The sequence below is a fragment of the Hyla sarda genome, chromosome 3 (genome assembly GCF_029499605.1).
Source record: "Hyla sarda isolate aHylSar1 chromosome 3, aHylSar1.hap1, whole genome shotgun sequence".
In the NCBI taxonomy this organism is placed as follows: Eukaryota; Metazoa; Chordata; class Amphibia; order Anura; family Hylidae; genus Hyla; species Hyla sarda.
The window spans coordinates 162,180,712-162,444,875 of record NC_079191.1 but is presented as its reverse complement, the minus strand read 5'-3'; the positions used below and the strand labels follow the sequence as shown (position 1 = coordinate 162,444,875).

Here is a 264,164-nt window from a genome sequence, read left to right as displayed (position 1 = left end):
GCCTCTCTCATTGTGTTAAAAAATATTGAGCTTTTTAAAAAGTAGTCCAGTAGTCCAAAGTAGTCTAAAATAAGCATGTTAACATGGGTAATATTTTAATCGTATGGACACACAGAATAAAGAGAACATTGAATTTTTTTTGCAAAGGGCACTGCGTAACAACAAAACCTTCCAAAAGTTGCCAAATGACGTTTTTCTTTTTAATTTACCCACAAAATAATATTTTTTTTGGTTGGGTCATATCTTTTGGGGTAAAATGAAAGGTGTCATACAAAGTACAATTGGTGGCATAAAAAAAGCCCTCATATGGGTCTGTAGATGGAAATAATTATTTCTCTTAAGGAGAAAGGTGAAGAGAAAAAAACAAAAATGCAAAAATGAAACTGTCCTTAACCCCTTAAGAACCGAGCCCATTTTGACCTTAAGGACCAGGTCAATTTTATTTTTTGCATTTTCGTTTTTTCCTCCTCGTCTTCTAAAAATTGTAACTCTTTTATATTTTTATCCACAGACTAGTATGAGGGCTTGTTTTTTGTGTGACCAGTTGTCCTGCATAATAACTCATTTTACCATAAAATATATGGCACAACCAAAAAAATACTATTTGTGTGGGGAAATGAAAAAGAAAACAGCAAATTAGAAAATTTGGCAATACCAAATATGTGTATTAATTTTTTTTTTTTTACACTTTATTGGGGTAATAATGGGAAAAAAAGGATATTTTACATTTTAATGGGGGGAGGGGATTTTTCACTTTTTTTAAAACTTTTTTTTAAATTACTTTCTTTACTTTCATTTTGACACTTTAATAGTCCCCATAGGGGACTATCTATAGCAATCCTTTGATTGGTAATACTGTCCAGTGCTATGCATAGGGCATAGCACTGATCAGTGTTATCGGTGATCTTTTGCTCTGGTCTGCTCGATATCAGACCAGAGCCGAAGACCTCGAGAGAAGGCTGGAGCCATTACTGGCGGGTCCCTGGCTGCTGATAGCAACCAGGACCGGTGCTCGCGGTCATGATGGGTGCCATGGTGCGTTAAATGTAAGCCATGGCGTATTAAGTACCACCGTGAAGTACATTTACATCCATTGCCGTTAAGGGGTTAAAGCGTACCTGTCAGATATATTACTCAGTACCTTATCCTGACCATGTAAATCTATTTTTTATACCTCTATCACCTATATTTATTATAAAGATACCTCTTTTCATTAGCTCACAGTGTTAGAAATCCTCTCAGGGGAAGGAGGCGTGTCCCTCCCTTGTGGTGGAGGGAGGTGATTGGTGCATATGCTCATGCTGCCTTATACATGAGTCGTCTCTTGTCCGTTTTTTTTTTTTTTTAAAGGAGGGTTCTAGTAAGGGTTTTCCCCGCAAGGGGGTCTCCCTGTCACGATTCGGCTGGCTGGAGGTGGATCCTCTGTGCCAGAGAGGGATTGGCGTGGACCGTGTCGGTGGACCGGTTCTAAGTTGCTACTGGTATTCACCAGAGCCCGCCGCAAAGCGGGATGGTCTTGCAGCGGCGGTAGCAACCAGGTCGTATCCACCGGCAACGGCTCAACCTCTCTGACTGCTGAGATAAGCACGGTACAAGGGAGTAGACAAGAGCAAGGTCGGACGTAGCAGAAGGTCAGGGCAGGCAGCAAGGATCGTAGTCAGGGGCAACGGCAGGAGGTCTGGAACACAGGCTAGGAACACACAAGGAAACGCTTTCACTGGCACAATGGCAACAAGATCCGGCGAGGGAGTGCAGGGGAAGTGAGGTATAAGTAGGGAGTGCACAGGTGAACACACTGATTAAGCCTGCTGCGCCAATCAGTGGCGCAGTGGCCCTTTAAATCGCAGAGACCCGGCGCGCGCGCGCCCTAAGGAGCGGGGCCGCGCGCGCCGGGACAACACAGACGGGGAACGGGTCAGGTACGGGAGCCGAGATGCGCATCGTGAGCGGGCGCGTCCCGCATTGCGAATCGCATCCCGGCTGGGAGTAATATCGCAGCGCACCCGGTCAGCAGGTCTGACCGGGGCGCTGCGAATGAGAGAACGCTGCGAGCGCTCCGGGGAGGAGCGGGGACCCGGAGCGCTCGGTGTAACAGTACCCCCCCTTGGGTCTCCCCCTCTTCTTGGAGCCTGAGAACCTGAGGATAAGACTTTTGTCCAGGATGTTGTCCTCAGGTTCCCAAGATCTCTCCTCTGTGCCACAATTCTCCCAGTCAACCAAGAAAAATCTTTTACCTCTGACTGTCTTGGATGCTAGAATCTCCTTCACCGAAAAGACGTCAGATGAACCGGAAACAGGAGTGGGAGAAACAACTTTGGGAGAGAAGCGGTTAAGGATGAGTGGTTTAAGGAGAGAGACATGGAAGGCATTGGGAATACGGAGAGAAGGAGGAAGAAGGAGTTTGTAAGAGACAGGGTTGATCTGGCACATGATTTTGAAAGGACCAAGATAGCGTGGTCCCAGTTTATAACTGGGGACACGAAAGCGGACATACTCAGCGGAGAGCCATACCATGTCTCCGGGAGCAAAAATGGGGGGAGTTCTTCTTATCTTATCAGCAAATTTTTTCATCCGGGATGAAGCCTGTAAAAGAGAATTTTGGGTTTCTTTCCATATGGTGGAAAGGTCTCGAGTCACTTCATCAACAGCGGGCAAACCAGAGGGCATGGGAGTGGGGAGGGGAGGAAGAGGGTGACAGCCGTACACCACGAAGAATGGGGATTTAGCAGAAGATTCGGAGACTCTGAAGTTGTATGAGAATTCGGCCCATGGTAGAAGATCTGCCCAGTCATCCTGGCGGGAGGAAACAAAATGTCGCAAATAGTCACCCAGGACCTGATTAATTCTTTCTACTTGGGGATGATAAGAAGAAGAGAAGTTTAGTTTATCTTGAGCTGCTTACAGAGGGCCCTCCAGAATTTAGACACAAATTGAACGCCTCTATCCGAGACGATATGCGTGGGCAACCCGTGAAGGCGAAAAATGTGTATAAAAAATTGCTTTGCCAACTGAGGCGCTGAAGGAAAGCCTGGAAGAGGGATAAAATGTGCCATCTTGGAGAATCGATCAACGACCACCCAAACAACTGTGTTGCACGGGATAAAGGCAAGTCAGTAATAAAGTCCATACCAATCTGTGACCAAGGTTGTTCAGGAACAGGCAGAGGATAAAGGAAACCAGCAGGCTTCTGGCGAGGAGTCTTATCCCGGGCACAGACAGTACAAGCCCGCACGAAATCAACAACATCAGTCTCCAGAGTAGGCCACCAATAAAATCGAGAGATGAGTTGAAAGGATTTTTTGATGCCAGCATGGCCTGCGAGGTGGGAGGAGTGTCCCCACTTGAGAATCCCGAGGCGCTGGCGTGGAGAAACGAAGGTCTTCCCTGGAGGAGTTTGTCTGATGGAAGCTGGAGAAGTGGAGATCAGACAGTCCGGAGGAATGATGTGTTGCGGAGAGGCTTCCACTTCAGAGGCATCTGAAGAACGAGAGAGGGCATCGGCCCTAATGTTCTTGTCAGCAGGGCGAAAATGGATTTCAAAGTTAAAACGGGCAAAGAACAACGACCACCTAGCCTGGCGACGGTTCAGTCGTTGGGCAGACTGGAGATAAGAGAGATTCTTGTCGTCAGTGAATATAATAACTGGATATTTGGATCCCTCCAGCAGGTGCCTCCATTCCTCAAGCGACAATTTTATGGCCAGTAATTCTCGATCACCAATGGAGTAGTTTTTCTCCGCCGGAGAGAAGGTCCTAGAAAAAAAACCACAAGTAACAGCATGCCCGGAAGAATCTTTTTTTGTAGAAGAACTGCTCCAGCTCCCACTGAGGACCTCCAATAAGAAGGGTTTAGATGGGTCAGGTCTGGTGAGTACGGGAGCAGAAGAAAAGGCAGACTTGAGATTTTTAAATGCGTCTTCCGCTTGAGGAGACCAGGACTTAGGATTGGCGTTTTTCTTGGTTAGAGCCACGATAGGAGCCACAATAGTGGAAAAGTGTGGAATAAATTGTCTGTAATAATTGGCGAACCCCAAAAAACGTTGGATAGCACAGAGTCCGGAGGGGCGTGGCCAATCTAATACGGCAGATAGTTTATCTGGGTCCATTTGTAGTCCCTGGCCAGAGACTAAGTATCCTAGGAAAGGAAGAGACTGACATTCAAAGAGACATTTTTCCATTTTGGCATAAAGTTGATTGTCCCGAAGTCTCTGAAGAACCATGCGGACATGCTGGTGGTGTTCTTCTAAGTTGGCAGAAAAAATCTGAATATCGTCCAGGTAAACCACAACACAGGTATATAGAAGATCACGAAAAATTTAATTTACAAAGTCTTGGAAGACGGCAGGGGCATTGCAAAGGCCAAAGGGCATAACCAGATACTCAAAGTGTCCATCTCTGGTGTTAAATGCAGTCTTCCATTCGTCCCCCTCCCTGATGCAGATGAGATTATAAGCACCTCTTAAGTCCAGCTTGGTGAAGATGTGGGCGCCTCGTAGGCGGTCAAAGAGTTACGAGATAAGAGGTAGGGGGTAGCGGTTTTTTACCGTGATTTTATTAAGTCCGCGGTAATCAATGCAAGGGCGTAGGGAGCCGTCTTTTTGGGAGACAAAAAAAAATCCAGCTCCGGCAGGAGAGGAGGACTTGCGGATAAACCCCTTTTTTAAGTTCTCCTGGATGTATTCCGACATGGCTTGGGTTTCCGGAGCAGACAGAGGATAGATTCTGCCCCGGGGTGGAGTAGTACCGGGGAGGAGGTCAATAGGACAGTCATAAGGACTGTGAGGAGGCAAAGTCTCTGCTTGTTTTTTGCAAAAAACATCAGCATAGTCCAGATAGGCCTTAGGAAGACCAGATACCGGGGGAACTACAGGGTCTTGACTGTGAGTACTGGAAGCCGGTTTAAGACAGTCCTTGTGGCAAGAATTACCCCAGTTCTTGATTTCCCCTGTGGTCCAATCAAGGGTTGGGGAATGGCGTTGAAGCCACGGTAATCCAAGAAGAATTTCTGAAGTGCAGTTAGAGAGGACCAAAAATTCAATTTTTTTCGTGATGGGGTCCGATGCACATTAAGAGAGGTTCCGTGCGGTAACGCACGGTACAGTCCAATCTTTCATTATTAACAGAGTTGATGTAGAGGGGTCTGGCGAGACTGGTCACTGGGATGTTGAATCTGTTGATGAGAGAGGCCAAAATAAAATTTCCTGCAGATCCGGAATCCAAGAAGGCCATAGCAGAGAAGGAGAAGGTAGAAGAAGACATCTGCACAGGCACAGTAAGACGTGGAGAAGCAGAGTTCACATCAAGAGCTGTCTCACCTTTGTGCGGAGTCAGCGTGCGTCTTTCCTGGCGAGGAGGACGGATAGGACAATCCTTCAAGAAATGTTTGGTACCGGCACAGTACAGGCAAAGGTTCTCCATGCGGCGTCGTGTCCTCTCTTGAGGTGTCAAGCGAGACCGGTCAACTTGCATAGCCTCCACGGCGGGAGGCACAGGAACGGATTGCAGAGGACCAGAGGAGAGAGGAGCCGGGGAGAGAAACCGCCTCGTGCGAACAAAGTCCATATCCTGGCAGAGCTCCTGACGCCTTTCAGAAAAACGCATGTCAATGCGGGTGGCAAGATGAATAAGTTCATGCAGGTTAGCAGGAATTTCTCGTGCGGCCAGCAAATGTTTAATGTTACTGGATAGGCCCTTTTTTAAAGGTCGCGCAGAGGGCCTCGTTATTCCAGGATAATTCGGAGGCAAGAGTACGGAATTGGATGCGTACTCGCCAACAGAAGAATTACCCTGGACCAGGTTCAGCAGGGCAGTCTCGGCAGAAGAGGCTCGGGCAGGTTCCTCAAAGACACTTCGAATCTCCGTGAAGAAGGAGTGTACAGAGGCAGTGACAGGATCATTGCGGTCCCAGAGCGGTGTGGCCCATGACAGGGCTTTCCCAGACAGAAGGCTGACTACGAAAGCCACCTTAGACCTTTCAGTTGAAAACTGGTCCGACTTCATCTTCAAATGCAGGGAACATTGTGAAAGAAAACCACGGCAAAACTTAGAGTCCCCATCAAATTTATCCGGCAAGGATAATCAGAGGCTGGAAGCGGCCTCTCGCTGCGGAGGAGGTGCAGGAGCTGGCGGAGGAGATGATTGCTGAAGCTGTGGTAGTAGCTGCTGTAGCATCACGGTCAGATGAGACAGCTGGTGGCCTTGTTGCGCTATCTGTTGCGACTGCTGGGCGACCACCGTGGTGAGGTCGGCGACAACTGGCAGCGGGACCTCAGCAGGATCCATGGCCGGATCTACTGTCACGATTCGGCTGGCTGGAGGTGGATCCTCTGTGCCAGAGAGGGATTGGCGTGGACCGTGTCGGTGGACCGGTTCTAAGTTGCTACTGGTATTCACCAGAGCCCGCCGCAATGCGGGATGGTCTTGCAGCGGCGGTAGCAACCAGGTCGTATCCACCGGCAACGGCTCAACCTCTCTGACTGCTGAGATAAGCGCGGTACAAGGGAGTAGACAAGAGCAAGGTCGGATGTAGCAGAAGGTCAGGGCAGGCAGCAAGGATCGTAGTGAGGGGCAACGGCAGGAGGTCTGGAACACAGGCTAGGAACACACAAGGAAACGCTTTCACTGGCACAATGGCAACAAGATCCGGCGAGGGAGTGCAGGGGAAGTGAGGTATAAGTAGGGAGTGCACAGGTGAGAATACTGATTAGGCCTGCTGCTCCAATCAGTGGCACAGTGGCCCTTTAAATCGCAGAGACCCGGCGCGCGCGCCCTAAGGAGCGGGGCCGCACGCGCCGGGACAACACAGACGGGGAACGGGTCAGGTACGGGAGCCGAGATGCGCATCGTGAGCGGGCGCGTCCCGCATCGCGAATCGCATCCCGGCTGGGAGTAATATCGCAGCGCACCCGGTCAGCAGGTCTGACCGGGGCGCTAAGAATGAGAGTACGCTGCAAACGCTCCGGGGAGGAGCGGGGACCCGGAGCGCTCGTCATAACACTCCCCTTAAAGGTTGTTATTGATTAATTTGCCCTGATAACTCCCAGTGACCAATTTCTGTTATTGTCTCTTGTCCATGACTCATGGACAAGCCTGGTGCTGCTGCAGCACTGATTAGTATTGCAGTAGGCATGGGGACCTCTAGTGGTGGGATATTTAGGTGCCGTTTTCTTTATTAAATATTCAAAAAAATGTTAACAACCATATTAAAAAAGGTCTTTAATTTTCATCAGTAACAACATTTAAAAAGTTTTTGGATCTGACAGTGCCCATGTAAGGCCAAAATTAGCTGAATAGTAATTGAGAAGTGATGTTGAACTGAAAAACGATTTAGGCCAACAACTCATCTTCAGGAGTGCAGTACAAGAAGAGGATAAAAAAGAGGCTGGGTATATCTGTTCATGATACAATGTCCATGTTGAAAGCAATACATTGGGCAAACATCCAGAAAGTCTAAATGGGCATTAAACCTCTTTCACACTGCTGTTGTGCCCGTCAAGAAAGGCAGTTAAAGTCTCGTTTTTTTGTTCCTTTAAGGGCCATTCTCTTGACGGGCACGATGGGCAACAACGGGTGCAAATTGCTCACATTTACTATTATCGGTTCCGTCGGGCGCTATTATTTTTGGATGGAAATAGTGGGAGAAAAAGACGGCTCAAGCAGTATTTTTTCTCCCGCTATTCTTCCTTCTCTGACGGGCATCACACAGCCATGTCAAAATGACAGTTTGAAAGGAGCCTTATGTAGCATCTAGATAGGGAATACCCTGTGCAGTGACAAAGAATTCAGCCTAGACATGGTTGCCTGTTTTACTTGCTCACAATACAGTGTACTTCCTTATCTTCCCGAGAGACCATTCATTAGCTTGTTTACTATTGCATGAAGGTATGTATCAACACTTACTTTTTACTGAGTACTATTTTATGCATTTTTGTAGTTTTGTAATATTTTTTATTTTATTATTTTATTCAGAATTTTCAATATCTTTTGTAAGTCTACACACTATACCTTGCATATTTTACTAATTTACTATTTTTGCATTTATATATCATATTATGACTAATAAAGAAAGTGCCCCAAATAATTATTTAGAATAATATCCAATCCAGTATGTATACGTGACCTCAGAGGCCTGCAAACTGAATATGGATCATGCTAATACAGTTTGAACCATTATACAAAAAGGCTTACATCAAACTAGATTTTATTTCAACATTGAGGAAGGAAAGAGATTGTTGCAAAATGAATCATCTGACAAACATTATCAAATACATAACATCCCAATTAAATATGAGCAAGGTAACCCAGGAAAAACTGGTCTTGCTCTGAACTACAGTATGTGGGGACAGCGGCTTGCCAAAATTGCAAACATTGCCAGGCTTGACTCACGCAAGTCTGGCAATGGAGGAAACAATAACACAAGGGATAAGCAACACATGGGCCCAGATTTATCAAACTGTGTGAGAGAAAAAGGGGAGTGATTTTCCCACAGCAACCAATCACAGTTCAGCTAACAAGATCTGGTAAAGGGAAAGCTGAGCAGTGATTGGTTGTTGTGGGAAAATCACTCCACTTTTTCTCTCACACAGTTTGATTAATCTGGTCCATGGAGTTCTGGTGCTTAAATTAAAGAAGGAAGTATTGGGGACAGAGAGATGACATTAGGATAGCCCAGCATACCTTGCAGATATCAGCAAGATCAGATGACCCCCTGGGTTATCCAATCATTGCTTTGCATTATGTGCAATAAAGCTCCCAGGCCAAAGAAGATGCAGCATAAGGGTCAGCTTAAGAGGCTAATGAAGCCCCATGCACTGCTTTGTGGCCTCCATTTTGAAGAGAGTAGAGCATGAGTTACTTATCCCAGAAAACCTTCACAAATCCTATAAAATTCCAAAGCAAGTCAAGGTCAGTGGACTGACCTATGACAGTGCCCTCCTGTGCAGTGCAGTGCTGTGTCCAGTTGGTGCACTACAAATCCCAGCCAGCAGTGAATGAGCCCATCAACACTACCACACTACAAACAGAGCAAAGCATTGATCAGTGGGCTGATCTCAAACAGTTAACGCCCGTCACCTGCAGTAATGTGTACAGTTGATGCACTACAAACCCGACAGACCCTAAGGACTTCCGAGTCACCAGATTAGACCATTGGTCAGAATTTGCTAATTTTGCCATGAGTGTTCTGTCTTGTCCCCCCTCCAGTGTATCATCAGAGAGAGTGTTCAGCGCATTAGGTGGTGATGTGAAAATATTCCCTTTTTTAAGTGAATAAGGCATGGATCAGTGAGAAATTTAAAACTTCTGTGCCAGATGCCAATGATTAGATTACCCCTGCTGTCTGATGTCTGATCACTACTGTAACTCCCACCAGGCCACCACTGCCTGCTGTCTTGTCCGCTGGCTACTTTAACTCCCACCAGTCCACCAGTGCCTACTGTCCACTGGCTACTACAACTTTCACCAGTCCTTCACTATCTATTGTATGCTGGCTACCACAACTTCCACCAGTCCACCACTGCCTGCTGTCCACTGAATACTACAACTCCCACTATTCCACCACTGCATGCTGAATGCTGGGTTCAAATACAACCAGTCCATCATCACCCTTGCTGCCAATACTACCAGTAAAGCCTACACATACACCACCCATGATCCCCCAAAAAGGGATCCTTTTTTTAAGCTTTTCATACAATAGTTATTTTTTTCTTCACTATTTTGGGCTACCTATCCTGTTGCAATTCCCAAAAGGGAGATTTTTTGGAATGCTTGGAAAAATCTATTGTGCCTTCACTTCCCATACTCAAAACCTGCTGATACTTCCAAATAGGGATAATTTGTAAATGCTTGGAAATAGCTATTGCATCTTCTGAAACCTCCATGTCCATTTAAACACTGGAAGGCATCTGGCAAAAAAACAGGAATGTTACCATGGGTTATTGCATGTCGCCTTAAGTTTGACATTAACTTAGCCTTAAAACCTTATATTCCTAGTTGACCCTTATGTTGTTATACAGGTCTTTAGAGCTCTTAGGAAGTGTTATATATGTGTGTTTTGAAGCTTATTTTATTACCGGTTTGAAGAGAATCTGTTCCCTGCAAACCAAACTTTTTGGGTTCAGGGAACAGGTTTTTAGACGGAGCCTGAGAGATGTGAACACAGTTACCACTTCTTGGCATACAAGGAGATTTACACCAGGCACTGCCTACTCGCTAATTCTTGCTGCTCCGGACTGTCGGAATGATGAACTGCTCTAGTGTGTACACCTCGCGGGGAGCGTCTACATCTAACAGGCAAACAGTTCCATATGATATTCATCAAAGAGAAAGAGAATAGACTCACCCAGGTGCAGTAAAAAATTCTTCTTTATTTTCATGAAGTGTTCATGTATCCACGGCAGAGCAGTACAGGGGGGTTATCGGAGGGATGCAGGATATGCGGGTGTGCAACAATTGTATCGCTCGTTCACTGAGCTTCTTCTGGCTTCCCACATGTGTGTGCTGACCTGCCGTGATTTAAAACCAGGTACGTGAAGGGAAGGGGAGGGGGGAGGGGAGGAACCTTCACCCTAGGGTCAAATCACCTTCAAGTGCTTAAAACCAATAGAATATCATAGGAATGGTCCGAATTCAGCTCGGTCGTTTAACCCTGCCGGTCCCAGTGCTCCTGTTCTTAGGATCCAGCGAGTCTCCGAGGAGTACACACAAGAGCAGTTCATCATTCCGACAGTCCGGAGCAGCAAGAATTAGCGAGTAGGCAGTGCCTGGTGTAAATCTCCTTGTATGCCATAAATTGCACTTTATCTTTATTACACATTGTGAGCACGCTTAAGATCTCGCAACTGGATCCTATTGCAAAGCTGTATCATGGATCAAGGTGCTAATCCGGATGAAGACTCGGATGTGGAATTGGGGCGGAGGGATGCAGGAGCATACTTTATGTCCTGCAATGTGCAAAGTGACTTACAACTCGCAAGCACAAAGACCCTCGAATTCAAAATTATGACCCTGTCGGAGAAAGAAACAAGATTATTCTGGACCCTGAATTCCTTACAAGCGTATATAGAAAGCGGACGTTCGCCAAGGGGTCTAAGGATTTATAAAAATCCTTCACAATTCCAGGAGAATAAAGATTTTGTTGTGGCCTGGGAGCAGGCACACATCCAACACTCCCTGCATTTAACCCAGCTGATCCTGGAGCAGAATCACAATGAATATCAGCAAGTCAAGCTAACACTAGAAGACGCTAAGTCTGAATATGCCAAGAGAGTAAATGAGGAGCAAATGAATCTTTTCTTCAAAAATGTGAATAGAAAAGTAAAAGTGCTACAAGCTGAAATTAAAACAAGGAAAAGAGATAAGTTCCTAAGGGACAAAGAAGATTTTCAGCAGAACAAAGTATTTTCGTGGAAAAACGCTAAACCATTTAAAAATCGAAACAAGAAATCTAATGCCGCAACAGCCAAGAAAAACTACAAAAAGAGATCCGATTTTTGGACGTCTGAGTCAGACACAGCGTCAGATGACCAAACAGAAACATCTAATTTAGCCACTAGTCACACTCAAGATCCAGCAGTCCCTTTAGGGAAAGCCCGAGAAGGGCAAAAAGGAGGAGGCGAAAGAGGAATCGCAACCGCAACAAAAAGGAAGAATGTGACTTGGCGTAAAACATAGAAGAAGAAAATAATGTGGTGAATTTAACCTCTGAAATACTGGACGAACATACAGTGAGGGTACTATCTAAAGGACTTAATTATGGACTCCTGGAAGACTTCAAGGAAGAAGATTTCGAGATTGACATGCAAAAAGGAATAAGAAAAATGAACTTGCATAAATATTATAACAATAGAGTAAATAAAAACGCAGTAGAAAAACTAGAGGGTGAAATTCAAAGTTATATTGGACCTTTGGGATTCATTCCCAACCCCCAATTCACTACTCAGGATATATCTAATATCCAAGTACTAGCTAGTTTAACCACAGATTATACATCTGATCCAACTACGTGTGTCCCTCAATTTACAGGAGGTAACCCATCTACATTCTCTCCTCCAATAAGTCCAGGAAGCCCCCTGGAGTTGTTCAGGAAAGCAATTGTACAAGATGTGAAAAGTCTAATCTATCCCCAAGCTATTCGCAATTTGCCTAAGGAAGAATGTGAAGCCCTTGAAAAAATATCGGCTAGATCTGATATCACCATTACTCAAGCCGATAAAGGCGGCTCAGTAGTGGTGATGTACACAGACGATTACAAAAAAGAGGCCATGAAACAGTTGAGTAATGAGATTACCTACGAAAAACTGAGGGGGGACCCAACTAATAAAATCACTAACACGTTGAAAACCTTCCTTAAAACGCATATTGAGAAGGGCACACTTAGTAAAAAAAACAGCTGAGAAATTACTGCCAACCCACCCTAAACCTGCAAAATGGTATATTATACCAAAAGTTCATAAAACGCTAGAGAATCCTCCAGGACGCCCCATAGTTGCAGGGATAGGTTCTATTACTGAATACCTATCCCAATACCTAGACTGGTTACTTCGTCCTTTACTTCAAAACACCAGGTCCTATTTAAAAGATACTACTAATTTAATAACAGCGATCCAAGATTTTCCTATAGAGCCCAACGACAGTTTGACTAGTATTGATGTCGAGAGCCTATACACTCGAATCCCTTTGGAATCGGGTGTACAGGCAGTCCAATACTTCTTACACAAAGCAGGTAAATCCAAACCATACATAGATTTTGTAAGTGAGGCTTTAAAATTGGTATTATCCAACAATACTTTCAAATTTGAATCCGAGTGGTACCGGCAAAAGACCGGTACCGCTATGGGGACTCCTGTGTCGTGTACATTTGCAGTTTTATTTTTGGCGGCTTTTGAAGATAAATATATCTTTACTAATGATAACCCCTATTTTCCACATATCTGTTTCTACAAACGATATGTGGACGATATTATCATAGTTTGGTATAGCTCAGAACATAAATTCCACGAATTTGTAGATTTTTTGAACAGTAACAATACATGCAACATGTCATTTACAGCAGCATTTGGAAACAACAAACTGAAATTTCTAGATACATTGTTAACTGTAGAAGAAGATAAAATCAACATTACAGGTTATCGAAAGCCAGTAGCAAAAAATACATTATTACATTTTCACAGCTCCCATCCACATCACACCAAGCGAGGACTGCCATACAGTCAATTTATTAGGCTAAAACGTATCAACACCCAGGAACAAAATTATCAAAAACAAGCTGAGGAGTTAAAAATAATTTTAAAAAAAAGGAGGTACCCGGAAGAAATTATCAATGAAGCCTATGAAAGAGCAGCTTCTAAAAAAAGGGAAGATCTGTTAAAGGAAAAGAATAAATCCAACCAATCTGCAGTAGATAATAAAAGGTTTAATTTTACTTTCAACAATACCCCACTAAACGAAGTAATAAAAAGAGCAATAAATAAAAACTGGAAGATTTTAGAACAAGACGAAGACCTCAGAGAAGTGATCAAAAATAGACCATGGATCACATTTAGAAAAAACACAACGATAGGCGACAATATAAAGAGGTTTAAAAAACGCACCAAAAACGTCAAACCCACTAGCTGGCTCACCACTTCCCTCCCCCCAGGTAACTACACTTGTGGGCAGTGTTCATACTGCCCCCAAAATTTGAAAGTTAGTTTTATCAACCTGGGAGGGAGAGAAGTGGTGGTAAAGGAAGTTATTACATGTAAAAGTACGCATGTGGTATATGGCACAACCTGCCAATGCGGCCGATTTTATATCGGAAAAACCAAAAGACAGCTATGTACTAGATTCAGGGAACATTTGTATTCTCTAAAAACTGGAAAAGGTGTTCCCAGACTCTTAAAACATATGAGAGAGGAACATCACAATTATCCCAAGGCTCTGAAATTCTTCGGGATCCAGCGGGTCCCCCTTCTACAAGAGTGAAGGTTCCTCCCCTTCCCTTCACGTACCTGGTTTTAAATCACGGCAGGTCAGCACACACATGTGGGAAGCCAGAAGAAGCTCAGTGAACGAGCGATACAATTGTTGCACACCCGCATACCCTGCATCCCTCCGATAACCCCCCTGTACTGCTCTGCCGTGGATACATGAACACTTCATGAAAATAAAGAAGAATTTTTTACTGCACCTGGGTGAGTCGTCCGTCTATTCTCTTTCTCTTTGATGAATAACAGTTACCACTTCACTTCCTACATTGCCTGCATCATTATTCAAGCACCTGGCTTTAGCAGAGATTTCTCTAACTACTTATCATGAGAAAATACTTACTCCATTCCCAGACTTCAGTGATTGAGCAGATATGGACAACTTTAGCTTAACTGTGCCAGTAAAAACTAAGCCAAAACAAACATCAATGTCATTTTTATACTAAATTCTAAACATCGGATTAACATTGTAAAAGCAACCTTTGAAAAATCCCTTGTGAATATTATGACAATCATGCTGAAAACATTTGATTATGAAAACAATGGAGATAAAAACTGGTGACTTTTAAGTGTTTCCAGTGTGTGGGCACAAGTGAGTACTGTGCCCCACGTTTTCAAATGTGGTACACATAACTTAAAAAATCAGGTGCAATTACTGAGCAGCACCCAAATCATGTGTAAAAAAAATGTTGCTTCACTTATTTGGTGCCAAACAGGTGAGACTGGTTCCTCATAGAGCCCTGATGTGCAACAACATGGAGCAATTTGACCCAAATTACCCTGCCTGAGGGAACAAGGTAGCAGTGGTAGTATGCTTGATATTAGACAGCCTTTCACAAGTTCAAATACTCCCAATGTAAAGAGAGGGGTGGGGGGGAAGCCAAAATATACATTATTTATTACATTATGAATATCTAATATTATTATTTATTATTAATTCATTATTTTATGTATATTACAGATAACACCTGCCTGCAACTATCAGCATTGGACTTGAATACAACACCTGTCAAATAAAAAAGGAAGGCATAGCCAGGGTCCCGATTTTAGAATTAAGGCTCTACGTAAGCACATGGAGTTGCCTCACCAGACATGGCTAGAAGTATTACTAGTCCACCAATGCCTTTTTTCCGCTGGCAATTGCTAACACTAGCTCACCCCTGCCTTCTGTTTCACAATTATTTTGAGTTTCTTATTATATCTTTTGGCAGAAAAAGGAGACCACAATGGGATCAACTTACATGCTCCAGTTTTGCAACTGCATATGTCAGCTTGTTTGAGGGGGGGGGGGGGGTCTACCCCACTCCTTTATTTTTTATTTTTTACAAACTGTATTGTTTAAGAGGTACATAGATGTTTTATTTATTATTTGGAAGGGTACTATACAAGACTTGGAATTATTTGTGCAAGATCTGAATGTGGTGGCCAAGTACAGAAGTGGCCCTTCTCTACAATCTGTGGTCTTTTTCCGGTGGATTCTGTCGTAGTCCCCTGGCCCCACACTCCTCAGGACTCTGTTATGTGATTCTTCATACAAATGGTTAATGTATTACTTTAGATGTATGTACCTTTCAAGTCCTGTTGTTAAGACATGTAACCAAGAAAGGTGCAGGTAACCAGGTGACTAGTGGGTGACCTATAGGACCCCTCCAAAGTCCTTCTATATAAAGTAAGGGAAAAGTTAGCTAGCGCTCTTGAATTTCAGTCTTTGCTGATTACAGAACAGTCAAGACCTAAGAGTTTTTGGTGTCCTGAAGAGACCCAAGGCCTAACCACGCAGCCACGCTTTCACCACCAAGTGCCCCACAGGTGACAGTCAAGGCCTGGTAGATTACCACAAGGGTGAAGTCTAATCAGCCATAGTCAAGTCATTAAATTCTACTAAAGTCAGCATGGGTCTGCAACATTCTGTCCAAATCCACTACAAGTCCCAGCGAGCCCTCAAGCCTCTAATGTCACTGGTCATCTCCTTGGGCCTAACTGAGCTGTAAAGACTATTCCATCTGTCTACCTCGGTAAACCTGCAGTTGTTCCATAACCTGGCATCGGAGTCATTATTTGCCCCGCGCTTGGCCCAGGATCCAGTGGCCCTACCTCGGGTGGTGCAGAGATTAACCACGCCATGACGTCACAAATAAAAGGGGTTAATGCCATCTGCCGCTAGGGTAATAATATCTGCCCTTCATCACACCCTCAACACATGAATAAAAGCTCATGGGGACTACATTTTACACATTCAGGGGGAGATTTATCATTAGGTGTCTATTGTAGACACAGATCAACCCATATACACTGCCTCTCTAATTTACACTCTTGCTCAAGATTTACAAAAGTTGAGCACTCCTAAATTTTGTGCAAATATACAAACGCCCCCCCTCGCTCTACTGTGCGCTCCTTCTCTACCTCACACTTCACAGAGCTGTGGCATTTTCCCGCGATACACTGCTCACATAGCTAGAAGTGCTGGAGCAGCAGTGCAAAACTGCACAACAGTAAAATCATAAAGTACACAGAGGGGGAGATTCTTAAAGAATTTAACACCCCCAAAAAAATTATAATTTTGCGGCAAAAGATTTTTGTGCCATGGTTTACACTGTTCGCGTCAGTTTTGTAAAAGTGGGCGTGTCCACGTACATTGTCTGCTTTACATGATATTTTAAAAGGGGTGAGAGTCCAGTTTACACAAAAAATTTCCTCTATATCAGTGTTTACCAACCAGAATGCCTCCAAGTGTTGCAAAACTTGGTATTCTGGGAGTTGCAGTTTTGCAAAAGCTGGAGGCACCCTGGTACCAGAAATTAGAGTGCAAAATAGGTATGGAGCAGAGCTCAATGTGTGATTATGTGTAAGCATGACCATGCAGACACTCAACTCTGCTACATACACCTGATCATACACTCAGCTCTGCTGCATACACACAATCACACACTCAGCTCTGCTATATACACCTGATCACACAATCAGCTCTGCTCCATACACATGATTACACACTCAACTCTGCTGCATACACACACTCAGCTCTGCTACATACACACACTCACACACTCAACACTGCTACATACAGACACTCACACATTCAGGTCTGCGACATACACACACTCACACACTCAGCTCTGCTACAAACACACAATCACACACTCAACTCTGCTACATACACACACTCACACACTCAATTCTGCTACATACACACACTCACACACTCAACTCTGCTACATACACACACTCACACACTCAGCTCTGCTACATATACACAATCACACACTCAACTCTGCTGCATACACACACTCAGCTCTGCTACATAAACACTCACACACCCAAGACTGCTACATACAGACACTCCCACCCTCAGCTCTGCTATATACACACACTCAGCTCTGCTACAAAAACACACTCACATACTCAGCTTGACTACATACACACACACTCAGCTCTGCTACATATGCATAATCACACGCTCAACTCTGCTGGATACACACAATCACACACTCAACTATGCTACAAGTACAAACACACTCAGCTCTGCTACATACACACACTCACACACTCAGCTCTGCTACATCACACATAAAAATAGACCTAACAGCCATACCTCCTTTGCCCTCCCTGAACATACAGTGGTATATTCTTAGCTGTACGGTCACCATGGTTACACTACACAGGTGCAATCTCCTGCTCTCATCAAGAACAGCAGGGAGTTTTAATTTTACACAGTTGAAGTATGAACTGTGCCCGGAAGTATTTCACTCGCACTATAACCCGGTGTATTATCCCGATGTGTTATCTGGTGTATGGGGTTATACTGCGGGTTTAGGGGTTATCACAAGTGCTCCATAAACATTCCAATGTTTTTAACCCCTTAAGGACTCAGGGTTTTTCCGTTTTTGCACTTTTGTTTTTTCCTCCTTACCTTTTAAAAATCATAACCCTTTCAATTTTCCACCTAAAAATCCATATTATGGCTTATTTTTTGCGTCGCCAATTCTACTTTGCAGTGACATTAGTCATTTTACCCAAAAATGCACGGCGAAACGGAAAAAAAAATCATTGTGCGACAAAATCGAAAAAAAAAAACGCCATTTTGTAACTTTTGGGGGCTTCCGTTTCTACGCAGTGCATATTTCGGTAAAAAAAAATAACACCTTATCATTATTCTGTAGGTTTATACGGTTAAAATGATACCCTACTTATATAGGTTTGATTTTGTCGCACTTCTGGAAAAAATCATAACTACATGCAGGAAAATTAATACGTTTAAAAATGTCATCTTCTGACCCCTATAACTTTTTTATTTTTCCACGTACAGGGCGGTATGAGGACTCATTTTTTGCGCCATGATCTGAAGTTTTTATCGGTATGATTTTTGTTTTGATCGGAGTTTTTGATCACTTTTTATTCATTTTTTTTATGGTATAAAAATTGACCAAAATACGCTTTTTTGGACTTTGGAATTTTTTTGCGCGTACGCCATTGACCGTGCGGTTTAATTAATGATATATTTTTATAGTTCGGACATTTACGCACGCGGCGATACCACATATGTTTATTTATTTATTTTTTTTTCACTGTTTTATTTTTTTTATGGGAAAAGGGGGGTGATTCAAACTTTTATTAGGGAAGGGGTTAAATGACCTTTATTAACACTTTTTTTTTACATTTTTTTTTGCAGTGTTATAGGGGGACCTATAACACAGCCCACACTGATCTCCTATGCTGATCACTGGCGTGTATTAACACGCCTGTGATCAGCATTATCGGCGCTTGACTGCTCCTGCCTGGATCTCAGGCACGGAGCAGTCATTCGTCGATCGGACACCGAGGAGGCAGGTAAGGGCCCTCCCGGTGTCCGATCAGCTGTTCGGGACGCCGCGATTTCACCGGGATACTTTCAGTTTCACTTTAGAAGCGGCGGTCAGCTTTGACCGCCGCTTCTAAAGGGTTAATACTGCACATCGCCGCGATCGGCGATGTGTGGTATTAGCCGCGGGTCCCGGCCGTTGATGAGCACCGGGACCGAAGCGATATGATGCAGGATCGCGGCGCGATCCCGCTTCATATCGCGGGAGCCGGCGCAGAACGTAAATATACGTCCTGCGTCGTTAAGGGGTTAAAAGGTACATGGAAAGGTTTTAATTATCCCAGAGATAATCTGACTGATGGCAGAAGCATCTGACCCTGGTATCTGTGCTCCTTGATGTTCTATATTTGCATAAAAAATGGCGGCAATGCGCAAAGTTTGACAGCGTTAACAAACCATGCGCTGATAATAAACTAGTGTCCACTGCATTTTTCGCTCTACAGTGCACAAACAATAGACAACATCTGAAAATGTTCCACCAAAAAAGACGCGCAAAAAAGACAAAATGAGTGACATTACGTATAAAAAAATAAACATCAAAAAGGGGTAAACTCAATGATAAATCTCCCCCTCAGTGTCTTCCAACCATACAGAGTTCCTTAATGTGGTTGCATTTACACAGATGATAAGATTAGCAGTAAGACTTTCTTTATGAAGGTTGACATCATATATATATTTTTCTAGTGGACATAAAAAAAATAAAAAATAAAAAATGACTGGCCAATATACTATGTGGACTATTTGTATGCATTGTATGAACTGTACATTTGTTTTATATGTTTGTTATCCACTAGACATATGAGATTTCATTCCTCCTAAAGGGTATATGTATATCCATAATATTACCACAGTAATTGTTGCTGACTTAATTTTTCCCCCTTTGTTTGTGATATGCTACAGCCCATGTATGAGCCTCCGGCAGCCTCATAAAGTTCGAGCGATCTCCGCTAGCAAGTGGAATCTTGGTGATCAGAGCTGCAAACAGTTCCCCAGAGCCACTGGATACTCACGCTGGACAATCGCTATTTGCGAATCCATCTCTGTGTACTTAATAAATCGGGTGATATGCATATTTTTATACACTCAAATGTGAACTGTTGAACTTGATCCATTGCTGTTTGTTATTGTTACTGAGGGTTATACACAAGGCGTTGTGCTTTGTCATCTTTTGTTTCTATATATATACATCGACACCAAAATGGGACAGATAAAAAAAAACACAGAGCAAAAAAAACAGCCCAATAGGTGAAAAAGTAAGTTCTGCAACAATTTTCTTTTGGACAGATGGGATCAAAGTGGAGATGGTTGGCCATAATGCACAGCATAAACACAAGTCCATTAAACTGAAGCAACTTCATGAAGAGTAGTGGGGCAACATTTCTTTGAGAACTGTTCGAGAGACTGAATTCATAGAGAAAATCATTACTTTACAATATTGATGTTAAAGATGGTTCTACTATTCATTCATGGGGTATACTATAACAATATGATGTTGTTCATCTGAAGATATATTTACCCAATTTCAACCCCTTAAGGACAGGGCCATTTCTAATTTTTGCACTTTTGTCATTTCAGCCCCACCTTCTAAAAATCATAACACTTTCAATTTTGCACCTACAGACCCATGTGAGGGCTTTTTTTTGTGCCACGAATATTACTTTGTAATGACTTCAATTATTTCACCACAAAATCTGCGGAAAAAAACATAAAAAAAATATTTGTGGGGCAAAATTGAAAAAAATTGCCATTTGTAACTTTTGGGGGCTTTTGATTCTACACAGGGCACTTTTATGTAAAATTGACTGTAGCACTCACAGTAGGAAGACAGGAACACTGGAGGTAGTGGATCCGCTGGACCTGTGTAGCAGATAAAGCGGACCGTACCAGGAAGCGGAGTCTAAGGTGCTGCTGGTTTTCACCAGAGCCAGCCGCAAAGCTGGATGGTCTTGCTGTGGCAGCCGGAACCCAGGTCGCTACCCCTGGCACAACTTGACCGCACAGGAGGCTGAGGAGATTCGAGGCACTGAAGGGATACAGCAACACGTAGTCAGGATAGCAGAAGGTCAGGGCTGGAGGCATAGGTGCATAGTCAGGAATGTTGCAGGAGGTCAGTAGGCAGATGGCACAGGAGCAAGGTCAGCTCACAGAACAAGGCGCTCTACGAGAAGGGGACACACGCGCCAGAGCTGAGAGGCAGGGGAGGAGACAGCAGAGGACAGAGGTGAATGACGGGCTAGAATTTGCATGCGGGCGCGTCCCGCGATGCGAATCCTAGCCCCACCGGCAGGAGTAGAGAGCGGGACAATACGCTCATGGCCAACGCTAACCACCGGAGCGCGGATAGTAACAATGACACCTCCTTTTTATTCTGTAGGTACATACATTTACAAGGATACCATATTTATATAGCGTTTATTTTATTTTACTACTTAAAGGGTTCTCCACTGCCCTGCCTTCCGAAGCTCCGCTCGCAGCATCGGGAAGTTCATTACTCCGAATGCTGTGTGCGGGCTTCTGTGTTCAAGGCCGCCCCCTCGTGACGTCACGCCCGCCCCCTCAATGAAAGTCTATGGAAAGCCAGCACACAGCGTTTGGAGTAGTGAACTTCCGGACGCTGCGAGCGGAGCTCTGGAAGGCAGGGAAGTGGAGAACCCCTTTAACAAAAATTATAACTACATGCACCAAAATTTTTATGTTTAAAATTGTCATCTTCTGACTATACCTTTTTTATTTTTCTATATACTGAGATGTATGCTATTTTTTTGCACCATCATCTAGAGTTTTTATCAGTACCATTTTTGTTTTGATAGGACTTTTTGATCACTTTTTATATGTTTACCCTAATACAAAGTGACCAAAAATATGCAATTTTGGACTTCGGTATTTTTTTACATAAACTCCCTTGATTGTGTGGTTTCATTAACATTATATTTTTATAGTTCGGACATTTGCGCAAATGGGGATACCACATATGTTTATTTTTATTATGCTTACATATTTTTTATATGGAATTTGGGAAAAGGGGGGTGATTCAAATTTTTAATATGGAAGGGGTTAATGGGTGTTTTTTTATGAACTTTTTATTCAACTTTTTTTTTTTTTTTTACACTTTTAGTCCCATGTGACTACATTGACCTTTGTGCTCTGCGCTCGATTGCTAAAGCCTGGTTCAGCCAGGCTTTATTAATCTCAGAGCCAGGACCAGTGCAGCAGGAGAGGTAAGCCCTCTTGCTACCTCAGAAGTGGATCCCCCCTCCCCATGATTGCGCTGCGGGGGGGCATCCACCCCGCTGGACCACCAGGGAATCTTTAAATGTCCCTTTAGATGCCACTGTCAGCTTTGACAGCGGCGATCTAAAGGGTTAATAGCCGGCCGCATGTCAGCTATTAACGGCGGCCTCAGCTAGAAGAATCAGCTGGGGGCTGGCTGGTATGGCGCGGGCTTGAGTCAGGAGCCCGCACCATACACTGCCATACAGCCGGCTCATCCTTAGATGGCAATCAGTTAAAGGAATATTCTAATGTCTATAACAACATGACATAATGCTGGAGCTAAAGAAAAAATGCTTACCTCTCCGTGTCATCTCTGTTGTCTTCAAAGATGAGATGCTGGAGCAGAATTTACCTGCTCAGCCAATCACTAGCCACAATGATGTCTTGGCCAATGACTGGCTGAGAACGAAGTCCTGCTCTGACATTTCATTTTGGAAGAAGGGAGAAGAGACAAGTAGTGAGGGATCGGAAGAAGCCGCAACAGAAGCTACAGGGGTAGGTTTCCTTTTTTCAGTTTTTTTTTTCTACAGCCGCAACATGATATCAAGCTTTTGTGGACACAAGAATACCATTTAAAGACCTTTTAAGGACTTTCTAAGTTTATTTTAAATTTTTTCTGATACATTGATACATTTTCTGATACATTAAACCATAACATTTAAATGGGCACTGTCAGATATAAAAACTTTTGATATGTTGTAAAGCATGTTTAACCAATAGGTTTTGCACTTTATTTCATTAGAAAATTTTCAGTATTTCATACTGAAAAAGCCAGTCAAACAACTACCCCCCTGCCTGCTTGGACACATACTAGTCCTGCTGTGTCCATGCCTCATCACCTATGTCATGGACACACTTCCTTGTTTTACAGCTGTGAGCACAGGGCTCACAGCTGGAGGAAAAATCCTCCCACTGTCAGCTTGTGTCCCGCTACTGTCTACTGTGCTACTGTGAGGACTGGGAGGTGTAGTTTTGCTAATGCTAGGGGAGATGTGAGCAGACAGCATACTGAGGGAGGGGGCGAAGACCTGCACAGTGAGGCCACGCCCCCTCCCTTTGAGAGGAATTCAGACTAATGAGCTAAATTAAAAGTGTAATGAAAACATAAGTTGAAAGCCTAATTGGCTGCATTTGTGGGAGTGGTGTGGGGTATAAAACCACACCTCTCCCACAGGTAGAGGCGTGTGTATCGTTGGCGGTAGTTCTGTTTACAGTCTAACGTATTAGGTCGTGCGTTCCCCGGAGTTAGAGTCGTGGTGGTCCGGTTCCCGTCCCTTTGTGTCCCTTCCAGGTAAGTGACGGCCTAGGCCCCTGCTGTGCCCCGCTGCCACCCGGTCCGTCCCCAGAAACGGCTATCCCTCAGGTCGTCCCCACGGTGTCGTCCCCACCTGCCGGCCCCGCTGCTTGCCATGCATTCGGCCTGGGGGGGAGGCTGACACCCCAGATGCTGCCTCGGGCTGCAGTTTCACTTCCCCGCTCAAAACAGTCTGCCCGGGGGGGGGGGTTCCTTGCTGCACTGGGCCCGGGACTCCCCTGTCCCCCCGGCAGCACCGCTCCACGAGCGCACAGCCGAGCAGGGGGGAGGCGGTCCCCCCCGGGGTCCCCCACGACGCGACTCTGTCCCTGGGGGGAGGCTGACATCCTCAGCCAGTCCCTTACCTCACCTGTGCCCTGACTCTGCCCAGGGGGGAGGACGCCGCTCCTGCCGGGCTCGGGGCTCCGTCTCCTCCTTGCACCTCCCACCTCCTCTCGCCTCCGGGCAGGGGGGGCGGGGCCTCGGGCCCAGCCATCTGACATCATTCTCCGGCGCCGCAACACAACACCGATGGCTGCGCCGGGGTCACGGCCCGTCCTCTCCTCCGCCAGCCCGCTGCAGCTCAGCGGGAGGGGGGGGGTGTCCCGGGGCAGCTGCTGCACCACTTGGTTTCGCTGGCACTAAATCTCTGGGGCTCACAGCAGCCTCAGAGATGCCTCATGGTTAAAAACATGCCATCTTGGCCCTGACTGCCCACACTAACCCCCCCCCCCCCACACACGCACACACACCTTTTTGTTGCTTCTAATGCATAAAAATTGTCCAGGGGGCCTGCTTATGGCATCCGTGACGTTTGCCATATATGGTTAATGTTGAGGACACTCTGGGCTAACGTGCCAGTCACCTGTCGCTTCCCGGTCAGGGGAGGGCTAAGACAGCGTCTGACATGGCTCAAAAATCTATTCCACCGGCCGTCTCAGACATATGTCCTGTGAGGTTCTGCAGCAGCTGCAATATATTGGTGGGGCTGGTTCATGTATCAAACACCGTGCCACTTTATTTGGCACACTGTCTCAAGGTCGCCACCTGTGTCTACACTGTCCGCAATGCTCCCAATTAATTAAACTCATCTGTAAGGTCAGCCGATGCGGCAGTTCAATGTTATTCCATGTTTTGTTTCAAATTGTCTAGTTGGTTTTCGGTGCTTTGAGTTTCCCTTCAAGTTATCCCCTTTTAGCTTTCAGCTTGAGGTACATGCATATGGGAAAAAAAAAACAAACAAAAAAAAAACACCTATGTCATACTTTCACATTTTCTGTATCATATGGTCACACACCCACAGGTGTACACCCCGATACTACTCAGTATGTTGTTACTCCATACACCATGCTGTCTCATATAATATTCACAGCTGAAATCTGGTCGAGCCGTCAAGGCTCTCGTGTTGTCACAAACAGCTCAGAATATTCAGCAGGTCAATTCCTGCTCCAGTATCTAGGTGGAGTTGAGTTTAGTTGCAAAATTCATTAGTCATTTTGTTTACCACCGGCACCCTTCAATGGCCCGGACAGGTTCGGCTAGAGGTATGTCCCATCGCTCGGATATTGAGGATGCCCTCTCCGTTCCGGAGACCCCCGCCAGGGCTTCGCACCGAGGCAGCATGCCGTCATCCCGGGTGTGGACCATCCCCAGGTTAATGGAGGAGTTAAGGAGTAGGGGCATCCCCTCCCCAGCCTCAGCCAGGAAGGGCTAATTGTTTAACCGGCTCAATGCTGACCAAGCCCCAAGGGGCAGTCAGGAAGCTGTTCAGGCTCAGGCATCAAGCGCCTCGCTGTCCCAGCTCCATACTATGATGGCAGACGTCCTGGCGTCAGTTGCTGGTTCTAAGAGTGGCAAGTCTGCTCCAACCACGGTAGCTCCCACGGCTTCTACCTCACAGGCTACGCCTACAGGTATGCCACAACCCCCACCCAACATCACCCCGGCGCACCTTATCCCAGCACCCATTAAGAAAGAGATCCTTGAGGGCAAGGATGTAAACCTTGCTTCTCTCCTGATCGCCACGACAGATATCAAGGACACCAAGAATGTCGCCTGTGGTGAGCTGGCTGTAACATTTAAAAGCAAGGACGCCAGGCTCAACAGGTCCTTGAATGTCACCGAATTTGTACTTGCTTTCGGCCTCTTCAGGGACGTTATCTGCTCGGTCAGCCCTATCCGTAGGGTCGAATTAGATCTGCATCTCCACAGAGTAATCCAGATGGCTCATAAATACGGGGGAACTACGTTTTATGAGTACTATAAGTACTTCTCGGCTAAAGCAGCGGCAGCTTACGTCGAGTTCAACTATGTGACCAATTGGGGGGTGGTAGATACGGAGCTCTATTGCGATCATTTCACAGGCATGAAAGCTCCATCCTGCGCTGTGTGCGGGCTCACCTCCCACTCAGCCAACTGGTGTCCTCGGAGCAGTGACCCAGGAGAGCCTAGCTCCAGCAGGGGCCCCAGCCCCCACGCCTCTTCAGCTCAGAGGAACACAGCCGCTCTAGACAGGCTGGGCAGGCCGGTGAGGTTTCTGGGCAAATCCCTGATCTGCAACAATTTTAATCTCTCCCCCTGTCAATACAGTAACTGTAGACTCCTGCAAATATGCTTTACCTGTTACAGAGCTCACCCCAGCTCAATCTGCTCCCAGAAGGGCTCTCAGGCGTGACTAGGCGTGGTCCAGGTCCTGGCCGGGGTCCTTGCCTGTCTCCCTGATCCCAACTGGGTCAGTTGGTTGGTGGCTGGGTTCTTTATGGCTTCCACATGGGTTTGGTCGCCCTCCCCCAGTGTACTTATGAGTGTCACAATTTGGTGTCAGCCCTTGCTGACACAGAGGCAGTGTCCAGTCTGATCAAGTCAGAGCTGGAAAAAGGCTTCATGATCGGTCCTTTTAATATGCCCCCTTTCTGCTCTTGGAGAGTCAGTCCGCTGGGGCTCGCTACCGGGAAGTTCTCTAATAAAAAGAGACTAATTTACGATCTCTCTGCTCCTTATTCGTCCGTCATACCTAGCATTAATGCTCTAATTCCATCAGATGAATTCTCAATGAAGTATTCTTCCATTGACCAGTCTATACAAATCATTCTGCAGTTAGGGAGGAACACCTGGTTGTCAAAAGCAGACATAACTGATGCTTTTAAGTTACTCCATATTAGGCCAGACCTCTGGCAGTGGCATGGCGTTAAATGGCTAAACAAGTACTATTTCGCCACCAAACCTACTTTTGGCGCGAAGAGTAGCCCGTGACTCTTCGATCAGTTGGCCACAGCCCTACACTGGGCACACCAAAACGTCACCAACTGCCAACACACGATACATTACTTGGATGATTTCTTGCTACTTGAACACCCCAAACATACTCCTAGCAACCTTTCCTCACTGCTGGCTTTGTTTAAAGAGATTGGAGTCCCTGTCGCACCACATAAAACAGAGGGTCCTACCACCCAGCTTGTCTTTTTGGGTATCATCCTGGATACCGTGAATATGCAGGCAAGACTACCTCAGGACAAATTGGTCAGAGTCCGGGAGCGACTCCACAGCATCTCCAGGTGTGTCCAGGGTCGAGCTACAAAGCATCCTGGGAATGATGGCTGTCACGATTCGGCTTACAGGTTGTGGATCCACTGTGTCAGCGAGGGATTGGCGTGGACCATGCCGATGGACCGGTTCCAAGTGGCTACTGGTGTTCACCAGAGCCCGCCGCAAAGCGGGATGGTCTTGCTGCGGCGGTAGCAACCAGGTCGTATCCACTAGCAACAGCTCAACCTCGCTGACTGCTGAGAAGGCGTGGGACAGAAGGACTAGGCAGAGGCAAGGTCAAACGCTTTCACTGGCACAAGGCAACAAGATCCAGCAAGGGAGTGGAGAGGAAGTGAGGTATTATAGCCAGGGAACAGGTGGAAGCTAATCAGGCTAATTGGGCCAGGCACCAATCATTGGTGCACTGGCCCTTTAAGTCTCAGAGAACTGGCGCGCGCGCGCCCTAGAGAGCGGAGCCGCGCGCGCCAGCACATGACAGCCGGGGACCGGGACGGGTAAGTGACCTGGGATGCGATTCGCGAGCGGGCGCGTCCCGCTATGCGAATCGCATCCCCGCCGGCAATGTCAGTGCAGCGCTCCCGGTCAGTGGGTCTGACCGGGGCGCTGCAGGGAGAGAGACGCCGTGAGCGCTCCGGGGAGGAGCAGGGACCCAGAGCGCTCGGCGTAACAGTACCCCCCCCCTTAGGTCTCCCCCTTTCTTTGTCCGGCAACTGCTTTCCATGGGATGAGGACACCGGGAGTGATTGTAGGGTTTCCTCAAAGGCAGGCCGTACAGCAGGAGTGGGAATGGGGAGGGAGGGCAGAGTGTGAAGCTTGGCACGGGGCAGGGTGTCACCAGGACGGGGGCCACGAGGAGGCAAGTCACAGTCCTAATAAGCGGGAGGGGGGGAGAGGCATTTCTTGTGGCAAGCAGAGTCCCAGTTCTTGATCTCCCCGGTGGTCCAGTCAAGGGTGGGAGAATGAAGCTGGAGCCATGGCAGACCGAGGAGGACCTCAGAGGTGCAGTTGGGAAGGACGAAAAATTCTATCATTTCGTGATGGGGTCCAATGCACATTAAGAGGGGTTTTGTGCGGTAACGCACGGTGCAATTTAATCTAACTCCGTTGACCGCGGAAATGTAGAGCGGCTTGACGAGACGGGTCACCGGGATGCAGAACTTATTCACCAAAGAATCCAGAATAAAATTCCCAGAGGCACCAGAATCCAAGCAGGCCACGGCTGAGAGGGAGGAGTTGGCAGAAGGAGAAATCCGCACGGGCACCTCAGCGGGATCCATGGCCGGATCTACTGTCACGATTCGGCTTACAGGTTGTGGATCCACTGTGTCAGCGAGGGATTGGCGTGGACCGTGCCGGTGGACCGGTTCTAAGTGGCTACTGGTGTTCACCAGAGCCCGCCGCAAAGCGGGATGGTCTTGCTGCGGCGGTAGCAACCAGGTCGTATCCACTAGCAACGGCTCAACCTTGCTGACTGCTGAGAAGGCGTGGGACAGAAGGACTAGGCAGAGGCAAGGTCAGACGTAGTAGAAGGTCGGGGCAGGCGGCAAGGTTCGTAGTCAATATGGATAGCAGAAGATCAGGTAACACAGGCTTGGACAACACTAAACGCTTTCACTGGCACAAGGCAACAAGATTCGGCAAGGGAGTGCAGGGGAAGTGAGGTATTATAGCCAGGGAACAGGTGGAAGCTAATCAAGCTAATTGGGCCACTCACCAATCATTGGTGCACTGGCCCTTTAAGTCTCAGAGAACTGGCGCGCGTGCGCCCTAGAGAGCGGAGCCGCGCACGCCAGCACATGACAGCCGGGGACTGGGACGGGTAAGTGACCTGGGATGCGATTCGCGAGCGGGCGCGTCCCGCTATGCGAATCGCATCCCCGCCGGCAATGTCAGTGCAGCGGGTCTGACCGGGGCGCTGCAGGGAGAGAGACGCCGTGAGCGCTCCGGGGAGGAGCAGGGACCCGGAGCGCTCGGCGTAACAATGGCTTTCGCCATGAGGATCATACCTCAGGGGAGAGCATTCATTTCCAGGCTCCTGGACCTTCTCCACTCAGTCTCTGGCCAGAGGCAGACTGTTCATATCAACAATGAAGCTATGGCATATTTACTTATGTGGGGCCAGTTTTTAGATAATTGGAACGGGGTTTCTTTCTTCACTCCTGCAGCATCAGAACTGTTCCCCACAGTGCTGTCCGATGCCTCACCACTCGGGTTCGCAGCCATACATGACAATCGGTGGCTGGCAGGCCCTTGGCCTCCAGAGATTGGTAACATCCCGGGTTTTAAAGAAACCTCAGCGCTGTTTGAAATATATCCCATTGTAGCGTCCGCTGCAGTATGGGGGCATTCTTGGTGTAACACGACTGTTCGCTTCATATGCGACAACACGGCCACAGTCAATATTCTGAACAAAGGGCGCTCTAAGTCTCCTCACATCATGCGCTTCATCAGGAAGTTCGTGTTACTATCACTCGAGCACAACTTTCACTTCTCCATTGAACACATTGAGGGTTGACTAAATGTTGCAGCTGATGCATTGTCTCTTGTTAATCTAAGCCTGTTCTTTCAGGTTCTACCAGGAGCAGATCGAACCGGAGCCACGGTCCCCTCGCTCCAGCAACTGACGGCCTAGCCACTTACACATCAGTAGCTAACTCGTTAATTAGAGGCTCTCTAGCACCCAGCACAATTCGGGCTTACGATTCTGCTCTGGCGTCTTTCACTGCCTTCATGCACAACTTAGGTCTGCCTGCCACAATCTCGGTGCATTCTTCCCTAGCGTTTGTTGGTTTTTGCCACTCCTCCTTACACTTGTCCCATAACACCATCAAGCTGCACCTCACGGGTCTTCAGCACCACAGGTCTTTGTTGCACCCTAATGCACCATCACTTCTTTCCACACATCCCATCAAGGCAGCTCTCGGAGGTGTGTCACTCCTGTCACTTCATAGGTCACCTTCTCGCGCACCTGTCACCGGGTACCTCTTCAGGGCCATGTGCACCCTTTTAGACACTCACCTGTTCGGTTATCATCTAAGCACGGTCATCAAAGCGGCCATTCACCTCGCTTTATATGGCTTTCTCAGGCACGGTGAGTTCACGCATAGGCCAATTGTCACCCAATGGCCCAGGTTTCACTCTCACTCTCTTAGCCACCAAAACCTGCAGGTGGGGAGCGTCTGTCCGCTATTTTCCCACGTCACATCATTGGTGCCCGGTAGCTACCCTATCGGTCCTACTGTCCATGTTGTCGGGCGAGCGGCGGACAGTCCTCTTCTACCGGTTGGTGGCCAGGCTTTAACGTCATCACAATTCATCAAACACATTCCGGTCACTCATCACCATGTTGGGTAGAGACTCCGCAGGCATCACAGGTCACTCATTCAGAATTGGCGCGGCCTTGGCTGATTCTAGACACAACGTTCCAGCTCATGTGATCAAGAAGCTGGGTCATTGGAATTCTGCTTGCTTTGACCGTCATGTGCCGGAGCCTTCAATGGAAATGGCAAATGTGTTTAAGATATTGGCTCTGTAACCCCAAATAAAATCAAATTGCACCCTATTTCTGACTCTTTGCCCTCTATAGGTGTACCCATGGTCGCGGTACTTTGGGCACACCTCAACCGCTGTTTTCTTACTTCTTGTTATGTTCCAGGTTCCAGGGGATTCAAGGTTCAGGTCAGTAAGTCATTCTAATTATGTTTCCTCATCAGGTTATTCATTTACGGCTCTTCGAGCCACGACTACAAGTTGAAAGCCTAATTGACTGCATTTGTGGGAGTGGCGTGGGATATAAAACCACACCTCTCCCACAGGTAGGGGCGTGTGTATCATTGGCAACACCCACCCTACCCTCCCTTTTCTCCTTTCTTTCAAGACACACACTATTATAAATCCATGATCTCATATCAGGGTATGCCCTCTATAGGCGTACTCACGGTCGCGGTACTTTGGGCACACCTCAACCGCTGTTTTCTTACTTCTTGTTATGTTCCAGGTTTCAGGGGATTCATGTTTCCTCCTCAGGTTATTCATTTACGGCTCTTCGAGCCACAACCACAAATAAAGGTGCTAGATGTTAATGCTACTGCCGCTAATCTTCTGTTATAACACCATTGTAACAGAGCGAAGTGAGCTACCTTAAACATGCTCTGTTCCTAATATGTTTTCCTGGAGCCAAGACGCCTGTTTTCCGTGCACCTAGACTCTGGATGCCGGTATGACTATTGCCGCATTGTCGGCTGACTTTACAAGCACGTGTTTGCAGTTAAGACAGTAGTCATGGAAGAGGTATTTTGATCGACATGGTTGGCCTATGTTCCTTTGTTATTTGATCCCCTGCGAGGGATTCATGTTCGTCCGGCAAGACATTGTTACTTGTTTGTATTTTTGTATAGTTTGTAAACCTTTCTTTATTGAAAACTAATAAAATGTCTAAAATTAAAAAATAAAGGTGCTAGACACATAGAAATTAGATGTACATGGTCAGGATTAGGTACAGAGTGATATATTTAAAAAATAAAATAAATTGTTGGATCTGATGGGTACGCTTTAACCCCTTAACAACAATGGACGTAAATTCACGTCATGGTGACGTGGTACTTAACGCACCATGGCGTACATTTACGCGCCAACATGACCGCGAGCACAGGACCAGTGCTCGTGTCATGCGCGGCAGGTCCCGGCTGCTATCAGCAGCCATGGGCCAGCCGGTAATGGTGGACATCCGCGACCATTAACCCCTCAGATGCCGTCATGAATACAGATCGCGGCATCTGCGGCAGTGCAGTACTTTGATCCAATCATCCAGCATGGCAGCCAGAGGTCCCCTCATCTGGCTCCGGCTATCTCCCAGGGTCTTCTGCTCTGGTCTGAGATCAAGCTGACCAGAGCAAAAGATCACCGATAACACTGATCAGTGCTATGTCCTATGCATAGCACTGAATAGTATTAGCAATCAAATAATTAAAGTGTAAAAATAAAATGTCAAATAAAAAAGTAAAAAAATTGGAAAATTCCCCTCCCCCAATAAAAAAGTAAAACAAAATAATGAATACACATATTAGGTATCGCCGAGTGCGTAAAAGTCTGAACTATTAAAATATATTGTTAATTATCCTGTATGGTGAATGGCGTAAACGTAAAAAATATGTTTTGTCACATTTTATTCCCAAAAAAATAATAAAAAATTTAAGAATTAATAAAAAGTAAAACCTAAGCAAAAGTGGTACTAATAAAAACTACAGATCATGGTGCAAAAAATGAGGTGGTCAAAGTAGGGCTATTTCAAACATACTAATTTTGTTAAAATGGTTTCAGTTTTTGTTTAAGCGGTACAATTATAGAAAAGCATATGGGTAGCATATGGGTATCATTTTAATCGTATTGACCCACAGAATAAAGAAAACATGTCATTTTTACTGGAAAGTGTACAGCGTGAAAACAAAACCTTCCAAAATTTGCTAATATTTGTTTGGTTGCGCTGTATATTTTATGGTAAAATAAGTGATGTAATTAGAAAGTACAATTGGTGACACAAAAACAAGCCCTCATATGGGTCTGTGGATGGAAATATAAAAGAGTTAATTTTTTGAAGGCGAGGAGGAAAAAACTAAAATGCAAAAATAAAAATTGGTCTGGTCCTTAAGGCCAAAATGGGCTTGGTCCTTAACCCCTTAATTTTTACGTTTTCATTTTTTCCTCCTCGCCTTCTACAAATCATAACTCTTTTATATTTTCATCCACAGACTAGTATGAGGGCTTGTTTTTTGCGCAACCAGTTGTCCTTTGTAATGACATATCTCATTATATCATAAAATGTATGGCGCAACCAAAAAACACTATTTTTGTGGGGAAATTAAAAAGAAAAACACAATTTTGCTAATTTTGGAAGGTTTCGTTTTCACGCCGTACAATTTATGCTAAAAATGACATGTGTTCTTTATTCTGAGGGTCAATACGATTAAAATGATACCCATTATTACATACTTTTATATTATTGTTGTGCTTAAAAAAAATCACAAACTTTTTAACCAAATTAGTACGTTTATAATCCCTTTATTTTGATGACCTATAACTTTTTTATTTTTCCGTATAAGCGGCGGTATGAGGGCTCATTTTTTGCGCCATGATCTCTACTTTTTTTATACCACATTTGCACGTAAAAAACTCTTAATACATTTTTTACAATTTTTTTTAAATAAAATGTATTAAAAAAGTAGCAATTTTGGACTTTTTTTTCGTTTACGCCATTTACCGTACGGGATCATTAACATTTTATTTTAATAGTTCGGACATTTACGCACACGGTGATACGAAATATGTCTATAAAATTTATTTTTTACACTTTTTGTGGGTAAAATAGGAAAAACGGACGTTTTACTTTTTTATTGGGGGAGGGGATTTTTCACTTTTTTTTTACTTTAACATTTTTTTATATTTTTTTTACACTTGAATAGCCCCCATAGGGGACTATTCATAGCAATACCATGATTGCTAATACTGATCTGTTCTATGTATAGGACATAGAACAGATCAGTGTTATCGTCGATCTTCTGCTCTGGTCTGCTCGATCTCAGACGCGCATGACACGGGCATCGCTCCGATGCCCGCGGTTATGCAAAGGATGTAAATGTACGTCCTGGTGCGTTAAGTACCACCGCACCAGGACGTAGATTTACGTCCTGCATCCTTAAGGGGTTAAGGGGTTAAAGAAAGTGTACTTTCTTTTATTCCTGACTGTATACATGTTATTAATACCCAGATGCATAACTTTACATTTAACTGCATTAAACCTAACTTGTCATGTAGATGCCCAAATACTTTATGGGGCACTTCATTGTTTTTTTTGTTTTGTTTTAGTTTTGCTTATGTGTTAAGCATAGCTTATTATTAGGAGTAATTATTTCAGAAGACTTAAAGGTAGGAAGACAATATAATAGAGCTGCAGGAAACACTAGCAGAATGCTTGGATGTATAGGGAGAGGTATAAGCAGTAGAAAGAGAGAAGTGCTCATGCCGCTGTACAGAACACTGGTGAGACCTCACTTGGAGTATTGTGTGCAGTACTGGAGACCGTATCTCCAGAAGGATATAGATAGTCTAGAGATAGTTCAGATAAGAGCTACTAAACTAGTACATGGATTGCAGGATAAAACTTACCAGGAAAGGTTAAAGGACCTTAACATGTATAGCTTGGAAGAAAGAAGAGACAGAGGGGATATGAAAGAGACTTTTAAATACATAAATGGAATCTACACGGTAAAGGAGTAGAGCATATTTAACCCCTTAAGGACTGAGGGTTTTTAGGTTTTTGCACTTTAGTTTTTTCCTCCTCACCTTTTAAAAATCATAACCCTTTCAATTTTGCACCTAAATATCCATATGATGGCTTATTTTCTGCACCACCAATTCTACTTTGCAGTGACATCAGTCATTTTACCCAAAAATCTATGGCAAAATGAAAAAAAAATCATTGTGCGACGAAATTGAAGAAAAAAAGCCATTTTGTAACTTTTGGGGGCTTCCGTTTCTATGCAGTACATTTTTCAGTAAAAAGGACACCTGACCTTTATTCTGTAGGTCCATACAATTAAAACGATACCCTACTTACATCAGTTTGATTTTGTCGTACTTCTGGAAAAAATCCTAACTACATGCACAGAAATTTATATGTTTAAAATTGTCATCTTCTGACCCCTATAACTTTTTTATTTTTCTGTGTACGGGGCGGTATGAGGGCTCATTTTTTGCGAACGACGTGATCTGCCATTTTTAGCAGTACCATATTTGTATTGGTCAGGCTTTTTGATCGCTTTTTATTCATTTTTTCATGATATAAAAAGCGACCAAAAATAAGTTATTTTGGATTGGGAATTTTTTTGCACGTATGCCATTGACCGTGCGGTTTAATTAATGATATATTTTTATAGTTCAGACATTTACGCACGCGGCGATACCACATATATTTATATTTATTTTTATTTACATGGTGTTTTTTTTATGGGAAAAGGGGGGGGGGGCTTTGAACTTTTAATAAGGAAAGCGTTAAATCATATTTATGTACTTTTTTTTACACTTTTTTTTTTGCAGTGTTATAGCTCCCATAGGGGGCTATAACACTGCATACACTGATTGCCAGCACTGTTCACTGCAAAGCCATAGCTTTGCAGTTATCAGCGTTATCGGCGGTCAATTGCTCAAGCCTGCATCTCAGGCTTGGAGCAATCAATCACCGAAGGGACACGCCAGAGGCAGGTAAGAGGACCTCCGCTCGTGTCCCAGCTGATCGGGACACCGCATGTTCACTGCGGTGTTCCCGATCAGCCCCACTAAGCAGCCGGGCAGCTTTCACTTTTGTTTTAGACGCGGCGTTCAACTTTGAACGCCGCAACTGAAGGGTCGATAGCGTGCGGCACCGTGATCGCTGCTGCGCGCTATAAGCCCTGGGTCCCGGCTTCAGATACATGCCGGGACAGACCTGATATGACGCGGGGGTCAATATACGTCCTTGGTCGTTAAGGGGTTAAAAGAAGAAAAACTACCACAAGAGGACATAGTTTTAAATTAGAGGGGCAAAGGTTTCAAACTAATATCAGGAAGTATTATTTTACTGAGAGAGTAGTGGATGAATGGAATAAACTTCCTTCAGAAGTGGTAGGTGCAAATACAGTGAAGGAGTTTAGGCATGCATGGGATAAGCATAAGGATATCCTTCATATAAGATAGGGCCAGGGACTATTCATAGTATTCAGATTATTGGGCAGACTAGATGGGCCAAATGGTTCTTATCTGCGACACATTCTATGTTTCTATACTTTACTCAACTACAGAAAAACCTTAATTTACCCTTTGGTTTCTATGAGGGACAAATACCCACATACAAATTTTAACCTCTTGGGTATGCATAAGCCCTTCATCCCTGATCCTTAAGGACCCAGGGCATACCTGTATGCCCGTGGGAATTCCGGTCCCAGCCGCTCGCCGGGCGGGGACCGGACCGGGATGCCCGCTAAAATCATTCAGCAGGCATCTCGTGACAACTGTACTGGGAGTGTCCTGATCGGCAATTTGCGGAGATTCCGGGTCAATCGGGTGACCCGGAAAAAAAGGGTGAGATGTGCCATCTGAGAGGGCACCTTTCACCCTTTAGCAACAGGAGTGAGGTGTCACTGGTGCCACCTCAAGATCGTCCTGATTCATCGGCCGTCACCAGCGGCGGCAACGGCAGGCAGGAGGATCCGGCGTGCGCAGCAGCAGGAGGAAAAGCTGGCCTCCTGCTGTTGCTTAGTAACAACTCCCTGCATGCACAAAAGGGCATGCTGTGAGTTGCTGTTGTGCAACAGCAGAAGGCACCATTACAACTCCCATTTGTGCCCTTTGGTAGTTTGTGCATTCTGGGGGTTGTAGTTAGGCAACAGCTGGAGGCACATTTTTTCTATGAAAAAGTGTGCTTCTAACTGTTGCATAACTACAACCCCCAGCATGCACTGATAGCCAAAGGGCATCCTGGGAGTTTCAGTAGTGTGCCTCAAGCTGTTGCATGTCCCAGCATGTCCTTTCGGCTGTCATTGTATGCTGAGAATTGTAGCTTTTGCAACAGCTGAAGGCACACTGGTTGCAAAACACTGAGTTTGTTACTTGACTTTGCAACCATTGTGCCTCCAGCTGTTGCAAAACTACAACCCCCAGCATGCACGGACAGCTAAAGGGCATGCTGGTAGTGGTAGTTTTACAACAGCTGGAGGTTTGCTGGAGGTTTTATTCTAAAAAACACTCCCCCACAAGCCCGCATTAATCATTTTATTAACACTAAATGCTGATCATCGACACAGTCCACCGAATCCGTAGAAAGAAAAATAGGTTAATACTTTAATTGTCACCCGCCCGCACATCTCCCGGGAAGGACTTGCTGAGAGTTGTAGTCATGCAGCTGGGGGGGGGGGGGGTAGGTGACAAGCTTGTCACTCGCCCACACATCTCCTGCACCACATGACTACATCTCCTGCACCACATGACTACAACTCCCAGCATGTCCTTACTGTAAGGGCATGCTGGGAGTTGTAGTCATGTGGTGCAGGAGATGTGTGGGTGAGTGACAAGCTTGTCACCTACCCCCCCCCCCCCCCCAGCTGCATGACTACAACTCTCAGCAAGTCCCTACTGAAGGGACATGCTGAAAGTTGTTATAGTGAAGCAGGGGGCAGGTGACCCGCCCCACAACTACAACTTCCAGAATGCCCTTACAGTAAGGGCTTGCTGGGAGTTGCAGTTGTGCAGCAGAGAGCAGGTGACAAGCTTGTCACCCACCCCGCCGCCGCACAACTACAACTCCCGGCATGTCCTTACTGTAAGGGCATGCTGGGAGTTGTAGTTGTGCAAGCCAGGGAAGGAGGCGGTAGTGCGCTCTGTTCCCTGGCTGGCGGTGATCAGAAATCACTGTAATTTCATATTTCCCGCCGGGTCCTGTAACACGGAAATTTGAAATGAGCAAACTCTGCTGCACCGTAGCAAAGGGAGCCCGGGCTGACATAACACTTCAGCTGCCCAGGACTCCATCTGATTCTATCCCCGCTACCCTCAGTTAATGATGGTGTCAGCGATTTACATGCCCCGCTTGTCTCCTACCCGCCCGTGCCGACATCTCCCGCCCGCTAACTGTTGGGAAAGCTGGGAGTTGTACCCTTGCAACAGGTAGCAGACAGATGGGAGATGTGTGGTGCGGGCGGGTGGGAGATAATGTGGGGATGTAAATCAGTGCGATCCGTGATCAGTGATTATCCGTGATAATTATAGCTCTCTTGGATTGCTGCTCTCGTGGATGCCGGACTAACAGGACAGTGTGCTACGCAACTTTCAAAGACACGCTAGTAGAGATGTCGCGAATTGTTCGCCGGCGAACAGTTCCCAGCGAATTTTGCATGTTCGTGTTCGCATCGCCGGGCGAACATATGTGAAGTTCGATCCGCCCCCTATACTTTAACATTGCAGTAAACTTTGACCCTGTGAGTCAGTCAGCAGACACATTACAGCCAATCAGCCGCAGTCCCTCCCTTCCAGACCCTCCTACCTCTTGCACGGACACCATTTTACCCTAATTCAGCATGCTGCAGGTTTAGGAAGTGGAGGGTAAGAGAAGCTGCTCCTGCTGTATAGGGAAAGCGATAGCTAGGTTGCTGCTAGGTGGTGTATTCAGGGTCCAGTTTACTTCTAAAGCACTAGCGTAACATCTGCTTTAAGGACAGCACCCAAGAAAGCCCTTTTTAGGGCTGAAAGATATCAGTCCATGTGTCTTGCAACAGCTGGAGGCACCCTGGTTGGGAGGGAACCGCTGGTTAAAAGGGGTACTCCAGAATCAAACTTAAGTTCCTTCAAGCAACTAACTACTACAGTATTCAAAGGGCTGAAAGATATCAGTCCATGTGTTTTGCAACAGCTGGAGGCAGCCTGGTTGGGGACCACTGCTTAAAAGGGGAACTCTGCTGGCAAGCTTTTTTTCTTTAAAGCAACTAACTACTACAGTATTCAAAGGGCTGAAATATATCAGTTTGTGTGTTTTGCAACAGCTGGAGGCACCCTGGTTGGGGACCACTGCTTAAAAGGGGAACTCCGCTGGCAAGCTTTTTTGCTCATTCTCACACTAGTGCAAATCACATTTGGTGTGACAGTTGTGCAAATAAAAAAAAATATCTTTTTTGGCTGTTAAATAAAACCAGTCGTCACTGTCAGTTCAAGTCACAGTTGCCAGTTTTTTTTTGCCTGCAGGGCAAATTGTGTCACCCTAGTGCAAATCACATTAGGTGTGACAGTTATGCAAATTTAAAAATAATAACTTTTTTGGCTGTTAAATAAAACCAGTCGTCACTGTCAGTTCACGTCACAGTTGCCAGTTTTTTTGCTTGCAGGTCAAATTGTGTCACCCTAGTGCAAATCACATTTGGTGTGACACTTGTGCAAATTTAACCAAAAAAATGACAGGCAGAGGAAGGCTACCCCGCAGGGGCCGTCGTGGTGCTGGGATTCCCTTTGGCCCTAGAATGGCCAGTGTTCAGAGGCCACATACCCTGAACCCCCAAAGTTCTGAGGACTTAGTTGACTGGCTATCACAAGACACACAATCTACTACAGCTTCCGCTCGGAACCCTGACGCACCATCCTTCTCCTCCTCTAGCTTAGCTTTCGGGCACCTCTCATGCTACCACTTGCCCGCCTGCCGCCACCACCAACACTAGCACCACAGCAACTTTACTTGATCCGTCAGAGGAGTTATTTACACATCAGTTTGAAGACATGAGTGATGCGCAACCATTAATGCCAGAGGATGTAGTTAACAGGGATATGTCTCAGTCAGGCAGCATTACACACATGGACGTACGGTGTGATGATGATGTTGTACCCGCTGCTTTCTTTCTTGAGGTGTCAGATAGCGGTGAAGGTGTTGATGATGACGATGTGTCCGTGGATGCCACGTGGGTGCCCGCTAGAAGAGAAGAAGACGGGAAAAGTTCAGAAGGTGAGACAGAGAGGAGGAGGAGACGAGTTGGAAGCAGGGGGAGGTCGTCGCAAGGAGCTAGTGGCACAGTCAGAAAGCATGCATCGGCACCCGGGGTCAGCCAGACGGGATGCCAATCAACGCATGCTGTTGCCACCACCAGAATGTCGTCATCAGTGTGGCATTTTTTTTGTGTGTCTGCCTCTGACAACAGCGAGGCCATTTGCAATCTGTGCGAGAAGAAACTGAGTCGTGGGAAGTCCAACACCCACCTAGGCACAACTGCTTTGCAAAGGCACATGATGTTACATCACAAACGCCTATGGGATCAACACGTCAGTACAAGCAGCACACAAAGTCAAAGCTGCCATCCTCCTCCTGGTCCAGCATCTTCAGCCAGGTCATCCACTGCTGCCCTCCTTGCCCCCTCTCAACCACCCGCCTCTCCGTCTCTCGCCTTGAGCAGTTCCTGCTCATCTGCCCACAGTCAGGTGTCCGTCAAGGAGATGTTTGAGCACAAGAAGCCAATGTCTCAAAGTCACCCCCTAGCCCGGCGTCTGACAGCTGGCTTGTCGGAACTGCTAGCCCGCCAGCTTTTACCATACAAGCTGGTGGAGTCTGAGGCCTTTAAAAAATTTGTAGCCATTGGGACACCGCAGTGGAAGGTACCCGGCCAAAATTTTGTTTGCACAAAAGGCAATCCATAACCTTCACTCCATTGTGCAAAAGGAAATTATGGCATGTCTGGCACACAGTGTAGAGGCAAGGGTCATTCTGACCACTGATAACGGTCTGCAAAGCATGGTCAGGGCAGGTATATCACCTACACTGCGCATTGGGTAAACCTGGTGACGGCTGCCAAGCATGGAATGCGTGGCTCTGCAGAGGAGTTGGTGACACCGCCATGACTTGCAAGCAGGCCTGCTGCCACCTCCTCTACTCCTCCTACTCCATCCTCTTCCATAACATCCTCGGCCGAGTCCTCTTCCACTGCTGCGTCTTGCTCCACATCACCGACACCCCCCAGCTCCCCAGGTGCTATTCCACATCCCGGATACGGCAGTGTCACGCCATCTTGGGGCTGACTTGCCTCAAAGCGCAGAGTCACACCGCACCAGCGCTCCTGTCGGCCCTGAACACACAGGTGGACCAGTGGCTGACTCCGCACCAACTGGAGATCGGCAAGGTGGTTTGTGACAACGGAACAAATTTGTTGGCGGCATTGAGGTTGGGCAAGTTGACACATGTGCCGTGCCGTGCATGTGTGTAATCTGATTATACAACGCTTTGTGCTCAAGTACCCAGGCTTGCAGGATGTCCTGAAGCAGTCCAGGAAGGTGTGTCGCCATTTCAGGCGTTCCTAGATGGTCATGGCGCACTTGTCAGATATCCAGTGGCGAAACAACATGCCAGTGAGGCGCTTGATTTGCGACAGCCCGACACGTTGGAATTAAATACTACTAATGTTCGACCGCCTGCTCCAACAAGAAACAGCTGTCAATTAATATTTGTATGACCGGGGTGCTAGGACATCATCTGCGGAGCTGGGAATTTTTTGCCACGTTACTGGAGGCTCATGCACAATGCCTGTAGGCTCATGCGTCCTTTTGAGGATGTGACAAACCTGGTCAGTTACACCGAAGGCACCATCAGCGACATCATACCGTTTGTTTTCTTCCTGGAGCGTGCCCTGTGAAGAGTGCTGGATCAGGCAGTAGATAAACGTGAAGAGGAAGAGTTGTGGACACCATCACCACCAGAAACAGCCTTATCAGCATCGCTTGCTGGACCTGCGGCAACGCTGGAAGAGGATTGTGAGGAAGAGGAGTCAGAGGAGGAATGTGGCTTTGAAGAGGAGGAGGAAGACCAACCACATCAGGCATACCAGGGCGATCCTTGTCACCTATCTGGTTCCCATGGTGTTGTACGTTGCTGGGGGGAAGAAGATTATACCTTCCCTGACATCAGTGAGAACAAGATAGGGAACATGAGTAGCTCGGCATCAGTCCTTGTGCAAATGGGGTCTTTCATGCTGCCGTGCCTGTTGAGGGACCCTTGTAGAAAAAGGATGAAGGAGAACGACCTGTACTGGGTGTCCACGCTACTAGACCCCCGGTATAAACAAAAAGTGCCTGACATGTTACCGCATTACAGCAAGGCGGAAAGGATTCAGCAGGTCCAAAATAAATTAAGAAGTATGCTGTACACAGCGTATAAGGGTCATGTCACAGCACAACAGGGATCTAACAGGGGAAGAGGTAAAAGTAATCCTCCTCCTCCTCCCACGAACACGCCGGCAAGAACAGGATGCTTTACAGACATGCTGTTGATGGAGGACATGCGGAGCTTTTTAAGTCCTACGCATCACCACAGCCCTTCGGGGTCCACCATCAGAGAACGACTTGACCGACAGGTAGCAGACTACCTGGCCTTAACCACAGATATCGACACTCTGAGGAGCGATGAACCCCTTGACTACTGGGTGTGCCGACTTGACCTGTGGCCTGAGCTATCCCAATTTGCGCTCGAACTTCTGGCCTGTCCCGCTTCAAGTGTCCTGTCAGAAAGGACCTTCAGTGCAGCAGGAGGTATTGTCACTGAGAAGAGGAGACGCCTTGGTCAAAAAAGTCTGCATTACCTCACCTTTATTAAGACGAATGAGGGATGGATCCCAAAGGGACTGACACTGGGCGATACATTTGACTGAACAAGGCCTGATCAGATGACCTGCCTTGGCCTAAAAATGGTCCACACGCTGCTGTATTTGAACTATGAATGCCGGATGACTTGCGTGACTTATCCGCCACCAAGTAGGGTTCAAGTCGCAATGTTTTAGGGCACTTTCTGCATGATGAAACAAACAGAACTTTTTCTGGCCTCTGCTGCTGCGCTTGTTATGGTGCTGCACTTTTTCCGGCCGCTGCTACAGCTGTGGCTGTTACAATACCCAATTTTTCATCCATGTGTACATGCCGAATTTTTCTGGCCTCTGCTGCTGCACTTGTTATGGTGCTGCAATTTTTCTGGCCGCTGCTACTGCACTTGTTATGGTGCTGCAATTTTTCTGGCCACTGCTACAGCTGCGGCTGTGACAATACCCAATTTTTCATCCATGTGTACGTGTCTAATTTTTCTGGTACTCTCTGCTGACATCTCTGTCCATTTTAGCAACCATGGATATTAGATGTATGCTAAGGGTAGCATGGTGGATCAGAGGTTAGCACTGCTGCGTTGCAGCGCTGGGGCCTTGGGTTCAAATCCCACTATATGCTGCTTCATGGGGGGCTCTAACTATGTGCTGCCTAATATGGGGGAATCTTATGTGCTGCCTCAAGGGGGGCTTTAACTATGTGCTGCCTAATATGGGGGAATCTTATGTGTTGCCTAACATGGGGGGCTCTAACTATGTGCTGCCTTATTTGGGGGAATCTTATGTGCTGCCTAAAGGGGAGCTCTAACTATGTGTTGCCTAACATGGTGGAATCTATGTGCTGCCTAAAAGGGGCATCTAACTTTGTGCTGTCTAAAGGGGAGCTCTAACTTTGTGCTGGCTAATATGGGGGAATCTATGTGCTGCCTAAAGGGGGGATCTAACTATGTGATGCCTAAAGGGGGATGTAACTATGTGCTGCCTAAAGGGAGGCTCTAACTATGTGCTGGCTAAAGCATGTTATTCCAAACCATTTAGGAATGTTAGGTGATTTATGCCCTTTATGGATTAAAACCAGACTCTGCATCAACTATGTAATTTTCCATGGGAGTTTTGCCCAAAAATGCACTACCCTGTCCTCAGGTTGTGTGAAGTATTACAACTTGGCTCCTTTCATTTCAATGAAACTGAGCTGCAATACTACACAAAGCCTGAGGACAAAGGTGGTGCTGTTTTTTCTATCACTGGATAACCTCTTTAGCAACCACTGAATGGATTTTATTCCAGACAAGAAGATTCTAATCAGTGTTACCCGCACTATTAATCTGAGTCTGGGATCAGATTCCCCTAAAACATCCTCGCCCTGGTGAAGCAGGTTCCTCCCATCTCTAGAAAGTTCCCTGCGACATATAGGGGGACATGCAAGGGGACATTTATCAAAACCTGTCAACCTAGCAACCTATCAAAACCTATCAACATGTCAGGGGACATTAATCAAATCCTATGTAGAGGAAGAGTGGTTCAGTTCCCCATAGCAACCATTCAGATTGCTTCTTTCCTTTTTTTAATGAAAGATGCTATCTGATTGGTTGCTATGAGCAACTGCACAACTCTTTCTCTACACAGGTTTTGATAAATCGCCCTCCTGGTGTATAAGGTTATCCCCTTACTCTCAACCCAAAATGGTGCAGATGCAAACGTGCAAAATCACAAATAAGGCAAGACACAACTAACCAACCCTCAACCAACCGGCCTCTAATGGATCCCAGAGGGACACTGGATTAACAACTTTCACTTGCAAAGTATACAGAGGGTTAAATGGAGATAGGAAATGGAGAAAGTTGCTTTTTTAATTTGATCCACATAATTAATTTCTATGGTAAATGCATAGATTCTCAATGCTTAAGAACACATGATATTATAAGGGTTTGAATCATAAATATTTATTCTTATCAATTAAAGATTGTTGCCTTTAATCAGTATAGGTTATTTATTTAATAAGTAAGAAGTAGTGCCCTGTACCAGTATGGGTTAACTATACAGCTGCTGTCATTGAGATGTGATGTAGGTGGAAAGTTCACTGCTTTTTGTCTTTTTAAATGTTTGTGCACATTGACTAAGAGGCATTCATCTGCTCAAAGAGCGGAAACGTTCTCTATGTGCTACATAAAGGATGCTGGCTCCTTTCTCCTCAATGGCTGTATTATGCCAGCACCCATTCACAATTTGTTCGTGCACCGAGAGAGAAGTCCTGCTATTTGGATACAAGCCAAACAATTAGGAAGGTGGTGAGCTGACTTTCTGTTTTCATATATGTTCCTCCTCACATGACCGGGGACCACGCTATATCCAGAAGCAGCTCTTTTGCCTGGATGTATAAGCATCCATGGCTTCTGATTGGCTGTTGGGCAGCATCTATTTTGCATGACAATTTCACATGCTGCGCATGACGAGGAGCTGTTGTGTCCATAAGGTGTGAGCAAGCACCTGTCTCTCAGGAGAGCGCAGCTCCTGTACATGGACCACAGGGATGACATGCTCGCCACACTCCGGTGAGTAACAATGCCAGGCATTCTGCCAACAAAATGAGATATTTCACTGTAGAAAGGGCTGAGTGACCTAAATGTAAGCTGCTGAGGAACTACAATGCGGCAGACGCTAGGTAACCTGTATGAGATCTCATTCCACCAGGACCTGAAAAGTAGTGATGTAATGTGCGCCAGAAGGATTAGCATCTCCACGTTACAGGCTAGGCAACAAATACAACCTTGATCACAGTAACTGGCAGGTCTGGGTATTTCGTATGGGCATCAATAAAAGAATATAAAATATTCCAACCAAAAACTCAGTTTTTAAAACTCTATCAAGCTGCTTCTTAGTGTTATGTGTCTCAGGGAAAGCTGGATTAAATCTAAAATATGATTGATTGCTGTCACTCAGCTTGCCTCTAGTCCTAGATGGCAAACCTACCCAGTTATCAAGAAAGAAATGATGCATCATAATATAAGGCAGCTTTGCCATTCAGGATTCTCGGAAATCTGAGTGGGAATTGTAATGTGGGAATTGTGGTGACAGCCACAGGTTTTCAACAACTTTCCCAAAAGCACATGTAGCTGGGATTTATACTACTAGATCTAAATGAATGATGAGCTTATGTTTTAGTGTTTATTTGTATTTCTTTTCAGAGGAAAATGATCAGCTTTACTTCTGTGGTTGATTTATTAAAGCAAATATAACCTTGTATCCTATGGCTCTAATATTGCCATTATGGTGATAAAACAATTAGCCATACTGGTAGTTTAAAGATATGTTCACATGTACATAATCTATTGTGCATTTCTGGCTGCAGATGTTATCATTGATTTACCAGCATAAAATCTGCAGCATCAAATCCAAACCAGATTATGTACATATATGACCGTACCCAAAGGGTGAGTTCACATGTGTGCAGAGTTGTTGCGGACATATCTGATCCTATATATCTATAATTCTCACCCTCGTTCAGATGAATGGAACTGATTTTAAGTTACAGAAATCTCTGTAACAGACAAGTCTGATTCCCATCAGCTGGATCTTGACCAGTTTTTGAGGCTTCATAGGTCCCTGAGCTGGTCTGTGACAATAGATAGGTGGCCATACTAGTTGCGGGCTCATATGTTCAAAATGTGGTAGCCAATATCCATACGATTTTTGCCTACAAACTTGGCTGCCTAATTTCCACTTTTGTGGCCTCACATTAACTCCAACTAACTTCAATTTCTACATATAAGTCAAGGATTAGGTTTGACTTGCATTGAGGCTGCCCCTTGCATTGAGGCTGCCCCTCAATGTAAGTCTATGGGAGGGGGCGTGACAGCCGTCTACTTGCATTGAGGGGACTGGGCGTGACGTCACACGGGGCGGAGTCTGGACGTCACGCTCTTCCGCTCCCATGGTCGGGATCCGAAGCCTCCAGCGTTGCCGGAAGCCGTTGAGGTGGGTGCTGCAGCCGAGATCCCGGGGGTCCTCAGCAGTGGGACCCCCGCAATCTGATTTCTTAACACCTTTCCTTGGATAAGATGTCTAGGGGCGGAGTACCCCATTAAATAAAGTATTTAGTACTGAAAAACCAGCAAGTGTAAAAAGATCTGTGATTGCTCCATCAGATTATACTTAAATATGTTGCAGAATTCCCATTGTATTTGCCATCAGTACTTTCTGTTCGCTATACTATATTAACTCTAACACTGTTTCCATGGGGATGTTCTGCATCAATTGTTTAGGCCTGAGATAATGCATAGAGAATGTTCAAGTTGACAGGTACAGGAATCTGTTATTCTTTGTCTTTATCTCGGTTAGAAAAAGCCACATTAGAGCTGTAAGATTCCAGAACCTTCCATACTGTGTCCTCATTTTACTTTTTCTTTCTGTCCCCCCTCGTGTTTATTCTCTAGCAAATTCTATATACATTTAGAGAGTTAGAGATTAGGCAGAACATGACAGGTAAGTCCTTTTCCCAGGATGTCAATTTGACAATTGTATTTCCACAAACAAGTGACTGCAATAATAAAGACATGTTAGCTGATGTAGCACAAGTTCATTTTTTCTTTCCACCTTTATTCTTTTTTCCTCTTTTATACTCATTGTATACTCTATCCTATTTTATATATGCGATGTCTATGGAAATCATGCTGTGATAATAATTAATTAATTAATTAATTAATTAGTTAATATAATTGATTGAATTAATTATTTATTCTACATAAAGATAATAAAAAGTAATACGCAAAATCCTGTGCCTGCCCATACCACAATAAGACACATCTGGTTACTGTTAAAGGGGAACTCCAGTGGAAACAAGTGTGAAAACAAGTGTTTTCAAATCAACTGGTGTCAGAAAGTTAAAAAGATTTGTGAATGACTTCTATTTCAAAATCTTAATCCTTCCAGTACTTATCAGCGCCGTATACTACAGAAACATTTGTGAAGTTCTTTTCAGTCTGATAACAGTTCTCTCTGCTGACACCTCTGTCCATGTCAGGAACTGTCCAGATTAGAAGCATCCCCTATAGAAAACCTCTCCTGCTCTGGACAGTTCCTGACACGGACAGAGGTATCAGCAGAGAGCACTGTGGTCAGACTGAAAAACACTTCACAAATTTCTCTGTTGTATATCTGTAGCATACAGCAGATGATAAGTCCTGGAAGGGTTAAGATTTTAAAATAGAAGTAATTTACAATTCTGTTTTTCTGGCACCAGTTGATTTGAAAAAAAAAAAATTCCCACCGGAGTTCCCCTTTAATGAACTGCAGGTATACTTCAAAGAGATAAATTTTGTCTAGTTGTTTCATCATGTAGTTTCAGCCTAAAAAAGACTTATAGCACTGCCTTGTCATTATTCTAGCATTCAACAGACATATGCCACGCACTACTGTCTTTGGGTAATACATAAAATAATAGAGCACATAAAAGGAAGTATTTGCCCTGAAAAAGAATACCATACCTGTACACTGCTATTTAACAGATCTGTGATGAAAGGAACTGTAATATGTTGCCCATAGATACCTATTGGGGCCCTACTGTATCTCTATGTGCCTCTAATTTTATATGGAAATGCAATAACTTATAATTTTAAAAAGGGACATTTTCCTTACATGCTTGAAAACTGACGTGAAAAGAGCAAGAAACAACAAAAATTTTAATTAAAAAAATATAAAGATCTTAAAAGGGTACTTGGCCCTTAGACACCTTATCCCCTATCAAAAGGATAGGGATGAGATGTCTTATCGCAGGGGTCCCACCACTGGGAACCCCGGCAATCTCTCCTGCTGCACCCCTGTCATTTGGTGCATGGAATGAGCTTCACTCCGTGCGATGCAGGGCCGGAGGATCATGACGCCACGGCCCCATTCCTCGTGACGTCCCTCCAATAAAATTGCATTGAGGAGGTGGGGCATGATGTCACGAGTGGGCGGGGCTGTGACGTCATGATCCTCCGACCCCTGCATCGCCAGTCATCAGGCACGGAGCAAAGCTCTCTCCATGCACCACATAACAGGGGTGCAGCAGGAGAGATTGTGGGGGTTCCCAGCAGCGGGACCCCCACGATCAGACATCTTATCCCTTATGCTTTGAATAGGGGATAAGATGTCTATGGGCAGAGTACCCCTTTAATAAAATCTGTAAAAGCAAAATAAGAGCGGTAACAAAATCACAATGAAAGACAGGTGGCCAAAGAAAGCAAAAAAAAAAAAAAGAAACAAGGACAGAGAATGTAGGACCCCCACTTTTCTACATGTAAAAAGTTGCGAGCATGAAAATAGCTGTTCTTACATAATTTTGGGGTGCTAAAAATGAAAACAACATAAAATAATGTGTATTGACTCTAGTTTCCATGATATAAGCAACCAACTAATGAAGTAAGGCTTATAAAATGCATGATGCAACTTACACCATAGATTACATAGTCAGTATTGGTGACCAATAGAAAACCACCAAGCGTACCAAGATGATGCAATATTAGATAATATTACATCAAAAAAAGTCTATAAAAGTCACAGTATCTGTTGCTTGGTGAGTTTAGGGTGGGTTCACACTGCGTTTACTAACTATGGGAACCGGAAGCGCTACCATATCCCAGCTGGACCCGGCCCCCTTCTCATTCATTTGAATGACCGGAGTCACATAGCTGCTTCTAAGGCCAGCAGGATATTTTAATGTATCAAATGAGGCAAGGACTTGAGGGACAGGGACATAGCTTGAAGGACAGGAATATGCGGTTCAGTTTGGGCACTTGTTCATAAAATAATTGTTATGGAGCTGGTAAGGGTACAGAGATACGTGACTAAACTAATGAGGGGCATGAAACATCTTAGCTTTGAGAAAAGATTAAAATGATTACTGTACATTTGTTTAGCCTTGAGAAGAGACATTTAAGGGGGTGGGGAGGGTTATCAAATTATTTGAGTATATAAATGGCCCATACAAAAAATATGGTAACAAAACTGTTTCAGGTTAAACAGTTGTGAGTTTCAAAACAGGATTATATACATGAAATAAGAGGAGAGCCCAAACCTCAAGGGCAGTGACAATATATAATGTGAATTGAACGTGCTTCAATTATCAACAAGGATAACATTTTATTAAAATATAAAATGCACATAAATTCCCCTCACAGGGCCCTTGTGGGAGGAAAAATTACATTAATATAATAAAATGCAATGGAGATTTATACAAAATAAAATAATAGTGATTGCAAAATGGTCTGGCAATGTGACTGATAGTCCGGCACAAAAAAAAATTGTCTGATAGTCCGGAATTAGACTGACTTAAAGGGGTACTCGGGCCCCTAGCATCTTATCTCCTATCCAAAGGATACGGGATAAGATGTCAGATCGCCGGGGTCCTGCTGCTGGGGACCCCCGGGATCTCTGCTGCAGTACCCCGCTTTCATTACTGCACAAACAGGGGTCGGAGCATCGTGACGTCACGCCTCCGCCCCCTCATGACGTCACGGCCCGTCCCCTTAATGCAAGTCTATGGAAGGGGGCGTGATGGCCACCACACCCCCTCCCAAAAACTTGTATTGAGGGAGCGGGCTGTAACGATGCTCCGGACCCTATATTGCCCGTCATTACGCACAGGGCAAGTTTGCTCTGTGCAGCAACGATAGAGGGGTGCTGCAGCGGAGATCCCAGGGGTCCCCAGCAGCTGGAACCCCACAATCTGACATCTTATCCCCTATCATTTGGATAGGTGATAAGATGCTAGGGGCGGAGTACTCCTTTAAAGTCCAGCAATAGAATGGATACAATAATGTATTGGATTGTCCAAATTTACTGAATAAGCCACTGATTTAAAGAGAATTATATTACCGCTTTGAATATGCTGACTCCTCTCGCTTGGTGAGCAGATGTATTAGCTGACCTGTGAGCGCTTGCAAGCGCCAAGCTCGGCTTGTCCAGACGGCGCTGAGCCCGATGTTTGCCGTGCGATAGCTCCGAAGCTCCGTGAATGCAGACTGATGATACTCCCTCGTGGCAGAGGCGTATGACGTCAGCGATTGGAGCAGGCACAAGGAGTCACAGGAGCAGCAGCTAGTTTAGTAGATGGATCCCAAAAGTGCTGCGCGGATCTCGCTACGGTAGATGGATCCTAGTGGCAATGGTGAATCTCTGGATATTGTGGCTGGAAATGGTAACGGACTAATAATGGCTCAAAGTCCATGAGGTTGTCACACTGCGACCTATATACGCATTTTATATTTTAATGAAATGTTATCCTTGTTGATATTTGAAGCACGGTCTCAGCCAATTTCATTAAATACACATTATATATTGTCACTGCCTTGAGGTGTGGGCTTTCCTTTTATTTCAAATTAACACACCTGGGGTATAGGTGTATTGCCAAACCCACCTCGGTCAGTGTATAAATGTGAGCTCCACCATTGATTTATTAGGATTATATACTTTCCTAGAACAAAATAACATTAATGCTCATGCAGAATTCTAGAATCATATCCAACCCCCTTGATTCCCCCATACACCTTCCGTTAAGTTCTTTGGTTGAACTTGATAGACGTGTCTTTTTTCAACCGTAATAACTATGTAACTATTTAATATTTTTCATGCCATAGTACAGAGGTATTTTTACCTTAAAATGTTGCTTCAGGGGAGAATTTGATTTCTAAGGGATGTGGAATACGGCCACATTGTGTCAACTGGTCCATAATTTTGATCCAAAGACCTATAAGGAAAACAAATATTCAGCTTCCCTGCACAGTCCATGGACACACATGAATTTCTACTATTTCTGCCAGACCACAGTCCGGAAGCAGCCTCAGTAAGAAACATTAATGTGTGAAGATTTAACCCCTTAACGACGCAGGACGTATATTTACGTCCTGCGCTGGCTCACGCGATATGAAGCCATCATATCGCGTCGGTCCCGGTGCTCATAAACGGCCGGGACCCGCGGCTAATACCACACATCGCCGATCGCAGCGATGTGCGGTATTAACCTTTTAGAAGCGGCGGTCAAAGCTGACCGCCGCTTCGAAAGTGAAAGTGACCCGGCTGCTCAGTCGGGCTGTTCGGGACCGCCGCGGTGAAATCGCGACGTCCCGAACAGCTGACAGGACACCGGGAGGGCCCTTACCTGCCTCCTCGGTGTCCGATCGGCGAATGACTGCTCCGTGCCTGAGATCCAGGCAGGAGCAGTCAAGCGCCGATAACGCTGATCACAGGCGTGTTAATACACGCCAGTGATCAGAATAGGAGATCAGTGTGTGCAGTGTTATAGGTCCCTATGGGACCTATAAAACTGCAAAAAATTTTTAAAAAAAAAGTGTTAATAAAGGTCATTTAACCCCTTCCCTAATAAAAGTTTGAATCACCCCCCTTTTCCCATAAAAAAAATAAAACTGTGTAAAAAAATAAAATAAATAAACATATGTGGTATCGCTGCGTGCGTAAATGTCCGAACTATAAAAATATATCATTAATTAAACCGCACGGTCAATGGCGTACGCGCAAAAAAATTCCAAAGTCCAAAAAAGCGTATTTTGGTCACTTTTTATACCATTAAAAAATGAATAAAAAGTGATCAAAAAGTCCGATCAAAACATTAATCATACCGATAAAAACTTCAGATGACGGCGCAAAAAATGAGTCCTCATACCGCCCTGTACATGGAAAAATAAAAAAGTTATAGGGGTCAGAATATGACATTTTAAACGTATAAATTTTCCTGCATGTAGTTATGATTTTTTCCAGAAGTGCGACAAAATCAAACCTATATAAGTAGGGTATCATTTTAACCGTATGGACCTACAGAATAATTATAAGGTGTAATTTTTACCGAAATATGCACTGCGTAGAAACGGAAGTCCCCAAAAGTTACAAAATGGCGTTTTTTCTTCGATTTTGTCGCACAATGATTTTTTTTTCTGTTTCGCCGTGCATTTTTGGGTAAAATGACTAATGTCACTGCAAAGTAGAATTGGCAACGCAAAAAATAAGCCATAATGTGGATTTTTAGGTGGAAAATTGAAAGGGTTATTATTTTTAAAAGGTAAGGAGGAAAAAACGAAAGTGCAAAAACGGAAAAACCCTGAGTCCTTAAGGGGTTAAACACATTAGTTTTTTTATCAATTTTTTTTTTTTTTTTTATCAGAACATTATCAGAACATCCATTTAAGTAAAAATACAAATGTATCTGTCAGCTCAATATCATTCTCAGAGCTAAAGTGAGACTGGAGAAATGCATACTGCAGCTCAGCACCACCTCCTTGACACTTGAGGTGGTGCTGTATCCAGTCTTTCCATTGAAATCACTATTTCTGCTCCATATTTTTTCTTCTTTCAGTATTTTATACACGAAAAATCTACTTTCCATTTGCCATATTAGCTTCTATGGAGCTGTTATCTTTCTGTGTCTTTCTGCGGACATGAAAATTGGACTTTCAATGCCAGAACATCTGGCGCAGAAATTCTGCCATGTGCACAGTGCAGCAGAATCTCATTGAATACAATGGGACTCTGCTGCTGCAGAATCTCCACGCAGGATTCCAATGCGGAAAATATTATTTTATACTTCTTCTTGAGCAGGAACATGTACATTACTAATAATACTGCACACATTTTAATTTTGTTAATGAAATAAGCAAAGTAAGAGTGGGGTCAATAAAAGATAGCATAAATTACATGTAAGGGAATGCAATTGCCAGTTGTAAAGATTCATTCTGGCACGCAATTATGCAGTATTCTTATACTTGAAGTTTTAGCAAGGAATATAAATGTAGTCAGCTTCTTTTTTTATCACATCAGCCAAGGCCATGTTCTCTATTAGACTGTGAAAGACCTTGCTGTATGGCCTTCACTTATACATTCATTGACAAAAATAATAATAATAATGCATCAAAAAAGGAGTCATTTAAAGAGAATGAGGAGAATTTATTAAAGCTGATAAGGGACTTTTTTTTGCTTATTCTATGTGCATATATTGTTGCATGTGCGCCAAAGCAACTTTCTGTGTGACTTTTTGAAGGCAGTGGCTTTTAAGCAATTTTTTTTCAAAACCCTAGGTAAGCAAGTTTTCAATATTTCACTTTGCAGTATTAGTGAATTTATTATAGCGACATTCGCAAAAAAAGTCACATGGAGGTAAAAAAAATACCGCAGAGCAAAGCAAATCAAATCCTGTCTTTTGAAAACCAAAATATCAATGGGCCTGGTAAGGTGTGTTTGCTGATTTTCAAAGTTGGACTTTTGTGCGCAAAATTTACCAATGCCGTGCGACATTTTGATAAATTTTGCTCACGATCAAGAAAAACCAAAGCAAAAAAGAAACTACTTATATAATGACTTTCTGAAGTAACCTTTGATAAATTCAGCTCAATGGCATTTTATATGTGAGAATGTAATGATTACAAAATTAGAGCATTAGGACTTGTTTTGGGTAAAATAGTACATTATAAAGTAGTACTAGTATAGATACAAGATGGGATACGGGTGGGCTTAAGGCATACTAGCTCCTTATGGAATCCTGCAGCACATTTGTTCACATTTGTTTGCAACTGTTGTGTGTAATGGCTCCCCAGATCAGCAGTTGAGACAGTGGCCCTGATTAATCAATCAACCTGAAACCCTAATTGTCTGCTTTTTTTTCCATAGGAACCAATCACAGCTGAACTTTCACTTTACAAGAGCTCGTTAAGATTGGAAAGTTGAGCTGTGATTGGTTGCTGTGGGAAAAACTAGACAATTAGGGTTTCAGGCTAATTGATAAATCTCCCCCAGTGTATCACTCCCCAGCAAAGGCAGAATTGAAGCTCTTACCACAAGGTCTCCACACTCGTACCCAACCCTCTCATTCAGGAGCTAGATTTATCGTTTAGGGTGATTCAGTTCCATTCAGTAGCAGTTGCCGGCATCGATGGCCCACTGTCAATGGCAGGACACATAATTGGTGATGTGACATTAAATTTCCTTCTGATAAGTGCCTGGAAAAGGTAAAGACAAGAGTGTGTAATTAAGGTGCCACCTGGGTCTGGATAGGGGAAAAGGAATCTGTGGGAGCTGCTTGTTCTTGATCAATTAATCCTACTGGTGGTCTTTCTGGGCCATCTGGAGCCTGTTACCATGTGTGCATGGCCTCATGTAACCACTGCTTACAACACATCCTAACTGCTTGGTCAATTTGTCAAAAGGACCATTCTGCTTATCTTAGTCTAAGAGAAGTCTGTAAACCCAGCAATATGTCATTAATGGCATGTTTAACAGTCAATAATCACTTTGCAAGTGGTACACTACCTAAAAGTAGCCTCTTAGAGTATTTTAATATGGCAGCAGGGTAAGCAGCCATATTAAAGACTCAGTATGTAACCAGACCTCATTTATGTATCTGCCTGAGACATTGCAACAATCCAACACTAGTGATGTCGCGAACATAACATTTTCGGTTCGCGAACCGCGAACGTCCGCACAAGTTTGCGAACCGGCGAACCAGGTGAACCACCATTGACTTCAATAGGCAGGCAAATTTTTAAACCAACAGGGACTCTTTCTGGCCACAATAGTGATTTAAAAGTTGTTTCAAGGGGACTAACACCTGGACTGTGGCGTGCCGGAGTGGGATCCATGGCAAAAATGCCATGGAAAATTACATAGTTGATGCAGAGTCTGGTTTTAATCCATGAAGGGCATAAATCACCTATTATTCCTAAATGGTTTGGAATAACGTGCTTCAGCCCCCTTTAGGCAGCACATAGAGCCCCCCTTTAGGCATCACATAGTTAGATTCCCCCCTTTAGACAGCACATAGATTCCCCCATATTAGGCAGCACATAGTTAGAGCCTCCCTTTAGGCAGCACATAGTTACATCCCCCTTTAGGCAGCACATAGTTAGAGCTCCCCTTTAGGCATCACATAAGATTCCCCCATATTAGGCAGCAAATAATTAGAGCCCCCCCTTGAGGCATCATATAGTGGGATATGAACACAAGGCCCCAGCGCTGCAACGCAGCAGTGCTAACCTCTGAGCCACCATGCTACCCTTAGCATAAATCTAATATCCACGGTTGCAAAAATGGACAGAGATGTCAGCAGAGAGTACCTGAAAAATTAGGCATGTACACATGCCTGAAAAATTTGGAATTGGTGCAGCCGCTTCTGTAGCAGCGGCCATAAAAATTGCAGTAGCATAACAATTGCAGCAGCAGAGGCAAGAAAAATTAGGCATATACACATGGATGAAAAATTGGATATTGTCGCAGCCGCAGCTGTAGCAGCAGCCAGAAAAATTGCAGCACCATAACGAGTGCAGCAGCAGAGGCCAGAAAAATTAGGCATGTACACCTGGCTGGAAAATTTGGTATTGTTGCAGCCACTGCTGTAGCAGCGGCCTGAAATTTTTCTTTTTTTTTTGCCAGGCAGAAAGTGCCCTAAAACATTGCGGCTTGAACCCTAGTTGGTGGCGGATAAGTCACGCAAGTCATCCGGCATTCAGAGTTCAAATACAGCAGCGTGTGGACCATTTTTAGGCCAAGGCAGGTCATCTGATCAGGCCTTGTTCAGTCAAATGTATTGCCCAGTGTCAGTCCCTTCGGGATCCATCCCTCATTCATCTTAAGAAAGGTGAGGTAATCCAGACTTTTTTGACCAAGGCGACTCCTCTTCTCAGTGACAATACCTCTTGCTGCACTGAAGGTCCTTTCTGACAGGACACTTGAAGCAGGACAGGCCAGAAGTTTGAGCGCAAATTGGGATAGCTCAGGCCACAGGTCAAGCCGGCACACCCAGTAGTCAAGGGTTTCATCGCTCCTCAGAGTGTCGATATCTGCGGTTAAGGCCAGGTAGTCTGCTACCTGTCGGTCAAGTCGTTCTCTGATGGTGGACCCAGAAGGGCTGTGGCGATGCGTAGGACTTAAAAAGCTCCGCATGTCCTCCATCAACAGCATGTCTGTACAGCTTCCTGTCCTTGTCGGCGTGTTCGTGGGGGGAGGAGGAGGATTACTTTCACCTCTTACCCTGTTAGATCCCTGTTGTGCTGTGACATGATCCTTATACGCTGTGTACAGCATACTTCTTAATTTATTTTGGACCTGCTGAATCCTTTCCGCCTTGCTGTAATGCGGTAACATGTCAGGCACTTTATGTTTATACCGAGGGTCTAGTAGCGTGGACACCCAGTACAGGTTGTTCTCCTTCATCCTTTTTATACGAGGGTCCTTCAACAGGCACGACAGCATGAAAGACCCCATTTGCACAAGGACGGATGCAGAGCTGCTCATGTCCCATTCCTTGTCCTCAGTGATGTCAGGGAAGGTATAATCTTCTTCCCCCATGCCACGTACAACACCACAGGAACCAGATAGGTGACATGGAGCACCCTGGGATGCCTGCTGTGGTTGGTCTTCCTTCTCCTCTTCAAAGCCACATTCCTCCTCTGACTCCTCTTCCTCACAATCCTCTTCCAGCGTTGCCGCAGATCCAGCAAGCGTTGCTGATAAGGCTGTTTCTGGTGGTGATGGTGTCCACAACTTTTCCTCTTCACGCTCATCTACTGCCTGATCCAGCACTCTTCTCAGGGCACGCTCCAGGAAGAGAACAAACAGTATGATGTCGCTGATGGTGCCTTCGGTGCGACTGACCAGGTTTGTCACCTCCTCAAAAGGATGCATGAGCCTACAGGCATTGCGTATGAGCCTCCAGTAATGTGGCAAAAAAATTCCCAGCTCCGCAGTTGATGTCCTAGCACCCCGGTCATACAAATATTCGTTGACGGCTTTTTCTTGTTGGAGCAGGCGGTCGAACCGTAGGAGTGTTGAATTCCAATGTGTCGGGCTGTCGCAAATCAAGCGCCTCACTGGCATGTTGTTTCGCCGCTGGATATCTGACAAGTGCGCCATGGCCGTGTAGGAACGCCTGAAATGGCCACACACCTTCCTGGACTGCTTCAGGACATCCTGTAAGCCTGGGTACTTGAGCACAAAGCATTGTACAATCAGATTACACACATGTGCCATGCACGGCACATGTGTCAACTTGCCCAACCTCAATGCCGCCAACAAATTTGTTCCGTTGTCACAAACCACCTTGCCAATCTCCAGTTGGTGCGGAGTCAGCCACTGGTCCACCTGTGCGTTCAGGGCCGACAGGAGCGCTGGTGCGGTGTGACTCTCCGCTTTGAGGCAAGTCAACCCCAAGATGGCGTCACACTGCCATATACGGGATGGGGAATAGCACCTGGGGAGCTGGGGGGGGGGGTTGCTGGTGATGTGGAGCACGACGCAGCAGTGGAAGAGGACTCGGCCGAGGATGTTATGGAAGAGGATGGAGTAGGAGGAGTAGAGGAGGTGGCAGCAGGCCTGCCTGCAAGTCGTGGTGGTGTCACCAACTCCTCTGCAGAGCCACGCATACCATGCTTGGCAGCCGTCACCAGGTTTATCCAATGAGCAGTGTAGGTGATATACCTGCCCTGACCATGCTTTGCAGACCAGGTATCAGTGGTCAGAATGACCCTTGCCCCTACACTGTGTGCCAGACATGCCATAATTTCCTTTTGCACAATGGAGTAAAGGTTGGGGATTGCCTTTTGTGCAAAAAAATTTCGTCCAGGTACCTTCCACTGCGGTGTCCCAATGGCTACAAATATTTAAAAGGCCTCAGACGCCACCAGCTTGTATGGTAAAAGCTGGCGGGCTAGCAGTTCCGATAAGCCAGCTGTCAGACGCCGGGCTAGGGGGTGACTTTGACCATTGTCTTCTTGCGCTCAAACATCTTGACAGACACCTGACTGTGGGCAGATGAGCAGGAACTGCTCAAGGCGAGAGACGGAGAGGCGGATGATTGAGAGGGGGCAAGGAGGGAAGCAGTGGTTGACCTGGCTGAAGATGCTGGACCAGGAGGAGGATGGCGGCTTTGAATTTGTGTGCTGCTTGTACTGACGTGTTGATCCCATAGGCGTTTGTGATGTGACATCATGTGCCTTCGCAAAGCAGTTGTGCCTAGGTGGGTGTTGGACTTCCCACGACTCAGTTTCTTCTGGCAAGGGTTGCAAATGGCCTCGCTGTCAGAGGCAGACAAACAAAAAAAATGCCACACTGCTGAGCTCTGCAATGACGGCATTCTGGTGGTGGTAACAGCATGCGTTGATTGGCGTCCCGTCTGGATGACCCCGTGAGCCGATGCATGCTGTCTGACTGTGCCACTAGCTCCTTGCGACGACCTCCCCCTGCTTCCAAATCGTGTCCGCCTCCTCTCTGTCTCCCCATCTGAACTTTCCTACCCTCCTCTTCTCTTCTAGCGGGCACCCACGTGGCATCAACGGACACATCGTCATCATCAACACCTTCACCGCTATCTGACATCTCAAGAAAGGAAGCAGCAGCGGGTACAACATCATCATCACACCATACGTCCATGTGTGTAATGCTGCCTGACTGAGACATATCCCTGTTAACTACATCCTCTGGCAATAAGGGTTGTGCATCACTCATGTCTTCAAACTGATGTGTAAATAACTCCTCTGACGGATCAAGTAAAGCTGCTGTGGTGCTAGTGTTGGTGGTGGCTGCAGGCGGGCAAGTGGTAGCATGAGAGGTGTCCGAAGCTAAGCTAGAGGAGGAGAAGGACGGTGCGTCAAGGTTCCGAGCGGAAGCTTTAGTAGTAGATTGGGTGTCTTGTGATAGCCAGTCAACTAAGTCCTCAGAACTTTGGGGGTTCAGGGTACGTGGCCTCTGAACACTGGCCATTCTTGGGCCAAAGGGAATCCCAGCACCACGACGGCCCCTGCGGGGTGGCCTTCCTCTGCCTGTCATTTTTTTGGTTTAATTTACACAAGTGTCACACCTAATGTGATTTGCACTAGGGTGACACAATTTGCCCTGCAGGCAGGAAAAATGGCAACTGTGACGTGAACTAACAGTGACGGCTGATTTTTTTTAACAGCCAAAAAAAGGTATTTTTTTTTATTTGCACAACTGTCACACCTAATGTGATTTGCACTAGTGTGACAATGAGCAAAAAAACTTGCTAGCGGAGTTCCCCTTTTATGCAGAGGTCCCCAACCTTGGTGCCTCCAGCTGTTGCAAAACACACGGACTGATATATTTCAGCCCTTTGAATACTGTAGTAGTTAGTTGCTTTAAAGAAAAAAAGCTTGCCAGCACAGTTCCCCTTTTAAGCAGTGGTCCCCAACCAGGGTACCTACAGCTGTTGCAAAACACACGGACTGATATCTTTCAGCCCTTTGAATACTGTAGTAGTTAGTTGCTTGAAGGACCTTAAGTTTGATTCTGTAGTACCCCTTTTAATCAGCGGTTCCCTCCCAACCAGTGTGCCTCCAGCTGTTGCAAGACTAACAGACTGATATCTTTCAGCCCTTTGAATACTGTAGTAGATAGTTGCTTGAAGGAACTTAAGTTTGATTCTGGAGTACCCCTTTTAACCAGCGGTTCCTTCCCAACCAGGACTGATATCTTTCAGCCCTAAAAAGGGCTTTTTTGGGTGCTGTCCTTAAAGCAGATGTTACACTAGTGCTTTAGAATTAAACTGGACCCTGAATACACCATCTAGCAGCAACCTAGCTATCACTTTCCCTGTACAGCAGGAGCAGCTTCTATGACCCTCCACTTCCTAAGCCTGCAGCATGCTGAATGAGGCTAAAATGGGGTCCGTGCAAGAGGTAGGAGGGTCTGGAAGGGAGGGACTGATGCTGATTGGCTGTAATGTGTCTGCTGACTCTGACTCACAGGGTCAAAGTTTACTGCAATGTTAAAGTATAGGGGGCGGATCGAACTTCACATATGTTTGCCCGGCCATGCGAACATGCGAAATTCGCCGGGAACTGTTCGCCGGTGAACAATTCACGACATCTCTATCCAACACTTCTATCTGGAAGCATTATTTTTTTTGTCAATGAGTGTATATTATACTATATATTTATACTGAATTCTGTTATGCCTGTATGTTAATTAGATTAAAATAAAACATTAGAATTTTAATTAACCCCTTAAGGACCAAGGACGTACCGGTACGTCATTGGTCCTGCTCTTCTGATATAACGCGGGGTTACACAGTAACCCCGCGTCATATCATGGCGGGCCCGGCGTCATAGTGAAGCCGGGACCCGCCTCTAATAGCGCGCAGCGCCGATCGCGGCGCCGCGCGCTATTAACCCTTTAGCCGCGCGCTCAAAGCTGAGCCGCGCGGCTAAAAGTGAAAGTGAAAGTTCCCGGCTAGCTCAGTCGGGCTGTTCGGGATAGCCGCGGCTAATCGCGGCATCCCGAACAGCTGACAGGACAGCGGGAGGGCCCCTTCCTGCCTCCTCGCTGTCCGATCGCCGAATGACTGCTCAGTGCCTGAGATCCAGGCATGAGCAGTCATCCGGCAGATTCGTCGATCACTGGTTTCCTATGAGAAACCAGTGATCAACATAGAAGATCAGTGTGTGCAGTGTTATAGGTCCTTATGGGACCTATAAGACTGCAAAAAAAAAGTGAAAAAAAAAAGTGAATAAAGATCATTTAACTCCTCCCCTATTAAAAGTTTGAATCACCCCCCTTTTCCAATAATAAAAAAAACACAGTGTAAATAAAGATAAAAATAAACATATGTGGAATCACCGCGTGCGGAAATGTCCGAATTATAAAAATATATCATTAATTAAACCGCTCGGTCAATGGCGTGCGCGCAAAAAAATTCCAAAGTCCAAAATAGTGCATTTTTGGTCACTTTTTAAATCATTTAAAAATGAATAAAAAGTGATCAATAAGTCCTATCAATACAAATATGGTACCGTTAAAAACTTCAGATCACGGCGCAAAAAATGAGCGCTCACACCGCCCCATACACGGAAATATAAAAAAGTTATAGGGGTCAGAAGATGACAATTTTAAACGTATTAATTTTCCTGCATGTAGTTATGATTTTTTCCAGAAGTCCGACAAAATCAAACCTATATAAGTAGGGTATCATTTTAATCGTATGGACCTACAGAATACATATCATGTGTCATTTTTACCGAAAAATGTACTACGTAGAAACGGAAGCCCCCAAAAGTTACAAAACAGCGGGTTTTTTTTCAATTTTGTCGCACAATGATTTTTTTCCCGCTTCACCATAGATTATTGGGCAAAATGACTGACGTCATTACAAAGTAGAATTGGTGGCGCAAAAAATAAGCCATCATATGGATTTTTAGGTGTAAATTTGAAAGAGTTATGATTTTTTAAAGGCAAGGAGCAAAAAACGAAAATGCAAAAACGGAAAAACCTCCGGTCCTTAAGGGGTTAAGCAAACGTTAGTGTGGGAACCCTCTGTGATCTAGAGTGAAGAGGATCACCTCCAGGGACCCTTAGAGACACTGACACTCTGGGTTATCCTGCTCCACTCTAAAGAATGACTAACTTTGATGTTTTAAGTTATCAGAGTGTCTGGCTCCCTTATTGCATATCTAGAAAAAGGGGAGAGGAGAGCGCTCCTTGGTGTAATAAAAGAGATAATACTATCAAATTAAAATGTAGGCATGAAAGCTACTCACCACAGGTGGTTGTGTAACATCATACACAACAATGGTAAGCACATCGGGTAGCAAGTTATCTACAGACCTCCGGCTAGACAATGGTAGATAAACGGTATGGCTTCAGGGTGAATGCCGGCTCCACGAGGTGCAAGATACAATCAAAGATAGCAAGGTAAAATCACAGGTAGTTTATTTACCAAGATGCAATGAAATTCGCTGCGGGATAACAGCTTCATCAGGCATAACAAGTAGCATAGGGGTTGCTACTTTATAGGGATAACAATTAGCCAATAGCCAATGGTGTAAAAACAAGAGCATTTCCACATACTAAACGGTATATAGTATAGCAGGTGTCAGTCTCTATAGAGGTTACAAAGGGTTACTTTGAGCAGAGCACAGCACATACTCTTTATAGTATCATATTACATAGGACCTGCATTGCTATCTCATACAGAACCTGTTCCATGTGCATTCAATTCCACACAGATTGATAAAATAAAAGAAGGTATATCATGTACTACTGTCCATAATGGTCTATATCAGGGGTCTCAAACTCCCGGCCCACGGGCCATTTCCGGCCCACAGAACAAAATTTTGTGGCCCGCACCAGGGATGTCTAATTTGTATTGCCCGACACCAGGGACATGAAGTTCCGGGTGCCGAGCAGGTGACTTCTTCAGGAATTTAACCCTGCTTCGGGCAAGCAGCGCTAAATTCCGAAAGACTTCACACAAGACTTGATGGGGGGTGCATCATCTGCGTTCGCGATCAAAACCCCCTGCCCCGTCCAATAGAGCCCATTACCTTAACTTACCCCGCCCTCATCCTCCCCGTCTCTGGTTGGCCAGCTGGCCCGAGTCTGATGAGGGACGTCGCGCATGTGACGTCCCTCCGCAGATCCGCGCAGGAGGATGTCAGTGACGTCACTCGTCAGGCCGCCGCCGGAGAGGAGAAGCACAGCGCAGGACAGGCAAGTGTGTCTATGTGTGTGTGCATGTGTGTGTCTGTCTGTATGTGCCTGTGTGTGTGTGTGTGTGTGTCGGGGGGAGGGGGTTGCACAATGCAATCTAATGTGGGGAACATACAACCTTCCTAATGTGGGGAAACTGCTACCTTCCTAATGTGGGGAACATGAAACCTTCCTAATGTGGGGAAACTGCTACCTTCCTAATGTGGAGAAACTGCTACCTTACTAATGTGGGGAAACTGCTACCTGACTAATGTGGGGAAACCGCTACCTGCATAATGTGGGGAAACTGCTACCTTCCTAATGTGGGGAAACTGCTGCCTACCTAATGCCCCGCCCACCCAGAAGTAGCACCCCCATCATCCGTCAGCTCATGCTATTACATCAGGGGGGTAGGGGGAATGGGGAGGGGGTTTGCTGATGGATGATGGGGGTGCTACTGCTGGTGGGGGTTGCTGCTGGTGGATGATGAGGGGCGCATGATGTGATGATGAGGGAAATTATATGTGAGGGGCACATGATGGGGGCATTATATGTGAGGGGCATATGATGGGGGCATTATATGTGAGGGGCGTATGATGGGGGCATTATATGTAAGGGGTGCATGTGGCCCAGCCTCACCCAGCCGCTACCTCCAGTGGCCCCCAGATAATTTGAGTTTGAGACCCCTGGTCTATATAGAACTGCACGTTTACAATTTTATAGGATACTAGCTGAGTACCCGGCGTTGCCCGGTTTTTCCTTCCTAATCCTTGTTGGGGAGGAAAATAAACAAAGGAGGAAGCTTTTGACTTCCTATCCCGTCCTCATATATTGTTGTCATATCCCAACCTCATATCCCGTCCTCATATCCCGACCTCCTATCCCGACCTCCTATGCCGACCTCCTTTCCCGTCATCATATCTCAACCTTATATCCCATCCTCACATCTCGTCCTCATATCCCGTCCTCATATCCCGACCTCCTATCCCGACCTCCTATCCAGTCCTCCTATCTCGACCTCCTATCTCGACCTCCTATCCCGACCTCCTATCCCGTCCTCCTATCCCGTCCATCTAACCCAACCTCCTATCCCGTCCTCCTATCACGACCTCCAATCCCGACCTCCTATCCCGTCCTCATATCCCGTCCTCCTATCCCGACCTCCTATCCCGACCTCCTATCCCGACCTCCTATCCCGACCTCCTATCCCGTCCTCCTATTCAATCCTCCTATCACGTCCTCCTATCCTGTCCTCATATCCCGTCCTCCTATCTTGACCTCCTATCCCGGCCTCCTATCCCGGTCCTCCTATCCCGGTCCTCCTATCCCGACCTCCTATCCCGACCTCCTATCCCGACCTCCTATCCCGACCTCCTATCCCGTCCTCCTATTCAATCCTCCTATCACGTCCTCCTATCCTGTCCTCATATCCCGTCCTCCTATCTTGACCTCCTATCCCGGCCTCCTATCCCGGTCCTCCTATCCCGGTCCTCCTATCCCGTCCTCCTATCCCGACCTCCTATCCCGTCCTCATCTCGACCTCCTATCCCGACCTCCTATCCCGACCTCCTATCCCCTCCTCCTATCCCGTCCTCCTATCCCGACCCGTAATATGTGTACCAGGTATTGAAATATCTCCAGCCGTACGGAAGTTATGTGGGAACAAACATTTCCCATTGATTTGCATAGGATTTGAAACAAAAACCCCAACTCTCACAAATGGGGGTAGTTAAGGGTCAAATTAACTATCCTATATTTCAAGTGGACATATAAGTAACATGTGACCAAGTATTATCGAAATATCTCCAGCCGTTTGGAAGTTATGCAGTAACATATATTTCCCATTGACTTGTATGGGACTTTAAACATAAACCCCGCCCCTGGCTAATGGGGGTGAGTAAGGGTTAAATCACTTATCCTATCTTTGTTGTTGATATATAAGTAACATGTGTGCCAACTTTCATGTTAATATCTTTAGCCGTTTGGACGTGATGCTGGAACATACACACATACATACATACATACATACACACACACACAAACACGTTGAGTTTTTTATATATATAGATTGAGCTCAATGTATGTCTATATAGGTTCTCCTTTTAAAAAAACGGTACACCACATGCTGGTTAAATTTTTTTTTCCTCTTTGTTTTTTTTTTTAATGGCCAGTCCTCTATACCCTGCGCAGCCACTATACAATAAATGGGAATGTTTGCCTTAGATGTAACTTTCAAGTTAGTTTGGTTTCTTTTTAAACTGCAGCCACTACTGTATTGTGTACTGTTAGTTTTGGACCATACCTCCCAACTTTTGCTAAGAGCAAAGAGGGACAAGCCTACCCCTAAGCACGATCACAGCCACACCCCTAACCACGCCCTCAGCCATGCCCTAGCCACGCCTGCAGCTGCAGAATGGGTATACCTCTTTAAGGTCTATTCAAACGTACAGTATTCGGCTCAGGATTTAAATCTGTATTCAATCATTTAATTTGCATTACAATCTGTAGCAGAAAATCATGTGCATCAAATCTTCGCAAAATACTTTATGTGAGTACACCATTAACAGTAACAATGTTGTCAGTCTGTCACCTAAGTTTAGGAGGACGTCCAATACTGACAGACTGACAACCACCCCCATCATTACCACTACAGACCATATAAGTGATTACATACAGTTATATCAGGTGACTGACAACAACCCCCATCATTACCACTACAGACCATATAAGAGAATACATACAGTTATATCAGGTGACTGACAACAACCCTCATCATTACCACTACAGACCATATAAGTGATCACATACAGTTATATCAGGTGACTGACAACAACCCCCATCAGTCATCAATGCAGGAGATCTGTGTGAATGTGATTATAATCCACATAGCTGTCACTGGGATTGCATAAAGTGCTTAAATGCATACTGCAGCCAAAATAACTTATCCCCTATCCATAGGATAGGGAATAAGTAGCTGATAGGCAGGGTCTCTGTCTCTCCGTCTCTGTCAGTGAGGAGCGCTTGTCGTTTACCAATAGATGCGTATGCGTAATAGAGCGCCGATGATGCGTATGCGTAATAAGGGAGCGCCGATGATGCCTGAGTGTTGGACTCAGGTCTCTTTGGAGCTCCTATCAATGGAGCATGTGTTGTCTACCACACAAGCTCTTCACTCAGAGCTGGGACCCATTCTGGAGATTGCGGGGGGTCCTATTGGTCGGACCCCCCACAATCAGCTACCTGTAGATAGGGGATAAGTTAATTTTGGCTGCAGTGCACCCTTTAAAAGGCATAACTGGGTAGATGATCCATTCATGCTTTTACTTTCTAAATCTTCTTTGATCACACTATTGTGGTACGCCTTGGGGGGTGTATAGTAGTGGGGATGTTGTTTCGGTATATGAGGGGTTAATATTAACCCGATAGTTTGTGATGCCAGGCTGAGGGCTTGTATGCTTAGGTAATTCTCTGGCCTATCGCCACCCTTTCCAGTAACGATAGGTGCATGAAATGACTGAAGGTCCACAAAGAAGTTGAACTTGAACTTGAATAACTTTATTTAAGTGCTTGCGGTAAATCCAATGCACAGTCACAGTCTTATATAAACAGTCTCTATATTGCTCAGTGACTGACAGTTGTTGCGGACCTTGAGTATTATTACAAGTCTCTGAATTTAGGATAATTATTGCACATCCGTCCGGATTTAGGGGATAGATAAGGTCCGGTGATCTTGCAGAGTGCTTGGGATTGATACACTCACGATTCTGAATAGATTCAGCCGTTGCCGCAAGGCTCAGGCCTAACTCACTGCGATAATAGCTGCGCAGATCCCTCTCGTTTGCCAGCCCAGGAACAAGAGAGATGCTTACTGCTTGGCTGCTCAGAACTATGGCCGCCGCTCCCTTATATGGGCAGGGAGCGGGGTGAATCTGATTGGTCCGAATACCTGTCATTCACTGTTACACTGTATGATGGGATTGCATACGTCATAAGGACCTCTAAAGGTCCTAAAGCAGAAATACCATAGAGTTCACCTAGTCATGTGACCCGCAGGTCCTGGTACGCTACGCGCAGGTAATTAACCATTTATTTACATGTATATCACTATATTTACATAAACTTTGAGTAAACTACTGATTTACTATATGGAATAGAGGTGACAAGGGCAGACTATATAACGTGGACCCCTACATCCTAGGGACTCTGGCTATGGGGACCCACAGACATATAGGTACCGTATAGGATGTGGTACCGGGACACCACAATCCCCCTTACTTAAGATAAGTCGACCTCAACGTCTGTCCCCTAAGACAGAGGGACTAGGACTATAACAGGATGCTACAGAACAGGATGATCTACACATTTGCTGTATATCCTGAGTAAACACTGAGCACATCTACATTCTCTGATACTCTTGCTAGTATCTGGACTAGACAATAAAAATCTAGCTAGACATTAGTGCTATCTAGACATAAATGCTATCTAGACATTCACAAAGCTATCTATCCTTTAGTTTCTAGCTTCTAAGGCATTCTACCAAACCTATTATACACTTTAAAGCTTACTAGACATTTAGGCAGCCATCTGACATATAGTTTCTAGCTCCTAAGACATTTTTATTTGCTCTCTACACATTCTTGGAGGCTAAACTTAACATCAATATAACTCTCTATACATGAGACTATCTATACATTAGTTCACCTCTATATACCTTTAGTGTCAAGCTGACTAGACAATTTTATTATTATCTCACACATTTTATTTCTTTGCCAATAATAAGTTACCTGAAAGTACACATAAGATTATACTGGCTAGCCGGAAGCTAGGTCACAGTAAGGGTGGCTGCAAGGGTCTATCGGCTACACGCTACTTATCTCTAGAGCACTTTCAAAAACAACCTAACTAGGTTATTCTTAGAATTACGTGTTTAATTCTACATTAGCAAGAGCACCTACTGGCCAGTAGTGTTGCTCGCGAATATTCGCAATTCGAATATTATTCGCGAATATCGCATATTCGCGAATTCGCGAATTTCGCGAATATAGCGCTATATATTCGTAATTACGAATATTCGTTTTTTTTTTTTTTTTTTTTTTTTTTTTTTTCTTCACAGTACACATCACAGTGATCATCCCTCTCTGCTTCCAGCTTGTGTGGTGTAAAGAAGGCTGTAATACTACTGTGTGAGACTGACGTGCGAAAATTCGCATATGCTAATTTTCGCATATGCTAATTTTCGCATATGCTAATTTTGTACATGCTAATTTTCACATATGTTAATTTTCGCATACGCGTATTTTCGCATATGCGAAAATAAAACGAGAATATAACGAATATGCGAATATTCGCGAATATATGACGAATATTCGTCCATATATTCGCGAATATTCGCGAATTCGAATATGGCCTATGCCGCTCAACACTACTGGCCAGGCAGAGCATCTCACACACGCAATGAAAGAGAAGAAAAAGTGTACCTAACAGTGGCAGGAATTGGGGATCAATGTGCTACAATTCCTAAGTGTTTTCTTAAGTGAGATATTTATTTTGATGTATGAACTAGAAAAACTTGAAGTAGTACATTTAAGTTAATAATCTAGGGTACTGAAAAGTGATTGGCAGAGCATTGAAGTGGGTTATCAAAGGTACTAAATGTGAGTCCTGGTACCTGATGGGTAGTTTGCCCTGTGTAGTCCTTTGAGACTGCCGCAACACCACCTCCGAGTCATCAGGAGTTCCTTCACTTGAGGATTCTTCAAGAGCTTCAGTCCCTGAGGGACCAGCTGGGGGGCTGGAAATGGAAACAACATCTTCGGTCGAACTGAGGGGTTCTCTTAAGACAGGTGGAGTAATGGCATCAATATCTGGATCAGTCACTGGAGCAGGACTGATGTTAGGTGTAGCAACCAATAGTGGTTGACAGAGAGCAACAGCTACTGGCAACTGATTGGGTGGTACAACCAGTGGCGGCTGGCTGGATGGAGCTGGGAACGGTATGCCCCAATACATGGTAGGCTGCTGAGATGGGAACAAAGGAACATCCATAGTGGGATGAATTCCTTCTCCCGGCACATTTTCTCTCATTGGCCTTGGTGGAGGTGGAGTAGAAGTAGCAGGAGGATCAGAAGGAGTAGGAGGAAATGGGCCAAGCATATCTTCTTTCAGGCACTCTTTTATCCTATTCCGGTGAACTACCTGTGGCTCCAACCAGTCTTTTTGTATCTCGTACACGTCTGTTTCGAGATAAGGAACCGCAGTAATGGTGTATGGCTCCGTTTTCCACAGGGAGTCCAATTTATGGGTTCTAGGAAATTTTCTGAGCCACACTTTATCTCCAAGCTGCAAGGGCTGAGTAGAAGCACGTCGATTATAATCTTTCTGCTGGTGTTCATGAACTTCACCCATTTTCTTCTCATCGATGTCCTTGGCTTCCTCAATTCTTCGTTGATGCTCTGACACCCAACCTTGGGAAACCTGAGGAGAATTGTTGAAAGGTGCCTGTAGCCCGAAGATTCGATCCTTTGGCAATTGGCCGTGTTGGCCCATCATGAGGAAAAAGGGTGTATACCCTGTAGAGCAGTAAACAGTGTTTAAAATTTCCAGGAGTTCAGGCAACAGCTGAGGCCACTCTTTGTGCTTTGAAACAGGTGGCTCTGAGCATCTGGATAAACACCGGATTGATCCTCTCGCAGAGCCCATTCCCTTGGGGATGGTAGGCCGTTGTCCGGAGCTTCTTGTAATCATGCAACCGGCAAAGTTCCTGGAACAACTGGGCTTCAAAGGTGGTTCCCCGATCCGTGAGGACCGATTCGGGACACCCCAGGGGTTGGATCCAATGTCGATAGAAGAGTTGAGCATCAGTCTTGGCGGTAAGATCCTTGACGGGGACCACGACCACCCACTTGGAATAATGATCCACCATAGTTAGAGCATGACAATAGCCAGATCGCGTGGGGGCCAGCTTCACATGGTCCAAGGCAACAATTTGATTCGGCCTTTCTGTGCAGATGGGATGCAAAGGGGCTCTTGCGTCCCTCCGAGGGTTCTTTATCACGTTGCACACGGAGCACTCGGCACACCATTTCTCGATGTCTCCCCGCATCCCAATCCAGTACAATCTCCTTCTGACGGTGATCTCTGTCTTATGGACCCCGAAGTGTCCGGATTGATCATGATAGGCATTCAGAACCATGGCTGCATCCCTCCTGGGAACCCCAATCTGGTGTATGCGGTCTCCTGAGACTGGGTCCAGGGAATTTCGGTAGACCAACCCCTTGTGCAGGAACAGGCGATTCCTCTGCCGCCACAGCCGCTTCAATTCAAAGTCTACGTGGGCCTTGCGCACCCGAGTGGGCACTTTCTTGTGGAGGCAATAGTCGAGGAGGTCCCTGATAACCTTGCTTTCATCCTAAAGTGTCTTCCAGGTTGACAGATCTTCAGAGACTTTGGGAGATTCAGGTCGGTCACCCGCCTGAGCAGTCAGAGCATTCTGGCTCACAAACCTTCGGTAGAAGGGAGGCATTTCTACATCTTCCCACACATCTTCAGTAGGAGGTGCTTCTCCCGGGGCCATGCGAGAAAGTACATCCGCATTAACATTGGTTTTTCCACTGCAGTACTTAATGTTGAAATCATAGTTGGCCAACGGAGAGGCCCAAAGCTGTTCAAGAGCTCCCAACTTAGCAGTGTTCAAATGGGCCAAGGGGTTGTTATCAGTGTAGACCGTGAAGGGAGTAGCAGCCAAATAGTCCTTAAACTTCTAAGTAATAGCCCAAACCAGGGCCAGGAGCTCCAGCTTGAAGTAGCTATAGTTAGCATCATTCTTCTCAGCACCTTGAAGATGCCGACTGGCATAGGCAATAACCCTCTCCTTGCCATCTTGCACTTGAAATAAGACTGCCCCCAGACCTTCAAAGCTAGCGTCTGTGTATAAACGGAACGGCAGGCTGTAGTCAGGATACGCCAATATGGGGGGTTCCGTGAGGAGGTACTTCAGGGCTCGAAAGGCATCTTCTTGTTCTTCGGCCCACTGTATAGGAAGCCTCCCATTATAATTATCCCGGGCAGTCCCTCTCAGTAATTCGGTCAAGGGTCCAGCAATTTGAGCAAAATGGGGTATGAAGCGGCTGTAATATATAGCAAACCCCAGGAAACTTCGAATGTCTCGCACCGTCCTGGGTGTGGGCCATTCTTTCACAGCACTCACTTTGTCTGGATCAGGCTGGACTCCTTGAGCACTGATGACATGTCCTAGGTAGTGCACTTGTGGCTTTAGCAAGTGACATTTGGAAGGTTTAACCTTGAGTCCATGTCAGATAAGGACTTTGAAAACTTCTTTCAGGTGATCAAGGTATTCCTGATATGTTCGAGAATAGGCGATGACGTCATCTAAATACAGCAGAACACTCTGGAAGTTAAGATGCCCCAAGCATCGCTCCATTAGGCGTTCGAAAGTAGCCGGTGCATTGCACAGTCCATAGGGCATACTTTTGAACTCAAAGAGACCCATAGGGGTCACAAATGCGGTCTTCTCTCTATCCTCTTCTGCCATTGGCACCTGCCAGTAGCCGCTCGTCAGATCCAGTGTGGAAAAGTAGGCGGCAGACCCCAACGCAGTCAAGGATTCTTCGATGCGAGGGAGAGGATAGGCATCCTTATGAGTTATGTTGTTCAATTTCCGGTAATCCATTCAAAAGCGGATAGTTCCATCTTTTTTCTTTACCAGGACCAAAGGTGCAGCCCACGGACTCTGGCTTTCCTGGATGACATCGGCCTCTTTCATCTCCACGAGCATTTTCTTTATGGTCTGATACATCCCAGGAGCCACAGGACGATGTCTCTCTTTAATGTGTGGATTGTCTCCGGTGAGAATCCTATGTTTGATCATGGTGGTCCTGCCAAAGTCTGTGGGGAACTTGCTGAAAGCTTCTTGATGTTTCTTAGCCACCTGGATAACTCCTTCCACCTGTTCCTTGTGGGTATCTCCGCCTCCTATCTGTAGTTGGCTCCACCAAGGTTCCGCAGGATTCTGGCCAGGTCCTCGTTGGACCACCTGTGACTTCGAGACTACATCTCGGACGTCTAGATGGTGTAGAGTAGCCACTGGGGTATACTTGGGTAGTTGGACTGCAACTTGAGAGAGATTAATAAGTCTCACTGGAACCTTCCCATTACGTACGGTTATCAGGCTTCTAGCAGCTCCCACCAAGGGATGATCTTCCAGTAGAAGGGGTTCCAAGAGCGCTTGGTAATCTGGATTTTTCACCCTGGGTCGGGCACGGCACCAAATAACTGTCTCTGTCTGTGGCTGTAGACTAATGGCTCGGATATCTTGAATCCTTATTCGACAAATTTCTCCTTGATGATTCACAAACTTCTGTTCTGCTTGGAGGATTTTGAGGTGGTGTTGGGCAGCTCGCCGGCCTGGGGGTGACAGGTGAGGGAGAGATGCATGCAGTGCACAGACAATATCATCAAAACAGTGCCTCATAATATTCATGCCTAAAATGAAATCAGCTGCTCCCTCATCCCTAACATTTGTGACAATCACACCCTGTCTTTCTAACACATGTGTTCCCACCTGCACCGTGGGCTCCCAGTAACCATGCCTGGGTACTGGTTTCCCGTTCCCTGCAATTACTCTGGACTCCGCTTCCTGAGGGTCACACAACCTTTCTGGGCCCCATTACTTATAGAAAACCCCCTGCGGAATAGTGGATACCAGAGACCCCGTATCTATCAGAGCTTGTAACCGGATACCTTCATTCATCACCTGTACATAAGGACAAGAAGCTACATACATAGACAGTCCCTTCTTGTTGCTGGTTGATTCTGGACCTTCAACCTCTACTCCTGGGGTGCGGTCCTTGACCCCAGAGGACGCCCGTTTAAAGCCCAGCATTGGCTCTTCCAGTGTCCATTCTTGTTACAATAGCTACAGACGGGTCTCTGACTTCCAGGTGGTCTCACAGGAGGGATACCATATGGAGCAACAGGGCGAGGGTCAGCCTTCTTAGGTGGTGGTGTTGCAGATCTAGAAGGATTTGGCCGTACAGCCATTTCTTTAAAGGCCTTGGCTAACTGTTCAATGTCCTGTTTAATGTCTTGTAAGTCAGCTGTCCAAGGACTAGAAGAAGGTGTTGGGGGGCAGATTGAGAAGGGACAGGCGGCTGGGGCACAGGCCCCGGAGATTCACTAGCGGGGGCACTAGTCTCTTCTGTCTGAGGTCCCGACTATATTACTTTAACCGCGGGTCTCTTAAAAGCTGGGAAAGCCATGTCGGGATTTTGCACGGCCAGCATCCTAAGTTGGGCCTTGTCCCATTTGTTTAGCGCCCCTTCTATAAAACGGTCCAACAGTACTTGCTTGCCCTGATGGGGCGTGATGCCGTCCAACTTCTATACCACCTCTAATGTGCTCTGCAAAGCTACTGCATATGCTCGGAGGGTTTCACCTGGCTTCTGGCGCCGTTCATAGAGTCGGAGGCGTACCTCCGAGGTAGAATGAGATTCGAACACTTGAGAAAGTCCTTCAAAAATCTGTCCCACTGTAGCTTTATCAGCCGCTGGCCAGGTGCAAAGTTCTTCCAAGGCGGGTCCCTGGAGTTGTCCCAGAAGCAGCTGTACCTGTTGATGAGGGGCAAGTGCATAAAATCCAAAGAGGCTGTAGAATTTTTCTTTAAAGTCTCTTAATGGAAAAGGGTCACCATTGTAGGTGGTAAGCACAGGATTCCCCAAGAAGACAGGTGCAGCAACTGGGGCTCCCAACACATAGGGAGAGACTGAAGGTGGACTTGTTGGGTCCTGTTCCGCCTGTGCTGGAGGTCTTGCTGGAATCACAGGCAGAGCACGTCCTTGTGAGGTCGAAAATGTTGGTGAAGGTGGTAACACTCTTCTGGCTTGGGGTGGAGACCCCATTGGTGGGGCCACTGGAGCATTGCCCCCTTGCATTTCAGGTGGGGACTGTGGGGCTGCAGGTTCTGACATCTCTGTATTTGGTACGCTGGCCCTTTAAACAGGTCTTGAATTCCTAGGTCCCAGAGAAATACGCAGTTGTTCTCTAATATGAAACTTGAGAGCGTAGATTTCAAATTTGAGAGCGGTGACCTGAAACTCAACAACCTTTAATTGAAATTTGAGTGCGTTGATCGGCAGCTGAAGCGACTCTATGCCGGACTTCAATTCGGCAATCTGATGTCTCAGAATCCCGTAGTGTTCCAGTTCCTCACAGCTTTCAGCCCGTTGTCGCACTCTGCGCCATTTCCAGCGCTGAACTGTCTCTCTTTGTTGGTTTCTGGCACTAGACTCCAACAAAATGGCTGCCGTGGCACCGAAGGCTTCGGTGGGCGGGGTCTCTGGATCACGTGCGCCGGGATGTCCCGCGCTAACATGAAGTTCCGCTATACTGTTCGCCTCCCCCTTATTTTAAATGCACACTTCCTCCACACAGCACCGTGTAAGCAACCCCTTACTCCGGAGTATAAGTTACAGTACATAAATAAAGTTCTTTTTCTGCAGGGGAGTACACTTTCACTAATGGCGACTGTAGCAGGCACACACCCGTATCCTGTTTGTGCAATGCCAAAAAGGCTTTGTGGTACGCCTTGGGGGGTGTATAGTAGTGGGGATGTTGTTTCGGTATATGAGGGGTTAATATTAACCCGATAGTTCGTGACGCCAGGCTGAGGGCTAGTATGCTGAGGTAATTCTCCGGCCTATCGCCCCCCTTCCCAGTAATGATAGGTGCATGGAATGACTGAAGGTCCACAAGGAACTTGAACTTGAATAACTTAAGTGCTTGCGGTAAATCCAATGCACAGTGACAGTCTTATATAAACAGTCTCTATATTGCTCAGTGACTGACAGTTGTTGCGGACCTTGAGTATTATTACAAGTCTCTGAATTTAGGATAATTATTAGATCCGTCCGGATTTAGGGGATAGATAAGGTCCGGTGATCTTGCAGAGTGCTTGGGATTGATACACACACGATTCTTAATAGATTCACCCGTTGCCGCAAGGCTCAGGCCTAACTCACTGCGATAATAGCAGCGCAGATCCTTCTTGTTTGCCAGCCCAGGGACAAGAGAGATGCTTACTGCTTGGCTGCACAGGAACAAGAGAGAGAATAATGGCCGCCGCTCCCTTATATGGGCAGGGGGCGGGGTGAATCTGATTGGTCTGAATACCTGTCAGTCACTGTTATACGGTATGATGGGATTGCATACGTCATAAGGACCTCCAAAGGTCCTAAAGCAGTTCGCCTAGTCATGTGACCCGCAGGTCCTGGTACGCCAGGTGCAGGTAATTAACCATTTATTTACATGTATATCACTATATTTACATAAACCTTGAGTAAACTACTGATTTACTATATGGAATAGAGGTGACAAGGGCAGACTATATAATGTGGACCCCTGCGTCCTAGGGACTCTGGCTATGGGGACCCAAAGTATACTTTACAGTACCGGGACACCACACTATACTTTTCTGTCAAACAGATGAACTGCTGGGCTAATTTGACTCTTCTGTCCCCCAAAAGAAGTCTGATCAGCATCTACCTCCAAGATACCAGTGTGTTGTATACACAAACTATACGTTGAGAGGTTGTGGTAGTGACTTTACTGTCCATATTGTCATCATGCTGTGGCCAGTATTTAAAGATATGCGTGATCCAGTGGGTCAACACAGAGGAATTAATAGGATATGTGTATAGTAGATGTTTTCAAGCAGTCTTTAGACTCATCAAGGTACAAAAGTGCAATTCCAGTCACTTTTACAAATGCTAATGTAGCACTTAATGTATTTGTTTTAGACAGACAGCATCTGAAAGGGTTGGCCAGGAATAATACAAATATTGCTAATAGAGAATGTCAATAATGCCACCACACTGTTTCGGATCCAAGCACATTGTTTACAGTCAGTGACCTCCTTAGAGATCAAAGCACACTCTAGCACAAGTGAAGATTTGGAATGAGATCACTGACATGCGTATGTTATGTTTGGATCAGGAAAGGAAAATATTTCAGCATAGGTATTAATCTGTTACATTGACTGAACTCCAGTCTGTGATCACTTGTACTGCTAAATACGGTATTTGATGTAATTTCTCACCTTTTCACTAATATCACTGTACTAGTGTGCTCTTAGAGTGCTGACATCTTTATAATAAAAGGGGCACTTCTATAGATAGCACATCTGTAACTGTTTGCTGGTCTATTTTTCCATTTATTTTTTTATTCAGTAATTCTAAACAGAAAGATAATTTGCTCAGCTGTAATGTTGTGACTGTGAGGGTACTTCAAGAAGCAAAGAACAAAAAAACAAAAAAAAAGTGAATATCTATCAAATAAAGAAGAGGTGTTCCACCCCCTATTTATGATAAAGGGGAGAGGAGGGCATAACTGCAGTACACCCATATATGCAAATTAATGGGAAATGTATGTTCCCACATATCTTCCGTACGGCTGGAGATATTTCAAAACCTGGTACACATATTACGGGTCGGGATAGGAGGTTGAGATAAGAGGACGGGATATGAGGACAGGATAGGAGGTCGGGTAGTAGGTCGGGATAGGAGGTCAAGATATGAGGATGGGAAAGGAGCACAGGAAAGGAGGACGGGATAGGAGGTCGTGATAGGAGGTCGAGATAGGAGGACGGGAAAGGAGGACGGGAAAGGAGGTTGGGATAGGAGGTCGGGATAGGAGGTTGAGATAGGAGGTTGAGATAGTAGGACGGGATAAGAAGTTGAGATAGGAGGTCGGGATAGGAGGTCGGAATAGGAGGTCGAGATAGGAGGAAGGGATAGGAAGTTGGGATAGGAGGTCGGGATAGGAGGTCGAGATAGGAGGTTGAGATAGGAGGACGGGATAGGAGTTTGGGATAGGAGGTCAGGATAGGAGGTTGGGACAGGAGGTTGGGATATAAGTGACCCTTTTAAAAAAAAAACAGATTAAACATGAGTACCAATTGTACCAATAGTTATGTCCAACGCATTTCTGCTGAGTAAATCAGCTTCCTCAGGGGAATCTCACTGGCACAATTTACATGTTGGTTGTATGTTTAGGTTAAACTAACAACTGTGCTAGATGGGTCTATACACTACTGTTTCCAATCTACCTTATCTGCACTTACTAATAAGAAAAGGGAGACAAGTGCTACCTTTCGTTACTCAGGAAACCTGGAAGGCAAAACACAAACAAGGTCCCCATTATGCGTATTTCTTTGCCAAGTTCCTGCAAAAAAAGCGGGGAGCTCTGCCAGATACTGCTTACTTACTGTTAGATGTCCGGTCATATAGTTTAGGCTCGAGCGTAACCTACAATAGTAGGGAGCCACGCTGCTGGCTACTGGCACTCTGCCCGTTGGCAGCGGCATCTGGCCTCATATGCGGAATGCCGCTGTCACGTGATGCATGTCATGTGACGTACATCGCGATGATGCAAATCGCTGTGCCGCGATCTCACGAGAAACATTCATGTGACCCGGTCCGGTCACGTGATACTCCGTGCGCTCTGCTGTGTTGATATCGTGGGTAAAGTCCCACCCCTCGGGATATGTAAACAAAGCAGGGGATGTGTGATTGAATGGAATGGCAAGGGCCTCTAGAGCAAAGTGATTTAGGTCGGTGAGTATAGTTCTTAGTCAATGCGAGACATATTTAATGTCATAGAAGTATAATTATAGTCTGTAAGTAAGTGTTAAAAAATAGGTCATATCAACACCATCTATGGATAAAAATGGTGTAATTGTGACAACAGTGCTGACCTCTAATTGGTTTCTATTATTACTAAGGTACACCTACTTATCATACAGAATTATTGAATTCATTTATAGATAGTAGTTCAATATATGATTGACTGCATCCCATGAATAAATAAAGTGACTCTGTCTTCCATATGGGGGGATGTATCCGAGCTTGGGGGAGATGGAGGGAGGTAGTAGATTGGGCCTAGGGAGCCTAAACTAATCCCTATAGGCCCTAAAATTGAGCCCTAAATCCTAGGCAGGGTGGCCGACCCTAAAAAAGGGTGGTCCCGCTCCGGAACCTCCTAAAAACCCCTATACTCCACTGTCTAGGTAATGACACTAATCTCAACCCCTACTAAGGGTCTACTGGCTACCTAACTGGTCATTACTGTTGTTAGGGCAGGGGGAGGCACATTGAGGACTTTATAGAAAACAAGAAAAGTTCAGTTGTTCATTTAAACCTCTGGGTGTAGTGGAATTCAATTGGTGAATCCACCTACATTCCTTCTGTAGAAGTATGCGGTCTATATCCCCACCTCGCGGGGAGGGTTTGATCCATTCTACCGCTATGAAGAATAGTCCTTCAAGGGGACCCCCATGTGTCTCATGCATATGTACCGACAAAAAGGTATCCCCATTATTCCGGATGTCTCCCATATGCTCCAGGATTCTTCGCTTGAAGGCCCTTGTAGTTTTCCCCACATAATACAAATTGCATGGGCATTGTGCTATATAGATAATCCCACTTGAGTTGCAATTTAGGCAGCTTCCTATTTTGAACTTCATATTTGATTTGATATCTATGAACATCTGTGTTTTCTTTACAAAGGGACAGGCTTTACATTTTCCACAGTTGTAGCAGCCCTTCGGTTTACTCAGGCCTCCCAACCATGTTTCTCTTGGTCGTGTGTCCAGGGCCAGATGGCTCTGGGTGAGAATATCACCCAGGCTCTTGCCTCTTCTGTAGGTTATCTGTGGTCTTTCACCTATCACATTGCCTAGATCCATATGCATTTGAAGGATCCCCCAATGCTTCTCCAAAATCGTTCTTATGGGACCCGATGCCTCATCAAACGTGCCAATCACTCTGACCAGGCCGTCTGACTCCTCTCTTCTCCATGGAATCATTAAGTTGTCTCTGGCGGTCCGTCGGACATATTGAAAGGCTTCCCTCAAGATGTAATCGGGATAACCCCGCTTCCGAAACCTCATTCTAAGGTTCTCAATACGGGAGCAGTTCCTCCTAAGTTGGAGATACTGGCCCCTCGGTATCCTCCTTATCAGAGAGCCGGGTGTAATCTCTCCCACTTTAGGAGGTTATTTGTTGATGTTTTTTTCCTATGCACTGTTGTTCTCAGCATACCCATCTCATCCTTTTTAATGTTAAGGTCAAGAAAAGCTAATTTTGTGTCACTAATTTCATAAGTAAATAATAACCCAATTGAGTTGGTGTTGAGAGATCTTATAAACGTCTTGAATTCTTTCTCAGTACCCTGCCATAGTATAAAAATATCGTCAATGAATCTCGCCCATAATAGGGCGAGATCACTGAATCTCTCTCTTTCATCTGTAAATACTAGGCTGGTCTCCCACCAGCCTAGGAGCAAATTGGCGTAAGTGGGGGCACATGGGCTCCCCATGGCCGTGCCCCTAAGCTGGTGGTAAATATGTCCGTCAAAGAGAAAGTAATTCCGTGTGAGGAGGAATTCAAGCAGTCTCAACACCAAGTTGTTGTGCGCTTGTAGGTGGTTACCCCTAGATGATAAAAAGTATGAAAAAGCCCTCAGCCCCATCTCATGGGGAATAGAGGAGTAGAGGGCCTCTACGTCAATGCTTGTTAATAGGATGTTGCTGTCAAGAGAGAGACCCTCAAGTCTATTCAAAAGGTCCATGGAGTCTCTAGTGTATGATGAAAGAGTGGTCACAAATTCATGCAAAACTTTGTCCAAGTAAATGCCAATATTTTGTCCCAAGCTAAGTATCCCTGAGACTATTGGTCGACCCTTGAGGGGCTAAACCCCCTTATGTAATTTAGGGAGCACATAGAATGTAGCAATGGTGGGTTTAGATGGTAACAAAAATTGGCATTCCTTATCACTAAGTAGTCTATCAGTTTTAGCTAGGGACACAATACTTCTTAAAGGGGTACTCCGGTGGTACATTTTTTGACTATATGGCTTTATAAGTTTAGTTTTTTTGCAATATACATGTGTTATATGTTTTGGCAGCATGTGTGTGTTTTGCTTACCTGTTTGTTGGGCAGGAAGTTCTGTAGTTCAGAGTGTTTTATGTTACTGTTGTGCACAGAGGCCATGTTCTGAGTCTGCTGTGGACAAGAAGTCATAGCTTTTTTTCTCTCTGTCTGCATGAGAGAAATAAGCCATGCCCCCTCATCTCCCCCCTCCAGAGGTCTGCATGAGAAGCCATAGTACACAGATCCTCACCACCCCTCCCCCTGCACTGCTTCTGAGGATGCAGGTCTGCATGAGAAGCCATAGTACACAGCTCCTCACCTCCCCTCCCCCTGCTCTGCTTCTAAGGACATAGGTCTGCATGAGAAGCCGTAGTACACAGCCCCTCACCTCCCCTCCCCCTGCTCTGCTTCTGCACAGGTGCACAGGCTGGGGATGTATAGACTGCAGGGGAATAAATCTCATACTGGGGATGATCTCTATATGTGAAGGGGGAGTGGAGGGGGGACTCCTGAATGACACATGCTGGGAGTTGTAGTCACCTGTTATGTGTGTGTGTGTGTGTGTATGCTAGTGTTTACAAACCAGTGTGCCTCCAGCTGTTGCAAAACTACAACTCCCAGCATGTCCTGACAGACTTTGGGCATGCTGGGAGTTGTAGATTTGCAACAGCTGGAGGCACACTGGTTGGGAAACACTGTTCTAGCCTATTCAGCATACACATCATGTTACACCAGTGTTTTTTTACAACCAGTGTGCCTCCAGCTGTTGCAAAACTACAACTCCTAGCATGCCCAAAGGCTGTCAGGCAGCATGCTGGTGTTATACCACAGACTGAAGACTCCTGAATGACACATGCTGGGAGTTGTAGTCCCTTTTGTGTGTGTATGACAGTATATCTCAACCAGGGCTGATTATTTTAGTGTGCTGTGTATAAGGGGGCCGACCTGGGAAAATAGTAGGATGGGTAAAGGGCGTAACAAAAAAAAAAAAAGGAGCCACCTCAAACCAGCAAGGCATGTGGCATGCTGGGATTTGTAGTTTTCAGCACAGCAAGAAACAGGAAATAGAAGCAAAGATAGGAAAACAAAGTGGGGGATAAAAAGACAACAAAGAACGAAAATAGAGTAGCTTAAACAACATGAATAGAAATGAAACAAAACAAATAGGTTAAGTCAAAAGCGGAAAAACACGTTGACCACCGGAGTACCCCTTTAATTCTGTGAGATATTCCTGGGTGGGATCCCTGGGGAGGATCTAAAATGTGGACCCATCATCCAGTAATTTGTGACACATATCCTTGTACTGTTGTCTATTAAGAATCACAATGTTGCCCCCCTTATCTGAGGATTTGATGATAATATCCTTATTGTCCCAAAGCTGTTTTATTGTTTGGCCCTCATGTCTTGAGAGATTATGTTTAACTGAGAGATCCTTAGTGGCTAATTCCTTCAGATCCCGCTATACTAGTTCTAAAAAGACGTCCACACAGGATGTGTCACTAGTGGGAGGGAAAGACTTGTTTTTGGGGCCACAGGTGGTGAAGGTGGTCTGTTATTATCCTCAAGCAAGTCTGCCAGGGTCCTGGTTGTGAAAAGGTCCCCAACATCTATCGCTAATTCTTGGCATTTGCGCCTTTCTTTTTGTTTATGAAATTTGTGCCACTTCAGTTTTCTTGATACATGTACAGGAGTCGAATGTAACAGTGGGTACAAATGAGAGGCCTCTATTAAGGAGTGGCACATGTTGTTCAGATAGTTCCACATCTGAGAGGTTGACCACTTGTAGTTTGTCACTAGATGTTGCATCATTTAATAATGAGTATTGGGGCGCAGAGGGTAAGGATCCCTGCTGCTGTCCCTGCTGGCTTTTCCTAAAAAACGAGGAGGAGCCTGAGCAACAGAGGAGGAGGCAGATAAACCATTTGTACATGATGTCTGATTAGTCTGCTCCCTTCCCGTCCCTCTGCGTCCACGTGATCCTCTCCCCGTGGATTGACCCCTGGGGTATCCTCTTCCTCTCCCCCTCCTGCCTCTCCCTCTAGATCATTCCGATTCCGACTGGTCTGTCTCTGAGGAGGATATTTCTGAGGTACCCTTTCCCAGAACTGTGCAGGCACGATTCTCTTGAAAAACTCGTAAATTTCTCACAAATTGTGAGTGCTTTCCCTCTTTGAGATTGAAATGGAATGTTTCCACACTGTTCTGGAGTTGGGTCTCCCGATTCACAAAGACAGGATCACTTTTAAATTTTAATGTAACTTCCTTCTGTTTCCTTAATTTTTGTTCAGCAGTCTGCAGGTTAATGTTTTCTTCCTCTAGTAGAATTTGTAGGAATCTTTTAGATGTACTTGTTGCTTCCTGTTCCCACTTTTTGAGAACTGCTGGTGTGCGTAAACGGGTTGCTGGGAGGACAGGGCTTCGAAGTCCACAACGAACTATGCCGTGTTGGATATAATTATCGAAACCCTGTACCTCCCACCCTACCTACCCTATGGAAAAAAATAACTGAAATCAGTTGCTTCCTATAACCATCAATTAAGCTTCTTGCACCTCTCAGCCAGAATGTTGGACCACTCTTTCTTTGCAAACTGCTCCAGGTCTCTCTTATTGGAGGGCGCCTTTTCCCAACAGCAATTTTAAGATCTCTCCACAGTTGTTCAATGGGATTTAGATCTGGACTCATTGCTGGCCACTTCAGAACTCTCCAGTGCTTTGTTGCCATCCATTTCTGGGTGCTTTTTGACATATGTTTGGGGTCATTGTCCTGCTGGAAGACCTAAGATCACGGACGCAAACACATCTTTTTGACACTGGGCTGTACAGTGCGACTCAAAATCCATTGGTAATCCTCAGATTTCATGATGCCTTGCACACATTCAAGGCACCCAATGCTGGAGGCAGCAAAACAACCACAAAACATCATTGAACCTCCACCATATTTCATTGTTTTCTTTTCTTTGCAGGCCTCATTCTGTTTTCGGTAAAGAGTAGAATGATGTGCTTTACCAAAATGCTCTATCTTGGTCTCATCTGTCCACAAGATGTTTTACCAGAAGGATTTTGGCTTACTCAAGTTCATTTTGGCAAAATGTAGTCTTGTTGTTTATGTCTCTGTGTCAGCAGTGGGGTCCTCCCTGGTCTCCTGCTATAGCATTTCATTTAAATGTCAATGAATAGTTTGCGCTTACACTGATGCTCCCTGAGCCCTCAGGGAGGCTTGAATATCTTTGGAACTTGTTTGGGGCTGCTTATCCACCATCCAGACTATCCTGCGTTGACACCTTTGTTCAATTTTTCTCTTCCATCCACACCCAGGGAGATTAGCTACAGTGCCATGGGTTGCAAACTTTTTGATAATGTTGCACACTGTGGACAAAGGCAAATCTAGATCTCTGGAGATGGACTTGTAACCTTAAGATTGTTGATATTTTTCCACAATTTTGGTTCTCAAGTCCTCAGACAGTTCTCTTCTCCTCTTTCTGTGTCCATGCTTAGTGTGGCGCACACAGACACACAATGCAAAGACTAAGTGAACTTCTCTCCTTTTTATCTGCCTTCAGGTGTGATTTTTTTTTTTTATTGCTCACACCTGTTACTTGCCCCAGGTGAGTTTAAAGGAGCATTACATGCTTGAAATAATCTTATTTTTCCACAATTTTGAAAGGGTGCCAATAATTTTGTCCAACCCATTTTTGGAGTTTGGTGTGACATTATGTCCAATTTCCTTTTTTTCCTCCCTTTTTTTGGTTTAGTTCCAATACACACAAAGGGAATAAACATGTGCATAGCAAATCATGTGTTACTTCAATCCTTTTCTGTGAGAAATTCTTAACTTTCTTGAAAAATGTCAGGGTTGGCAAAATTTACGGCCATGACTGTATATCAGGTGACTGACAACAACCCCCATCATCACCACTACAAACCATATAAGAGATTACATACAGTTATATCAGGTGACTGACAACAACCCCATCAGTCATCAGTGCAGGAGTTCTGTTTAACTTTGATTATAATTTCATAACTTTATTATGGAAGGATACAATGCATTTTATTGTCCTTCTTCTTTAAATATATTGAAGAATATAAAATAGCAGATATTCATGATATGCCTATTATTTATACGGTCTGCTCTCCTGATGTAGCAATTTACGCCTTATGGGTTCTGAGAATAAAGATTTAGAAAAGTGTCAAAGCTATAACAGTAATCATTTGTTTTTCAGATGGCTTCAAGTGACATGCACAATGAGGAGGTTCCCAATAACCTCCAGCCTGGGGACCTGATTGAAATATTTCGCCCAGCATACCAGCACTGGGCACTATATCTTGGTGATGGCTATGTCATCAATGTTGCACCAATGGGTATGTATGCAGCTAACCCATAGCCATTACATAGGGGGGAATTAACTCCCTAAGGACACAGAGTTTTTTCATTTTTGCACTTTCATTTTTTTCCACCTCACCTTCTAAAAATCATAACACTTTTAATTTTCCTTCTACAAACCTATATGAGTGGGGGTTTTTTGCACCACCAATTGTACTTTGTAATGACAGCAATAATTTCACCACAAAATCTATGTTGAAAGAAAAAAACATTCTGTTTTGTAATTTTGAGGGCTTCTGATTCTACGCAGTGCACTTTTCAGTAAAAATCACACTTTATCTTTATTCTGTAGGCCCATACGATTTTACTTCTTTAAAAAAATATATAACTATTTGTTTTAAAATGTTTACAAATGTCCTCTTCTGATGCCTATATATTTTTTTTTTTTACTTTTCTGTATACTGGGCTATATGAGAGCAAATTTTTTGCACCATGGTCTGTAGTTTTTATCGGTACCAGTTTTGTTTTGATGGGACTTTTTATTCGCGTTTTATAATTTTTTTAGTGCATGCAAAGTGACCAAAAATATGCAATTCTGGACTTAAGTATTTTTTTTACGCATATGCCATTGATTAATAAACATTTTATTTTATAGTTCAGACATTTACGCACGCGGTGATACCACATATATTTATGATTATTTTTCTTTACATATATATATATATATATATATATATATATATATATTGTTTTTGTTAATGGGAAATGGGGGAGAGTCAAACTTTTGTCAACCCCTTCATGAAAAAGCTAGTTTTGGCCTTTATGACTCAGTCCTTTTTTTCAAATCTGACATGTGTCTCTTTAAGTGGTAATAACTTTGAAATGCTTTTACCAGGCAAAGTGATTCAGAGATAGTTTTTTCGAGACATATTGTACTTTATATTAGTGGTAAATTTTTGTTCATACATGAAGCGATTTTTGTGAAAAACTCTAAAATCTTGTTAAAAATTAGAAATCTTTTTATTTTTCCATGTTTGAAACGCTCTACGTAATAGTCATGCCAAATAAATTGAGTTATTAATTCACATCCACAACATGTCTACTTTATGCTGGCATTATTTGTTAAACATTCTTTTACTTTTTTTACGACATTAGAAGGCTTATATTATTATGAGCATTTTTTCAAATTTTCTACAAAAGTTCAAAATCAAATTTTTCGGGGGAACAATAAAATTTTGAATATATATGTGTGTGTGTGTGTGTGTATATATATATATATATATATATATATATATATATATATATATATATATACCCCACGATCAGGCATCTTATCCCCTATTCTTTGGATATGGGATAAGATGTCTAAGCGCTGGAGTTCCCCCTTATTGCTGGGCATTGGCCTGATGACTGGTGTCTGGCATTAGCCTTGGGTCCTGGCTGCTGATAGCAGTCGGGACTGAAAGGATATGAAGGGAGCTCAGCTCCTGAGCTCTCTTCATAGACCTGCTGCACAGCCGCGATATATGTATATATATATATATATATATATATATATATATATATATATATATATATATATATATATATATATACGGCAAAGGTCGTTAAGGGGTTAAGTAAAACAGGTTGTTCTCAACCTGTTTGCTTGGCATGTTTTTTTGTTGAAATTTTGTCTGCTGTATACCAAAGTTATAATTTTGTTGCACAACATATATAGTTTTGACTATTATAACTTTCTGAAATCAGGAGAAAGTGTGGTTTGAGGTGATGAGGGTTTATGGCAGGGGTCTCAAACTCAGATTATCTGGCCACTGGAGGTAGCAGTTGGGTGAGGTTGGGCCGCATGCGTCCCTTACATATAATGCCCCCATCATGCGCCCCTTACATATAATGCCCCCATCATGTGCCCCTAAACATCCACCAGCAACCCCCCCCATTCCCCCTACCCCGGTGTGGTAATAGCATGAGCTGACGGATGATGGGGGTGTTACTTCTGGGGGTTCCCCACATTAGGTAGGCAGCAGGTTCCCCACATTAGGTAGGCAACAGGTTCCCCACATTAGATAAGCAGCAGGTTCCCCACATTAGTTAGGTAGTGGCAGTTTCCCCACATTAGGTAGGTAGTAGCAGGTTCCCCGCATTAGGTAGTAGCAGGTTCCTCGCATTAGGTAGTAGCAGATTCCCACATTAGGTAGTAGCAGGTTCTCCACATTAGGTAGTAGAAGGTTCCCCACATTAGGTAGTAGCAGGTTCCCCACAATAGGTAGTATCAGGTTACCCACATTAGGTAGTAGCAGGTTCCCCACATTATTTAGTAGCAGGTTCACCACATTATTTAGTAGCAGGTTCACCACATTAGGTAGAAGCAGGTTCCCCAAATTAGGTAGTAGCAGGTTCCCCACATTAGGTAGCAGCAGGTTCCCCACATTAGGTAGAAGCAGGTTCCCCACATTAGGTAGAAGCAGGTTCCCCACATTAGGTAGTAGCAGGTTCCCCACATTAGGTAGAAGCAGGTTCCCCACATTTGGTAGACGCAGGTTCCCCAAATTAGGTAGCAGCAGGTTCCCCACATTAGGTAGAAGCAGGTTCCCCACATTAGGTAGTAGCAGATTCCCAACATTAGGTAGTAACAGGTTCCCCACATTAACCCCTTCAGGACGGAGTCCATTTTGGCCTTAAGGACCGGAGCGTTTTTTGCACATCTGACCACTGTCACTTTAAACATTAATAACTCTGGAATGCTTTTAGTTATCATTCTGATTCCGAGATTGTTTTTTCGTGACATATTCTACTTTAACATAGTGGTAAATTTTTGTCGATACTTGCATCCTTTTTTGGTGAAAAATCCGTAAATTTGATGAAAAATTTGAAAATTTAGCATTTTTCTAACTTTGAAGCTTTCTGCTTGTAAGGAAAATGGATATTACGAATACATTTTTTTTTGGTTCACATATACAATATGTCTACTTTATATTTGCATCATAAAATTGATGAGTTTTTACTTTTGGAAGACACCAGAGGGCTTCAACGGTCAGCAGCAATTTTCCGATTTTTCACAAAATTTTCAAACTCAGTATTTTTCAGGGACCAGTTCAGGTTTGAAGTGGATTTGAAGGGTCTTCATATTAGAAATACCCCATAAATGACCCCATTATAAAAACTACACCCCCCAAAGTATTCAAAATGACATTCAGTCAGCGTTTTAACCCTTTAGGTGTTTCACACGAATAGCAGCAAAGTGAAGGAGAAAATTCACAATCTTCATTTTTTACACTCACATGTTCTTGTAGACCCAATTTCTGAATTTTTACAAGGGGTAAAAGGACAAAATTTTTACTTGTATTTGTAGCCCAATTTCTCTCGAGTAAGCACATACCTCATATGTCTATGTAAAGTGTTCGGCGGGCACAGTAGAGGGCTCAGAAGGGAAGGAGCGACAAGGGGATTTTGGAGAGTACGTTTTTCTGAAATGGTTTTTGGGGGGCTTGTTACCTTTAGGAAGCCCTTATGGTGCCAGAACAGCAAAAAAAAAACCACATGGCATACCATTTTGGAAACTAGACCCCTCGGGGAATGTAACATGGGATAAAGTGAACCTTAATACCCCACAGGTGTTTCACGACTTTTGCAAATGTAAAAAAGAAATTAAAAATTTTACCTAAAATGCTTGTTTTCCCCAAAAAATTTTATTTTTAAAAATGGTAATAGCAGAAAATACCCCTAAAAATTTGAAGCCCAATTTCTCCCAATTCAGAAAACACCCCATATGGGGGTGAAAAGTGCTCTGCTGGCGCACTACAGGTCTCAGAAGAGAAGGAGTCACATTTGGCTTTTTGAACGCAAATTTTGCTCTGGGGGCATGCCGCATTTAGGAAGCCCCTATGGTGCCAGGATAGCAAAAAAAAACCACATGGCATACCATTTTGGAAACTAGACCCCTCGGGGAACGTAACAAGGGGTTAAGTGAACCTTTATACCCCACAGGTGTTTCACGACTTTTGCATATGTAAAAAATTATTATTTTTTTTACCTAAAATGCTTGTTTTCCCAAAAATTTTACATTTTTAAAAAGGGTAAAAGCAGAAAATACCCCCCAAAATTTGTAACACAATTTCTCCCGAGTACGGCGATACCCCATATGTGACCCTAAACTGTTGCCTTGAAATACGACAGGGCTCCAAAGTGAGAGCGCCATGCGCATTTGAGGCCTAAATTAGGGACTTGCATAGGGGTGGACATAGGGGTATTCTACGCCAGTGATTCCCAAACAGGGTGCCTCCAGCTGTTGCAAAACTCCCAGCATGCCTGGACAGTCAACGGCTGTCCGACAATACTGGGAGTTGTTTTGCAACAGCTGGAGGCTCCGTTCTGGAAACAGTGGTGTACCAGACGTTTTTCATTTTTATTGGGGAGGGGAGGGGGGCTGTGTAGGGGTATGTGTTTATGTAGTGTTTTTTACTTTTTATTTTATTTTTTGTGTTAGTGTAGTGTAGTGTTTTTAGGGTACAGTCGCACGGGCGGGGGTTCACAGTAGTTTCTCGCTGGCAATTTGAGCTGCAGCAGAAAGTTTGCGGCAGCTCAAATTTGCAGCCCGATACTTACTGTAAGCCTCCGCCCATGTGAGTGTACCCTGTACGTTCACATTGGGGGGGGGGGGGGACATCCAGCTGTTGCATAACTACAACTCCCAGCATGCCCGTTGGCTGTCGGTGACTGCTGAGAGTTGCAGTTTTGTAACAACTGTAGGCACACTGGTTATGTATCACTGAGTTTGTGACCTAACTCAGTGTTTCACAACCAGTGTGCCTCCAGCTGTTGCAAAACTACAACTCCCAGCATGTACGGTGCATGGTGTACGGTGACTGCTGAGAGTTGTAGTTTGCAACAGCTGGAGGCACACCGGTCGTGAAACACTGAGTTAGGTAAAAAAAAACTCTGAGTTTCACAACCAGTGTGCCTTCAGCTGTTGCAAAATTACAACTCTCAGCAGTCACTGACAGCCAACGGGCATGCTGGGAGTTGTAGTTATGCAACCAGCAGATGCACCACTACAACTCCCAGCATGCACTTTAGCTGTTTGTGCAAGCTGGGAGTTGTAGTTATACAACAGCTGAAGGTACACTTTTCCATAGAAAGAATGTGCCTCCAGCTGTTGCAAAACCATAAGTCCCAGCATGCCCATAAGGGAATGCTGGGAGTTGTGGTGGTCTGCCTCCTGCTGTTGCATAACTACAGCTCCCAGCATGCCCTTTTTGCATGCTGGGAGCTGTTGCTAAGCAACAGCAGGAGGCTGTCACTCACCTCCAACGATCCAGACGCTGCAGGTCAGTCCCGCCGCCGCAGCTGCTCCTGGGGCCCCGATCCCAACAGGGGCGCCGGGGATCGGGGTCCCCAGCACCGGGGGTCGTCTTCCCGCACCCGCTCACGTCCTCCGGAAGAGGGGCGGAGCGGGTGCGGGAGTGACACCCGCAGCAGGCGCCCTGATTGGTCGGCCGGTAATCCGGCCGACGAATCAGGGCGATCGTGAGGTGGCACCAGTGCCACCTCACCCCTGCAGGCTCTGGCTGTTCGGGGCCGTCTCGTAATTCCGGGTCACCGGGTCACCGGAGACCCGATTGACCCGGAATCGCCGCAGATCGCTGGACTGAATTGTCCAGCGATCTGCGGCGATCGCCGACATGGGGGGGCATAATGACCCCCCTGGGCGATATGCCGGGATGCCTGCTGAACGATTTCAGCAGGCATCCGGCTCCGGTCCCCAACCGGCTAGCGGTCGGGGCCGGAATTCCCACGGGCGTATGGATACGCCCTCGGTCCTTAAGGACTCGGGATTCAGGGCGTATCCATACGCCCTATGTCCTGAAGAGGTTAAGTAGAAGAAGGTTCCCAACATTAGGTAGAAGCAGGTTCCCAACATTAGGTAGAAACATGTTACCCACATTAGGTAGCATTGTTGTGTCCCCCCCCCCACTCTCTCACACACACACACACACAGACAGATAGACATCCACACATGCACACACACAAAGACACACTTACCTGTCTTGTGCCGCACTTCTCTACCGGGGGCGGCCTGACAAGTGAAGTCACTGACGTCCTCTTGTGCTTGTCTGCGGAGGGATGTCACATGCGCGACATCACTCATCAGACTCGTGCCGGCCGGCCAACCGGAGATGGGGGGAGGAGGGCGGGGTAAGTGAAGCCTTCTGGCATTTAGCGCTGCTTGTCTCAAACTCAGATTATCTGGGGGCCACTGGAGGTAGCAGCTGGGTGAGGTTGGGCCGCATGCGTCCCTTACATATAATGCCCCCATCATGCGCCCCTTACATATAATGCCCCCATCATGTGCCCCTCATCATCCACCAGCAACCCCCCCATTCCCCCTACCCCCGTGTGGTAATAGCATGAGCTGACGGATGATGGGGGCTAAATGCCTGAAGGGCTAAATGCCTGAAGAAGTTACCTACCCGTCGCCTGCATGTTCCGGGCGTTGGGCAATACAAATTACACATACCTGGTGCGGGCCACAATCTTTCGCTCTGCAGGCCGCAAATGGCCCGTGGGCCAGGAGTTTGAGCCCCCCTGGATTACAGAATAGAATTTATATATTTGTAGCCGACACCAAACTGGGTAGGGTGATTACCACACAGAATGATAACATAATATTACAGAGGGATCTAGGGAAGCTGGAGGCTTGGGCACAGACATGGCAAATGAAGTTTAAAGATAAATATAAGGTTATGCACATGTGCCATAAAAACAAAATGGACAATTATGTGCTAAATAATAAGACATTAGGGAAAAACTTGGGGATACTGATGGACAGTAAACTCTACTTTAGTGATCAGTGCCAGACAGTGGCTGCCAAGCCTAACAAAGTCATGGAATGTATCAAGAGAGGGATAGAGGCTTGTGACAAAGACATCATTTTGCCTCTGTATAAATCACTAGTTAGACCACATATGGAGTATTGTGTCCAATTCTGGGCACCTGTATATTAACCCCTTAAGGTGCGTTTTTTTTTCTGTTTTTACATTTTCGTTTTTTGCTCCTTGCCTTTAAAAAATCATAACTCTTTCAATTTTGCACCTAAAAATCCATATGATTGCTTATTTTTTGCGCCACCAATTCTACTTTGTAATGACGTCAGTCATTTTGCCCATAAATCTACGGAGAAACGGAAAAAAAATCATTGTGCAACAAAATTGAAAAAAAAACGCAGTTTTGTAAGTTTTGGGGGCTTCCGTTTCTACGTAGTACATTTTTCGGTAAAAATGACACCTTATCTTTATTCTGTAGGTTCATACGATTAAAATGATACCCTACCTATATAGGTTTGATTTTGTCGTACTTCTGAAAAAAATCATAACTACATGCAGGAAAAGTCATACGTTTAAAATTGTCATCTTCTGACCCCTATAACTTTTTTATTTTTCCGTGTATGGGGCGGTATGAGGGCTCATTTTTTGAGCCGTGATCTGAAGTTTTTAACGGTACCATTTTTGCATAGATAGGACTTATTGATCGCTTTTTATTTATTTTTAAATTATATAAAAAGTGACCAAAAATGCACTATTTTGGAATTTTTTTGCGCGTACGCCATTGACCGAGTGGTTTAATTAACGATATATTTTTATAATTCGGACATTTCCGCACGCGGTGATACCATATATGTTTATTTTTATTTTTATTTACACTGTGTTTTTTTTTATATGGGAAAAGGGGGGTGATTCAAACTTTTAATAGGGGAGGGGTTAAATGATATTCATTCACTTTTTTTTTTTTCTCACTTTTTTTTTTTGCAGTGTTATAGCTCCCATAGGGACCTATAACACTGCACACACTGATCTTTATCATTGATCACTGGTTTCTCATAGGAAACCAGTGATCGATGATTCTGCCGCTTGACTGCTCATGCCTGGATCTCAGGCACTACTCAGTCATTCGGCGATCGGACAGCGAGGAGGCAGGTAGGCCCTCCCGCTGTCCTGTAAGCTGTTCGGGATGCCACGATTTCGCCGCGGCTATCCCGAACAGCCCACTGAGTTAACCGGCACTTTTTACTTTTGCTTTTAGCCGCGCGGCTCAGCTCTGAGCGCGCGGCTGAAGGGTTAATAGCGCGCGTCGCCGTGATCGGCGCTGCGCGCTATTCGCGGTGGGTCCCGGCTTCACTATGATGCCGGGCCCGCCGTGATATGATGCGGGGTTACCGTGTAACCAAGGACGTACCGGTACGTCCTTGGTCCTTAAGGGGTTAAAAGGACATGGCTGAACTGGAGAGTGTGCAGAGGAGGGTGACAAAAATAATTAATGTAATGGGAGGATTACAGATAAAGACAGGTTATCAAGCTTGGGGTTATTTAGTTTGGAGAAAAGGCATCATAGGGGTGATTTGATCACAATGTACAAATATATAAATGGATGGTACAGAGATCTTTCTAGGGATCTTTTTATACCTAGGCCGGTAACCATGGCCAGGGGGCATCCTCTACCTCTAGAGGAAAGAAGGTTTCACCATCATCACAGACAGAGATTCTTTACTCTGCAGGCAGGTAAAGAAGTCGGCACAACCTAAGTCCCGCTTTCACCCCTTCATGGCTTATCCAGGTATGGCACAGGACGTTTAGATGCACAACTGGCGGTGCTCATCCCCATAGACACAGTCATTCAATGATGTCTGATTTAATAGACAAGTTCAAGGGGGGCCTGGATGTTTTTCTAGAGAGTAATAACATTAAAGGTTATGGATAGTAGATTTATGGGGATAGAACATTGATCCAGGGACTTGTTCTGATTAGGTAAACTAGAAAAAATGGTCAGAACTGACATTTGATGAAGATAAGTGCAAGATAATACACCTTAGTTATAAAAATTCTGTGATACAGTTCTAACCTTGGTATCTGAATAAAGGGATTTAGGGACACTTCACTTCAATGTATCTCTATGGTAGAGCCAACATGCCCCGTTCCCGGGGAGAGCCGGGATCTCATGCAGGTGATTGTGGCGGGTCTCAGCAGTTAAGGCCCCCCATGATCTAAAAATGATCCGCTATTCTTTGGATAGGGGATATGTTTTTCTGCATGATATGTCTCCTTTAATATTATTAGCTTTAATCTATAAGAATTTTTTATTCAAGCAGGTTTCAACAATGCATTTTCTGTAACATGAACCTGAATCTTATAAGACAGTCATGTGTTCAGTTTTCTATCATTGCTATATCAGTTAAGGAATCTTATTGTGATTTTAAATAGAAACATTTTACACATAGGAGTGCATATACCTATTTAATAATCAGAGGAATGTAGCTGTGTCCTGGGGATGTTTTTTTTTAAACCAAGGCAAGGGTCACATCACAGGTTCCCAAGCCTATTATCTGTAAGCCTACAGCCTGCAGAAGCCTTGTTTCTGCTAATTGTTTTGCTGTGTAAGTACTGAGTTTTAACAGTAGTACCGCTTCAGTGATTCAACTGGTTCAAGACAATAATTCCGTCGATTGTTTTTACAGTCCGTTGTTTACAATCCATGACATTGTTTATAAAAATTATAAGGATATTGTGAGAGAGAATTTAATGACCATCAGCTCAAACTTTTTTTCACCTTACATTGACAGAAGAAAACACAGTTGCTTCATTTTCAAGCGCAAAATCTGTCTTCAGCAGAAAGGCTCTGGTAAAGATGCAGCTCCTCAAAGATGTTGTGGGAAACGATACTTACAAAGTAAACAATAAGTATGATGATAAGTACACTCCACTCCCAGCAGAAGAGATCATCCAGCGGGCAGAGTTTCTTATTGGGCAGGAAATCTGCTATGACCTTCTGGGAAATAACTGTGAACATTTTGTCACACTGCTTCGGTATGGAGAAGGTGTATCTGATCAGGTAAGGTGCTCTCATTCAGTTATAACATTATTTTATTTTACTAGAAGCTGGAGTGGTGGGGATCCGGCACTTACAGGACTAGGGCAGTGTATGGAAGCGGAGAAAAGTGTGAATGCAGAAAAGGCAAAATGTGGACATCAGTGGTGCACCTCAGCATAAGCAACGCGATAAAGCAGAAAAGAATCCAAAACGAGATTGCAATCACCATCCACAACATTTATTCAGCAGAGTGTAGGCATAGACAAGCGGAGGCAGGGGCACACCGGGACAAGTTGGCAAGTTGTTTCGCGCTGGTTTGCGCTTCTTCTGGCCGGAGTAAAAGTTTGTAAATGGTGAGTGCAATCTTGTTTTGGATTCTTTTTTGGTTTATTATTTTATTTTAATACTACTAATAATACACATATTAATTCCCTAATAAGTCAATGTTATTTACATATATGGGTCAGGCCTAGCAGCGGCTGACAAAGTTATTACAATGCTAATAATCAAATATACCTATTCCCAAGTCAGGGTAAAACAAGATTAACAATGAATTGAGAGTTGATTATAAGGAAGAACCCAGCCATGATCTTTTTTTAGAACTTGTGAGTGACTAGTTACAGTAAAATATACCCAGTAACACACAGGTGACGTCTTCTCTGATCAGTCATTTACTTTGCTTTTCCTCTTCATTCTGCTCAGACATCCATTCATGTCTCAACTATGCAGTTTGTTGCCCAGATGTCTTTGGATTGTTAACCTCTATACCAGCTTCTACTATTGTCACACATTGCGTCTTGTACCCTCTAAACAAAATAATTAGGCAACTGTACCCCCCTAAGTAGTGAAATGATGTCAGTATGCAATGTAAGTAGATTATTTATGCTACTGTGCCCCCAAAGTAGTTTAATAGTACCACTGTGACCCCCCCCCCACCCTTAGTAGTTTAATAATTTCACCCCCCTCTAAGTAGTTTAATAGTACCACTGTGCCCCCTTAGTAGTTTATTAGTGCCATGTCCCACCTGAGTAGTTGAATGATTCCACTTCTCCCTAGTGGTTTTATAATCCCACTGTGCACCCTTAAGAAGTTTAAAGGGGTTATCCAGAAAAAAAACTTTTTTTTTTATATATCAACTGGCTCCAGAAAGTTAAACAGATTTGTAAATTACTTCTATAAAAAAATCTTAATCCTTTCAGTACTTATAAGTTTCTCAAGTTAAGGTTGTTCTTTTCTGTCTAAGTGCTCTCTGATGACACGTGTCTCGGGAACCGCCCAGTTTAGAAGAAAATCCCCATAGCAAACCTCTTCTAAACAGAAAAGAACAACCTTAATCCTTTCAGTACTTATGAGCTTCTGAAGTTAAGATTTTTTAATCTAAGTAATTTACAAATCTGTTTAACTCTCTGGAGCCAGTTGATATAGATAGATATATAAAAGTTTTTTTCCTGGATAACCCCTTTAATGATTCCACTGCCCCCTAAGTAGTCCCTCAAAGTGCTGCTTTGCTTACGTGCCCCCTAAAAAATTCAATAGTGCTACTGGGCCCCCTCAAAGTAGTTTAATAGTGTCATTCTGCCCCATTAAGTTTTATAGTGCCACTGTGCCTCCAAATAGTGCCCAAATAGTGCCAAATAGTACCTAATTCATTTAATAGTACCACTGTGCACTAAATGTAGTTTAATAGTGCCACTCAGACCCCCCCCCCCCCCCCCCAAGTAAATTAGTGCCAATTTGCCCCTTAAGCCCAGCAAAAGTTCATACTTCTGGCAGTGCTCAAGCAATATCTTAATCTCATTTCTATCCCGGAATAGTGATTAGTAGCAGCTGTGGCATCCGCAAAAGATGCCAAATGATGAAGAAAACAGTATACCAAAAGCTAATCTACTACAAGAAAAAGATTGTGGCGCTCACCCGTTCTGTAGCTGTATTTATTCTTCTATTATAAGCAGTAACATGCCAGCGGATATCACACAAGCTAGTGTAAGTGTAAGATGGAATAGGTACGAGGGAGTTCAAGAGACGACACCCATTTCTCGCTGCTAGGGCACGTCTCTGACAGCTTGATGACGGGACAGGTACTTCTACATATGCATACAGAGGGGAGGGACAAACCTAGATAAAAGTATAATTAATAACATCCTAGTTACTTTAAAAGAATATACTTTAATAACTCCTATCATTCAGGCCCAGTGGACCTAATCCTTTGAGTTTTTCAAAATCCATCTTATTTCGCATTTTTATAGAGTGATGTGACAATCTTGTGTTTTCCGGGCAGACATTCCACACAAATTATTTGTCCATTGAATCCAATAGGCCCATTGTGGTCTATAGGGATCTCACGGCATGTAAAACAGTAAGATAAGCAGGACCGTCTCGGCAGCACAGTGGAATGGGAGACCACCACTGGTTCAAGTCCTGGGTTGGGACAGAGTGTTACAGTGTTGTGGTTTAGCTTTACTTTCCTGGAAAAGCTGCTGAGTTGCCCATAGCAACCAATCAGATTGCTTCTTTCATTTTTCACAAGGCTTCTGCAAAATGAAGGAAGCAATCTGATTGGTTGCTATGGGCAACTCAGAAACTTTTCCTCTGGACAGGTTTTGATAAATCTCCCTCTATGGGGGAGATTCATCAAAGCCAGTGTAGAGAAAGAGTTGTGTAGTTGCCCATAGCAACCAATCAGATTGCTTCTTTCATTTTTGAAAAGGCATCTGCAAAATGAAGGAAACAATCTGGTTGCTATGGGCAACTCAGAAACTTTTCCAGGAAAAGCTGCTGAGTTGCCCATAGCAACCAATCAGATCGCTTCTTTATTTTGCAGAGGCCTTGTGAAAAATGAAAGAAGCAATCTGATTGGTTGATATGGGCAACTCAGCAGCTTTTCCAGGAGAGTAAAGTTTAACCACAACACTGTAAGACTCTGTCCCACCCCAGGACTTGAACCAGTGGTGGTCTCCCATCCACTGTACTGTCAAGACAGTCCTGCTTATCGTACTGTTTTACATGCCATGAGATCCCCATAGACCACAATGTGCCTATCGCTTTCAATACGCAAAAAATCACAGAGTTTAATGCACTAGTCATAGTTCCCTATACCGTTAAAGAAGGGAGGGCACAATAATCGCCAATATGCGCATATGCGCATAAATGTTCGCAAATGCGGAAAAAAAACGAATATTTGCAATATTTGTGAATTCGCGATATTCGCAATTAAAATTCAAATTGCGAATATTCGCGAGCAACACTAATCATCATTCATTTTGCAGATTAGTGGGGGTCTCACCACTCAGACCCTGGCCGATCAAAAGATTTGATATGTCTCCTCAGTAAGCGCGGCGCGCGGCCAAGATGAGGCTGCGCTCCACATGGTTCTCCTGTCACATAGCTCGGGCACAGCAGGACCGAAAACAGGGCTCAGGTAGGAGCATGTCACTTACCTCCTCCTCCCAGACAGCTGAAGCTCCCGTTCCGTCCCAGCAGCCCATAGCTTCCTCCTTCTGTACAGTGAACGAAGCACAGCTACAGCTACAGCTACCACTGCCGCAAGCAGCCCCAGCCACTGCAGCTCCACAATATACTGCAGGGAGCAACATTCCTAACCCTGCTGCTCCTCGCCCACAATGGAGCTCAGAGGACTTTCCACCTCTGAAGACCTCTGAACTGCTGACCACCCCTCACGCAAGCAGTTTCACTGCTCACAAAATGGGAGATGACACAGACCCTGCTCCCCACAGCACTGCAACTCAGCATTTGCAGGCTCCCCCAACCCATACAGAAGTGCTGATAGATAAGCATTCCACAAAAAGCTCTGATGCTACAACATGCAGCAAGGTGCTACCTGTTTCCCATAGTGCTTCTAAACACCAAGCTTTTACTGCAGAACACACCCAGGTCCCAGGTCCCCCACCTAGAAATGTCCTGGACTGGGCATCTGAAATGGAAGTGGCGGATAATAGTTCTGGCAGAAGTTCCTGCGACTCTTCTGATGATACTGATACACCTGAATACTGGGTGGCTAGCCCACCAGCTAAAAAGAAGCTCTTCAAGACCCAACTGAAAAGCGGTACTCTACGTACACAGGCTTCCACTTATTCTTCCTCTGAAGACTCGCAGAGCTATTCAAGATGTACGCCCAAATCTTCCAAAAACCGTGCCTCCCACTCACCGCCTGGGCATCCTGTGCTGTCAGCCCACGGGGAATTGAGTGATGCTCTGCCTTCCCCAGAAATGGCAGCCAACACGCTAAAGGGTCATCCTGAGCTCCAAGCATTGCTTGCTCTCCTTCCTACGAAATCAGACATGCTTTCACTGGCAGACTTGAAGACAGCTTGGAGGAAAGACCTCCAGCCAGTCAAAGCGGAAATTTCCAACCTGCAGACTAGAGTGCAGAAGCTTGAAGACTTTAATGCCTCCATCTCCACGCAATTGCAGACCCTACAAGAATCAACAAAAGCCCTATCCTTACAGCACACCAATACGGTCGAACATATAGATGATATGGACAATAGAAACCATAGAAACAATATAAGGATCAAGGGCCTGCCTGAAAAAGTGCTTCCACAAGACCTGCCAGTGACATTGCAGAGACTTTTTAATGAGATCCTTCAAAAACCTTCTGACCACTTTATTGAATTGGACAGGGCACACCGGGCGTTGAAAGCAAGAAATCCAGACCCAAAACGACCGTGCAATGTTATATGCAGGGTCCACCACTTCTTACAGAAAGACGAGATTATGTGAAAAGCTCGCACTCTCAAGGACCTCAAGTACAATGGAGCCGCAATCCAGTTATACCCAGATCTCTCACTCCGCACTCTTCGTCTTCAGACGGCGCTGAAGCCTCTCTTGCAGATACTCCAGAATGCCAACATCACATATAGATGGGGATTCCCCTTTGCCCTTATTGCACGATATGGCGATACTACAGCGACCCTGAGGAGACCTGAAGACATCACACACTTCTTGCGTACCTTCAAGCTCCCACCAGTGGCTTTGCCCGACTGGGAATCTCTCTTTCTCATGAACACTCAGCGGTTACCTGATCTCCGGGCCCCTACACCTGGTAGCTCCCAGGACTCCCGTTCTCTGAACCCTCTACCACAACGTCAGAAGAGGAAGACATGATTGACATCCAGAGGATGCTGTCACCCTTATCTGACCTGCTCTGATACCCCTGATTGGACGATGTCAGGCGATGACATCGCCGCTGATTCGCGCGGACTTCTACATAACGATTTCATTCCGTTTTTCCTTATACACGTTGCATGTTGAGTACACGGCTAATACTTAATATTGCCTGGCTATATGTTGTTTACACTTTCTACACCTCTGTAGTACCAACACTGCTGCCTATCCACTCCCGACTTAATTTTTACACATCACCTTAACGATGCTATACTATGCCCCTGATTTCTGCCTCCCTTCCACAAGACCTCAAAGTGTTGACAACTCGACCAAATTGCCCCAGCCCTCTACCTTTTGTGCCAGCCCTCTGAACCACAGAGTGTTTGGCGTCATATGTATTATTATAGCCCTGGCCCTACCATTCCACCCTACGAACACACATGTTTGCTATGCGTTTACACGTTTGCATGGCTTTCTACAGCCTCGCCTTCCATGTTACCCCCGTTAGGATGCATGCCATGCTGGTCCTGGCATCACTGAGAGCCCTTATGGCTACTTCTTTTAGAACCTGTGCTGTCGTGACTGTGTGCCAGCTTCTTTGTCTTTTCTCTGCTCTTACCTACTGTTATTACCCTTCTTTTTATTTTAGGTCTAAACGGTCAAGTGTTCCTGTGCCTCTCGGAGTGGACGACGGGATAGCCCCTGGTCATCCGGGTAAGATGATCACCCTCACATACACACAACATGGCAGTTGACATTAAGGTAGTGTCCCTGAATGTTCAGGGCTTCAACACCCCAGAGAAAAAAGCCCAGCTACTTTACTCCCTCCATAAGCAAAATGTACACATACTCGCTTTGCAGGAAACCCACTTCAAGGTTTAGAAACTTCCCTCTATGGTCACACAGTCCCAACCCCGAAGCCAGGACGAAGGGAGTCTCCATAGCATTTCACAGGTCGTTACCAGTGCAGATCACCTCCACTAAATCAGATCCCAATGCTAGATACTTGTTCATCAATTGCACTATAGCGGACCGACACTTTACTGTGGCCTCCGTTTATGCGCCTAATCACGCACAAGTCTCTTTCTTACATTCCACCCTGGACCTTCTACGAACCTTTGCGATGGGCACTATTATCTTATGTGGAGATTTAAATGTGCCGCTTTTTCCCTCCTGTGATACCTCAACGGGGCATTCGACGGTCTCCCACTCTAAATTGAGGGCGTTGCGTAAAACATTACGCAACTGAGCGATGTCTGGAGGGCACTACACCCACATGGTAGGGATTACACATTCTACTCGCACCCTAGGAATTCATACAGCAGAATAGACTATATATTTTTTCCGCATCACCTCCTTCAACACGCCACTGTAGCCTCCATAGGGGTTGTGACACTCTCAGATCATGCACCAGTGTTCTGTTCTTTTGTGCTCCCATCCTTGTCCAAGCCCCATGCTTCGTGGAGACTTAATGAATCGTTACTCTTGGACACGCTTTATCTCCAGGACATCAAAGACGCAATCCTCCTTTTTGCGCAAGATCATGCCTCTGATCAAATGGCTACAACGGGGAAATGGGACACTTTAAAATGTGTTATACGGGGTATCCTGATGAAGCATGGGTCTAGGCTGAAGAGGGTGGCATCTGTCAAATTCCAATCGCTACTTAAAACCTTACAGGCCTTGGAAACACAACATAAACGTACACAACAAGATCAAGTATATAGAGAACTGATAAAGGTGTGCCATGATCTGTTAGACCCCATGAATGCAAAACACCGCTACTATAGGCAACTCACTGTTAGGGTACTCTATGATTGAAGCAATAAATCTGGTCGCCTCTTAGCCTCTGCCCTTTAACACAAGAAGTCTTCCACCTTTATACCAGCCATTAGAACGAACTCATGCGCCACCTCTTACCTTACCCCTGACATCCTAGCCACATTCCATAAATATTACTCGGATCTCTACAACCTGCCCAAACCGACTGCATTATCTGGCCAGACACAAAATCCCCCCTCTCTCCAAAGATACATAGAATCGACTGCGGTTCCCTCACTCACAGCCAGTTCCGCCCAGGCCATGGAAGCTCCCTTCACACTTGAGGAGTTGGAGTCGGCAGTTTCATCGCTGCCTGCGGGTAAAAGCCCGGGTCCCAATGGATATACAGCAAAGTTTTATAAAGTGTTGCGATCGGAACTGTCAACTCCTCTCATCATGGCTTTCAATGGTGTCTCTCAGACTACTCCACTCCCTCCCTCTTTCATGTCTGCTTATGTCACGGTAATACCTAAAGAAGGGAAAGATCAACTGCTCTGCCCCAGCTACAGGCCGATCTCTTTGATAAATGTTGATGCTAAGTTGTTTGCAAAACTCATAGCAAACAGGTTGGCGGTTCATCTGGGTTCTCTCATCCACCCGGATCAAGTGGGCTTCATTCGTGGACGAGAGGCAAGAGACAATACCTTAAGAGCCTTCTCCACCATCCATTGCGCCAAACATCATGGAATTCCTCTTTTACTCTTATCTCTCGACGCAGAGAAGGCCTTTGATAGAGTGGATTGGGACTCCTAACGGCCTCGCTCGTCCAAATTGGCCTGGGTGAATCCATGCGACACCAAATCATGGCCTTATATAAAAAAACCCCGAGCCCAGCTCCGCATTAATGGCCAACTCTCTGAAAGTTTCCCCATTTGCAATGGCACACGACAGGGATGTCCCTTGTCTCCCCTTTTATATGTTCTTTGTATGGAACATTTGCTAATAGACATTAGGCAGCACTCTGATATACGCGGGATCTCTCTGCCGCCATGCCATTACAAATGCTCGGCGTATGTCGATGATTTATTACTGTTCTTGTCTTCCCCTTTAGTTTCATTGCCCTCCCTACTAGCTGTGATAGGCAGATTCTCAGAGGTCAGTAACTACAAACTCAACCCCTCGAAGTGTGAAGCACTGAACATTTCTATACCCCAACACACCATCCGATCCCTACAAGCTTCATACCCGTTCAAATGGCAGTCCCATTCATTACAATATCTAGGCATTCAAGTCCCTTCGGATCTAGCGGACACATACCGCCTCAACTTCCCACCTTTTCTTTAAACACTGCGCTCCGACCTGGCCAGATGGGAGAGCAGGGACTTCTCGTGGTTGGCCAGGATTAATGTGTTCAAGATGAAAGTACTCCCATGGCTACTGTATCTGTTCTCGGGTATCCCGATTGCCTTGCCCCACTCATTCCTACGGGAGGTCACTGCGCTGCAGAATGGCTTTGTTTCGGCGCACCGCCACCCCGCCTAGCCAGATAGATCTTAATTAGGAGGAAGGAGAAAAGTGGTCTAGCGGTGACTGACTTTACCGCTTACTACTTAGATACCATTGTAACTAGAGTACTATATAGCTTCCATAATAGGCTCGGGAAGCAGTGGGTGGCGTTCGAGACTAGGGCCTCAAAGATTGACCTCAAGTCATTGCTCTGGCTGCCAAGAGACATGTTCACTAGAAAGTTGACACTAGCCCTCCCACCGGTGGCCGCTTCCATGATCGCTGCCTATAAGACCTACCTGAGGCGCCTATGCCTTAGGTCCACTCGTCCCACTGTTTGATAAACCGTCCTTCCCGTCGGCTCATAATTCCTCTATGTTACTATCCCTTAAAAGGAGTGATGCACCATTGCCACGTGACGTCTTGACCTGGACGGGTCTTAAACACATCTTAAAAATTTTTTTCCAAGATGTCCACCCCACGCCTACGCACCAATTGCAATACTACCAACTTAATCACTTTTATAATGCCCAGAAGGAACACCTGATGTTACAGAGAGATCTCACTGCGTTTGAGCGTATCTGCATATCCTCGGATGCTACTTACAAGCCCGTTAGCACCTCCTATGCTCTTTTATTAGACTCCTACATAAGCGACCCAATGGTTTTCTGCTCTGCTTGGGAGAAGGATCTGGGGTGCCCCATATCGGAGAAGGAATGGAAAACGGCATTCTCACGGTGCCGCAGGTCCTCCACGTCGTGCAAGTCGCAGAAGACAAATTACAAGATTCTCACTTCGTGGTACCGAGTACCCTCCCTTCTCGCACATATGTATCCAAATGTCCCGGACGTCTGCTTGCACTGTGGAGACCCTGGTGGCACCATGACACATGTCTGGCTTGAATGTCCAGCCCTGATTTCCTTTTGGTCACAGGTCCTTGATATACTATCCAAAATACTTACCCATCCGATCCCTAAAACACCTAAGTTGATCCTCCTTTCCATTCCCCTGACTTACCTTCCAAACTCATCCATAAAATTGCTCTTACATCTCCTAATGGCGGCTAGGGTGGTCATCCCTCGGTTATGGAAATCGTCCTCCCCACCTTTCATTTTGTCCTGGCTTCGAGAGTTTTCTCACATTCACAGGATGGAGGAGATCTTAGCTGACTCCAAAAATCAACTAGACAGATTCTACGTCATCTGGAGACCATGGACGGAGTTTATGTCTTCCGTGGACTTCAAAACCCTTCATTTATCTGACTAGCTGATTCCCCCATATCTTTATCTGCTTAAAAGCCATTGTTGGTTCTGCTGTGGTGTCTTGGGGTTTCCCGGTTCGTCTTCTCCGAGAGGTAAGCAACCATTCTCTACTAGACCTCCCCTGTCTCCCTACCTTCCTGTTTTTATTTTATCTCTCTGCTACCTCCTTCTCTTGTCTTGTTCTCCTTCCATCCATCCCCCTTTCCCATCCCCCCCTTTCTTTTTCCTCTTTCTTTCCTCCTCTCTTTCCTTTTCGTACCTACATTCCTACTCTCTACTTTCATTTACCTAGAGTTCAAGTATACCCATAGTTAGCGCCTCTAGAGGCTCCTTGAGCATTCACTGGGTACCACAAAGTGCACGACCGCCTGATCGTACACAGATGCCAAATTGGTTATGCTCTTTTGTATTCTTGTTGGATGGCCTTAGGAGTTTCTTTATGTTATTATGTTGACATGTTTTATGATGCTCGATATTCTAATTGGAACAGCTGTCCTGCTTGCTTATTGTTCCTCGCCTGATCTTTGAGGCTCTTGGTTCACCCTGAACACCTTCGTGTACGAAGGCTGTGTAAGACACTGTTTTTTCTGTTGTACTTTGTATACACATGACAAAATTCAATAAAGATATACTTTGAAGGAAAAAAAAACTCAGCACAGCCATTAATTTCTAAACCTTGCCAATAAAAGTGAGTACACCCCTAAGTGGAAATTAGCCATTTTGCCTCCCTGGTGTCATGGGACTCATTAGTGTGACAAGGTCTCAGGTGTGAATGGAGAGTAGGTGTCCTAAATTTTGTGTTATCACTCTAACACTCTCTAATAGTAATCACTGAATTTTCAATATGGCACCTCATGGCAAAGAATTCTGGCTTTATATAAAGATGGCATAGGCTATAAGAATATTGTTAGTACCCTAAATTGAGCTACAGTACAGTGGGCAAGACCATACAGCAGTTTTACAGGACAGGTTCCACTCAGGCCTCGCAATGGTCAGCCAAAGTAGAGAGTAGATGCTCAGCGTCACATCCAGAGGTTGTCTTTGGAAAATAGACGTATCAGTGCTGCCAGCATTGCTGCAGAGGTTGAAGAGGTGGGTTACCCTGTCCATGCTCAGATAATACGCCACAAACTGCATCAAATTGGTCTGCATGGCTGTCATCCCAGAAGGAATCCTATTCTAAAGACGATGCACAAGAAAGCCAACAAACAGTTTGCTGAAGACAAGCAGGTTAAAGGGGTACTCTGCCCCTAGACATCTTATCCCCTATCCAAAGGATAGGGGAGAAGATGTCAGATCGCCACGGCCCCGCTGCTGGGGAGCACTGGGATTCCCGCTGCGGCACCGCGCTCTCATTACAGCACAGAGCGAGTTCGCTCTGCACGTAATGACGGGCAGTACAGGGGCCGGAGCATCGTGACGTCACGGCCCGCCCCTTTAAATACAAGTCTATGGGAGGGGGCACAGCGGTCGTCACACCCCCTCCCATAGACTTGAATTAAGGGGACGGGCCGTGATGTCATGATGGGCGGAGCCATGACGTCACGCTGCTCCGTCCCCCGTATCGCCCGTCATTACGCACAGAGCGAACTTGCTCTGTGCTGTAATGCGAGCGGGGTGCCGCAGCGGGGATCCCAGGGCTTCCCAGCAGCGGGACCGCGGCGATCTGACATCTTATCCCCTATCCTTTGGATAGGGGATAAGATGTCTAGGGGCGGAGTACCCCTTTAAGGACATGGATTACTGGAACCATGTCCTGTGGTTCAATGAGACCAAGATGAACTTATTTGATTCAGATGGTGTCAAGTGTGTGTGGCACAACCAGGTAAGGAGTACAAAGACAAGTGTGTCTGTGCCTGCATAAGTGTTTCTGCCACTGGGGAGCTACAGTTCATTGAGGGAACCATTAATGTCAACATGTCCTGTGACATACGGATGCAGAGCATGATCCCCTCCCTTTGGAGTCTGGGCCGCAGGGCAGTATTCCAACATAAAAACAACTCAGAGCACACCTCCAAGACGTCCACTGCCTAGCTAAAAAATGTGAAGGTAAAGGGGAGGAACTGGCCAAACATGTCTCCAGACCTAAATCAGATTGAGAATCTGTAAGATATTGTCAAATGGTTTCTAACATCCACCATCTCTGTGATGTGGTCATTGAGGTGTGAAAGAGGACTCCATGCAACCTATGAAGCTCTGGTGAACTCCATGCCCAAGAGGCTTAAGACAGTGCTGGTAAATAGTTGACAATTTCTAAATATTCACAATTTGGGCCCAATGGTATAATAGAAGTTTTTTACCCCTCTGCCTGTTGTCTAAATTTGGCGCAGCTGCGTTAAATTTATCATTCTTGTGCAGCTACTTTCTTGAATTGCGTTTAAATTTAGAATTCTCCTCAGAGCATAAATTTACACCGCAGCTCTATTTAGTAGGAGCTTTGTCTGCAGCGTTTCTGCACCTAAACAGTAAATGTTCTCGTTATTAGTTTTAGAATTTTTTTTCTTCATTATGTAGAGTTTTAATCTCACAATAATACCACTTTTTGCCCCCAATTATAACACATCAATTATACCAATGTCCTTATTCTTCATTTAACATCTGTGACACCCCTGTGCAAATCACTTCAAATGTACATGGTGCACTCTACCTTATGGGCCTTGTTGTGCGCCCGCAGAGCACTTTGCGCCCACACATGTGGTATCTCCATACTCTGGCTAAATTGTGTCTCAAAAATGGGGGTCTTTTTTCCCATTTACCTCTTGTGAAAATGTAAAGTATGCGGCAACACCTGCATGTCAGTGTAAATAATTTTATTTTTATACACTAACATACTGGTGTAGACTCCAACTGTTCCTTTTCATAATGGGTAAAAGGAGAAAAAGCCCCCCAAAATCTGTAAGGCAATTTCTCCCTAGTACGGCGATACCCCATATGTGACCCTAAACTGTTGCCTTGAAATACGACAGGGCTCCAAAGTGAGAGAGCGCCATGCGCATTTGAGGCCTAAATTAGGGTATTGCATAGGGGTGGACATAGGGGTATTCTATGCCAGTGTTTCCCAAACAGGGTGCCTCCAGCTGTTGCAAAACTCCCAACATGCCTGGACAGTCAATGGCTGTCCGGCAATACTGGGAGTTGTTGTTTTGCAACAGCTGGAGGCTCCATTTTGGAAACAGTGCCGTTCCAGACGTTGTTCATATTTATTGGGGAGGGGAGGGGGGCTGTGTAGCGGTATGTGTATATATAGTGTTTTTTACTTATTTTATTTAAGTGTAGTGTAGTGTTTTTAGGGTACAGTCACACTGGCGGGGGTTCACAGCGAGTTTGCTGCATCTCAATCTTGTAGCACTCCCTGTAAACCTCCGCCCATGTGAGTGTACCCTGTCCATTCACATTGGGGGGAGGGGGGGGGGAAACATCCAGCTGTTGCAAAACTACAACTCCGAGCATGCCCTTTGGCTGTCCGTGCACGCTGGGAGTTGTAGTTTTGCAACAGCTGGAGGCACACTGGTTGTGAAACACGGAAACAGACTCAGTGTTTCGCAACCAGTGTGTCTTCAGCTGTTGCAAAAACTTCAAATCTCAGCATGCAGTGACAGCAGAAGGACATGCTGGAACTTGTAGTTATGCAACAGCTGGAGGCATACTGCTACAACTTCCAGCATGCCCTTTGGCAGTCCGTGCATTCTGTAGTTATGCAACAGCTGAAGGCACACTGGTTGCAAAACACTTGAAAGTTTTTTTTATTTAACTTAGTGTTTCCAAACCAGTGTGCCTCCAGCTGTTGCACAACTTCAATTCCCAGCATGCATGGTCTGTCAGTGCATGCTGGGCGCTATAGTTTGGAGGCACAGCTGGAGGCACACGGGTTGGGAAAAGAGTTAGGAAACTAACAATGTTTCCCAACTAGTGTGCCTCCAGCTGTTGCAAAACTATAATTCCCAGCATGGCCAGACATGCTGGAAGTTGTATTTCGGCAATATCTGAAGGGTCAGATGTTGACAAACTACAACTCCCAGCATGCTTGGGCAGTCTGGGCATGCTGGGAGTTGTAGTTTTGCAACAGCTGGAGGTCCACAGTTTGTAGACCACTGTATAATGGTCTCCAATCTGTGGTCTTCCAGATGTTACAGAACTACAACTCCCAGCATGCCTCGACAGACTGAGCATGCTGAGATTTGTAATTTTGGAACATCTGGAAGAGCACAGATTGGAGACCATTATACAGTGGTCTCCAAACTGTGGCCCTACAGATGTTGCAAAACTACAACTCCCAGCATGCCCAGAAAGCCAAAGGCTGTCTGGGTATGCTGGGAGTTGCAGTTTTGAAACTCCGAGAGGCAGCAGTGAGATCGCTTTACGGCGATCTCACTGCTGCCAATGAAGATGCCGCCCTGCTGCGGGACCACCTCCGCGACCACCTCCGGGGCCGCCTGGAGGACGCCGCTCGCACCGGGACCGCTCGGGACACCGCATGGCCGGGTAAGTGACGGCGGGGGACGGGTAAGGGACACTTAGCAGAGCGGTGTGTGTCCCGATCGCTGTGATCCGGACTCACACACCGCGCTGTTAAGTATTCTCATAGCGAAACGCTGCTATCAGCTAGTCAGATTTGACTAGCTGATAACAGCGATCGCTGGAGGGGGGATTAAACCCCCTGTGGTCACATGGTAAGATGACTGGCTATCAGTGATAGCCACCATCTTACCTGGCGTTGGGGAAAAGTATAACGGAAAGCAGTAAATTTTTAAAATAAAAGGAGAATGATCTACAGTGTTAAGTGGATTACAAAGCTATTTTAATGTGAGGGAGCTTGTTCAATGATAAGTTATCAAACATTTCCTATGTAATTGTATTAAATTGTTGGATCATAAAATAACAATATACAAGTGATCTAATCAATAACTGAACTGTAAACAAATATTCTATATGCAAATTATTTTAAAAGTGCTTTGGAATAACCAAGGAGTAAAAAGCAATATAAAGCAAACCAAATGAGGAATTGAGATAGGACAGTGATAACATTCTGGTGGTTCCTTAGCAGTACTTTCCTTCAGAAATAGAAAGGATTGCTATGTGCAGTTAAAGTTGGCTTATATTTACGGAGAAAAAGACGCACTTGCGTAAAAATTTTTGGTGCAAAGGAAAAGTACACAGGTAATAAATCCATGTGTACTATAGATGTCACTCCAAGGTACCCTGATTAGGCCACATCTGGACGACATGCTCTACCAAAACGTGCGCAAAAAAATGCGCAAAAAAAATGGCTTGCGCAAAATTTTGCGCAAAAAAATACACACAAAACAGGGGTAAAATCTTTGATACATGTCCCCCAATGTGTGCATTTTCACTTGTGGGTGTACTCAGTCTACAAAGGCTCTGCAAACCATTTAAGGGATTTTAGTGCACTTACATCTATTGACTCACCGGAAGCATCTTCTTGGAATTGTTATCTTTACATTTCTTCCCTGTCTTGCTCATACCATCATGAATTCTTCTTTCTACCATGACTCTCTAACACTAAATCTGCTAGACAACAAACATATTTGGCTCCACACTTTTTTTTAATCACATTTCCCATCTGTACCCTACCCTATGTTCCCCTAAATAATACCCCCTTGGTGCCCTGCATAGTATAACGGAATAGGTAAGTGTGTTTGGTGGGAAGGGTAGGGGGATTGGTGGTGGTGGGTAGGTAATTTCCCCTCCCCTATAAGATAATGCCCCCAGTAGGTAGGGAATCCCCCATAAGGTAGAAGCCCCCAGTATATCTGCAATGCCCCCAATGGGTAGGTAAGTATTGTCCTCAGTAATACTCCCAAGTAGGTAATAACCCAAATAGGTAGGTAGTAGGTAGTGCCCCCAGGTAGGTAGTAGGTATTGCCCCAGTAGGAAGGTAGTAGTTGATGCCCCCAGTAAGTAGGTAGTAGGTGGGGTCAGACGCGTGGTCAGGATCTCTGCTGGGCATCCTTCATTAATCCCTGGCAACATTTTCCTCCCTTATCTCCCCCATTTCTTTGGTGTGCCTTCCTGTGACCGCCAGGAGTAGAGATGACCGGGCACACACATAATTCTAAGGCATAGAAGGTGCTGGGAGAGAGCGGAGCTTGGCCATATGGGAAGCCGGCGTCATCTTGCCCTGAAGTTGCCAGAGTGGCAGAGAGGGTGAAGCGCTTTGTGCACTTTACTAATCTGCCGGCACAGGCTCCGCTGGAAGACTGAAGTGGGGGAATGATGCCAGGCCTGACTGACTGACAGGGACTCTGGCATCCTCTGCGGCCTCGGGTCCTCTGGAGCAGTTTGTGTTGGCGGACAGAAAATAAGGTGTTGTCTATGGAACATACAATAAATGATTCGCTAGAGAGAAGTCAGAGAGACGGTAATTGATCAGAGCACATGTAGCAGCTTAAACATGATTTAGGTGAAGGTTGATTCATTTAAATATTTAACCCCTTAACCCCTTAAGGACCGGGGGGGGGTTCCGTTTTTGCATTTTCGTTTTTTGCTCCTTGCCTTTAAAAAATCATAACTCTTTCAATTTTGCACCTAAAAATTCATATTATGGCTTATTATTTGCGCCACCAATTCTACTTTGTAATGACGTCAGTCATTGTGCCCAAAAATCTACGGTGAAACGGAAAAAAAAATCATTGAGAGACAAAATTGAAAAAAAAACCATCATTTTGTAACTTTTGGGGGCTTCCATTTCTACGTAGTACATTTTTCGGTAAAAATGACACCTGATATTTATTCTGTAGGTCCATACAGTTAAAATGATACCCTATTTATATAGATTTGATTTTGTCGTACTTCTGGAAAAAATCATAACTTCATGCAGGAAAATGTATACGTTTAAAATTGTCATTTTCTGACCCCTATAACTTTTTTATTTTTCCGTGTATGGGGCGGTATGAGGGCTCATTTTTTGCGCCGTGATCTAAAGTTTTTAACGGTACCATTTTTGCATTGATAGGACTTATTGATAGGACTATTTTGGAATTTGGATTTTTTTTGCGCGCACGCCATTGATCGGGTGGTTTAATTAACGATATATTTTTATAATTCGGACATTTCCGCCCGCGGTGATACCATATATGTTTATTTTTATTTTTATTTACACTGTGGTTTTTTTTATGGAAAAAGGGGGGTGATTAAAACTTTTAATAGGGAAGGGGTTAAATGATGTTTATTCACTTTTTTTTTTCACTTTTTTTTTTAGTGTCATAGCTCCCAAAGGACCTATAACACTGCACACACTGATCTTTATCATTGATCACTGGTTTCTCATAGGAAACCAGTGATCGATGATTCTGCCGCATGACTGCTCATGCCTGAATCTCAGGCACTGAGCAGTCATTCGGCGATCGGACAGCGAGGAGGCAGATAGGGGCCCTCCCGCTGTCCTGTAAGCTGTTTGGGATGCCGCGATTTCGCCGCGGCTATCCCGAACAGCCCACTGAGCTAGCCGGCATGCTTTTGGTTTCACTTTAGACGCGGCGTTCAACTTTGAACGCCGCGTCTAAAGGGTTAATAGCGCACGGCACAGCGATCAATGCCGCACGCTATTAGCCACGGGTCCCGACCCGCTATGACATGGGGCCACGGCGGGAGTGGACACATGACGTTCCAGTACGTCATGTGTCCTTAAGGGGTTAAGGACCACGGGTTTTTCCGTTTTTGCACTTTCGTTTTTTCCTCCTCACCTTTTAAAAACCATAACCCTTTCAATTTTGCACCTAAAAATCCATATGATGGCTTATTTTTTGTGCCACCAATTCTACTTTGCAGTGACATCTGTCATTTTACCCAAAAATCTACGGTGAGATGGAAAAAAAAATCATTGTGCGTAGAAATTGAGGAAAAAAGCCATTCTGTAGGTCCATACGATTAAATGATACCCTACTTATATAGGTTTGATTTTGTCGTACTTCTGGAAAAAATCATAACTACATGCAGGAAAATCTACGCATTTAAAATTGTCATCTTCTGACCCCTATAACTTTTTTATTTTGCTGCGTATGGGGCGGTTTGAGGGCTAATTTTTTGCGCCGTGATCTGAGGTTTTTAGCAATTTTTGTATTGATCTGACTTTTAGATCGCTTTTTATTCATTTTTTCATGACATAAAGTGACCAAAAATATGTTATTTTGGACTTTGGATTTTTTTTTGCGCATACGCCATGGATCGTGCAGTTTAATTAATTATATATTTTTATAGTTCAGACATTTAGGCACGCGGCGATACCACATATGTTTATATTTACTTTTATTTACATGTTTTTTTTATTGGAAAAGGGGGGGGGGTGATTATTTGGACTTTTATTAGGGAAAGGGTTAAATGACATTTATTTACTTTTTTTTACTTTTTTTCTGCAGTGTTATAGCTCCCATAGGGGGCTATAACACTGCACACAGTGATCTTTTACACTGTTCACTGCAAAGCTATAGCTTTGCATTGATCAGTGTTATCGGCGGTCGATTGCTCAAGCCTGCAATCTATCACCGAAGGGACACGCCGGAGGAAGGTGAGAAGACCTCCGCTCACATCCCAGCTGATCGGAACACCGCATTTTCACTGCGGTGGTCCCAATCAGCCCCACTGAGCAGCCGGGAAGCTTTTACTTTCGTTTTAGACGCGGCGTTTAACCTTGAACGCCTCGTCTAAAGGGTTAATAGCGCGCGGCACCATGATCGCTGCTGCTCGCTTTTAGCCCCGAGTCCCGGCTTCAGATACATGCCGGGACTGACCCGATATGACACAGGGTCACTGTGTGACCCCACGTTATATCGCGTGAGCAGGCCAAGGACATAAATATGCGTCCTTGGTTGTAAAGAAATACAAAAAGAAAATAATTTCCACAGTAGTATACAGCCACTAAGTACTGGAAGGATTTAGATTTTTGTCATTTACAAATCTGTTTAAATTTCTCGCATCAGTTGATTTAAAGAAAAAAAAAGTTTTCCACCGGAGTACCCCTTTAAAGCTGAAATTGAAGCATTTCTCAAGATCAATGCGGGATCTGCATCAGTGGGAACAGTGTGGGACTCTTTGAAACTGTTAGTACGAGGGATATTTATAAAATATATCACTACATGTAATTCGAAGAATAGGGTGACTTCTTACAATGCCGGGTGTCTTTAGACGAACCGGATTTTTAAAGGAACCCTTTGGATGATAATACAAATTGCTGTCTATCCCCAAATTCTCTGTTATACTCACATTTGTTGCAAATGGCGGATAATAAGTTTTTTTTCCAACAACAGTACTATTTTAAAAGTGGTGAGAGCACTGGTCGCTTTTTCGCCAGTACCATTAGGGCCCAGCAGGTGTCCACCCCTATCTTGTGTCTCTGTGATGGTACCGGAAATGTTGTTGAAGATGATAAGGACATTTTGAATGTATTGGTTTCCTTCTATGAGGAGACCTATTCCTCTAAATTAACATATGAGGATATAATTGGCCAGTTTGTTTCGACTATTCCCCTTCCGGTGCTATCACAGACTCAAAGGGATGTTTTTGATTAACCTTTTACTGAAGAGGAGCCGGAGAGGGTGATGGGGGCCTTACATCCTGAGAAATTGCCGAGTGCTTTAATATCTCAAGCAATATAACGATATGTTACTACCCCAACTGCTGAGGGTCATGGGGGCTGCGGAGGAGAGGGAGGGTTTGCCCAGTTTTATGTTAGAGGCAAACATAGTTCTGTTGCTGAAGCCAGGCAGGGATTCGCTTTTGGCGGGTTCTTATAGGCCAATTTCTTTGATATGTTCAGATGTCAATTTGCTAGCGAAGGTTCTGGCTAACTGTTTATTGGGGGTCATGACTACTTTGGTTCATGGGGATCAGACCGAGTTTAGGCCGGGCAATTTGATAACAGATAACATCTGGAAGCTCTTTTTGAATCTGCACTTGGTTCCTGAGGGGGCTGCTTGTGGAGCAGTGCTATCCCTCAATGCTACCAAGGCTTTTGACAGCATCGAGTGGAACTTTCTGTGGAGTGTCATGTGCCATATGGACTTTGGCCGTTGGTTTTTGAAGTGGGTTTGGTTACTTTATGCTGCCCCGCACGCTAGAATTAGAGCCAATGGTATTGTCATGACCGACTGGGTGAACAAGGACAGTAAGCCTTAAAAGGGTATTCCAGGCCAAAACTTTTTTATATATATCAACTGGCTCCGGAAAGTTAAACAGATTTGTAAATTACTTCTATTAAAAAATCTTAATCCTTCCAATAGTTATTAGCTTCTGAAGTTGAGTTGCTGTTTTTTTGTCTAACTGCTTTCTGATGACTCACGTCCCGGGAGCTGTCCAGCTCCTATGGGGATATTCTCCCATCATGCACAGCTCCCAGGATGTGACATCATCATTGAGCAGTTAAACAGAAAACTTCAGAAGCTAATAACTATTGGAAGGATTAAGATTTTTTAATAGAAGTAATTTACAAATCTGTTTAAATTTTCAGAGTCAGTTCATATATATATATAAAAAAAAAAAGTTTGGGCCTGGAATACCCCTTTAAGCTGTCCCTAATAACACCCTCTTCACCTTAAACGGCAGATCGACAACCACGGTGCTGGTCCCTACCTGTGCTAAATTGCAGTGGGCGTACAACAAATAATACTATACATAGTCGGTCACAGGCCAGAAACATAACGGGAAAACAAGCAGATATACAAGACAGTATATATACATACTAACAGGGTAGAATATAGTGTACTGACAAACAGCTCAAAAAACGGAATCCAGATAAACAGCAGATAGGAATATATTAACTAGACAAGGTATAGAATGAGTAAACAGCAGAAACCAGGAAATGTAGGGGATGAACAGAAGAAATGAATGTTAAACACCAAACTGATCAGGAACATGGAACACTGTTCACACTGGGCCCAGATAACTAACATAAACAGATTAAGTTCAGAGGACACAGATCAGTGAGCAAGCACAGAGGACACTATAGACCAATGGTAAAGCAGTGATGAGTGATCATGAACTTTATGAGCAGTGCATGTACTATAAACTTTAAAGATGAGCAATCAACTTTGGACACATACAAAGAACAAACTAGACACCCCATGCCACAAATGGAGTAGACAGCAATGATAACTTCAGATAGACGTCTAGCCAGCAGGCACACTCCACCATGTGATCGGGATACTAGCTTAGAAGGAAACAGGAATATAATACACTGAATACTAGACTGAGAAACGGATTAGTCTGAACAGACTCCACAAAACCAACCTCCAAACAAAATGGAGGAACCAGGATACCAGAACAGGAATTATACAAATGAGACTCACAGTGTGACTACAGACTAAGATACAAGGCTAAAGCAAAACGGACATATGTAATCCTTAAAAAATATGTATTACAAACTAAAATCCATAATAAACAAGATTGTTAACTATGGTCAAAAAATCACAATATAAATGCAAGGTGCATGATCAAGCAGACATAAACAGAGGAGCACCATATCTAAGGTGCATCATAAAACATAGTCAGAGAAGTTCAATCACCAGCAACCAGGGTGCAGCAAAGCTAGGGTTTAAATAGCCACACCTGTGTTGCATTTGGCTCAGAGCATTAACTCTTCCAAGCACACGAAGAATTAGAACAGAAACTCAGCTCAGACCAGAAAACTATTGTCTGAACAGACCTCAAGACATAAAAACACAAAGACACAAAAATGGACATTACAGGAATGCTTTTGCATTCCTTCCCTCTTGGCCGTGGTACGAGTCAGGGGTGTCCCCTATCTCCCTTTCTCTTTGCCATAGCAATAGAGCCCCTGGCGGAGCTTATTAGGTCATCTGTGGAGTTTAGAGGCTTTAGCTATGGGGATTTAGATGAACTCATTGCCCTCTATGCTGATGATATGTTCCTCTTTTTAGGGCATATTGCACACTCTCAACCCCCATGGTGACCCTTACAGAAACATACGGTAGCTATTCTGGCCTTGCCACTATTCTTCCCCTCAATCCGTTGCCTCCAATACCAGTCATTGCTAGAGTTGGTATCCCGGTGGTTACTCAATTTAAGTATTTGGGTATCTATGTCACTGCCTTCCCCTCTAATCACATTGACCTTAATTGGACTGTAGTGCTCGTAAGGTGGCCACCTGGTCTAATTTGATAAAAATGGTTCTCATGCCCCAGTTCTTGCATGTTCTACATAACTCTCCTATTTGGGTCCCCATGAGATATTTCATTAGAATTAAATCTTTATATAGGGAACTTATGTGGAATAGCAAGCCAGCTAGGATCCGTCTTGAAACTCTACAGCGAGACAAGGAGGCAGGTGGTTTATCGTTCTGGAATCTTTGGTTATATTTCCTGGCACCTCAGATCCAGCAGTTGAAAGGTTGGACCTTATATGCAACTGTGGGACACACTGGTATTTTAGTGTTGAAGGGTATTGGAGTGACCCCTATATACCTGTTAGAGATTGCGTCACAAACTAGACCCCCTAATCTTACCCCAACTTTTATTCTGATTTGTAAGGTATGGATGAAATTTAAGGCCATCATACAATATCCCACCTTTGTTACTCACTCTCTCCTGTGACATAATCCTAATTTGTCTGAGCTCAGTACACTCCCTGATTCCTCTCTCTGGGTTACGCATGAAGTTTTATATCTCTCTCAATTGTATGATGGCTCAGATTTGAAGTAACTTACTCAACTCCAAGAGGAAATTTCTCTGACACACTCTTTTTTCTGCAGGTACCTCCAATTGCGCCACGCCCTTCATACTTCATACGCAGTCTAGAACTTGTAATTTGTCTGTTGGCCTTTTATTGGTGGTTGATGGCCTTTTTACTCATATTTCTACTAAGGGTGTAATTTCTGTACTGGAAAGTGAGTTGCTGTCTTCCTACCATAGGGCTTACCCATTGACCATTAAGGAAAAATGGGAATCAGATGTTGGTCCCATGTCGGATGAGCAGTGGACACAGGTTGTGGCTAGACCCTGCGCCTTGCGGTGTCGGAAGCTTATCAAGTTTCTCAACTATTTCTATTGCATAGAATGTATGAGACACCTGCCTTTCTCCATAGGATTAGAGTTAGGCCAGACTGCTGCTGTCCTCAATGCTCTTTGCCTGAGGCCCATCTACTACATGTGATGTGGGACTGTACTCATCTTATGTAATTCTGGAGGCAGGTAGTTCAATTGGTTAGGGTGGTGTATGGCTGTACGCTCATTGTGTCTGTACCTGGAGGGTTTAGATGAGGATAGTGGACTGTACATTGGGATCTGTAGAATTCTATATTAAGCCTGTAAATTGATAGCACAACATTAGTTGCAGTTTTCCCCGCCTACCCTTTCTGAACTTATATTGAAGTTGAATCCTATTATGCTTCTAGAAAAGGGGGTGTATACTAAGAGGAAGGCCATGCAGAAATTCGAGTCCTTATGGGTCCCCTGGATAGATACTCCCGGTGTACCTTCCACATACCTACAGCAGACTTCAATGGAGGTGTACTTAAGAGAGCCGGGAGGAATTTGAGGATAGGTAATGCGTACTCTATGGCTGCCTGTCCTTCTTCACTTTGTGTACTTTTTTGTGTGCTGTATGGGTCCTTTGTCTGGTGTTTATGTCCCATAATTGTATATTACATTTTGAGGTCTATGTTAATTGTGGGCATGTTAGGTGTGTGTATACTTACTTTACTTTTTTCATTGCTCCCAAGTGTTTAAACAAATTTGTGTACCCTGAACTGTTTTGGCTTATATTTTGTGAAAATTTTTTTTGCTCATGGCATTCTTTTTGGGGGGAATGATGAATATGTTGTACTCAGTCATCCCATGTTATACTTATATGTTGTGCTAACCTGCTGTGAAGGACTTGGAAGGGTGGGAGGCATTACTTTATCGGGGTGGAGGAAGGGGGCTGTGGATTTATGTGTGTATTTCTATTTTTTGGTAGTAGGTAATGTCCCCTAGGCTAGGTCATAGGTAATGTCCCCAGTAGGTAGGTAGTAGGTAATTCCCCCAGTAGATAGTGTCCCCAGTAGGTAGGTAGTAGGCAGTGCTCCCTGTATGTAGGTAGTAGGTAGTAGTCCCAGTTGGTAGGTAGTAAGTAATGCTCCCAGTAGGTAGGTAGTAGGTAATGGACCCAGTAGGTAGGTAGTAAGTAATGGCCTCAGGTAAGTAATGCCCCCATATAGGTAGTGCCACCAGTAGATAGTGCCCATATATAGGTCATGCCCCCGTTAGGTAGTGGTCCCAGGTAGGTCATGTCCTCAGGTATGCAGTACACCAAGATAGGTAATATCCCCAGTGGGTTGTGCTCCCAGATAGGTAATGGACCCATGTAGGTTCTCTGGGGGCATAAAAACCACACTGGCCTATCGGCCGATCCTGCGCTTTAGCCATGCTTTTGGCATGGGACTTTTTCAGGCAGGCCGCATCATGAAATTACATCAAGAAGCCTGCAGCATAAGTCTACGCTTCTGTATGTACATTATGTGCTCTATTTGTGTTCTGTATGTACAGAAGCAGGAGACCCTTATTTCAACAGTGGTCTTCTGCTTCTGTGCTGGGGCTGCTGCAGGGGCCCAGGCCCCTTACTGGGGTATTGGTTGTGCCCCTCTGACTTCGGCCCTGGCTCTAAATATACTCTATTGACTACAAACCCCTGTAGTCTGTCCTTCAGCCACTGCCTAATCTATTCAACAATATGAGAGTCCAAGCTCAAAGACTGTAATTAACGGATCTGTCTTCCATGTGGGTCAGTGTTAAAAGCATTACTAAAACTATAACTTTATTTCAATTCTTACCAGTATACTATTTGAATATACTGTATAACGGTAACAGTGACATAGTGTATCATTGCATATTCCTACATGTTAATATGTTCTTTTTCAGGCCAACAGAGCTTTAGGCGCCATTGGATTTGTAACTGCAGCTGCTGGAGCTTTCTCTCTTCTTGGTATATTTCAAAATAAATCAAGATCAGGACAATATTGACAAAAGAAACCAACTGAAACAAGGAAAAAAAATACAATAGAACAACAAACTGACACTAATATTTTCTGTTTTTAAGATTTTGATACATGTTCTGATCATCTACTTTTATACAGCTGGAAAACTTAATTATCTTTTCTGTATTTAATTTGATACATGCACTTGGGTTTGTTTCTACATTACTACATTAGATGTTAATTTATCAAAGAATACTGGCATCATTAATGCTGTATTACCGTATTCTACTCTAAACATGATTCACATGGAAAGAGTACTTGAATAGATACAGTTATATAGATGACTTAAATCACAGAGGTTTCTCTAACACTGTGCTCTGACATCATCACTTCTTTATCCAAAGACAAGACAAGGATATGATATAAAAACTATATCGATAAAGACCGATATATGGCGGGTAAAGTCAATCTATTCACTTATAGATCACCAAAAGCAATCCAAAAATACCCTATTTCTCACATATACAACACCTATTATCTTTAACCCGGACTCAGCATTTTTCCATTTTTGCATTTTCATTTTTTCCTTATCACCTTCTAAAAATCATAATGCTTATTTTTTGCACCACCAATTCTACTTTGCAGTGACATTAGTCATTTTACAAAAAAATCCATGGCGAAACGGGAAAAAAAAAAAAAATCATTGTGTGACAAAATTGAAGAAAAAATTTCATTTTGTAACTTTTGGGGGCTTCCGTTTCTATGCAGTGCATTTTTTGGTCAAAATTACACCTTATCTTTATTCTGTAGGTCCATACGGTTAAAATCATTCCCTACTTCTATAAGTTTGATTTTGTCGCACTTCTTAGAAAAATCATAACTACATGCAGGAAAATTTATACGTTTAAAATTGTCATCTTCTCACCCCTGTAACTTTTTTTTTATTTTTCTGCGCATGGGATGGTATGAGGGCTAATTTTTTGCGCCGTGTTCTGAAGTTTTTATTGGTTTTGATCGCTTTTTATTCATTTTTTTATGATATAAAAAGTGACCAAAAATACGCTATTTTGAACTCTGGAATTTTTTTTGCGTGACCGTGTGGTTAAATTAATGATATAATTGTATAGTTCGGACATTTACGCACGCGGTGATACCACACATGTTTATTTTTATTTTTATTTACACAGTTTTTTTATGGGAAAAGGGGGGTGATTCAAACTTTTATTAGGGAAGGGGTTAAATGACCTTTGATAACTTTTTTTTTTTCACCTTTTTTTTTGCAGTGCTATAGCTCCCATAGGGACCTATAGCACTGCACACACTGATCTCTTATGCTGATCCCTGCAAAGCCATAGCTTTGCACGGATCAGAGAGATAGGGGCTCGATTACTCAAGCCTGTAGCTCAGGCTTGGAGCGATCAAACCCCGATCGGACGCTGCGGAGAGAGGTAAGGAGACCTCCGCCTGCGTCCCAGATGATCGGAACATCGCGATTTTATCGTGATGTCCCGATCAGCCCGACTGAGCTGCCGGGAAGCGTTTACTTTTGTTCTCAGACGCGGCAATCCCAACTTTGATCGCCGCGTCTGAAGGGTTAACAGCGCGCGGCACAACGATCGGTGACGCACGCTGTTAGCAGCCGGGACCGAAGTCCTTAAGAGGCTAATAATTTTCACACACAAAAAATAAAAATTGTTAAAAATCCAGTGTTAGTCACTCCATTGTTGGACCATGTGTATCACAGTGTATCGCACGGAGCCTAACTGGCCTCCTTAGGCTGTATATAACGATAGTCTCCGCATGTACCTGCAGTGTACTATGCGGACAGGAGTGAACACAGTAGCGAAACAGTAGTGAAACATGTCAAGGGGGGCTGAAATCTGATTTTAAAACAGTGCTTACTCCTGTCCACATAGTACACTGCAGGTACATGCGGAGACTACCACTGGATTAAAAAAAAAAAAAAATTTTTGTTTTGTGAAAATTTATAAAGATAATAGGTGTTGTATATATGGGAAATAAGACAAGGATATGTTCTCCTATAATCAAAACCACTTTGAAACTTCTTTCAGGGGAAAGGAACAGCATATTTGTTTTCTTATTTTTGTGTTATCAGTCTCACTGCAGAAGATAGGCTACCTAGCCCTTCTGCAGTATAAAGCCTGTCTCCTGGACAGAGACTTGGAGAGCAGAGAGGTGCTTGGTGGAGCGCATTTCCTGGCTTTAAAATAAAGAGAATAAAGTTAAAAAAAAGGAAAAATCACACACACTTTATAAAGCACATAATGGAAATTCATTATTAATAAAAAGTATATTATTTTTACAATTAAATGACCCCTTCCTAAATTTTTTATATTGTGGGCTACATTTTTATGTCCCTGCCCGCTTATATAAATTGGTCCCTGTTTAAAAATTTATAAAAATTTAGTTTTCAAAAATATACATTTTGTTACCTACAATTTTTTTGATACCTACTGTATCATTTTATTTTTTTAGTTTTTGGTACCCAACAAAATTCTTAATAAAAAAAATTAAAAAAAATACCTGCAGAGAAACTGCCAAAAGGGCAAAAAATGCCGTTTCCACAATTGCAATCCATCCTCATCCAGCTCTGTAGAATTTTAAAAGTCATGGGGGGAAATTTATCAAAACCTGTCCAGAGGAAAAGTTGCTGAGTTGCCCATAGCAACCAATCAGATACCTTCTTTCATTTTTCAGAGGCCTTTTCAAAAAGGAAAGACGCGATCTGATTGGTTGCTATCGGCAACTCAGCAACTTTTCCTCTGGACAGGTTTTGATAAATCTCCCCCATGGTTTTTAGAAGGCACAGAGGGGAAAAGGAAGTACCAGTCCTGCAGACAGCAGCAGAAGATGTTATTCTTCCCCAACATCTGTCATCTGTAGACAGTCTGGAAGCTCTCACACACATTCGACTTGGATCCACAACATTAACGTATTTGTAACAAATAAAGTAATAAAGTACAAAGAAAAAGTAAAGCCTATGTATTTATTTATTAATCTATTCATATGTTACAAGTAATTAAGTTTTATGGAGTAAAGTCAGAAGTTGTTGACTATTTACAGGGAACCTCATTTCATACTGTCTAAATCACAAACAGCATGAAACACTGAAAGACACATAAAGTCAAAGATTTATTGATCTCTCCTTAACCCCTTAAGGACTAGGCCATTTTACACCTTAGGACCAGAGTGTTTTTTGAACATCTGACCACTGTCATTTTAAACATTAATAACTCTGGAATGCTTTTAGTTATCATTTTGATTCCGAGAATGTTTTTTCGTGACATATTCTACTTTAAATTAGTGGTAAAATTTTGTGGCAACTTACATCCTTTCTTGGTGAAAAATCCCCAAATTTGATGAAAAAAATGAAAATGTTGCATTTTTCTAACTTTGAAGCTCTCTGCTTGTAAGGAAAATGGATATTCCAAAAAAATTTTTTCGGATCACATATACAATATGTCTACTTTATGTTTGCATCTTTTTACTTTTTACTTTCGGAAGACACCAGAGGGCTTCAAAGTTCAGCAGCAATTTTCAAATTTTTCACAAAATTTTCAAACTCACTATTTTTCAGGTACCAGTTCAGGTTTGAAGTGGATTTGAAGGGTCTTCATATTAAAAATACCCCACAAATGACCCCATTATAAAAACTGCACCCCCCCCAAAGTATTCAAAATGACATTCAGTCAGCGTTATAACCCTTTAGGTGTTTCACAGGAATAGCAGCAAAGTGAAGGAGAAAATTCACCATCTTCATTTTTTACACTCGCATGTTCTTGTAGACCCAATTTTTTTTATTTTTACAAGGGGTAAAAGGAGAAAACTTATACTTACATTTGTAGCCCAATTTCTCTCGAGTAAGAACATACCTCATACATCTATGTAAATTGTTTGGCGGGCGCAGTAGAGGGCTCAGAAGCGAAGGAGCGACAAGGGGATTTTGGAGAGTATGTTTTTCTGAAATGGTTTTTGGGGGGCATGTTGCATTTAGGAAGCCCCTATTGTGCCAGAACAGCAAAAAAAAAAAAACACATGCCATACCATTTTGGAAACTAGACCCCTGGAGGATCGTAACAAGGAAGTAAGTGAGACTTAATACCCCACAGGTTTTTCACGACTTTTGCATATGTAAAAAAAAAAGAAAATAATTCACTTAAATGTGTTTCCCCCCAAATTTCACATTTTTGCATGGCTTAATAGCAGAAAAGACCCCCCAAAATTTGTAACCTCATCTCTTCTGAGTGTGGAGGTACCCCATAAGTTGAACTGAAGCACACTGCGGGCGAACTACAATGCTCAGAATAGAAGGAGTCATATTTGGCTTTTTGAGTGCAAATTTTGCTTGGGGGGCATGTCGCATTTAGGAAGCCCCTATGGTGCCAGGACAGCAAAAAAAAAAAAAAAACACATGGCATCACATTTTGGAAACTAGACCCCTTGGGAAACATAACAAGGGGTACAGTGAGCATTTACCCCCCACTGGTGTCTGCCAGATCTTTGGAACAGTGGGCTGTACAAAATTTTTAATTTGCACAGCTCTCTGTTCCAAAGATCTGTCAGACACCAGTGGGGTGTAAATTCTCACTGCACCCCTCATTACATTCCGTGAGGGGTGTAGTTTCCGAAATAGGGTCCCATATGTTTTTTTTTTTTTTTTTACGTTTGTCAAAACCGCTGTAACAATCAGCCACCCCTGTGCAAATCACCTCAAATGTACATGGTGCACTCTCCCTTCTGGGCCTTGTTGTGCGCCCCCAGAGCACTTTGCACCCACATATGGGGTATCTCCGTACTCAGGAGAAATTACATTACAAATTTTGGGGGGCTTTTTTCCCTTTTACCTCTTGTCAAATGAAAAGTATAGGGCAATATACACTAGCATGCTGGTTTAAACCCTAACTTCACCTTTTCATAAGGGGTGGAAGGAGAAAAAGCCCCCCAAAATGTGTAAGGCGAGTACGGCGATACCCAATAAGTAACCCTATTCTGTTGCCTTGAAATACGACAGGGCTCCAAAGTGAGAGCGCCATGTGCATTTGAGGCCTGAATTAGGGATTTGCATAGGGGTGGACATAGGGGTATTCTACGTCAGTGATACCCAAACAGGGTGCCTCCAGCTGTTGCAAAACTCCCAGCATGCTTGGACTGTCAACGGCTGTCCGGCAATACTGGGAGTTGTTGTTTTACAACAGCTGGAGGCTCCATTTTGGAAACAGTGGCGTACCAGACGTTTTTCATTTTTATTGGGGAGGGGAGGGGGGCTGTGTATATGTAGTGTTTTTTACTTTTTATTTTATTTTGTGTTAGTGTAGTGTAGTGTTTTTAGGGTACAGTCACATGGGCGGGGGATTACAGCGAGTTTCCCACTGTGAGTTTGAGCTGCCAAGCAAAATTTGCTGCATCGCAAACTTGCAGCCTGATACTCACTGTAAGCCCCCTGTCCATGTGAATGTACCCTGTACATTCACAGGGGGGGACGGGACCTCCAGCTGTTGCAAAACTACAACTCTCAGCATGCACGGTCTATCAGTGCATGCTGGTAGTTATAGTTTTGCAACAGCTGGAGGCACATGGGTTGGGAAACACTGAGTTAGGAAATAGACAATGTTTCCCAACCAGTGTGCCTCCAATTGTTGCAAAACCACAACTCCCAGCATGCCCAGACAGCCGAAGGGCATATTGGGAGTAGTGGTTACGCAACAGCTGGAGGAGAACAGTTTGGGGACCACTGTGTAGTGGTGTCCAAGCTGTAGCCCTCAGGTGTTGCAAAACTACAACTCCCAGTATCCCAAAACTGTCCAGGCATGCTGGGAGTTGTAGTTCTGCAACATCTGAAGGGCCAGATGTTGCAGAACTACAACTCTCAGCATGCCTGGACAGTAAGGGCATGCTGAGGATGTGTAGTTTTGCAACATCTGGAAGGGCACAGTGGTCTCCAAACTGTGGATCTCCAGATGTTGCAAAACTGCAACTCCCAGCATACCCAGACGCCAAGGGCTGTCTGGGCATGCTGGGAGTTGTAGTATACCGGTTCCCATTACAGCAATGCATGTCGCTTTACGGCGACATGCATTGCTGTAAAGGGCCCGACCGTGGCTGAAGAGGAACTCACCTGTCGCCGCCGCCGCCGTCTTCATCGCCGGGATCCGAGTCTTCAGGGGCGAGGTAAGTACGGGGGCCGGGCACCAGCACTCCCCCGTCCCCCGCCCCGTCCTCCGGTCTTCCTCCCGTCCTCTACAGACTTCCAGGGGCCGGGCAGGGGAGGGAGGAAGTAACCTCCCCTCCCCTGCGATTGCTTGGTTAGTTCTAACCGAGGCATCGCAGGGGTTAGGAGGAGGTGGCAGGCTTGCCACCTCGCTCCTATACTTCTGCATGGTCCTGGCTGTCTGTGACAACCGGGATCATGCAAAATTACCGGGCGGTCGGGTCACAGAGACCCGATCAGCCCGGTATCACCGACATGGCCCCCCTCGGCATTTGCCCTGGATCCCTGCTGAAGGATTTCAGCCGGCATCCACTTCCGATCTCTGCCCGGCAGAGACTGGAGAAACACCAGGACATTCTGGAACGTCCTTGGTCCTTAAAGCCCAGGGTGCGGGGACAATCCAGAACGTCCTTGGTCCTAAACTGGTTAAGGGTGCGTTCACACATTATCACTAGCAGCGGGGTGCCTGCTGCGGGAACCCCACTACAATTTAAGCTACCATTGATTTAAATGGGTCCACAGTCTGCCATAGTGTGAGATTTGCGGACTGTCCGCTTACCCATTCAAATGAATGGTAGCGTAACTCACAGTGGGTTTCCTGTAGCGGGAAACCCGTTGCTAGTTACTAGCGTGTGAACTTAATGCAAATTGGGAAACATCTATAAATCAAGCTGCCAGAAACTGCCCCAATGACTCAAAACCCTATTCCTGGTCAAAGTTACAACTATGATTTCTCTAAAAAGTCCCAGCCATTCAGAGTGAATCATATATCATTGTGATAAGGGAAGTGTTTTTTTTTTTTTGCTGCCTGAACTACATGTTCCATTTCAAGAATTTGAATGTATTAATTCGATTACAGTGGTCCCTCAAGTTACAATATTAATTGGTTCCGGGACGACCATTGTATGTTGAGACCACAACTCTATGGAAACCTGGTATTTGGTCCTGAAGCCCCCAAAATGTCATCCAAAAATAGGAAAAAGTGAGGATTAAACAAAAATAAGTAGATAACGAATAGAGATAAAGCAAGTCCTTACATATAAAAGTAAGAAAGATCTGCTAGGAGCTGTAAATCACTGTCTATGTAGAGGAGCTTCTTCAGGATTCTGTACAGCACACACAATGTCCTAAAAAAAGTAAAATGGAGCAGCCCTCACCTGGTGTCCAAAGGAGCAGCTAAACCTGGTAGAGGTAAAGAGTACAGAACATGTAATACCTCCCTGTACTGTAGGATGCACTACCAGACAGGAATTCAGTGCATACGCTTTAGTAATACAGCTGTTTTACCAGTGAATGCTCATTCTGATTGGTCAGTTCTTCCAGCCATTGACACGTTTCACAGATCTGTACTGTCTGTAGCATTGTATATTGAGTCTGGTTTCAAGTTACAATGGTTCAAAAAAGACCATTGCATGTTGAAACCATTGTATGTTGAGGCCATTGTAAGCTGAGGGATCACTGTATTATTATTATTATTATTATTATTATTATTATTATTTTATTTATTTATTTATTTTACTGATTAGAGCCAGATATATAAGCATGTTCTTTTTTCTAATGTATTTCTATGTTTTGAATGTAATTTGTTAGAAAACATTTAGATATATGTTTTAGAGCAAGACCTATAGACATAGGCAACGTACAACTAAAGCTGTCTCACTGACTGGAAAAGGTCTCTGGGCATGTGACCTTTTTAGAGGTTGTTTCACAGGGAGGGGGAGGCTGAGCCGTGAACAACAGCTATTGTGTGTACTTCTGTTATCTATACACTGATGTCACCTTTCACTGCAACCCTATCTGAAGGATTGCTGAGAAGTGGGTCTTTAAAAAACAGAAAGTCTCAGCTTGGCTTTGGACCTAGTGGCCAGAATGGAAACTGCAAGATTTCAGGAATTTACATACAATACCTTACACACTTATAAATATGTTATTATATCTTTTCACGTGACAGCACTAAAGAAATAACACTCTGCTTCAATGTAAAGTAGTGAGTGTGCAACCTGTATGACAGTGTTTAAAGGGGTACTCCGGTGGTTAATTTTTTTGACTATATGGCATCTTCTTTGTAAGTTTAGTTTTTTTGCAATATACATGTGTTATATGTTTTGGCAGCATGTGTGTCTTTTGCTTACCTGTTTGTTGGGAAGGAAGTTCTGTAGTTCAGAGTGTTTTCTTTTACTGTTGTCCACAGCGGCCATGTTCTGATTCTGCTGTGGACAAGATGTCATAGCTTTTTTTTTTCTCTCTGTCTGCATGAGAGAAATAAGCCAAGCCCCCTCATCTCCCCCCTACCGAGGTCTGAATGAGATGCCATAGTACACAGCTCCTCATCTCCCCTCCCTCTGCACTGCTTCTGAGGACGCAGGTCTGCATGAGAAGCCATAGTACACAGCTCCTCACCTCCCCTCCCTCTGCACTGCTTCTGAGGACGCAGGTCTGCATGAGAAGCCATAGTACACAGCTCCTCACCTCCCCTCCCCCTGCACTGCTTCTGAGGACGCAGGTCTGCATGAGAAGCCATAGTACACAGCTCCTCACCTCCCCTCCCCCTGCTCTGTATTCTAAGGACGCAGGTCTGCATGAGAAGCCATAGTACACAGCTCCTCACCTCCCCTCCCTCTGCTCTGCTTCTGAGGACGCAGGTCTGCATGAGAAGCCATAGTACACAGCTCCTCACCTCCCCTCCCCCTGCACTGCTTCTGAGGACGCAGGTCTGCATGAGAAGCCATAGTACACAGCTCCTCACCTCCCCTCCCCCTGCTCTGTATTCTAAGGACGCAGGTCTGCATGAGAAGCCATAGTACACAGCTCCTCACCTCCCCTCCCTCTGCTCTGCTTCTGAGGACGCAGGTCTGCATGAGAAGCCATAGTACACAGCTCCTCACCTCCCCTCCCCCTGCTCTGTATTCTAAGGACGCAGGTCTGCACAGGAGAAGGAACACCGAGAAGATAAGTATGTTATCTGAAGGGGAGGATGAGAAGGTGCACAGGCTGGGGATGTATAGACTGCAGGGGAATAAATCTCATACTGGGAATGATCTCTATATGTGAAGGGGGGGAGGGGGGGGGCTCCTGAATGATGCATGCTGGTAGTTGTAGTCCCTGTTATGTGTGTGTATGCTAGTGTTTACAAACCAGTGTGCCTCAAGCTGTTGCAAAACTAGACATCCCAGCATGCCCTGACAGACTTTGGGCATGCTGGGAGTTGTAGATTTGCAACAGCTGGAGGCACACTGGTTGGGAAACACTGTTCTAGCCTATTCAGCATACACAACATGTTACACCAGTGTTTCCCAACCAGTGTGCCTCCAGCTGTTGCAAAACTCCAACTCCTAGCATGCCCAAAGGCTGTCAGGGAATTCTGGGAGTTGTAGTTTTGCAACACCTGGAGGCACCCTGGTTGGGAAACACTGGTGTATGCCCTACAGAGGTGTGGTGAACTACAACCCCCAGGAGACTAAAGAGGCAGCATGCTGGTGTTATGCCACAGACTGAAGACTACTGAATGACACATGCTGGGAGTTGTAGTCCCTTTTGTGTGAGTATGACAGTGTATCTCAACCAGGGCTGATTATATTAGTGTGCTGTGTATAAGGGGGCCGACCCGGTAAAATAGAAGGATGGGTAAAGGGCAGAACAAAAAAAAAAAAAAGGAGCCGCCCCAAACCAGCAAGGTATGTGGCATGCTGGGATTTGTAGTTTTCAGCAAAGCAAGGAACAGGAAATAGAAGCATAGATAGGAAAACAATGTGGGGGATAAAAAGACAACAAAGAACGAAAATAGAGTAGGCTAAACAACAAGAATAGAAATGAAACAAAGCAAATAGGGTAAGTCAAAAGCAGAAAAACACGTTGATCACCGGAGTACCCCTTTAACCTCTTAAGGACCCAGGACGTACGGGGACGTCCCCGCACCCTGGGCCCTAAGGACCCAGGACGTCCCCGTACGTCCTGGCGTTTTCCGGTCTCTGCCGCTCGCCGGGCAGAGATCAGAACCGGATGCCTGCTGAAATCCTTCAGCAGGCATCCAGGGCAAACGCCGAGGGGGGCCTTGCGATCTGCGGCGATACCGGGCTGATCGGGTCTCTGGGACCCGACCGCCCGGTAATTTCGCATGATCCCGGCTGTCACAGACAGCCAGGACCATGCTAACGTATAGGAGCGAGGTGGCAAGCCGGCCACCTCCTCCTATACCCTGCGATCTGTCGGTTAGTTAACCAACCAATCACAGGAGGGGGGGCGGTTACTTTCTCCCGTCCTGCCCGGCCCCTGAAAGTCCGGAGAGGACGGGAGGAAGACCGGAGGACGCGGTGGGGGACCGGCCCCGGTACTTACCTCGTCCCTGATCCAGACGATGAAGACGGCGGCGACAGGTGAGTGGATCTTCAGCCGCGGTCGGGCAACTTACAGCAATGCACGTCGCCGTAAAGCGACATGCATTGCTGTAATAGGACCCTGTAAACTACAACTCCCAGCATGCCCAGACAGCCCTTGGAGTCTGGGCATGCTGGGAGTTGCAGTTTTGCAACATCTGGAGGTCCACAGTTTTTGGACCACTGTGCCCTTCCAGATGTTGCAAAACTACACATCCTCAGCATGCCCTTACTGTCCAGGCATGCTGGGAGTTGTAGTGCTGTAACATCTGGCCCTTCAGATGTTGCAGAACTACAACTCCCAGCATGCCTGGACAGTTTTGGCATACTGGGGGTTGTAGTTTTGCAACATCTGGAAGGGCACAGATTGGGAACCACTGTATTAGTGGTCTGCAAACTGTAGTCCTCCAGATGTTGCAAAACCACAACTCCAAGCATTCTGGGAATTGTAGTTCGGCAACATCTGGCTCTAAAGATGTTGCCGAACTACTACTCCCAGCATGCCTGAGAATGTTTGGGAGTTGTGGTTTTGCAACAGCTGGAGGCACACTGGTTGGGAAACATTGTTTCCTAACTCAGTGTTTCCCAACCCGTGTGCCTCCAGCTGTTGCAAAACCACAACTCCCAAACATTCTCAGGCATGCTGGGAGTAGTAGTTTTGCAACAGCTGGAGGTCCCCCCCTGTGAATGTACAGGGTACATTCACATGGGCAGGGGGTTTACAGTGAGTATCGGGCTGCAAGTTTGCAATGCAGCAAATTTTGCGCGGCAGCTCAAACTCGCTGTAATCCCCGGCCCGTGTGACTGTACCCTAAAAACACTACACTACACTAACACAAAATAAAATAAAAAGTAAAAAACACCACATATACACATACCCCTACACAGCCCCCCTCCCCTCCCCAATAAAAATGAAAAATGCCTGGTACGCCACTCTTTCCAAAATGGAGCCTCCAGCTGTTGAAAAACAACAACTCCCAGTATTGCCGGACAGCCGTTGACTGTCCAGGCATGCTGGGAGTTTTGCAACAGCTGGAGGCACCCTGTTTGGGAATCACTGGCGTAGAATACCCCTATGTCCACCCGAATGCAAATCCCTAATTCAGGCCTCAAATGCGCATGGCGCTCTCACTTTGGAGCCCTGTCGTATTTCAAGGCAACAGTTTAGGGCCACATATGGGGTATCGCCGTACTCGGGAGAAATTGCCTAACAAATCTTGGGGGTCTTTTTCTCCTTTCACCCCTTATGAAAAGGTGAAGTTGGGGTCTACTCCAGCATGTTAGTGTAAAAAAAATAAACTTTTTACACTAACATGCTGGTGTTGCCCTATACTTTTCATTTTGACAAGAGGTAAAGGGGAAAAAGCCCCCCAAAATTTGTAACGCAATTTCTCCCGAGTACGGAGATACCCCATATGTGGGCGCAAACTGCTCTGGGGGCGCACAACAAGGCCCAGAAGGGAGAGTGCGCCATGTACATTTGAGGTGATTTGCACTGGGGTGGCTGATTGTTACAGCGGTTTTGACAAACGCAAAAAAAAAAAAAAAAAAACACATGTGAACCCATTTCGGAAACTACACCCCTCACGGAATGTAATGAGGGGTGCAGTGAGAATTTACACCCCACAGGTGTCTGACAAATCTTTGGAAGAGTGGGCTGTGCAAATTAAAAATGTTGTACAGCCCACTGTTCCAAAGATATGACACACACCAGTGGGGGGGTAAATGCTCACTTTACGCCTTCTTACGTTCCTCAAGGGGTCTAGTTTCCAAAATGGTATGCCATGTGGGGGTTATTTTGCTGTCCTGGCACCATAGGGGCTTCCTAAATGCGACATGCCCCCAAGCAAAATTTGCTCTCAAAAAGCCAAATATGATTCCTTCTCTTCTGAGCATTGTAGTTCACCCATAGTACACCTCAGGTCAACTTATGGGGTACCTTCATACTCAGAAGAGATGGGGTTACAATGTTTGTGGGGTATTTTCTGCTATTAACCCTTGCAAAAATGTGAAATTTGGGGGGAAACACACATTTTAGTGAAATTTTATTTTAATTTTTTTACATATGCAAAAGTCGTGAAACTCCTGTGGGGTATTAAGGCTCACTTTATTCCTTGTTACGTACCTCAAGGGGTCTAGTTTCCAAAATGGTATGCCATGTGGGGGATTTTTGCTGTTCTGGCACCATAGGGGCTTCCTAAATGCAACATGCCCCCCAAAAACCATTTAAAAAAAATGTACTCTCCAAAATCCCTTTGTCGCTCCTTCGCTTCTGAGCCCTCTACTGTGCCCGCCGAACACTTTACATAGACATATGAGGTATGAGCTTACTCGAGAGAAATTGGGCTACAAATATAAGTATACATTTTCTCCTTTTTCCCCTTGTAAAAATTTAAAAATTGGGTCTACAAGAACATGCAAGTGTAAAAAATGGAGATTGTGAATTTTCTCCTTCACTTTGCTGTTATTCCTGTGACACTGTAACACCTAAAGGGTTAAAACGTGGACTGAATGTCATTTTGAATACTTTGGGGGGTGCAGTTTTTATAATGGGGTCATTTGTGGGGTATTTCTAATATGAAGACCCTTCAAATCCACTTCAAACCTGAACTGGTCCATGAAAAATTGTGAGTTTGGAAATTTTGTGAAAAATTGGAAAATTGCTGCTGAACTTTGAAGCCCTCTGGTGTCTTCCAAAAGAAAAACGTGTAAATTTTATGATGCAAACATAAAATAGACATATTGTATATGTGAATAAAAAAAAATTATTTGGAATATCCATTTTCCTTACAAGCAGAGAGCTTCAAAGTTAGAAAAATGAAAAATTTTCAAATTTTCCATAACATTTTGGGATTTTTCACCAAGAAAGGATGCAAGATACCACAAAATTTTACCACTATGTTAAAGTAGAATATGTCACGAAAAAACAATCTCGGAATCAGAATGATAACTAAAAGCATTCCAGAGTTATTAATGTTTAAAGTGACAGTGGTCAGATGTGCAAAAAATGGCCGGGTCCTGAGGTGTAAAATGGCTGGGTCCTTAAGGGGTTAATGTTGTGTCCCCTCAAAATAACTCAACACACAGCCATTAATGTCTAAACCTTGGCAACAAAAGGGAGTACACCTCTAAGTGGAAATGTCCAAATTGGGCCCAATTTTTTTTCCCAGTGTCAGATGACTCGTAAGTATTACTAGGTCTTAGTTGGGAATGGGGAGCACAGGTATCTTATATTTGGTGTTATCGCTCTCACACTCTGTAATACTTGTCACTGGAAGTTCAACATGGCAAAAAAGTTTTTAAGGATCTAAAAAAAAGAATGGTTGCTCTACATAAAAATGGCCTAGACTAAAAGAAAATTGCCAAGACCCTGAAACTGCAGCTGCAGCACGGTGAGCAAGACCATACAGTGGTTTTACAGGACAGGTCGACCAAAGAAGTTGAGTCCACATGCTCAGCATCATATACAGAGGTCATCTTTGGGAAATAGACGTGTAACTGCTGCAAGCATTGCAGCAGAGATTAAGGGGGGTGGGGAGGTCAGCCTGTCAGTGCTCAGAACAGATACGCCACAAACTGCATCAAATTGGTCTACATGGTGGTCCCAGAAGGTAGCCTCTTCTAAAGATGATGCCCAAGAAATCTAACAGTTTGCAGAAAACAAGTAGACTAAGGACATGGATTACTGGAAATGTCTTGTGGTCCGATTAAACCAAGATAAACTTATTTGGAAGGACACGGCACTCAGGAAACTTCATGCAATCTGCAACTTTATTGCCAGGAGCGGGGATACACGAGGATGCACAACTGACAGCGCCTTGTGTATCCCCGCTCCTTGCAATAAAGTTGCAGATTGCATGAAGTATCCTGAGTGCCGTGTCCTTCATCTCTCTATTGGATATTGCTGCTACCTTGCTTTGCACGAGCACCGGATAGTCTGCTGTACGCCCGTCCACCGTAGGAACAGGATCCAGCCTTGAAGTGACTTGACCCCACGGGTGGAGTGGTGCTGACTATAATCTGCTATCTGATTTCATAAACTTATTTGGTGTCAATGCATTTGGGGCGGCAACCAGGTGAGAAATACAAAGACAAATGTGTCTTTTTCTACTGTCAAGCATGGTGGTGGGAGTGTCATGGTCTAGAGCTGCATGAGGGCTGCTGACACTGGGAGCTACAGTTCATTGAGGGAACCATGAATGTCAACATGTACTGAGACATTCTGAAGCAGAACGTGATCCCCTCTCTTCAAAGACTGAGCTGCATGACAGTATTCAAACATGATAATGACCCCAAACAGCCCTCCAAGATGACCACTGCCTTGCTAAAGAAGCTGAGGATAAAGGTAATGGATTGGCCAAGCATCTCTGTAGACCTAAATCCTATTAAGCATCTGTGGGTCATCCTCAAACAGAAGGTGGGGGAGTGCAAGGTCTCTAAGGTCCACCAGCTCTGTGATGTCATCATGGAGGAGTTGAGGAGGACTCCAGTGGCAACCTCTGGAGTCCTCTTGGACTTTTGTTGCCAAGGTATAGACATTGTTAGCTGTGTTTTGAGCTTTTTTGAGAGGACACAAAATGTTACACTGTAATACAGGCTGTGATCTCACTACTTTACATTGAAGCAAAGTGTTATTTCTTCAGTGTTGTTACATGAAAAGATATTATAAAATATTTACAAAAAAATGTGAGGGGTGGACTCACATGTTTAAGAAAAAAAATCAGGAGTTGGACAATTAATCATTTTCTTCTGACACATTCTCTTTAACCCATGGACAACAAAGAATGTACCTGTATACCATCTAGGACTAAACATACCAGGGTTTAGTGCCTTTGAGAGATCAGCACAGGAACTGTGCTCGCTTCAAAGATGGTGAGCGAAGGCCTATTATCAATACCAGGCACCCACCACTACCGTCATTAACCCTTTAGACATCATGATCAATGCCAATCACTGCGTTTAAAAGAAAGAAATACAGTTGCAGATGGATTAGCCATCCTCATCGAATCCCACAGCATGATCAGCACTTGGGTTATGCATGCTGTATCAGTGGAGCACCAAACTCCCTGTACATTGAATAATATTGTACAATGAATGCAATCCAATGATTGAATGTAATAATCCCTTATTGGAGCTTAAAGAGGTACTCCAGTGGAATTATTTTTTTTTTTTTTAAACCAACTGGTGCCATAAAGTTAAACAGATTTGTAAATAACTTGTATTTAAAAATTTGAATCCTTCCAGTACTTATCAGCTGCTGTATGCTCCACAGGAAGTTCTTTTCATTTTGAATTTATTTTCTGTCTGACCACAGTGCTCTCTGCTGACACCTCTGTCCATGTCAGGAACTGTCCAAAGCAGGAGCAAATCCCCATAGCAAACCTATCCTGCTCTGGACAGTTCCTGACCCGGACAGAGGTGTCAGCAAAAAGCACTGTGGTCAGACAGAAAAGAAATTAAGAAATAAAATAACTTCCTCTGTAGCATACAGGAGCTGATAAGTACTGGAAGGATTAAGATTTTTAAATAAAAGTAATTTACAAATCTGTATAACTTTCTGGCATCAGTTGATTAAAAAAAATGTTTTCTACAGGATTATCCGTTTAACCTCTTGGGGACGCAGGGCATACCTGTACGCCCATAACCCATTCCGGTGACCCTTCGTCATATCTGGTCGGTCCCGGCGGCTAATGGTAAGTAGCTGGGACCCATGGCTAATACCGGACAGTACCGATCGCAGGATGAATTTTAGATGCATCGATTAACTTTGATTGCTGTATCTAAAGGGTTAACACCGGACATCACCGATCGCAGTGATGTTGGGTATTAACCCTTCAGATATGGCGATCAAAGTTGATCGATGCATCTAAAATTCACCCCGGGAGCTCAGTAGGGCTGATCAGGACCATTGCGGTGAAACCGCGATGTCCCGATCAGCTGAGGACACACGAGGAGGGTCCCTATAAAAGTTTGAATCACCCCCCTTTTCCCATTTAAAAAAATAAACGGTGTAAATAAAAACAAATATAAACATATGTGGTATCACTGTGTGCATAAATGTCCGAACTATAAAAATGTATCATTAATTAAACCGCACGGTCAATGGCGTACACATGAAAAAAAGGGTATTTTTGGTCACTTTTTATACCATAAAAAAAAATTTATAAAAAGCGGTCAAAAAGACTGATCAAAACAAGACTGGTACCAATAAAAACTTCAGAACACGGCCCAAAAAATGAGCCCTACTACATCACCATATGCGGACAATTAAAAAAGTTATAGGGGTCAGAAAAGGATATTTTTAAACGTAAAAAGTTTTGTGCATGTTGTTATGATTTTTTTCCAGAAGTAAGACAAAATCAAACCTATATAAGTAGGGTATCATTTTAATCTCATGGATTTACAGAATAAAGATAAGGTTGTTCTGTCTTAGTGTGTTGAAGAAGTTTTTTTTTTTTTTTTTTCTCCATACAATGTATATCTGCAAAGCTGCAAGACCAAACTGCAGTACTAATCTGTAGATTCTCTCTGGTATTTACCAGATCTGTGGTTTTTCAGCTCTTACCATTGTTTGACAGAATCATAATAAATACTAACATTTTACTGGTTTATATTTAAACATTCCCAAATTATATACTAAGATATTATATTCATATTTTATTATCTACAAATATACCTTTTTTTTTTTTTTTTTTTTTTTTTTTGCACATTTCACTTCTGTGGATCTCATCACTGTGTATTGCACCATCTAGAGGAGCTTTTGAAGAAATACACATCTGCTCAATAAAAAAATTTATAAATGAATGTTTAACCAGGAAACAAATATATTTTAAATAAAGCTAGTCCTATGGTATTTCCTTGACTGAGTGACATTGTTGATGTATGTTCATCTGTTCAGCTCTTACAGTATATAAGCCTTCATCTCAAAATAGCAACCCAACTACAATAGGAGGATAGTTTCTGTACCTTTTGCTGTGCTCTCAAGTGGCTGCTCTATTCCGCCCATCCTACTTAGTATTCAGCTCTAGTGTTGAGCGGCATAGGCCATATTCGAATTCACGATATTTTGCGAATATATATGGACGAATATTCGTCATATATTCGCTAAATTTGGATATTCCTAATATTCACGTTTTTTTCGCATATGCTAAAATTCGCGTATGCGAAAATTAGCATATGTGAAAATTAACATATACAAAAATTAGCATAAGCGAAAATTTGCACGCCAGTCTCACACAGTAGTATTAGAGCCTTCTTACACCACACAAGCTGAAAGCAGAGAGGGGTGATCACTGTGATGTGTACTGTGAAAAAAACAACAAAAAAACAAATATTCGTATTTACGAATATATAGTGCTATATTCGCGGTTATTCGCGAATTTGCGAATATGCGATATTCGCGAATAAAATTTGCATTGCGAATATTCGCGAGCAACACTATTCAGCTCAGTCCACTGTACTTTAGACCCATCTGCATTTCATACCTACCCAGCAAGACCACACTACAGCCTTGACCAGCCATGCTGCATCCCAGGTCTCCAGGCCAAGCAGACATCCACTGCAACAGAAATCTTCCACAGCCCCTAACAGAAGCTAACTATGGTCTTCCAGACTACTATTATTCTCCAAGACTTGACAGACTGTCCTTGCACTATACCCACCAAGACTGACAATGAGGGGCATTTACTAAGGGGTTTAGTCATTTTTAGTTTAGTCACCTGCCAGCGCCACACAACTTCCATCTGTCTGCTGTTGCAAGACTACAAGTCCCAGCATGCCCTTACAGTGAGGACACGCTGGGAGTTGTAGTCTTGTAGCAGCGGGAGCTGAGCGGCGCGGGCGGGAGACAAGGGGGGGGGGGGGTAGCGGGGAGGCCGTATGAGGAGCCCGGGCGGCTGCACTGTAATGTCAGCCTGGGCTCCTGCCCTGAGAGCCATAGGCTTTGGCTGTCAGGGCATGCTGGGTGTTGTAGTTTTGCAACAGCTGGAGGGCCACAGTTTGCAGACCACTGGTGTGTGGTCTGTAAACTGTAGTCATCCAGCTGTTGCAAAACTAAACAGCTGAAGGGGACCGGCGAAAACGTTCACTTACCCTTCCGAGGCTCCAGCGACGATCGCTGACGGAGATTGTCGCGCGGCACTGTCGCGCGGCACTGTCGTGCAGCGCTGGATCCTACGGAAGCCGGTAAGTTGCGCAAGCTTCCCAACCAGGGTGCCTCCAGATGTTGCAAGACTACAACTCCCAGCATGCCTGGACAGCCTTTGGCTGTCCAGGCATGCTGGGAGTTGTAGTTTTGCAACATCTGGAGGCACCCTGGTTGGGAAACACTGTTTTAGGCCAGTGTTTCCCAACCAGGGTGCCTCCAGATGTTGCAAAACTACAACTCCCAGCATGCCTAGACAGCCTTTGACTGTCCAGGCATGCTGGGACTTGTAGTTTTGCAACATCTGGAGGCACCTTGGTTGGGAAACACTGTTTTAGGCCAGTGTTTGCCAACCAGGTTGCCTACAGATGTTGCAAGACTACAACTCCCAGCATGCCTGGACAGCCAAAGTCTGTCTAGGCATGCTGGGAGTTGTAGTCTTGCAACATCTGGAGGCACCCTGGTTGGGAAACACTGTTTTAGGCCAGTGTTTCCCAGCCAGGTTGCCTCCAGATGTTGTAAAACTACAACTCCCAGCATGCCTAGACAGCCTTTGACTGTCCAGGCATGCTGGGACTTGTAGTTTAGCAACATCTGGAGGCACCCTGGTTGGGAAACACTGTTTTAGGCCAGTGTTTCCCAACCAGGGTGCCTCCAGATTTTGCAAGACTACAACTCCCAGCATGCCTGGACAGCCAAAGTCTGTCTAGGCATGCTGGGAGTTGTAGTCTTGCAACATCTGGAGGCACTCTGGTTGGGAAACACTGTTTTAGGCCAGTGTTTCCCAGCCAGGTTGCCTCCAGATGTTGCAAAACTACAACTCCCAGCATGCCTAGACAGCATTTGACTGTCCAGGCATGCTGGGACTTGTAGTTATGCAACATCTGGAGGCACCTTGGTTGGGAAACACTGTTTTAGGCCAGTGTTTCCCAACCAGGTTGCCTACAGATGTTGCAAGACTACAACTCCCAGCATGCTTGGACAGCCAAAGGCTGTCTAGGCATGCTGGGAGTTGTAGTCTTGCAACATCTGGAGGCACCCTGGTTGGGAAACACTGTTTTAGGCCAGTGTTTCCCAACCAGGGTGCCTCCAGATGTTGCAAGACTACAACTCCCAGCATGCATGGACAGCCAAAGTCTGTCTAGGCATGCTGGGAGTTGTAGTCTTGCAACATCTGGAGGCACTCTGGTTGGGAAACACTGTTTTTGGCCAGTGTTTCCTTCCCAGCCAGGTTGCCTCCAGATGTTGCAAAACTACAACTCCCAGCATGCCTAGACAGCATTTGACTGTCCAGGCATGCTGGGACTTGTAGTTATGCAACATCTGGAGGCACCTTGGTTGGGAAACACTGTTTTAGGCCTGTGTTTCCCAACCAGGTTGCCTACAGATGTTGCAAGACTACAACTCCCAGCATGCCTGGACAGCCAAAGGCTGTCTAGGCATGCTGGGAGTTGTAGTCTTGCGACATCTGGAGGCACCCTGGTTGGGAAACACTGTTTTAGGCCAGTGTTTCCCAACCAGGGTGCCTCTAGATGTTGCAAGACTACAACTCCCAGCATGCCTGGACAGCCAAAGTCTGTCTAGGCATGCTGGGAGTTGTAGTCTTGCAACATCTGGAGGCACCCTGGTTGGGAAACACTGTTTTAGGCCAGTGTTTCCCAGCCAGGTTGCCTCCAGATGCTGCAAAACTACAACTCCCAGCATGCTTAGACAGCCTTTGACTGTCCAGGCATGCTGGGACTTGTAGTTTTGCAACATCTGGAGGCACCTTGGTTGGGAAACACTGTTTTAGGCCAGTGTTTCCCAACCAGGTTGCCTACAGATGTCGCAAGACTACAACTCCCAGCATGCCTGGACAGCCTTTGACTGTCCAGGCATGCTGGGGCTTGTAGTTTTGCAACATCTGGAGGCACCCTGGTTGGGAAACACTGGCCTAAAACAGTGTTTCCCAACCAGGGTGCCTCCAGATGTTGCAAAACTACAAGTCCCAGGTTGGGAAACACTGTGCCCGGCCTCTGCCCCACCTTACTGTAAGGGCATGCTGGGAGTTGTAGTCCTGCAGCTGGGGGGAGGGGACAAGCTTGTCACTTGCCCACACATCTCCTGCACCACACAACTACAACTCCCAGCATGTCCTTACTGTAAGGGCATGCTGGCAGTTGTAGTCGTGCGGGGCGGGAGATGTGTGAGCAGGTGATAATAAATTTACTAACCCATTTTTTTTGTTTTCTTCTCATTTCAGATCCGTGTATCCTGTGGACTCCTTCGGATTCGGTGGACTACTTCGATGACCAGCGTTTTTCTTTGTTTGATTTTAATAAAATGGTTAACGAGGGCTTGTGGGGGAGTGTTTTTTGTAATAAAAAATTTTTAAAACCTGTTGTGTTTTTTTCTTACTTTACTAGACAGGCTTAGTAGTGGAAGCTGTCTTATAGACAGAGTCCATTACTAACCTGGGCTTAGCGCTAGCCACAAAAACAGCTAGCGCTAACCCCCTATTATTACCCCGGTACCCAACGCCACAGGGGTGCCGGGAAGAGCCGGTACCAACAGGCCTGGAGTGTCAAAAATTGCGCTCCTGGGCCTAAGCGGTAACAGTATGGCGTTATTTAGGCTGGGGAGGGCCAGTAACAATGGTCCTCGCCCACCCTGGGAACGTCAGGCTGTTACTGTTTGGTTGGTATTTGGCTGAGAATGAAAATAGGGGGGACCCTATGCATTTTTTTTTAAATAAATAATTAAATATATTAAAAAAACGCATAGGGTCCCCCTATTTTTATTCTCAGCCAAATACCAACCAAACAGTAACAGCCTGACGTTACCAGGGTGGGCGAGGACCATTTGTTACTGGCCCTCCCCAACCTAAATAACACCAGCCTGTTACCGCCTAGGCCCAGGAACGCCATTTTTGACTCTCCGGGCCTGTTGGTACCGGCTCTTCCCGGCACCCCTGTGGTGTTGGGTACCGGGGTAATAATTGGGGGTTAGCGCTAGCTGTTTTTGTGGCTAACGCTAAGCCTGGCTTAGTAATGGACACAGTCTATAAGACAGCTTCAAGACCAACCAAAATAGCTAAAATTTAACAACTTTTATTAAATCCAGTTAAAACCTATATTTACTATAAAATGGATACAGAGTCATCGGTCTACAATACATAAAGACTCAAAACAGGGTAAATTCCCTCCAGGGTCGATCCCCTATTTAACACCCTTGTCAAACCCGACGCGTTTCCCCGTGGGTTAGATATGTCCACGGTTCATCAGGGGTTATACTTAAACCCCGGACACACAGTGGAGAAATATAACTTATTCTATTCAATGTGTAACAGACAGGATGGACGCATAGAACACATAGCAAGCAGAGTTAGTGTACAATATAGTTTCTGTGGGATTCCTCTTCATATCTAGTCTCCAAAGATGTATTTGATAACCAATAGAGCCAAGGTCCTTGATATGACCTCCAGGTTTAGTTCCACTTCCTGAATATCAAAGTACAGCAAAGAATGCCCATGTGATATGAGGTAGGCTAATAAATACAATTATTTTCTTCCTCAGCGATGGCCCCTTTTAACTCCGTGTGTGTACACTGATGATAGCCAAGGCACTGTTATAGCTCCCACAAAATTCACACTTTAAAGATAGGTTTCCTCCATGTGAGGGACTATATAGCCCATAATAATTCTCACACTTCCTATCCTTCACTGCAGAGAGGCTCAATATATCCCTGACTGCCACAAAACCACACAGGTCAAACTCCCCTGCTTGCTTAGGGTCTACCCTGTCTCCACTGTGATCCGGGTACAGATAATGACCATACCAGGCTCCGATCCAGGCTGGCGGCCTGGTATGGTCATTATCTGTACCCGGATCACAGTGGAGACAGGGTAGACCCTAAGCAAGCAGGGGAGTTTGACCTGTGTGGTTTTGTGGCAGTCAGGGATATATTGAGCCTTTCTGCAGTGAAGGATAGGAAGTGTGAGAATTATTATGGGCTATATAGTCCCTCACATGGAGGAAACCTATCTTTAAAGTGTGAATTTTGTGGGAGCTATAACAGTACCTTGGCTATCATCAGTGTACACACACGGAGTTAAAAGGGGCCATCGCTGAGGAAGAAAATAATTGTATTTATTAGCCTACCTCATATCACATGGGCATTCTTTGCTGTACTTTGATATTCAGGAAGTGGAACTAAACCTGGAGGTCATATCAAGGACCTTGGCTCTATTGGTTATCAAATACATCTTTGGAGACTAGATATGAAGAGGAATCCCACAGAAACTATATTGTACACTAACTAACTCTGCTTGCTATGTGTTCTATGCGTCCATCCTGTCTGTTACACATTGAATAGAATAAGTTATATTTCTCCACTGTGTGTCCGGGGTTTAAGTATAACCCCTGATGAACCGTGGACATATCTAACCCACGGGGAAACGCGTCGGGTTTGACAAGGGTGTTAAATAGGGGATCGACCCTGGAGGGAATTTACCCTGTTTTGAGTCTTTATGTATTGTAGACCGATGACTCTGTATCCATTTTATAGTAAATATAGGTTTTAACTGGATTTAATAAAAGTTGTTAAATTTTAGCTATTTTGGTTGGTCTTGAGTTAGTAATTAGCTAAATTGGATTCATGTTCCATATATCAGTGATTTGTATAAGACAGCTTCCACTACTAAGCCTGTCTAGTAAAGTAAAATAAAAAAAACACAACAGGTTTAAAAAAAAAAATATTACAAAAAAACACTCCCCCACAAGCCCTCGTTAACCATTTTATTAACATCAAGCAAAGAAAAACGCTGGTCGTCGAAGTAGTCGACCGAATCCGAAGGAGTCCACAGGATACACAGATCTGTAGAAGAAGTAACCAAAAAAAAAAAAAAAAAAAGTGTAAGTACATTTAGGGAGAAAAAAACTGTGTTAAAAAAATGTAATAAACACACACACACACACTAAACACCGTTTACCACTTCTGAGCCATGACTACAATTTACAGTGATCCCTCAACTTACAATGGCCTCAACATACAATAGTTTCAACATACAATGGTCTTTTCTGGACCATCGTAAGTTGAAACCAGACTCAACATACAATGCTACAGACAGTCCAGATCTGTGAAACGTGTCAATGGCTGGAAGAACCAACCAATCAAAATGGGCATTCACTGGTAAAACCCCTGTATTACTGAAGTGTATGCACTGACTGGTGTCTGGTATTACATGTTCTGTACTCTTTACCTGTATCAGGGTTAGCTGCTCTTTTGGACACCAGGTGAGGGCGACTCCATTACTTTTTTGTGACATTGCCTGTACTGCACAGGAACCCTGAAGAAGCTCCTGTCCTCTACATAGACCAGTGTTTCCCAATCAGGGTGGCCCCATCTTTTGCAAAACTACAACTCCCAGCATGCCCGGACAGCCGTTGGCTGTCCAGGCATGCTGGGAGTTATAGTTTTGCAACAGCTGGAGGCTCCCTGCTTGGGAAACACTGACATAGACAGTGATTTACAGCTCCCAGCAGATCTTTATTACTTTTATATGTAAGGATTTGCTTTATCTATATTAGTTTTCTACTTATTTTTCTTTGTCACTTTTTCCTATTTTGGAGGACATTTTGGTGCCTTTAGAACCAATTACCACGTTTCCATAGAGTTATGGTCTCAACATACAATGGTTTCAACTTACAATGGTTTTCCTGGAACCAATTAATATTGTAACTTGAGGGACCACTGTAGTTATTGAATTATTTAAATGTGGTGAAAAAGCTAAAAAAAAAACGCAAAAACTAAAGATCCAGAAGGAAACCTAGCAGCCAAACCTATTCAGACAGCAGGAAAAAGGAACAGACTATTTTTTCTACTACATGAAGTAAATTTCCCACTTTTGCCTATGTGTGCCAAATTTATTAATGCCGTGCAACAATTTAGTAAATTTGTCGCACATAGTCAAAAATGAAGTAGAAAAAAAACAGGGTAAAAACCAGACTACATAGTAAAAGATTAGTAAATGCCCCTCAATATGCTTAGCAAATACTTCTACAGCTGCAGTGTACTGCATGCTTTTGCATGGCTTCGTCTCAAGCTCTGCGCCACTACTCTTGGCAAACAGCCCACCACATCAATGGACAAGTAGATCTGGCCTCGAGCTCCCAGTAGACAGTTTCAGAAAGCAATCTCTGATTGTCCATGTACCTCTCACACTTCATGATCCCTCTCTCTGGTATAATTTACTCTTGCCACCAACACACTATACAAGGTGCTCAAATAGTGAGAAGGAAGGAAACAAACAGAACAACACAACATGCACACTTCTCTTACACATACACACACACACACACACACACACACAGCATTTACACTACACCCTTTATAGCATGCACATAAGACAATGACATACTGTATGAAAAAGACAAATACATCCAAGTCTCTCTTACCATTGTCCATCACTTGTAATTCCTCTACTTCTCAACTCTCATTTTTAAGAGTGCCTCACTTTACTTGAATTTTAGCTCACAGCAATAAATTCTTCACTTTTGCAGCTCCGTGAAGGAGTATCACTCCTTGCCGTCATGTCTAAGGCTCCATCTTTATCAGGTACCTAGTTTAAGGTACCTTGCAGCTCAATACAGGTGACTTCTGCTTGCTGAGTGGCCCTTGCCACAGCCTAACTTTCTGGATGCAGCTCTATATATATCTTCAACAATAGTGACATCTTGTGACATCAGCATGACACTTTATCATATAGTACATTAGACGACCCTCCCCATTAAACACAAACACAAAAGTCAAAAATATGCAAGTCAAAAATATATTTGTATAGACTTATTTGTTTATAATGTGAATAGATAAAGATAATAAAAATGTGTAAACTTTAATTGTTTTAAAGCAAGATGTGTGTGTACCAACAGTTTTCAATGCAGATGGAATTTTGACATCAATTATAGTTGGTGCTCAGTTCTACCACTAACTGTTTTTCTCTGTTCTAAAATCGAGAGTTGGGTTATCATAAACAAAACGTTGCCCCTCAATTTCCAGTTCTGTTTGATTAGAGAAATTTGTTATATTCTGAGGCGGCCAAGTTGGGTCATTACACAGAGCTCTTTCTAATACTCTATACTGACTGCTTGATCGGTAGTTGAAACATGACTTCATCATTAGCCACAGTCTTCGGTTTTCAATAAATCCCTCCTGAAACACAGTGACAGATATATTATTGATATTGCTTGCTAATAAAAGGTATCTAGAGATTGTATCCATATATGTACATATTTGCATGTATTCATTTCTGTAGAACAAGACATTAGTATGAGAAAATATAAATGGATTTAAACAATTCCTATTTAAATAAATAAACATGTATAAATCTGACTTTATCCCCTTAACTATGAGAGCCATAAATGTACGGCGCTGCAAAGTGTCACTTCACGCAAAGCGCCGTACTGCGTTCCTGGTGATCAGAATGGAATTACTGCTGATATCTATCAGCAGTCATCCCGGCATATCGCCCAGGGACCCCCCCCCCCCCCCCCTTGGCGCCGATCGCCGTGATTCGCTGGTCAATTCTGAATCTGAATCATGGCTTTTCCGGGCTGATCTGGTCTCTGGTAACCCGATCGCCCGGAAAATAGGGGTGATCGAAGCTGTCAGAGACCGCACCGATCACCCTGAAGGATAGGAGTGAGGTGGCAGGGGTGCCACCTCCTCCTATCCTCTGCGATTGGCCGGTCAGGAAGAGTGGGGTAAAGATGGCGGCAGTTACTGGCAGTAGACAGCGGGGGAAGGGTGGTGGGGAGGACCGGTGGGAGCAGGCGGCAGTGGTAGAGACAGAGGCAGCAGTGAAGATCTGGCAAGTCATCTTCACTGCTGCCTTGTAGTTTCACAACTACAACTCCCAGCATGGCCAGATAGCGAAAGGCTGTTTCCTAACTTAGTGTTTCCCAACCCATTTGCCTCCAGCTGTTGCAAAACTACAACTCCTAGCATGCACTGACAGGCCATGCATGCTGGGAGTTGTAGTTTTGCAACAGCTGGAGATACACTGTGGTATTCTGTTACCTTACTTAGTGTTTCCCAACCAGTGTGCCTCCAGCTGTTGCAGAACTACAACCCCCAGCATGCACTGTCTGTCAGTGCATGCTGGGAGTTGCAGTTTTGCAACAGTTGAAGGGTTTACAGCGAGTTTCCCGCTTTAAGTTTGAGCTGCAGCTAATTTTCCGCCTCAGCTCAAGCACCCAGCGGGAAACTGGTTGTAAATCCCCGCCTGTGTGACTGTACCCTAAAAACACTACATTACGCTAACACAAAATAAAGGGAAAAACACTACATATACAAAACCTTACACTGCCCCTCCCCCCCCCCCCCCCCAATAAAAATTAGAAACGTCTCCTACGGCAGTTTTTCCAAAATGGAGCCTCCAGCTGTTGCAAAATAACTCCCAATATTGCTGGACAGCCATTGGCTGTCCAGGCATGCTGGGAGTTTTGCAACAGCTGGAGGCACCCTGATTGGGGAACACTGCCGTGTCCATCCCTAGGCAAATCCCTAATTTAGGCCTCAAATGCGCATGGAGCTCTATCACTTCGGAGCCCTGTTGTATTTCAAGACAACAGTTTAGTGCCACATATGGGGTATTTCCGTACTCGGGAGAAATTGTGTTACAAATTTTGGGGGGCTTTTTCTCCTTTTACACCATATGAAAAGGTAAAGTTGGGTTCTACATCAGTATGTTGGTGTAAAAAAATTTAATTTTTTACACTAACATGCCGTTGTTGCCCCATACTTTTCATTTTTACAAGAGGTAAAAGGGAAAACAAAATTTGTAACGCAATTTCTCCTGATTAGGGAAATACCCCATATGTGCATGTAAAGTGCTCTGTGTTCGCACAACAAGGCTCAGAAGTGAGAGCGCACTATGTACATTTTAGGTCTAAATTGGTGATTTACATAGGGGTGGCTGATAGTGACAGCGGTTCTGACATAAACGCAAAAAAAATAAATAAGAACCCACATGTGACCCCATTTAGGAAACTTCACCCGTCACAGAACGTAACAAGGGGTATAGTGAGCCTTAACACCCCACAGGTGTTTAACAAATTTTCATTAAAGTCAGATTTTTTTCACTAAAATGCTGGTATTACCCCAAAGTTTTTATTTCCACAAGGGGTAATAGGAGAAAAAGCTCCCCCCCTCCAAAAAAATTAATAAATTGTAACACCATTTTTTCTGAGTAAAGAAATACCTCATATGTGGATGTAAGGTGCTCTGCTGGCGCACTACAGGGCTCAGGACAGGAGGAGCGCCATTGGGCTTTTGGAGAGAGAATGTGTCTGGAATTGAAAGCCATGTGCATTTACAAAGCCCCCATGGTGCCAGAACAGTGGACCCTCCCTCATGTGACCCCATTTTGCAAACTACACCCCTCACGGAATGTAATAAGGGCTGCAGTGAGCATTTATGCCCCACATGTGTCTGACACATTTTTGGAACAGTGGTCCGTGAAAATGAAAAATTGTATTTTTCATTTGCACAGCCCACTGTTCAAAAAATCTGTCAAACACCAGTGTAAATGCTCACTACACCCCTTATTAAATTGGGGGTCCACTGTTCTGACAGCATGGGGACTTTGGAAACGCACATGGCCCCTGACATCTATTCCAACCAAATTCTCTCTCTTCTAAAGCCCAATGGTGCTCCTTCTCTTCTGAGCATTTTAGTTTGCCCGCAGAGCACTTTAAATCCACATACATGGTATTTCCATACTCAGAAGAAATTGTGTTTCAAATTTTGGGGGGCTTTTTCTCCTAAAACCCCTTGTAAAAATGAAAAATTTGGGATAACACCAGCATTTTTTGTGAAAAAAAATAAATTTTTCATTTTCACGTCCAACTTTAGCGAAAATACGTCAAACACCTGTGGGGTGTTAAGGCTCACTGTGCCCCTTGTTACATTTCTAGAGGGGTGTAGTTTACTATGTAGTGTGTCATGTGGGGTTTTGTTTGCTGTTATGGCACTATGGTGGCTTCCTAAATGAGACATGCCTCACAAAAACCATTTCAGCAAAATTCGCTCTCCTAAATCCCATTGTCCCTCCTTCCCTTCTGAGCCCTCTAATGCACCCACAGAGCACTTTACATCCACATATGAGGTTTTTACTTACTTGAGAGAAATGGGGTTATAAATTCTGGGGGGGACATTTTTACATATTACCCCTTGTGAAAATGAAAAATTCGGGGTAACACCAGCATTTTAGTGAAAAAAATTATTATTTTCATGTCCCACTTTAGTGAAAATTCGTGAAACACCTGTGGGGTGTTAAGGCTCACTGTACCCCTTGTTACATTCCTTGAGGGGTGTAGTTTCCTAAATAGTAGTTTTTTTCTGTTCTGGCACCATGGGGGCTTCTTAAATGAGACATGCCCCCCAAAAACCATTTCAGCAAAATTCGCTCTCCAATATCCCATTGTTGTGCCTTCTGAGCCCTCTAGTGCATCCACAGAGCTTTTACATCCACATATGAGGTATTTCCTTACTCGAGACAAATAGGGTTATACATTTTGGGGGACATTTGTACCTTTTACCCCTTGTAAAAATGAAAAAAAATGGGTCTACAAGAACATGTTAGTGTAAAAAATGAAGATTTTCAATTTTCAAACTTTCTAAATGTAATTTTGAATATTTTAAGGAGTGAAGTTTTCATAATGGGGTCCATTATAGGGCATTTCTAAATATAATTTAATTTCATAAAGACCCTCAAATTCACTCTGAAACTGAACTGGAAACTGAAAAATTCTGATTTAAAAATTTTCATGAAAAATTTGAAAATTGCTGCTAAACTTTGATGCCCTCTAATGTCTTCAAAAAGTAAACACATGTCAACGTTATGATACCATAATAAAGTAGACATATTGTATATGTGAATCAACATAACATTTATTTGAAATGTCCACTTGCCTTATAAGCAGAGAGCTTCAAAGTTAGAAAAATGCTACATTTCCCATGAAATTTTGGATTTTTTCACCAAGAAATGATGCAAGAAAATTTACCACTAACATAAAGTAGAATATGTCATGAAAAAACTGTCTCGAAATCAAATTCATAAGTTAAAGAATCCCAGAGTTATTAATGCTTAAAGTATATTTGTCATCAACAAAAACGTTTTATATAATGTAGATAATAACATTGTATGTATATTTCTAATATGCATGGGTTAAAAAAATGTGTATATTTTTGGGTGGAAAAAATACTGTCTCTGCAGCTATTGCATGTGTGTCTTTGTGAGGAGTCCAAATACAGGAAGTGAGGGCAGGACAAGCAGGGATCTGTGCAGGCTCCTGGCTTGTCAATCATCCTGATGTGTGAGCCCATAGCATGTCACAGAGCCTCACTGCACAAAGCCCTCCTTGCCCACCCTCATTTCCTGTATTTGGACTCCTCATAGAGACATGCAGGCAATAGCTGAAGGGAAAAAAAATATACATATTTTTTAAACCAATGTAAATTACAAATATATATATATATATATATATATATATATATATATATATATATATATATATATATATTGGTATTATCTACATTATATAACAAGATTTTGTTGATGACAGGTACACTTTAAAGTGACAGAGGTCAGATTTGCAAAAAGGGGTTCGTCCTTAAGGGGTTAATTTGTTCCACCTAGTGGTAGCAGAAATAAATGTGTTTTATAAGCCTGTATCATGAGGTGTTTCTTAGAGAAAGGAACTCTGTCATATAAATAGAGCTGAAATGTTTTTGAGAAGACCACCTAAATTTGTTGAGATGGGCGAGCTGATTCGGCCAGTTTGCTGGATTTTGGCAAAATGTTTGAGTCAGACCGAATAAGTATGATGTGAACCTCAGCAACCTAAAACGCATGTATAACGGTGTCTAATAGCCCTGTATAACACTGCTAGGTAACCTGCAAGTGTAAGTTAGTGTTGAAGTTATGGCAACATGTGGTAAACTGTGGTAACTAACAGGTTGCTTAAAAACACACTGAAAAGATTTTGGAAAAAAAAGTTCAAAAATGTATTCTTTTTGATAGAAGTTGCATGCCGGTGTTCATACACACTACGAGGTATCAGACAAAGCTATGGCTTTTTCCAAGCAGTCCAAAAGTAAGTAAAGAAGCAATTGCTTTTTAAAGGCCATCCAAAATTATCCCATTTCAGGGAGCAGTAATAAGATTGGTGTCCTAGAAAATTAAGAAGTAACAGGCCTTGAAGTGACAGCAGCAAGGGTGGTGATAGAGGTACAGTAGCTGCATCAGCAGCAGTACATAGTAACACAAAGTACAGGAGAGGGGATCTGTGCTTACTAAGGCCTGGTAGTAGTGATGAAAGCCGAGGTGGTGGACTGGTGGTAGTAGTAAAGAGTCAAAAGCAAGGGGTTGTGGACAGCTAAGATCGGCCACTGCTTCCAACCCTACCTCTTTTGCAACACACTCCAAAAGCTGACTGCTCTAACACTACTTCCCCTCATGACTATCCTTGTCCCTAGCACTTACAGCTCTGTCTTTTCACAATAAAAAATATGGGGCCCTTGTTGGGGGAGGGGCAGAGACAGAAATGATGGAATGGAAAGGACTAAAATGCTTTGTTTCCTGTGCCAACAAACTATAGAGAAGGAGGAATTCGGACAGCTGGTTTAATTTCATAGCAGAAGACTCTATATCCTCCTTAGATGACTGACAATAAGACAACCAGTCCACAATGGTCGTATCCTCTGAAATAACACATTTCCTAGAGGAGAAGGACAACTCTGGCTTGCAAATGCTGCTACTCGGCACATGGAAGCAGCTACTACTAATACTGGGTTTGCACAAAAGGCTGCTGCTACTTGTACTTAGCCAGGTCTCTCTCTCTGTCACACACACACACACACACACACAAGCATATACAGTACAGTACATACATACAGTGCATATACACAATCACATACAGAATCTCACATAGGTGTGCTTCCCTCACAATTTAGTGTCCTTTAGTATCTTTTTATGTGACAACACTGAAGAATTGACACCTTGCTACAATGTAAAGTAGTAAGTGCACAACCTGTATAAAAGTGTTTAACCCCCTTAAGGACCACAGGGTTTTTCATTTTTGCATTTTTCTGTTTTCCACCTCACCTTCTAAAAATCAGTACGCTTTAAATTATGCACCTACAGACCCATATGAGAGCTTATTTTTTGTGCCACCAATTGTTCTTTGTAATGACATAAATCTACGGTGAAAAAAAATCTATGTGGGGCAAAAAAAAAAAAGCCCTTTTGTAACTCTTGGGGGCTTCCGATTCTATACAGTGCACTGTTCGGTAAAAAATGACACTATGACTTATCTTTATTCTGTAGGTCCATATGATTAAAATGATACTCAACTTATATAGGTTTTATTTTGTTTTACTTCATTTATAAAATGACCCCTGTAACTTTTTTATTTTTCCATATACGGGGCTATATGAGGGCTAATTTTTTACTCCGTGTTTTGATGGGACTTTTTGATTGCTTTTTATAAATTTTTTAGGGTATACAAAGTCACCAAAATAACGCAATTGGAATTTTTTTACGCGTACATCATTGACTGTGCAGTTAATATTTTTATAGTTCGGACATTTAAACAGGTGACAGTACCACATATGTTAATGCTTATTTTTTTTTACATATTTTTTTTTAATGGGAAAAGGGGGTGATTCAAACTTTTATTAGGGAAGGGGTTAAATCACATTTATAAACTTTTTTTTTACACTTTTTTTTACACTTTTTTTTAAATCCCCTTGGGGGACTATTACATGCAATCCTTAGATTGCACACACTGAACAATGCTATGCCATTGCATAGCATTGATCAGTGTTATCTGTGCTTGATTGCTCCAGCCTGCAGATCCTGGCCAAAGCATTGAGGCACAGATCGGACAGCAAAGAGGCAGGTAAAGGCCCTCCCACCATCCTCTCAGCTGTTTGGGACACCACAGAGCTAGCCATGATATCTTTTCACCCATTTTAGACACCACTGTCATCTTTGATTGCGGTGTCTAGCCTGATCGGAAAAGGCCAGTATTAGCCGGAGGTCCTGGGACCTTAGCTAGGATCCTGAGCGCACTTCATATAACAGGAGCGGGCATCATGTATTTACATCTATTGTCCTTAAGGGGTTAACGTTGTGTCCCATTAAAATAACTTAACATACAGCTAATAATGTCTTAATCTTGGCAACAAAAGTGAATACACCGCTAAGTGAAAATGTTCAAATTGTTCCCAATTAGCCATTTTCCCTCCTCTGTGTCATGTGACTCATTAGTGTTACAAGGTCTCAGGTGTGTATGGAGAGCAAATTTCCTAAATGTGGCATTATCACCCTCACATTCTCTAATAAGTTCAACATGGCACTTCATGGCAAAAAACTGTCTGAGGATCTAAGAATGAAGGTTGTTAATCTATATATAGATGGCCTATGCTATCAGAAGATTGCCAGAGCTCTAAAACTGAGCTGCAGCATGGTGGGCAAGACCATACAGTCGTTTTAAAGGAAAGGTTCCACTCAGAACAAACCTTGTCATGGTTGATCAAAGGAGTTGAGTACACGTGCTCACCATCCAGAGGTTGTCTTTGGTATATGAGTGTTGCCAGCATTGCTGCAAAGGTTGAATGAGTGGGTGTGGGGTATCAGCCTGTCAGTGCTCAGACCATACACCGCAAACTTCATCAAATTGGTCTACATGGCTGTTGTCCCAAAAGAAAGCCACTTCTAAAGATGATGCTAAACCATATTGAGCATCTCTAGGGCATCATCAAATGGAAAGTGGGGAAGCACAAGGTCTCTAACAACCACCAGCTCCATGATGTCTTCATGGAGGAATGGAAGAAGACTCCAGTAGCAACCTGTGGAGCTTTGGTGAACTCCATGTCAAGAGGCTGAAGGCAGTGCTGAAAAATAATGGTAACCACACAAACTATTGACAATATGGACATAAATGGCTGTGTGTTGAGTTGTTTTGAGGGGACAGCAACAATAAACACTGTAATACAGCTTGTACACTCACTACTTTACATTGTAGCAGAAGGAAGGTCCGCTCTCAAAGGATAAGGGCTAAGTCTCCAAACAGGATACAAAGCAGCAGATAATAGCCAGTGGTAAAACAAAGTTGTCTTTATTGGAACCAGGGTAAAAGCTGCTAGGCCCACGGCTCAGCCAGGTGAAAACATGCAACAGAGCACAGAAAAGTAGGTGTGGACGCGTTTCAGGTCTTAACCCTTCGTCTATGCACGCAATTGCTAGGTACACACAGGTATATATGGTGATTCTTAAGTGTGAGGGAAGAGGCATAGGGAGACAAGCTCCTACCTTAACCCCTTCACTACTACCAGAGGTTCAAAGCAGTAAAAGAAACGTAAACAAAATGTTTAATGAGATATGTTCAAAGTGTACAAAGAAAACACAGGGAGAAAAAAAACTAAAAAAAACTCTCATAAAGCCCAGAAGCAAGTACAAAAGGAATAACATATCACAATCGCATAATAATGCATGGTTACCAGCGGTGATGACAGTGATGTTCAATAGTGAAAGATTAAATCTGTTCTATAATTCAAACCTAATGGCTGTGAAGTCTGCAATGCATAAATCCAATATACCTCCCTATAGCGCAGGAGTTTTTAATGGTCTCCACCTTGCAAGGGTGTATGGGCCAATTACACTCCATGAAAAACAAGGGAAGATAAATCTCCAGAGTGGACATTTAGGAGCTGTTGTGACACCCCAGAGATGTTCACGTCATGCGGATTTTGAGTTGCAGGTATATGTTCCTGAATCCTCTTCTTTAAAGTGCGTTTTGTTCTACCAATATAGGACTCATTGAAAGTACTAAAATGCATCCTATACACAACAAAGGAAGACTGGCAGTTCATGAAGGAATTGTTATGGAAGGTTTTATTACTATCATTATTGGGAACAGTTTTAGATGCAAATCTACAAACCACACATGATAACACACATGGAAAAAAAACTTTAACTGCCAGCCATGTGTCACTACGATGAGGTTTGTGTGATGATTACACACTGGGGGATAACAGGCTGCCCAAAGTAGGTGCTCACCTTTAGGAGAAAGAACACCCTTTGTGTACAAATTTGTATAACAGTGAATCCTGACACAGGTAAATATTTATTTTACAATTTTAATCACCTCAGGATATTCTATACTGTAATTAGTCACAAAGGAATGATTATGAATGGAATTCTGTTTTGTGTGGTCATGGTGTGGGAGAAAAAAGTCCCTTCTATCTTTGGACGTTGCCCTAGACATGGCTCTGTTCAGTAACCGAGTAGAAAACCCAGATTTTTCAGACGTTCACACACCGTTGCAGATTCCTGTTGGAAGAGCTCAGAGGATGAACAATTCCTTCTGGCATGGATCAGCTCACCCACAGGAACAGCTGCAATGGTGTGCCGAGGATGACATGACTGCTCTCAACAGGGAATTGCCTGCACTAGGATTATGGTAAGTGGGAGACTGAATATGGGAAGTTTTAGCAGTTAACAAAATGTCCAGAAATGGAACTTGTGTAGGATCCCAAGAAGAAGTGAACCACAAATTATGGGGGTTATTGTTGATATACTGTACAAATGTGTTTGTCTTTGCCTCTAACCATAATAAATAATATTTTTTCAGAAGGGATTTTTATAACAAAACACATATTGAAGTTCCCACGGAAAAAAAAAATAGATATTAGCTACTGATGGAGAGCACTTTGTGCCCATAGATGTGCCGTTTTTTTGGATGAAAAAATCACCATCAAAAGAGAAAACAAAAGATGGGAGAGTATGTGCCGGAGTGCTTCTGGTGTGAACAACTGCAACTCACTGCTGTAAGGAGTGAGGAATACAGACACTCTATATCCAGGGTGAGCAAGGAAAAAGAGGTGTGCTGGCTCGGTACAGGAGTTGCACCCCTGCACCCTTGCTGCCCTGTCAGGCAGACTCCATCTAGTGACCTCTGCCCCCCCTTGCACCTGTGCCTTGTGTACTTATTTCTATGCCTGCTGTATAGTATCAGCAAAGAGAAAATATATATAGTCAGCGCTAGTAGGGATTTGGATAGTGTACTGTACATATACGTTAATTGCGTTAGAACCACTGCTGAACGTGTCTGTAAAAAGACTTGTCAATGATGCAACATTAGCAGACTGAGCAATCTGTGTGATTAGACAAAAAACTTTGTGTTATGTATCTTATATCAGTAAGGCACTTCTTTTAAATGTGCTTTTTTTTATGAATGCTGAAAAATATACCTGACATGGAATATCGCCCAATTATGAGGATTTTTATGCCAGGTGAAGCGATGCTCGGCTTTATGGTTACTGCAATCAGGCGCCCATGCTTATTCTATAAACAACAAAAGAACAATCTGAGGTTTTGTTCTGGGGATAGGAACCAGGCGGAATTCCTGTCTAGAGTTATTGGAAGTGCTATCAATAGTTAGAATAACCAGCAGTGCATGGGTTAACCTACAGGATCTACAGTCAATACATTACCGGCCACAACGTATTCGGTCGGCACTTGGATTGGTGCGGGTGCCAGGGATAGGGTATCCAATGTAAGTACAAGAAGATCCCGGCACACCAGTTTTGGATGCAAGTAATATCTTTTTTATTTAAGCATGAAGTAATACATTACCGGCTGCTGCTGCTGCCGTGATCTAAAAAGTGTTTCTCCGCTCTCAAGTGATGCAGGTCCTGTGGAGATGTTTTTTGATCCCGTACATCCTATCTGGTAGCTGGTTAAGTCCTCCGCGTTGGTGCAGCGGGAGAACGCCCCAGCCGATGGCGTCTTAACAAGGCATCCTGCAACTTCCGAGTTAGATGCTGAGTAGTGACGTCGCTACAGCGGCTCCTGTGTACCACAATACCTGGACGCGTTTCAGAAACTGAATCTCGGTTTCCTTCGTCTGGAGTAGTGATTGTGCTGATGCTGCAGGCTCTTTGTTCTTGTCTGTGCAGTAGCGCTGAAGGTTTACTCCTTGTTGTTCACTTTTGTAGGTATTCCAAATCTGCATCAAGTGGATACAAAATTAGCAACTACCTAATGACAGCTATATTACAAAAAGCCAAATAATTCTAATTCATAATTAAGCCCATGTGGATTTAATAAGTTCAAGTTATATATCCACTTTCATTCAGCTCTTGAGAGCTGTGCAATATAGTTCCAGTGGGGGGGGGGGGGGCACCTTTTCTATTCCACAATATGTGAAGCCTGTAAACACTTGGTGATGTTTCTCCTTATCGTGAATGCAAAGGGGGTGTCCCTCAAATCCCCTCTGCATGTTATACAAATGTTCGTTGATTCTTGTCCCTAATTGTCACTTTGTGTGACCTACATACACTTTTGTTCAGGGACAGATAATCCTGTATATGACTCCCCTAGTCTTGCAGTGGATGTGATGTTTAATTTTATATTGAATATTATCAATTTGGTTTCATACCATTAATGTAGAAGAATTGTTATTCATAGCCTTACATGCACTGCATTGTCTACAAGGGGGTAGAATCCGTTTTTAGGTTGGAAGAACGTTTTTGTGGGGTTGTTAGTTGGGGTATTCTTCTTAATGGTGGGAGCTATCCAGTTACCAATGTTTTACGCTTTTTTATGTGTAAACGAGGGAGCACTTGGGATAACATCTCCCACTATTTTTTCATTTTTCAACAGTTTCCAGTGACGTTTCACTATTTTACAGAATAAGAAACTGTGTTTGCCATAATGGATAATGATTGGTATCTTAATCTGTGGGTCCTTATTATCCTCCTTATTTTTTCCATCAGAATCATTCATCTGTTTCTTTGATATTAGGGGTTCTCTCCTAAGTTCACAAATATTTTTCTGCGTGTTAGTAAGTTGTTCCTCACTTTATCCCTTATTGATATATGTATTCTTCATTTGGTTGGCCTCCTGGTCACATTGTTCTATTTCACTACAGTTGCGATGAAGTCTTAATAATTGGCTTTCAGGGAAATATGCAAGTGGCAACTGTCCATATGGATCAGGCTGTTGCTATCCGCTGGCTTATTATAGGTGACCGTGTGCATTTTATTATCCCGGATACTAATTGTGAGATCTAAAAAATCATGCAGTAAAATCTGACTATATGATGCAGTAAAATTTAAAAAGAAGTGATTTTTATTAATATCATTTTAAAACATAGTCAGACGGTCCTTGCTGCCTTCCCAAATAAAAATGACATTGTCAATAGAATGTCACCATAGGATGGCCCTCTGGGTATATAGAGGTTTCTTCCCATAGGGCCACATATAAGTTCAAATAACTGGGTGCAAAACTTGTCTCCATGACGGTACCCCATTGTTGGTTATAAAAGTGGGTGTCATATTTAAAATAATTGTGCCCCAGAATAAAACCTATACACTCGCCTATATAGCTTATTTGTACATCAGGCAAATTTTCTCTTTTCTTAACCCCTTCAGGACCAAGCTCATTTTGGCCTTAAGGACCAGAGCGTTTTTTGCAAATCTGACCACTGTCACTTTAAACATTAATAACTCTGGAATGCTTTTACTGATCATTCTGATTCCGAGATTGTTTTTTCGTGACATATTCTACTTTAACATAGTGGTAAAATTTTATGGTAACTTGCATCCTTTCTTGGTGAAAAATCCCCAAATTTGACGAAAAAATTGAAAATTTTGCATTTTTCTAACTTTGAAGCTCTCTGCTTGTAAGGAAAATGGATATTAAAAATACATTTTTTTTTTATTCACATATACAATATGTCTACTTTACGATTGCATCATAAAATTGACGAGTTTTTACTTTTGGAAGACACCAGAGGGCTTCAAAGTTCAGCAGCAATTTTCCAAATTTTCACAAAATTTTCAAACTCAATATTTTTCAGGGACCAGTTCAGGTTTGAAGTGGATTTGAATGGTCTTCATATTAGAAATACCCCACAAATGACCCCATTATAAAAACTGCACCCCCCAAAGTATTCAAAATGACATTCAGTAAGTGTTTTAACCCTTTAGGTGTTTCACAGGAATAGCAGCAAAGTGAAGGAGAAAATTCAAAATCTTCATTTTTTACACTCGCATGTTCTTGTAGACCCAATTTTTTAATATTTGCAAGGGGTAAAAGGAGAAAATTTTTACTTGTGTTTGTAGCCCAATTTCTCTCGAGTAAGCACATACCTCATATGTCTATGTTAATTGTTCGGCGGGCGCAGTAGAGGGCTCAGAAGCGAAGGAGCGACAAGGGGATTTTGGAGAGTATGTTTTTCTGAAATGGTTTTTGGGGGGCATGTTGCATTTAGGAAGCCCCTATGGTGCCAGAACAGCTAAAACCGCCCACATGCCATACCATTTTGGAAACTAGACCCCTTGAGGAACGTAACAAGGAATTAAGTGAGCCTTAATACCCCACAGGGGTTTCACAACTTTTTGCAAATGTAAAAAAAAAAAAAAAAAATATCTAAAATGCTTGGTTTCCCAAAAATTTGACATTTTTACAAAGGGTTAAATCAGAAAATACCCCCCAAAATTTGAAGCCCAATTTCTCCCAATTCAGAAAACACCCCATATGGGGGTGAAAAGTGCTCTGCTGGCGCACTACAGGTCCCAGAAGAGAAGGAGTCACATTTGGCTTTTTTGAAGCAAATTTTGCTCTGGGGGCATGCCTCATTTAGGAAGCCCCTATGGTGCCAGGACAGAAAAAAAACCACATGGCATACCATTTTGGAAACTAGACCCCTTGGGGAACGTAACAAGGGGTAAAGTGAACCTTAATACCCCACAGGGGTTTCACGACTTTTGCATATGTAAAAAAATATATATATTTTTTACCTAAAATGCTTGGTTTCTCAAAAATTTTACATTTTTGCAAAGGGTTAAAGCAGAAAATGCCCCCCAAAATTTTAAGCCCAATTTCTCCCGATTCAGAAAACACCCCATATGGGGGTGAAAAGTGCTCTGCTGGCGCACTACAGGTCTCAAAAGAGAAGGAGTCACATTTGGCTTTTTGGAAGCAAATTTTGCTCTGGGGGCATGCCGCATTTAGGAAGCCCCTATGGTGCCAGGACAGCAAAAAAAAAACACATGACATACCATTTTGGAAACTAGACCCCTTGGGGAACGTAACAAGGGGTAAAGTGAACCTTAATACCCCACAGGGGTTTCAAGACTTTTGCATATGTAAAAAAATATATATATTTTTTACCTAAAATGCTTGGTTTCTCAAAAATTTTACATTTTTACAAAGGGTTAAAGCAGAAAATACCCCCCAATATTTGAAGCCCAATTTCTCCCGATTCAGAAAACACCCCATATGGGGGTGAAAAGTGCTCTGCTGGCGCACTACATGTCTCAAAAGAGAAGGAGTCACATTTGGCTTTTTGGAAGCAAATTTTGCTCTGGGGGCATGTCGCATTTAGGAAGCCCCTATGGTGCCAGGACAGCAAAAAAAAAAACACTTGACATACCATTTTGGAAACTAGACCCCTTGGGGAACGTAACAAGGGGAAAAGTGAACCTTAATACCCCACAGGGGTTTCAAGACTTTTGCATATGTAAAAAAATATATATATTTTTTACCTAAAATGCTTGGTTTCTCAAAAATTTTACATTTTTACAAAGGGTTAAAGCAGAAAATACCCCCCAATATTTGAAGCCCAATTTCTCCCGATTCAGAAAACACCCCATATGGGGGTGAAAAGTGCTCTGCTGGTGCACTACAGGTCTCAGAAGAGAATGAGTCACATTTGGCTTTTTGGAAGCAAATTTTGCCCTGGGGGCATGCCGCATTTAGGAAGCCCCTATGGTGCCAGGACAGGAAAAAAAAACACATGACATACCATTTTGGAAACTAGACCCCTTGGGGAACGTAACAAGTGGTAAAGTGAACCTTAATACCCCACAGGGGTTTCACGACTTTTGCATATGTAAAAAAAATATATATTTTTTACCTAAAATGCTTGGTTTCTCAAAAATTTTACATTTTTACAAAGGGTTAAAGCAGAAAATACCCCCCAAAATTTGAAGCCCAATTTCTCCCGATTCAGAAAACACCCCATATGGGGGTGAAAAGTGCTCTGCTGGTGCACTACAGGTCTCAGAAGAGAAGGAGTCACATTTGGCTTTTTGGAAGCAAATTTTGCTCTGGGGGCATGCCGCATTTAGGAAGCCCCTATGGTGCCAGGACAGCAAAAAAAAAACACATGGCATACCATTTTGGAAACTAGACCCCTTGGGGAATGTAACAAGGGGTAAAGTGAACCTTAATACCCCACAGGTGTTTCACGACTTTTGCATATGTAAAAAAATATATATATTTTTTACCTAAAATGCTTGGTTTCTCAAAAATTTGACATTTTTACAAAGGGTTAAAGCAGAAAATGCCCCCCAAAATTTGAAGCCCAATTTCTCCCGATTCAGAAAACACCCCATATGGGGGTGAAAAGTGCTCTGCTGACACACTACAGGTCTCAGAAGAGAAGGAGTCACATTTTGGCTTTTTGGAAGTGCTCTGGGGGCATGCCGCATTTAGGAAGACCCTATGGTGCCAGGACAGCAAAAAAAAAAACACATGGCATACCATTTCGGAAACTAGACCCCTTGGGGAATGTAACAAGGGGTCAAGTGAACCTTAATACCCCACAGGTGTTTCACGACTTTTGCATATGTAAAAAATAAAATAAAAAAATCACTAAAATGCTTGTTTTTCCCCAAATTTTTCATTTTTACAAGGGGTTATAGCTGAAAAATTACCCCAAAATTTGTAGCCCCATTTCCCTTGAGCAAGGAAATAACCCATAAAAGCACGTAAAATGCTTTGCTGGTGAACTACAGGTCTCAGAAGGGAAGGAGCAAAATTTGGAGAGAGAATTTTTTGGGGGCATGTCGGATTTAGGAAGCCCCTATGGAGCCAGAACCCCGGGAACCTGCTGAGGTATTCATCTAGGGGTATAATGGAAATTTTTTTAAGTTTTGTTTAGGGGTTTAGCAAGATAGTGAAAATAAAACTATACCTGCCAAGGTATTCATCTAGGGGTATAATGGAATTTTTTTTTTTGTTAAGGGTTTAGCAAAATGTTGAAAATATAAAACTATACCTGCCAAGGTATTCATCTAGGGGTATAATGGGAATTTTTAGTTTTATTAGGGGTTTGCCAATTAGATTTTTTTTAATAGTTTAGTGGAGAAAAAGGGGGAAATAAATGAATTGCTCACATGTCATTCCAAGGGTGCATTGGGTAGAGTTATCCAAAGTCATTCTAAAAATAATTAAAGGGGACAAAATTAGATATCATATGTTGTGTGATAGATTTTAAAACAGTCTTCAATGCACAGACCGGGTTTGTGGGGACATGTCTCACAGTGGTATATAGTGCATTTTCTAATGCCACGCTTGGAGCACACCCGACACCGCTTCTGTTGCCTACTCCCCGATTCTCTACGGGGAACTACCGCAGGAAAATGTTGCCCTGGAACTATTCTGTTCTCCGATCCTGTGGCTCTGCTTTCCTCCCCTTCCGGATCCCCAAACAGAAAGTCCTTAATAACATTTTTCTGGAATTGCAGGTATGTGCATGTATTTCCTGCACGTTTGTACACCACAAATGAATTGTACATGGTAATTTGGAAGAGGTGCAGTGCCAATTTTTTATACCAGGTCTTAGTTTTGCGTAGGGCAGTGTACGGCTGCAAGGCCTGATCTGACAGATCCACCCCTCCCATGAACTTATTATAGTCCTGGATACACACCGGTTTAGGGGCACTCTCTGTGGTACCACGGACTTGGACAGGGGTGGATCTGTCTGGGTGTAAGGTGGTTAGTACAAGAACATCACGCTTGTCCTGGTACTTCACAAGCATCATGTTGTCCTTGCACACAGCCTTGCTTTCCCCCTTCTTCAACTTTTGCCGTACAAAAATTTTAGGCAGATCCCTTTGATTTCGCCTGATGGTACCACAGGCCACAGTCCCCTTGGCAAACAGGCATTGTAGTAATGGGACGCTAGTGTAAAAATTATCAAGGTAGATGTTATACCCTTGATCTAGCAGGGGGTGAACTAGATCCCATACTATTTTTCCCGTTGTTTTTAGTACGGGGGGACACTCTGGGGGCTCTATTTTAGAGTCTTTCCCCTCATAGACTCTGAATTTGTGCGTATAGCCGGTTGTGCTCTCGCACAACTTATAAAGTTTTACCCCATACCTGGCCCGTTTGTTAGGCAGGTATTGCCTAAAGTGCAACCTTCCTTTGAAGTGCACAAGAGATTCGTCCACTGCAATCTCTTTTTCTGGGGTGTAAACTTCAGAAAATTTTTGATTTAAATAATTAACAAGGGGCCGAATTTTATATATGCGATCAAAATTTGGATCACTGGGAGGTGGACAATTTTCATTATTTGCATAATGTAGAAATTTGAGGAGGGCTTCAAACCGATTCCTTGGCATGACCGACCGGTACAGTGGAGTATGGTAAAGCATATCATTACTCCAATAGGAGCGAATTGTGGGCTTTTTAACTATGCCCATGTTAAACAAAAGGGCAAAAAATTTTTTGAGCTCTAGTGCATTGGTTGGCGTCCATTGATAAGGCCTAGCATGATATGCCTGTGGATTGGCCGCAATGAATTGCTCAGCATACCGGTTGGTTTCCTCCACTATCAAATTAATCAGCTCTTCTGAAAAGAAGAGCTGAAAAAAATCAGCTTCTTTCAACCCCACGGTGTCAACACGAATGCCTGCAGTGGCCACAAACTCAGGCAAATTGGGTATAAAGTTTGAAGCTGGAGCCCACTCAGAGATGGCACTAGGACCTGGCTCAATATTGGTACTAGGACTGGTACTAGGACCTGGCCTAGGGCGGTGGCGGGGAGGTTCCTCGTCAGAATCAGTGGAAGAGGAAGAAGAAGAGGGCAAATATAACAACTCTTCACCACTATCTGAACCAGAGGAAGATGCCAAGAAGGCATATGCCTCCTCAGTGCTGTACATGCGACGCCTTGACATATTGGATGACACTATAAGTGGCGAAGTGTCTCTGATGTACAACACTAGAACAATATTTTTTTTGTATTTTTATATTTTTATATATTTTTTTTACTTTTTTACTTTTTTTATAACAACGGAAAAACTGAAACAAAAAGCGCCACTAGAACTAAAAAAAAACAGCGGCGAACTGTCACTGCTGTCACTAATCAGTGACGCACCAGGAAAAAACGTAACAGGGTAGTATGGAGGTGTGCAAGGTGGTGATGGGATGAAAGGGTGACAGTCACTTCAGGGGCACTGACAGTATTTTATATTATTCTTCACTGTCACTGTTATGGTCAGTGACAGACTTCAATTTCTTCACAGCTGATGAATGAATGAATGAATGAATGAACGAATGAATGAATGAATGAATGAACGAATGAATGAATGAATGAATCAGCAGCAGGATAAGGGGCACTGATGGGCACTGAAACTTTATTACTGTACTGTACTGTAGAATGTAACTATATTCAGTTACAGTTACAAGTTACAATCTTCACTGCAGCCTGTCAGATCACACAGGCTGCAGACTTCAGACAGGGAGGACAGCAATTGGAAGGGGCACTGCTGGGCACTACTGGAGACTGATGGGCACTGCTGGGCACTGATGGGCACTACTGGACACTGATGGGCACTGATGGGCACTAGACTGTCACTGTTATATTCAGTGACAGTCACTAGGATCGTCACTGCAGCCTGTCAGATCGCACAGGCTACAGACTTAGGAGGCAGCAGATGGGCACAGATGGGCACTGGGGGGCACTGCTGGGCACTACTGGGGCACAGATTTATACAAGACTGTCACTGTTATATACAGTGACAGTCACTAGGATCTTCACTGCAGCCTGTCAGATCAGACAGGCTGCAGACTTCAGACGGCGGCAGCAGCAGCAGGGTAAGGGGCACTACAGGGGGGGTTCTTTTACTTCCACTTAAATTTTTAGCTTTTAGAAAAGCTTTTTAACACTCTTCTGTCTTCTGTCTTCTGTCCTAACACTAACACCGGCTCCGATCGCTGTTCAGAACGAACTGAAAGCTTCGGAGCCGGTGTTATTGTAACAAAGACACTGATACACTGTGATTGGTCCACAGGGACCAATCACAGGGCTCTAATCCCAGGACCAATTACAGATGGTCCTGGGATGTCAAGCAGAACTTGTCTCCCGCCGCTGGGCACGGGATTTCTGCCTGTTAACCCTTGCGCTGCTGTGCAGCGCCGGGTTAACTGCATGTCATTTATAAACGCCGGGATGCGCGAACGCACTGCACAACCCGGCGTTTATATATGACATTCTGCGCAAAGGGGTTAAAAACTTTTTGGCTGTTTGTCGTCCTTTCTAGTGCTCAATGGTCATGTACAATGATGTAATGTCCAGCGTGCCAATAAAAAAAAAATCTTTTCAATTTATGTTTTGTAGAATCAGAAGAATATGTGCAGTGTCCTTCAGATAAGCCGGGATTTTTACCATGTAGGGTTAGAGGTGAGTATCTATGCACTTGGATAGATTAGCATGCAGACACTCGATCCCTGAGACTATGGGTCTCCCGGGTGGATTTTAGATACTCAGCAATGGGGTACCACCATGGGGATGAGGTTTGCGCCCAGTTATTTGAACTTATATGTGGCCCTATGGGAGGAATCAGCTATATACCCGGGGGGCCATCTGGGTGCAGGCCTCGTCCTATGGCAACATTTTATTGATGATGTCATTTTTATTTAGGAAGGCAGTAAGGACAGCCTGACTACGTTTTTAAATGATATTAATAAAAACCACTTCTTTTAAAATTTTACTGCATCATATAGTCAGACGTCCGTTCATTTTTTAGATCTCAGAATTAGTATCCGGGATAATAAAATACACACCCTAACCTATAATAAACCAACAGACAGCAACAGCCTGATCCATATGGACAGTTGCCACTTGCCCATTTGGCTAAGTAATATACCTCAAAGCCAATTTTTAAGACTTCATCGCAACTGTAGCAAAATAGAACAATATGACCTGGAGGCCAACCAAATGAAGAATTAATTTATCAATAAGGGATACAGTGAGGAATCAATTACTAACACGCAGAAAAAGATTCATGGAATTAGGAGAGAACCCCTAATATCATAGAAACAGATGAACGATTCTCATGGAGAAAATAAGGAGGATAATAAGGACCCACTGATTAAGATACCAATCATTACCCATTATAGCAAACACAGCTTCTCATTCCGTAAAATAGTGAAACATCACTAGAACCTGTTGAAAAATGACAAAATAGTTGGAGATCTTATCCCAAGTGCCCCCTCGTTTGTATATAAAAAAGTGCAAAACAATGGTAACTGGATAGCTCCCACCATCAAGAAGAATACCACGACTAGCAACCCCACAAAAATGTTCCTCCAACCTTAAAACAAATTCTACCCTTTTAGACAATGCAGTGCGTGTAAGGCTATGAATAACAACTCTCCTACATTAATGGTGCGAAATCAAATGGATAATATTCAATATAAAATTAAACATCACATCCAATGTAAGACTAGGGGTGTCACATACGGGATTATCTGTCCCTGCACAAAAGTGTATGTAGGTTGCACGATGCGACAATTAGGGACAAGAATCAAGGAACATTTGTATAACATTCAGAAGGGATATGAGGGACACCTCCTTTCCATCTACTATAAGGAGAAACATCACCAAGTGTTTACAGGCTCTACATTGTTTGGCATAGAAAAGGTGGCTCCCCACTGGAGAGGGGGAAACTATATTGCACAGCTCTTAAGAGCTGAATCAAAGTGGACACATAACTCAAACTCATTAAATCCATATGGGCTTAATTCTGAATTTGAATTATTTTGCTTTTTGTAATATAGCTGTCATCGTTAGGTAGTAGCTCATTTTCCATCCACTTGATGCAGATTTGGAAGACCTACAACAATGGACAACAAGGAGTTAACCTCCAGCGCTACTGCACTGAAAAGTACAAAGAGCCGGCAGCATCACCACAATGACTACTCCAGATGAAGGAAACCGAGATTCTGTTTCCAAAATGCGTCAAGGTATTGTGGTACACAGGAGCCGCCGTAGTGATGTCACTACTCAGTATCTTAATCGGAAGTCGCAGGAAGCCTGGTTGAGATGCCACCGGCTGGGGTATTCTCCCGCTGCACCAACGCAGAGGACTCAACCATAGGACGCATGGGATCAAAAAACATCTCCACGGGACCTGCATCACTTGAGACCAGAGCAACGCTATTTACATCAAAGCAGCAGCGGCCGGTAATGAATTGACTGTAGATCTTGTAGATTAACCCATGCACTGCTGCTTATTGTAGCTATTGGCAGCGCTTTCAATAACTCTAGGCAGGAATTTTGCCTGGCTCCTAACCCCGCAATAAATATCTCAGATTATTCTTTTGTTGTTTTTAGAATAAGCATGGGCGCCTGATTGCAGTAACCACAAAGCCCAGCATTGCCTGACATTTGTGGTGGCCCGGTACAGGAGTTGCACCCCGTACCTAAATTGTCCAAGTCCACTATAAATCCCAGCAAGCCCTGTGGTCTCTAAAGTCACTGGTCACCTCCGTGGGCCTAGCCAAGCTGTAAAGACGGCTACATCTGTCTGACTCAGTAAAGCTGCCGTTGTTCCGTAACTTGGTATCAGAGTCATTTTTTGCCCCTGTGCCTAGCCTGTAGCATTCAGCAGCTAATAAATACTGGAAGGATTAATATTTTTTTATAGAAGTAATTTACAAATATGTTTAACTTTCTGCCTCCAGTTGATTTAAAAGAAAAAAGGTTTTCACTGGAGTATCCCTTTAAACAACTGTGCACAAAAGTGACACAAAACCCTTGGTTTTGCTGCTTTTTCCAGAGTGTACTACAAACAAATAAACTGGGGCACTTAACAATTGTGCTTAAAATCAACAAAGATTTTGCCCTGGCAAAACAAAAGCAACACAATATATGTAGCTGCTTTAGATTATTTTAGTACTGGTTTCCTACTCCTCACTGGGCTATATTGTTAACAAAACACTGTACATAGTGTGCCTCATTCAGATCTGCACACAGACAGAACAAACACAGTACTCTCTTCTGTATACTGCTTTGGAATATTGTAGTAGTGGGGTGATCCTACTCTTACCTGGACTGTTAAGCACATACTGGGGAGATTTATCAAAACCTGTGCAGAGGAAAAGCTGACCAGTTGCCCATTGCAACCAATTAAATCACTCCTTTTATTTTTCAGAGGCCCTTTTAAAAATGAAAAAAGCAATCTGATTGGTTGCTATGGGCAACTGGTCAGCCTTTCCTCTGCACAAGTTTTAATAAATCTCCCCCACTGTCCCACAAAAAGATCTCCTCATAGCTGCACTTTTTAAAATGGTCAATGCAGTTGTGTGCATAGAAATTCTTGTGCCATTGACCCTTATTGGCTTCCCAGAGGTCAGGTGATCCTTTCTCCTTCTTCCAAGGCAATTGGCTAACCTGAGGTCATGTGATCTTTCCTCCTACCTACAAGGTATTCTGGGCTATTCTGTGTTCCTTTTTCCTTTTCCTAATCTCACATGCTACTTTACCAAGTTCGGCCAAATCGAACCGACCAAAGTTGCCCTTTGATCAAAGTCCGTCAAAGAAAATGTTTCCTAAGGACATTTCATAGTAATTGTAAATGTATCAGTGAAATTTGTGCGAGGCATTTAATAATAATAATAATAATGTAATGATAGTGACATGTTTTCTTATTCTCTGTCAATTCATAATAATTGTTACGCCGAGCGCTCCGGGTCCCCGCTCCTCCCCGGAGCGCTCGCTACACTTCCCTCACTGCAGCGCCCCGGTCGGTTCCACGGACCCGGGGCGCTGCGTTACCACCTCCGGCCGGGATGCGATTCGCGATGCGGGTAGCGCCCGCTCGCGATGCGCACCCCGGCTCCCGTACCTTACTCGCTCCCCGTCAGTTCTGTCCCGGCGCGCGCGGCCCCGCTCCCTAGGGCGCGCGCGCGCCGGGTCTTTGCGATTTAAAGGGCCACTGCACCGCTGATTGGTGCAGTGGTTCCAATTAGTGTTTACACCTGTGCACTTCCCTATATCACCTCACTTCCCCTTCACTCCCTCGCCGGATCTTGTTGCCCTAGTGCCAGTGAAAGCGTTCCTTGTGTGTTCCTTGCCTGTGATTCCAGACCTTCTGCCGTTGCCCCTGACTACGATCCTTGCTGCCTGCCCCGACCTTCTGCTACGTCCGACCTTGCTTCTGTCTACTCCCTTGTACCGCGCCTATCTTCAGCAGCCAGAGAGGTTGAGCCGTTGCTAGGGGATACGACCTGGTCACTACCGCCGCAGCAAGACCATCCCGCTTTGCGGCGGGCTCTGGTGAAAACCAGTAGTGACTTAGAACCGATCCTCTAGCACGGTCCACGCCAATCCCTCTCTGGCACAGAGGATCCACTACCTGCCAGCCGGCATCGTGACAGTAGATCCGGCCATGGATCCCGCTGAAGTTCCTCTGCCAGTTGTCGCTGACCTCACCACGGTGGTCGCCCAGCAGTCACAACAGATTGCGCAACAAGGCCAACAGCTGTCTCAACTGACTGTTATGCTACAACAGTTACTACCACAGCTCCAGCAATCATCTCCTCCGCCAGCTCCTGTACCTCCTCCGCAGCGAGTGGCCGCTTCTGGAATACGACTATCCTTGCCGGATAAATTTGATGGGGACTCTAAGTTTTGCCGTGGCTTTCTTTCCCAATGTTCATTACACTTGGAGATGATGTCGGACCAGTTCCCCACTGAAAGGTCTAAGGTGGCTTTCGTAGTCAGCCTGCTGTCTGGAAAAGCCCTGGCTTGGGCCACACCGCTCTGGGACCGCAATGACCCCGTCACTGCCTCTGTACACTCCTTCTTCTCGGAAATTCGAAGTGTCTTTGAGGAACCTGCCCGAGCCTCTTCTGCTGAGACTGCCCTGTTGAACCTGGTCCAGGGTAATTCTTCCGTTGGCGAGTATGCCGTACAGTTCCGTACCCTTGCTTCAGAATTATCCTGGAATAATGAGGCACTCTGCGCGACCTTTAAAAAAGGCCTATCCAGCAACATTAAAGATGTTCTGGCCGCACGAGAAATCCCTGCTAACCTACATGAACTCATCCATCTTGCCACTCGCATTGACATGCGTTTTTCCGAACGGCGTCAGGAGCTCCGCCAGGATATGGACTCTGTTCGCACGAGGCGTTTCTTCTCCCCGGCTCCTCTCTCCTCTGGTCCCCTGCAATCTGTTCCTGTGCCTCCCGCCGTGGAGGCTATGCAGGTCGACCGGTCTCGCCTGACACCCCAAGAGAGGACACGACGCCGCATGGAGAATCTCTGCCTGTACTGTGCTAGTACCGAACACTTCCTGAAGGATTGTCCTATCCGTCCTCCCCGCCTGGAAAGACGTCCGCTGACTCCGCACAAAGGTGAGACAGTCCTTGATGTCTACTCTGCTTCTCCACGTCTTACTGTGCCTGTGCGGATGTCTGCCTCTGCCTTCTCCTTCTCTGCTGTGGCCTTCTTGGACTCTGGATCTGCAGGAAATTTCATCTTAGCCTCTCTCGTCAACAAGTTCAACATCCCGGTGACCAGTCTCGCCAGACCCCTCTACATCAATTGTGTAAACAATGAAAGATTGGACTGTACTATACGTTTCCGCACGGAGCCCCTTCTAATGTGCATCGGATCTCATCACGAGAGGATTGAACTGTTGGTCCTCCCCAATTGCACTTCTGAAATCCTTCTTGGACTTCCCTGGCTTCAACTCCATTCCCCAATCCTGGATTGGTCCACTGGGGAGATCAAGAGTTGGGGGCCCTCTTGTTCCAAGGACTGCTTAAAACCGGTTCCCAGTAAACCTTGCCGTGTCCCTGTGCTTCCTCATGTAACCGGTCTCCCTAAGGCCTATATGGACTTTGCGGACGTTTTTTGCAAAAAACAAGCTGAGACTCTACCTCCTCACAGGCCTTATGATTGTCCCATTGACCTCCTCCCGGGCACTACTCCACCCCGGGGCAGAATCTATCCTCTGTCCGTCCCAGAGACTCTTGCCATGTCTGAATACGTCCAAGAAAATTTAAAAAAGGGCTTTATCCGTAAATCCTCCTCTCCTGCCGGAGCCGGATTTTTCTTTGTGTCCAAAAAAGATGGCTCTCTACGTCCTTGCATTGACTACCGCGGTCTTAATAAAATCACGGTTAAGAACCGCTACCCCCTACCCCTCATCTCTGAACTCTTTGATCGTCTCCAAGGTGCCCATATTTTTACCAAACTGGACTTAAGAGGTGCTTATAATCTCATCCGCATCAGAGAGGGGGATGAATGGAAAACGGCATTTAACACCAGAGATGGACACTTTGAGTATCTGGTCATGCCCTTTGGTCTATGCAACGCCCCTGCCGTCTTCCAAGACTTTGTTAATGAAATTTTTCGTGATCTACTATACTCCTGTGTTGTTGTATATCTGGACGATATCCTGATTTTTTCTGCCAATCTAGAAGAACACCGCCAGCATGTCCGTATGGTTCTTCAGAGACTTCGTGATAATCAACTCTATGCCAAAATAGAGAAATGTCTGTTTGAATGCCAATCTCTTCCTTTTCTAGGATACTTGGTCTCTGGCCAGGGACTACAAATGGACCCAGATAAACTCTCTGCCGTCTTAGATTGGCCACGCCCCTCCGGACTCCGTGCCATCCAACGTTTTTTGGGGTTCGCCAATTATTACAGGCAATTTATTCCACATTTTTCTACCATTGTGGCTCCTATTGTGGCTTTAACAAAAAAAAATGCCGATCCCAAGTCCTGGCCTCCTCAAGCGGAAGACGCCTTTAAACGACTCAAGTCTGCCTTTTCTTCGGCTCCCGTGCTCTCCAGACCTGACCCATCTAAACCCTTCCTATTGGAGGTTGATGCCTCCTCAGTGGGAGCTGGAGCTGTCCTTCTACAAAAAAACTCTTCCGGGCATGCTGTTACTTGTGGTTTTTTTTCCAGGACCTTCTCTCCGGCGGAGAGGAACTACTCCATCGGGGATCGAGAGCTTCTAGCCATTAAATTAGCACTTGAGGAATGGAGGCATCTGCTGGAGGGATCAAGATTTCCAGTTATTATTTACACCGATCACAAGAACCTCTCCTACCTCCAGTCTGCCCAACGGCTGAATCCTCGTCAGGCCAGGTGGTCTCTGTTCTTTGCCCGATTTAATTTTGAAATTCACTTTCGGCCTGCTGATAAAAACATTAGGGCCGATGCTCTCTCTCGTTCCTCAGATGCCTCTGAAATTGAACTCTCTCCTCAACACATCATTCCTCCTGACTGCCTGATTTCCACTTCTCCAGCCTCCATCAGGCAAACTCCTCCAGGAAAGACCTTTGTTTCTCCACGCCAACGCCTTGGGATCCTCAAATGGGGTCACTCCTCCCATCTCGCAGGTCATGCGGGCATCAAGAAATCTGTGCAACTCATCTCTCGCTTCTATTGGTGGCCGACTCTAGAGACTGATGTGGTGGACTTTGTGCGAGCCTGCACTATCTGTGCCCGGGATAAGACTCCTCGCCAGAAGCCCGCTGGTTTTCTTCATCCTCTACCTGTCCCCGAACAACCTTGGTCTCTGATTGGTATGGATTTTATTACTGACTTACCCCCATCCCATGGCAACACTGTTATTTGGGTGGTCGTTGATCGATTCTCCAAAATGGCACATTTCATCCCTCTTCCTGGCCTTCCTTCAGCGCCTCAGTTGGCTAAACAATTTTTTGTACACATTTTTCGTCTTCACGGGTTGCCTACACAGATCGTCTCGGATAGAGGCGTCCAATTTGTGTCTAAATTCTGGAGGGCTCTCTGTAAACAACTCAAGATTAAATTAAATTTTTCTTCTGCATACCATCCTCAATCCAATGGACAAGTAGAGAGAATTAACCAGATCTTGGGTGACTATTTACGACATTTTGTTTCCTCCCGCCAGGATGACTGGGCAGATCTTCTACCTTGGGCCGAATTCTCGTATAATTTCAGAATCTCTGAATCTTCCTCCAAATCTCCGTTTTTCGTGGTGTACGGCCGTCACCCTCTTCCCCCCCTCCCTACCCCCTTGCCCTCTGGTCTGCCCGCTGTGGATGAAATTTCTCGTGATCTTTCCACCATATGGAAAGAGACCCAAAATTCTCTCTTACAGGCTTCTTCTCGCATGAAGAGATTCGCAGATAAGAAAAGAAGAGCTCCTCCCATTTTTTCCCCTGGAGACAAGGTATGGCTCTCCGCTAAATATGTCCGTTTCCGTGTCCCGAGCTATAAGTTGGGACCACGCTATCTTGGTCCTTTTAAAGTTTTGTGTCAAATTAATCCTGTCTCTTACAAACTTCTTCTTCCTCCTTCTCTTCGTATCCCTAATGCCTTTCACGTCTCTCTTCTTAAACCTCTCATCCTCAACCGTTTTTCTCCTAAATCTGTTCCTCCCACTCCTGTTTCCGGCTCCTCGGACATCTTCTCTGTCAAAGAGATTTTGGCCTCTAAAAAGGTCAGGGGAAGAACTTTTTTTTTTAGTGGATTGGGAGGGTTGTGGTCCAGAAGAGAGGTCCTGGGAACCTGAGGACAATATCCTGGACAAAAGTCTGATCCTCAGGTTCTCAGGCCCCAAGAAGAGGGGGAGACCCAAGGGGGGGGGTACTGTTACGCCGAGCGCTCCGGGTCCCCGCTCCTCCCCGGAGCGCTCGCTACACTTCCCTCACTGCAGCGCCCCGGTCGGTTCCACGGACCCGGGGCGCTGCGTTACCACCTCCGGCCGGGATGCGATTCGCGATGCGGGTAGCGCCCGCTCGCGATGCGCACCCCGGCTCCCGTACCTTACTCGCTCCCCGTCAGTTCTGTCCCGGCGCGCGCGGCCCCGCTCCCTAGGGCGCGCGCGCGCCGGGTCTTTGCGATTTAAAGGGCCACTGCACCGCTGATTGGTGCAGTGGTTCCAATTAGTGTTTACACCTGTGCACTTCCCTATATCACCTCACTTCCCCTTCACTCCCTCGCCGGATCTTGTTGCCCTAGTGCCAGTGAAAGCGTTCCTTGTGTGTTCCTTGCCTGTGATTCCAGACCTTCTGCCGTTGCCCCTGACTACGATCCTTGCTGCCTGCCCCGACCTTCTGCTACGTCCGACCTTGCTTCTGTCTACTCCCTTGTACCGCGCCTATCTTCAGCAGCCAGAGAGGTTGAGCCGTTGCTAGGGGATACGACCTGGTCACTACCGCCGCAGCAAGACCATCCCGCTTTGCGGCGGGCTCTGGTGAAAACCAGTAGTGACTTAGAACCGATCCTCTAGCACGGTCCACGCCAATCCCTCTCTGGCACAGAGGATCCACTACCTGCCAGCCGGCATCGTGACAATAATGTTTATATTTAGCTTTTAAAAATAGCATGTAGCACTTTTTTAAGGGATTGTCCAAGCCCTTTAATTTGTTTTTAAACCGTTCAGAATGAGGCAAAATAAAAGAAGTAGGGTTCACCTGATCTTCTGTTCTCTCTCTCGTTCTAGTGTGCTTTGCGGGTCTACCTTCTTGTTGCTTTTGACAAAGACATGTGAGCACATTTCCATTGTAACAGCCACATCAGTAACATGTCAGTGTCAAGAGGAACTAGAACAAGTGACTAGAGACTGACAGGGTACCTGGAAAGCAGTGGAATTATACTGGTGGAGAATCGGTAAGGTAAACGCTACTTCTTTTATTGGACAGTTCCCGAGATGGACAGAGGTGTCAGCAGAGAGCACTGTGGTCAGACAGAAAAGAAATTCAAAAATAAAAGTACTTCCTGTGGTGCATACAACAGCTGATAAGTACTGAAAGGATTAAGATTTTTAAGTAAAGTAATTTACAAATCTGTTTTACTTTCTGACAGAAGTTGAGAAAAAAAAAATTATTCCACTGAAGTGCCCCTTTAAGAGTCACAGGGAATAAAGAAGATGTGTTGAATTGAAGAAAATAAATGTTAACCTAAGCATGCACTGGCTATCTTAGGCTACTAGTGGCAACTAGAAAATATATCTTTCTATGTTTAACAGCAAAAATACAGAAATCCGCAACACACAGGTCCAATATGGTGAAAATAGAAAAAGTTTTAATCCATAATGTGAATGTCTTACAGCGACGTTTCTGCTGGCTCACCCAGCCTTTCTCAAGCTCCTGGGTGAGCCAGCAGAAACGATGCTGTAAGACCTTCACATTATGGATTAAAACTTTTTCTATTTTCACCATATTGGACTTGTGTGCTGCGGATTTCTGTATTTTTGCTGTGAAGCCTATGGACCCCTAACCAAGGTCCGGTTCTGCGTGCACCCATACATACGAAGCTCCAGGAGTGCTGTTTTTCTTTGGATTTCTTTCTATGTTTAGATATTGCTCGCTTATATAGGGTTTTCTTTACCATAGATAATACAGTATTTTGTAGAAAGACAATAATGATAACAATAACAAAGACAGCATAACTAATTGTATTAAAGGAAACAAAAAATAAAAGCATTACCTCCACTAGATATGAAACAACAAAAAGAACAGCCACTATAATAATGGTATCCCACCTCCAGTAATATGGCGTGCAGACAAGCTGTCAAAGAAAATAAATGATTTGTTAAGATCCATATTTCAAGTACCTAACAGGACCATTACAGCACTTACTGTATAACATGCTGTTTATTCATTCTAAAAATAAAAATATGTAACAAGGACATAAAAATCCCTTCTTTGCATTTGATTGATAAATTGACAAATAACACACATCTTATGTAAAATAAGGGAGGTTGGCTGTTTGAAGCCTACTGCTTAGTAGATATGGCTTAACATGATAATTCTAGGTACAGTAAACCTGAATATAATCCTTCTTTCAATAAATAAGGGTTGTGTAGGAAGGTAGTGTAGAGTCTAAAGTAGTAGAGTCAAAACATGAGAAAAATATCTGATATGAGTTAGATATAGTAGAATAAGCATGAAAAGGCACATTAATGAACATAGTGTGCAATCATTAGTGTCACTTACCTCCATTATACGATACACAGATTCAATATTCGCGAAGTAGACAAATAAGTAAGCAACCAGTTGTCCGATCAGCAAAATGGTAAACACAACTACAAATTAAAAATGGTTACATTGAACTGTTACATAAATGTTTGCACAAAGGAAGCAGCACACTTTTCTATGAATCCAGCTGAATAAAAAATGATACTATCCAATGCACAAAGTTCTACTGGTCAGTGTCTAAAACGGGTACTCCTGTGGAAAACTATTTTTTTAAATCAACTGGTTCCAGAAAGTTAAATAGATTTGTAAATTACTTCTATTTAAAAATCTTAATCCTTCCAGTACTTATCAGCTGATGTACACTACAGATGAAGTTCTTATCTTTAAAAAAAAAAAAAAAAAATTCTGTCTGACCACTGTGCTCTCTGCTGACACCTCTATCCATGTCAGGAACTTTCCATAGCATAAGCAAATCCCCATAGCAAACCTATCCTGCTCTGAACAGTTCCTGTCATGGACAGAGGTGTCAGCAGAGAGCACTGTGATCAGTAAAGAAATTCAAAAATAAAAGAACTTCTGTAGTATACAGCAGCTGATAAGTACAGGAAGGATAAAGATTTTAAAATAGAAGTCATTTACAAAACTGATTAACTTTCTGGCACCCCTTTAATGTTCAAACCCCTCCTGATGTTTAGATATAGCTGGCTGAAACATGCGGCTGTGCACTTCACTTCTTGGATTGACACAATTTTCATCCAGTTTCTGGAGGCAGATGTCATAGGCTTTTAATGGAGTCCATTTCCTGCCATTTGCCAAAGATCATGGAAAGCCAGAAAGTGGATTATGCTACCGCACACTCACCTGGCTGTGTCTGGATATCTGAACACTCACACCTCGATCAAAACTTTTGACATATCCCTGCGACATGTCAAAAGTTTTCTATACTGGCAGGGAGACTTTACAGGGATTGTCCAGGGAACTACACTTTTCCCCTATTCACAAGATAAGGGATAAGTGTCTGATAGCAGGGGGGTTCAGCCACTGGAGCCCCCCCCCCCCCCCCCCCTGGAATCTCTGGAACAGGGCCTGGCTTCTCACCTATCCTCGGAGCAGAGCGTCCCCACCCTCTGAGACGTGCAGTAGTGACAACCCCCATCTCAGCCAATTGCTGGTTGAGATGGGGGTCCCATTTCAGCTGACAATTGGTTGCGTATGCCTCATTCTCGCATGTCTCTGATGTGGGGCCGCTCTGCTCTGAGGATGGGGGAGTAGCCGGGCCCCGTTCTGGAAATAACAAGGGACTCTAGCTGTCAGACCCCAGCCATCAAATGCTTATCCACAGGATAGGTAGTTCCCTGGACAACCCCTTAAATGGCACTTTGGAAGTATATGGAAGTATATTTCAAATCTTTTTTTTTTATTCTTTATTCAATTTTAGGTGTTTTTGAAGACATCTAGAAAAGTCAAAAGCAAGCAAATAAGCCTTAGATCATATTGTGTGTTGAAAAAAAATGCAACTAATACCAAAAAAAACACAACAGACACCAAAAACCAAAACTGTTTGGGCAGATTTTTCAACAATTATGCACAAATAGCTGTCAATTACTGAGAAAGATCGCCCACTTGATCTTAGCCCAGAATGAGCAGTGGTTTTCATGTTTGAGGTTTACAAATGACAAATTATTCTGGAGCTTTTTCCACAAAACTATAACTCAATCTGCTCAGCTTCTCCTTCTATATAATGCTGCCTGCAGATTGGACAGCATTTTCAATGTGACAGGTTCCCCTTCAAAGTATATTAAACCCAAGCTAAATGTAAGAAGTCTTACTGCTGGTCTTACTTACTGAGTTTTTTGGGGGTGAACTATCTTGTCTTCCTTAGTGCAGACAAGTCATTAGACACTATTACTAGTTTTATTCAGTTACTGTATGGCGACAATATTTGGTCACTGTATAACCGTGTTATTTGGGCAATGTGTAATGGTATTATTTGTTCGCTGCATGGCAATTTCATTTGGAAACTATATTACAATATTAAATCAACACTGTAGGGGGAATTCTTACTATAATCATGGTATCATTTTCTCACTGTATGAAAGCATAAGAATATAGGTATAATAAACACATGACAGGAGGAGTGCAAAAAAGGCAATAATAAAATATTAATTTGTGCTCTAAAATGCAGCAGGAACATTGCATAGAAAAAAGTTATGGCTTATGGGTAAACATTAACATATAGGCATCTTTCTAAGGCAACGTTTGTTCATCCATATCCTTAATACATACAAGTGAGGATCTCATTTGACTTAAAGTTTATTCTTTGCTAAATGACAATGTGAAGTATTTTTATCTGCCTTGTGTATAATTCTATTTTATTATAAAACAATATATAGTTAAATGCAATATGTTTTATGAATGGTGCCAATAAAAAGTACAACTTGGCTGTCTAAAAAACAAGCTCCATACAACTCATGGACAAAACTCGCGAATCTGCCCACACATTGCAGCAGGGCTTCACAAGTGTAATCCAGTCAAACATTTAGCAGGTTTTTAACTTAATCTTTGTCTATTAAAAAAAAAAAAAAAACTTTTGTAAGGTGTCCAGCACAGTCAAAAGGCAGGGCCCTGAGCCCTTAATGGCTTCTCCTATGTCACAGTCACTCGTCAGCATGGTGCTGTAGTGCATTTTGACCATGCATTTGTAGTCAAACTACACAGGGCCACTACAAGGCGATTCCTCTGAGTCAATTAAGAGGACGAGCAGCTGTGACGTGAGCAGAAAGAGAGGCGTTTCTGCCCAAGACCCCGGGCCCCGCCACCCCGACTCTGGGCTTTTTTTATGGCTATAAGTCATATAAGAGTAACATTTCGAATTGGCTTATTTAATTAAACTGTAATTTTATATGTTGAATAAAGAAAATAAGTAGCTATGGTCCAGATTTCATACTTACAGTTAGTGTAAATCGGCTTCCTGAAAGGTTTTCCCTTACAAAACACAAATTCTACAATAATAAGATTCATTCCACTTATGAACCACATGGTGGTTGTTAAAAAGTTTCGATTAGCTAAGAGACCCTCATTTATTGTTATATTCTGTGTACTGTGATTCAATGGAAGACACCCACTGCAAAAAAAGGAAAGTTGAGAAAATAAGTAGGGATACAGAACCATGTTTATAAATATTTTTCACCAAATGTGAAAACCTATTCACCACACCAATTTGAGTTGCTGGACATCCCATTTCTAAACCATGGGGGTTAAAGGGGTATTCCCATCTCAGCATGTTATTCCCTATCCATAGGATAGGAGATAGCAAGCTGATTTGAGGGGATCCGGCCACTGGGACCCTGATGGATCTCAAATATGAGAACAAAATTGGCATTAGAATGAACGGAGCACACTGCGTCTGCAGCACCAGCTTCATTTATCTATGGGGCTTTTAAACATCTCAGCCCTTAACTGGGAATTGTTTGTTGGGCCTCTAATGTTTTACAAAGGTGAGCCTTAAAGGGGTACTCTACACCTAGACATCTTATCCCCTATGCAAAGGATAGGGGATAAGATGTCTGATCACGGGAGTCCCACTGCTGGGGACCCCTGCGATCTCCCTGCTGTACTTTGCATTCATTTAGAGCGTCAGGTCCAGCGCCGGAGGCCTGTGATGTCACTGCCACACCCTGCTCGTGATGTCACAACCATGCCCCCTCAATGCAAGTCTATGGGAGGGGGCGAGACGTGCGTCACACCTTCCCATAGACTTGCATTGAGGTGGCATGGCCATGTTGTCACGAGCTGGGCGTGACCGGGACATAAAGAGTCCTCACCCTGCATCCCCAGTCATCCAACACAGAGCAAAGTTTGTTCTGTGCACTGGATGTCTGGGGTGTTGCAGCCAAGATCGCGGGGGCCCCAGTGGTGGAACTCCCGCGATCATACATCTTACCCCCTATCCTTTGGATAAGGGATAAGATATCTAGGAGCGGAGTACCCCTAAGTATTAACATTAACCTTTACTGGAGATATTGCTCCAAGCCGTAAATCCTTTAAATGGGCACTGTCATGAAATAAAAAAAATTGATATGTTGTAGTACTTAAGTACTACAACATATCTCTAATATACTTTAATTTAAAAAAGTGATTTTACAGTTTAAAATCACTTTTAAATTTGGCCACTAGGAAGGTCGCCCACCTAGTGGCCGAATGCATTCGGCAGTGACGTCACTAGTGAATTTCAACTCGTTGAAGCCTGGCAATGAGTCGGAATTCACTCACTGCGGTGCTCACTCCCACCTGTCAATCAAACAGGCGAGAGCGAGTGCTGAGAACAGAAGAAACGCGCATTGGCTCCCCTGCTCCCTGGCCTTGCACGCAGGCCCCGCCTCCCGGCATCCTGTCGCTGCTGTCCTGCCCATCGCTGCACTGTCCTGGTATGTCTGGGGGGGGGTGTTCGGGTATCGGGGTTCAGGGGAGGGGTAGCGGGGTTCGGGTTGCGCCGCGGCCATGTATTGATTTTAACACAGGGTGCCTCCAGTTTTTCCCCACTACAACTCCCAGCATGCCCTGACAGCCAATAGATGTCAGGGCAAGCTGGGAGTTGTAGTGGTGAAACAGCTGGAGGCACCCTGTGTAGATGAACTAAGGGCGGAAGTCAGCCCCAGCAAGCATCAGTGCCGTCACGCCTGCTGGGGAAATCTGCCTGGTAGTGAGCACACTACCAGGCAGACAAAACTGCATTTTTTATATAGTAAAAAAAATAAAAAAAATAGGCAGGGAGGAGGTTAGGGATAGATGGGAAATAGGCAGGGAAAGAGAGAGAAAAAAAAGGGATGGTGGGAGCTACCCTTTAAAGCAGCCCCATAACCTTATTCCTTCCACGATATGTTTCAGTATGTACATCTTGAAGGCATTCACTAAACCCAGATTATTCAATGAGTACAGTGGCAGCGTGCTTTAAACCATTCTAGTTGGTGCTTGGTATTGTGCATTGTGATGCAAAAAGGATAGTAGATATTAATGGTAGAAGCAGGCCAAATCAGCTCTCCCACAGCAGCTCGGACAGGTGCGGATTCACCAATACGTAATCAAGAAGGAAGGAGTCCAGCTCAGCTATTCCAACAGATATGCGGTTTATTTTGTGCAAGCAGAACACAAGACAATCATGAAGGTGACGCGTTTCGGCCGGTGGCACCCGGCCTTACTCATACAAAGGTAAGACTGCCATGTTTCACATTATAAGGGGGAGGGGAGCTGAATCGGAAGGGGATTCACCTGTGGAATCCCACCTGGTCATCCGAGAAAACTCACCTCCCTACCTCCTAAGGAGAATCACAATAATGAAGGCAAAGACACAAATACAAAAGGACTACAGAAACTTGAAAATGTGAACAGATACCACATATCATTCAAAAGAACTTGCAAATGATATTATTGTGAAAACACTAGCAATGTTTATTAAACATATACATAGAAACATTAAAACATGTCAGATGTTAAAAAACACATCATATTCATTTTAATACTGTTTAAATTTAGTAATTGAAAATTTCTGTATTTTATATATATTTTTTAATTATTTTTTTTAACATATTAAGATATTAATGCACCATGTGCTGTGCCTGAAAGCTATAAGTGTGTGTTCTCTACTGCTGCTGTATAATCAATGCATTTACACTTAAATGGGGAAAACATATTTCACAAAGTGACTTTTGTTAAAATGGGCATCCTTTGAAAGAGGCACATAAAAAGTAATTATATTGCTACCAGTGATTCTCTATTGAGATTGCATGGCTGTGTACTTTTGTGCCATATTTAACCTAGCCCAGTGGCATATTTAATTTAATATACAATAATTAATAGTCTACTACTATAGTATAGTGTTTATTAAAGCCATAATTTGAATGTCAATAACATCATTAATCTCACTTTTATAGATTACAAATATTTACATTTACCTGAAGACATCTAAGTCATGATACCATGGCTGCTGTTGGACCACAGTGAATGCGATCGTTTGCACGATCAAGCTAAAGATGGTGTGTAAAATCATCGACAATAGCAAAGGTGGAGAAATGAGCTGTCCAGCAGGCCGATAGGGAGCCAGTTTCATAGCTGGGCCAGTTAAACTCACTGAAAAGTATATATTATGCTGTTAGGACATGTTTTTAAGTTTTTTTTTTTTGTCAGTATTCAATATAATGTACTATGGATAAGCGCCTCTAAAAAGGAGACTAGTTCTACATGTATATATGCATAAGTAATGATATTAGAACAAGTTAAAGGGGTACTCCACCCCTAGACATCTTATCCCCTATCCAAAGGATAGGGGATAAGATGTCTGATCACAGGGTTCCAGGTGCTGCATGGAGATAGCGGGGGTCCCAGCAGCGGGACCCCAAGTGATCAGACGTCTTATCCCCTTTGGATAAGGGCTAAGATGTCTAGGGGTGGAGTACCCCTTTAAAGCCTCTTGCACACCACATTTTTCTCTACACCTTTAGGAAACCTTTTCCCCAAAAAAACATGAATTGTGGTCTTTTTGTTTGTTCTAGCACAGTAATGGATGTCTCGAATGGCTTTATTCATGAAAGAATAGATACATAAAAAATGGCAACAAACAGCACAGAAAAAAATACATAATGTTAAAATGGCTAAGAGAAAAAGCATTTGAAATGGATCAGAAAGCCAAATCTATGTGGCTTCCTACAGACATAATTTGAGTTCATGTACAAATAAATGACCATTTAGATTTTAGAAGATCTGAAGGTCTTCTGTTTACACCTTGATAGTGGAAGTATTTCACTATACTGTAAAAGAAAATGTTTATTCTGCAGAAAAATAAACAACCCCATACCTATTGGGTATTTGCCTAATATACACTTGGTTTCTGTTTGATAGATCTATTTATTTTTCAACCCCTTAACAATATTTGACTAAAATGTACGTCCCTTTTCCTTGGTACTTAATGCACTGGGACTTCCATATACATCCTGTAGTGTTTATAATCTATGAAGTGAGCATGAGAGCTGCTCTAGCTTCATAGACAGTGTGTGATGGCTGCTAACAGCAGCTGTGCAGTCACAGTCAGTAAAGGACATAGGCAAATTTACCAATTTCCTCCATTATACCTTTAAGTGCGGGGAACAATAGTGATCACAGCACTTAAAGGGGTACTCCTGTGGAAACCTTTTTTTTTTTTTTAAATCAACTGATGCCAGAAAGTTAAACAGATTTGTAAATCACTTCTATTAAAAAATCTTAATCCTTCCAGTACTTTTTAGGGGCTGTACACTAAAGAGAAATACAAAAAAGAAATGCATTTCCTGTGATGTCCTGACCACAGTGCTCTCTGCTGACCTCTGCTGTCCATTTTAGGAACTGTCCAGAGCAGCATATGTTTGCTATGGGGATTTTCTCCTGTTCTGGACAGTTCCTAAAATGGACAGCAGAGGTCAGCAGAGAGCACTGTGGTCAGGACATCACAGGAAATGCATTTCTTTTTTTTTTATTTCTCTTTAGTATACAGCCCCTAAAAAGTACTGGAAGGATTAAGATTTTTTAATAGAAGTGATTTACAAATCTGTTTAACTTTCTGGCACCAGTTGATTTAAAAAAAAAAAAAAAAAAAAAGTTTCCATGGGAGTACCCCTTTAAGAGCCTGACAGTCAGTCCTCCTGCCCGATCTGCACCCCTGTAACATAAATACAGGAGTCCAATTGGTTTACATGCCTGCTGGAGGTCCCTAGCCTGCACCATGTTGGTCCAGTTACAATCTGCTGATAGGCAGACTCTATCAATAGATTGACGATCACATTGAGTAATGATATCCAATAGGCATAACATTACTCAGTATTAGCAATTTAATGATTGATTATACTGAGTACTTAGTGTATGTAAAAAATGTGCTGGCAGAGCCTTAGTAAAAAATGATGGCATTTTCCACATACGTTTATTTTTGTACATTTCCTTTGGAATGGGTAAAATACCTACTTGTTAACGCGACAGTGATAGTGATTGCCACATCTTGCATTAAATAATGACGAACTCCAAGAGTCTTTTGTTTCTGCATATAAAAAAACAATAAAACTTTGAAACCTAAAACATCAAAAAAGGATAAACCAAAATACTGGAGCATTAAACACTAGTAAGGATAAACTAGAATGCTTGAGCATTAAACACAGGGAAAGTAAATAGATATAATATTTCTAGCTATAATTCCAACAATTGATGAATTTTGCAATTTTTGTACATGTCGTGTATTAAACTTAGGCCTTGAAAAAGAAAATTAAACATAATGTATGGTTTTGAATTGATCTTTACATTTTATAAACCAATATCTGGCAGCTGGATCACTGAATATACAGGTTAATAGTGCGGGTGATCCAGACTAAACAACGTATTACTTACTCAGTTGTTCCAGAGTTTTTAATAGCATTGCTTATTTGCAAATTCTCCTTTCTGAGCAATGGAGGAAGGAGCTGGCATTCTTGGCATTCCTTCATTGGTTTCCTGTGTTCAGAGATCCCCTCCCCCATTGTAAATATTCATACAGTCTTTAATCTCGTGTCTTCATGATGTGAGGTCTTTCCCCACTTGACCGCTCTGCTCTGGATGCAATGCACAGATGAGGGGGCAGCGGACCTCTGAATGCATGGGACAGAGGAAAGAAAGCCTAGAACGCCATCTCCCTCCAGCTGCTGGAATAATATGTCATTTTAATCTGGACCACCCGTACTATTAACCTGTGTAAAGAACACCGATAGAGACAAATAGGACATTCTTTTTGCCTCCATTAGGATATTGGAGGCTTATGACTATATTCTGTATGTGTGTTGGGAGCCATTTTATGGACCCTAAAACAGGCATACTGTATATGTCACATTTTAGGATTATTATGTGTTTTGGAAACTTTTTACACCTTAATTTTTTATTCATTTAAGATGTGCATCAAAATTGTGGCACAAAATTCAGGTGAAAAGTAAACCAACAAAGAGCTGTGTTGGTACGAGAAAAGTAACCTATTTTTCCATATGTATCATGCAGAATGTGCTACTGTGATAAACTTGTCTATGCTTTAACTGTCTTAACTTTAGACTGGATTCGTTAATATGTTCCAATGGGAAGGTTGATTTTTCATGTTTGCTCAAAGTGTTCCTTTATTAGAAGCAGTAATAGTACATAATAATAATAATGGAAATAATAATAATAATGATAGTTGTAGTAGTTGTAGTAATAGAAGCAGCAGTAACACTTATAATGTGCATTTAAAGATTTATTTTGAAAGATAATATTAAGGTATGAAAACATTTCAAAAGAACAAATTTAACATATTTTATGATCATACCCAAAACAGAAGCATCAAACATATTAGTTCAATCATAGCATACATTGCTATATACTTGAACACGCAGAATGAAGTGACAAGGCAGTTTCTTCCTTCTCTGAAAATAAATAAATGTCACCATTATTTGTAGATTGTATTAACTAGTTTATTACACCTAACAAATCTTTTGACCTTTAAGATATGGTAGTTAGTAGTACCAATAAAGCTGATCATATGCATAGCCTATGTACATTCCATACATGTTTACATTGGGCATTCCCACTTCAAAAGCTTTACATAGAGGTAAATGTATGTGCTGGTTTATAATCTGTCTCTTTTTACTTAAAGGGGTACTCCAGTGGAATTTTTTCTTTTTTTAAATCAACTGGTGCCAGAAAGTTAAACAGATTTGTAAATTACTTCAATTAAAAAAAATATTAATCCTTCCAGTGCTTATTAGCTACTGAATACTACAGAGGAAATTATTTTCTTTTTGGAACACAGAGCTCTCTGCTGACATCACGAGCACAGTGCTCTCTGCTGACATCTCTGTCCATTTTCCATAGCAAACATATGCTGTTCTGGACAGTTCATAAAATGGACAGAAATGTCAGCAGAGAGCACTTTGCTTGTGATGTCAGCAGAAAGCTCTGTGTTCCAAAAAGAAAAGAATTTCATTTCTAATATTCAGCAGCTAATAAGTACTGGAAGGATTAAGATTTTTTAATAGAAGTAATTTACAAATCTGTTTAACTTTCTGGCACCAGTTGGTTAAAAAAAAAAAAAAAAAAACTTTTCCACGGGAAAAGCTTGAAAGTTAATATTATTCTATATCCCAGATAGGGGATAACAAGCTGACTGATGGGGATTCAACTGGTGGTGCAACCTACTAGGCAGGGTAGACAGGCAAGTGTGATGCCGCTGAATGGTGAAATAGGTGGTAGGGGAAATCTGTGGTCTGGCAAAGTGTTGAAGTTCCACAGCTTTTGTCACAAAGAGTTCCTACAGATGCTTTCTGCTGCAAATGTGGTTTGAAGAAGGTCTTTTGCCGTCATGCAAATACATTTGAGTCAGGTAGTGCAGGTGGTAGTGAAAAGGATATCAAGCAATTAGTGCAAAGTTACAGTAAACAATATTCTCTTTAGTTCAATATTATCTACAGTTCCTACAGTATATAGACATTCTAACCACTTCAGCCACTTTTCTTGAACAGGCCCAGCCGGAAGCCAATTAGGTCCATAAGTATAAAAAGGCTCTTGTATTTTCTGTCTTATGCTTGCACACTATTTTATCCCATGTACCATTGAATAAAAGACTTGAACAATAAGTAGATATGAAGAAAGGAAGCTTCTTGGAGTTACACTGGTAATCCCTAGCTGTTGAAGGGGTACTCCACCCCTAGACATCTTATCCCCTATACAAAGGATAGGGGATAAGATGTCTGATCACGAGGGTCCCACCGCCCACCTCGCTGTCATCACTGCACAGAGCCAACTCGCTCTGTGCATAATGACAGGCGATGCAGGGGCTGGAGCATCGTGATGTCATGGCTCCGCCCCCTCATGATGTCATGACTCGCCCCCTTAATGCAAGTCTAGGGGAGGGAAAATGACAGCTGCCACGCCCACTCCCATAGCGAGTTTGCCCTGTGCAGTGATGGCAGTGGGGTGCCGCAGCCGAGATAAGATAGGGGATAAGATGTCTAGGGGCGGAGTACCCCTTTAAGCTTCTCCAATGGGGTGTGTACCCATGCAACCACGGTATTTGTTGAACCGACACACTACAACTGAGAGCTACACGAGAGCTGGACCACAGCTGGACTTTCTTTACCCTATTTAACACTCATCAAGAGAGAAGATTCGCCGACAGAGAATGGGAAAAGGGTGTCTAAGATGTAAAAATGTTACTCACTTTTTCTTGCCATTTTACAATGCTACACAAAAGTGCTACAACAGGAAAGTACATTAACACCTAAGGTTCTGGTTAGGAGTTATGTGCCTTCCAACTCTGCCAAAACCAGGCAGTGGGACCCCAAATGATCTAAAGAATGGGGACAACATTGTTTCCAAAATGATTGGTATGCACCACGCTTGTACGACCAGAGCACCATTTATTCTATATGGGGATGTCTAATATTGCTGAGTTCAGCTCAAATGTTTAGAAGCCCCATAGAGAATGAACAGAGGGCTGGTTGTGCATGTGTGATGATGTGCACAATCCATTCTGCTCTGAGAACAATTTTGTCTCCATTCTTGGGATTTTGGGGGTCCCGGCAGTTGGACCCTCACCAATCAGCTTGTTATTCTCTATCCGGTCAATGGAAATTGTTTTGGAAATTGTTTAATTGCAATAAAACAATATGTTGCAATATTCAATTTGCAGCTGAAACACCATTGTAAGACAATCTCACGTGCAGTCACATATACCACTGATGTTTATCTACTGTTTCATGTTGACACAATGATACGCTGGACACAAAGTTTTCTCTCCCCTTCAATGGAGTACAGAACATCAAATATCACATCCTTCTTATTTCCACCTTTTTCTGGACCTACTCACTTCCACTCTGTTTTTGGACAGATTGTGTTTTACATGTTGGACAGCAGATAATGCAGAGTAAGTAAGTAACAACAACAGGGCAAACAGGGAGTAATTGTAGCAAAACCTTTCAAATTATCATAGAAAAGCTTGTAGACAGCTTTAAATAGAGAAAATCTGATAAGAGATTACAATAGTAATCCCATCTGCAGTGTCTCATTGTGTACCCTGTGGGTCCTGTGGATTGGTTGTAAGACATAGATGCCTTTAATTTATGCCTATTTAAATTGTTTTACTGTTTTAATACTGTTTCACATTATACAAAGAGAGATAGAGAGACTGAGGGAAGTAGGTTAACATGCATTCCAAAGCTATCATAGGACCTTTCAGGGCTTCAGACCAGGGCCAAAAACTTTATTGCTGCCAGGCTTCTATATATCTAAAGGACTTGCACTTCACAGTGAAAATTGAGTACACTTTATCCACTGAGAGCAAACCAGGGATAGAAATGAGAATATTGAACTGTGCCTCCATAATGTTGGATGAAGAATTTGCGGAGTAAAAGACTGTATTATATTTCCACTATACTTCATTATCTGCACCGAAAACACCAAAGGCACCCCACATACCATTAACCAGACTCCTAACAGGGTGAGTTTCAGGGGAATTTTCATATAACATCTATACCACCTGTTCCTCCCCCTTCCACTGTGCTAGACAGGAGTGTGTAATAAAGGTGCCCCCTCTGCTTGGATAGTGGACAAGGAAACTGTGCGAGCTACTCCTGTTTGTCTGCAGATAAAATGATCCGCTCTACTTGTGGTCTGTCTGGACCATCTGTAGCTTGTACGCCATATGTGCATGTTCTCAAATAGCCACTCCAAACACATCCTAAGAGCTTGATCACAATGTCTTAGATGGTAAGAAATTCATTGGAGCGACCATCCTGCTTCTCTCGTCCATTGTTGCACTCACTCTCAAAGTATGTCAACGGAGCACCACGTATTCAAGTGCGTCGTAGAGGCATGTCTTGCAGTCAACAATCACTTACCAAAAGGTATACTACATAAAAAGTACCCATTTTTATAATAAAGCAGATGAAGGAGAGTAAATGATTACTTCAATGTCTAATCAGACCGCACCTGTAATCATTTACATAGCTGCCTAAGACATAACTGAATGCTGAGTTTGGCAGCAATCCGACATTTCTATCTGGGTACAATTTTGGTCAACATTCAAAGGTCTGAATATGAGCTGTCAACATATTGACAATATTTCAAATTGAAACTATAAGTGAACTTGTTTCATTTTTTGTTTTAAATTGTGATGTCAATAACAGTTGATAGGTGCATACCAAACAATATTATCATATACTAAAGCAGATGGAGAAAACAGGTTACTTAATAGTATAATATGTATGCATTCTATTCACTTGTTTTACAAATATAAATTGAAATGCAATAGCAGAATATTAAATTGTTTCTTAATTATTGTACAGTAAAACTTACTTGATAAGTTTTGGCACACATTCAATATTGGGGGTTTTCGAGGTAAACGGTGAGGCTACAGAGGCCTCCAATTCTGACAAAGAGATTCCAGCATGAGCCATCTTCAAGGCCTGGAAAACCATTATAAAGTTGTTAGCATCACAGAAAAGTAGATGAGAGCATTAAATTGGGAGGCATGTACATATGAAATTTATTCCAAAACTCGAGCAATGTCATTGATGCATCAACCTCATCTAAGAAAGGAAGTATGTGCCTTCAGTCTGGACTGGCATGACATATATATGTTTGCCTGTTTGGTCCAAGGGGGCTGGCAATCACTACCAATCCATTTACACCAGACTGTGGACTGTCCAGGGAAAGCATTTTTACTAGACTGTGAACTGAACAGACCATGGAGAGCATTCATACTAGTCTGTGAGCTGACCGGGGGAAGCATTAACACTAGACTGTGGATTGATCAGGGGCAGCTGACTGATATGGCCTGATCCGTATTATTATAGGTTCTAGACATGATTAACAAGGGTGAGCATTGGCAGTGCCCAATACACAGCTGAGCTGTGATTGGTTGCTGTGGGCAAATCACTCCAGTGTTTATGTACAACAAATTGATAATTCTGGACCATATTGTTCTCAGACTCGTTTATCATAGCCAGTATTAACTTTTCCAGCAGTGTGTGCTACAATAGTTCTTCTGTGGGTTCAGACAACATGGGCTATCCTCCATTTCCCATGTAAGTTAACCTTCTAGGTTCAGGATTGTGTTGTTGATCATTGACCTGCTTACCACTTTTGGTAGCTACTTATAAAATAATACTTGCGTTATTTGTATATTCCACAAATATATATATATATATATATATATATATATATATATATATATATATATATCATACACCTGTAATATTATTTTACCTTTGTTTGAGGATTTAAAAAAATTGGGGATTCATAAATTTTGGTTTAAAAGAAATTGAAGTGTCACAGAAAAAACTACAGCTAATAGTAAAAAAGAACACAAATGCTACTCACCCCACAGTCATTTGCACCATCACCACACATTCCAGCATAATAACTAAGAAAAAGACATTAAAAACTCAGTTCTTTTGCATTTATGTTTTTAACCTTATCATATTTCCTATGCCTACTTGCTTGCAGTACTAATACTACATGAATAATAACTGCTGACTGCCTGAATTGAGGAGCTAAACCAGCTTGGATAAGCAGATCACCTGGGTAGATACCCTTAAAAAAGAGAATAACTCTTTGCATTAGATTTGCTGCAATGTTAAAGTAAATGTTTTGCCTAAATATTATTATTTATTTTTACCAATTAGAACCAGATACTGGAACATGGTAAGTTTTCTCTGTTCTATTTCTATTTTCTCATAATAATTTTTTATTTCTTTAATTTAATTTATGTATGTATTTTTTGTACATTATTATGGGGACAGCCATCTTGTCTGAGCTTTTTTTTACAGCATATATAGATAAGCTTTACAGCAGGGCCAAATAAACATAGGTAAAAACTGTCTGAAGTTGTGCCATTAACATGAATGGGAGCAATTTCTGGACATACTCTGTGACCTGTGCCGAGGTCATTCCACAAGAGGGGGAGGCTGAGCTCTGAGCATCAGCTATTGTGCATTGTGTGTTGTCTATATACTGATGTCAAAAAGACTAAGCCTAAAACAGAGCTGAAAATGAATCCTGGCACTCACTAGTAAAGATGCCCGACAGCATGAGCTATGCCTGTGGCTGTAAAGCTTAGCCCTGCTAGGAGCAGGGACTCCCATCAGTATAGTTACAGGAGTCCCCACTTCTGTATAATATGCACCGGTGTATACTTTACGGCTGGTAGAGGTAAGTAGTGATGCTGTGCACCACTACTTACCTCCTTATGTTCCGTGAGCCTGGCGCCATGTATTCCACCCACAGAGTGGTACCCTAAAGGCAGTGAAAAACTGCCGCAAAGTACAAAACATGGCTGTTTACATGAATTTGAAAAAAAAAAAATTAAAACCTGCAAAAACGAAGAAAAAAGCAGTTGATGTTTTTCTGGCTAGGTTTAAAAAAAATATTTAACCGTAGTGCAATGTACTAATTATAATTGAGGACGCATATATAATGATGGCTCTACTGATGACAGCTTAAGTCAGTGTGTATTTTGGATAATTATTTTTCACACTAATATTAATAAGAATTATAAAAGGATACTTTTTAGATCTTTCAGTGCAATTATTTATTTATTACGTTTAAAAAACTTTGCCAGTGCAAACTATTCTGGGGTCAGCTTTTACTGTACTCCTGTTTGTGTTGATGTGGAGGACATTGTTGGGAAATGATCTAGACAGAACAGTAAGATTTTTATGATTATATTTAAAAAATACATAGTAAAATGGGAAATTAGAAAAAAAATCATATAAGAATAGATTATTTTCAGATTACACATTCCCCTTAAATTGATGTTCTAAAATCTTACCGCTAATCATTTTTTGTATTGTGTTTCCAATAAATTTAGCAAATTGCTTAATAATAGGACTTCCCATGTATCAGCTAGTTAACATTATAAAAAAAAAAAAAAACTTACTCTATTTTCTGAAATTCCTCAATAAGACTGGATTTTTGCCCTGGACTCATTCTAGCAAATATTGTTCCATTGAGAAGGATCTGTAAACACATTAAAATAGGTTACACTTTATACATCTGAAAAATTTTGCTGGCCTTTTACATACCAAAAAGAGGCCAAGTGGGTCTTGCAGTTGCTAACTCTGCACCCTCTGTAGGCATACAAAAAAAAAAAGCTGATAGAAAGCTCTCAGAAGGACCGTAGATATATTTTAAATCTGATCGAAGACATGACATTTTTCAGATGGGAGCCTCAAGAGTGCGGTTCTCAAGGTCACAAGGGTCAACACGTTTTGAACTATATACAGTTCTTAGTCACTGCCATGAATAAGTACTGTATGTGTTTGAAACACATATTCAATGTTTTTGGCATGCTTCTGAATGGGACTCAGCCTGCTTTACCGTGCCATTCATGCTTCCTACATCTCCAAACAGCATTCTGCCCTAGGACATCGTTCACATTGATGATGAGCTGGGTTGCATTTTTTCCCCTTATATTATCTGTGTTACACATGACATGACCATGGCAAATAATCATTGGACACAGTGGTAATGCCACTATGGATGATACATCACTGCTGCCATTGTCTAATGTCCATATATGAAATCTAATCAAGTATTGATGACGAAACACAGTGGGAGGTTCTGTCACTGACAATATAGTCTGCTGCATTTGCTCCAAATTTATTCAGGTTTGAAATCCAACTTAATTGACATGCCCCTTATAATGATATAGTAGAAGAGAATTTACTAAAAAAAAAAAAAAAAAAAAAAAAAACATTTTAAGGGGTATTTCAGGAAAACACTTTTTTTATATATCAACTGGCTCCAGAAATTTAAACAGATTTGTAAATTACTTCTATTAAAAAATCTTAATCCTTTCAATACTTATGACCTTCTGAAGTTAAGGTTGTTCTTTTCTGTCTAAGTGCTCTCTGGTGACACCTGTCTCGGGAAACGCCCAGTTTAGAAGCAAATCCCCATAGAAAACCCTCTTCTAAACTGGGCGTTTCCCGAGACAGGTGTCATCAGAGAAGACTTAGACAGAAAAGAACAACCTTAACTTCTGAAGGTCATAAGTACTGAAAGGATTAAGATTTTTTAATAGAAGTAATTTACAAATCTGTTTAACTTTCTGGAGCCAGTTGACATATATATATAAAAAAAAAAAAAAAAAGTTTTTTCCTGGAATACCCCTTTAAGTAACATAGGTGGGAATTTGCCAATGTCAAAAACAAGAACTCATAGGAAGGAACACCCACTTTTTAAAACATGGATAAAAATATATGTATCAGACTGAAACAGTAACATTTTGATTGACTTTGCCTGCTATGGTGGTAATTTACAGGTGATTGCACATTACCACCATAGCAATCAAAGACAACGTTTAACTTCTCAGGTCCAGGTTATAAAATATAAGCTGATTACTATAAGCAACAAGGCTGTATTTCAACAGTTTTGTGCCATGAAATGGAAAGTAATATAGAACAATATTTAGTTAACTATATTTAAAGGAGTAGTCCAGTGGTGACTCAGTGGTGAGCAACTTATCCCCTATCCTAAGGATAGGGGATAAGTTGCAGATCGCGGGGGGTCCGACCGCTGGGGCCCCCTGCGATCTCCTGTATGGAGCCCTGACAGCCCGCGGGAAGGGGGCGTGTCGACCTCCGCACAAGGCGGCGGCCGACACGCCCCCTCAATACAACTCTATGGCAGAGCCGAAGCGCTGCCTTCGGCAATCTCCGGCTCTGCCATTGAGATGTATTGAGGGGGCGTGTCAGCCGCCGCTTCGTGCCTGGGTCGACACCCGCTATCTGGGCCGAGAGCCGGGGCCCCGTACAGAGAGATCGCAGGGGGCCCCAGCGGTCGGACCCCCCGCGATCTCAAACTTATCCCCTATCCTTAGGATAGGGCATAAGTTTTTCACCACTGGACTACCCCTTTAATAAGTCTTTAGCTGCAGCAAGATTGTATGTAAATGTCCTTACACTTACTTTGGGAAGTAATTCGTAGAAATGATTAAGAATAACCTGATAAGATTTTCCAGTCATAGCAAAATGAAAACTTTTCCTTTTATCTGGGTGACATATATTGATGTCCAAGTCCTATGAAAAAAAAAAGTATTCATTAACACAAGCATAGTATATGGAACTCCAGGAGTTACAGGAGGGGCCAGGAAGGCCCTCGTTCTGATAAAAGGTGGGAACCGCATCTAGGGAACTTTACTGGCATACCCTCTGGATATGCCATAAATGTCCAAAATGGGTATACCTTTTAAGATTTGCTATTTTATTCTCTCATGACTGCTCTAATTGGCGCATACACACATCAGAATGTAAAGTACTTAATAGTACCTTTGCTACGTGTCCATTTTCATGGATTTCTTCACTACTACTCCAAGTAATTGATGCAGAAAAATTGTCATTTGGGGGACTGGCTTTTATCACAATCAAGTTGCTGCCTGGAGGAATCATTCTAGAAGCTTTTCCAACAGTACAAGCTGTCTGAAGATTGTCACCTAAAGAAAAACGCAAAATTAAATAAATAAAATATTGTCAAGCCCCTAACCCCCTCCCACCCCCTCCAGGATATACCTCAATACAGTGAAGGAACAATGATTTGATCCCTTCCTGTTTTTGTACATTTGCCCACTGACAAAGGAAACATTGGTCTATCATTTTAATGGTAGATTCATAACAGTGAGAGAAAGATGATTAATTCACATTTTACTCAGAGTAATAAGTATTAGACCCCTTTGCAAAACATGACTTAGTATATGGTGGCAAAGCCCTTGTTGGCAATCAGAATGTTTGGAGGTTTCATGTAGTTTGCCATCAAGCTTGCACACATCTCAGGAAGGATATGCAAATCCTCTCCAAGTCATTGCGGTTTTGAAGCTAATTAATGTTTGGTAACTTGAATCTTCAGCTCCCTCCACAGATTTCATATGGTATTGAGGTCTGGATACTGGCTAGTGTTGAGCGGCATAGGCCATATTCGAATTTGCGATATTTTGTGAATATATGGACGAATATTCGTCATATATTTGCTAAATTCACATATTCGTAATATTCGCGTTTTATTTTCGCATATGCGAAAATTCGCGTATGTGAAAATTAGCATATGCGAAATAGAATTTGCGAATGTGTGATATTTGCGAGCAACACTAATACTGGCTAGGCTTTGGCCGTGTGTTTTGGGTCATTTTGATGCTCGACTACCTAAACACAACACATTTTCAATACCCTGACTTGAAAAAGGAGGTTCTTATCCAAGATTTGACGATACATGGTCCCATCCATCCTCCCCCCCCCCCAAAAAAAAACACATTGAGGTGAGTCGGTGCCTAAGAGCTTGGTTTTGGTCTCATCTGACCAAAACACTTTCACCCAGTTCTCATCTGAATCATTCAAATGGGCCAGTAAATGTGCTTTTTTTTTGTTTCAATAAGTTTTCATTGGTAAAATATGCAATATAGACAGACAATAAGTATATGCATGAGCTGTAAGTTATTGTATGAGGTAAGTTATTGAAGCTCAAAATTATATCAGAAATCTCAAACAGATGACAACTAATTGCCAATTGATTTTTGAGCAGGTGGACCTTGCAGTTGCTGAAGGATTTTATTCAACTATGGTCTATTCACACGTACAGTATTCTACGCAGATTTGATGCACAGGATTTTCTGCTGCAGATTCCAATGTAAACTGAATGACTGAACACAGCTTGAAATCCTGCGCACCAAATCTGCGCAGAATACTGTACGAATGAAAAGACCATTACAGTGTAAAGTGTTACCAATTGTTTTCTTGGTGAGAAGCTGAGATAAGGAGCACTCCCTTAAAGACAGTGCTTCAAATCTCAGCTTGTTACCTGTAGAAAAGACATCTGGGAGTCAGAAATATTCCTGATTTATAAAGGGATCAAGTAATTTCCCCAAGTAAAATGCAAATCAATTTATAACTTATTTGAAATGCATTTAAAAAATGTTTTCAAATGTTATTTTGCCTCTTGTTTAATAATAAATAGGCCTACATAGGTACTTCAAAACAACCAAAGGGGACAAATACTAACAATACAAACCTCACATGTCTTTAACTTCTTCAGGACGCAGGGCATACGCCCTGCACCCTGAGTCCTTAAGGGGGAATTGCGGTCCCCGCCACTAGCCGCAGCAGGCATGTCGGCACATTGCCGAGGGGGGTCCTGAGCCCCCATGTCGGTGATCGCCGGAAATTGGAATCTGAATTGATCGGCAATTTTTGGCGATTCCGGTTCCCGCCGCTCCGGGCCGGGATGCCTGCTGAAATCAATCATCAGGCATCCCTGCTCATCGCGGCTCATCCCCATTAGAGTAGGGAGCTGGCCCGCAGGCCGTTTTCAGCGGAAGAGGCATATGCCATACTTGCCTCACCTTCCTTGTCCTCCTCATCATCTAGTTCTAATGACGAGCCACCAAGGCGGCGGAGACGCCGCCATGTGGGAACACAAACCTCCTGTGCTCCTGACCCTGTGCAACATGCTAGTATGAGTCTCCCCGGCACTCATACTAGTAAACCCCACAGCCAAATTTACTGGTGCCTGGTACCACAAGGCAAGCCAACTTGGCGAGCCAATGATTCCTGAGTTTGTGGGCGACTCAGGAATCAAGATTGACATCGTCAGGTTCACTGAAATAGATTTTTTTAGTTATTATTTCAGTGACGACTTTGTGAATCTTTTGGTTGAGCAGACAAAACTGTATGCCCAAATGTTGGTCACCGCAAACCCGGGCTACCTTTTGGCTAGGCCTGGTGGCTGGTTCCCAGTTGATGCAGCCGAAATGAGGACATTTTGGGGCCTTGTGCTGCATATGGCCTAGTCAATAAAAAAACAGTGTCACGCAATATTGGAGTGGGGACGTCCTTTACCAGACCCCGCTCTACAATATGGCCATCGCACGTCCCCAGTTCGAGGCCATTTGAAAATGTTTGCATTATGCTGATAATGCGGAATGTCCCTCCCGAACTGATCCTGCATTTGACCGCCTGTATAAAATCAGGCCGGTCATCAATCATTTCGGGGTCAAATTTTGGGAGGCCTATGTCCCTGGAAGGGAAGTCGCTTTAAGGGGAGACTCAGCTTCCTGGCAATATATCCCAACCAAGTGGGCGCGGTATGTCGTGAAGATGTATAAACTTTGCGATAGTACCTTAGGGTACACTTGCAAGTTTATGTTGTATGAGGGACGAGATTCCTGTATTAAACCCCAGAATGTCCCCCCACTCTGGGTGTTATTTGGCCTTTTTCACCCATTGCTAGATAAGGGTTACCACCTTTACATGGACAGCTTTTATACTAGTATCCCTCTCTTCACATCCCTCACCGCCAAATCCACGCTCGCTTTTGGGACAGTCCGGAAGAATCAAAGAGGCCTTCCTTCCTATCACCTGCACACTCCTATGCCCCGGGGTGAGTCCAGTGCCTTTTCCCATGAAAACCTGTTGCTGGTCAGGTATAAGGACAAGAGGGATGTCCTTATGCTCACTCCAATTCATGGGAATGACAGCACCCCCTGTCCCTGTGCGAGGTACCGTGGGACCGTTTCTCAAGCCCGATTGTATTCTGGACTAGGGGAGTATATATTTCTACTCAAGTCCTCAAGCCATATAATGCCATGCGGAAAACACGGTTATGGTACAAACAAGTTGCTGTCTACATGGTACAGGTTGCCATGTACAACTCTTTTGCACTGTCCCAGTACGCTGGCAACACAGGGACATACCTGCAAGAGGAGGTTCTAAAGGCCCTAATCTTTGGTGACTGCCAAAGTGCGGGTCAGAGCACCTCTGGAACTGTGGGCCCCGGATCATCCCAGGCCAACACTTTCCAGGTGAGGTCCCCCACACTGGAAAGAAGGGACAATCCCAGAAAAAATGCAGAGTGTGTCGCAAGAGGGGGTTACGGAAAGACACCACTCAATGCGACACTTGCCCTGATCATCCGAGCCTCTGCATTATGGATTGCTTCAGGGAGTATCACACTTCCATGGAGTTCTAAATTTTTTATCCTTTTCCCTAATTTTAATTCCCCAGAATTTGACTCCAATGTACCTCTAGAGTACATTTGGGGGCATGTATCATTGTCTTTAGAGCTGTTTTTGTGTGTAGATTTGTCTCTATTTAGGCGCAACGCTGCGCCTCAGGCAATTTTTTGCGCCTTTTCGATTGACACCTTTTAAGGGTTAGTTAGTGCAGTGGTAATGAATTTATCAACAGCGACTTTTGCAAAAAAGTCGCAAAACACCCAGGGAAGGCGCAAAGCTACACCAGCCCAGACCTGGCATAGCTTTTTGGTGTATGTGAAGAATGAAATTTCAGAAAATGTGTATCCTCCACAAAATGTATCACATGCCCTGTGACCATGTAATAAATTTGTAATGAGTCACGCAAAATAACACGCAAAAAAAAGAACCAAAAGATTAACTAAATCACACACATCTTAGTAAATGCCCCCATTGTCTTCCAAATTTTAAACCAAACCCCCCCCCCCAGAATCAACATCATTGGGGGGTTTGCAGTTGCCTCAAATGTGCAGCGCTCTCTCTCCACCTGAGCGTAATGCGCATTTGAGGTAACAGAATAGGGATGGCCACACACATCACATTCCCAGAATTATGATTCAGAGCATACGGTTTGCGGTGGGCATCAATGTTACTTTCGGCTATACTCTGGGTCATCATTCTGGGAAAATAATTGGCATATCAGTATTAAAATTGCAATTTTAATCTCCCCCCCCCCACCCCCATAGTACACTTCATCCATTACTGGAAAAAAAAATTAGGGAACATCCGTCTGTTTCAAATCTCCCCTTCACCCCTATACACCTTCTGTACTGTTTGTAATAGGCTCACATGTGGGTGTTCCTCTCTTGTATATTCCTCTGAATGTATGTAACTGTTAGGTCCGTAAGAAACATCGGCCTCAAATGCGAAGAGTTCTCCCTCATAAGCTTTGTTGTATTTCCAGGTGACAATTCGGAGTCACATGTTAGTTGTTCCCAGAAAGATGAAGCAGAGCATAGGTTGAAAATTGCAATTTTCAAAAGCTACCCTTCATCCATTCCTGGAAAATAAATTAAGGAAACACCCGTGCGTTCAAACTGTCCTCTTTACCCCTATACCCATTCCTCATGGTGGGTACTTTCTGTAATGGTGTCACATGTGAGTGTTTAATTTTTGTATTTTCCTCTGAATGTATGTAGCCATCATCTACTGAAATGCCATAGGCCTCAAATGCAAACAGACCTCTATGCCTTCTGAGCCTTGTTATGCGCCTGCCCAGCACGTTACCCCATATGTGGATGTGTTTCCATAGTCAGAAGAAAAAGCCATGCAACATTTGTAACCCAATTTCTCCCATTACCCATTGTGAAAAATTGGGTAACCTCAGCATTTTAGTGTAAGAAAATCAAATTTTTCAATTTATGTCTCACTTTTCAAAAAACCTGTGACCTGTAAGTATTTACTGTACCCCTTGTTACCTTCCTTGAGGGGTGTAGTTTAAAAATTGTGGTCACTTTGTTATCGGTGCTGTCTCACTCCTAAGCCCTATTTTGCACCCGCATAGTGCTTTACCGCTGTATATGGGGTTTTTCCTTGTTCTGGAGAAATTGGGCTACAAATTTTGTGGAGCTTTTTTTTCTCTTACTACATGGGAAACTAAAATCAATTATTTAACTTTTATGGCCCACTGTTCAAAAAACATGTGAGGTGTAAGTACTCACTATAACCCTTGTTACGTTCCTTGAGGGGTGTAGTTTCCAAAATGGTGTCACATGTGGAGGGTTTCTGCTGTTCTGGCACCATGGGAGGTTTGTAAATGCACATGGCCCCAACTTCTTTCCAGCAAAATTCTCTCTCCAAAAGTCCAATGGCGCTCCTTCTGTTCTGAGACCAGTAGTGCGCCAGGAGAGCACTTAACGTCCACATATGGGGTGTTTTCTTAATCGGGAGAAATTGAGCTTCAAATTTTGGGGCCCATTTTCTCCTATTACACCATGTGAAAATAAAACATTTGGAGTAACACCATCATTTCAGTGTTAAAAATCAAATTTTTCATTTTCTCGTCCAAGTTCAATGCAAACCTGTCAAACACCTGTGAGGTCTTTAAGCTCACTGTACCCCTTGTTACGTTCTTTGAGGGGTGTAGTTTCCAAAATAGTTTCCAACACCTGTAAGGTGTTTAAGCTCACTGTACCCCTTGTTACGTTCTTTGAGGGGTGTAGTTTCCAAAATAGTGTGCCATGTGTAGTTTTTTTTTGCTGTTCTGGCACCCTGGGGACTTGTTAAATGCAACATGCCCCCCAAAACCATTTCAGCTAAATTTTCTTTCAAAAAGCCAAATTTTACTCCTCTTCTGAGCATTGTAGTGCACCAGTAGAGCTCTTAACGTCCACATATTGGATATTTCCATACTCAGAAGAAATGGGGTTTTAAATTTAAGGGGGCATTTTCTCCTATTACCCCTTGTGAACAAGAAAAAATTGGGGTAACACCATCATTTTAGTGTTAAAAATCTAATTTTCAATTTTCATGTTCAACTTCAATGCAAAGTTGTCAAACACCTGTGATTTGTTAAGGCTTACTATTCCCCTTTTTACGTTCCTTGAGGGGTGTAGTTTGCAAAATAGTATGCCATGTGTGTGGCTACAATAACATGTTAGTATAAAAATTTAGATTTTGATTTTTCTCCTCCACTTTGCTGCTATTCTTGTGAAACACCTAAATGGTTAACAAACTTTTTGAATGTCATTTTGAATACTTTGAGGGGTTCAGTTTCTATAATGTGGTAATTTATGGGGTATTTCTCAAAGAAAGACCCCTCAAATCCACTTCAAACTAAACTGTTCTCTGAAAAATTCAGATGTTGAAATTTTCATGAAAATTTTAAAAATTGCTGCTATACTTTGAAGCCCTCTAATGTCTTCAAAAAGTAAAAACATGTCAACTTTATGATGCCAACATAAAGTAGACATATTGTATTTGTGAATCAATATATAATTTAATTGGAATATTAATTTTCCTTACAAGCAGAGAGTTTCAAAGTTAGAAAAATGCTAAATTAAAAAAAAAAAAAAATCATGACATTTTGTGATTTTTCACCAAGAAAGGATGCAAATAACGGCAAAAATGTACAACTGTGTTAAAGTAGAATATGTTACGAAAAACAATCTTGGAATAAGAATGAAAGGTAAAAGCATCCCAGAGTTATTAATATATAAAGTGACAGTGGTCAGATTTGCAAAAAAAAAGGCTATGTCCTTAAAGGAGTAGTTCGGTGCACACTTTTTTCATGTTATCCCGTCTGGGCTGCAAAATAAAAGAAAACGCACTTTATCTTACCTGCCAACGAGCCCCCGGAGCTCCGGTACAGGTGTTCGGTCCCCAGGCTGTATTCTTCTTACTTCCTGTTAGCCCGGCACGTCACACGGAGCTTCAGCCTATCACTGGCCGCAGCAATGTCCCGCCTCGGCCGGTGATAGGCTGAAGCTCCGTGTGACGTGCCAGGCTAACCGGAAGTAAGAAGAATACAGCCCGGGGACCAAACACCTGTACCGGAGCTCCGGGGGCTCGTTGGCAGGTAAGATAAAGTGCGTTTTCTTTTATTTTGCAGCCCGGACGGGATAACATGAAAAAAGTGTGCACCGGAGTACTCCTTTAAGGTGAAAATTAGCTGCGTCCTTAAGGGATTAATATCTGTTTCTTTCTCCATGGAGGCCAGGTAAACATTCTTTTATGATATCTGGCTTACATTTTATCAATGTGTAAAGAAGAGGTTCACAAATTCTTATACTGTTAAAACATACCTACCATTAAAATGATAGACTGATCATTTCTTTGTCAGTGGGCAAACATACAAAATCAGCAGGAGATCAGATAATACGTCCTTCACTGTGTCTGCTGATGGCATTATTTAGGTAACAACAGTCGGCTTTAAATTTGCTCCAGAATATATGTATATTGTGGATTGTGGAATATTTATCAAAACCTGTACAGTGGAAAAGTGGTGCAGTTGCCCATAGAAACCAATCAGATTGCTCCTTTAATTTTTACAAAGGCCTCTGAAAAATAAAAGACATAATCTCATTGGTTGCTATGGCCAACTGGTCAACCTCTGCACAGGTTGCTTGGGCAGCATACAGTATCTACATGTTCTTTGTGACAGGTTATAATGGTGAAACCTTATCTAGTCAGCATCTATAGCTATATCCAAAATATTGCTGTCTGCACCAGCCATCATAGTGTGATCACTAAAAAACTAGCAAGCCACTCCTATACCATTGCTGCATTCGATGTGGTAGAATATAGGCATACCAGTTATCATGACAGTCCTTATTTTTGCTTCCATAAGTTCTTGTAGCACAGGTTTTGTCTCAGGTTTGAGCTTATTTTCCATTATGAGAAATCCAAGAAATGCTAAATTAGATTCTACTTCTTCCCTACGAAAACATGGTGATAATAAATGAAGATGATGATCAGTCAAGACAAACATCACAAGCTAATGGTAAAATTCATTATATTACTGTACCTTCCCAAACTTTCTATAATCTGGACATTATTTGTAGCTAATTTTTTATATGCCAGAGCAATCACTCGGAAACCCTGTAAAGTATAATCCTCAAGTACTTTAGGGAAATTTAATGGCACTGCATAACAAGAAAAAAAGATGTAAGTTAATGACATTAAACAGAAGCATACACCTTGCATGTATAGCAGCAGTACACACAAGCAAATCTCCAAATGATTGTCTTTTGAAATTAAGCTTTCTTATCACCTAAAACATGTTAAAAGTTAAAGGGGTACTCCGGTGGTTAAGATTTTTGGCTACATCACATCTTCTTTTAATGTTCATGTTTTTTGCAATTGACATGTATTATATGTTTGTGTAGCATGTGTCTTTTTTTCTTACCTGTTTGTGGGCCAGGAAGTTCTGTAGTTCTGTGTTGGATCTCTTACTGTTGTCCACATGTTAGGATTAGGCTGTGGACAAAATGTCATGGCTTTTTTTCTCTCTGTTCTTTCAAAACTGCATGAGAGAGATAAGCCATGCCCCTCATCTCCCCCTCCTGGAGGACGCAGGTCTGCATGACAGAGATAGGCCACGCCCCCTCATCTCCCCCTCCAGGTGATCGCAGGTGTGCATGAGAGAAAGAAGCCAGAGCAGGGGGAGAGAAAGGACATACTTCCCTGTCCCTGTTATGTGTGTATGCTAGTGTTTACAAACCAGTGTGCCTCCAGATGTTGCAAAACAACAACTCCCAATATACCTGGACAGACTTTGGGCATGCTGGGAGTTGTAGTTTTGCAACAGCTGGAGGCACACTGATTGGGAAACACTGGCCTAGCCTATTCAGTATATTACAAAGTGCATTGTTTCCCAACCAGGGTGTCTTCAGCTGCATCAAAACTACAACTCCCAGCATGCCCGGACAGCTTTTGGCTGCCCAGGTATGCTGGTAGTAGTAGTTTTGCAACACCTGGAGGCACCCTGGTTGGGAAACACTGGTGTATGCCCTATAGAGGTGTGGTGAACTACAGCCCCCAGGAGACTACAGAGGCAGCATGCTGGTGTTATACCACAGACTGAAGACTCCTGAATGACACATGCTGGGAGTTGTAGTCCCTTTTGTGTGTGTATGCCAGTGTATTACAACCAAGGCTGATTATATTAGTGTGCTGTGTATAAGGGGGCCGACCCGGGAAAATAGTAGGGTGGGTAAAGGGCGGAACAAACAAAAGTTAAAATTAAAAAAAAGGAGCTGCCCCAAACCAGCAAGGCATGTGGCATGCTGGGATTTGTAGTTTTCAGCACAAAAAGAAACAGGAAATAGAAGCAAAGATAGGAAAACAAAATGGGGGATAAAAAGACAACAAATAACGGAAATAGAGTTGCCTAAACCACAAGAATAGAAATGAAAGAAAACAAATAGGGTAAGTCAAAAACGGAAAAACACGTTGACCACCGGAGTACCCCTTTAAGCCAGTAGGGATCTTAATTCTTCCATATTTGGTGCTGACTCCATGTTGTTAGGCTCAGTCTACTACCAGTAACAAAAATATTAAGGGTGCATTCACATCTTAATTTTACTATACTACTTCTTCTTCGATTTTTAACTTTGAGATCATACAAATCTGCATGCCAAGTCGTCTCCGTCTTCCATTCATTAATGATAGAAAACAAATGCATCAGTTTTGATACGCATCTGATTTTGCACGATTTAAGATCGAAGGTAAAATCGTGGTTGACCCCGATTTTTCGTCCAGATTCAAAATCAAATCAAAATCATACCCGATTTTTTTTATTATTGTTGTCTATGTAAATCGCATGGAATCGTGTGACTGTGCGATTCTATCAGATTTATCACACACAATTTTTTTGTACGCATGCACAGTAGACTTCAAAACACATACACTTCAAATATGTAAAACGTTATTGCCATTGGCATACATATTAATTTTAAAAACAGGATCAGATTTTTATTGAAAATCTGATGGAATTTTCGTCTGTACAATTTTTGGATATAATTTTAAAATCGGATAGCAAAGAAATATTTACATACAATTGCAATCCTATTTCGTTCGATTTTATGGTTCGATAATCGGATGGTTAAATTGTGACGTGAACCTAGCCCAAGATGCACAGAAGGAAATTAGAGCAAGGCAAGGCTTAGGCTGGGTCCACACTACGTTTTGTCCCATACGTCAGCTCATTTTTGCGCCGTATGCGCTTTTACAACCGGACCTAAAACCGTGGTTGACCACAGTTTTAGGTCCGGTTGTAAAAGCGCATACGGCGCAAAAATGAGCCGACCGGACCGAACGTTTCACTCCGGTCGGCTCATTGAAGTGAATGGCATACGGGAGCGCATACGGTCACATACGGGAGCGCGAGCTTTTAGCTCCCCCCTGCCGTATGCGCTCCCGTATGGGACAAAACGTAGTGTGGACCCAGCCTTATCTTAGAAATGCTGTCTGTTCATACAGACACTGCCTCAGCTCCAAGCCACAGAATCTAAGGCCCAGATTTATCCAACTGTGTGAGAGAAAAAGTGGAGTGATTTCCCCCACAGCGACCAATCACAGCTCAGCAAACAAGTTCTGGTAAAGCTAAGCTGTGATTGGTTGTTATGGCAAAATCTCTCTACTTTTTCTTTTACACAGTTTGATATATCTGGGCCTATGTAACTACAAGTAAGTCAGGCCCTGCATGCTGAAGAAAAATGTTTTGTTTTCTGAAGGATTTATTTAATATCCTTGTGGTCTTATAGTTTCTTGTATAGTAAGTAACACACTGCATATTAACAATCATGTATGTGCTATAACCCCTTAAGGACTCAGCCCATTTTGGCCTTAAGGATTTTTACGTTTTCATTTTTTCCTCCTCGCCTTCTAAAAATCATAACTCTTTTATATTTTCATCCACAGACTAGTATAAGGGCTTGTTTTATGCACGACCAGTTGTCCTTTGTAATGACATAACTCATTATATCATAAAATATATGGCGCAAACAAAAAACGCTATTTTTGTGGGGAAATTAAAAAGAAAAACGCAATTTTGTTAATTTTGGAAGGTTTCGTTTTCACGCTGTACAATTTACGGTAAAAATGACATGTGTTCTTTATTCTGAGGGTCAATATGATTAAAATGATACCCAATATTACATACTTTTATATTATTGTTGTGTTAAAAAAAATCACAAACTTTTTAACCAAATTAGTACGTTTATAATCCCTTTATTTTGATGACCTCTAACTTTTTTATTTTTCCGTATAAGCGGTGGTATAAGGGCTCATTTTTTGTGCCATGATCTGTACTTTTTTTTGATACCACATTTGCATATAAAAAACTTTTAATACATTTTTTATAATTTTTTTTAATAAAATGTATAAAAAAAGTAGCAATTTTGGACTTTTTTTTTTTTTTTTACGTTCACGCCGTTCACCGTACGGGATCATTAACATTTTAAGTTTAATAGTTCGGACATTTACGCACGCAGCGATACCAAATATGTCTATAAAATTAATTTTTTACGCTTTTTGGGGGTAAAATAGGAAAAAACGGACGTTTTACTTTTTTATTGGGGGAGGGGATTTTTTACTTTTTTTTAACTTTTACTTTTACATTTTTTTTTTTACAATTGAATAGTCCCCATAGGGGACTATTCATAGCAATACCATGATTGCTAATACTGATCTGTTCTATGTATAGGACATAGAACAGATCAGTATTATCGGCGATCTTCTGCTCTGGTCTGCTCGATCTCAGACCAGAGCAGAAGACGCCGGGAGCCGGAAGGAGGAAGGTGAGGGGACCTCCGTGCGGCGTTCTGAATGATCGGATCCTCGCAGCAGCGCTGCGGGCGATCCGATCGTTCATTTAAATCGCGCACTGCCGCAGATGCCGGGATCTGTATTGATCCCGGCACCTGAGGGGTTAATGGCGGACGCCCGCGAGATCGCGGGCGTCGGCCATTGCCGGCGGGTCCCTGGCTGCAATCAGCACCCGGGATCAGCCGCGCATGACACGGGCATCGCTATGCCCGCGGTTATGCACAGGACGTAAATGTACGTCCTGGTGCGTTAAGTACCACCGCACCAGGACGTACATTTACGTCCTGCATCCTTAAGGGGTTAATTTGTCAGTGTATGTTATATAGGCTTTTCACTTGCTAAAATGTCTCTTTGTGTTCTAAATAGAATGTAGTTTCTTTATTGTTTTGGATCATTTTAAAAATGTATTCATTAGACAAATTCATTCTATACAGATAACACTGAACCAATTTTAGCTAGTGAAAAGCCAGCGTAACACATACACTCATGTGTGGGCTATAATCATAGGTAGTAAGGGAAGTGAGGGCAGGGAATATATCATAGAGCAGTGCTGGCAGAATAGAGAAATGCAAAAATGCAGGCACTACTATAGGGGTAACTGTTGAGAAAATAGCTACAGAAGAGCTCAAATATGTGGCTCCAGGGACTCAAGTTCTTTTTAAATATTATACAGAACCCATGAAACAATCAAAAAGCAAGGTTAAAAAATAATCGTAATAATACCTGTTTCTGGTTTACAAAATTGTTCCACCATTTCCGGAGCTCCTTTCATAAAAACAAGACATTCATCACCTCCTATAACTTCAGCGACGACTGACATACGTTGTAGGCTGGATGAGAAAGGAAACTGATGCAGGATAGCTATACCTTCCACTGGGACCTGAATAGGTAATCAGTTTTGTCACAAAATGGGTTTTTATTACATTATTCAAAATAATACCATTATTTCCCAAATTAGACCATTATTACCTACTGTATGTACAGGATATTTTTTTCTAAATTAGAATTAGGAAACTTTTGTATAAACAGTCACATTCTTGGTGTTCTATGGGCACTGCATGGGAAACGCTTTCCTATCACCAACTGTATAGTAGGAAGAAGCATAATAGGAAATCAAGCTAAGCTTAAAGGATTATCGTGGTGCAGGAAAACTAATCACCAATCCAAAGGAAAGGGGATAAATGTCTGATTGCAAGGGGGGCCGACTGCTGGGACTGCCCTGCACTGAATCCAAGCTCTCTCCAGGAACAGAGCATGTCGACCCCTGCACGATTCGGCGGCCTACATACCCCCTCCATGTTTCTCTATGGGAGAGCCAGAGATAGCCGCCTGCTTTATCTAAAGCTCCTAATAGAGATACATGGATAGTTGGCTGCCAATTCATGTGGGGGTTGACATGTTCCGTTCCTGGGGAGAACAAGGGTACAGTGCGGGAGATCACGGGGGGTCTCAGCACTCGGACCCCCTGCGATTATACATTTATACCCTATTCTTTGGATAGGGGATACGTTTTCCTGTACCACAGTACTCCTTCAAAGGGGTATTCCGACCTTAGACATCCTATCCCCTATCCAAAGGATATGTCTGATCATGAGGGTCCCGTCGCTAGGACCCCCATGCGAACTCCGTGCAGCACCTGGCCCTGATCTGGCATCACAAGGGGGCGGGGCGTCATGTCTCAGTCTCTGGAGCAGCGGCCGGCACAGAATGGATAGGGGATAAGATGTCTAAGGCCGGAATACCCCTTTAAGTAAAATGAGCTACAATGCACAATTTCATACCACTGGTACTTTGCTTGTCTGTCACTAACAGAGAGTATTTAAATGCGCAGTCACATTTTTAATTCTTGCTCACTAAATTATTTAGAATGTACTTTCATTTCCACATACCACTAATGAAAAACAATGATATGGTAAAATAAATAATACTTTATTTGTATATCCATTATGGACATAACACAGAACTACAGAATGTAACTATATTGTATTTTGGTGTCCCGGTACCCTATTTTATACGTTACCTATGTAGAGGTCCCCATAGTCAGAGTCCCTAGGACGTCGGGGTCCCTCTTTTCTAGTCTTCCCCTTGTCACCTCTCACTTAGCCACTAAATATATAGTAGTTCTATCTGATATTTATACAGTTATAAGTATAAAAAGTGTATATATTGAATTGTCTACCTGTTTGTAGCGTAACAGGACCTGCGGGTCATGTGATCAGGTGGAAAACTCTATGGTTTTGCTTTAGGACCTTAGGAGGTCCCAGTGACGTGTTCACCCATCATGCCTTGTAACGGTGAGTGACAGCTGACACGGACCAATCCAAAACGCCCCTGCCCATATAAGGGAGCGGCGGCCCTTAATTTCTCTCTTTCCTCGTGAGCTACTGATGAGGACGGATCTGCGCAGCTATCTGTGCAGCTATCTTCCGGAAACGGCCATTCATACAAAACTGTGAGTTATCTCAATCCCTGTTAACTTCGCAAGATCACCGGACCTAAACAGACCCCTAAATCCGGACGGATCTCTGCACAAATCCTAATTCTATTAAGCCTTGGATAAGTCAATGGTCCGCAGCATCTGTCAATCATTGCTGAGCTGTATAGAGACTGTATTACTAAGACTGTTGCTCTTAATTGGATGTACCGCAAATACTTCAGTAAAGTTTATGCAAGTTCAAGTTCATCCCTATTGTGGACCTTCATTCATTTAAGCACACACCTATCGTTTCTGGGAAGGGTGGCGATAGGCCGAAGATTTACCTCAGCGTATTAACCCTCACCCTGGCGTCACGAGTGACAGGGGCTAAATTAACCCCTCAAATACCGAAGCAACACCCCCACTGTATTATATCCCCCCAAGGGCTATCACAGTATATTATACCATTTTATACATTTGCCACACTGCATGCACTAGAGCAGTGGTCTCCAACCTGCGGACCTCCAGATGTTGTAAAACTACAACTCCCAGCATGCCCGGACAGCCAACGGCTGTCTGGGCATGCTGGGAGTTGTAGTTTTGCAACATCTGGAGGTCTGCAGGTTGAAGACCACTGCACTAGAGGAACATCTTCAACGCAATAAAGTTCTTGCTATGGAATTTACCTGTTCAGAATCTGCTCCAGGTTCTACAATTTTATATAGTTGTGAGTCATTGTTTTCGGTGTCTTTTAAAACCTAAACGTATAAAGTACAAATAATAAACATATATTATACACATGTGGATATATTTTCTATTATATACACAGACTGTATATACACAAACTGCATGTCATCACATTCCTGGCTTCTAACCTGTCCACATTTTATTGTTTTATCAACTTTTTAATGGACTATTCTGAAATTTGAAAGCTGAAATTATTGGGAAGGATCCAAAAAATAAATTATAGGGGGAGACTTATCAAAACCTGTGGAGAGGAAAAGTTGAAAGTTCTTCTTTCATTTTACAGAGGCCTTGTTAAAACTGAAAGAATCGAGCTGATTGGTTGCTATGGGCAACTGGGCAACATTTTCCCTCCACAGGTTTTGATAAATCTCCCCCATAATCTTTTTTCTGTAAAATATTTCTGTAATAAAAGTAAACATTATAACAACTTGTTGTTACTTAGATTTATACACACTGGGGGAGATTTATCAAAACCTGTCCAGAGGAAAAGTTACCCAGTTGCACATAGCAACCAATCAGATCGCTTCTTTCATTTTTAACAAGGCCTCTACAAAATGAAGCAATCTGATTGGGTGCTATGGGCTACTGGACAACTTTTCCTTTGCACAGGTTTTGATAAATTCCCCCCCCCCCCCCCATTTAGTTTGGCTCACCCTCAGGCAGCTCAACATCATCAACCGATCAATCATCAACCAATGAGAAGGCTCGATGTTCGATGTCCAGCATTAACCCTTTAGACACCACAAGCAATGTTAATTGCAGTATATAAAATGGAAAAAACCTCATCTAAAATTGCTTGCTCAGTGGGTTTATTGGGACACTGCGACAGGAACGCGGGGGTCCAGATCAGCTGAGAGGAGGGCAGGAGGACCCTTATCTGCCTCTCCGCCATCCGATCTATGCTCCAATAGTGCAGACAGAATCTGCAGCCGATAACACACTCAGTGTTTGCAATCTAAAGATTACATTTAATAGTCTAATATGGGCACTAGAAAATTGTGAATAAAATGTAAAATCCCTACAGAAAATGCCCATCAGTGGCGTAGCTATAGAGGTCGCAAGGTTAGCATTTGCGACCGGGCCCCGTAGCCCGGGGGCCCGTAGCGCCCCCTGCCACTTCACTATATTATGCTATGCTGCAGCCAGGGCCGGACTGGATATCGGGCACGCCGGGACGTCTAGGGGGCTGTCTGCCTCAATGCAATGTTTAAAAACTTTTTTTTTCTTTAACTTTGCGGCCGCTCTTACCCCTCCTCCTGCCGCAGCGGATTAGCTGCTGGAGGCAAACGTGCGCCGCGCAGGCACGAACGTCTTCTTGCTCCTGGTGCCTAGGAAGAAGTGGAGGCTGGCAAGTAGATGGGAGCTGTTGCTCCTTATCTGCCTCTGAGCCAAACATCCGCGGCAACATGTTCCTGGTGGCCTTCCGTCTATGTAGGGGCCCCCAGCAGTGCCCCCCTCCGAACTAAAACCCCTAAAAACCCGGAACCCCAACCTCCCACACCCCCGGGCCGCGATGTAGCACGGGACTCTGCTTTGGCCTACCCAGAGCACTAAAGCTTCCGTGCGGCCTGCTGCCTCCGACGCTGGATTCCCGGGAACGGATCACCCTGAACTCACGGCGTATGCAGGTGAGGAGACCGAGGACCAGGGGGGGGGGGGGGGGGGGGTCATGTATATGTATGATGTTTGCATGTATGTGTTATGCGATGTATATATGCATGGTGGGGTTTGGTGTCTGGAGGCAGCGTGTGTATGAATGATGTGTGTGTATGGGGGGGATCATGTGTATGTATAATGTTTGCATGTATGTGTTATGCAATGTATATATGCATGGGGGGGTTGTGGTCTGGAGGCAGCGTGTGTATGAATGATGTGTGTGTATGGGGGGATCATGTGTATGTATGATGTTTGCATGTATGTGTTATGCAATGTATATATGAATGGGGGGGTTTGGTGTCTGGAGGCAGCGTGTGTATGAATGATGAGTGTGTATGGGGGGGAGCATGTGTATGTGTGATGTTTGCATGTATGTGTTATGCGATGTATATATGCATGGGGGGGTTGGTGTCTGGAGGCAGCATGTGTATGAATGATGTGTGTGTATGGGGGGGATCATGTGTATGTATGATGTTTGCATATATGTGTTGCACAATGTATATATGCATGGGGGGGTTGTGGTCTGGAGGCAGCGTGTGTATGAATGATGTGTGTGTATGGGGGGATCATGTGTATGTATGATGTTTGCATGTATGTGTTATGCAATGTATATATGAATGGGGGGGTTTGGTGTCTGGAGGCAGCGTGTGTATGAATGATGAGTGTGTATGGGGGGGATCATGTGTATGTGTGATGTTTGCATGTATGTGTTATGCGATGTATATATGCATGGGGGGTTTGGTGTCTGGAGGCAGCATGTGTATGAATGATGTGTGTGTATGGGGGGGATCATGTGTATGTATGATGTTTGTATGTATATGTTATGCGATGTATATATGCATGGGGGGTTTGGTGTCTGGAGGCAGCGTGTGTATGAATGATGTGTGTGTATGGGGGGGGGGGTCATGTATATGTATGATGTTTGCATGCATGTGTTAGGCGATGTATATATGCATGGGGGGGATGGTGTCTGGAGGCAGCGTGTGTATGAATGATGTGTGTGTATGGGGGGGTTGATCATGTGTATGTATGATGTTTGCATGTATGTGTTATGCGATGTATATATGCATTGGGGGGTTTGGTGTCTGGAGGCAGCGTGTGTATGAATGATGTGTGTGTATGGGGGGGATCATGTGTATGTATGATGTTTGCATGTATGTGTTATGCAATGTATATATGAATGGGGGGTTGGGTGTCTGGAGGCAGCGTGTGTATGAATGATGTGTGTGTATGGGGGGATCATGTGTATGTATGATGTTTGCATGTATGTGTTATGCGATATATATATGCATGGGGGTTTGGTGTCTGGAGGCAGCATGTGTATGAATGATGTGTGTTTATGGGGGGGGATCATGTGTATGTATGATGTTTGCATGTATGTGTTATGCGATGTATATATGCATGGGGGTTTGGTGTCTGGAGGCAGCATGTGTATGAATGATGTGTGTGTATGTACTGTATGTATGATGTATGAATGATAGATGTTGTGTAAGCAAGAAGAATGTATGATGTGTGTAAGCTAAAAGGATATATGTATGATGTGTGGACATGTATTATGTTGGGGGATCTGGAGGAGGCAGGTGTATGTATGATATGTGTTTATGTATGATGTATGTGTATGTATGGTGTGTAAGTATTATGTATGTGTGGGGGGCCCAGAGGCGGCGTGTGTATGAATGATGTGTGTGTATGTACTGTATGAATGATGTATGAATAATGTGTGTAAGCGAGATGTATATGTATGATGTGTGGAGATGTGTGTAAGCTATAAGGATGTATGTATGATGTGTTGAGATGAATTATGCAGAGGGATCTGGAGACGGCGGATGTATGTATGATGCATGTGTGTGTATAATGTGTATGTATGTATAATGCATGTGTTTGAGGGGTCCGGAGGTGGTGTGTGTATGAATGATGTGTGTGTATGGATGATGACAATGAAGAAAATCACCTGAAGAAGCGCCGGGAGCGGCATGAAATAGCTGTCGTCCGTTACACTGCTGATCCAAGCGCCCCGCTGTCTGTTTATGCACCGCACCGAATAAAGAAGATACTGTTCACAATACCGTGAGTGCCACCTGATTTTCTTCATTGTCTTTATGTGAATGCAATTCTTGCACTCTGAAGGTTGAGCACCATGGAGCATACAGTTTTAGGATCTGTGTTTCCACAAGCACTAACATGGACTCTGCAGGTGTGCAGTATTAGCAGAGGTCAATCAGTGCCGACTCTCTGTTTCTCTAAGTCACTCTATGTATGATATGTATGAATAATGTGTGTATGAATGATAGATATGTGTAAGCAAGATGTGTGTATGTATGATGTGCAGGAGGGTACAGCTTATAGCATGGTTATTTTGAGGGTTTATATTCAGGGGCACAGTGTGTGGCAGTATTATATTTAAGAGGAAAGTATTATATTCAGGGTGAACAGTAGGTGGCATTATTATATTCAGGGGGTACAGTGGGTGGCAGTATTATATGCAGGAGGTACAGTGGATGGTAGTTAGATATTCAGGGGGTACAGTAGGTAGCAGTATTATATTCAGGGGGTACAGTAGGTGGCAGTATTATATTCAGGGGGTATAGTGGGTGGCAGTATTATATGCAGGAGGTACAGTGGATGGTAGTTATATATTCAGGGTGTACAGTAGGTGGCAGTATTATATTCAGGGGGTACAGTAGGTGGCAGTGTTATATTCAAGGGGTACATTGGATGGTAGTTTTATATTCAGGGGGTGCAGTGGGTGGCAGTATTATATTCAGGGGGTGCAGTGGGTGGCAGTATTATATGCAGGAGGAACAGTGGATGGTAGTTATATATTCAGGGGGTGCAGTGGGTGGCAGTATTATATGCAGGAGGTACAGTGGATGATAGTTAGATATTCAGGGGGTACAGTAGGTAGCAGTATTATATTCAGGGGGTACAGTAGGTGGCAGTATTATATTCAGGGGGTATAGTGGGTGGCAGTATTATATCCAGGAGTTACAGTGGATGGTAGTTATATATTCAGGGTGTACAGTAGGTGGTAGTATTATATTCAGGGGGTACAGTAGGTGGCAGTATTATATTTAAGGGGTACAGTGGATGGTAGTTTTATATTCAGGGGGTGCAGTGGGTGGCAGTATTATATTAAGGGGGTACAGTGGGTGGCAGTATTATATGCAGGAGGAACAGTGGATGGTAGTTATATATTCAGGGGGTGCAGTGGGTGGCAGTAGGTGGGAGTATTATATTCAAGGAGTACAGTGGATGGTAGTTTTATATTCAGGGGGTACAGTAGGTGGCAGTATTATATTCAAGGAGTACAGTGGATGGTAGTTTTATATTCAGGGCGTACAGTAGGCGGCAGTATTATATTCAAGGAGTACAGTGGATGGTAGTTTTATATTCAGGGCGTACAGTAGGCGGCAGTATTATATTCAAGGAGTACAGTGGATGGTAGTTTTTATATTCAGGGGATTAAGTAGGTTTCAGTATTATAATCAAGGAGTACAGTGGATGGTAGTTTTATATTCAGGGGATTAAGTAGGTGGCAGTATTATATTCAAGGAGTACAGTAGATGGTAGTTTTATATTCAAGGGGTACAGTAGGTGGCAGTATTATATTCAAGGAGTATAGTGGATGGTAGTTTTACATTCAGGGGGTTAAGTAGGTGGCAGTATTATATTCAAGGAGTACAGTGGATGGTTGTTTTATATTCAAGGGGTACAGTAGGTGGCAGTATTATATTCAAGGAGTACAGTGGATGGTAGTTTTATATTCAGGGGGTGCAGTGTGTGGCATTATTATATTCAGGGGGTACAGTATTTAGCAATAATAATGATTATTGTCTTCATACAGAGGATGAGGATCTACTGACAAAGTGAGAACCTATGATGTCCGGGTGTCAGACTCTGCAGAGAAGATGGAGCTGGAAGAAGTCCTGAAGTCTGGACCAGATGTAGAAGAAAAGAAAAGACAACACTCAGGTCACTGATATCATTGTGTTTTCTCCTGACTGTCCCATCAGAGCTGGAGTCACTTGTAAGTTCCGCAGTGATGATGGGTGATGTTGTACCCTAATCTGTGGCTCTCCAGCTGTTGAAAAACTACAACTCCTATAATGCCTAAGGCTCTCCAGACATGATGGGAGTTATAGCTTTATAACAGCTGATTGTTGATTGGTAGGGGTCCCAGCAGTTGGACCCCCTCCAGAAAAATGGGCTGCTTATTCTTAAATGCCTGTTTTGTCTGTCAGGCCCTGCCTGTTAGTCACTTATATTGTTGCGTATTCCCCTGACTGTAGTCACTGATATCTTTGTGCAGCCGAGTAAGGGGTCGTCCGGGATTGGGGAAGAGAGTCGTTAGGTGGTAGGGGGCCAGGGCAATTTTTCGCACCGGTGCCCCATGGTTTCTAGCTACGCCTCTTATGCCCATTAAAACAAAAATGGTATCGATGAAAACTACAGATCATAGTGCATAAAATAAGCTTTCATACATCTTCATACATGGAAAAAAATGTTATAGGGGGTCAGTATGCTTTTTTTTCGTACAGAAAGTTATTTTTTAAAAGTAGTATAATAAAATAAAACCTATATAAGTTGGGTACAAAAATAGAGAAACATAGCCACACATCTACAATTTGTATTTTGATCTGCTTGCTTCTCAGCGTAATTTCAGAAACAGGTTGTTAGTTTACCTGTAAAAATTGGACATTACTGTAATTGTATGACCTACAGAATAAAGAAAATGGCCCTCATTTACTATTGCAAACCCAACGTTTTGTCTGTGCCAAAATTTGCGCCAGAATTGAAGAAACCCTGACTAACTCTCCATTTTGCTAAGGAAACTCGAAAAAGGGGCGTGACCAGCAGGAAAAGGGGGCGTGGTCACCAAAAAAAGGGACACACTCCCGACATTTTAACAAAATCCCAACATATTTACTAAGATTTCCACAGAAAACATGCTGGGTTTCAGCTGAGGAAAACCAGACAGATCAAAGCATGTGTAAAAAAAAAGCAAAATGTAGGGAAAGTGGAAAATGTGGAAAATAAATTGTAGGGAAATAAAACCCACAAAGAAACCTACACTCCACTCTTGGTAAATAAGGGCCAATGTGTAATTTATATTGCAAGGTGCACTGCGTAGCAACAGAAGCCCCCAAAATTTGCAAAAATGCGTTATATACACATACGCTTACATATAATACACATATCCCATTCACATTTAGGAGGTTGGACAACTTTTAATGTCTTTATTTAACCCTTTCTCCTATCCATCCTTAAGGCTCCCAATAGGCTACTAGAGCAGTGTTTTCCTAACAATGTGCCTCCAGCTGATGCAAAACTACAACTCCCAGCCAAAGGCTAACTAGGCATGCTGGGAGTTGTAGTTTTGCAACAGTTGGAGACACACTGGTTGGAAAAGCCTGGTGTGTGTGTGTGTGTGTGTGTGTATAGATAGATAGTAATTAATCACTTACAGGTAAATGGTCAGTGCCTGCTGCCTCACTCCCCCAGGCAACCTCCTAGGCAGCCGTGCAAGCATTTTTTTTTCTTAAAGGGCCATCCATAGAAGGAGCAGGAAAGCTTATCTCTATCCATGTCCTAAGACACAGATAGAATTAAACTCTGCAGCTCCTTCAAATGTTAGTCTTTGTCTGGGCACATGACTGTATCTGGGCCCCCTCAGACACGGGAAGTGCCCGAATGCCCAACGTGTCAGTCCACCCCTGCCATTGAACCAGCACTACAAGCAGGGGTGAATCTGGTGTGCTCCTGGCAAGACATACTGTGTGGCTTAAAGGGGTACTCCGGTGAAAACCTTTTTTCTTTTAAATCAACTGGTGGCAGAAAGTTAAACATATTTGTAAATTACTTCTATTAAAAAATCTTAATCCTTCCAGTACTTATTAGCTGCTGAATGCTACAGAGGAAATTCCTTTTTTTTTGGAACACTGATGACATCACGAACACAGTGCTCTCAGCTGACATCTCTGTCCATTTTAGCAACCATGCATAGCAGATGTATGCTAAGGGCAGCATGGTTGCTCAGTGGTTAGCACTGCTGCCTTGCAGTGCTAGGGACTTGGGTTCAAATCCCACTAAGGACAACAATAAATAAAGCGTTATTATTATTATAATAATGTAAGCAGAGAGAACTGTGGTCGTGATGTCATCAGAGAGCATTCCAAAAAGAAAAGAATTTCCTCTGTATTATTCAGCAGCTAATAAGTACAGGAACGATTAAGATTTTTTAATAGAAGTAATTTACAAATATGTTTAACTTTCTGCCACCAGTTGATTTAAAAGAAAAAATGTTTTCACCGGAGTACCCCTTTAAGTGCTATGTATTAGGGAAGGCACCAATAAGCTCCTCTGCCTAGACCATAGTATTTAGAACACGCATAGCAACATTTCAATAACATTACTGTAAAACATAAAACATACCCAGCCTGTAGACTGGAACATTTTCAAATCCAATGGATCTCCCTGTATTTTGCCATCCAGGACGATCAGTGAATGACAGCTGACCATTCCTCCTAGTAGTGGACTCCATGGAAAGCTATTCCCAGGTGTAAAGCAATATGCTTCCTGGAAGCTTCAAGACAATGTATATGTTATAATAACAAAAATACAGTATTTGTATGTTAATTAACAGTAAAATTATTTTATTTTAATATATATATTAAATCAACTGGTGCTAGACAGTTAAACAGATTTGTAAATTACTTCTATTAAAAAATCTTAATCCTTCCAGTACTTCAGCTGCTGTATACTACAGAGGAAGCTGTGTAGTTCTTTTCAGTCTGACCACAGTGCTCTCTCTGAACCTCTTCTGCTCTGGACAGTTCCTGACATTGACAGAGGTGTCAGCAGACAGTACTGTGGTCAGACTGGAAAGAACGACTCAACTTCCTCTGGAGCATACAGCAGCTGATAAGTACTGGAAGAGTTAAGATTTTTTAATAGAAGCAATTTACAAATCTGATTAACTTTTTAGCACCAAATGATTTCATTTTTTTTAATCACCAGAGTGCTCCTTTAAGAGCTTTGTAATATATGTTATCAGACAAAAATGCTTCTTTTTCCAGTTATGAAACTGTTTTCCTCCTCTCCTTTTCCTGTAGCTAAACTCATCTACTCTGAAAATCAGTTCAGCTTCGTCATGTGTATGAAGACAAGAAATACAAGTCTATGGAGCAGGGAGAAGGGAGATGGGAGGAGTGAATGTACACAAACTGCAGAAAGACAGACAACCATGTAAGTAGGAAATCTCACCCTAGGCTTTTAAAAACAGTTCATGCTGCTTTTTCTGTGACTGTTGTTTTTTAGGCGGTGTATAGAGACATAGTGCAGGATCTCCTCTTCTATATGTACAGTATATAGAGACAAAGTGCAGGATCTCCTCCTCTATATATACAGTATATAGAGACAAAGTGCCGGATCTCCTCCTCTGTGTGTACAGTGCATATAGATATATTATTACAGGATCTCCTCCTCTGTGTACAGTGTATATAGATATATTAGCACAGGATCTCCTCCTCTGTATGTACAGTATATAGAGACAAAGTGCAGGATCTCCTCCTCTGTATGTACAGTATATAGAGACAAAGTGCCGGATCTCCTCCTCTGTGTGTGCAGTGTATAGAGACATAGAAGTGCAGGATCTCCTCCTCTGTGTGTACAGTGTATAGAGACATAGAAGTGTAAGATATTCTCCTCTGTGTGTGCAGTGTATAGAGATATAGAAGTGCAGGATCTCCTCCTCTGTGTGTACAGTGCATAGAGACATAGAAGTGCAGGATCTCCTCCCCTGTGTGTGCAGTGTATAGAGACATAGAAGTGCAGGATCTCCTCCTCTGTGTGTATAGTGTATAGAGATATAGAAGTGCAGGATCTCCTCCTCTGTGTGTACAGTGTATAGAGACATAGAAGTGCAGGATCTCCTCCTCTGTGTTTACAGTGTATAGAGACATGGAAGTGCAGGATCTCCTCCTCTGTGTGTACAGTGTATAGAGATATAGAAGTGCCGGATCTCCTCCTCTGTGTGTACAGTGGATATAGATATATTAATACAGGATCTCCTCCTCTGTGTACAGTGTATATAGATATATTAGCACATGATCTCCTCCTCTGTGTGTACAGTGTATAGAGACATGGAACTGCAGGATCTCCTCCTCTGTGTGTACAGTGTATAGAGACATAGAAGTGCAGGATCTCCTCCTCTGTGTGTACAGTGCATAGAGACATAGAAGTGCAGGATCTCCTCCTCTGTGTGTACAGTGTATAGAGACATAGAAGTGCAGGATCTCCTCCTCTGTGTGTACAGTGTATAGAGATATAGAAGTGCAGGATCTCCTCCTCTGTGTGTACAGTGTATAGAGACATAGAAGTGCAGGATCTCCTCCTCTGTGTGTACAGTGTATAGAGACATAGAAGTGCAGGATCTCCTCCTCTGTGTGTACAGTGTATAGAGACATAGAAGTGCAGGATCTCCTCCTCTGTGTGTACAGTGTATAGAGACATAGAAGTGCAGGATCACCTCCTCTGTGTGTATAGAGACATATAAGTGCAGGATCTTCTCCTCTGTGTGTACAGTGTATAGAGACATACAAGTGTAAGATCTTCTCCTCTGTGTGTACAGTGCATAGAGACATAGAAGTGCAGGATCTCCTCCTCTGTGTGTACAGTGTATAGAGACATAGAAGTGCAGGATCTCCTCCTCAGTGCATAGAGACATAGAAGTGGAGGATCTCCTCCTCTGTGTGTACAGTGTATAGAGACATAGAAGTGCAGGATCTCCTCCTCTGTGTGTACAGTGTATAGAGACATAGAAGTGCAGGATCTCCTCCTCTGTGTGTGCAGTGTATAGAGACATAGAAGTGCAGGATCTCCTCCTCTGTGTGTACAGTGTATAGAGACATAGAAGTGCAGTATCTCCTCCTCTGTGTGTACAGTGTATAGAGACATAGAAGTGCAGTATCTCCTCCTCTGTGTGTACAGTGTATAGAGACATAGAAGTGCAAGATCTCCTCCTCTGTGTGTACAGTGTATAGAGACATAGAAGTGCAGTATCTCCTCCTCTGTGTGTACAGTGTATAGAGACATAGAAGTGCAGGATCTCCTCCTCTGTGAGTACAGTGTATAGAGACATAGAAGTGCAGTATCTCCTCCTCTGTGTGTACAGTGTATAGAGACATAGAAGTGTAACATCTTCTCCTCTGTTTGTGCAGTATATAGAGACATGGAAGTGAAAGATCTCCTCCTCTGTGTGTGCGCAGTATATAAACACCACAAAAAGCTCCCCAATAGGTCTCTTGGCTAACTTTATAAACAATGAACCTACTGGGGAATGAATCCCCTCAGGGAAAACCCTGACTAAAGAACCCCTACAAAAATAAAGTAAAATTTTACTTTTATTTGTTCAGTTAAAATAACTGTGTGCTTTTGCTTTTTAGCCACTAGATGGCAGTGGTGCTTTAAAATTTCTCAACACTGTGCACTATGTTCTATACAGGGTGGGCCATTTATATGGATACACCTTAATAAAATGGGAATGGTTGGTGATATTAACTTCCTGTTTGTGGCACATTAGTATATGTGAGGGGGGAAATTATCCTGATGGGTGGTGACCATGGCGGCCATTTTGAAGTTGGCCATTTTGAATCCAACTTTAGTTTTTTCAATGGGAAGAGGGTCATGTGACACATCAAACTTATTGGGAATTTCACAAGAAAAGAGTGGGAGAAGAGGGTTGCATTGACAATCCAACACAATGGGCAGCACATTAAACACATTTTATAAGTGGTCAGAAACTTGTAAATAACTCATGAAAGAATAAAGTTACATTAAAACCAAGCACTTCATTGTTTTTCTTGTGAAATTCCCAATAAGTTTGATGTGTCACATGACCCTTTTCCTATTGAAAATGGCCGCCATGGTCACCACTCATCTTGAAAAGTTTCCCCCCTCACATATACTAATGTGCCACAAACAGGAAGTTAATATTACCAACCATTCCCATTTTATTAAGGTGTATCCATTTTAATGGCCCACCCTGTATATTGAAAAATAGTGTCTGTATCCAGACTACTATAGTATTTATTGAATAGAATTGCCTCCGGTGCCTTACTGCAGTCCAGCAACAGAAGCGCTTTAACTATGTGGAACTATGGCACAGTGTGATATTAAAACATAACACCTTTCCTCCTTAACGTTTCACCATTCTTCAATGGCTTTCTCAAAAGTATGAGGCATGTCAGTACCGCAGGCTTGCTGGATATTTATAGATTAACACTTTTAATTAATTGACTGTCTGGCGTGCTAGGCAGACGATAGACCGCCGTAGTTTGTGAGAGGTCATTTCCTTCATGTGATGCCTTCTCCACCTATCAGCTTCTAGGTATGGCACCTGTATTAGGACTTAGTGTCTTTCGGCACATCATGTTTCTAATGCACGTGCGCCCGATTAACACGCAACTCAGTAAACTTAAAGTATTCAAGCATCTCATAATTCTAATGTGCATGCTCCCGATACGTACACAAGTCAATAGACTTAATGTGTTTAGATGTCTCCTGCTTCTCATGCGCATGCGCCCGATACACGCGCAGGTCAGTGGACTTTGAACTAGAAACATATTGAGTTTTCTTTGCGCATGTTCAGAAAAAAGATGTGCATGTCTTTGGACTTAATATTTTTCAGTATTTACCATTATTTACAGACTTAAGATCAGTTTATATACGCAAGACCTTTTGGACATGTGCTGAAAGACACTAAGTCCTAATACATGCAACATACCTAGAAGCTGATGGAGGTGGAGGAGGCATGACATGAAGGAAATGACTTCACACAAACTACGATGGTCTATTGGCTGCCTAGCACAACAGGCAATCAATTAATTAAATGTGTTAATCTATAAATATCCGGCAAGCCTGCGGTACTGACATGCCTCATACTTTTGAGAAAGCTATTGAAGAATGGCAAAACGTTAAGGAGGAGAGGTGTTATGTTTTAATAATGTCATAGTTCCACGTAGTTAGAGCGCTCCGGTTGGTGGACTGCAGTAAGGCACCGGAGGCAATTTTTTTCAATAAATACTATAGTAGTCTGGATGCAGACACTATTTTTCAATATATAGAACATAGTGCACAGTGTTGAGAAATTTCAAAGCACCACTGACATCTAGTGGCTAAAAAGCAAAATCACACTGATATTTTAACTGAACAAATAAAAGTTAAATTTTACTTTATGTTTATAGGGGTTCTTTCGTCAGGGTTTTCCCTGAGGGGATTTATTCCCCAGTAGGTTCGTTGTTGTGCAATATATAGAGACATGATAGACATCAAAGTAAGGATCTCATTCTCTGCATGTGTAAAGTGTATCGGAGACACCATAGACATTAAGTTCCATCTACCAGCTCTGGAAGGACCGAAAATTATAGATAAAGCCTACAGAGCAGACATTTGCTAAAGAAAAAAAATATATATATACAAGTTATATAATGGCAAGAGAAAATGCTGTTCCTTATGTACACACATAGGGCAAATTATCCTAAAAAGGCAACTGAAATGATGGGTATGCTTTTTGCAAGGAAAATTTACCTTCTCTTATCTGAAGGAACAATACCCCATAATTCCATTCCATCTTCTGTTAAAGTGCCTGTCTAAAGAAAATATGATTATGAAGTTATTTAGGAATACCTGTAAACTGTGCTAACTCAATGTTTATTACCAAGAAAACTGAAAAGAGTAATGGTTGAACCAACATGGTAATTTGTCTACTGATATCAGCATCACAATCCACATGTTCCTAATAGCTTAAAGGGGTACTCCGGTGCTTACACATCTTATCCCCTATCCAAAGGATAGGGGATAAGATGCCTGATCGCGGGAGTCCCGCAGCTGGGGACGCCCGTGATCATGCACGCGGCACCCCGTTTGTAATCGGTCCCTGGAGCATGTTTGCTTTGGGTCTGATTACGGGCGAGCCCAGGGCCGGCGGCGTGTGACGTCACGCCTCCGCCCCCGTGTGACGTCACGCTCTGCCCCTCAATGCAGCTATCACGCCCCCTCCCGTATGCTTGCATTGAGGGGCGGAGCGTGACTACACACGGGGGCGGAGGCGTGACGTCACACGCCGCCGGCCCTGCGGTCGCCCGTAATCAGACTCGGAGCGAACACGTTCCGGGGACTGATTACAAACGGGGTGCCGCGTGCATGATCACAGGCGTCCCCAGCTGCGGGACTCCTTTGGATAGGGGATAAGATGTGTAAGCACCGGAGTACCCCTTTAAACTAGCCAGTTCAATAACCCACTTGACATGCATGTTTGGCTTCAAATATATGGGGAAGGTAAAAAGACAACAACTACCGCACAATTCTGGCATTTTCTCTTTCAGGTGATCAACACAAAAAACACACTATACCTTATCAAAACAGATGATATTTAGTTGTCCGCACATATTAATCCTCTGTGCACTTAGACAGAATATGCCATTCCTTTGAAGCCTTGTTTGGGAATATAATATACAGACTGTGACTGCTGCTGGTAGAGCTGGGGGTATGCTGACAGTGACATAAAGCAGTGTCCAGAGGACAGTGTCTGTTGTGGAAGCCTAATGTGTTAAAAGTCACAAATAACACAATATTCACTTTGTTAATATTTTTCATTAGATATCTTAAACTTTAAACATCTCCTTATTTCCTGTTGCCTAATAATTCCTATAGTAGTGTTGCATAGTAAATGAGTACATGCACTGGGTTGAGCTTTACATACTGTATGTGTGGTGTACCTAAACACCACAGATGATAATTCTCCCCCAAAGATTAGTAGTACATGGTTAGAATCAAGGACCCTGGTCACTAGTTTATATTGCCCTCAGGGCAGGCCAAATCTGATGACATTGTTTTATTAATTTTGCCTTTAGGCATGTTATGTCCTGCTGAATGCTTGCAACATGGCAGGTTGCCAGGGAACTGTTTCCTGCTTCCAGTTAGAAAATACAGCCAGGCATCAGTGTGGGCCCAAGCAGATACAGTGACCCCCCGACCTACGATGGCCCCGACATACGATCATTTGAACATACAATGGCCTCACAGAGGCCATCGCATGTTGAAGGCAGCATCAACATACGATGCTCTTGTATGTCGGGGCCATCGCATAACCGGCTATCCGGCAGCGAAGACTGCTTCAGCTGCCACCGGATAGTCATTTATGCTGCCCGTGTGGTCCGCTGACGATCACTTACCTGTCCTCTTGCCTGTCCCCTGCATCGTCGGCACTCTCCATCATCGTCATCACGTCGCTGCGCACGCCGTCCCGTCATTCAACGGGAGCGGTATGCGTAACGACGTGATTGCAGCGACAGAGAGCGAGAATGCTGGGGAAGCAGAGGCCTTGCTGAAGAGTCGGGGACACTCTGGGGATGCAGCGACAGCGATGATGGGCCATATCCAGGGCAGCGGTGACGGTCCAGAGCGGTGGGGACACGTGAGTATAACCTCCAATACCAGTGGTCTTCAACCTTTGGACCTCCAGATGTTGCAAAACTACAACTCCCAGCATGCCCGGACAGCCGTTGGCTTTCCGGGCATGCCGGGTGTTGTAGTTTTGCAACATCTGGAGGTCCGCAGGTTGTAGACCACTGTCCTACACTTTACATTGCACGGATCCCTCAAGGATGGTTTCTACAAACGATGGTCCATTTGGAACGGATTACCATCGTATGTTGAGGGACCACTGTACTGACATTGACATAGGGACAGCATTGAGCACTGTGCCCTGAATCAGAAAGGTCAGGGAGTGCGGCTCTATCCACATGTGCTAACCAACGGACCTGCTGCGAGTGCTCTGATCTATCCCAGGTCCTCCAAGAAAAGACAGAGGGGGAGATACATCTAAACCTGTGCAGAGGAAAAGTTGTCCAGTTACCCATAGCAACCAATCAGATTGCTTCTTCAGGTTTTGAGGTATCTGAAAAATAAATGAAACAATCTGATTGATTGCAACTGGTCAACTTTTCCCCTGCACTGGTTTTGGTTAATCACCCCGAGAGAGCAAGATGAACAGTTTTTTTGGGTAGAGGTGATCGGACAAAATGGTCGTTTGGAACCTAAGAGACATCTTAATTCTAACCACCAGACATAGAAAGCCTCTATCTTGGAGAATAAGCGCAAGACAAAGTGTTTCTGTGGGGTAATCTGACAGTATGCCCTTAATTAATTAACATGCATTGTTTTAAATTGGCATCATTTTTTAGTTATTATTTACTGAAACACTTGTTTATTATAAAACTAGAAATCAACTTACTCCATTTTTGGTATAGACAATAGGTGTGTATATCACTCCAACCACTGTAACAGCCACTAGCCCCAATAGAAATCTTACTGCATCTCTATGCAGTTTAAAATTGACAGGCTTGGGGTAAAGGATAGACCGTACAAGGTCTCCTTTTGCTGTATTGAAGCCTAAAATATATAAATAGATATTAATTAAATACAGAAATATTTAAAGAGTATGCAAGTGATTATTTTTTCCTAACAGCATTTTCATATACAGTGGTATTGCTAGCAACTGGCACCCTAAATATGTGCCCATGGTCTTTTGTCATCAGTGATCACCCGATACTGTTTCTGTGTTCTCCAGGTCTGCCCTCTATGGTGCCCCAGAATCAATTGGTGCTGTTCCTTTATTATATAAAAACAATCTATTGTTCACCACACACATACCCAAAACTGTCAGCTGCCTATTGCTACCACTAGGGGACAACCTGCATACAGTTACCAAATACCAAAATATGATATGCAAGTTGGTCTGACATGCAGTCAGATATGTACAAGTATATTACAGGGTAAAAGAAAGAGAAACACAAATAACATGTGTATATATACTGCAGCAGTGAATTACTTTTGTTATGTCACACATGAAATTATTGCATACAAGGATTACTCAATGGGGTACTCCGGTGGGAAAATTTTTTTTTTAAATCAACTGGTGCTAGAAAGTTAAACAGATTTGTAAATTATTTCTATTCATAAAATCTTATTCTTCCATTATGAGCTGTTGTATACTACAGAGGAAGTTTTTTCTTTTTGAATTTATTTTCTGTCTGCCCACAGTGTTCTCTGCTGACACCTCTGTCTATGTCAGGAACTGTCCAGAACAGGATAAGTTTGCTATGGGGATTTGCTCCTGCTCTGGACAGTTCCTGACATGGACAGAGTTGTCAGCAGAGAGCACTGTGGTCAGCTGATAAGTACTGGAAGGATTAAGATTTTTTAATAGAAGCAACTTACAAATTTGTTTAACTTTCTGGCACCATTTGATTAAAAAATATATATTTTCCATCAGAGTACCCCTTTAACCCCTTCCTGACCCATGACATACATGTACGTCATGACCGTGAAGGTTCTCCCGACCTATTGATGTACATGTATGTCATGCAGATACTGGCCGCTACTTGCGGCATCCCGCCGCGCCCGGTAAGATGGTGGCTATCACTAATAGCCAGCCATCTTGCCTCGGGACCTAGGGGTGATTTCGTCCGTCCCCCCCCCCCCCTCACTGAGATCGTTACTATCAGCTAGTCAAATCTGACTAGCCGATGGCAGCGTTTTCGCAATGAAAATCCTGAGCAGAGCAGTGTGTGTGTCCTGATCACAGGGTTCGGGACACACACACACTGCTCTGCTAAGTGTCCCCAGTGTCCTGTCCCCCTTCTCAGTGTCCTGTCCCTCTTCCCCGATGTGCCTTACCAGTATCGAGCTCCCGCAGCTGTGCCCTCCTGCATGTTTCACTTCCGGGGTAACGAGTGCAGTAATTTTCTTTTCTTTTTGTAAATGAGCTGTTTAGGTGTACAACAGCTCCCCCTCAGCATCCTAAAACTGCTACTGTATCTTGTGCTTGGCAGGGCAGACACTAGGGGGAGCTGTTGTACAGAAGTAAAAACTAAATGGACAAGTGTATATAAATATATATATATATATATATATATATATATATATATATATAAAATTTTCATAATTCAAGTGATCCCTAAAAAAGTGTGATTTTGTACTTTCATAGAAAATTTGAAAACATTCTCAAGAATGTTTAACAAATGATGCCAACATAAAGTAGACATGTTGTGGATGTGAATTAATAACTAAATTTATTTGGGATGACTATTTCTCTTACAAGTAGAAAGTTTCATACATAGAGAAATGAAAATTTTTCAAATTTTTCACAATATTTTAGAGTTTTTCACAAAAATCACTTCATGTATCAACAAAAATGTACCACTAATATAAGGTACAATATGTCTCAAAAAAAAAAAATCTCTGAATCACTTTGCCAGGTAAAATCATTTCAAAGTTATTACCACTTAAAGAGACACATGTCAGATTTGAAAAAACGAACTGGGTCATAAAGGCCAAAACTTGCTGGGTCATGAAGGGGTTAAAGTGTTTCCTCAATACCTTACATAACAAAAAATATCCCAGTGAAGGATAAAGAAACAGATAAGTTTCCAACTGTAAACACCACAAGAACCCTAACCAGAGATCACTTATACCCTTTCTTTATATCCTCAACCTAAAACTTAACTTTTATTAGAGGTTTAGAAACAGTAACAGTATTGTCAAGACTGACTGGGGGGGACAGGGAGAGTGAGCCCTAAGCTGTCCCTAGTAACACTCTCCCTGCCTACTTGCCCATCCACCCGAAACGGTGGATCGACAACTTGGAGCCGGTCCCTCCCTGTGCTGAAGTACAAAAACCAGAACAGATAAACTAGACAGGATACAAATACCAACAGGGCAGAATATAGTGTATCAACAAACAGTTCACAAACCAGAATCCAGATAAACGGCAGATATGAATAAATGAACTAGACAAGGTATAAAATGAGTAAACAGCAGAAACCAGGAAATGCAGGGGATGAATAGAAGAACTGAATGTAGAACACAAAACTGATCAGGAACATAGAACACTGTTCACACTGGACTAAGATAACTAACATGAACTTCATAAAAACGGATACCAGAAAACCAAACTCTACAACAAAGAGGAACACTGGTCAGGATACTAGACAGGATATTTTTCAAGATACAAAACAGGATATATTTCAAGATACAAGACAGGATACATTCAAAACCAAACTCCACTAAGTGGAAGGACAGGATTCTCACAGTGTGAACACAAACTAAGCAAAGCAGAACATACAAATCCTAAAAACAGACAGAAGTCTAGATGACTAGTTAAAACTCAGATTAATACTAAGACAGACAAAAGCAAGGTGCATCATAAAACAGACATCATAGGATTATTGCACAAATAACCAGCACAGACTTCCAACAGAGCTCGGGTTATATAACCACACCCAAGCAGTCATTGGCTCAGAGCATTAACTATTCCCCATCCAGAAGGAATAGCACAGAAACTGATAATACACACATATAAAGTCTGAACAGTGCCTAATGTCTGAATAGACACCTAAAACAGAAGATATATCCAGGACTATATCCATAACAAGGGGGCATCCTCTACATCTTGAGCAACGAAGGTTTCTACAACAGCACAGACAGGGGTTCTTTACTGTAAGAACAGTGAGACTGTGGAACTCTCTGCCTGAGGAGGTTTATGAACAATGTTACTATGTTACTTTATGAACTATTTAAGGCCTTTATACTGTATAATGCACTCTGCCAACACCAGGTAGACAATATCTATAAGATAGATGAAAAATTATCAGTGGGGAACTGATTACTGGACACCCAACAGATCATGGTCCCATGTCCCCCATTTTAGATAGAACAGTAGTTGAGTGTACACACTGCCACCCTATTCAAAGTCTATTGTACTGTTGAATATAGACTGCTTGGCTATCTCCAGTCTCATAGATTTTCAATAAAGTCGGAGTATACATGTTATACAATTGCTGTATTCAACCATGGTAACACTGGATCCAAGTTCTCATGATGAGGGGGGTCCTAGCAGTTGCACTCCCATTGTTCAGAAAAACTCCTTTAATACACAATGATTATATTCACATACCTGTTCTTAGTACAACAGCTTTCACTAGGTTTTTGTTAGGAGCTTGAACCTGGATGACCTCTGTTCCACAGAAGAGCACATGTCTCTTGTGATCCTCTCCACTGTTTATCTTCCAAGGAATGGAATTGTCAGTATTTGGCAATGGTGCCTTTGTCACTGGAACACTTTCCCCTAAAAATATCAGTTATTAATTACAATGTTTACCTTCTATAGGGAAATGCATGTCATGGATTGTCCAAGTTTACATACATAAAATCATGCTGTACTGTACATGTGTATAAATCAGTATCTGTTAGCTGTCTGTATTTATTGTGTCACATTGTTGCAAAATATTCACTAAGAATTATTTAGTTCTATATAGAGGACCTGAAAGCTGTATTCGCATACGGGGAGATTTATCAAAACCTGTCCAAAGGAAACATTGCCCAGTTGCCCATAGCAACCAATCAGATTGCTTCTTTCATTTTGCAGAGGCCCTGTTAAAAATGAAAGAAGCAATCTGATTGGTTGCTATGGGCAACTGGGCAACGTTTCCTTTGGACAGGTTTTGATAAATCCCCCTCATAGTGTTTTTTCAGGTGTACTCTATTTGTAAAAATGTGGCTGCAAAATCAAGGACAAATTGTGCCTGCATTTCTAAAATGAATGTGTTCCATGTAAGTCTATGGGAAAGTGGTTGTCTGTACACACATTATGTAAAAATAAGGCCACATATTTTAAAGTCACGTAATCAAGTGACATGTTACTTCTTTACATGGCTGGAAAAAACATGGCAATATTTTTCACATATTCTGAGCACAGACAACCACTTTCCCCAGAACACACCTTAACTGCACCCATGTACACATCTACATGCGATGTTACAATAATAAAACTAAACCAGAATAAAATATCATAAAAATAAGCTCAGATTGTTTCACTTCTTAATGCCCAAAGGGCCCAGCGCATTTAGGCGCATAATCCACATAGCTTTGGCTTGTAACACAGATGCGTGTCTTTCACCGCTGCACTTCAGGAGTACTGATGAGCGGCATTGTCCATATTTGAATTCACAATATTTCGCAAATATATAGATGAATATTCGTCCTATATTCGCGAATTTCGCGTATTTGTTATATTTGCATATTTGAATATTAGCATATTTGCGTATTCGAGGAAGAAAACAGTGAGGGGGTGGGCAACTTTATTACTGGTTGACAAGTATATTTGCATCATTATAATTGGCCCACAAGTGAAAAGAAGGAATATGCGAATATTCACATATGCGAATATGCAAATTATTACATATGCAATTATGCGCATTTGCAAATATTCACATATGCACATATGCGGAAAAAAAGCGATTATTCACAATTTCGAATAAATAGCGAATATATTCGCAATTCGGGCTAAGCGGTATGGCCAAATATGTGTATCGCGGTATTTTTGTAACTTATGGCGGTTCCACGGTATATAACAGTATTCCCTCCCCCTCCCCCAAAGTCAATTATTAGCCCAGCGCTGCACTGTCCCAAACAGGGTACTACTCACGTCACTCGCAAGCGCTGCTCTTCTCGTCCTCCTGGTTATTTCGGCCGCCGGCGCTGACACTCTATACTGAGCGGTATCCCTATGCCCGGGCTGCAAAAGGTAAACTAACACATGTTTCTACGTTGGCCTTACGCTGTAGATGGGAACATTGGACAGCCGTCAGCCTATCACCGGCCACAGCGATGTTCCGCCCTGGCCAGTGATAGGCTGAGCCCACTGTCATGTAAGAAGCTGGCTTCTTACATGATAGTGGGCTCAGCCTATTACCGACCGAGGCGGAACATAGCTGTGGCCGGTGATAGGCTGATGGCTGTCCGACGTTCCATTCCCTGGGAAGCTGGTCTGGACCGGCGGGGAAGGTGAGTTAAAGTTTATTTTTTTTACCTTTTGCAGCCCGGGCATAGGGATACAGTATAGAGCAGTGGTTTGCAATCTGGGGACCTCCAGATGCTGCTAAACTACAACTTCCAGCATGCCCGGACAGCCAACGGCTGTCCGGGCATGCTGGGAGTTGTAGTTTTGCAACATCTGGAGGTTGAAGACCACTGGTATAGAGTGTCAGCGCCGGCGGCCGCAACTAACAGGAGGACCCGGAGGGCAGCGCTAGCGGGTGACATATGTGAGTAGTAGCGCTGGGCTGAGAATTAATTGGGGAGGGGGGGCAGAACAGCGCCCGCGGGCCACATATGATTAGTTCCCTGATGGGAACAGTGCAGCGCTGGGCTGATAATTCATTCATTCCCGAGGGGTAGGGGCCAAACCGGTATCGTGCAGCAAAAATTTTTTGGTATTCGGTATGAACCGGTATACCGCCCATCCCTATCCGCAATATCCACAAATTTATGATGTTCGCGATAGAAATTCGAAATGCGAATATTCACGCCCAACACTATTCAGGAGTTGATCTTTTTAATGCCACTAAATCTTAAAACATAACCAGCTTCCTCTGTGGTATTCCACTATGTGGGTAATCGGTCTGAAATAGGCTTTTTTTTTTTTTTTACCATTTTATTTAAATATAGATGTCCTCATATTCTAAGGAATAACTGGCATACTGTCTTACCAACATAGTAGAACACACAGGGAAAACACATAATCCTCTGCTTGCTGTCTGAATGTGGAGTCTTTGCTGTCAATGCGCATTAATCTCATATATTGCCCCTGATCTGGATGAGAACTGTCAAAATTTAAAAGGGAGTTTTAAGCTATGGTTTACTAATGGTCTACAGCAAATGGATTGAGGGTAGAGTATATAAAACCTCTTTAAAAGATGGCCAGAAAAAGGTTAGTGTATGAGCAGGATATCGACATCCCCATGGCTGTTCCATTTGTCTGTACAGATTTGTGACTTTGAAGATGTAGTGAGTGAGAATAAATGTCCATGGTGTCCAATAACTCGCAGACCGCCTGCACACCTGCATCAACAGGGATGCTGGAGTAAAGGCTCTCCACGACTACGGAAGCAAGAGAGAAATCTTCCAGCTGCTCAAATCATGCCAGATGTTTAAGAAGATCAATATGTCTTTGAGGTATGAGGGAATGAGACAGATTTTTCAGCCTGAGCCACTTTGATAAAATTAGAGCATTCTTAAATTGTCTAATCTAAGTTTACACTGACTAAGAGTGACTGCCCCCTGGCACCAAATTCACTAAATTGTAGTGGAACTCTACACAACAGTAGAGCAGTACACTCCTTGATAAATCCAGTGCAATCGTACACTGGTGGGAGATTATTAAAATCTTTTTTTCACACCATAAACATACAATAAATTATTTAGCTAGCCAATAGAATCGAGTACTAAACAGGTTAGAAGAGTGACAGTACTAAGCTGTCTCTTTTAGTACTGTCGCTCTTCTAACCTGCAAAGACTCTATAAGCACACATAAGTCAAGCCACCTGTTTTCAAATTAACACATTAAGGCTCTCCTAAATCATGTATCAGAACCAATGGGGTCACAGTGAAAGAAGACAAAAAAATCTCCCATCCATTAAATAGTAGTAGGGCCATCTTTAAGGTGGGGCAATAGGGGCAGCTGCCTTGGGCCCAGTCATTTCTGGAAAGCCCACGCACCTGTCCATTGAGCTCACTGCACTGCCCAGCCAGATGGAGCAGAAATACACAGCTTAGGAAAGCCATGCCCTCCAGGAAGCTGCTCTCCCTTCCTTTCCCTTTGTACCTTTATGGTGATTTAACTCTGAAGCAAAATATCAGGTTTTATCTTTTTTTTTTTTTTTTTTTTTTGTGCATGTAGTGATCATAGAGGCTCACATCCAAAAAATGTTTATGCTTTAAAAGTGACATTGCAGAGGAGACACATGGGGGGAGGGTTATAAAAACCTGTCCAGAAGAAAAGATGCTGAGTTGCCCATAGAAACCAATCAGAGGCCTTTTCAAAAGAGAAAGAAGCAATCTGATTGGTTGCTATGGGCAACTCAGCAACTTTTCCTTTCGACAGGTTCTAAGATTTTTACCTGTTAACATTCCTTCATTGACTACACAGCTTCCTGTTATTAATATGGAATCACAAGGTAAATATAATTTCCTCCCTGTTAAAACCAGGACATCTCCAGGAACCAAAAACTGAGATTCTATTTCTTGTATATCTAAAGAAAAAAAAAAGATAAAAATTAAATTACTATTATTACATAATACACAAAATTATGAATTGTAGAAATTAATATCTAAATCATACACATTAGACTATATAATAGTATAATGGTATAATAGCTTAATGTTGAAGAAGAAACAAAAGTGCAAGAGGTTTTTCCGTTTTACATATGTAACTGGGTTTCGGAGGGTTTCCACCTATATCCCTGTGATCCCTTACCCTTGTTACCTCTTTGCACTCGGCAAGGTGATCCTGAGCTTCCACAATCTGGGAGCTGTGGTACATATCTGTAGCAGTGCCTCTACCCGACAGCATCCAGGGTATGGATGTGGGGTCCCATTGGGAATTTCTCTGTGATTAATAAAACTGACTCAAAGCTAATGTGAAACTAACTATGTATTGCATAAAGGAAAACAACAATGCTTAACATAACTAAACAATAAGGCATAGTATGGCACAAAAATCAGACAAACACTATGAGGGAGATTTATCAAAACCTGTGCAAAGGAAAAGTTGCCCATAGCAACCAATCAGATCGCTTCTTTCATTTTGCAGAGGCTTTGTTAAAAATGAAAGAAGTCATATGATTGGTTGCTATGGGCAACTCAGCAACTTTTCCTCTGGACAGGTTTTGATAAATCTCCCCCTATGTACATAGGTCTCACCCACCCACAATAACACCTATAGCCCACCCTTATCTTCGCCCTATTGGCTGTTGGTGTACACTGAATAGATGAGGCCAGGGCTCAAGTCCTGGTAACTGATTTCCTGTACTTTTTCCACAGCAGGAACACTGTTCCCATTAGCAGGAGTTCTGTAGGACCAGCCCTTTAGTTGAAATCTTGGGTGAGTGTTACTTGGAGTAGGCTGAAACTTTCAAAATGTCAGTAAAATGAAGATCAAGGTTTTTATTCCGTATGTGAGCTTTGGGTGTCCTGCTGTGGAGGAGGGAAATAATTGTTTCAGGCTTTCCTTTTAACAGGCTGTAAGTCCAGCTTTAAAGAGTACCTGTCATGATCTTGTTAAATGTTACAATTCTCCAAGTTCACTACCCCCATCATGATAAGCCACCCCTGCCTTTATTGTTATTATTTTTAAGTTTTCTACCTTGATATTGCTCTGTATTTTCTTCTCAGTCTCAGATGCACAGACTGGGAAGGGACATTCCCCAGCAGGATTGACATCATCTGAAGCCATACAGGGGAGAACTTCCTCCCTCACTCTGCTACACACAACCCAGCGCAGTTCAGTGTGGGATGAGCTATGATTCCAGACTGCATTTCCTGATTTTGGACTTCTGCTAGGCCAACAGGAGTCCAAAGTCTGTGCAAGAGATGGGGGGGGGGGGGGTAGGGAAATGTGCTCTGGACAAGTAGGGAGACACCTAGTGGCAGTTTTTTTAAACACAAATAAACATAGAAAAAGTTTTTAAAACAAAGTACATTAGAAAGATTTTTTATTTACCATAAGGAGTGCAATAGCAAAAATGTATTTTAATGACAGTGCCCATTTAAGTTTCCACTCAGCTGCTGCAGCACTCTTAGAACTAGATCCTGACAGGTATTTACCTCTGTGTGCTCTATTGAACTGCAAAAAGCCAAGATGGCCACAAGCAAATGTTCAAACTCCTCTTTTTCCAGCTTAAATCATTGCTCAGTTCATTTACTGTACACTTCATGCAATTCAATTGCAGGGTAATAACACACAGTAATTCCACAGGGTTACACACACATGAAGCTCAAAAGGCAGTGGATACAATTGTACTCTGCTAGTTAAACAGGTTCTACACCTTATATACAGTACATTGCCGTAGCCAGTATTTCACAGTGTGAGATCTTGTGAACAGCTCAGACAATAAGTAATTAAGCTTTATCTCTTGATCTCCAAGTACAAAAGTCACGGCAGATTCTGAGTAAACCTTATACAAACCCTTTTCTCTCATTGTGTGCTGGTAAGAAAACCCTTTCTGACATCTTGCCAGGTGCTATTCTTCCATTTTGGACAAGCTTTAGAAGCCGACAATCATTTTTATGAACAGAAGAAAAATTGTGGTTCTGTGGTACCAGAATCTGTGTAAATAGCCCGGCTGTGCTCAAACTCTTATGTCACTCACCTCCACTTTTGTTAAGGATGGTAACCTTCATGCTATTAGTAGATGAGACCATCTTGTGCAATTTAACAGATTGCTGATAAAAAAATAAATAAACATTATATAATAAAAAAAAATGTTCTAAACACACACACACACAATCAAGTATATATTAAAATACATAGAGGTATAGAGATTAGAGGTCTGAGATCACTCACCATCCTCATTTGGTATAAAGTGGCAGCAATGGAAAGCAAAGTTATGGCAACAAGGACTGCAGCATACTCAGTGTAACCAGTGGCAAACCAAAGACTCAAAGAGAAAGCTTGGAAAATGTAAAAGGGGTTCAAAACCTATTTAAAAATGAGGAAATTTAATAATATTTAATAACAGTGATATTGAAACACTGCATTGATGTATATTGCAGTGTTTATATTTAGTTTGCATTGTCAAAGGATATCCTTTGCCTTTTGTTATTAAACTGTATAGAAGAAGCCAAAAACAGACATCAGGGAGTATGTTTCACACAATGGGGGATATTTATCAAAACTTGTCAAGAGGAAAAGTTGTAGAGTTGCCCATAGCAACCAGATTGCTTCTTTTATTTTTCCAAAGTCTTTTCAAAATAGAAGGAAGTAATCTGATTGGTTGCTATATGGAACTCAGCAACTTTTTCTTTGAACAGGTTCTGATAAATCCACCCCCCCCCCTATATGTTTTACCTATGACTGTTACCCATGAATCTTATCTTATTCTCCATCAAATACAATGACTGAACCTGGTTCCTTAACACTAAGCATGGGTGTATCAGCCTCCACCATTTAACATTTCTGGGTATACTAGTGAAAGTCTGCATCTTATCGATGCAATACCTGAATCTATGAATTGTGATCTGTGTATTGGCAGACCCTGGCTCATACAAATGGTGTCACATAGAAATAAATCATCATCATCATATATTAGGATAATGTTAATTATGCTTATAAATGCTATTTCAATTTTAATTCAATTATACTGTTATTGAGTGTTATTGCATTGCAGTTTAGTGCTTGAAATTTTACTCCATGATGTATTAAAGTGTTAGAGGAGGCTGGATGAAGCGCATAGTGATTGCGTGAAACCGCCGGCTGTCGCCTTTTCTGAGCGCTCCACATCGGATATGCCCGATCGTTGATTGGAGGCACTGGACGAGTGAGGCCGGAGTTGCGGTACCCTTGCGGTGAGTGCAGGTGTGATTTTGTTCTTTGTATGTACTATTATTGACTATTACCTGTTTCACCTAGCACCGCCGATGGGACCCTTTGTACAAGTGTACCTGTCTGATGTAAACCTCCGATGTGTATCCTTTACATTTAGACCCGGTGTTTACTAGCAGTGCCACTTGTTTCTGTCTTTTCAATTGGTTTTATGTATTAGAGTGTATTCACACCTTGTTTAGGGCATATGGCAACCAACTTCAGCAAGGGAATTTCAAAAGCACCTCTTGCTGGATCCCTGCCGTACCCCATTTATTTCAATGAGGTGACCAGAGTCAGCTAGTTACTCATTTTCCTACTGTCTCTGTGTTTTTTTTTTTTACCCAACTGAATACTGTGGTCTGCTGCACTTTTCAGTCTGGTTTAAAAACCACATAAGGTGGGAAAATGAGCCGTCAGAGTAACCAGCTGACTTCGGTCACCTCATTGAAATGAATGGGGTATGGTATGGGTCCGGCAGGAATATGGCAGAAGGTGGTCTTGAAATGCCAGATCTGGTACCATATGCCCCAAATGTGATGTGAACACACCCTACAGTATTATGAGAACATTTAAAAATAAACAAAATAAAAACAAAATCCCACCTCTTTGAAAAGTAGCTTCCAAATAGGAGTAACCTCTACTTCAATCATGTTCAGTCCACATACTTGTTTTCTGTATTTTAAAATTAATTACATCAAAATAAAAGTAAACCTAGGATGAAACATTCTAACATCCAAATGAAAACTGTGATAAGCAATAAATGTAAACAGTATATCAAAACTATATGGATCCATCCAAAAATAGCCTTACGGAATATGTGCACTACCGTATTGGCACCATACTAGTGTATTTAAAGTGTAGCGGTCAATAAAAAATAAATAAAATAGAAAATTTTTGGACAGGTAAAAGTTTGAGACCCCAACTGATTGTGAGCAGTGGCAGTGAACTTCTTTCTTTGCTATGTGATCAACTGATCAAGTAGTAGCAAAAAGCAGAAAAAGAGCTCCAGCTCCCATAAAATCCAAAACTTTAATTAATACAACTTAAAAACAGAGAAAAACTAGAACAAAAAATACAGTATTATTGTGAATATACAATGTCTGTATGTGTCTATGAGTCAGGACAGTTCCCATGCATAATGAGTCCATCCTGGTTATTTGACACAAAGCCAGGAGAAAATAGGCTAAGTAGGCACCTATCCCACTTTGTTATTTTAATCAGTAGTGGTCTGAACATTCTCTATGACTAAATAGTCTCTACAACGTAGCAAAAGTTTTTTTTTTTTTTTTAGTTTTTTCTTTTGTTTTGTGACAGTGCCTGTTTAAAAAGAATAAAAAGAATGTATATATTGTACATTTTGGCAAAACGTTAACCTTTCTAATATAATTCATTAAAAAAATGTAATTCTTTTTATAGAAATCCTGTATTATAAAAAGAAGACCACTAGGAGTCCCCATTACATCTAGAACATAATGCTTTCCAGCTGCAGCATCATCTTTGTCCCAGCTAAAGCCCAGGCTAGGACAAAGTTCAGGAAGTGAGGGCAGGTCTAGCACTCCTCTGTGTTCCCTCCTGTTGTGTCTATGAGACTGCAACATTAAAACAGAGAGGAGGGAGTAACAAAGCAGCCTGCAGTGATTGGATGAAGGGACTCCGCACAGTACAAACAGACTCGGGGCAGAAGCGAATGCACGGTGAGTGAAGGCGGGCTCAGTGCTTGCCTGGCAAATGCCCTGGCAGATTGGAGGGATTTATGAGCCAAATACTGAAGCTAGACATGAAAAAAAACATGTACAGTGTCTTTATGACCTAGTGAGTAACATATATAAACATTCATTTTTTTCTGTGATATGACAGGTATGCTTTAAGCATTTTATCAAATATAGGCAAATAAAATTGACCTGTATCCACATACCGCATTTCCTGCTCTTCTTCAGTGAGACCAGAACCAAACCTGTGTATATCTGAACTTGAGTACTCATCTTCTAGAACCCTGAATCGAATCACAAATATGTAAAAAAAAATTGTGAATAATAACGAGGGCAACTAATAATGTGAAAAGTTCTTAATCATAAAAAAATAAAAATCTAAAAAATGAAAACTAAAAATAGATAATGCATCTAAATATTCATGTATGACAAAGACAATATGAGATACTTTTGAAACTGTCTAAAATAAAAATTGTCTTTGTTTTCCAACAAATCACTGTGCAGCTTTCATTTTTTTGGCTAGGTTTCCACACAGGTTTTTGCTCTGTTTTTTTTTTTTTATTATTATTATTTTTTTTTTACTGCCATTGCAGTATTTAAGCCAAAGTCAAAAGTGGATCCAGAAGGAAGGAGAAGCATTGTTACGCCGAGCGCTCCGGGTCCCCGCTCCTCCCCGGAGCGCTCGCTTCACTCCCTCCGCTGCAGCGCTCCGGTCACGTCCTCTGACCCGGGGCGCTGCGATCCCGCTGCCAGCCGGGATGCGATTCGCGATGCGGGTAGCGCCCGCTCGCGATGCGCACCCCGGCTCCCCTACCTGACTCGCTCCCCGTCTGTTCTGTCCCGGCGCGCGCGGCCCCGCTCCCTAGGGCGCGCGCGCGCCGGGTCTCTGCGATTTAAAGGGCCACTGCGCCGCTGATTGGCGCAGTGGTTCCAATTAGGGTTTTCACCTGTGCACTTCCCTATATTACCTCACTTCCCTTGCACTCCCTTGCCGGATCTTGTTGCCTTAGTGCCAGTGAAAGCGTTCCTTGTGTGTTCCTTGCCTGTGTTTCCAGACCTTCTGCCGTTGCCCCTGACTACGATCCTTGCTGCCTGCCCCGACCTTCTGCTACGTCCGACCTTGCTTCTGCCTACTCCCTTGTACCGCGCCTATCTTCAGCAGCCAGAGAGGTGAGCCGTTGCTAGTGGATACGACCTGGTCACTACCGCCGCAGCAAGACCATCCCGCTTTGCGGCGGGCTCTGGTGAAAACCAGTAGTGGCTTAGAACCGGTCCACTAGCACGGTCCACGCCAATCCCTCTCTGGCACAGAGGGTCCACTACCTGCCAGCCGGCATCGTGACAGTAGATCCGGCCATGGATCCCGCTGAAGTTCCTCTGCCAGTTGTCGCTGACCTCACCACGGTGGTCGCCCAGCAGTCACAACAGATAGCGCAACAAGGCCAACAGCTGTCTCAACTGACCGTTATGCTACAACAGTTGCTACCACAGCTTCAGCAGTCATCTCCTCCGCCAGCTCCTGCACCTCCTCCGCAGCGAGTGGCCGCTCCTGGGATACGCTTATCCTTGCCGGATAAATTTGATGGGGACTCTAAGTTTTGCCGTGGCTTTCTTTCCCAATGTTCCCTGCATCTGGAGATGATGTCGGACCTGTTTCCCACTGAAAGGTCTAAGGTGGCTTTCGTAGTCAGTCTTCTGTCCGGAAAAGCCCTGTCATGGGCCACACCGCTCTGGGACCGCAATGACCCCGTCACTGCCTCTGTACACTCCTTCTTCTCGGAAATCCGAAGTGTCTTTGAGGAACCTGCCCGAGCCTCTTCTGCTGAGACTGCCCTGTTGAACCTGGTCCAGGGTAATTCTTCCGTTGGCGAGTATGCCGTACAATTCCGTACACTTGCTTCAGAATTGTCCTGGAATAATGAGGCCCTCTGCGCGACCTTCAAAAAAGGCCTATCCAGCAACATTAAAGATGTTCTGGCCGCACGAGAAATTCCTGCTAATCTACATGAACTTATTCACCTAGCCACTCGCATTGACATGCGTTTTTCTGAAAGGCGTCAGGAACTCCGCCAAGATATGGACTCTGTTCGCACGAGGCGTTTCGTCTCCTCGGCTCCTCTCTCCTCTGGTCCCCTGCAATCTGTTCCTGTGCCTCCCGCCGTGGAGGCTATGCAGGTCGACCGGTCTCGCCTGACACCTCAAGAGAGGACACGACGCCGTATGGAGAACCTCTGCCTGTACTGTGCTAGTACCGAACACTTCCTGAGGGATTGTCCTATCCGTCCTCCCCGCCTGGAAAGACGTACGCTGACTCCGCACAAAGGTGAGACAGTCCTTGATGTCTACTCTGCTTCTCCACGTCTTACTGTGCCTGTGCGGATGTCTGCCTCTGCCTTCTCCTTCTCTACAGTGGCCTTCTTGGACTCTGGATCTGCAGGAAATTTTATTTTGGCCTCTCTCGTCAACAAGTTCAACATCCCAGTGACCAGTCTCGCCAGACCCCTCTACATCAATTGTGTAAATAATGAAAGATTGGACTGTACCATACGTTTCCGCACGGAGCCCCTTCTTATGAGCATCGGATCTCATCATGAGAGGATTGAACTTTTGGTCCTCCCCAATTGCACCTCGGAGATTCTCCTTGGACTTCCCTGGCTTCAACTTCATTCCCCAACCCTGGATTGGTCCACTGGGGAGATCAAGAGTTGGGGGTCCTCTTGTTCCAAGAACTGTCTAAAACCGGTTCCCAGTAACCCTTGCCGTAACTCTGTGGTTCCTCCAGTAACCGGTCTCCCTAAGGCCTATATGGACTTCGCGGATGTTTTCTGCAAAAAACAAGCTGAGACTCTACCTCCTCACAGGCCTTATGATTGCCCTATCGACCTCCTCCCGGGTACTACTCCACCCCGGGGCAGAATTTATCCTCTCTCTGCCCCAGAGACTCTTGCCATGTCCGAATACGTCCAGGAGAATCTAAAAAAGGGCTTTATCCGTAAATCCTCCTCTCCTGCCGGAGCCGGATTTTTCTTTGTGTCCAAAAAAGATGGCTCCCTACGTCCTTGCATTGACTACCGCGGTCTTAATAAAATCACGGTTAAGAACCGCTACCCCTTACCCCTCATCTCTGAACTCTTTGATCGCCTCCAAGGTGCCCACATCTTCACTAAATTGGACTTAAGAGGCGCCTATAACCTCATCCGCATCAGAGAGGGGGACGAGTGGAAAACGGCATTTAACACCAGAGATGGACACTTTGAGTATCTGGTCATGCCCTTTGGACTGTGCAATGCCCCTGCCGTCTTCCAAGACTTTGTCAATGAAATTTTTCGTGATCTGTTATACTCCTGTGTTGTTGTATATCTGGACGATATCCTAATTTTTTCTGCCAATCTAGAAGAACACCGCCAGCATGTCCGTATGGTTCTTCAGAGACTTCGTGACAACCAACTCTATGCCAAAATTGAGAAATGTCTGTTTGAATGCCAATCTCTTCCTTTTCTAGGATATTTGGTCTCTGGCCAGGGACTACAGATGGATCCAGACAAACTCTCTGCCGTCTTAGATTGGCCACGCCCCTCCGGACTCCGTGCTATCCAACGCTTTTTGGGGTTCGCCAATTATTACAGGCAATTTATTCCACATTTTTCTACCATTGTGGCTCCTATCGTGGCTTTAACCAAAAAAAATGCTGATCCCAAGTCCTGGCCTCCTCAAGCAGAAGACTCCTTTAAACGACTCAAGTCTGCCTTTTCTTCGGCTCCCGTGCTCTCCAGACCTGACCCTTCCAAACCCTTCCTATTGGAGGTTGATGCCTCCTCAGTGGGAGCTGGAGCTGTTCTTCTACAAAAAAATTCTTCCGGGCATGCTGTCACTTGTGGTTTTTTCTCTAGGACCTTCTCTCCAGCGGAGAGGAACTACTCCATCGGGGATCGAGAGCTTCTAGCCATTAAATTAGCACTTGAGGAATGGAGGCATCTGCTGGAGGGATCAAGATTTCCTGTTATTATCTACACCGACCACAAGAACCTCTCCTACCTCCAGTCGGCTCAACGGCTGAATCCTCGCCAGGCCCGGTGGTCTCTGTTCTTTGCCCGATTTAATTTTGAGATTCACTTTCGTCCTGCCGATAAGAACATTAGGGCCGATGCTCTCTCTCGTTCCTCGGATGCCTCAGAAGTTGATCTCCCTCCGCAACACATCATTCCACCTGACTGCCTGATCTCCACTTCTCCTGCCTCCATCAGGCAGACTCCTCCAGGAAAGACCTTTGTTTCTCCACGCCAACGCCTCGGAATCCTCAAATGGGGTCACTCCTCCCATCTCGCAGGTCATGCGGGCATCAAGAAATCTGTGCAACTCATCTCCCGCTTCTATTGGTGGCCGACTCTGGAGACGGATGTTGGGGACTTTGTGCGAGCCTGCACTATCTGTGCCCGGGATAAGACTCCTCGCCAGAAGCCCGCTGGTTTTCTTCATCCTCTGCCTGTCCCCGAACAGCCGTGGTCTCTGATTGGTATGGATTTTATTACTGATTTACCCCCTTCCCGTGGCAACACCGTTATTTGGGTGGTCGTTGATCGATTCTCCAAAATGGCACATTTCATCCCTCTTCCTGGTCTTCCTTCTGCGCCTCAGTTGGCTAAACAATTTTTTGTACACATTTTTCGTCTTCACGGGTTGCCTACGCAGATTGTCTCGGATAGAGGGGTCCAATTCGTGTCTAAATTCTGGAGGGCTCTCTGTAAACAACTCAAGATTAAATTAAATTTTTCCTCTGCATATCATCCCCAGTCCAATGGACAAGTAGAAAGAATTAACCAGATCCTGGGTGATTATTTGCGACATTTTGTTTCCTCCCGCCAGGATGACTGGGCAGATCTCCTTCCATGGGCCGAATTCTCGTATAACTTCAGGGTCTCTGAATCTTCCTCCAAATCCCCATTTTTCGTGGTGTACGGCCGTCACCCTCTTCCCCCCCTCCCTACCCCCTTGCCCTCTGGTCTGCCCGCTGTGGATGAAATTTCTCGTGACCTTTCCATTATATGGAGAGAGACCCAAAATTCTCTCTTACAGGCTTCTTCACGCATGAAGAGGTTCGCGGATAAGAAAAGAAGAGCTCCCCCCGTTTTTTCCCCTGGAGACAAGGTATGGCTCTCCGCTAAATATGTCCGCTTCCGTGTCCCTAGCTACAAGTTGGGACCACGCTATCTTGGTCCTTTCAAAATTTTGTGTCAAATTAATCCTGTCTCTTATAAACTTCTTCTTCCTCCTTCTCTTCGTATCCCTAATGCCTTTCACGTCTCTCTTCTCAAACCACTCATCCTCAACCGTTTTTCTCCCAAATCTGTTCCTCCCACTCCTGTTTCCGGCTCCTCGGACGTCTTCTCGGTCAAGGAAATTTTGGCTGCCAAAAAGGTCAGAGGGAAAAATTTTTTTTTAGTAGACTGGGAGGGTTGTGGTCCTGAAGAGAGATCCTGGGAACCTGAGGACAACATCCTTGACAAAAGTCTGCTCCTCAGGTTCTCAGGCTCCAAGAAGAGGGGGAGACCCAAGGGGGGGGTACTGTTACGCCGAGCGCTCCGGGTCCCCGCTCCTCCCCGGAGCGCTCGCTTCACTCCCTCCGCTGCAGCGCTCCGGTCACGTCCTCTGACCCGGGGCGCTGCGATCCCGCTGCCAGCCGGGATGCGATTCGCGATGCGGGTAGCGCCCGCTCGCGATGCGCACCCCGGCTCCCCTACCTGACTCGCTCCCCGTCTGTTCTGTCCCGGCGCGCGCGGCCCCGCTCCCTAGGGCGCGCGCGCGCCGGGTCTCTGCGATTTAAAGGGCCACTGCGCCGCTGATTGGCGCAGTGGTTCCAATTAGGGTTTTCACCTGTGCACTTCCCTATATTACCTCACTTCCCTTGCACTCCCTTGCCGGATCTTGTTGCCTTAGTGCCAGTGAAAGCGTTCCTTGTGTGTTCCTTGCCTGTGTTTCCAGACCTTCTGCCGTTGCCCCTGACTACGATCCTTGCTGCCTGCCCCGACCTTCTGCTACGTCCGACCTTGCTTCTGCCTACTCCCTTGTACCGCGCCTATCTTCAGCAGCCAGAGAGGTGAGCCGTTGCTAGTGGATACGACCTGGTCACTACCGCCGCAGCAAGACCATCCCGCTTTGCGGCGGGCTCTGGTGAAAACCAGTAGTGGCTTAGAACCGGTCCACTAGCACGGTCCACGCCAATCCCTCTCTGGCACAGAGGGTCCACTACCTGCCAGCCGGCATCGTGACAAGCATACATCCCTCCTTTGTATTTTCCATTCCTTTTTAAACCACTTCTGGCTTTGGCTCAAAAACTGCAGTGGCAGTTTAAAAAAAAAAAAAACCTGCGTAAAAACCTAACCTTACCCTTATTTTCAAAAACTGTTTTTAGACAGTTTCATAAATTTGCACCAATATTTTTGTGAATAAATCTGGGTTACTTAAATTGCTCTTGGTAACTAAGTTTTTTTTCCCCCTTCCTCTGGAGCAAACACATGTGTATGACAAAGGATGAGCATTTTTCTTTCATCATATGTAAATACATGTAATGAAAATATATATAACTCACCCAATTGGTTGAAAATTTCCTTCTGAAGTGTTCCATATATATCTAATTTTCTGTACTCTTAAACATCTCACCTAAAGAAAGGTTAACTGGTTTGAATGTTATGGATAACAAAAATAAAGGTGTGAACCCATATGTTATACTGAGACTGTGGCAGACGGTTAGCAGTAAATATATAAAACACTGATACAAATATGTAGGGGGGGGGGAGATTAAAATATAGCTGTAAATCAATGAAAAAACGCAAAAATTTGTTTTCCACTTTGCGTTTTTCATTTCAGCTTTTTTTTTTATCCTTTTGCCGTATTTTCACTCTTTTTTGGTGTTTTTTTTAGCTCCTTGGCGATTTTGCAAAGTCGCAGCACGTTGAGCCATTGGTGTTTTTTTCCCTGAAATTGCAAGAAAAACGCCATGTGGGTTTTAACTTTGGCATTTTGCAGGCAGTTTTTATTCTTTTTGGACTTTAGCAATCCAAAATGATGGAGATACATTTTTTTATAATAATGTTTTCATAGGGTACCATTAAAAAAAAAATGATAAAAAAGATACAGTAGTGATTGAATAAATTGTATTTAACGAAATGTATATTTTTTATAACAAAACTTTTATTCATTTTTAAACAGGGATCAATTTATGTGGGCGGGGAGGGTACTAAAAATGTAGCCGACAATAATAAAAATTTAGTGTGTGTGTGTGTTTTTCACTTTTATTTCTTTATTTTTCAAACTTTTTAGGTATTACTACTACTCCCAGCATGGGACACACTGTTCCATGATGGGAGTAGTAGTACCTGTACTAATTGACAGATTGCCCCGAGTCCATTGTGATCCTACTGTATAATTTATAGATGCGGCCGGCCGCTCTTCTATGGTCCCCTGCATTGCCGTATATATACACCTATTCATATGTCCCACAGAGAGCTGTTATTGGCCAGATGGTTCCAGCCAATCACAACTCTCTGTGGAAATATGAATAGGTGTATATATATACGTCAGTGCAGGGGACCATAGAAGAGAGGCTGGCTGCATATATATATTATACAGGAGGATCACAGAGGGTGTCAGGAGTGGCACTCTCTGCAATCTGTCTATTAATGCAGGTACTACAGCTCCCAGCATGGAGCAGGGTGTGCTCCATGCTGGGATAAGTAGTACCTGCAGTTAAGGACAGATCACAGCAGGTGTCACTCCTGACACTCGATGCGGTCATGCATAATATAGCAGAGATGCGGAGCGGCTCTGTACAGAGTTCACATCTCTGCACCATACTCCGGCCAGTGATATGAATAGAACATGACTGATTCTTATTTCCCTATGAGAGCTGTGATTGGCTGCAACCATCCGGCCAATCCCCACTCTGGACGGAAAATATGAATGAGTGATGTGAATTTCTATTCATATCACTGGCCGTCCCGAAGTAGTATAGTGCAGAGATGCGAGCGCTGTATAGAACCGCTTCGCATCTCTGCTATATTATGGACAATCACGAGTGTCAGGAGTGACAGCCGGAGCGATATGTCTAATAGTACAGGTACTACTACTCCCATCATGGAACAGTCTGTTACATGCTGGGTGTAGTAGAACTACCTAAAAAATTTAAAAAATAAAGAAAAGAAAGTGAAACGCACACAGACACTTTATTAAAAATGTATTGAAATTTCATTGTAAAAAAAAATTATTTTGTTAAATACATTTTTTCCCATCCCTACTGCACATTCTTTTTTTTTTTTTTTTTTGGTACCCAACAAATTTTGAAAAAAACGCCAAAGGGGCCAAAAATGCAATTTCCACTCAAATGCAAAAACGCCAGAAAAAAGTCTGGCGTTTTGTCTGGTGTTTTTTCATATGAATAAAAGGAGAAAAAATAAAAAATAAATAAACAAGTGGAAACTTAGCCTAAGACTGAGGAAAGGAAAGGGTGTATTTTCCTACCTGATCTGGGAGAAACCTCCAACTGGGGCCTGATAAATGAGGCCAGCAGATCAGGAAGTGTGATTTTAAGGGGTACTCCAACGAAAAACATCTTATGCCCTATCCAGTCTGATCGCAGGGGTCAGGCAGCTGGGGACCCCCAGGCATCCATGCACAGATTGAACTCGGCTCCATGCCGGATGACTGGCAACTACAGCTGCCACGCCCTGTCCATTCATGTCTATAGGAGGAGGCGTGATGGCTAGTACGTACCTGTCACGCCCCCTCCCATAGACATGAATGGAGGCGGCATGGTGTGACGTCACAAACACGTTAGCTCCAAGCTTCAGTGTTATGGATGATGCTGGTGCCTGCCCGGAGATTTCGGGGGTCCCCAGCGGCAGGATCCCTGCAATCAGACATATTTTCTCCTATCCAAAGGATGTTTTTTGCCAGAATACCCCTTTAAGGAAGCCAGTGAGTCAGTTTAGCAGCTCTACCCTAGATTTCAGATTAAAACAAGGGGGGGGGGGGGGGCACCGTGTCCCTTTGCCAGATGGGCACACAGCAGGTGGCTGTGGTGGACACACAAAGGCACACCAGTAACCAAGTGAAGGACTGTTATCTTGTGAGTAAGAGCTGTGGCTCTAAGAACACAAGGCAGGCGGCTGTGTGTGAACGGGACTTTATATTCAAGTGTAAACTGTGTCTTATAAGGTTGCAGGGCGCATGTTTTAACTGGCAGGAATTAGCCCACCAGTTGGCATCACATGTAAAGAAACTCAAATAATTGTGTACATGGGGTATTCTTCAATGATAAAGTAGTGAGGTGAAGAATACTCCATGTACGCACTTATTTGAGTTTCTTTACATGTGATGACACTGAATAACCATGTGCAGGGTTTCTAGTAACCCTCCTAAGTATTCCTTCTGACTCCCTGCGGAGCTACCTGTATGAACACAGAGTAGCGAAACGCGTTGGAATTTTGGTCTCACCCACATGTACAGACAACTGCCCTTTTCTGACATCTGAATACTGTACTACACCCCTGGTAAATCCCACAGGTGCTTCTACATTGTACCTAACACATGTTTAACTTATATTTGTATGAGCTATCTGTCCGGTTTATGTCTAATCCCCCAATCTAGGGGCTTTTCTCCAGCTGTACCCATTATATGCATCATCTGATATGCTCCCCCTCATAGTCTAGGGCTTACTAGGAGGTTCCGGTGTAGGCCCAGGTCACTAGGACAGGGGACCTTCAGTATTGTTAGGCCGGATTAAATAGATAGGGACAAGTTTAGTGGTCTTCACCTGATCTACTTTCTTGTAGTGCTATTGTACCCTAATCATGTGTATATCACATGTCTTGAACCACCCCTACTATCACTGTTATTTTGGTATTTATGAATGTTAATAAATATACTGCAAATGGAATATGTTGTTCTTGATTTTCTAAAAAAAAATCTAAAACGTTTTCTACAAAATCAGTAATCTAAAATCGCCCTATTTTGACCACCTATAACTTTTTCATTTTTCCGTATATAGGGTGGTATGAGGGCTCATTTCTTGTGCCGTCATCTGTAATTTTTATCGATACCACATTTGCACATATATAAAACTTTTAGATAATTTTTTATAATTTTTTTTTATAAAATATGACAAAAAAGCAGAATTTTTTGCCTTTTTTTTTTTTTTTTTTTACGTTTACGCTATTCACAATACGGGATCACTAACATTATCATTTTGATAGTTTGGACATTTACGCACCCGGTGATACCAAATATGTTTCTAAAAAATAATTTTTCAGGGTAAAAAGGGAAAAACTGACAATTTTTATTTTTATTGGGGAAGGGGATTTTTCACTTTTTTTTTTACTTTATTTATTTTTTACATTTTTCAAATTTTTTTTTACACTTCTTATGTCCCCATAGGGGACTATCTATAGCAATCATTAGATTGCTTATACTGTTCAGTGCTATGCATAGGACATAGCACTGATCAGTATTATCGGTGATCTTCTGTAGTGTTGAGCGGCATATGCCATATTCGAATTTGCGATATTTCGTGAATATATGGAAGAATATTAATCATATATTCGCTAAATTCGCATATTCGGAATATTCACGGAAATTAGAATATCCAAATATTAGCATATGCGGAAATTCAAATATGCGAAAATTTGCATATCCAAGAATTAGCATATGCGAAAATTCAAATGTGCGAAAATTCGCAGGCCAGTCTCACATAGTAGTATTAGAGCCTTCTTTATACCATACAAGCTGGAAGCAGAGAGGGATGATCACTGTGATGTGTTATGTGAAAAAAAAAATAAAGAATATTCGTAATTGCGAATATATAGTGCTATATTTGTGAATATTCGTGAATTTGCGAATATGCAATATTCGCGAATAAAATTCGAATTGCGAATATTCGCGAGCAACACTAATCTTCTGCACTGGTCTGCTAGATCTCAGACCAGAGCAGAGGACCCCTGGAGACGGCCGGAGCCAGGTGAGGGGACCTCCGGCCGACATGCCGGATGATCGGATCGCTGCGGGCGATCCGATCATCCATTCAAAGTACTGCACTGCCGCACATGCCATGATCTGTATTGATCACGGCATCTGAGGGGTTAATGGCAGACATCAGCGCGATCGCGGATGTCGGCCATTACCGGCGGGTCCCCGGCAGCTGTTAGCAGCCGGAACCTGCCGTATATGACGCGAGCACCGTCCGATGCTCACAGTCATACACAGGACGTGAATGTACGTCCCGATGCACGAAGTCCCGTCAAACCAGGATGTACATTTACGTCCGTGGTCATTAAGGGGTTAAAAAGGTCAAGCGCACTACACAGGGTTATAGTACGGTGACCAATAGTCCGGTTCCAGTGATACCCGTTGTGTCAGTATCTATTGCAAGTCTGAAAATGGCCTACTATATATAATAGCCTGAATAGTCCAGCATACCCAGCATGCCAAGTCTCGCCTCCCTTCATTGCGCAAAGCTGGCTATTTACATATTAGCAATTGAGGCTAATACAATGGGTGTCTCTGGAACTAGACCACTGATCCAGGTAAGTGATACCTCATGGTAATACGGATCAGCCGCACTATAACTCTGCATTGGTTTCAATGTTGGTGAACTCTCTGTCAGTTTCCCTTTAAGCTCACTTCTTACACACCAATAAACCATCCTTACAAATAAGCCAGTCATCCTTTTCTCTATATCTTTTCTTCTTCTGACCATACTGGAAAGTCGATAAACTAGTATGTGCTGTGCTGTCATCAGTCTTTTCTAAAAGAGTAATGTTATCATTGTCCAGTTGCATGTTTTGTAAAATTTTTCTTTCTTGATCTGAAGTCTGTATAGAGTTTTTAAAACTACTGGAAAACACATTTAACACTATGATAAGGAAAAGGACAGACCTTGTTATCCGGCATGATCAAAGCTTTTCCGATTAGAGATTTTTCATCAGAGGTCACCATATGTAATCCTTTATCTGTTGTTTTGAAAGGCTCAATCCAAAAGACCTTCTTTTTGGTGTATCTTTTAAAATCATCCTAAAGGGAAAGCAATGCAGGCAGAATGAGAACAATGTTATTAAATATACATTTAAGGGAAATAAAGATTTCAGAATTTGAATCCTTGTAATAAAAAGTAATACAGTTTTTATATACACTTTCTGTATTCCTCACAGTTTTCAAGAGCTCTGATTTCCTATCCTTGCTCACTATAAACAGGCTTTTGTAAGTCTCTCAGACTTTCTCTGGTAGCGGCATCTTCCCAGTGGAGGGCACCTCACTAGTGTTGCTCGCGAATATTCGCAATTCGAATATTATTCGGGAATATCGCATATTCGGGAATTTGCGAATTTCGCGAATATAGCGCTATTTATTCGTAATTACGAATATTTGTTTTTTTTTGGTTTTTTTTCACAGTACACATCACAGTGATCACCCCTCTCTGCTTCCAGCTTGTGTGGTGTAAAGAAGGCTCTAATACTACTGTGTGAGACTGGCGTGCGAAAATTCGCATATGTGAAAATTAGCATATGCAAATTTTCGCATATGCAAATTTTCGCGTATGCTAATTTTTTATATGCTTATTTTCGCATACGCGAATTTTCGCATATGCAAAAATAAAAGAGAATATTACGAATATGCGAATATTCGCGAATATGTGACGAATATTCGCCCATATATTCGCGAATTCGAATATGGCCTATGCCGCTCAACACTACACCTCACCCACAATAGGGGGTATTCATGAAAAGTGGAGTAGGTGAACGTCTTTTTACTCCATTAATTCATGTGGTGGAAACTGTGTACCTGCACCATATTTATTACATGATGGAGGGTATGTGATAAATATTGTGCTGATTACTTTTTTACTTCAGTACTACATTTTGTTTAGTGCCCCCACTGCGTTTTCTTTGTGCGACGCTGGATATGGAAACCCCCCGAAAACCCCTCCCGCAACAACCATATTCCTCCAGATATAGACTTTTCTATTTGCAACTATGGAACATTAGTTGCATTAGTGCAATACGAACAAAGTTTAGGAACTAACGTTGCCAGATAATATTTATAAAGGTCCGGAAGAACTAACCTATTTATTGGTTTATCTCTAGTGATTAAACAATACAAAACCCTAGGCATCCAATGTGCTCATATAAATTTAGAGAGCATAGTGTTAGAAGTAGCAAAAATTTACTTTAAAGCAAATTTAAGGTATGATAAAGTTAACCTATAGGACCCTTCCCCTATGTAGGCTCCAATACCTAGTTCATTTGATGGAGGTTTTATAAATTCAATTATACATCTACAACTGTGCAACACACCACAAAAAACCTCCAAACAAAATTAAATGTAGAAATACTAATAAATCTTTATTGGTAAACAAGAAAACATTAAAAACACATGTATAGGATCATACAAAAAATGGAGAAACTTTATGTACGCAAGGATACTGAGATGAAAGTCCTGATGTAATACAGGAGAGACCAGAGGCTCATATAGAGATAAGAGGTCTGGTGTGGAAGTGGGGTGAGTCCTGGTGACTGTATGGGTCTGTTGCTACACTCTTTTGTTCTACTAGCTGAGTACCCGGCACTGCCCGTTTTTTTTCTATGTAATCTTTGGGGGTGAGGAAAAGCAACAAAGGAGGAAGCTTTTGTCGTCATATCCCGTCCTCAAATCCTGACCCCAAAGCCCCCTCTCATATCCCCATCCCAAATCTCCCTCTTTATATCCTGACCTCATATCCCGTCCTAATATCCCAACCTCATATCCAGACCTCATATCCTGTCCTCATATCCCATCCTCATATCCCAACCTCATAGCCGACCTCATATCCTGTACCTATATCCTGTCCACATATACCGTTCTCATATCCCGTCCCCAAATCCCGTTCTCATATCACATCCCCATTTCCAGTGCCCATATCCAACCTCATATCCAGATTTCATATCCCTTCCCCATATCCCTTTCTCATATTCCGTCCCCATATCCCATTCCCATATCCCATAACCATATCCTGTCCCCATATCCCTACCTCACATCCTGATCTCATATCCCGACCCAGGGCCGGTTCTGCCTATAGGCAAAATAGGCAGCCAGCTATTGCGCCCTTTTGATGGGGGCTCCACACGGCCCTCTGCCAGAAAGTTAGTAGCCAGCCAGCATCCAAAGCACCCACTGCTCCTCCTTAGCACCCACCTAGCCAGCACCACCGTTGCAACCACCCCCTTTCCATGGTACCATAATAATCTGCATTCTTCAGCCTGCTGGAGGAGTGCAGTGCCACCTTTGAGGTCAAAATAAGAAGGAAGAGCGCTCCATAGCGTAAAATCGCCACTGCAGGGTTCAGGTTTAAAATATTGTGAGACCCTTACCGAAGGTGGTTGTGTGAGCTCACACACAACAATGGTCTGCATGGGTGAGTGGATAAATCTGGTCTGCAGCCTCCCGGACCTGGACGTATCACGACAGGAAAAAGAAGAAGAATGTGAATGAAAATGAATGACATGATAACATTTCACTATGTTATCATTTCATTCAGTTTCATTCACATTCTTCTTTTTTCATTTATTTATATCTTTACATATATTTTGTCATCATATTTGTTTTGATTCACTATTTTTTATATATATATTTTTCTTAAAATATTTTTCAATATTACATATATTTCTCTTCTCATCATTTTTGTAACATGTCGTTTTTTCTTTTTGGTGCATTTGTCTGTGCATCCATAGAATATATTTATTATATGTTTGTTGTATATTTTATCAATAAAAATTATTCCTTTTCTGTATATCGGCGGGGAGATTTGTCCCTTGCTTATCTTCTGTATATTTATTTTTAATGTTTCTAAATGATTTTATGTACCTCGAATGAGTTAATGTTTTGAAACAATGTTATGTGGCTTGAACGGGTTAATACTATTTTGTATATAAGCCCCTTCCCCATCATGTTTGTCATGCCTGATGAAGCTGCACAAGCGCGGTGAAACGCATTGCATTTTAATAAAAAATGTTCTATTCACCGGACGTGTCCGATCTTGGACAGCGCTGATATCCCCCACCATTCCGTGGAAATTCTTTCTCCTATCGAACTTCAAGGCCAGGCAGGTAGCTCCTTACATTGCGTGCGGCTCAATACATCCGCCCCATGAGGAGGAGGTTTGCTACAGTGTGTCACCCCAGTAATAAGGTGGGGCGTGTCAAATGGCGGAGCCAGAAGGTGGCAAAATTAGCTTTAGCCTAGGGTGGCAATAATCCTTACACCAGCCCTGTCCCGACCTCATATCCTGTCCTCATATCCCTTCCTTATATCCTGTCCATATATCCTGTCCTCATATCCCATCCTCATATCCCATCCTCATATCATGTCCTCATATCCCATCCCCATATCCTGTCCTCATATCTAATTCTCATTTCTAATCCTCATATCCCATCCTCAGGTGTGGCTGAGTTGTGGTAAAGATATTGTAAGATGAAAATAAAAGGTGGCTTAAAGGGTGGGCGTGTCTTTGCAAGATGGGTCATGGCATGTGGAGGTGTGTGGCTTGCCAGCCGGACTGAGGCATTCACCAGGAGATGCTCAGCAGAGCTTGGAGTAAGGTAACAGAAGTCCTATATACTTGCATGGTACTTGAAACAAAAACCCAATCCTTCACATATAGGGGTAGGTTATGGGTTGATTGAACTATTTTAAAATTTTTATTTGACATATAAGTAACACGTGGCCAGGTATTATCAAAATGTCTCCCGCCATATGGAAGTTATGCTGGAACATACATTTCCCATAGATTTGCTTTGAACTTTAAACAAAAATGCTGACCCTCGTAAGTGGGGGTAGGTTAGGGTTAAATTAACTATCCTATATTTTTTGTGTACATATAAGTAACATGTGACCAATTATTATCGAAATATCTCTAGCTGTTTGGAAGTTATGCAGTAACATATATTTCTCATAGAGTTGTGTGGGACTTTAAACAAAAACCCAGATTCTCGCAAATGGGGGTGAGTAAGGGTTAAATCACCTATCCTATGTTTGTTGTTGACATATAAGTAACATGTGTGCCAAGTTTCATGTTAATATCTTTAGCCGTTTGGAAGTGATGCTGGAACACACACACATACATACACACATTGGGGGAGATTTATCAAAACCTGTCCAGAGGAAAAGTTGCTCAGTTGCCCATAGCAACCAATCAGATCGCTTCTTTCTTTTTTGAAAAGGCCTCTGAAAAATGAAAGAAGCAATCTGATTGGTTGCTATGGGCAACTCAGCAACTTTTCCTCTGGACAGGTTTTGATAAATCTCCCCCGTTGAGTTTTATATATAATTACCTTCTTTAGTCTGCCTTTGCAAATCAGCAAACCTGTTTTTTGTTGCACTAATGCACTTTATCTCTATATGAGCCTCTGGTCTCTCCTGTATTACATTTTTGGAGCTATTTGGCCCTTAAAGGAGCACATATTTGCTATATGCGTCACTATGGCACCTTATACTATCCTTCTCATTTTCCTTTCTATTCTGTAGCATAACATTTAAAGGGGTACTACCGTGCTGACAACTTATCCCCTATCTAAAGGATAGGAGATAAGTTGCCTGATCTCGCAGGGTCCCGCCGCTGGAGACCCCCACGATCTCGCACGCAGCACCCCACTCTCATCAGGCCCCGGAGTGAACATCTCTCCGGGTCTGATGACTGCCGATCATGGGGCCAGAGTATCGTGACATCACGATCACCGGCCCCGTCATCAGTCCCGGAGAGATGTTCGCTCCGGGGCCTGATGAGAGTGGGGTGCTGCGCGCGAGATCGCGGGGGTCCCCAGCAGCGGGACCCCACGCGATCAGGCAATTTATCCCCTATCCTTTAGATGGGGGATAAGTTGTCAGCACGGTAGTACCCCTTTAAACAGATATACAGCTGACTACTAAATCAGGACTTTCATCCCAGTATCCCTGTATACATATATTTTCTCCATTTTTTGTGTGATCCTATACATGTGTTTTTTTACCACCTATTAATGTGGTGTATTTTTCTGTGACTTTAGGCATGGCAAGTCGGCTGCAAAGTCACATGTAGGGATGGCGCGCCCCAGGCACGCCTTCTCATTGCAAGGCTGAGCCCTCTTCCAGACGCTATCATGCCCCCTTAGCACAAGCAGGGTAAATACTCTAAAGTTCAAAATATTTGTGCAGAAATGGAGAGTGTTGAGCAAACATCACCATTTTGGTGCACAAATGTGTGACTGGTTGCACTGGTGGAGTTGCTTGATAAATGTCCCTCTCAATGCTAGACTTCCTTAATGTAATCTCTTCAAAATTCACACATTGTAAACATAAAAAAAAGTACATATCTGTGAAAACATTAGATGGAGTAAAGTTGGAGGGGGTGGGGTTATCAAAGCAATTAGACTTTTTTTTTTTGCGTGGTGTTTTGGCGCAGAAAAATCACACTGGTTGTGTGACTTTTTTTCACCAAACCACCACAACGCTAATTTGAGAGAAAACCATGTTCACAGTGAAATCTCCATTGGCAAATGTAGTGGTCATGAATTTATTACTGTGACTTTTCAGTGGGAAAAATGGTAAACCCACCCTTTCTGCCACAAGTCACCACCAAGCAGGGACTACAATTAAATAAATAGCTAGACATTTATTTAACTGTAGTCCCTGCTGGCAAATGGTTCAAATCTACAACTCCCAATATGACCAGACAGTGTCGGGGCATGCTGGGAGTTGTAATTACTATTTTTCTCTGAATCCGATACTACGATCCCGTATGTCTGCAGAAGATCACGATCTCCTCCATGCAGTCCCAGGATCTTCTCCTACCAGCTGGTTTAAAGGGATACTCCACTGTTGAGAGTTTTCCATGTACATCAAGCCTTGCAGGGTGTTGTGCTTACGTGCACATTTTAGATGGTCTGTTGTCTTTGTAGCTGTTCTTTTGTGACCTCTTTGTTGCTGGCCGGAAGTTTGGGATTCTCACTGCTTTCTGTTGAATGGCAATTCCTCTAGCCTGCTTCATGGCGGCCATGTTGTGAGCGCCACGTCACTTACTCAGCGTGTGACGTTTTCGGCTGCGCCTCCTCTCGGCTGCTGCTCTGCCCTTCCCCTCCATGAATATGGTAATCACATTTGCGCATTTTTTTTTAACTAAGTCATCGGTTGTGGCAGCCAAGAGCTGATCCGAACGGACTCCGCCGCACCTAGCTTTTTCCGAGTTGTGCGCATGTCTGTTTCTTGCTGTGCAGCGTCCTTAGCAATGGACGTAAGGCAGAATGCTGCTGCGCTGTTTTTTTTTCTTTTTCTACTTACTCTTCGGTTCTGGCAGTCATTGGCTAATGATCAGCCAATAGCTGTTCAGAATGGACTCCATAGACCCTATCTTCTTTTTCGTTGTGTTCATGTCCGTTCCTTGCTGTGCAGAATCCTTAGCAACGGAGCTAACTGTGTTAACCCTAAATGTTCTCCGTCGGGTACTGAGATGAGCAGCGGAGAATAGACAGGTCGAGGCGGTCCATTCTGGCTGTAAGTCAGTGGTATGAGTCCATGTATCTTTACATAGTTGACCAGTGTTCTAATCCTACTCTCCCCTTTGTTTCATGCACTGAACATAAAAAAGCCCGAAAAAGAAAAGAAAACAAAATAAAGGTAAGACATAACAACTGCAGGACAATACATCAATAATTTCTCTGCAGCAGCGGAGTACCCCTTTAAGAGCCTTTCTAGCTCAGCCAATCAGTGGCAGCAGCTGTGTCATGTGTCAGGCCAGTGAATGGCTGAGCCTGTATGGTCCTATAAGCTGCTTGTCTGTAAAGAGGGAAGACACGGGACTGCATGGAGGAAAGAAGTAACTGTTACGCCGAGCGCTCCGGGTCCCCGCTCCTCCCCGGAGCGCTCGCAACTTCCTCGCATTTGCAGCGCCCCGGTCAGACCTGCTGACCGGGTGCGCTGCAATGTCTCTCTCAGCCGGGATGCGATTCGCGATGCGGGAGGCGCCCGCTCGCGATGCGCATCCCGGCTCCCGTACCTGACTCGCTCCCCGTCGGTCTTGTCCCGGCGTGCGCGGCCCCGCTCCTCAGGGCGCGCACGCGCCGGGTCTCTGCAATTTAAAGGGCCACTGCGCCACTGATTGGCGCAGCAGGCTTAATTAGTGTGTTCACCTGTGCACTCCCTATTTATACATCACTTCTCCTGCACTCCCTTGCCGGATCTTGTTGCCATTGTGCCAGTGAAAGCGTTTCCTTGTGTGTTCCTAGCCTGTGTTCCAGACCTCCTGCCGTTGCCCCTGACTACGATCCTTGCTGCCTGCCCTGACCTTCTGCTACGTCCGACCTTGCTCTTGTCTACTCCCTTGTACCGCGCCTATCTTCAGCAGTCAGAGAGGTTGAGCCATTGCTGGTGGATACGACCTGGTTGCTACCGCCGCTGCAAGACCATCCCGCTTTGCGGCGGGCTCTGGTGAATACCAGTAGCAACTTAGAAACGGTCCACCAACACGGTCCACGCCAATCCCTCTCTGGCACAGAGGATCCACCTCCAGCCAGCCGAATCGTGACAGTAGATCCGGCCATGGATCCTGCTGAAGTCCCACTGCCAGTTGTCGCCGACCTCACCACGGTGGTCGCCCAGCAGTCGCAACAGATAGCGCAACAAGGCCACCAGCTGTCTCAACTGACCGAGATGCTACAGCAGCTATTACCACAACTCCAGCAACAATCTCCTTCGCCAGCTCCTGCACCTCCTCCGCAGCGAGTGGCCACTTCCGGCCTACGATTATCCTTGCCGGATAAATTTGATGGAGAAATGTCTCTTTGAATGTCAATCTCTTCCTTTCCTAGGATACTTGGTCTCTGGCCAGGGACTACAAATGGACCCAGATAAACTCTCTGCCGTCTTAGATTGGCCACGCCCCTCCGGACTCCGTGCTATCCAACGTTTTTTGGGGTTTGCCAATTATTACAGACAATTTATTCCACACTTTTCCACTATTGTGGCTCCTATCGTGGCTTTAACCAAGAAAAATGCCAATCCCAAGTCCTGGTCTCCACAAGCGGAAGACGCATTTAAACATCTCAAGTCTGCCTTTTCTTCTGCTCCCGTGCTCTCCAGACCTGACCCATCTAAACCCTTCCTATTGGAGGTAGATGCCTCCTCAGTGGGAGCTGGAGCTGTCCTTCTACAAAAAAATTCTTCCGGGCATGCTGTTACTTGTGGGTTTTTTTCTACGACCTTCTCTCCAGCGGAGAGAAATTACTCCATCGGGGATCGAGAACTACTGGCCATTAAATTGGCGCTTGAGGAATGGAGGCATCTGCTGGAGGGATCAAAATTTCCAGTTATCATATACACTGATCACAAGAATCTCTCCTATCTCCAGTCTGCCCAACGACTGAACCCTCGCCAGGCCAGGTGGTCGTTGTTCTTTGCCCGTTTTAACTTTGAAATTCATTTTCGCCCTGCTGACAAGAACATTAGGGCCGATGCCCTCTCTCGTTCTTCTGATGCCTCTGAAGTAGAGGTCTCTCCGCAACACATCATTCCTCCGGACTGTCTGATCTCCACTTCTCCAGCCTCCATCAGGCAAACTCCTCCAGGGAAGACCTTCGTTTTTCCACGCCAGCGTCTCGGGATTCTCAAATGGGGACACTCCTCCCATCTCGCAGGCCATGCGGGCATCAAAAAATCCTTGCAACTCATCTCTCGTTTTTATTGGTGGCCGACTCTGGAGACGGATGTTGTTGATTTTGTGTGGGCCTGTGCCCGGGATAAGACTCCTCGCCAGAAGCCTGCTGGCCTCCTTCATCCTCTGCCCGTTCCCGAACAGCCTTGGTCACAGATTGGTATGGACTTTATTACAGACTTGCCCTCATCCCGTGGCAACACAGTTGTTTGGGTGGTCGTTGATCGATTTTCCAAGATGGCACATTTTATTCCTCTTCCTGGTCTTCCTTCAGCGCCTCAGTTGGCAAAGCAATTTTTTGTACACATTTTTCGCCTTCATGGATTGCCCACGCATATCGTCTCGGATAGAGGCGTCCAATTCGTGTCTAAATTCTGGAGGGCCCTCTGTAAACAGCTCAAGATTAAATTAAACTTCTCTTCTTCTTATCATTCCCAATCCAATGGGCAAGTAGAAAGAATTAATCAGGTCCTGGGTGACTATTTACGGCATTTTGTTTCCTCCCGCCAGGATGACTGGGCAGATCTTCTACCATGGGCCGAATTCTCATACAACTTCAGAGTCTCCGAATCTTCTGCTAAGCCCCTATTTTTCGTGGTGTATGGCCGTCACCCTCTTCCCCCCCTCCCTACTCCCTTGCCCTCTGGTTTGCCCGCTGTGGATGAAGTGACTCGTGATCTTTCCACCATATGGACCCAAAATTCTCTTTTACAGGCTTCATCCCGGATGAAAAGATGTGCCGATAAGAAAAGAAGAACTCCCCCCATTTTTGCTCCCGGAGACAAGGTATGGCTCTCTGCTAAATATGTCCGCTTTCGTGTCCCCAGTTACAAACTGGGACCACGCTATCTTGGTCCTTTCAAAGTCTTGTGCCAGATCAACCCTGTCTCTTACAAACTCCTTCTTCCTCCTTCTCTTCGTATTCCCAATGCCTTCCATGTCTCTCTCCTTAAACCACTCATCATTAACCGCTTCTCTCCCAAACTTGTTTCTCCCACTCCTGTATCCGGTTCTTCTGACGTCTTCTCCGTGAAGGAGATTCTGGCCTCCAAGACGGTCAGAGGAAAAAAAATTTTTTGGGTGGATTGGGAAGGCTGTGGTCCAGAAGAGAGATCCTGGGAACCTGAGGACAACATCCTAGACAAAAGTCTTATTCTCAGGTTCTCAGGCTCCAAGAAGAGGGGGAGACCAAAGGGGGGGGGGGTACTGTTACGCCGAGCGCTCCGGGTCCCCGCTCCTCCCCGGAGCGCTCGCAACTTCCTCGCATTTGCAGCGCCCCGGTCAGACCTGCTGACCGGGTGCGCTGCAATGTCTCTCTCAGCCGGGATGCGATTCGCGATGCGGGAGGTGCCCGATCGCGATGCGCATCCCGGCTCCCGTACCTGACTCGCTCCCCGTCGGTCTTGTCCCGGCGCGCGCGGCCCCGCTCCTTAGGGCGCGCGCGCGCCGGGTCTCTGCAATTTAAAGGGCCACTGCGCCACTGATTGGCGCAGCAGGCTTAATTAGTGTGTTCACCTGTGCACTCCCTATTTATACATCACTTCCCCTGCACTCCCTTGCCGGATCTTGTTGCCATTGTGCCAGTGAAAGCGTTTCCTTGTGTGTTCCTAGCCTGTGTTCCAGACCTCCTGCCATTGCCCCTGACTACGATCCTTGCTGCCTGCCCTGACCTTCTGCTACGTCCGACCTTGCTCTTGTCTACTCCCTTGTACCGCGCCTATCTTCAGCAGTCAGAGAGGTTGAGCCATTGCTGGTGGATACGACCTGGTTGCTACCGCCGCTGCAAGACCATCCCGCTTTGCGGCGGGCTCTGGTGAATACCAGTAGCAACTTAGAACCGGTCCACCAACACGGTCCACGCCAATCCCTCTCTGGCACAGAGGATCCACCTCCAGCCAGCCGAATCGTGACAGTGACATGTTGGGGGGGGGGGTGAGAGATGGGACATGGAGGGGGAGGGGAGATGTCACATGTTGGGGTAGAGAGGTGACATGGGGGGCAGTGCATTTTGGTTTTAACTAGCTGCATGCTTCAGCCAGAGATTGTAGCAAGGGACATTGGGGGGTATGTATGAAGTTTTTTTGACTGTGATTTGTCACAAATTTCCTTTTATGTCACTTTTTGCGACAAACAATTGCGCCAAATGGTTTAGAACAAAATCACTGATTTCACTTTGTTAGTCGTGATTTCAGTTACAATCATTCTTTGGTCTGGAATTCATTAATTGTGACTTTTTGATTTGGCGCAAGTTTAGGCGCAAATAGATTCATTTAGGCACAAATCTACACCATAAATAAAGTGATAGAGAAAATAGCTACAACAATAGAATGCCCCAAAGTCAGATTTACTGCCTGGAATTCTGGGGTCTGCGCCTTTTGTAGGGCTACATTTGTGCCAAAATCACAAACTTGCGTGCGACAATTGATAATTTGGGCGCAAATATGCTCCATTTGACGCAAAAAAAAACATACATAAAATCACACATTGCTACACCATTATTGATACATGTCCCCCATTATCTGCAGAATGACCCCTACAAATCAGATATACATAATGAGCTAGGGCAGCCTATACACCTAACAATCAATTAGGCTGATATGCATGCAGTGCCTTTAAGTGGGACCAGTGTAATTAAAGTCTGTGTATATAAAGAATTTCACATTAGAAGTTTGACGGTTGGGAGCTCGAGGGTATTACTGGACCATCTAGGTGGTCTTAAAGCATTATGGGGGGAGAGATGTGACAGGGAGGAGAGATTATAGCAAGTGTAGCATCGTCTCAACCCAATTTCCAGATACCGAGCACGGAGACTTGCAAATAGTAGAAGAAGACAGATGCTCCAGCTCGGTCTCACATCAACCTAGTAAGCTTTATTCACATGTTGCTACACAGGTAGGTGGATGGATGTGACTCGTTTCGGACAGGTGCTGTCCTTACTCATACACAGGGAGGAGAAATGTGATGTGGGGGGGAGATGTAACATGGAGGAGTGACATGTTGCATGTTGGGGGGGATGAAATGTGATGTGGGAGGAGAGATATGATATAGGGGGAGTGACATATGGGGGAGAGATGTGACAGGGAGGAGAGATGTGACATGGGGGGGATGAGATGTGACGTGAGGGGAGATATATGATATGGGGGGAGTGACATATGGGGGGAGAGATGTGACAGGGAGGAGAGATGGGACATGGGGGGGATGAGATTTGATGGGTGGGGGGGAGATATATGATATGGGGGAGTGACATATGGGGGGAGAGATGTGGCAGGGAAGAGAGATGTGACATGGTGGGGGATGAGATGTGACGTGGGGGAAGAGATATGAAAGCCCTCCACTTTCCCACGCAGCTTGTGGGCAAAGTTGTGGCCTTGGAACCAGGGGAGAGCAGGGGCTTCACACAGCCTCCTCCCCCCCCTGACATCCCGGGACTCTTGATACCCCAGTACCGTAGCTGTGGTTGGAATTGTTGCTATACATTCTATTATGCACTGCATTACATTCTCGTCTGTAGCACTTGCACTTTCTTGAGCTTCATATAGAGCTCTATGTATTATGTTGCTATTGTTGTTTACCACATTAAGTCCCGGGTTTGCCGCCTGTTTTTGATGTCCACTTTCTCCTTTTTTAATTAATTTAATTTATTTTATATGTATGTTCAACTTCAACAAAGATATTTTGATTTTTTTTTAACTATTTCTCTGAGTAGCTCCATTTTCTTAGGATATATATTACCATCATGGAACAGAGTCTGTTCCATGATGGGAGTAGAAGTACCCCCGACTGCAGTAGTCTGTTGGCAGCTCTGAAATGGCTTCTTCACTAATATAATCTTCACAAATACAAATTCATATTGCAAAATCATGAATGTAGCCTTACTTATGATGCATAAGACTGAAGACAGAACAGGTTGTAATAAAAAAAGGTATACAATGAAGTAAATGCACTCAGTGCTAACGAATGGGGAAAAGGGAAACGATAAAATAAAATTACATACCGTGGTCCTCAGTAATATAACATCAGCTTTTTCAAGGGTACATGGAGCACATTGACACCAAACATCCCATTCTGGTTTCCAGTAAAATAGGAGTAGAAGAAACCCAAGGGAAAAGATATATCCGATAATGCACAGTGCTTGTCTCGCCCACTGTGTTCTATATCCAAAGAGCTCCTGTGCAAACATCACAAAAAAAAATTGGATTAGGCATAAGTTACAGATTAGTTACATATCCAACGAGAAGGTGGCCTTTTAATAGGACCTACTGTGTTTAAAGAGTTGCTGTCATAAAAAAAATGGGCTTTTTATATTTAAGGGGTACTCGGGTGGAAAACATTTGTAAATCAATTCTATAAAAAAATTGTAAAAAATTCCAGTACTTGTCAGATGCTGTATTCTCCACAGGTTTTTTTTTTTTTTTTTTCCAGTCTGACCACAGTGCTCTCTACTGACACATCTGCCCATGTCAGGAACTGTCCAAAGCAGATGACGTTTGCTATTGGCATTTACTCCTACTCTGGACAGTTCCTGACATGGACAGAGGTGTCAGCAGAGAGCAATGTGGTCAGACTGAAAAGAACTATACAACTTCCTTTGTAGTATAAAACAGCTGATAAGTACTGAAAGGATTAAGATTTTTTTTAATAGAAGTAATTTACAAATCTGTTTATCTTTCTGGAACCAATTGATCTGAAAAAGATTGTTTCCCACTGGAGTACCCCTTTACAATTCCTTAAAAATAACAATCTTCTTAATATACTTTATTTTAAAATGTGTGTGATAAAAATGTGAAAAAGTTGAAAAATAGCCAATAGTGGTCTCTTTCTCCTGGTTCACTTGTCTGATCTGTACTGGCAAATGAAAATATAGAAAGATATCCCAGGGAGGCGGGGTTATCTCTATGCTCTGCTTACTTGGTGCCTTACTGAACTTAGCAGGGGTAGCTCAACCATGAGAGGGTGGAGGGAGACATTTGCAGCATTTACAGAGAAGGACAGTGATTTCCAGGCACACTGACCCCCAATACTAGGTACTGCATAAATGCACACTTACATTGTCATGGGTTCTGGGTCAGAATGAAACAAAGAGACATGAGTCTCCATTGTGATCCTTGTAGTCATGTTTAAGCAGTTGCATATTCTTAAGTATAACAGAACAGCAGCAATTTTGATTTATCTGTAATATTCCACACATTCTCATAAACATTCAATTCTCCACTCCGGTACCAACAGGCCTGGAGCGTCAAAAATGGTACTCCTGGGCCTAGGCAGTAACAGGCTGGCATTATTTAGGCTGGAGAGGGCCAGTAGCAATGGTCCTAGCCCACCCTGGTAATGTCAGGCTGTTGCTGCTTGGTTGGTATCGTGCTAATATGGAAAATACAGGGAATCACACACATTTTTTGCATAAATAATAAAAAAATTAAAAATAAAATGCATAGGGTTCCCTGTGTTTTCATTCTCAGCACAATACCAACCAAGCAGCAACAGCCTGACGTTACCAGGGTGGGCGAGGACCATAGTTGTAGTTGTGTAGTGCGCGCAGGTGACAAGCACTCCACTCTGCTCCCTGGCCAGAAAACATGAATATAATGCTATGGCACTGTAATTTCATATTCCCGACCCGGACCTGTGATTGGCCGAGGGGTCTCGGCCAATCACAGCTTCAGGAGGGAAATATGAAACTACAGTCCCGTGTTTCATATTCCTGTGAGCCAGCCGGAGAGCGGAGCACTTGTCACCTGCCCGCACCACACAGCTACAACTCCCAGCATGTCCTTACTGTAAGGGCATGATGGGATGTGTAGTCATGCAGCGCAGGTGACAAGCGCTCCGCTGGCAACCATGAATATGAAACTACGGTACTGTAGTTTCATTTTTCCCTCCTGAAGCTGTGATTCGCCGAGACCCCTCAGCCAATCACAGTTCCAGGCGGGGAATATGAAATGACAATGCCATAGTATTATATTCATGGTTGCCGGCCGGCTCCACTCCCCACCGCCCGCCTGCCCACATCTATCACCCGCTGCCCCCTGCATACACCCACCACCCACAGTATGCTACCACAGTCCCCCCATTTACCACCCACCGCCCACATATACCACCCACTGCTCAGCCGCATTTAACACCCACCAGCTAGCTACTGCAAGACTACAACTCCCAGCATGTCCTCACTGTAAGGGCATGCTGGGAGTTGTAGTCTTACAACAGCGGGTGGTATATGCTGGCAGCCAGTGATAGATACGGGCAGCGGGTGATAGATGCAAGTGGCGGGTGATGGATGAGGGTAGGACTTTACGTGACTTTTTTTGGTGTAGATTTGAGACTTTTTAGGCAGCTTGCGACTTTTTGTGCGAATTTTTAACAAAAGTCTCAATTATTAAATCCCTGCCTACAGCTAAGTAAAAAACAGATCTCGTGTAAAATAGGTGGATTTTGAGAAATCACACAGGTTGGCCCGTCACGTGAAACTTTTTTAGACATATATACACCAAAAATACTGTGTAAATGCCTTGATAAATTCCCCCCAATGTTCTCAGAACACCATATCAGCTTTGTTTGAGGTATCTCTAAAGGTCCCAGCTACAATGCCCTTCTTAGTCAGACATTAGCTATAAACAATATGGTGTTGATAGTTGTTATGAGGTCAAATATCCTCTTCTTTTCTTTTTTTTTTTATAACAAGATTTATTTTCTTTCATTGAAAATGTAACCTGTTCATTAGTCATATTTGGACATGATATGTGGTGTTATAGCGACACCTAAATGAATTATATTGTCACTTTCCCGGAGGGGCTGTCTATGTACCTATAGGTTAAGAGTTTCATACCCAGGGGCATACGTCATAATTGCCGTGCTAATAAATATATCCCCATGCCACGAGAAGAGGGGCCCATGGGAGAGCAGAAGACACCAGTAGTTATCATGTACATATAATAATAATAGTCTAAGAGAAGGGGGGCCTGCATGGAACCACCATGAGGCATAAAAGTTATCATGGGACATTAAGGTTTTCCCTGGAAGTTACCTGAGAGGCGAAGCCATGAGGAGCCCGAGAGGTCCAGTCAGATGC

At 43.6% G+C, this 264,164-nt stretch overlaps 2 protein-coding genes across 9 annotated transcripts; one reads left to right on the top strand and one right to left on the bottom strand.

Moving 5' to 3' along the window:
• The first annotated feature begins 44,313 nt into the window (after positions 1-44,313).
• PLAAT1 (phospholipase A and acyltransferase 1) lies at positions 44,314-166,185 on the top strand. Of its 5 annotated transcripts, none has more exons than XM_056565403.1 (5): positions 44,314-44,623; positions 83,689-83,827; positions 93,403-93,671; positions 163,434-163,496; positions 164,921-166,185. In XM_056565403.1, exons 2-5 carry the CDS (start codon positions 83,689-83,691, stop codon positions 165,011-165,013), a joined length of 564 nt encoding a protein of 187 aa, XP_056421378.1. In that variant the 5' UTR covers positions 44,314-44,623; the 3' UTR covers positions 165,014-166,185. The 5 variants fall into 5 exon arrangements, 4 of the variants coding, with proteins under 4 accessions (XP_056421378.1, XP_056421380.1, XP_056421381.1 ...); XR_008891169.1 differs by lacking the exons at positions 163,434-163,496; positions 164,921-166,185 and adding exons at positions 118,171-120,005; positions 120,153-121,212 and having other exon boundaries at positions 44,321-44,623; XM_056565405.1 differs by lacking the exons at positions 163,434-163,496; positions 164,921-166,185 and adding an exon at positions 96,917-97,139 and having other exon boundaries at positions 44,318-44,623.
• On the bottom strand, positions 142,790-250,833 carry LOC130361839 (probable cation-transporting ATPase 13A4). Of its 4 annotated transcripts, XM_056565398.1 has the most exons (29): positions 250,791-250,833; positions 248,323-248,457; positions 242,984-243,054; positions 236,604-236,681; positions 235,291-235,360; positions 233,669-233,803; positions 233,475-233,547; positions 231,225-231,356; positions 227,222-227,392; positions 223,499-223,656; positions 221,616-221,804; positions 220,792-220,853; positions 215,638-215,788; positions 207,489-207,560; positions 205,110-205,266; positions 200,584-200,701; positions 200,370-200,494; positions 192,370-192,533; positions 192,010-192,120; positions 189,978-190,057; positions 188,420-188,462; positions 187,394-187,503; positions 183,369-183,465; positions 182,015-182,087; positions 179,980-180,154; positions 176,980-177,152; positions 174,047-174,135; positions 173,538-173,618; positions 142,790-144,159 (listed from the first exon to the last, which is right to left on the bottom strand). In XM_056565398.1, exons 1-29 carry the CDS (start codon positions 250,830-250,832, stop codon positions 143,935-143,937), a joined length of 3,360 nt encoding a protein of 1,119 aa, XP_056421373.1. In that variant the 5' UTR covers position 250,833; the 3' UTR covers positions 142,790-143,934. The 4 variants fall into 4 exon arrangements, with proteins under 4 accessions (XP_056421373.1, XP_056421374.1, XP_056421376.1 ...); XM_056565399.1 differs by lacking the exons at positions 142,790-144,159; positions 173,538-173,618; positions 174,047-174,135; positions 179,980-180,154 and having other exon boundaries at positions 177,001-177,152; XM_056565401.1 differs by lacking the exons at positions 142,790-144,159; positions 173,538-173,618; positions 174,047-174,135; positions 179,980-180,154; positions 183,369-183,465 and having other exon boundaries at positions 177,107-177,152.
• Between the last annotated feature and the right edge of the window lie 13,331 nt (positions 250,834-264,164).

Bases quoted from the DNA above. Each gene is read 5' to 3' on its own strand.
- PLAAT1 (XM_056565403.1), top strand. From the start codon at position 83,689: ATGGCTTCAAGTGACATGCACAATGAGGAGGTTCCCAATAACCTCCAG. The intron at 83,828-93,402 runs GTATGTATGCAG...TTACATTGACAG, and splicing joins CATCAATGTTGCACCAATGG to AAGAAAACACAGTTGCTTCA. The intron at 163,497-164,920 runs GTGAGTATCTAT...CACTTGATGCAG, and splicing joins TTTACCATGTAGGGTTAGAG to ATTTGGAAGACCTACAACAA.
- LOC130361839 (XM_056565398.1), bottom strand. From the start codon at position 250,832: ATGCAGACCATTGTTGTGTGTGAGCTCACACAACCACCTTCG. The intron at 243,055-248,322 runs GTCTGTCCTTTT...ACCTTTCTTTAG, and splicing joins TGATCATGCCGGATAACAAG to GTGAGATGTTTAAGAGTACA. The intron at 227,393-231,224 runs GTAAAAATCTTA...TGATATTTTTAG, and splicing joins CAATGAAGGAATGTTAACAG to GGGAAAGTGTTCCAGTGACA.